Source organism: Passer domesticus, chromosome W, assembly GCF_036417665.1.
Source record: "Passer domesticus isolate bPasDom1 chromosome W, bPasDom1.hap1, whole genome shotgun sequence".
NCBI classification, from domain to species: domain Eukaryota; kingdom Metazoa; phylum Chordata; class Aves; order Passeriformes; family Passeridae; genus Passer; species Passer domesticus.
The window spans coordinates 9,397,922-9,686,279 of NC_087511.1; the positions used below are offsets into that span (position 1 = coordinate 9,397,922).

General features: G+C 42.6%; 1 protein-coding gene and 2 long non-coding RNA genes across 7 annotated transcripts; 1 reads left to right on the top strand and 2 right to left on the bottom strand.

Annotated features, from left to right (window-relative positions):
- Positions 1-36,955: 36,955 nt before the first annotated feature.
- On the bottom strand, positions 36,956-230,712 carry LOC135289144 (transcription factor RFX3-like). Of its 4 annotated transcripts, XM_064402540.1 has the most exons (17): positions 230,499-230,712; positions 183,251-183,375; positions 168,587-168,684; positions 150,608-150,857; positions 130,770-130,844; positions 123,006-123,187; positions 122,121-122,240; positions 109,644-109,765; positions 101,630-101,742; positions 100,708-100,823; positions 100,070-100,224; positions 85,216-85,313; positions 84,754-84,903; positions 44,810-45,018; positions 43,661-43,814; positions 41,559-41,601; positions 36,956-41,095 (listed from the first exon to the last, which is right to left on the bottom strand). In XM_064402540.1, exons 2-17 carry the CDS (start codon positions 183,365-183,367, stop codon positions 40,854-40,856), a joined length of 2,244 nt encoding a protein of 747 aa, XP_064258610.1. In that variant the 5' UTR covers positions 183,368-183,375; positions 230,499-230,712; the 3' UTR covers positions 36,956-40,853. The 4 variants fall into 4 exon arrangements, with proteins under 4 accessions (XP_064258610.1, XP_064258611.1, XP_064258613.1 ...); XM_064402541.1 differs by lacking the exon at positions 130,770-130,844; XM_064402543.1 differs by lacking the exons at positions 36,956-41,095; positions 41,559-41,601; positions 43,661-43,814; positions 84,754-84,903; positions 85,216-85,313 and having other exon boundaries at positions 44,839-45,018.
- On the top strand, positions 193,879-200,217 carry LOC135289119 (uncharacterized). 2 transcript variants are annotated; one of them, XR_010351917.1, is made up of 3 exons: positions 193,879-194,051; positions 195,415-195,594; positions 197,174-200,217. It is a non-coding gene; the product is annotated as an uncharacterized LOC135289119 (long non-coding RNA). The 2 variants fall into 2 exon arrangements; XR_010351916.1 differs by lacking the exon at positions 195,415-195,594 and having other exon boundaries at positions 193,892-194,051; positions 197,174-197,374; positions 198,917-200,217.
- Positions 230,713-280,101: 49,389 nt separating the features above from the next.
- Positions 280,102-282,409, bottom strand: LOC135289071 (uncharacterized). Its single transcript, XR_010351870.1, has 2 exons — positions 282,194-282,409; positions 280,102-280,712 (listed from the first exon to the last, which is right to left on the bottom strand). It is a non-coding gene; the product is annotated as an uncharacterized LOC135289071 (long non-coding RNA).
- Positions 282,410-288,358: the final 5,949 nt, after the last annotated feature.

Genomic DNA, 288,358 nt, shown 5'->3' on the forward strand with positions numbered 1-288,358 from the left:
CATCATTTGCCTTTAATGAATCCATGTTGGCTGTCATCAATCACCTCCTTATTTTCCACATGCCTTAGCATTGATTCCAGGACGATCTGCTCTATGACCTTGCCTGCTACCGAGGTGAGACTGACAGGCCAGCAGTTCCCTGGGTTTTCATTTCTCCCTTTTTAAAAATGGAACTTATGTTTTCCTTTTATCCAGTCAGTGATAACTTCACCCAACTGCCACAACTTCTCATATACAATGGATAGCAGCTTAGTCACTTCTTTGTCATCTGTATCTGCCCTTCCATTAATCCTGAGCCATAAGGTCTCAGTCAGCTTCTTATACATCCCCAGCCAGAGCTCCATATCATCTTTGTAGTCTGGTTTATACTGATTGATATATTTTTTTTGTTTCTATGCTTCATTTTTGCGCTGGGTGTTAGCAGAGTAAATTTCCCGATACTACATGGTCTACTTATGATGTGTGTTGGGATAGCAGACCAAACTCTATCTCCACTAATGGAAAACATTCCCCATGGTAATTGAAAAGATATATCATTAAATGCAGACTGAACTAATGAAGTATGATTATACCAAAAGGTCTGATTTTTATATATAGCATGATAAGGAGAAACATCTTTAACTAAAGTTTGATTTTTCTTTGTATCCTTCCATTCCAACATTCCAGTCATAGGAGTTGTCCCATCACTTCTCTGTGATGTCAATAAGATCATCTCATGACCTGAAGTGAGACCTTTTGAAGCCTCTTGGGCCACAGCAGGCTGTGCCAGCATCTCCCTCTGAGTGGGACACCTCTCAGAGCTTGTGAACTCCCAAGTTAGCAGTATTTAGAGGACCTCTGTCAAAATATGACATTGGGGTCTGGGCTGATACCCCCACTTCTCGAGGCTCAACCTTTCATCCATTTAGAGATGCAGAGGCATCCAACATGAGTATCTCACTGAACTCAAGGGAAATTTTTCTTAGGTATACCTTTGTACATACTACTTTGTATCTCTGCATGCGTGTGTGCACTGATTTAAATACCCTATAGCAAAGGTACTATGAATATTGAGAGGAAAGATGTGTGCTAATGCCTTTACAAATAATTTGATGGGTGAAGGTATGGGTGTTAATGTCTTTGAAATGGGTCTTAATGTCTCTACTAACTTCAAGCAGCAGGTTTGTTGCAGAGCCCAGACAGCTTGGCTCCTGAGATAGACAAGGGTCTGCACAAGCCTGAACTTCTGAACTTTGGGGTAAAACAGTAGGTTCAAGGGGGCATATGGGGATAGGCAGTTCAGGAAGGCTGTACCTTCCTAGCACTTCAGCCAATGGGGAAAGGAAGAGGGCAACATGCTGTGGGGAGTTCAGGTTAAAAGGAGTCTGTGTGCTCTGAAACGTCAAAAGAGAAAACCCCACAGGCATGTGCCCTGGTGGACTCTCTCCCTTTATTTGAATAAAGTTGCAGGACTCGTCTGTCTCCTTTTTGGACATAAACCTCTGGGTTTTGTGGATTTTCCTGACAATTGGGGGCTTGGTCCGGGATCCTTCAACTGTCTGGGTCTGGCATGTGTAGCCATGATATTTTATGAAAAATCCTTTGCCAGGATTTTTCTCCTAAGGATCTGAGGAGCCTCAGGAAAGAAATGTAAACAATTAACTATCTGCTGCTGTGGAATGCAACAGGTTCATCTGTGATTGGTGCATGTTGGTTGTTTCTAATTAATGGCCAATCACAGTCAGCTGGCTCAAACTCTCGAAGAGACACAAGCCTTTGTTATTCCATTCCATTCCTGTTCTTTCTAGCCTTCTGATGAATCCTTTTCTCTCTATTCTTTTAGTATAGTTTTAGTATATCATTTTAATATTATATATAACATAATATAATAAATCAGCCTTCTGAAACATGGAGTCAAGATTCTCGTCTCTTCACTCATCCTGGGAGCACCCCACAAAGCATTGACCAGAGGCATGCAGCAAGAGGAGCTGGAGGCGCGCCTCACCCAGTTTTGGTGACCAGCTCCCTTCGGCACTGGCTGACACCAAGCGATTGATTGGGTACCAGATACTGTCTAGGAGACAGACAATAATGTGGCCTCCAGCGGGTTTCGGGGTATCCCCAGCATGCTGCAATAGGTCCAGATAGCGCAGTCCTGTTCATCACAACCTGAGTTCCCAGGCAGCTCCCCAGCCTCAGGCAACCTTAGCAAGCTCAGCTATTAAGTGATTAGGTCTTTTAGTGATTAGCAGCTCATTGGTTGATTTCAGCTCTTTAGCTTGCTAAGTGCTGTGGGGAGACCCAGGGAGAGACAGGAGAAGCGCTGTATGAGGTTCCACAGCGAAGTCTTTATTGGGGTCTTCTACGAAGGTTCTCAGGGACAGCTCTTCTGCCAAGCTGGGTGAAAGTAGCTCTTTATATAGGTTACAGGGGTTGTAGGAATTGTCCAGTAGTAAGGGTTGAGGGAAAGTGACCTATAGTCTTACAGTGAGATAAGCAAGGGTCTGAAAGGTAGAAGAGGGGCTTCTAAGGTCCAGTCATCATGACTAAGCATTTCCTATCTTAGGCTGCTGACCACCAGGGAGGCCTTGCAGGCCCTGTGCCTGCTACAACTCCACTTTCTGTATTTAGAAAAAAGGCGTTCCCTATAGTCCTTTTAAGACAATGGACAAGAACATAGCTAATACAATGACAATTACAAGGAAAATCTACAACATTCCCTTAACCAAAGATGCAACCTGCTGTGTCTGGTGCCCCATGTGTGGAGACGCGAATCTCGACTCCATGTTTCAGAAGGCTGATTTATTATATTATGATATATATAATATTAACATACTATACTAAAAACTATACTAAAAGACTAGAGAGAAAAGGATTCATCAGAAGGCTAGAAAGAACAAGAATGGAATGCAATAACAAAGACTCCTGACTCCCAGAGTCCGAGCCAGCTGACTGTGATTGGCCATTAATTAGAAACAACCAACATGCACCAATCACAGATGCACCTGTTGCATTCCACAGCAGCAAATAGTTATTGCTTACATTTCTTTCCTGAGGCCCTCAACTCCTCAGAAGGAAAAATCCTAGCAAAGGATTTTTCATAAAATATCATGGCTACATTCGGATTGTTCACTTCTGAAGGAAGTCAATAATGCAGTTTTGTTTCAGTTATTGAGAACCTTGTGGAGTGCAATTCAGGCCCAAGTTAATTCGTATTACATTTTGCACATTCGGAGTCACACCAAGTTGCCAGGTTTCATAACAGAAAGTAATGCCAGGGCTGACAGGTTGGCTAACCCTGCGTGGGTAGGGCCTCAGCCTGACAAGATTGCGCAAGCCAAAGGTTTGCATTATTTTTTCCATCAAAGTGCACATACCCTGCAGAAACAATTTCACTTGACGCCAACTGAGGCTCATGACATTGTCAGTTCTTGCACTGACTGTCATGGACTTGCTGCACCTTTACCAGCGGGGGTGAACCCCAGAGGCCTAAAGGCCTTGCAGCTTTGGCAAACAGATGTTACTCACATCACTGAATTTAGCATACTTAAGTATGTGCACATGTGTATTGACACTTTCTCCTCTGCCATGGGAGCATCTGCTCATACTGTAGAAAAGGGTCCTGACATGATTGCCCATTGGAGGATGGCTTTTGTAGTCTTGGGAATATGTTCTTCTGTGAAAACTGATAATGGCCCTGCCTATGTCTCGCAGAAGATGAGTCAGTTTTTGTGCTTATGGGGAGTGTCACACAAACTTGGTATCCTGCACTCTCCAAAAGGCCAGGCCATTGTTGAACACACTCATGGTACCTTAAAGCATGTTCTGGAGAAACAAAAAGGGGGAATACCTGAAGAAACCCCACACAGTCTATTGGAAAAAGCTCTTTATACAATCAGTCATCTTACAGTGCCACTGAATTCAGAGAATCCTATCATTCTAAATAATTTTCTCCCATTGCACTCTTCAGGTGAGACATGCCTGCCTTGAGTGAGTCTGGATACACGACCTAGCCCCTAATAAGTGGGAGGGCCCATACGACCTTATCACTTGGGGCCACAGGTATGCATGTGTTTCCACAGATACTGAAGTACGATGGGTACCTGCGAGGTGTGTCTGCCCTGATTTGCGACACTAAAACTAGAATATGGCCAACAGGCAACCTCCGAATGATGATCAACATGATGACCATCAATCAGATGGCCCCTCCACGAGTGGGGAATGAACATTCTATCCTTTCCTTGTTTCTGGAAAAGGACTGCTGACAAGACTGTCAGTTCTTTGAACAAACTAATGATAAATTGTTACTATATTAGACTTAGTATTGATATTGTATTAGAATATGTAATTGATTTTGAGATTAATAGTGTCCTTTTTGCAAGAGGGAATTGAAATAAATGGGCAGGAGATCTTTCTCCTTTTTTAATGCCTTTATTAAGAAGAATCAGCTCAGGTGGGGAGAAATCGAGGGGTCGCGCCCATGCCGCCGCTGCTCCCAGGCGTGGCACGGAGAAGGAGGATGATGCAGCTTTGTTCGCTGGTCTGCAAGCAGAGCTGGGGATTCCGTCCTCACGGGAGATTAGCAGATTCCCCCTTTTTGGTCTAACATCCCAGGTCGTCTCTTTAATCAACATCTTTTCAGGTTAGGGTGAGAAGCAAAAAGGATCCAAGCAGGTACTGGACTACGCTCCCATCCTTAGATGTCACTTAGGTCACTTAGTTCTATGTTGGCTCGTAATTTTAGGGGTTTTCCTGGGAAAACTGTGAAAATTCGGGGCGCAATGCATTTCTCATCTGCATACTGGCTCTGATGCCACTCCTATCCTCCTGGTACTTGGGAGGGTGCCAGTGTCCCTCCCTGGCAAGCGGCAAGCATCAGGGGGACAATGGTTAATCACCAACCATTAACAGGTAATTGAAGAAGAACTCTTTTAACAATGAAACTAACTTACAGCAACTGGTCTGACTTGTTTTTAAGTCTGCAAACTAAAAAAAAAATAGATAACTTTTTATTCATAACAGGAATCACAAGATTTGATCTCTCTGACCATTTCAAATCGGCATCCAATTGAGGTTCTGATTGATAACTAGCAACTGCTAGAGGAACCTCTGGAGCTGTGTTTTTTTCTCCTTTCTGCAAGGGGCCCCGCAGAGGATTACAAACACCACCTCCTCCTTTAAACAAAAAAGGGAACCTGTGGATGTGACAGCCTGGTCAGAGAGTGAGAAAACTAGATAAGTTTTCCCAGAATCAGCCTGAGAGACTTCAGGGAGTTGAACATGAACAATGATAGCTTATTATTATAAACAACCTACAGGCGTTGTTTTCCTACTCTCTGTTTTCTTGTTTTTCTCAAATATTGTTTATAAGAAGGGTGTCTTGTTAATTAGCCAATCAGGTGAAATGTATTAACTAAATGACCAATCAAATCTACCTGGATTGGAACAGCTTATAAAAAGGAGCAGTTCCAAATATACGGCATGTTATACCAATCAGCCTTCTGATGAGTCTGTGTCTGTTGCATCTGGTGCCCCATGTGTGGAGACATGAGTCTGGACTCCATGTTCTCAGAAGGCTGGTTTATTATCTTATGATCTATATATTATAATAAAATGCTACATTAAAACTATACTAAAAGAATAGAGAGAAAAGATCATCAGAAGGCTAGAAAGAACAGGAATATAATGCATAACAAAATCTTGTGACTGCTCACAGCCTTGACACAGGTGGCTGTGATTGGTCATCAAGTGAAAACAATCCACATGGACCAATGGAAGATGCACCTGTTGCATTCCACAGCAGCAGATAGTTATTGTTTCCATTTCTCTCCTGAGGCTCCTCAGCTTCCCAGGAGGGAAAAATCCTAGTAAAGGATTTTTCATAAAATATCATGGCTACATGTGTCATTTCTTAATCAACAGCGACAGGTGTGGTGTGAATGTAACATCTGTCATAAAAGATGTTATTGAACATCCACACAAAAGAGTGCCTGGTGCTGAGAGTGTGAAGGAGTGGAATTGAGATCCAGGAATCAGGCATTAAATCTTTTATTTTCTGTAGAAAACAGTGTGTGGGAAAACAGCATTTAGTTCCCCAAGCCTGAACAGTACCCAAGAAGGACTGGGAAAATACGTGTGAAAGTTGTAGTCAGATTTGCTTGGAAGTTAAGAAAGAAAAAAAAAAGGTGTGCAAATGGTGCCAGGATAAGCTGAGAAAATGTGACACAAAGCAAGCAAAGAGAAAACCCCCAGGGGAAAGGGTAGTAGGAAAACATCAATATATATACCTCCCAATAGCTCCATAGGGATAAAATTGGCACAGTGGAAACATAACCCTGACACAAAGAATAAAAATAAAATTAAAATGATACATTATTGTATGATAGAATGGACTAAAGAGGAGATAAGATCAGATAATTTATTCTGGCTGAATCATGTTTTTTTTGAGGGGTGGATGTGCCAAGCTTTGAATATTCATGTGAATGCTAAAGAACCAGTTAGCTGGGAAGAGAGTCACCTGTTGGAAGGGGGAGGATTCTCTGGGGGAGGTGAATATGTTTAAATTAAAAGAAACTAAAAACTGGGACCCCTTAGATTATCTGCCAGCACCTAATGTACCCCCTCCACACCCTCATGGACCTAGTCAGAATACTGGGGGAAGAGTGGTCCAAAGAGATGAATTGAAAAATGAAAACCAAGCAGTGGCACTATACCCCCTCCGAGAAGTACCGAGGGGTGTTGCGGTGTGATGTCATGACTTGCTTCAGTTTCCCCTTGTTTCTCCCTGAAATTTCCTTCCCCAGGTGGGGTGTCAATCACCTCTCCTTTTCCCCACCCTTGACCACTGCTGGGCACTGTCTTATCAAACCAGAAATTCCAAGGAGAGTGATTGGCAGGTTCAAAGGATGCTCTCCACCCCCTGGGGGGCCATTGGCCCACCCAGGTGTCCCTCTCACCTGAGACCCCCTCCCCCTGTACCTGGTTGGTGGTCCCTGTGTTCCCTCCCCTCCCCCTCTCCCCAGGGAAAAGGGCAAGCAGACCACGTGGTCGGGGTTCTGGTGGAGAGTTCGGTTAGAGAGTTCATTTGAGTGGTTGCAAGATTCAGAGGCCGTGCTACCAAAATAAAAACTCTGGACTAAAAACTCTCCATCAGGACCCACTCCTTTCTTCACCTCGCCTTAAGGGTTTCTCCAGCTCAGGAAGGCCTGAAGAGTGACCCCCTCAACAGCAAGCTCCAGCCCGCAAGCACTGGAGCTCAGGGCATGCCTAGACTTGTCTCCACATGCCCAGCTGCGACCACAGGTACTGAATAGCGTCTCTGGGGAGGAAGGACCACAGATGCCGCTATTTGGTCAGCAGCCGAGGCCAGACAGACCAAGGCAGTCCCGTCAGTAATATTGGTACACACCAATAGAGGGCCACACGGGGAAATTGGGTTTGTAACTGCCCCACTTAATTCCTCTGAAGTGAGAACATTTAAAAGGGAATTAAAAGGTCTACTAGAAGATCCTATTGGATTAGCAGAACAAGTAGACCAATTTTTGGGACCCAGTGTTCATACCTGCGACAAAATGCAATCTGTAATAAACCTTTTGTTTACACCAGAAGAAAGAAAAATTATTTGAGCAGTAGGTATGCAGATACGGGAGAGGGAACTTGCACATGAACTCCCTGGGGATCAGAAAATGCCCTTGCAAAGACCTAATTCGGATCACAATAACCCCGGGGGAAGGCAAAATATGGAAGATAATAGAACATTAATTGTTATGGGGATTAGAGAAGCTGTTCCATGAACTCAGAATGCCATAAGGCATTTGCTGAACAACAAAAGAAGGAAGAGACTCCTCCAAAACCCGGAGAAAGAAAAGCCCGTGGATGTGTGCTCCAATGGACTCTCCCTTTATTTCAATAAAGTTGAAGGACTCCTCTGTTTCCTTTTTGGACATTTGGGCATTTGTGGATTTTCCTGACATTGTCATCTTAGATTCATAATTTACTGTTGTGCTTATAGTAAATCCTATTGAATCAATTCGTAAATTTTAAATTAGACAACTGAATAATTGCTGCTACATTCTTTAGACCTAAACCATTGATCAAGTCTGAGGCTAAGTTTGGCAAAGGGGTCCACTCTAAAACTCGTGACTCAACAGGAGGTCTCCTTTACCCCTTCTGCACCCTTATCCTTTTCATCCTTACACTTTTACATCTATGATCTCCATGTAAATTATTGTAGAAGGATTATAATGTGATTTTCCAACTGGAGATGAAGCTTGCCAGAACTGAGGGGGACAACAAAAATAGTTTTTTCAAATATATTAATGGCAATAGGCAGTGTAAAAATAACATCTCCATTTTGAGACAAATTAGGAGGAAACGTCCTGAAATGAACATGTCCTCTAAAGAAAGGTAGGTTTCAGCAGCCCCTCCCTCAAAGGTTCAAAAGGAATTTCTTGGAGGACAGTGAAAAAACCCTGTTTATTTAACAAGCAGAGTGCACGCAGGCATGGACAAGAAAATGAATAATGTTAGATAATAAACCTTCTCATTGTGGGGCGAGATGGTGGATTTTTAGAGTCCTGCTCAGCTTCTCCCGAGGTCTGGAGCTGGGATGAAATGTCCCTGAAGCCTCCCCTCCGGGCCGCAGCATGGACCTCCCGGCAATGTTCTGGTACCAGACCAACAAATCCACACAGTCCAAAAGATGTGGTTTCCCCTGGCCTCTACCTAGCTAGAGGCAGGGCCCCTCTAGTCTTGGTTATCCTTCCCTCCCTGGGCATATGTTCTAGAGGTTCCTTCAAGGAAATTGTACATCATCTTCTCTTCCATTATGTCTGGCAGTTTGGCTACGGGCAACTGAAGCTACTTCTTTTCTGGTGGAACTTCCTCTCTGAGTCTTGCCCTCCTTCAATTCAGAAATAAATGGGCAGGAGATCTTTCTCCTTTTTAATGCCTTTATTAAGAAGAATCAGCTCAGGTGGGGAGAAATCGACGGGTTGCGCCCACACCGCCGTTGCTCCCAGGCGTGGCACGAAGAAGGAGGATGATGCAGCTTTGTCCACTGGTCTGCAGACAGAGCTGGGGACTCTGTCCTCACGGGAGAGTCGTGGAGTCCTTAGCTTGTTTGTTTAAAAACCCGGGGGGGTCTCTTTAATCAGTATCTTTTCAGGTTAGGGTGAGAAACAAAAAGGTCCAAGCAGGTACGGGACTATGCTCCCATCCTTAGACGTCACTTAAGTCACTTGTTGGCTCGTGATTTTAGGGGTTTTTCTTGTAAAAACTGTAAAACTGTAAAAACCCAGGGTGCAATGCATTTCTCATTTGCATGTTGGCTCTGGCGTCACTGCCCATTCTCTTTACCCTGGAGGGTTTCTCTTGGTGTCTTTTTGGCAAGCGGCCAGCATCACGGGAACAATAGTTAATCATCGGCCATTAAGTGGTAATTAAAAACTTTTTCTTTGGCAGCGAAACCAAAGGAGTCTGACCGGTTTGACTGGTTTGACTTGTTTTGGTTTTTTTTAACTCTGAAACTTAAAAAAAATACAACTTTCTATTCATAACAGTTGCCCCCTTTTTTTCTTTGATCAGGCTTAAGCTTAAGCTTGCATCAACTTATAATTTTTGGCTCATTAACATAGAATTTTCTATATTTTTTGTATTGATTATACATTTCCTGAGCACTCGGGTGATCATATTTACTAAACTTCATTACCTTTTTTTGGTTTTTTCAGGTTAATTTCTTTAGAGATCCTTAGGTTATTCTGTACAGCAGTTGTCACTATTTTTGTTAAACAGGGAAATAAGAACAGACTAACAAGTGTACCCACAGTGAAGGTTATAGATTTCCAACTTTTTTTGAAAGTCCATAGATTATCCCACCAACTGGAATCAAGTGTAGGAGTCCTTTGATTTCTTAAATATGCTAGTTTTTTTTATTTCGTTTAAAGTGTTTCTAATGACTGCTACAATTAATTTGATTTGATAAACTACTGTTTTGGTTTGGTTGAGTTGGTCATTAATATGATTAAGAGCCAATGCGGTCTGATTAGATATTACTTCTAATTCTGATTGTAGTTTCAAAATTTTGTTTAACATATATTGTTCCTTCAGTTTTGTTTTTCTCAAATCCTCATATATAGGAACTGTTAAACTTGATCCAGATTCTTTGTGTATTATAAAGACAGTTTGTTTTATAATTCTAATGATGCTACCACTAGACCAGTCTCTTGGCAATCCAGTGGATGCTGTGGTACCATTGACCCAAAACAGGTGTTTAGGGGTTTCCTGAAAGATATTAATTTTTTGTCGTGCCCTCCCAATATTTAGAAATACTTTTTCCTTTTACCAGATTTACCAGGTTTGCTTCAGTAGCATCACATTCAAAGCACCACCAGGTTTCTCCTACAGGGTGCTTTCCCAGGAGTGGCTGCCTAAGGGTGACGGTGTTCCGGGCCATCCAATATATTTTCTTATTCTCTTGATAAAGGATCAATTGGGAGAGGTTAACACAATTGTCATGGACTCTCAGCAAGGAGCTTAATTCTTTCTCATAGAGAGGTTGGTAGTACTTATTGCACAGCTCTCCTGGGCTCTCCAGAGCACCACCAGCAATCAGAGCCATCACTACTACCCTTCCCAAGAGTCCGGTATGGGTCATCTTGCACAGCCTGCCCACCCGGCCTTGCCTCTTGAGGATTTTACTGAGAAGAAGTCTCCAAGTTCTTTAGAGTCTCTTGCTCCTCTGGTTAAACCTCTCTTGATCTGTCCCTGCTAATTTGGTCTCTCCTAGGGGAGCACTCTGGAGAAGATTAACCTGGGGTCTTTGGTACCAAGTTGGGATGACTTAACCAGAATTACTTATTAACAATTTTTAACTCTTACAAATTTCTTAAAACACTTCAAGACATGTTATGATTCTAAACTTTTTTCTTATGCAGTCCATCAGTCTTTTTGAATGTCAATTTTAAGTCATTTGGTCCTTTTATAATAGTATACTCACCTGAATTAACTCCCGATGCGGTTGAATCCCGTCCTGAGTTAGGGTGTGAGGGTGGTGTAGAATCTGGTCCAATACCAGAAGGAGACACTGAAGAATCTTGTCCAATGCTCGGGGGTGAGAGTGGTGTGGAATCTGGTCCAATACCAGAGGGAGACACTGACGAATCTTGTCCAATACTCGGGGGTGAGACTGGTCCTTTAATTCTCGTGATGTGGGTCCAACGTTTTTCTCTGGTTTGCACAGCCGAATTAGTGATGAGGAGTACCTGAAAGGGGCCTTCAAATTTAGGCATTAATGGTCTATAATTCCAGGATTTTATTAAAACCCAATCTCCTGGGTTGATGTCATGTGCTTTTGTATCAAGAGGGGAGGTTTGGGGGAGGTATCCTCTTTTTCTAAGTCCTTCTAGGGTTCTTCCAATTACTTCTAAATATTTCCTTGTAGCTTCTTCTCCTTCCAGATAGTCTCCTGTGCTATAGGGTGTTAACAAGAATGGCAATCCGAACATCATTTCATAGGGTGAAATCCCTATATCAGACCGGGGTCTTGTTCTGATGCGCAAGAGCGCTAGGGGAAAACACTTTAGCCAATTCATTTTTGTTTCTTCGATCAATTTAGTCAATACATTTTTGAGAGTTTTGTTAATTCGTTCCACCCTCCCAGAACTCTGGGGGTGCCACAGAGCGTAATCTCCATTTTATTCTTAAAACTTTAATTATAATTTGCAATGTTTGGGCCACAAAATGTGGACCTCGGTCTGAGTCTATGGTATTCACCATTCCGTTCTGGTTCACTTTTTGGCAAGTTAAACACTCTTTTATAATTGTTTTTGCTAGATCATATACACCTATGCACAGGTTATTTCTTAGGAAATAATCACATAGTCCTTGGACTCCCCAGTGGGCTAATTTCTGTAGTTCTGTTAGCACCATCCCAGCAAGTGCTTTGTTTAGAAACACCCGTCCGTCAGGTATTAACCACTCCCCCATATCCCTTGATGTAACTTTAAATTTCACAAAATATGAGTTCTTTTTTTCTTTTTCCCTACTCGGGTATGGTTTCTGCTTAAAAAAAACCTTTTACCATATCTTCTGGTCTTAAAGCTGCTTCCTTTGCTATCTTGATCAGCTAGCAAAGGTTTCACAACTTTCGGCTAAACTGTCTGGGGGGGGGGTCCAGTTGCTCCGCAGTAATAGCAGCAGCTTTCACTCAAAGGGACTCGAGGCCTCTCCATGCCTGCTCTTGGTGGTGGACCCCCCACTCTTTTGTGGCCTCGTACTGTAGGAAAGTTGTTTGCTCCCAAACTTCCTCTAGCTATACAGACCATGATCCTAGCTTTGGCCTTTGCTTTTCCTTCTTCCCTCCTTAAATACACTTTCAATGCTTCCCTCAATAACTCATTAATATCTTTTTCTTGCCAATCCTCAATCTTTTCCAGTTTTCTCCATATATCAGGCCAAGATTTAGTAACAAAATGGAATTTTAGTAGCATTTCACCATCTCTGGTATCCAGGTCTGTTTTGGAGTAAAATTGAAAGTTCCGCCTCAGGCGATTAAGCCAAGTGGCCGGAGTTTCATCTTTCTCCTGTATACCCTCAAATGCCAGTTTTGTATTAGTTCCTTTGGGAATTGATTCTCTGATCCCCTGAATTATCAAAGACCTGTACTCCATCATGGCCTTCCTCCCTTCCTCCTGGTTAGGGTTCCAATTGGGATCCACTAGTGGCAATTTTTCTTCTCCTGATGGCACTTGGGGCCCTGGATGGTTATCTTTTTCCCAAATTCTTATGCTTGCGGCCCTAATCATTCGGGACTCTTCTGGGGAAAATAATATATTTAGAATGGAATTCATCTCCCCCCAAGTGTAGAAATTTGGACCTAAAAACTGATCCACTTGGTTAGCAATGCCCACGGGGTCTTCAACTAAATTCCCTAACTCCTTCTTGAATCCTCTTACCTCAGAAGCAGTTAGAGGAGCATTTACAAAACCAACACCTCCTGCTACTCCTCCCATAGGAACTTCTCTAAGGGGAAAAAGTTTCTCTGCCTTGGAGGTCTTGGATCGGGTACTACAGTATGGCCCATCTTCAGACACAAGATTGTTCACTTGAGGGGTATTAGCATTAACCTGGACCTGCTGTGAGTCAATGGCTGTACCTGGTGATATGGGGTTACTACATAAGGAGGCATTTATGTCCCAGTTAGGAGGAGGTGGAGGGACTGCAGTAGGAGGGGGAGAAGAGCGTGGGTGTATGTTAGGTGGAGCTGGAGAAGGGGTGGAGCATGCAGCAGGTGGAGTAGGTATTAGTGGTGGTGCAGAAGCAGCTGAAGGAGTCGAAGGGGGTGGTGAGGGAATGGCCCCCATGGCAGCTGGGAGAAGGGCTGGATCTGCTATTTGAGGTGCTCGAAGGAGAGGATTATAAGGTGGACGGGCATCAGGAGGCAAGTAGTCTAGGGGGTCCCACCTTTTACCAATTTCTTTAATTCCAGCATCCCCTCTTTCATTCCCTTCTTTCTTGCTCTGCACTTTACAAATTTGCACTCCTTCATTCTTTACAGCATTCAACCAACAAGCTACATATAATTGTTCAGCATCAGTATTTTCTCGGGCCGTCAGATAGTTACTCAGCTGTTGACACATCCACTTGTCTTTCGTCCCACACCACGGCCATCCTCCTTGCACCTCTAATTCTGGCCACACTTCTGAAGAGTAATGTATCATCTTAACTTTATCTAATCTTTCTGTGCCTTCTATAGAGTCCCATTTCTCTAATAGTTCACCTAAGGGACTGTGGGGAGGTATATTCTTCAATCTTTGGCCACTTGTCTTACTACTGCACCCTCCCATTTTTTTCTGTCTCTAAACAAATCACAAAGATGTCTTTTTTCTCTAAAGGAAATATATCTTATTTAAGAAGTCTCGACCTCCTACCAAAACTCCAATTTCACTGACCCTTTTCGTCAGGACTTTGTTAAGACCTTCGCCTTCTCTTGCCAAGACTCAACAAACAACCAAAACATAAAAAAAAATCCGCGAGGTCCTGACCTCTGAGGTTCGCCTGACCTCCTTCGTCAGGACTTAGAGAGACCTTGGCCTCCTTTGCCAAGGCTCAAACAGTCAAACCTCGAAACCCTGGCTTCTGAGGGGTGCCTGACCTCCTTTGTCAGGGCCAAACTGCCTGATATCCTAAATCCTTACTTCCTTCGTTAGGACCTGTATCAGGGCCTTTGGGGTGCGTGCCACTCACACAGCTATTTCCTCCGCACGCCCGGAGGGGGGTCCTCTTTACCCCTCTGGAGGCGCCTCAATCACCAGTTCCACTCGCTTCCCCCTGTTCCCGGCCGGCCCCCTCGTGGGGATGCGGAACCTCGGTACTGAGGGGTCCTCACTCGCTTCGAGGGGCCGAGCTGCCGGCCCTCGTCTCACTCACACACACTCGCTCGCCTCCCTCTCCCGCCGCCGGATATTCTTACCAATCCGGCGCTGCTCCGTGTCACTGTCCCAAGCCGATCTTCTCTGGTCCTGATAGCCAGCTGTCCTGCAGGTCCAGGGTGGGCGGCCGTCCCAGTCCTGGTATCCTCTTCAGGCATGGCTATCCTGGACGAGTCCCCAAGCTGAAATAAATGGGCAGGAGATCTTTCTCCTTTTTAATGCCTTTATTAAGAAGAATCAGCTCAGGTGGGGAGAAATCGACGGGTTGCGCCCACACCGCCGTTGCTCCCAGGCGTGGCACGAAGAAGGAGGATGATGCAGCTTTGTCCACTGGTCTGCAGACAGAGCTGGGGACTCTGTCCTCACGGGAGAGTCGTGGAGTCCTTAGCTTGTTTGTTTAAAAACCCGGGGGGTCTCTTTAATCAGTATCTTTTCAGGTTAGGGTGAGAAACAAAAAGGTCCAAGCAGGTACGGGACTATGCTCCCATCCTTAGACGTCACTTAAGTCACTTGTTGGCTTGTGATTTTAGGGGTTTTTCTTGTAAAAACTGTAAAACTGTAAAAACCCAGGGTGCAATGCATTTCTCATTTGCATGTTGGCTCTGGCGTCACTGCCCATTCTCTTTACCCTGGAGGGTTTCTCTTGGTGTCTTTTTGGCAAGCGGCCAGCATCACGGGAACAATAGTTAATCATCGGCCATTAACGAGTAATTAAAAACTTTTTCTTTGGCAGTGAAACCAAAGGAGTCTGACCGGTTTGACTGGTTTGACTTGTTGTTTTTTTTTTTTAACTCTGAAACTTAAAAAAAATACAACTTTCTATTCATAACAATTCATGCACCTGTGCTACCAGGGCAGCAGTGGCTTTTCCATCCCACCACCTCTTCATGTGTTCCCCACAATCACACAGGAAGAACCACAGCTCAGCTCATGGAATTGTCCCGGTTTTTGACAAATTTAGGAGGAAATGTCCTGAAATGAACGTGTCCTGTAATACACAGCAGGTTTTGGCACCCCCCCCCTCCAAGTCGGCTCAGAGGAAAGTGAAAAAACCTGTTTATTTAACAAGCAGGGTGCACACAGGCAAAGGAAAAAAAGAATTAATTATGTTAGATAATAAACATTCACATTGTGAAGAAAAAACAGTAGATTCAGTGTCCTTTCTGTAGGTGTGGCTCAGCTCCCTCGGGGATCCGGAGCTGCCCTCTGGGCTGTGGTGTAGGGGGGCCCCCTGAAGATGTTCTGGTGTTTTGGACCAAAGACAAGCTGAACAATTCTAGAAGAAGAAAAAGCCACAGTCCTGGGAAAAACTTCTTGCCTCAGCTAACAAACAAAAAGCTAGCTAAAAGCAAAGAATTTTAACTTTCTATCTCCTGAAAAAAGAGCCAAGAGTTGGGGAAAAACCAAAGGAGTTACCTGTGTTTTAAACACAGGCTGCCAAAAAGAATTCCACCACTTCCTCTGCCCTCTCCTGGACCTAACTTAAAGGTACAGTGTTGTGGTGCAGGGTTCATTTGGTTTGTTCTGTTTCCCCCTAAAGTTATAATGGTTCGGTCCTAGGGTTCCCCTGGCAACCCCTACTTTTGAGAGTGTCAGTTTTTTGTCTCCACCCCTGTTCCCCTGGTTACCCTCTGTCAATCCCTCCCTGAGTTCCTGTCCATCAGCCACTGTTCCCTTCCCTCTTTCCAGAAAGTTCTCCCCTCCTCAGTGGGTGATTGGATCAGGAACAAGGGTCCCTCCCTGTCACATTCCCTATTGGCTAGCCGGCATGTTTGTCACGAGTTTGTTCCCTCCCAAGTTCTCCCTCATTGGTTGAAGTGTTGTATGTTCCGCCCCCTTTATAATCGGCTGTACCCCCACCTCGTGGTCCCGACTCGCCTGGCCTTCCCTGGAGACATTAAAGAACTCTGGACTTTGCCCTGATTCGGGTCCCTCTTTTCTACTTCGCCTTCCTGCTGATCACTGCTGCCTCCTGCTGAGGCGCTCCCCGGACGCCCCCGGCACATCTGGGCAGTGCCCCCCCGGCTGTCAGCTGCTGTGCCTTCAGCTCGGCCGGTGCAGCCTCCTCCCCCGCCCGGGGGAGTAGAGAAAAACTCGGACAGCAACTCGGCAGTACAGGACCCATATATGGGCATAAAGCAGACGATAGGGGATACAGTATCATAAAGTCACCCCAAGACAGGGGTATACCCTCTCTTTCTAGCTGGGGCACATCCTCTGGTCTGTACTGATGAGATACAGAGGTTCTCTTCAATCTCCTTCTTTAGTTTCTGGTGATTCTTCTTCATCCTATCTTCCATTTTCTGCATGCACTCTGACAGACTTGTTACTACTACTGAGATTCTGGCATGTGTTGGGCCATAGACAATATCTGCATATGCTTGGAGCTTCTTCACGATAGCAAGCACAGTCTCACCCCCCTCATTCCACTTAATCATTGCTAAAGCAGAAGCGTATTGTTGTGGCCCAAGTCATATGAGTTTTTCCCACATCACTGGTGCACATTTTACCATGTCTGGACTGTTAATTGTTTGGTCAGCTGAAAAAACAATCTCTACCACCACCAGTTCTCTTGAGTGTTGAATCCCTTGTTCTATGGCCTCCATGGGGTTTGCTGCATATGGATATCTTCTGGGCACAGGTATCTTTTCTTTACACTTCTCAAGAGCCATGTCTAGAGACTGAGAGATTCAGGCCCTCTTGCCATCCCTTGGTCAATATCCAAATCACATGACAGGGATCCCAAATGCCTCACTTCAGTGCCCTCCAGAATTGTATTATTGCCTGCAGCATCCCAGATGCCGACCAATCAACTTAATATAGATTCATCAGATCATTGGGTGTAATAATTTCTTAGGCCACAAAGGTCCTTTATGGACAGAGACCCAATAATGATTTCTGGTTTTGAGTCCGCTGATAGCTGTGAGGATCCTGCCCTGTCGTCATCATCATCATCATCATCATCATCATCCACTGGGTGACTGGTTTTGGTTTTGTGTTTTCTTCTCTGGATAGGAGTAACTGCCACTGGCTTAAGCTCCCTGTCTGATTTAGCTGCAGCCTGACTGGGGTGTCTGCCTATTTATCTTCCTGCCCCTCTGTCTTTATCTGCTGCCCTACAGTATCTAGCAGAGTGTAATAAGCATATGCCAGGGCTCAGCATATTGCAATGAGCTTTTTCTCATTAGAGTTGTCATTGCACTTCACTTTCAGATAGTTTCCCCCCTCAGCTGGGTTCTGAATTTATTCAGGGGGGAAATTCCAAGCTATAGGGGCAGATAATTCCTTCAGGATTTGGCCCATATCCTCCCATTCCCCACACCACTCAGGATTTTCCACACCTAGGGCAGGTGTGTGCTCAGCCCCTCTGGAAATTTCAGCCATGATTCTACAGAAACTGCAGACAGTATAAAGTAACCCTACCAGATAAAACAGCAGGAAGGTGGTCTCTAACATCCAGGGGAAACTGAACATTCTCAAAAGGTGACATACCAGATTTAAAGGGGAAGAAGGAGATGAAAGGCCGGGAAACCTTATCCCCTGCTTCTCCTCTAACATGCTGGGTGTAGTTACTAATAAACCCCCAAAGCAGGCCACCGGGACTAGGACGGAGGAACAACAAACCATACACATTTTGAACAGCTCCCAGTGTGGCCACAGCTCTCCTCACAGAGAGCAGCAGGCACAACCTTCCCAGGATTTCTCCTGGGGAAAGTCTGTGAGAAAGCTCACACAAAGAAAACAATTCTTATCTTCACTTGCTGCTCCTGTTGTTTGGAACATGTGGAATGTGTTATGGAGATTGTTTACTGAAGAAGGGATTTCTTAATTGGACACTGGTGATGGTTGTTTTGACTGATTGACCAATTAGGTCAAAGCTGTGTTGTGACTGTCGGAAAGGGTCACAGTTTTTTTCTGGAGTATAGTATAGTATAGTATAGTATAGTATAGTATAGTATAGTATAGTATAGTATAGTATAGTATAGTATAGTATAGTATAGTATGTAGTGTAATATAATATGGTATAGCTTAATAAAGCACTTGTTCAGCCTTCTGAACCATGTAGCCACAGCACATTATTCCCCAGCATCGATATCCCAGTACCTCTGTTGGCCTTCTATAAATCATTATTACCAAGCACAGCAATATAGCAAGCCTGATTTATACCCCTGTTCTGTAAAAGTTACATGCCAGGGACAAAATTGGCACTATTTGTGGATAGGCAAACAGGCCTAGGGACCAGAGAGACATTATTACATCAAACCACATGGTGACTACTGACTGCTTTACTCAAAGTGATTAAAACCAAAATGTAATTATTACTTTTTTTTTTTTTTTCCTTTCTCCAGCCCTACGTTAGTCACCAAATTTTTTGTCCCGGATTTGAGACAAATTAGGAGGAAACATCCTGAAATGAACATGTCCTCTAAAGAAAGGTAGGTTTCAGCAGCCCCTCCCCCACAGGTCCAAAAGGAATTTCTTGGAGGAGAGTGAAAAAACCCTGTTTATTTAATAAGCAGAGTGCACGCAGGCATGGAAAAGAAAATTAATAATGTTAGATAATAAACCTTCTCATTGTGGAGAGAGATGGTGGATTTTTAGAGTCCTGCTCAGCTTCTCCCGAGGTCTGGAGCTGGGATGAAATGTCCCTGAAGCCTCCCCTCCGGGCTGCTGCATGGAGCTCCAGGCAATGTTCTGGTGTTTCGGACCGGAGCAAAACTGAACAGTTCCAGAAGAAGAAGCCACAGTCCCAGGAAAAACTTGTTGCCTCAGCTAACAAACAAGACGCTAAAAGCAAAGATGTACTCCCTCTGTCTGAGCTAGATAACACAGCTGCACCAACCTGGGGGAGTTTGTGAGGACTGTACACAAACTTTGAGCCAAGGAATTCCCCCAGACCCCCCCTTCGAGCTTAAAATTACAGGACCCATGTCTGGGCATAAAGCAGATTATAGGGGATACAGTATCATAACATTACAGGATGAGGATGGTCACCTCACAAACAGGGACATAGACAAGCCATAGCTGTTTAGTGCATTCTTTACATGTGTCTTTAACATGGATGATGGACCAAGGGTGTCTCAGAGCCCTGAGCTGGAGTACCATCACTGCAACTCTGAACTTGTGCAGAATCTGCTGTTCCAACTGGATCTCTACAAATCTATGCAGTTGGATAAAATTCATCCAAGAATCCTCAAAGAGCTGGCTGATGAAAAACCTCTCAAGGATTTTTGAGCAGTTTGGGAATCCGGAGAGGTCCCAGCTGACTGGAAGCTGGCAAGCATTATCCTGATTTTCAAGAAGGGCAAGAAGGATGACCCTGGAAACTACAGGCCTGTTAGTCTCACTTAGGTGCCTGGTAAAGTTATGGACAAGATTATTCTGGGAGGTATTGAAAAACACCTGAAAGAATGCAGTCATCGGTCACAGCCAGCAGGGCTTCATGAGAGGAAAGTCTTGCTTGTAAAACCTGATTTCCTTTTATGACAAGGTAAGCCACTTGCTGTAATCTTTTTGAAGTTCAGCTCAGCTTTTGATAGCGTCTCCCACAAGATCCTTCTGGACAAAATGTCCAGCCCACAGCTGGATAGACACACCAGGCAATGGGTGAGCAACTGGCTCCTGGGTCAGGCACAAAAGGTTCTAGTGAATGGGATGACATCACACTAGTGACCTGTCTCTAGTGGGTTTCTGCAGGGTTCCATCCTCATCCTTGTGCTCTCCAACATCTTCATAAATGATTTGGACACAGGACTGGAAGAGTGTCCTGGGTTACAGAAGGTGAGTGCTAATCTGGGATGTAACCAAACTATGTATTCTACTCCCCTCTAAAATAATTTTCTGACAAACTGTTAATGATGGGTCATTTGCAGTAGCTTCCCAGTGCACACCTGGCCCCTCAGGTTAAAAGCTTCGTGTTAAATGAGATAAAGAAAAAGAGGCAACCCTGGGAGGCAGGGTAATGTTTTTTTCCTTCACACCAATGACTCAGCCATGATAACTCCCTCTGGGGAAGCAGCAGCATCACCCATCCTGAGGGGATCATGTCTGCTACTAGGCTATAATGAACTGAATGGCACCAGCAAAATAGGCAGCTGGAATGACCATCAAGGACTCCAAAAATATCCTATGACTCACAGGATTACATCACTCCATTGTGAAACTCCCCACCCTGGGGGAGGTACTGAGCTTTCCTGCCTGTACCTGATTGTATATAATGCAGGACAAGGGACACCAATATCACCACCATTGCTCAATGGACCCACAGGAGGACCAGACCTTCCACAGGACCACTGCTTTCAACAAGACTGCAACCATCACTTCAACAGCGCTGCAACCACTGCTTAATCTGACTGCAACCACCACCCTGACAACAGGGTGCCAGGTTGACTTTGTGGGTTTAAGCCACTTTTTCTGTATCATTGCATTTATTGTAATCTTTCTATTAAATTGCAAGTCCAACCTGAAATCTCTCTCAAGGTATTTGTGTGGGGTTCATTTCTCCCGCTAGTTTACTTTCAAACCAGCATAAAAGGATACTAAGCAAGTTTGCAAATAATACAAAACTGGGAAGAGCTCTCAATGCCCTTGAAGGCAGGGAGGCCCTGCAGGGAGACCTCGACAAATTAAAGGACTGTGCAATCACCAGCCCTATGAAGTTCAACAAGGGAAAGTGTCAGAATCTACACCTGGGAAAGGGCAACCCTGGATGTACAAACAGACTGGGGAATGAGATGCTGGAAAGCAGTGCCATGGAAAGGGACCTAGAGGTCCTGGCTGATGGAAAGTTTAACATGAGTCAGCAGTGTGCTCTGGCAGCCAGGAGGGCCATCCGTGTCCTAGGGTGCATCAGGCCCAGCAAGTCAAAGGAGATGATTGTCCCACTCTACTCTGCACTGGTGCAGCATTACCTTGAATACTGTGCACAGTTTTGGGCACCGCAACATAAAAAAGACATTAAGCTATTAGAGAGCATCCAGAGGAGGGCAATGAAGATGATGAAGGGCCTTAAGGGGAAGCTGAATGAAGAGCAGCTGAGGTCATTTGGTCTGTTCAGCCTGGATAAGAGGAGACTGAGGAGGGACCTCATTGCAGTCTGCAACTTCTTTGTGAGGGGAAGAGGAAGGGCAGGCACTGATTTATTGTCTGTGGTGAGACATGGGGTTACGAATGAGAGGGGTGTTCATTAGAAATAGATATTTAGATAAAATATTGTTTAATATTTGCTGCATTTTACTGTGCTAACTGCCTGTAAAGGGAAGGCGGTATACATGGGGGACAGGGTATATGTGCGAGAGCAACATGAAAGAATGCAAGGATGTGTGATAAGGGAAGGATGATGTTCATGAAAACAGGACAAAGTTACAAGGCTACCAAAATAAGGCTCCTCTGGACCCCCGAACCAGATCAAACCAACCTCATCATGGTTTAGACTGTGACCAAAGGATCAGTAAGCATGTGTAAGAAGACAGCATGAGAAGGTCAACTTTGATGAAGACTACTTGCTTCATCCCCCAAGGACCCCCAAGGACCCCCAAGATGACCACCAGAGACAAGTACGCAGGCGCAAGAGACTAATAAGCTAATTACCATACGAAGTGGGACAAGGTGGAGCCAGGAAATGAATATGCATAAATGTATCGCAACACCTAATGTATATGTAACATTGTAAAGGATAAAAAAGAACTGCTGAGAGCAGGTAGATGTACATGATTTTGCAGAGATATCTCGCATGCATCTGGCCGAAAATACATACCTACTTTATAACTCACTTTGCGTTTTAGAGTCTTTCTGCATATCAGTGGTGGCCAATGGCAGGACCCGAGGAAATGGCCTGAAAGTGTCGGGAAGTTTAAGTTGGATATGAGAAAAAGGTTCTTCACCCAGAGGGTGGTTAGACACTGGAACAAGTTTTCCAGGGAAGTGGTCACAGCACTAAGCCTTACAGAGTTCAAGAAGCATTTGACCAATACTCTTGGGCATATGGCGTGACTCTTGGGGATGGTCCGGTGCAGGGCCAGGAATTGGACTTTGTGATCCTTGTGGGTCCCTTCCAACTCAGCACATATGTGATTCTGTGAAGTAATAGAGTTAACCTTGCCATTGAACTTTGTTGCACTTTTGTAAATTTATGTTAAACCTGCTTTTGCTGATGCCTTTGCTGGTGATTCTTTAAATTACCTAAACCACTCATTTGTGACACCAACCTTATGCCCACTGTCTTTCAGCTCCCTCTGTCAGCCTACCTTCCCTTTTCCACAGATATCTTTCAAGGCACTGATGTGACTTGATTCCCTGAAATGCATCTGACTCCTCACTTTGCACTTCTGAAATAAACATCACAGAAACCACAAAATCAGGAGAAGGGTTAAAGTACCTTTTATCAGAACCCACTGGTAGGGGACATGATGTTTGTGGCAGCAGCTCTCTGGCCATAGAGAGAAACAGGCAACTTTCCCAGGCATGATTCTGGGAAAGGCTGTGAGAAGATCAGAGAAAAGAATGAGAAACAATTCTTAACTTGCTGCACCTGGTATGGTGAACATGCAGAATGTGTTATGGAGATGTGTTTACCAAAGGGTGGTTTCTTAATTAGCCAATGGTGATGGTGTTTTGATTAGAGGACCAATTAGGTCCAGATGTATCGTAACTGTCTATAAAAGTATGTGTTTCTTAATAAAAATTATCAGCCTTGTGTGAAATATATGGAGTCTATATCAGTTATTACCCAGCCAGGGACCCATTACCCTGACAGATGTTAGTTATAAACTCAGGCTGAACAAAGACACTGGACCATAGGTCAGGGAACTCTTAGGCTGTTATTATATAGTAGCCTTAACTCCGGCAACTAGCCCACTATTTAGACTCAAAAGTGTTGGCTAACAAGCTCTTAAATTCCTCTCTGCAGGACCATCTTTTCAAATCACACTTTTTTTGTCATAACAGTCAGAATGTTTGAGACAAATCATGTTTACACCCGGTCCTCCAGACCTTTTTACTGGATCTGATTTGGATGGCATTAATTTTATTCATAGCAGCCCATATGGTGCTGTGCTTTCTATTTGTGGCAAACAAATATTTTGGCTATTGCTGAATGGTGCCTGCACAGCATCAGTATTTTTTTCTCTTTCCCCCTGTCTCCTCACATAAGTAGGCTGGGGTGGGCAAGAGATTGGGAAGGGACATAGTAAAGATGGATGATCTCAAATGACCAAAAGGATATTCCATACCATGCTCAGCAATGAAAGCTCAGGGAAAGCAGAAGGCAGGGGCAGACATTTGTGGTAATGCCATTTGTCTTCCTAAGCAACTGATATGTGTGCTGAGGCCCTGCTTTTCAGGAAGTGTCTAGGCATCTGCCCGTTAATGAGAAGTAGTGAATGAATGTCTTTTTGCTTTGCTTGCACATGCAGCTTTTGCTTTCCATATTAAACTGTCATTATCTCAGTCAATAAGTCCTCTTGCCTTCCTTCTATTTTTTCACCATCTGGCAGGAGAGGGGAGTGAACAAGAGGCAGGGCAAGTGTTTGACTACTTGCTGGGGTCAACCTTTAAACTATACTTTATATTTGTACGACCTCTATCCTGGATTGTTCCGTGTTATAGATGGATAATGAGATTATTTGCTCTCCCAATTAAGGGATGAATACTGTGTGAATATGAAGAGAAGCTTTATTGATATATAATTACTTTACTGTAGTCTGTTGTTTAGATGTCCTCTGTTCTCCCCATAGTCCCCTTTCCCCTCCCCCTTTATTGTTACCATCAGACAGCCTGAGTCATCTAGGACAGGTAGAAAGAAGGCGTGTACAAAAACTTGCTGCGGGGGGGGGGGGGGGCAGGGAAGGTGGGGGCGGTCACGGCATGACAACACCTGATCCTCCAATCAAGTTGCAAGAAAGCAGACTCCACCAATAAACAGCGAAGAAGAATTGACTGACAGACATTAGGAGGGGCCAGGGTTGGCTGATGCAATCCCCCTGAGGTATAAAAGTCGAAGCATCCATCTTGAAGATGAGCCAGCCACATGGTAGGCAACCACGAGGGCAGCTCCCAGGCCTGCTTTTCCTTGTTTAGTCCTTTTGTTATATTTTTGTAAAGCTTTATAAGCCTTTTAAAATTTTTAAAGTGAGCAGTCATTTCTCACATTCCAGAAATGAGAGTGGAGCTGGTAAAAATAAAAATGGTGCTGAAGACCCCTCTGTACCAGTTCTTCTTATTTTTACTTAACATAGAGGAAAAAAGGACAGGGGCCATCTTATCTGAACTGAATAGGAATTACTGAAAGTCAAGCACTGTCATTCTCAGCTGATGAAATTATCCAATCACTCATTTAATACAAATCCAGTTTTCTACAAGATTGACACAGATTAAAAAAATATACACTTTGAGGCAATTTTCAAATATCCCAGGTATAACTCAGTTATTGGTACAATTAAAAGTTTAACAGGTATCTTTAAGTCCATATAGTCATCAACTTCCAGATAAAATAAATGAAATAGCATGGAGGGAAGATGTAAAAATTTCTTGTGATTGTCCTGGCTTGTAAAATAAGCATGTATTCTATTTTTGCCATCTGTTGGGGGTTAGGCAGTTTTTCTTATCTCTTTCAAGAACAATAACACTGCCAGGAAGATAATCTCCTGCTAATGGGCTATTGAATTACTCACTGTGGCTGGTAAGATTAGTTACATCATCCCATTGGGAGATGCTCCGCCCAGAGGGAGGAGCCAAGCATCCCTGCCACCATAAAACAAGCATTTCTGAGACCACAGACAGCCTTCTTCTCTGGATTTCCCAGAGGAATCAGGAACCAAGGCCCAGCTGCTCCTTCGCTGCATTTTCAGAAAGGATCTACACCCTTCTGCAGATCGCCGCTCCAGGAGGAGCAGCCACCATCTGGCTGGACTACTATCAACACCCTGACTTCTCAGGGTGTCAGGTTTTTCTCACTCCGCCAGTGGTTTTTTTTGCTTGTGCTAAATTACATTGTTATTTAGTTTTTTTTCTTCCTAGTAAAAAACTGTTATTCCCATTCCCATATCTTTGCCTGAGAGCCCTTTTAATTCTGAAATTGTGATAATTCGGAAGGAGGGGGTTTACCTTTTCCATTTCACAGGAGGCTTTTGCCTTCCTTCACAGACTCCTGTCTTTTCAAACCAAGACAGTGATGAAAGGTTATCCAGATGTTAAATCATGGCTTGAAGCCTCCTGCTGAGTCTCAAACCCTCAAATGTTTTTTTCCCATTGTTACAACCTCATAAAAACCCTATAAATATCATTATCTTTTTCAAAACTAGACATGTAAGTCTAAAACAAAAGTGCCCCTTTAAGATTAATTTTGCACTATCACATCAATGCTAATTGTAAAATAGGAAGACATTATAATGACTAGATGTAAAAAGAAAATAGCTTTAAAGAAAGAACTCCAGTGCATCAGTGGAAGTCAGACAATATCGCTAACTGAATGATGTTACACCATTTTATATTTGCTGTTGTTATGAATGGATACAAGAGCTTTTAGATGAGTCCTGCCTTAGGCTCAGATTTCTGGTAGTAGCTCTATTTTTTGAGGTGATCTGCACCTCAAATTGATCTTGCTCACAAGTTCTTAAGAATGGCCAATTAGGTCTGTTATAATATGCATTATTTATTGAATAGACACAAGATTAACAGACAGAAGACTTTAAACAGACTTACTACACAGGATAAAACAAAAAGAACTACTAGTAGATACAAATACAGTGCACGATAGAGGTACCTATATTGCCACTAACAAAGAAATAGTATAGATTAGGAGTCAATGCAACTTACCACCAAATTGATGATGAAGTACACATAGAGTCCTTTCACTCAATTCCCAGAAAAGTAACCATGGAATTTGCATCCAAACTTCGAGGAGCAGCCCTACACATTAGTATACAGAAGACTTCTGATTTGGTGAAAGTTTGTGTAGCTTTTATAGTTTATAAAGTGAAGTGTCTGTCAGTCATGAATTCCAACAGCTTATCTTCCTATATCTTGCTCTCAAGGCAAGATGTTTACTGTCAGCTAGGGATCTCACCTCCCTGGCCCCAGAGATGACTCACTAATAGACAGATATCCAGCCTGGGTTATCTCACCAATTCATGTGAGGAGGAAAATGCCCTGAGTTATGCACCAACTCATAGGCAGATCAGATAAATTCTTCTGTGGTGTCAGAGACTGAAATGTTATAATTTATGGCTCAAACATCTTCATGAAGGACTTTTGCCTATTATAGCAAAACTCTATAAAAACTGCAGACAAAACCACCAAAACCCTGAATGGAGCCCTACACTGCTCATTGATGAAGATAAGATAAAGTGACTCAGAGAAGAAGAATGCATTCACAGAGGGATCAAGCACCTTCAGAGTGGAGACCTCAGCCCTGGGGCTATCAGCTGCCAGGCTGGCACAGACCCTCACACCAAAGGGTGGGGGGAAGAGGAGAGGTTTTGGGTGTGTGGTGGAAAAGACTGGTCTGAGGCAGTGAACACCCATCCTCTGCTGTGCAGAGCCCAGCTGCAGAGGCCCCTTCACCCCAGGAAAAGCCAAATCCACATGAAGGACAGCAGAGGGGGTGTCATGGACCATCAAAGCCCCCCCCAAAGGGGTCCCGGACTGTGCACCAGAACACTGCAACATAATGCAACAGATCTACAGTGTTGCAAGGGACAGTGTCAAACTTGCCCTCCCCAAGGGAGGCACATGGGCATTCCCATCTAGCCCAAATGTATATTAATCCATGGGATTCTATACTTTTCAGCGGCAGCAGGAGGCGGGCGACTCTCACTACCAAGAAGACTAGATGGAGGGGAGCAATGAGAAGTTGTTGGGACCCCTGGAAGGGTAATATGTTTCTACCTAACCCCTGTCACTCTGTTAAAGGTGGGGAAGTTATCTTCTGTTAATTAGGCCACCTGTTAAAACCAAGTGGGGCAGTTTTCTTTATCTCTTCCACTACCAATCCTCCCTCCAGGGAGACATCTTCTGTTAACAGGCCATTGTCTCACTGCATGACTGATAAAATTACACCATCCCATTGTGAGATTATCTGCCCAGGGGGAGGAGCTAAGCATTCCTACCTAGATATAATCTGATATTTAGAACACCTGAGACAGCCTTTTCCCACTGGATTGCCAGAGGAGCAGCATTCTTCTTCACTGGATTCCCAGATGAAGATCAGACCATTCTACACCATCACTAGACCTTCAGAAGAAAAGTATACCCTTCTACAAGATCACTGCTTCAGCAGAACCATATCTGTCACTCCAGGAAGACTGCATACACCATTTAATCGGACTGCTACCACCCCCTGACCAACAGGGTGTCAAGCTGTATTCTGACTCTGTCAGTGGTTTGTTTGGTTTTTTTTTGGTTTTTTTTGTACTATTACATTTGTATTTTTAATTTTCCTAGTAAAGAATTGTTATTCCTATTTCCATATCTTTGCCTGAGAGCCTTTTAATTTCAAAATTATAATAATTTGGAGGGAGGGGGTTTACATTTTCCATTTCAAGGGAGGCTCCTGCCTTTCTTAGCAGATAGCTGTCTTTTCAAACCAAGACATACACTCCATGGTGGCCAATTCCTACACCCTTTTGACCATACTGATGGATGAATTAGGGTGATTTACTGTTGTAGACCTGAAGGATGCCTTTTTCTGCATTCTTGTGAACAAAAACAGCCAAGAGCTTTTTGCTTTTGAGTGGGAAAATCCTGAGACAGGGAGGAAAAGTCAACTTAATTGGACAGTTTTACCCCAAGGTTTCAGGAATAACTCAACAATATTTGTAAACCAGCTAGCAAAGGAATTAGAAAACTGAAAAAGACAGGAGCCTGAAGGAGTTATTCTTCAATATGTAGATGGCATCCTGATTGCAGCTAAAACCAGACATGACTCTATATAATTTACTGTAAGTTTCTTAAACTTCTTGGGACAGAGTGAGTACAGAGTTTCTAAAGACAAAGCACAGATTGCCAAAGAAGCAGTAGTTTATTTGGGGCTTGAGATCTTTCATGGACACTGACAGCTCAGCAAAGAATGGAAAGAAGCCATCTGTCAACTCCCAGAGCCCCATACCGAGAGAGAGATGCAAGCTTTCCTGGGAATGGTAGGCTGGTTTCATTTGTGGATATCAAATTATGGACTGCTGGTAAAATCCCTATATGCAGCATTAAAAGCAGCTGAAAAATGAATTATCATATGGACTGAAAACACTAGAGCAGCTTTTAAACAGCTGAAGCACTCTGTAATGTCAGCTCCAGCACTGGGACTGCCAGACTTCACTAAACCTTTTGAACTGTTTACATATGAGAGACTGAATGTGGCTTTGGGAGTACTAGCACAGTGCCTTGGGAACCAACGGAGGTCTGTGGCCTATTTTTCCAAACAGCTAGACAATGTTGCCCAAGGCTGGCCAGTGTGCCTCAAGGCTGTGGCAACCACTGTCATCTTGATCCAGGAAGCCCAAAAACTCACCCTTGGGCAACACACTGTAGTGTATGTACCTCATGCTGTAGCAGCTGTACTTGAAATAAAGGAGGGACATTGGCTGTCTGGCAATCAAATGCTTAAATATCAATCACTGTTATTAGAACAGGATGATGTTACCTTGAAAAAAATTTCTGTTGTTAACCCTGCCATGTTTCTCTCCTCCACCTTAATTGATGATGTGCCTGAGCATGACTGTTTGCAGACAATTGAAGAGGTCTGTTCCAGCTGACCAGACCAGAAGGACATGCCCCTGGAAAATCCAGATTGGGAGCTTTTTACAGATGGGAGCAGCTTCATGAGAAATGATAGGTGGATGGCAGGCTATGCAGTGACCATGCAGGATAAGGTGATCAAGGCAAAGGCCCTGCCAGCAGATGTGTCATCACAGAAAGCTGAACTGATTGCACTGACGAGAGCACTAGACCTGAGCGAAGGAAAGAAGGTAAATATATGGACTGACTCTAAATATGCATTTAGTGTTGTCCACGCCCATGGAGCTATCTGGAAGGAGGGAGGACTTCTGAATGCTCAAGGCAATCAAATCAAACATGCTGAATACTTGCCCTCTTACAGAGCATTAAAAACCCTGCAGAAGTAGCTATCGTGCATTGTAGAGGTCACCAAAAAGAGAAAACCACTCCAGAATTGGGAAATCACTTTGCTGATAAAGCAGCAAGAGGAATTGCAAAAAAGGTATTCTCGCAGTAATTCCACAAAAGAGGTTGATTTGTCAGGGTTGACCCCAAAATATGACCAAGCAGACCACAAACGTATCAAGTTTCTTAAAGCTGAGATCACAGAGAGTGGATGGGCTGTTACACCAGCAAACCAGGTGGTAGTCCCACCCCTGATCCTAGCTAGCTAGCTCAGAGAGAACATGAAAACACACATTTAGGGGTTAAAAATCTTTTGAAACATCTGAAAAAGGTAGTAATAGGAAAGGGAATGACTGATATTGTATAATCAGTAGTGAGCAAATGTGAAATCTGCTGTAAAAACCACCCTGATACGAGGAAAAGAGTTGTGTTAGGAGTAACAAAAGCAGGGGATCTTCCTGGAGATTACTGGCAAATAGATTTTGCGGAGTTACTGCACAAAGAGAGATACCGGTACATACTGGTATTAGTTGACACCTTCAGTGGATGGCTGGAAGCTTACCCCTGTCACACTAACACAGCCAAGGTTGTGGTGAAAGTTTTGCTCAATCATATAATTCTGAGGTTTGGGGTTCCCTTGGGGATATCAGATAGGGGACCATACTTTTTTGCACCCATGGTTAAGGAAGTTAGCTGGATTTTGGGAATTACTTGGGATCTATATACACCTTATAGACCCCAAGTGAGTGGCACAGTTGAATGTAAGAATGGAACCCTTAAAATAGAGATTAGTAAAATTTGTCAAGAAACATCCATGACATGGGTTCAGGCCTTGCCTATAGCTTTACTGAGAATCTGCATACAACCAAGGTAGAGAGATAACATCAGTCCCTATGAAATATTATATGGCAGGCCATATCAGATTCTGCATATTCCTGATGAAATTCACATGAAGGGGAAACTTGATTTACAGAGATATCTAATGGCTTTAGGTTCCACTTTGTAGGAGCTCCAGAATTACATTGTCCTATCCAGACCCATAGGACTGGACACACCTGCACATCCCTTCCAACCTGGAGACTGGGTCTATGTTAAGTGGTGGGACAGTGGTCCTCTACAAGCCAAGTGGAGAGGACCATTCCAAGTTCTACTGACCACCCTCACTGCATTCAAAGTCACTGGCAAAGGACCCTGGATTCACTGCTTCAGAGTTAAGAAGGCTTCTGCTCCTGAAACAACTGAAAAAACAGACTGATGCATACAAAAACATGTTTTAAATGATTCCTCTTCTGTGCCTAAACAACTGTTCATAATTATCATGATTCTTCTTTGCATGATAGCTGACTGTGCAGAACACTACTATTGTTAGATATTTATTACTGTTAGATATGGACTATGGTTAGATATTTACTGTTGTTAGATATTTATCTATTATTCAATACCTATTATTAGTAGATATTTAGAATAGAGACTCGACAAGATAGAGGCCTTGTCAAGCCTCTACAGGGATGAAATGATGCCTTAAGTTTTAGCTTTCATATTTTCCAGATTCTGTACTGCATTAATATATAACTCTGTTCTTGGTAGCCTCTTTAGGCATCAGTACTAAGCACTGTATGGTGCAAAATTAAGCATTAACCACATATATAGGGATCATGCACTATTGTGCTAAACTTAGAAGAATTTTCCAACATCTTTTTCCCCTGATGCATAGACTCCTTTTTAAAGAAATAGAACTTGTTAGGTAGCACTGGGATCCTGGTGGACAATTAGTATATGAGCCAACAGTGTGTCTTTGTGGTCAAGGCCAACTGCGTCCTGGGATGTATTAGCAGTAATATAACCAGAAGGTTAAGAGAAGTGCTGTTTTCCCCCCTCTATTCAATATTGATGACACTACAACTGGAGTCCTGTGTCCACTTTTGGGGTCTCCAGTACAAGAAAGACTTGACATACTGGAGTGAGCCCAGCAGAGGGCCACCAAGATGGGTCAGGGGGCTGGAGTGTATGGCATAAAAGAGGAGACTGAAAGCTGGGATAATTTAGTCTTCAAAAGAGAAGGAAGGACAAGAGGCAATAGGCCCAAGCTGAAACGTGGGAAATTCCACTTAGATATTAGGAAGCTATTGCCCCATAAAGATGTCAAACACAAATAGAGGCCATGCTCAGGGAGTGGGGGGGATTGGGCTACCTGAAAGGTGGTTATAGTCAGGTGGGGGTTGGTCTCTTTTTCCAGGCAGCAACTGACAGAACCAGAGGACACAGTCTGAAACTGCACCAAGGGAAATTTAGGTTGGATATTAGGAAAAAGTTTTTTATGGAAAGGGTGATAAAGTACTGGAATGGTCTGCCTGGGGAGGTGGTGGAGTCACCATCCCTAGATGTGTTTGAAAAAAAGATTGGATGTGGCACTTAGTGCCATTGTTTAGTTGAGGTGTTAGGGCATGGGTTGGACTTGATGATCTTAAAGGTCTCTTCCAACCTAGTGATTCTGTGATTAGAGTCCTCCAAATGTCTCTTTCAACCCATATCATTCAATAATTCAATAAATGCCTGTCATCATCCACTTGTTTTCTTGTTCCTCTAACTGAACTACTACAACACCTTAGAAAGCTTTAAGGACTTCCCAAGCTATGGAACAAAGGTATTACTCAGATCATCTGTACTCACATCACACTCACCACAGGGAACAGCAACTTCCAGCTGGAAAGAGAGAACAGTTGGGGACAACATCTTTTTAAACACCACTCCAGCTAAATCTGTGAAAGTATGTCTGACTATGCATTAAACTCTAGTAGTGAAGACAGCTTCAGATTTTGGATGCATAGTATTTCCTCAGGAAAACAGTTCTATTAATAAAATTGTTCAGACCAAACTGTCAAGACCACCACATTGTAAAGATTTCTTTTTTTTTTTTTTTTAAATATCCTTAGGCTACTCCAGTTATTGGAGAAGAATACATACAATGGTATTTAGTGACATTTGGAACAAGATTAGGAATAACAGCATCAAGTCAACACAGCAACTCTATTTGGCATAACATTAACAGTGCCAGAAAGAGATAATGGATTTGATGCCTTTAGAGACTGACCTGGACAAGAAACTAGACAAAGCTAAAAGAATAAAATAGGTATTTATTAAACGGCCTTAATGGATACGCCTTGGGCAGTCCAAGACCCTGGCCAGGGCTACACCCAAGATGGACCCAAAATGGTCGCAAAATGGATGACCAGTCACGAGGTTTCACACTTTTATAAGTTTTGGTCTGTAGCCATGATATTTTATGAAAAATCCTTTGCTAGGATTTTCCCCTCCTGAGGAGCTGAAGGCCTCAGGAAAGAAATGTAAACAATAACTATCTGCTGCTGTGGAATGCAACAGGTGTATCTGTGATTGGTGGATGTTGGTTGTTTCTAATTGATGGCCAATCACAGATGCAGCTGCATCGGACTCTGAGAGTCACAAGTCTTTGTTCTTCATTCCATTCCTGTTCTTTCTAGCCTTCTGATGAATCCTTTTCTCTCTATTCTTTTAGTATATTTTTAATGTATCATTTAAATATTATATATATCATAATATAATAAACCAGCCTTCTGAAACATGGAGTCGAGATTCGCGTCTCCACACATGGGGCACCAGACACAACATTGGTCCATTTACATATTGGGGTTAATTGTCCAATTACAGTTTCAGGTTATGAAGTCGCATCCTCCTTGTTTGCTCTTTCCAGTTCACCGTTGCTTATGCTTTTTGGGCCTGAGGCTGTAACAGTTGTCCTTGGTTCTCAAGCTGGAAAAGGATTGTTTTTTCTACCCGCCCTGTGAAGAGAACTTACTAACACTTAATATGAAGCTCAGGACTACACACCAAGGCAGCACAGAATCTGAAAAATATGAAAGGTAAAACTTAAGGCATCAGTTTGAGTGTCTTGGTTCTTTTGTGGAATAATAATTGGCTTTATATTTGTCATGGCTTTTGGTACAGTTTAGATTGTTGCAGACTATATGTGTTTTTACACATTAGAAGTGATTGCCTGAGGTGAGGCAAATTAAATACATTTAAAATAACTTGATATGGACTATGACTTGCGTGGTAATATCAACACTGTGCAGAAAAATCACCTTGCAGAAGTAATAAAAATGGTATTTTGAGGTGCAACCCATCATATTCTGTTGTCTTCTTACAATAACTTGCATCCCTGAATTTCCACCATTTCTGCCATATTGTATGCTATGGGAACTATATTATAGCACTGCAGGGGGATTGAACTGAACTTCCATTTATGATTTAAATAAAGTTGATATTAGGTTCTTTTTTGTCGGGCCAGGGTTTATGAACCCTCAAAAGGGAACCTAATACACCCAAGGATAGCTTAGCTATTACCTTTGGAGGCAAATAATGAGCAGGATGGCTTCTGCTGCAGTGTTAGAAACAAAAAGGTTTAATAAAAGGCAAAATAACAAACAGAAAATCCGAGCCAGGTACAGAGGTCTGCCTCTGGTATAAACACCTCACAAAAGCCTCGTGGTTGTTTTGTTCTCTTTTTTTCTACTTGATTGGCCAGGCGGGACTTTTTTGCTTCTATCCAATTAGGTGACCCCAAGGTTTTAGTGAAGCCTCTGGGGTCCTATAAGGTGGCTTTTCACCTGATCGTTGAGAGATACTTCTGGGCTTCTTTCCTTTTTTGGGGGACAAAGGCTAGCTTTGCCACTCTGTCATTAGGGGGCACTCTCCTACACTCCTACAAGTTGAAATAATTTTTCTTCCAAATTCATTAGTATTGCAATCTAAAGTATTTAATTATAGAAACCCCAAAACAATTCAAATGTCAAATGTTTGTAACAGGAAAACAAATTTATTTATTTCAGAAGACAATACACAATTTTATTTTGAAAAACACAAGAAAACTAGCCTGAGTTCGTCTGAAATATTCAGAAAAATCCTACTGTCTTTAGCATGTTCCAGCCATTATTTTTGAAAACAACACACTAAAAGTTAATATATATTTTTAGAATTATAAAAGTTTCCTAGTTATTGTACAGTACACAATACAAACTGCCCACAAACTATTATTTAGCTCCTTCCAATTTTGAGAGGACATGATATACTAAAAGATTAACCATTTCTCACCAAAAAAAAAAAAAAGAAATCACATCCGGAAATACATATTTACAAAATCAAGCACATTATACAAAAAACCCCATCAAATTATTCTGTAAAGAGGTTTTCCTTAAATAATTAAAAAGTGTGTTCAACAAATAAAAAAACTGCAAAACTACATTATGTCACATGCACCTTCTACAAAAAAAAGTTGTTTTCTTCATTTACATAATGTATGCAGTAAATAGGAAAACAAAAGTTCAATTTCTACTAGTGTTATTACATTTCTGTGCCTGTGGTACTGAATACTGTAAACTGCCACTTACTAAGTGAAATTTAAATGATGGCACCTTAAAAAAAACAGTAGAAAATAAATGGAACCAAGTAAGTTTTCTAGAAGCTAAGAAAGCCCTGAGTGACAACAGAATTATTGATTGGCAAGCTCTGGAATTAACTTAATTACAGTTTACCACCTGAGGCAAAATTTCCTAAGCGTTTGAAAGGCACTCAAAGTTTATTGAATAGCCTCATTGGTTATTACTGTAAATCCAAATTTTCAGTGAGAATGAGAAACTTGCTTTGGTGCATAATTATATATTTTTTACATTTAAATTGATTTATTGGGTTACTTCAATATGATATTTAATGTTTAAATACAGAACAATCAATTTAACAATGTATTTGAGAACCCTTTCATATTCTTTGTGTAAAAAAAACTAAAAGAAAAAGACCCTCTTATCAAAGAGTCAAAAGATAATGGATAAATATACCTGGTGAAGCCAAATCAAGGGAGGTCGTCCCTCTACAGTCTTAATTCTTTTCAAATATTTATTGTTTTAAAGTTCACCCAGTGCTGAAAATTCTTGATGACATTTGCAACATGATCAAGGAAGCACTTAACATAAAAGTCTTTCCCTGATTCTGATTTAAGTGAGGGTCATTTTGATGCTCATAGTCTTGTTATAGACTTTTTTCTCTATAGCGAAGAACAATTTTTACAAAATCTTTAATTACTCAGGGCTTCCAGTCCCAACATTTTAATTGCTGAGTTTCTTTTTTAAAAGAAAAAAAATCAGAATAAACCATGAAAGTTTAAATGATAAAACTGAGGCATATTTTCCTCCAACAAAAACTAGGCAGTCACTTTGTAAGTGGCTTTTACTCTTTCATAAGTAATTACAGTTAGGTTTGCTCACATTTAAAATCACTAGCAGCAATATTCAAGGCAGGCAAACTGGGGAGCATTTACAGTAAATTATGAATAAAAGATTGTTAAATTAAACCCCTTTGAGTATTGCATTATAATTATGCATTAATTTGCATTAACTTACTAGAAATCTTTACAACTTACTTGCACTATATTAGTGATGTAATTCCACTAAATGTAATGAGACTTTTTCACTCAGCTAGATTTGAATAAAATACATTTGCACCTACTGTTGTTGATTGCTTCTGCCATCAACCAGTAGAAAAGCTAAGTAAGGTGGTATTTCTATCTATAATTTTCAACAACTCTCTACTCACTATTGAACTTGTTCCCTTGTTCTGGTCAGTACTACTTGTAAGAACAAAGGACTTTTCAGCACAGCAGAAGACAGGTGCAATTTCTAGGGTTTGGTTTTCATTTCTTTATAAATTCTGACATTCAATAAGAGTCATACAAACTGCATCCCTGTAGAGGAAGCTGAATCTAGTACCACTGTCTTTCCATTAGTTCATATCACTGACTGACTGTTAAAAGTAATATGAATACAATGTCCTTTTTGTCTATCTATCAGATAGACTGCTGAAATTTTGATTGCAAACATACCAAGGGTTCTGTAAAATTCATTTTCTTGTTAATTAAGTAGTTTTGTTTTTATTTGTGAAGATTTTAATTTACAGTATTGAAGTATTTTAATAGTACCCTAAAGATATTTCCAAAATAGTATAAATATTTTTTCTAAACCTCCATATTGTAAAGGAGTCTTAAACAACCTATGACTGTAGAGTCAAATATTTTATTTCTTCAGATATTTATGCAATTATGAAAAGAAAATAGCAGAAAGTTTTGCACCATACAGCACATATTGGTGGCAGTGAATAATTTCACCTAAATCTATTAAGCCTTTTGAAACAAAAACATTTCTGTCTACCATGCAAATATTTAATTTAGAAATTAAAAAAAAATCTGTAGGACAATCAGTTACTTAAATATATAGAAGATTTTCAGTGGTCTAATTAAATTACCTAAAAAGTGTATCCTCACAATGCTCAAAGGGTTAATGCAAGGCATTACATTAAATTAATTTTCTAAGGCTAAAACTAAGTACTTTGTATTTATTCTTCTATTCTTGTTTTTTTTTTTTTTTTTTTAATCACCAAAGTAGCAAAGATACTAGAATACCATTCATTTGCCTATTTTTAAACCAGAGACTTGATAGTTTTCGTTTTCTACAGACAAGGATGTAATTTTCAGAAACCTATACTGATCTGTCAAAAGAATGTTTTAACCTCTGAAATAACTGTCACAAAGTACAAAAAATACTTACATCATTTAAAAAGTTACTTTTCCACCTTTTTTTTCCCATGACTATAAAAGGTTATTTCATTTTGTAAAACCATTCTTTAAAGTAAGGTAGATTGCAATGTAGTGCTAACTAATATAAATGTCTTTCTAAACAATGCTGATATCATTTGGTGAGAACCACAAATATATCAGGTCAGGTCTTCCCCTGTGGAAAATATTTTGAACAGAAGCAGTATTTCAGACATTTAAAAATGCTTCAGTTTAAACTGAAATGTTTTATAAAGCTATACATTCCTCAGTGACTACACCAGCACAATATTTTACACATTTTTGAACTAAAGGCAGAAATGCTGTGCATCATAATTTTGCAAGTAAACAATTTAAAGAATACTATGCAATTTTTTTAACGGAACATTTAAAAAAATATGTACAAAGCATGCTACAGTATAATAAAACACAGAAGCAGATAACTGAAAAGAGGGGGCTTTTAAAAAAACTGATTGACAATGAGAAATATGAAAATGCAATTTTTCATAAATATAAAATTTGTGAAAATTGGGCCCCATGTTTTGAAAAAGTAATTCAACAATACCCATTCCCATTCTGCCACAGTGTTTACTACGTAATTTGTGCCAATGGGGAAAGTGACTCTAAATATTTTTTTTCATTTCACATCAAGATTGGGCAAAATCCACAAATTGTATGAGCCTTTATCTTGTAGTGTCTAGACAGTAGATGCTTGCTGCAGCTCTTTAGAGCTGTAAGAGTTAAGCAGGCTTCAGAGTGGTTATTCAGCCACATACTACACACTAAATAATTTGGAATGAGGTATCCATATTTCTGTGCTCCAATCATTAACAATACCCATCTATTAACAAATATCAAAAGTATTTTAATTGTTTCATGTGTGTATGTTTGATCTAAATTGCAGTAAATTTAAAAGCAAAGCACAGCAGCTTACAGCAACTTTAATAATTGTTAAAGTGGGGAAAATATTACTTAAAAATTTGAGAGAATAATCAATTGATAAGCATAGAAATACAAACTTAATTCAGTTATCTGAATCAGAAATAATTTAAATTTGTTTTGAGAACTGCTATTAAAATCCATTATGCATTCTATCTTTGTATGCATATATTTTGTTTTCTTTTTGCACTACATGGACAGTGATTAACTGTTCAGAAGATGTCCAGGTCCCACCTCTTTTTAGCAATCTAGATTTACATGTTACAACCATACTTTTCTTTCAGCAACAACAAATCCAACATTCTACCAATAAAAAATATTTAAAGTTTGTCAACACAAAATTTGAAACCAGGCAATAGGGACCATCAGTACAGCATAGGGCACCCTATGTTAAGAATTAAAAATGCTGAGTATTCAACTATATTTTATTTTTTAAAATATTATAATGCAAAATAAAAGGGAGCAAATATTTATCATAGGTTAGTTTTTAGGATTTTTGGTGAAGGGTGCTGATTTCTAAGGGAAAAAAACCCAGGATGCAGTGATATTTGGGAGAACACAACCTATGAGGATTCAGTGCACAGGTGAATTTAGAGAAATTAATACAAACCTCATTTGCACTTTTTGCTGAGACAAAAAACATCTACAGACATAAGTAAGAATTGTGCCTACATAGAATGGAGCAAGATGGGTTTGCCTCCAAATTTTGCTAAGAAATGTACAAATAATTTTGTACCCCAAAAAGTATTAAGCCATCTTAGTTGAGCTATAACCATTCTTGATACATCTGAAAGCTCTAGCAACAAATCTCTTTGCTAAAAATAAATTGTTCATGTCACATGTTGTTCACCCATTTGGTATATATGACTTTAAAAAAATATCAATCCAGTCACACTAGATAAAACAAGAGACTTCATTCTTTAATGCAGTCCTTTCTATAAAATTACTTTTGTTATTCTTTCACTTTTTTTGCTTTAATTATTTTCAATATTTTAGCCTAGCAAATTTATGTCTGCTTTAAAAATCATGAAAATACTTAAAATATTCCAAAAAAATCAGAGATGTTTAATGTCAATTAATATGGGCTGTATAAACTATCACTATAAAATATAATAATTAAAACCTAGCATCAGACTGACACCCTACCACATATGCAAATTGAAAATATGTGCTGCATTATGTACCTGCTTATTTATTTAGTCTGAATTTTTAAAATTAAAATCTGACAAGTTTAAAATATATAACCATGCTTATGACTATGGTCCATTTACTTTAACAAGATTTGAAGTTGGCATTAAAGCTAGTTTTGCTTTTCAAGTTCCCAAGCAAATTTTATTTGTAATAAAGTGAAATTCAACTAGAAACAAGAAAAAATATTTTTAGTACCAATTTTAGGTGCGATATAAATATCACTTAATAATAAAACCCTCTATTTTTTGAAGACTATGTAACCTGCCCCTAATACTTATGAAATTTGAAAGCGACAGACACACCTTGTTGAATAAATTTTAAGTTATTAAAAATAACAATACTAAATCTTAGTTTCAGTTCTGTTTAAGGCACCATGTAATAGCCGAGGTACAATGATCCCTGATGTACATTCTTAAATAGCAATGATTCATCTAGCCACCTATTAAAATTTAATGCAATTGGGAATAAGTACAAGGGAGGTGTGCCAGTTACACTACCTTAATAAGTTTTTGTAAAAAATTAAATTAACTTTATTAATCAGGAAATACATTTTAAAAAGAAAATTATGCAGGTTGCTACATTTCTTACATTCTATAAATTATCATTTTTTAAAGCAGCAAATTAAATTAGTAGGAACAGGCCTAGAATAGAAGAAAGTCATCCAAAAGGAATGTTTTCCTGTATGTCCAGTTCAACATAAGTAGCATGTACACTTAAAAAAAAAAATCAAGTTACTTCTATTGTGGTTTAGTTTCTATTAACTACAGTACCATTTGACAACCAGACGTATCCGTGCAGTGGTCTCAAAATAGAATCAGTAGTCTCCAAAACCAGAGGAACTGGCATGCAAATATAATCCAGGGCTGTTGATTTTAAAGGAAGCTTGTATTGTTTACATGTGATCAGATAATTAGGTGTGCCTACAGTATACACATTACCACATTGTTACAATTTTATCACTTATTCTGCATTTGTAAATGCAGTGAAAACACTTCTTCCTTACAGAAAGAAAACAGTAGATCTTCCCAACCCTCCAACATGATAAAAATACCCCTTGAATGCTCACACTCATGAAAATAGTATCTTCTGGTTCTGTTCAATGAAAAGCACCTTTTATAACAAATTTGATGCATCTACTGTCAAATGAGTATGCATCCAGTATGTCAAATAAAGTATTTCTTTTAATATTTTGCATCTAATTAAAAATCTATGTATATGAAATCATTATGACAAATAATTAGCATTAAAATATATTTAAACTATGAAAAAATAAGTTATTTTAATTTTAAGAGGACAAAAGCATTAGCATTAAAAGCTTCAAAAAAGTCTTCATTGACACTTGAAACTACGAAAACACAATATTGAATAACCAATGTAAAATGATTTTGCTTACAATTTTTTAAACATCTGGCAAAATGCATATACCCATTTTATTTCACAACTCCAATAAAAGGTAATGTTCAGCACAGCTAAAATTTGATAAGATGACTTTCAGACCTATTCTCCTATCTCCCCCATTAAGTCCAGCATCAACAAGGCTAATGCAGTTAAGGAGCACTTCAATATTAGACTGCAGTATATGTATTTCCAGTAGCACTGCATTGTCTGATAGTCTGAGTATTTGTAACAATATGCTCATCATGAATTGGGTTCAGGAGGCTCTGCTCTATTCCACTCTCAAGCACTGGCTGCTGCAAGCAGCCCATCTGAAATGCTTGGTTTAAGTCTGTTTTCTCCCTCTTGGCTTGTGGCCCTCCATTTTCATCCATCTCTTCTTCTATTTCACTTTCAAGTTCACTGCCCTCATCTGCAAACAAAAAAAAAATAAATAAAATAAAATAAAATAAAATAAAATAAAATAAAATAAAATATAGCACAAAGGGAAAAAATCTGAATACAAACGGCTTTATTTTGTAAATAACATGAAATATGAAAACATAGGAAAGTGTAATAACCAATCATATCTTCCTTTTTCCAGCTGTCCATCCCCTTCAGCTCTCTCAACAGAATATACAATTAAATTTTGAAAATTTCTTGTGTAAATAAGACCTTAAAAAAAATTAACTATTTAGGCCCTAGAGTATTCTAGTCCTTATAATATACTATATTTCATGTATAGCATACTGTACCCATATAATAGTAATATTCACTTAATTTAAATTATGATGTAGCTTTCAATTCCACTTAACTAGATTTTCAAAAAAAAGAACTTGTTTTGCTCCAAGAGACACGTTAGTTCTATATAAAATTATACATTTGGGAGTGCTTACCTTTATCCATATTTCCAGGGGATATAGCATTTAAATCACCAAACTGCAAAATAAACAATAAAAAGTGTGCACACAGTCCTACACAAACATGACCTTAGATTATCTATGGTAAAGCCAGTAGTATGCTCTAATGGCTTGTGGCTAGTATGAAAGTGCATGCAATGGACTGCAGTCACATCCATAGTAGACCATTTCGTTTTCCATTCCATTATATTTGTGTTCATATTAAGGAAATTAAAATAAAATATTGTCAGCAATTAAAACAATAGGATATAAATTTAAGCATATGTTTTTGCATTTTTAGGGTGATTTATGTCAAGGCCTTTGTTGCTTTGAGTGAGATATTTCTGATGTAGAATGCTGGAAAATATGACCAGTGTCCATTTTTAAACTGCAATACTTTAACCAAAAGCTTGCTTAAAAGTTCTCCTGAAATGGTGTGTTACTAAAGGCAGTTATAGTGTAGCAAAACTATACATAGGGTAAATAAATGGCACCACTGAAAATAGGGTTGATGGTTATTACAGTATATTATGCTGACTAATTTACTTATAAAAAATAAAGTGAAAAGTTGCTCACAAATGAAAAACCAAACTTCTTTCCTCCCTTTCTTTGTCTGAGTCCTTTGCCCTTCTCTTACATGAGAAGCTGCAGAGCATAATTTGATTAGTTAATCTCAAAAGGAGTACGATATTTAAATAAATATATTTCTAAACATACCTGATTCAGTCCTTTTCAGAAATACAGAAAGAGAAAACTTCAGTGAACACTAAACCAGCATAAGCAGCAGCCCTATCCTTCCAGGTTCCCTCACATATGCTCCCTCCTCACCCTCCCACACCCATCCTTTCACCTTAAGTCTTCCACATGGCCATACAAAGAACCACATGTCCGAACTAACCCAATAAAAATAGCCCAACGGATTATTTCAGACAAGATTAATTCTCTGATCCAGTTAACCACAGGACTGTCTGAGTACTTGTGCCAGCATCAATCTACAAATCTAAGGGGATGGGAGAGGAGGAAACTTTTTCTCAGCCATAAAGACAGTTCATAATGGCTTCAAGTGTTTGTCAAACTAGCCTTAGTCTTTCCCATTTTATTTCAACTAAATGTAAGTAAATGCAGAGAAACACAAGAAGCCATGCATTTAATTAATGTTTACAACTTCCCTGTTCCCCTCTCATCTCTCAAAACGTTAGATTACATGTTTTCTCTCTAAGATAATATCTGTCTTAAGTTTACCAAAACATTCTAGGAAGTCCCACAGTATACCAAAAGCATTGCATTTGACATATACTATGTCAAGAAAACAAGAATGTAGCAATATTATACTTTTGCAATACTTTGCTATAAATGTAATGGCAGAGTTCAAGCATCTAATCAGAAAGTAATTTCTTTTTTACATGTCAGATTAATCAAACTACAAATTAAGCCAAGACTTCCAATCTCTATGAAAATTACATATTTTTATAATATTTAATTATACTTTTTAATATATCCTGAGGAAAAAATTATATATCAAGTCATGCAAGGTGACTTACAACTTATCAGTAAGATTAAACATGATATAATGATCATCAAGTATGAAAACATTGAGCTTCAGTCTGGTGAACTATCTATTGTATGTCCACATCCATTTTCTAGAACTTTAAAAGTACAATTCCTTGATGATAACTCCTAAGATAATGTGAATTCTTAAGCAACTTACACAAAATTAATGGTTAGGGGAGCTACTGAAAAAAAAAGAGTGAGGAAAACTTCAGATTGCAAATACCATAAACACATATAAGACACGGTGTTTCTGAATTTATACTTTGTTCTGTTTATTTTAAACAAAATACATTGAAATATAGGCATGAAATTATTCCATGTCCCAATCCTGCAAGTACTTCTGTGCTACTTTAATTTCATTTGTGTGAAACATGAATGAAGGTATATAACCCAAATTTGAAGATGCCAATGTATTTGCAACCCAATCTACAACAGATTACAAATATTATTAAAAAATATCCCATAGATCCATGTAAATGTTAAAAAACCTGAAAATGCATATCTGAATTTATTGCTAATTTATTGCATTTTCTTGTGTATTATCTTACCTCTCCCATAACTGCGATAGGTGTTTCTCCTCTTGCCTGAGCAACACGATGTTCGACTAAGTAAAACATGTACTCATCATAAAGCAAGCGGATCAGATGAAAAGAGCCAAAGCTAGCAGCACTGCGTAAGGTTAAATCTCGAATCACCATTGAGCTATTTAAATATGGGGGAGAAAATATGAAATAAATATCACAATTCTTTAACAATTTATTCATACGGCATATACACTTCAAGAATAATAAAGTAATGCTATTCAAAACCATCTGATTTATGATGTCTTCAGAAATAAATGTCTGTGAAAGACAATTATTTGTCTCTCCCCTTTTTTGAAAGCATGGTTAGAGACCATATTACATAACTAGAAGCTAAATTTTCAAAAAGGCAGGAAGGGTTTTTCTTGGTGTATGCACAATTACTAATATGTGAACACATGTAAAAACCAAACTTAGCAGAAGGAAGTTTTGTTAAAATTTTAAATAACAAAATTGCATTAAAGCTATTTAATTTTAAACAAAGTGGTCTTTTAAAATATTGTGTCCGTTATGCTCCCATTCCTAGTTCAAAGGTTTTAATTGGTATGATTTTTAAACTTGTAAAATTTAGATAAGTTTGTGTATACCTTATAATAGAAAAATGCAGATTGTGGATTAAAACATCCACATGATATTCTCACAAAGTAAATGCTATCATGCAGCGTTTTGAAAAAAAAATAGCTTTACTATGATAACTGATACAGTAGCAGATTACATAGAACATTTGTCTTGTTCTTTTTACACAATTAAAAAAAAAATTGTCCCTATATAACAAAAATAGAACCCATGCTATTTCAATAACCAATAGTAAAGCAGTGGCTTTAAAATTGTATAGCTATTCAATCCAAAATATTTCATAGCATGTTTCCAAATCAGGATAAAATTCTAACCACATTATACTTGCACAAGGCCTATAAAACAATATACAAGGATAATTTCATCTACTGCTGAGTTGCACATATCACTGTGTTTAATGTTAAGAACACCGATCTTTTGGAGGGTGGGGGGAAAGCTCTACATTTCTTGGGAACTATTGTCTGATATAACTTTTTTCAACATTATTATGGCATACTATTGAGCAAATAATAAAATAGCTAAAATAATTTAGAAGACTACCTGTAGAAAGACCATTTTAAAAGAAATTGCCGTGCTGCTTTAGGAAAGCTGGGTCTTCCTTCATATGGTTTCAATGCTTGCACCATTACATTATCAAGCCAGGCCGCCCACTGCTCTAGAGTGCTCTGCTGCTGAAGAGTCATCTTGAAATCTGTTTCTAGTTTTTGAACCATATTGTCATCACACTGACACACCCAGGAAGCCTGTTCCTGTTATAAAATATGGCAAAAATGAAAGCAAAACACAAAATGTAAATTATACCTAAAGATTGAACAATTGAATTAAAAGGATGAAATATACTTATTAGACAAACTAATAAGCATTTTTATCTTCATGTCTGTCTCAGTTTTGTTGGAAGAAAATGAGAAGAGGAATCCAAAGTACAAAAATGGACATCAAATAAAGCACACACACAAAATTACAATGAAAATCCATAAATACATTGCAATGTTCCATATTCATTTTCATTAAAGAATTTTCAACTTCCCTAATTCATGATTTTTTGAATAAAAATTTCAGGAATTGTCAGGCTTGAGACTGCAGGAACAAGGATTGGAAAGGGCAGTCAAATGTGTGATAAATGACCAGATAACATTGGCTTTCACATTTATGTATTAGCTTATGTATGTTGTTAGTGATTATAAGTATTTAGAAATAGTATCAATTATAACTCTTTTTAGCTGCTTGTTAATAAAATATAATCTATCAGCTTAAGTATGCACTGTGTTTCTCATAGAAATAGTAGTGTAATGACTATAATATCTATGTATCTCTTATAGAAATACTAGTGTGATGAATGTATTGTATTATAGACCTTAGCAAAACATAAGATGTAAAAAAAAAGACTTTTGTGTAACTAAAAACAGTGTAAGGCCATCCACTGACCAACCCATCCAAGTGATAAGATAACCCTGACACAAACCAGAGCACTGGAGGACAATTAGAGAATACAGTGTTAAATTTAAGGAGGCCATACTAAATCCTTATCAGAGGATGTGAAACAGCAGGATGGAGACACAAGAAGAAATAAAATATATTGGCCTGACACACAGGATGTCTTGCAGATAAGCCAGAGTGTGAAGAAGCCAAACAAATGAGTTCCCAAAACATCAAAAAGTTCAAAAGAATGTTTGAATAATGTATGAAACACATGAATATGTATAAAGATAACACTGTCTGGACAGACCAGCAGTGTTCTTTGGCTGTTGGCCAGCAGCACCCCAGCGCTGGATTTTTTTGTTGTTGTTGTTGCTTACTTAATCCCTTATTACTTTACAAAAATTCTTTATCTTCTACTCAATTTTTCACAAATAGGAGTTGAGAAAGTAAAAACTAAAGAGGAACAAAGAAACCAAAGTACCACGGCCACTTTTGCTTTGAAGAAATGTCCTGATTCTGGCCAGGAAAGAGTTAATTTTTGCAGCAACCAGATGGGTTAAGGCCAGGACCCTGAGGTTATTCTATACCACCTCATACCCTCATACCATGCACAGGAGGTGATGTGGTAGGCCCTATGTGGAGCCTGAACCAAAGTTGACTGCTGTGTGAACCTTTAAACATATGTACCTTTTCAAAACAACACATGCAATTTTAGAAAAACAGGGGCTTCATGATTGACATGCCCAGGTGCCTGGCCAGCAGATGGGTATGCCAGACCACAAAGTTCCAAAATAAACATCTGATCATGTACCTTTATACAAGTAACAATATAAAAGTGAAACCCCTTTTGTCTTAGTTCAAAAGACAGGTGTCTGCCAAGGAAGGTGGGAACCTCCTTTGAAATAGAAAATATGACCCCCTTCCCTCCAAATTATTATAACTTTGACATTAAGGGGCTTTCAGGCAAAGATATGGGAAAAAAGAATAACACTTCTTTACTAGTATGTATAACAAGGCAACCAAACAATCACAACGGCAGCAACAACAAAGAAAACCAGAACCCAAATAACAGCCTTCTTATGGCTGCCAAGCACTTTCCCCTTTGGTGTAGGTATGGTCACAGCTGGCGGGCGCGCTGTTGGCTCCTGGCCAGGTGCGATGATTCTCCCGTGGCTGCAGGGGGCACTGTGACGCACAGTCAGCCGCCTCTGCATGTGGATAATGGTGGGCGAGCTGGCAGAAGAGATGGAAAAGGGGTTTGTTTTACAAACCCCCAAGGGCAGCGGTTCTCAGTGCCCTTCTGGATGGCGGAATGGGCTGTAGCAGGAACCTCTGAGCGGCAGCTGGAATGGCAGAGGCAGGCACATCCAGGGTAGCAAACAAAATGTAGCAGAAACTCCGCAGCTGTAGCCGCGGGGTGTTCTGGCAGGCACAGGGTGCTGGGTTAAAATGTAGAGAAAAAGATAAGGCAACAGCAGAAAACAATGGGGCTGGGCAGCGGCAGCCAGATGTCTGCAAACAGCTGCGCCACATAGCCTGGAGACGCGCCCTCACGGAAGGGGGAGGAGTTTGGAGTTTTTTTCCCCTGAGGCGCCCGATTACTGCGATCAGATGTTAATAAGGTCCCAGTTCAAAGTCCGCTCTTACAAGCAAAGGCTCATGCACCGTAAGAAGCAGTACAGGGGCTGGACTTCACAGTGGCAGTGAATTCTCCCCGCGGCAGTGGCATTTCGACCATTCCCCTCCGATACGAGAGCAAGAGAGCGAGCGAGGACCTGAGCCTAACCCCACACCCCTCAACCAAAATCACAGTCCTTCCCAAGAGAACCCCCCCCAGCTAAGAGAGTAGCCAGCTGCATCCCTTGCCCCCACCTTGCCCTCCTCTTTTGTCTCTTAAGTACCGGTCGTTATTATCTCTTAGACAACAAATGGGAGAAAATTCCCTGACAAAAAAAAAAAAAAAAAAAAAAAAAAAGGAAATATCCTAACCTCCAACAACTTTGTAGCAGGATCAGAAGCCTCACCTATGAGCAGATGCGTTAGGTATTAGGAGGATGTCTTTGGCCCTTTGCTGCAAAAGGGCTCCCCAGATGAAATACGGACCAGAATGATGTTAATATATTAGGGTAATTGGTGATGTATCTTTTTTTAATCACTAACTGTAATCTGTAGTAATGATTTGATGAACTGCCATTCTATGCTTATCTATTACATGAATGATAAACAAATAACAGAAATGAGCTACATGGATAGTGCGAAAAATGCGTATTTTATGATTGGCTTTTCGCAAATATGAAAATTAATATTACATGTGTTATGTTAGAAAGTTATGTTGCATTAATTTTCTTAAGTAGTGTGTTAAATATAGTTTTAGGTTAAAACATAATGTTATAATAGAAACTATGTATGTGGGATATTTTTTTAAAGAAAGGAAGGAGGTACTCACACCTGATGCCAGTCACAGGACACCTAAATCTTTCAGAGAAAGAGAATTTATTGCTTCATTATCAGAAGAAACTAACTTCTTCACACCTCGCTCAGCCTTGAAGATGCCATTAGGATTAAGAGGAAGTTGACACTGACCAGACAAAATAGTTTGAATGGAATTTATGCATCATGTATATGAATATGCAACAGGCTATTGTTTTTAAGGGTTAATCCTCTGTTAGCGTGTGTCCTTTTCCGGGCTTATTTTGCCCAGAAAAAGGTACCCGGACCATCGTAACTCTTTGTTTTTATTGTCTCGTATTGTCCTGAGTCCTAATTGTCCAAATTTTTATTACTCTAATTATATTACTATTGTTATGAATAAAAAGTTATCAATTTTTTTAAGGTTGCAGAGTTAAGCCAGTTGCTGTTGAATTGAAAGTTACCTGCATGTTGCAGCCATCTCTTGTTAAGAGTTCTCCTTCAATTACCTGTTAATGGTTGGTGATTAGCCATTGTCCCCCCTGATGCTTGCCAGGGGTGACACCAGACCCCTGCAGGTAGCAGGGGCGGAGTGACCTCACAGCTAGTATGCAGATGAGAATGCATTTCACCAGATTTTGCAACGTTCCAGAAAAAAAAAACCTAAAAACAACGAGCTAACATGGAATTAAGAGACCTAAGTGACCTCTAAGGATGAGGAACTTAATCCAGTATCTGCTAAGATCCTTTTACTTCTCACCCTAACCTGAAAAGGTCTTAACTAGAAAGAGGACCTGAAATGTTAAGACCGAAAAAGCGGAATTTCCTACTCTTCCGTGAGGATGGAAGCCCTAGCTCTGCTTGCAGACCAGCAGACACAGCTGCATCATCCTCCTCCTCCGTGCCACTCCTGGGAGCACCAGCGGTGTGGGCGCGACCTGTCGGTTTCTCCCTACCTGAGCTAATTCTTTTTAATAAAGGCATTAAAAAGGAGAAAGATCTCCCGCCCTATTTACTTCAGCTATTTTTATAACCATTTTATTACTATTTCTTACTATTACTATTAAACTTTTAAAAATTCTAAAAACAAGTGATTGGCGTTTTTCACAATTACAGTAGCAGAAAATGGTTACTAACACCTCGCTGCCGGTGCCTTAGGAGAGTCAGGGTGAGGAAGGCGCGCCCGGCCCGATTAGGCAGCCTTCCTCTGTTTCCCTTACTGTGACTGACAGATGCAGGTTATCGATTGGTGGAAAAAGGAGGCAATAAAACAAAGAAAAGGGGAAAAGGCTCCCTAAAAGCGCAGTAATTGGGCCCCTAAGACTAGTAGTGCACAAGAAGAACCTGGAAAGGAAAAAGGATTGGTAAGTACTTTGGGGGGGGGGGGGCAGGTACAGGGGGATGAGTGTGTGTGAATGAGAAGTAGGCTGGTTATCCCAGACCTGCCAAGTGAGTGCAGGGTTTCTCATGCTGCGTTTCCGTCTTTTCTCGAGAAAAGGGGCCAGTAAAGAGCCAATAAAAGAGATAAAAGGAGTGAGAGTCCCCCGGGGTAACCTGGGACTGGGTCTCAGGGAGGGGTTGGACCCCTTGGAGGAAAGGAGCAGAGGAGTTTCCTAGCCCAATCCACTAGGAAACGGGACAAAAGGGGCCCCTAAAACTTCTGCTGGATTGAGGGATAAGAGTGCCCAAGAGCATCTGGGGTTGAGCAAAATTCTGCTGGACTGAGGATATACCCAAGAGCATCTGGGGTTGGACAACACAGCTAGATTGAGGGATTAAAAAAAAATGCCCAAGAGCACCTGGGTTTGAACACAGCTGGATTGAGGGATAAAATTGTCCAAGAGCATCTGGGGTTGGATAACAGAGCTGGGTTGAGGGATATCCAAGAGCACCGGGACTGGCCAGTAACACCTAGAACTATAATAGGTGATTTGAAAGTAAAAGGTACCTTACTGTTGTCTTTTTGTGTGTGTGAGAGAGTCAAACACAAAATCAGCCATAACTCCCCCGGGCGGGTGGGGACTGTGGCAGAACGTGTGTGTGACCCACAAACAGGCCACTGTTCTCCCAGTGGCGTGGAGGGGGCCATGGCTAAAGAGTGTGAATGGCACGCAAATTAGCCTCACAGATGAACTGGCACCAGAGGCACCAGAGCCAGGGCCCTTCCAGGAGGCCCCAGGATACTGAAACCCTGAGGCCAAACCCAAGACGAGGGGGGGCCACAGGGACCCGGAATTCTCTGGCGACAGGGGTCCGCTTAGTGTCCTGAGGGTGTGAAAGAATGCGTGAAAGTGAATGAGAAATAAAAGTGAGTGAATGTAGACGAATTAAAGTATATCTAATGTAGAGTGTGTATTTTAAGCTTTATTATATTTTCTTGGAGGGAGGTGTATTGTATTGAAAAGTAGTGTGAAAAAAAGGTTTTTTATTTTTGTGTGTGTGTACTTGAAAGAAATGTGGTATTTAAGCTGTTAGTGAAAGTGAGAAACAGAGGCAGGGGATGAATAGATAAGACCTTGAAAATGGAACAGAAAACCAGTAAGTTGGATACAGGAAAAAAAAGGGGGAATAAAAGCATACTAGCAGAGATAACTTCCAAAGGGCTGTCTTAGGGTATGTTAGCTAACAGAAATACAACTCCTTGCAAAAGAAAAAAAAAATACAGGGTATGCAGTAGTTGATGGGAAAAACATGCAAACTATGGAAAAAGGGAAATTAACCTGAAACTAGTAAGCTCAAACTTGTGAATTATATACTTTAAAAAAAGCACTAGAATATTTAGCACAAAATAAAGGAACTGTATATACTGATTCAAAGTATGCCTTTAGAGTAGTACATACCTTTAAAAATTTAAAAAGGGAGATTACTTAATTCAAGAGGAAAAGGATTAGTATATAAGGAACTTATTTTAGAGGTTTTAGTGAAATAGAAATTTTTGAAGTTCACTTGAGTTAACAAAATGAATTAAGCATTTAAATTTTAGCTTGTAGAATTATGTGTTGAATTTTAACAATTTACTTAAGAAACCTCTGCCATGGTACAAAGGGCATAGGAAATGCAAATTTCTGAAGCTTCTTGCATAAAGAACAATACCGGAGGAGACCAAGGGATGCAAAGAACCCAGATAAAGGGGCTCCTCTGTCTCCAAGCTTATCAAGACTGACAGACGGACTCAGACAAGCACCAGAGGACCAAAAGCGCACGCGCAAAGGAGAAAAGTTCAAAAGTTCAATCATGAGGAAGACCACAATCTTCAGCCTCAGAGACCACCCAAAGACCCCTGTGCGACCACCACAGCAAACCACTCATGCCCAGAAGGGCGTGGACCTATTTAGCATGCGAAGCGAGGACAGGCGGGGCCAGGGGTTGAATACGCATGACAAGGTTGTGCAATGTATTGCATATGGAACACCTTTGTGAATAGAGATGTGGGTCAGACTGAAGCTCGAGGCACAAGTTTTCACGAGAGCTATCTCGCTTGTGCCTTGTGCCGGGCGCTGACATACATACCCACTTTATAACTACATCAGGTTGTGGAGTCTATTTATTCCACGAATCGCTTCATTAGAGGCATTAAAATTACCTAAAAGAGATAGCTATAGTACATATTAAGGAACATCAAGAGGTAAAGACCCCAGAAATAATTAGAGGAAATAATTTGGCAGATCAGGAAGCTAAGGATGCAGCAGAAAATGGATGTGGAAGAGTTATGTTAATATTAACTCCAAATGAGGAAAAATTTGACATTCCAAAGTTTAGTGAAGCAGAGAAAAAAAAAAACCAAGATAGGAGGTGAACAAGATGAATCAGGGAAATGGAAACTTCCCGATGGAAGACAATTACTTAATACAATGCTTACTAGGAAAATATTAGAAGACATGCATCAGAAAACCAACTGAGCTACCCAGGTTTTGTGTGATCATTTTTTTAAAGAACTATGTGTGCATTGGGATTTTTGCAGTAGCAAAGCAAGTAACTGAAAGATATATAATTTGCCAAAGGATAAATAAAAAGGTGATGAGAAAAACAACATTAGGAGGTCGTGAGTTAGCTCTTCGACCATTTCAAAGTATCCAAGCAGAAGTTTGGATTTGTTAGGCTCTGGATTTATTTGTAAAAAACGCATTTAATCCAGAAGAAAAAAGAATATACCGCATACTAGGGGGGGAGATCATAAGAAAATAACATCTTTAAAATGTAAAAAAAAAAAAAAAACCGAGACAAAGCAATAAAATAAAAAAAGGGAAAGGAAAGGGAGAGGAACAAGAGAAAAAAAAACAAACAACCAAACAAAAAAACAACAAAAATAAAATAAATAAATTAAAACAAACAAACAAAAAAAAAAAAAAAAAAAAAAAAAAAAAAAAAAAACAGAAAAAGAGTGGGATCCTTTGCAGGTCTTGCCTCCTCCGTTCGCGGCCGAGGCGCCTGTCCCAGGTCCCGGCTCGCTGCCCGCCTCAGCTCCGCCTGCCCCGTTTCCCGTTCCAAGTGCAGGCTCCCTGCTCGTGGCAGCTCCGCCGGTCCCCGCCCACACTCCAGCCCCGGCCCCGCCGGTGAATTTGTCTGCCCTGGTCCCAGCCGCCTGGCCCGCGGCCGCTCCGCCGGCCATGCTGGGGAAGAAGGGCGGGGGGGGGTATCTGTCCTGCCGCATGGTCCGTGGTCTCCGCTGTCCTATCCACGCTGCCCTGCCCGTGCCGGCTGCGCTAGGCACCGCCACTGCTGCCGGCGTCTCCTGCCTGCCTTGTCTCTGCCGGGAGCTGCCGAATCAGCCGCCATAAGCCATGTGAGGGGATTACCCACACTCCGGCTCGGTCTCCACCGGAAAATCCCCCTCTGGTGGTTCCGGCAGCGGACCCCACCCACGCTCCGACCGAGCCTCGGGGGGATATCCTTCCCTCACACCCCGTCCTGCCGTGAGCTCTGTTCCCTTGGTAACCACAGCTCCGGCTGTTCAGGGAAACTCTCGCTAGAGGAACCACCTTATCGAAACACTAGGAGCTCAGTTAAAAGGCAACCCTCTCCAAATTCTATCGTAATTAATAATCAAGGGAATAAATAAAGCAGCATATCGAAGGCGAAATGCAAAAAAGGGTTTTTAAGGGAGAGCTTTTAAGAGAGAAAGAAGAAACTCCGACTGACTAGTTAGACAGACTTAGGATATTATAAAAGAAATTGTATTAATCAGGTAAAAGATCTAAAAAAAAAAAATCTTCCGAGAGATGGGCACAGAAGAAGAATAGAAGAGTCATAAGCTCTATATTTTAAAAGACGGATACCATCTAGAGTCTGTGACAACTTAAAATGTAAGTCCTCAAGAAGAAAAATTAGAATTTGTGGCAGACACAGGCAGAAAGAACATTCCTGTTAAATATTCCAAAAGGTTATAGTGTAAGCAAAGACACTGTAAAGGTAACAAGAGCAAAAGGAATGAGTTTCACAGTTCCTGTCATCAAAGATGTAGTAATTAAGGGAGAAACTAGAATTTAGATAACGGATGTATTATTAGTTCCTGGGGCAGGTAGCAACTTATTAGGAAGAAACTTACAAGTAAAACTAGGAATAGGAGTTATACCAGAAGAAGGGAAAATGACAACTAGAGTTTTAAAACTCAGCCATGAAAATAAAGAAGAATTAAAAAGAAAGTTTGGGCTGGGAAGAAAATAGGGGAGGATTAAATATTGACCCCATAAGTGTCACAACTGAAAAAGGATTGTCCCACACGTGTACGTCAGTACCCTATATTTTTAAAAGGACAGGAAGGTTTAAAGACAGTAATAGAAGAACTTAAAAATGATGGGACATTAGAACCTTGTATGTCACCTCATAATACCCCTCTTCTCCCAGTAAAGAAGCCCAGTTGAAACTATATTTTTTTTAAACCGAAGTTAAAGTTAGAAAAGCTACTATATAACTTTTGAATTTTCTGAGGGAAAAAGGGTATCAAAAGGGAAACTGCAATTTGTAGAACCAGAGATAAAATAATTTACACATTTAATAAATAAGAGTAGCTGGAAACTCAACCACGAGAGAATTGCAGGAATTTTATATCTTCCCCCTCCCTCTTCAAAGAGGGAAATCAGAAAACTACTCAGATTATTGGAATATTGAAGATTATAGATTGATGAGTACAAACAAGCAATAAAATTTTTATATAGAAAATTAACAAAGGAAAATGATGTTAAATTAGAAGAGTTGAAGTTAAAACTAGCCTAAGTACCAGCTTGAAGCTTACCCTTGTTAGAAAAACCCTTTTAATTTGTACATAAATGTAGAAAATGGAGTAGCTCATAAAATTTCAATTCAGGAGTGGGGAGGATTAAAGAAACCAGTAGCTTATTTATCAAAGATGTTAGACCCAGTTAGTCACAGCTGGCCAGTATGTATTTAAGCTATAACAGCTACTGCAATCCTAGTAAAAGAAAGTTGTAAGCTTACTTTTGGAAGTAAACTAGTTGTGTGTACACCTTGTACAGTCCGAGGTGTGTTGAATCAAAGAAAAAAGAAAAATATAAGGAAAAGAAAAGAAAGTAAGAAGAGAAGAAAAAGAGAAGTTAAAGAAGAGCGGGGGGGGGGGGGGGGGGCGTGGTTAGCAGACTCTGGGATGTTGGAATGTGGAATGATGATGTCTTGGTGCTGGAGAAAAACAAGAGTGGTGAATGCAGTTTCTGCATGAAGGGCAGAGAAGTGCCTTAACACATGGTTGTTAGGAGGTTGTTCAGTGTCGAACTGGGGTCCAGAAAAGGTTTAGCAGAATGAGCCCTCCTTGAAGGTGTTAGGAATATAGTTAGTAATTCGTGGAAATAAACGTTGTATAAAAATATATGTGTATGAAATAAACTGGGGGGGGGGGAGAATCCCTTTTTCCTTCAGGTTGGGAAATCTAGGCAACCGAAACCTGGGCAGATGGACATCACAGCATTTGCATCCGAAAGGGGACTCCAGCTACACCCAGGATAAGCTGTTCAACAGCACCTACACCCAAAAACGTGCTGATGGCCCAGACAAGATGCCTATCTTGAGGAGACCAGGACCATCAACACAGTGAATTTGAATGCCAGATTCCGGGATCCACGGAAGTGGATGATCCTATTCCCGGACGGAGGCTTTGTGCAGCCCAAGCCAGAGAAAGAAACCAACTTGAATATGAAGAACTCAGAAAGAAACAAAGACTTCTGCCGCGGGCCAAATAAACTGTATAAGAACTGCTACCTTGAAGCAGTTGGTGTGGACGGGGAGGTCTAGGTACCAGTTGGTCCTTTCCTCACGTTCACCCGTATCACCGACTGGGGGTGATACGCTGTCCGTTTTGGTGGTGGCTGTCGAGACTGTTTTTACGATCGTGAAATAAATTTTATTTTTAATATTTTTATTAAAATTGGCTAATTTGCATTTTTCATTTATAACAAAGGGAAAAGAGGATATGTTGACTAAGGAAAGAAAAAGAATGTCAGGAGCACCTGGGGATGCCAAGTTTGGGGTTGTCAAGGTTGGGAGGTGTTTGACCGCTCCCGTACGAGTGGCCGAGTCTCGGGGGCTGCGGCAGGGACTGATTCATGGAGGTGACCCAGTGGCGGTGCTGGGAGCAGATTACACAGGTTTGCCGGCCAGGAGCGGGGCTGGCTCAGTGGCGGAACTGCTGAGGTGGCTCCCAGCTTGTCTGGGTCCCAAGTCCAGGATGGCAGCATCGGCCCCGGCAAGTGGGTCGAAAGAGAGAGAAAGAGAGAGCGAGGGAGAGAGAGAAAAAAAAAAAGAGAGGGGTGAAAGGGATCCAAGGCATGCCCCCAGGGCCCCCATGCCTGTAGCCATGATATTTTATGAAAAATCCTTTTGCCAGGATTTCCCTCTCCTGAGGAGCTGAGGGCCTCAGGAAAGAAATGTAAACAATAACTATCTGCTGCTGTGGAATGCAACAGGTGCATCTGTGATTGGTGGATGTTGGTTGTTTCTAAATAAGAGCCAATCACAGATACAGCTGCATCGGACTCTGAGAGTCACAAGATTTTGTTATGCATTCTATTCTTGTTCTTTCAAGCCTTCTGATTATCTTTTCTCTCTGTTCTTTTAGTATAGTTTTAATGTAGTATTATAATATATATCATAAGATAAAAATCAGCCTTCTGAAATGGAGTCAAGCCTCGTGTCTCCACACATGGGGAGTTCCCAACAATTGGTGACCCCCAAACGTGTGGCATTGATGGTCACCCCAGAAGTGACCACAGAGTCAAGCCTAGAGCTGAAGAACCAACACCCTGAAGATAGGCAGTTCACAGCCAGGCTTGCAAACAGAAGAGCCTTTTGAAGTTTCCCGGACCTCGTGTCCAGAGACCTGCAGAGCAGCAGAGCTGCGCAGTTGCTGATCCATCAAGGACACTGTCTCAAGGTACTGTTAACTCTTCCCTTCCTGAAACTACTGCCCTTCGCAGAAGGTGGGTGGAAACATGGCAAAATCTACCTTCGGAAACTCAGGTTTGGTTTTCTGCGTCAGATGAGAGAGTTATTAACCTCTGGCGCAGGTGGGGACACAAGGACAGAATCAATATGTTGGAGAGACATTATTATGAGTTTTTCAGATGGGCAAAATTTCATGGATTTTTTACAGATTTGATATACTACCTTGATTTAGATCTCTGGGATTTCATGGAGTCTGTTTGTGTGTGCATGGTTGCCTGGGATTTTGGATTTCCGAAAATTTTTTCGGCGTTCCAAGCCCTCTTCCGTGTTTTGAAGCGAAGAGAGGCTGTGGGGGGGCTCGTGGCTGAGTGTCACAGCCACCCCCCATTTCCACCAGGTACGGCAGAAGAGGAACCTCTTGAAGAAGACGAACTGCTGGTTCCCAGCCCCCCTGCATCGCCCATAGCTGAGCAAGAGTTTTTTTCTGCGCCTTTGGAGTGTGCGCAGCCTTTCCCCCCCTCTCTTTCTAGCCGGGGGGATAGGGAGACGGCCGCGGCGCCTCCCGGGCCGGCGGCCCCACCCGGCCTCGCCTGCGGCCCCGCTGCCGTCTCTGGCAGAGTTTGCCGGCGTCCCGACCACGGCAGCACCGCCTCCCATGGATCCGCCCATGTTGCCAGGCAACACAATTGATTGCAGCCGCGATCAACAAGAGCCTGTCCTGCTGCCTCCCGGGCCGGCTCCGCCGGCTGCTCTGATGACTGCGCCTGTGCTGCAGCGTCCGGACCCCGGAGAAGACTCGGCTGCTGCGCCCAGCCCGGCGGGGGATGTGCCCCCGCCGCCTGTGCTGGTCCTGCTGCCTCCTGCCAACCCACTTGCAATGCGAGAGCATGCCGAGAACAATGCTGAGCCTGCGGGACCGTCTCAAGAGCCGATCCCAGCACCCGTGCCGCCCTCACCGCCCACCCCGGCTGTCCCGCCGGCTTCTGGAGCTCCGTCCTTCGCATCAGACCCTGCGGATAGCCTGTCCCTCCGTGGAGGGAGCATGGCTCACCAGCTGACTGCGGACACGGCCCGGCTGCCTGCTGTCAAACTCAGCGTGTTTCATGGGTCACTTCGCGTGTGGTCAGGGACTTTTCCCTTGGGTCTGGGGTGTCTGCCTTCCCCCATGCACTGCAGCGGCATGGGGGAGTTGGGTCCTGAGGCTTCTGCCTCTGGTCCCCAGCCCAGAGGGGATAGGGGTGGTGCCAAGGGGAAGAAAGCAGGAGCAGTAGCGTTTGCATTGCAGGAGCAAGAGAAACAGTGCAAAGCAAGCATTGCTCGCTTGCTCTGGGGACAAGAACCCCCCAGATCTGGTATGACAATTCCTGAGCAAGCTTCTCTTCCCCAGCTGCCGTTGTGCACCGGTGCTTCTGCGGGGAGGAAGTGTTTGGTCATTTCTGCTCTGAAGACACTTGCAGCATGGTCCTGCCAGGTTGTGAGCACACAGAGCCCGCCTCACGGGCTGGTTCTGGGCCGTTTGTCTCATTTCCCTGGGCCGGGACCGCTGCCCCATCCAGTGTTGGGTTTGGGGACTTTGCTTTCCCCACATGGTCCTGTGCCACCGTTCGGTGGGCCAGGTTTGGGTTCCCTGGTCTGCCCACCCGGACCAGGGCCACCGAAGGGTCCTAAGAAAGGCCCTCTGCTGCTGCTGCTCTTCTTTCAGAAAAAAAAAAAAAAGAAAAGTGGAAAGAGCTAGCAGCTCAAAAGCATTGAAAAGCCACAAATTAGCCTCAGCCCAAGTGGTTCAATGAAGGGCTGTGGCCAGGGCATTCCAGAAATTTTCTCTGAATTGTTTGATAACTGTCAATGGATTTTTGATAATTCTTGTTGATTTTCTATAGCAGTTCTTTGTTTCAGAATTCTGCAAGCCTGTTTCAGGACCAAAAGGGACTTCCAGAGATGTCAAAGAGGAACATCTTCAGCCCATGGACTCTGTCCTGAAATTCAGCTGTTTGGACTTGAAACAATGAACATTCTTTGCATGAGTTTTTTGCATTTTCTTATATTGTAAGATTGTTTTAGTGATATGATAGAATTTGATGTTCTACAGGTGAAGAATTTCTGTGACCATTCCACATCAGCAGTTGATTGAGGTTTTGATTGGTAACAGATAAACCTCAAGAAGTGTTTGTTCTGTCTTCTGCAAGGGCCCAGTAAAAGAGATTACAAACACTTCTTTTTTTCTATTTAATTTAATAAATTTAAAGGGTGAGATGTAGCCATGATATTTGGTAGGATTTTTCCCTCCTGAGGAGCTTAGGGCCTCAGGAAAGAAATGTAAACAATAACTATCTGCTGCTGTGGAATGCAACAGGTGCATCTGTGATTGGTGCATATAGGTTGTTTCTAATTAAGAGCCAATCACAGATGCAGCTACATCGGACTCTGAGAGTCACAAGATTTTGTTATGCATTCTATTCTTGTTCTTTCAAATCTTCTGATGATCTTTTCTCTGTTCTTTTAGTATAGTTTTAATGTAGTATTTCAATATAATATATATCATAAGATAATAAATCAGCCTTCTGAAATGGAGTCAAGCCTCATGTCTCCACACATGGGGAGTTCCCAACACATGCCCATGGCTGTCTGTAAGTTTTGTCTTCCCCGCTCCCGCTAGGGCAGGATCTGCCCTGACTGGAGCCCTGCAGTGAAGTGGTGGCAGCAGGGGAAAGGTGAGGAAGGGCATTGAAAGAAATGCAGTGAAAAAAAAAGAAAAAAAAGAAAGAGGAGGCTTTTGTTCTGAGGAATGGGTCTGTAAGGCTAAAACAGTTAAATGTTGCCCATAAAGTAATAAGCAATAGATGTGATTCATCTCGCATTAAAACCGGCCTGGCCTTTCTTGTTTAACTAATTGTAGCTCACAGAAAGAAGAATTTGCTTCTGCAGCCATCATTAGCACAGCTGGATACAAGAAAAAGAGGTGGCTGTGGAGAAAGCTTTTAGCTAAACCCACAAAGTTTGGAAAAAAAATAATGGTAAAAGTTAATGCAGTATTGTCTTTCCTTTATTACTATGCTATTAAGAAGTCCTTTCCAGGTACTACTGAAACAGCAATCCAAACCATGCAAAGAGTGTGAATTCATGCCAGCAAAATCAAAGGACTTGTGAAGGAATTTGAGGAATGGACTATCACATTTAAACCAGGTGATACCAAATTAACTTTCAAATGAGGACTGGGTGGGAATGGTTTGGGAAAACCCAAATGATCCAAGAAATGTACAAAGAATAACACCTAATTAAGAAATAAGGCAAAGCTTACATCACTGGTTTCAAGCACTGCCTGAATAAAACATCTCCTTGGGGAGGAATACTTCAGACAGAAGGATCAGGCCTGTTTTGGTCAAAGAGTTCTTGTATTCTGACCTTAGCCTGTGAATTGTACAGGGAAGAAGGGGAATTACCATTTCCATCAGTAACATACTGTAAACTTTATTTGATTCATCCCAATACTGGACATGCTAGCTGGGTTATAAGTAAATGTTTGAATTGTGGGAATAATTAGTATTGTAGTTCACAAAATTTATGCTCTTGTTGCAATAAGTGTTGAAGTAATAACTTTGTTTTGTGGATGGGAATTATTAGTGCCTGTTGAATGGGAGATACCTGAAGAACGGTGGGAAACTACAGTTAAGGGGTGTCAAAAAACCAGTTTGCCTGGACATTAGCTAAGAGAAAGTGGCAAGGAAATAGAGTGCAAGACCAGATTGGCCTCTATATTTCACCGCCAAGAAGATCAAATACACCTGCTGTGCGTTGCAACCTCACAAGCATGGGAGGTGGGAGTATAAGCCATACTGGACCTCTGTTATTCTTGTTTTAGTCATTCATTTGTTGTCTTTTTCCCTTTCGGGATACTGCCACCATCATATTTTCTGGAAAAATCCCTTTGCCAGGATTTCTCTACTGGGAAGCTGAGAAGCCTCAGAGAAAAATGAGAAAAATAATTATCTGATTTGCTTCTCCTCTTTTGCTGCTATGGAATGTGGTTCGGACATCGTTTACCAACAGGTGCATGTTTCATTGGTTGCATGTGAATTGTTTTTACTTAATGACTAATCACCATCCAGCTGTGTTGGGGCTCTGGAGAGAATCAGGAGTTTTTCGTTATTATCTTTTAGCCTTCTGTCTGTATCCTTTCTCTCTTCTTTAGTACAGTCCAGTATAGCATTCTTTATTATAATATAATAAAATAATAAATTAGCCTTCTAAGAACATGGAGTCAGATTCATCATTTTCCTCCTGTGGTAAGTCAAAAAAAGTGAGTTTTTTGGGAGGTACTGGTCAAACCAATCAGTGTTTATATTTGAATATAATGTATTTGACCTGGTTTGGCCACTGAAGGTATAGACTGCTTCTGAGAACACAAAAAGTTAAAAGCAAGAACTTTTAAGAAAACACTTTCTAAGTTTTGGTCTGTGAAAGAAGTTAGACTTCTCTTGCTTAGCTAAGGCTAGGTAAAAGAGGGGAAGCTATGGGGCTAAGTGAAGTAAGCTGGAGCCTTGAGCAAAAGAGAGGAGTGAAGACTTTGTATGATAGAAAAGTAGAAGAGCCCTGAGAAACATCAAGCTCTCTTCTTATCTTCCGGGAGAGAGATAAAGAGAGAGAGAGCCAGTGCTTGTGCTGCTTTAGAATTTGATATCGAGCTGGCAGCACACACAGCTAAAAATAAAAAATACAGTGCAAGAAAGTGCCTAGCCGCTGTAGAAATTCTAAGCAAACAGAAGCAAAGATTTTAACCCCTTTCTAGAATAATAGAAACCTTACAAATACTGATCCTCCTGAATCAGAATAAAGAGAAAGACATGAAGCAAAAAATAGTAAGCTGTGGAGGATTTTGTGAACAGCTGGCTAGCTGACAAAGGTCACACTGACATAATACTGTTAGTTAGGGATGAAGGAGACGAGGATAGGAGTCAGCAGTCAGTGTCCAAACCTGGCAAGGGCACTGTGCCCTTGGTGCAACATCAGGATGGGGGAGAGGATCGTTAGTTAGAAACATGAAGAAAATATGTGAACAGCTGCAACATAGTAGCCTCAAGAATGATAAGGTAGGCGTAGTTAGCTGATAAGTAACTAACCAATAATGAGCTCGCCTTTTGCAATATGTATTAGCCTCATTAACACCAATATAAATGTATGTGCCTATCAATAAAGTTTTGAGATTTGCTGATCACTCATATTGAGTGCCGCATTTCTTCCGCCGATTACCACAAATGGTGACCCCGGACGTTAAATCGGTAACGGCAACCACGGTGGATCGGTGAACGAGTTCGGGTCCTACAGCAGCAAGGATGGCGAATAAGCACTGCTGAAAAAGCGAAAAGTGCCGCACCCTGGGTGACCTTATAGAAGAGCCCGGCCGATACGTGCTGCCGAGACCTTGAAGGGCTGCAAAAACGTCGACGTTCTCAAAAATGGAAATGGAAATGGAAAGGCAAGCAGCATATGATTTATTTACTTGCTTTTTAAAAAAGCGTCAGGTTAAGGACATAGACTTGCAGAAAGAGCTCCCACAGTTGTTAGCTTACGGGTATGCACAAGGAGTTTCTCAAAATCCTTATACAGTACATTAATTGACAGAGTGGCGTAAGTTCGGGACCAGGAGGGCGACGAGGGCCGCGGGAGAGCCCGGGGCAGACACGGCAGCGAGAACGCGTGTGGCAGTGGTGGCATGCTCGGTGCCGGCGGCGGGCACGCGCACCGCGGGTCCAATGACACGCACGGTGACAAAAACTCGCACGGCAGCTGTCCGTGGAGAAAGCGCACAGATCGCGAGGGAAGTGCCAGCCAGGGCCGGGCCAGACAAGGCGAGACGCGGGGGCTGAATATGCGGCAGCGACAAGCGCAGTGCCAGTGGTAGCGGCGGCGGACGCGCACCAGTAACGCGAAACCCGAAAGCTGGAGCTGGGAGGGCTTTTTCACTTTTTGCAAGCGCACAAAAGCACAAGCGGTGCGGGACATGCCCCCGCTGGCTGCGGGTGTTGGTGCAGAGCCAGGGGGAACCAGCCCGAGCGGAGATCCAGGCGGAGCGGAGCCCAAAGGAGATCGGGGCTGCGCGGGTCTGGGCGAGGGCGTTCCTTTCCGCACCCCCGGGATAGCGCAGACTGAGGCTCTGCCGGAGCAGGCGGAGATGGGCGCGGGCAGACATTCCTCAAAGCACCGCCCTGTCACAGCTGCCTAGCAACCACAGCAGCCAGCCCATCGCAACAATTCAAACAAGTGTCTGAGAAAAAACAGGTCAGGAATTTTCTTCAAGATCAGGATGAAAAACTTCTGAAAATTCACACAGTGCTTCATCCAGATGTTATACGGGGCATTTTACCCAACTGTTCCACAGGCTTTACAGTTTGTTTACCAGTTTTTTGGTGTTTTTTTTGCAAATGTGTTTGCTTTTTTAAAACTGTTAGAGTATTTGGGTTTGATTGCTTAAAGTTTGATGACTTCATTGCCTTTCCCTTACCTGAGGCAGGAACAACCTTTTAAGGGAACAAAATCTAAATAAACTTCCTAGTTTCTTTTTGGACTACATGTGAGAAGATTTAAACTGTAATATTTCTGTATACTATGGTCTTTATAGTCTTTGCTCTCTTCTATTCATTAAGAGATGGCATTAGATAAATGGATGTAAATGTGCTAATTATTTTTGTACTGTCCTTATTTTAAGTGAAATTATTTGTGTTTGAAATTATCTGTCATCTTTCTCAGTTTTGTTTTAAAATATCTATGCAAACTGTCCAGCCTTACCAGCCTGTTATCTTTCAGTTAATGATTGTTGTCAATCAGTAAGAAATCTCAGTATAACAAAATGCCAGCTTAATTCATTAAAAAAAAAAAAAAAAAAAAAAAAAAAGAACTGCTTCTCTTGTAAAAAATTATTCCCAGGGAAACAAAATGTCGTGTAAAGATGAAAGTATTAGTAAAGATTTAATTACCCAAGGTGTCTTGGAAGACAAAGCATTTGGGAAAGGTCAATCAGACCCTGTTGTGGGGTCATCAGTCGATTCCCCAATGATTCAAAGTTTTAAGAATTATTTATATTAAGTTTATAACCTTTGTTATTTTCAGTTTTTGTAAGTAATGCTGATAGATAGTGATTGTTGTTAATACTAGATGAATACTTTGGGAAGGTTGTCTTAACCCCTTCAAGAACTTCTTGTTAGGGAGTTTTCAGATTTTTGTGATGAGAGTTGTTGTTGGTGTGTTGTTGTGGTGTTTGCAGCCGGCTTTCATGTGTTTTTCTATTTTTTTTGTGTGATCACCTGCAAGACACGTGTCTCTTCAGGATCCTGTCTTTTATTTCCTAACTATTTAGATGTTTTTGAGGGTTTTTATCCAAATTGCCAGTTTTGTAGTTCTTTTAATTATTATTACAGGAATACTCCAGCAGAGAATTCAAGAAGTTTGCTGTGTTTGGAAAATCTCTGTCTTGACAGAAACTTCAGAAGGATTCAATTGTTTGATAATTTAATTGGTTTGTAACCCTAAAGTTTTTTGTTTATAAGGATTGTTTTTAAAAGTCCTGTTTAAAAAGTATGTTAAGTGACACTCACCAATTAGAGTTCGGGCTCTGGCCAAGCTCTAGCTCTATTTGGATGGAGTGATTGACAATCAACCCAGATGTTTTCTGCATCAAATAGTATTCAAGTCCTTTTGACTTGGTAATTTGACCATCTATGACGGCTGAGCCATTTTCAGAGGTGATTTGGAGAAACATGAATCCGGACATGATTTCTCCAATTCTCTGTCATTTTAAGGTTTATCAGCTGTCGCAGATTCTGGGATAAGAGTTCAGTGTTGTAGTGTTTGGTAATTTTCTGATTTTGTATGTGTTGTTGATTGTGTGTATTATCTGAATTTATTCCTAATTACTCTTATCTTAACATTTCTCTATGTAACATTGCAAAATGAAACCAGGACCCATTCTTCACCTCTAAGATTTTGAGAAAATTCTTCATTCCTGCGGGGACGTGGGATTTGTTTGTGTTTTAACAGGTGCAAAATCCAGATGGATTTCAATGAAGAATGTGAAACTTTATCAAGAGCAAGAGAAACGTTGACCATTCAACAAGCAAAGAAGACAGACAGATACTGGACTGTGTGACACAGGGCAGTGTCCGGAGACGAGACCTTAACCTCCCTATACAGCTGACAGTTTGGTGTGGAACTAAATACTTACTAGGTGCACTTACTCAGCAAAACAGAAAAACGGGGGAGGTGTGGGCCTTGGAATGGATATCTCCTCCACTTCAACAGCATAAAACCCTTCTTCAAAAAATTGAAATTTTGGCTGAGCTGCTCAAGAAGGGTCGTGAACGGACACTACAGATCATGGGAAAGGAGCCTGATCAGATACGGGTACCAATGAAGAAAGATACATTGACCTGGTACCTGTTAAACAGTGTGGAATTACAAGAGGCACTGTTGGGAGCCGGAAGTGTGATTGCCACTGATGATATCCCCAATATACCGTTGAATTGGGTAGGGCAATGGGGTTGGATTCAATGCCCAAAAAGGTCACAGAAACCCCTGTCGGATGCTATAACAGCCTACACGGATGCGGGAAGAAAATCCAAAATTGCTGCAGTGACCTGGCAGGAAAAGGGACAATGGCACCATCAAATTCTCCAGGCCTCCGAGTTGGATACTTTACAAACGATGGAGTTACTGGCTGTTGTTTGGGCCATGATGCATTTTTCTGGGCCCCTCAATATTGTGACAGATTCTTTATATGTCGCTGGAGTATGCGAGCGAATAGAAGATGCCTCTATAAAAGAAGTTCAAAACAACAGGTTACATTAGCTGTTTATACAGTTACAGAGGGCAATTAAACTGAGGAAGTATCCTTTCTCTGTCATTCATATCAGAAGTCATAAGTGGGATATTGGTCTGGGAGAGGGTAATGCACGAGCAGATAAGCTAGTCTCAATCACACATGTGACTCCAATTCCCAGGCAGACTTTGGCCAGAGAGGCACACTCCATGTTTCACCAAAATGCAAAAGGCCTCCATAGAGAATTTCAGATATCTCTGGAAGAGGCACGGGCAATAGTCAAAGCCTGTCCCATATGTAGTCATCATAACGGGGGCTGCGGGTTAGGTCTAGGAGTTAACCCCAGAGGGCTGAATACAAATGAGACCTGGCAAATGGATGTCACACATGTTGCTGAGTTTGGAAGGATAAAGTATGTGCATGTTACTATAGACACCTACAGTCATTTTATATGGGCCACAGCACAAACTGGTGAGAAACCAGGGCACGTGGAGAGGCATCTTAGTAGCTGCTTTGCAGTAATGGGAGTGCCACGACATATTAAGACAGACAATGGGCCTGCCTACTGCAGCAAAAGAATAAAACAGTTCATGCAAATGTGGGGGATTGAACACGTGACAGGCATCCCTAATTCCCCGACAGGACAAGCGATTGTAGAAAGAGCTAATGGTACCTTGAAGAAATATCTAGGTAAATACAAAGATATTAGAGAGCCGCAAGAGAGGTTGCTAAAGTGTCTATTTGTCTTAAATCACCTGTGTGTTTTTGGGGAAAGCAAAGTTCCTGCTGTAATTCGTCATTATGTAACAGAGAAAGATAGTGTGAAGCAGAACGTATGGGTAAAATATAGAGATCCCAAGACAGGACAATGGCAAGGTCCTGCTAAGGTATTATACTGGGGCCGCGGGTATCTTTGTGTTTCTACCCCTACAGGATCCTTGTGGGTACCTGCTAAATGGACCCGAGCAGCTGTGTTAGATGGAACCAGACCTCAGACAACTGAGTGAAGAGGACCGTCGGCGAGTGGAGGCAAAGCTGCTGATCACCATTCGACCGATACTTCTCAAACTGAAAGGACAGTGTAGCTTTGCCATTGACCGAGCGATTGATCGGTGTCAATCTCTGGACTGTATACTAAGCCTGATTCCGGCGCTTCATATGTTTTATTATAGAGGGCCTAAGAGATTAGCTTGTATTAAGTGTCAAAATACTCAGTGTGCTGCATGGATATTGTTCTTTTGCGGGGGGTGTCAGCAAAGTAAGTGGGTGCATCAGTCCCAGTTACCTGAGCTGTGGTGCAGAAGCTGTGCATTTTATTGGCAGCGGGATTCCTGGCAAGCAGAACTCCAGGCCTTTACAGGATTACCTGGCCGCCAAGGGTTACAGTTGTATGAGTCCCCAGAACAGAAAATTCTCGCATGGTTTAGGTGGGAAACACAGCACCTTGCCAGACGCGCTTTAGGGCAATCTCAGTCGTGTATCTTACAGTCTAAGTGTGGTCGGGGCATTCCCCTCTCCCAGCTAGATGTAGTAGGTCCGATTCTGAGGGATCAAGATCCTAACCAAGCGTGGGACGATTGTTTAAGAGCTCTAAAAAGATTAAGTCTGGGCGGCTCAAGAAAGAAAAGGGGGAGAGGAAAGAAGAGACAGTCTTAATTTCCCAAATGTCTGGATGGTTCAAAACAGCACCCAGGAAAATCAGGGTGATGTGGCAGACTTATGCTACTGTTTTACTCGTATTTGCCCTCTTAATAGACAGCCCAGACATTGCCAAAGGAGTGGGAACCCACCAAGCATGGGCCCCACCTCAGCCCAAGACTAATATTTAGATCACCATGGCAAATTTAACTAACCAGGAGGCTATTTGCTTGTCATTATCTTCTCCCGGTAATCCATTTACAACCTGTTTGGTTGGGCTACCGGCAGATCCCTGGCCATGCCCATCAAAAATACCCACCTGCAAAACCAATGACGCCAGGGTCAGTGTAGATAACTGGGACCAATGGATTTCTCATTTTCCTATAGCACCACAGGAACCCCAAGAGTTGGAACTGTTAGGCTCAGTGATGGCGGATGCATGCCTTAGGTTTAAGCATAAAAGTCAGCTGCCAGCCAAAAACTATTCTACTATTGTAACCTCCAGCATGGCCATTTACCGTAATGCAACAACCTGGTGCAATTATACCACAAAGAGGATGTCGATCTCATCAAATGACCCTATTCAATTACCAGCAGGTTACTTTTTAATGTGTGGGGATCGTGCTTGGCCCGGTGTCCCATCGCTGCTGAGCGGGGGGCCATGTACAATTGGTCGCTTGTCTCTACTCACACCCAATACGTCAATGATCCTTAATATGAGCCGCTGCTATCACAGAATTAAAAGAATGGCCCATGCGTTTGCTGCTGACTGCAAAGATGATGTAAAATTTTGGTCCCCAGGGGCCATAGTGGCAGCATCCTTTTTAGCTCCAGGGGTATCAGCAGCAGGTGCCCATGCCATTTTAAACAAGCTAGGATGCTGGCTTGCTAAACAAACTAATGCCACCTCTTTAGCACTTTCTAGCCTTTTGCTTGATGTTGATTCTATTCGCCATGCAACGCTTCAGAATAGAGCTGCAATTGATTTCCTTTTACTGGCACAAGACCATGGTTGTGAAGAATTTGAGAGCATGTGTTGCATGAACCTCTCTGATCATTCCCAGTCCATTCATTCCCAGCTCTCTGAGCTGCGAAGGTTAACTGGAAATTTACAAGTAGAATCGGGCTCTGGCATTGATGAGTGGCTCAAATCATTAGGCTTGGGATCATGGTTGCGCTCTATTGTTAGAATTATCATTATAGTAGGCATTATAGCTTTGTTAGTAGTGTTAGTTTTGCCTTGTTTTTGCATGTGCTTACAGAACATAGTTCAAAGAATGATATTTGCTGCATCTAATCAGACTATGCTTGTGCAACAGAAAAACAGGGGAAGTGTGGAGGATTTTGTGAACAGCTGGCTAGCTGACAAAGGTCACACTGACATAATACTGTTAGTTAGGGATGAAGGAGACGAGGATAGGAGTCAGCAGTCAGTGTCCAAACCTGGCAAGGGCACTGTGCCCTTGGTGCAACATCAGGATGGGGGAGAGGATCGTTAGTTAGAAACATGAAGAAAATATGTGAACAGCTGCAACATAGTAGCCTCAAGAATGATAAGGTAGGCGTAGTTAGCTGATAAGTAACTAACCAATAATGAGCTCGCCTTTTGCAATATGTATTAGCCTCATTAACACCAATATAAATGTATGTGCCTATCAATAAAGTTTTGAGATTTGCTGATCACTCATATTGAGTGCCGCATTTCTTCCGCCGATTACCACAGTAAGCAAGTGTAATGAAAATTAGTGCATGTGAGAGATGTCCAAAGAAGTAAGGAGAGACAATAAAGAAACCTTAAGCTAAACTCTTTCTTGTATAGCCATAACCAGACCCATGTTTTTCTTGTGACCCAAAAACTACATTTAAGAAGAAACAATGCCTTGAAGCCAAAAAGAGTGCAGTAAAGCAGTAGCGAAAACAAAGACAGCTAAAGAAAGTGTGGGATGCTCTCTGTCTTCAGAGAAGAAAAAAAATCTCTGTTTACGAAGCTCTTCAGCTCTAAGAAATAAAATTTAAGAGAAACTGGTGTCCTGAAGTTAAAAAACTGCTACTTTTGTTAAAACTAGGCAGAGCATCCTTAAAAAAAGAACTCTAAAAACAGTCCTAGTCCATGTGCAGTAGTAAGAACACTAGACATGGAAAGAAAAAGTCACACAAGCAAATGTTCTCCAAACAGTGCCACAAATAACATAGAAACACAAGAAGTTTCAATTGTGTTTCTGAGAAAAGCCTATAGTACAAAGAAAACCTCTCTCCCTAATAGACTTAAAAGTTGATTATTTAAAGAGTAATGAAAGACTAAAAGTTAATTATCTGAAAAAATAATAACAGAGTAAAAATCTACTATGTCATTTCATGCTGTAAAAGAAATAGAAGAGAAAAAAATGTATTTAGAAAGTTTTCATTCTTAATTCTGTGTCTGTTCCTTTTTAGATGTTGTAGTTAATAAAGTTTGTTTCCCTTATTCCTAAGTTAGAAGCTGCTTTGCTCTGTTCCTGATCACATCTCACAGAAGCCACTAAAAAAAGTGTATTTTCATAAGAGCACTAGCATTGTACCAACCTCAAAACATAACACTCCCTTTCATGGGGGTTTCAGAAAATACCACAGGATACCAGCAAGATCGTGTCACAAATGCTACAGAAAACATCACATGGAAAGAAACCAAAGTTCTTCTTTTATTGCACACACCCATGTCAACAGCCACTGTTATAACCCATCCAAATTAAGTACCTGCAGGCAAAATGGGGAAAATTATTGGATTGCAAGAAACTTAGGAAAAAGTGGTAATAGACGGGGAATTGAATGTCCATAAAGGAGAGAGATGGATTTGTTTTACATTTAAAGATACAGTTTAGGATTTGGTAAAAAAAAAAAAAAAGAACCAGTAAACAAAAGAGTAAAACCAGCACAGCAATCTAACTCTGTATTGACACCAAATTATATGCTGAATCGTATGAGAAGACTCCAAGCAGTTATAGAAATGATAACAAATAAAGCTGCTCAGGCATTGGAATTAATATTGAGTCTGCAAAGCCAAACAGAAACGGTAGTGTATCAGAATAGGTTGGCTTTGGACTATTTACTGGCTAAAGAAGGGGGTGTTTGTGCAAAGTTTAATATATCAGATTGTTGAAAATTGATGACCACGGAGAAGTCATTCTAAAAAAAGCAAAAGATATCAGAGAAAAAAAAAAAAATAACCAAGGTACCAGTCCAAAAATTAGGAAACAATGTTAAAACACAGCTGGTGAGGTAATGTATTAGAAGAAATTAAGATTTTTTTTTCCTTCTATGTGTTACAACTGTTTTGATATTTCTTCCTTGTGTAATCCCTTATTTTGCCAGCATAGTCCAGAAGATGCAAGTAGACAAGAAATATTGCTCAAGCCAAATGATTTACAAAGAATAAGAGGGGGGATTGTGAAAAATGCATATTTTATTAATGGCTTTTCGCAAATATGAAAATTAATATTGTATGTGTTATGTTAGAAAGTTATGCTGTATTAATTTTCTTAAGTAGTGTGTTAAATATAGTTTTAGGTTATAACATAATGTTATAATAGGAACTATGTATGTGAGATATTTTTTTAAAGAAAGGAAGGAGGTACTCACACCTGATAGCAGTCACAGGACACCTAAATCTTTCAGAGAAAGAGAATTTATTGCTTCATTATCAGAAGAAACTAACTTCTTCCCGCCTCGCTCAGCCTTGAAGACGCCATTAGGATTAAGAGGAAGAAGCTGACACTGACCAGACAGAATCCTTTGTTTGAATGGAATTTATGCATCATGTATGAGGTGTATGAATATGCAACAGGCTATTGTTTTTAAGGGTTAATCCTCTGTTAACTGGTGTCCTTTCTCGGGCTTATTTTGCCCAGAAAGAGCTACCCGGACCAGTGTAACTCTTTGCTTTTATTGTCTCGTTTTGTCCTAAATCCTAATTGTCCAAATTTTTATTGCTCTAATTATATTACTATTTTTATAACCATTTTATTACTATTAAACTTTTAAAATTCTAGAAAAAAGTGATTGGGGTTTTTCACAAATAGTAAGCAGATAACAGAAATAAGCTTATCTCTAATTAAGTCTGTGGTAATCACATATCCTCTGAACAGAGAGAGACATAGCTGTCCCAGGAAAATCCTGGCAAGCTGTGGGAAACTTAGAGAAAAGAATTAAAACAATTAATATCTCTCTTTCTGTAACCATTGTTTATAGATATGGTTCTCCAGAGTGTGCTATTCATAGTTCACCAATAGTGAGAGGTTTTTCCTTTGAGACCAATCAAGTCTCACCTTAGTGAGTCACATTATAGAAGGATCCACTGCTTTCATCAAACTGGCCTGATTCACCTTATGAAGACTGGAGTCTTTCATTCCGTCCCTGACTCAACAGCATCATAAGCGTTAGGGATATGATAGAAATTTGTGACAATGGATTATAGATATATGTATCAAACATGCTATTAAAGGAGGGGGCCAGGGTTTAATCCTAGAGTGACATCTCGGCTGGCTGACAAGGGGGGAACTCGGCATTAACATATGAAGGAAACTCGCTGCACAGGAGATGGTCGTTCACAGTGGCATGTACCCCAGGATGCCCAGTGATGATGGCCCATGAAGATACACATCTGAGATAACCAGGGCCATCAACACCTTCCACCTGAATACAGGATTCCAGGAATCAGAGGAGGAACATTTGTCTCTTCCTGGACGATGTTTTGTGCAGCTTTGAGTGAAAAAAGAAACCAGCATGAATATGATGAACTTTGAAAGGAGACAAAGGGACTCTGCCACGGGCAAGAAAAAGAGTACAAGAACTGTCCCTGTGAAGCAGCAAGTGTGGACGAAGGGAGATTCGGTGCGATAGAGGCCGGATCTGCGTCCACCCAGCCTGTATCCCGGGGTCTGCTCTGTCATTTTTTATTGGTGGTTGTTGGGACTGTAATACGGTCGTGAATAAATTTTATTTTTTTATTTTTGTTACAATTGGGTCAATTTTTATTTTTACTTATAACAGGGACTTGGAATTGTTTGCATTTTGAAAATTGTCTTATGGGTGCTTTTGATTGTTTTTGTCATTTTGTGTTGATTCAGTTGATCCTTCAGAGAAGCTTTCTTAGTAATATCAAAATGGGGAGTTGTGGAGACCCTGGGGGGCAACCCCTGAGTTGGGGAAACACAAGAAGCTTCCCTCAAAAAGCTCTTAAGACCCCATTGGCTCCTTCCCCTGTTCCTATGTCCCTGAGCCACTCCCTCCCTGTTCCCTGATTGGCCCTTATCTTTGTACTGCCCCAAGACCAAGGTCACCCCTGGCCCCTCAGGAGAGAGAAACCTGGACCCTCCACATGTGTGTGCCTTGGGACTCTGAACATCTCACCGCACAGCTGAATTAAGCATCTGTGGATATTATGCAAAGGCCCTTTTTGCTTCCTTACCCTGGACTTTACTAGCAGCAATTTAGGCTGCAACAATTATCCATTTAGCTTATTTCTGTTATTTGCTTATCATTCATGTAATAAATAAGCCTGTCTCTAAATAAGTCATTGTTTTGTTCTGATTCTTTTGCTAATCACATTAATAAGCAAGAGGGCAGTAGTGTCTTTGTGGTTTGCCGGAGTGTGCAGTTAGCTGGCACCAGGTACCACATAGTGAGCAATTGCATGTGAATTGTTCACCTATCTTATACACTGTTATTAATTTACTGTTTGTTTTCTTATTTCATTGCTGCTTTTTGGTAAATTGTTATCTCAACCCATGATCCTTACCTTTTTGTGCCTCAAATTTTAGTCTCCGTACTGTTGCGGGGGGGGGGATGTGCAAGTAGGACCATGGTATGAGGTCTTTCAGTGGGAGTACTAAACTGGCCAATACAATTCCTAAACCATAACAGCTTTATTTGCTGCCCAGAGCACAAAGGCTTGAGATAAAAACAAACCTGCCCAGAGCGGGTTTGAAACAAACCCCTTTTCACCCCCTTTTCCTCCTTCATGCGTGTTACAAGAGCTTTTGAGAATTTAGAATTTCCCTTGGATGTTAAGGAAAGCATGTTCTTATTGCTGTCTGCAAGGTCTCCTCAGTGCAGTTCACACCATTTTTAGAGTCAAGAACGAGATTTTTAGGAAGGTCATTCAGAGATCTGCTCCAAGGGAAAATAGTCATGTTATATATATATATATATATATATATATATATATAATTCGTGCTGTTAAGAATATGAAATAAATATAGGTTATGATGTTTTAGAAGGAATATATATAGATGATTTAAACTTACATGCGGATTCCGAGAAATCCCACAGGCAAAGGAAGACCACATACCATTGCAAAATCAGCAGGAAGGGAACTAATTTGCAATCAAAAGGGCCTAGCCAGGGTGGGGACCACCTGCACATATGTGAGATCAAGATAGTGAGGACGATCTGCCTCCAAATGCGGCTATTGCTGTCTGCCCTTAATTGTATTGTAAAACACTACCCTATCTGGCTCGGAGCCCCGGCTATCTGTTCTGGGGCCAGCTATTGCCGGACACTACCCACAGAGCAGAAGCCCAGCGGGGAGAGCTGGAGGCTGGGATAGCTCAGCAGGGGCTCAGGCAACCTAGGCAAGCTATAGTGATTTGCAGCTCTTAGTGATAATCAGCTCTTTTGTGATCTCCAGCTCTCTTAGCTTGCTAGGTGCCGCGGCAGCAGACGCAGGGGAGAGAGATGAGAAGCGCTGTATAGGGTTCCGCAGGATTCTTTTATTCGGGTCTCCGTGAAGGGTCCAGTGACAGCTCTTCTGCCCAACCGGGCAGAATTAGGGGTTTTTATACCCTACAGGGGTTTTGAAAACTATCCAATAGTAAGGGTCAGGGGAGAGTGACCTATGGGCTTACAGGGAGATAAGCAGGGTCCGAAAGGCGGAAGAGTGGGACTGCTAGGGTCATGTTGACTTGGCATTTCCTAGCTCTTAGGCCTCTGATCGCCAAGGCCTTGCAGGCCCTGAGCCTGCTACACTATCCGAAGGAACAACATGCATATGCTCGACCTGCAACCTGCGTTTATTGGTCGACAGGAACTGAATTCTTCAGTTCAGCTCAAAGAAAGGAGTCCACATGAATATGTCCGACCTGCATCCATCGGTGGACAGGAACTGTATTCTTCGGTTCAGCTCAAAGAAAGGAGGCAGCATGAATATGATTTATTATGAAAAGAACAAGAGGACACCCTGCCTCAGGCCAGAAAAACAGTATAAAAACAGACTGTACCAGACTGCAATTGTGAACTGTGGGGGATTCGGTGTGATAGAGGCCGAATCTGTTCACCCAGCTCCAATCCCAGGGTTGGTGCTGTCCTTGATTGTTGGCTGTCGGGACTGTATATCGGTCGCAAATAAATCTTATTTTTATTTTTATTAAATTTGCTGTATTGATTTTTACCTATAACAGTCATGAGTGGCATGGAATGTGGGAGAAAATGGGCCTGTTTCTGGAGAAATTATTTCCTCCAATGTTTTGGGAGGTCACCCCTGAACAACTACAGGACCCTGATAAAATGACAGAATATTTGCAAGGAGAAAGCTGTGGCAACTCCAGAGAAAAACAAATTGCAGTGTGTTGGACCCTGGCTACTTGCCATGGTTTTGCATGGGGGGCATTCAGGGAAGTGATGCAAAGCTTCCAGCCACTGGAAAGCTGGACACGTCTCTGTGAAAAACACATGTTAAAGACGAAAGAAACATGGGAACTTCCTCTTGCCCTTCCGGCTGGCAGAGGTAACACGGCTGGGTGTCCCCTGCCATGGGGCCGGGCTCCCTTTCCCGGGGCGCCCGCTGGCCCCCTCTCCCTGCCTTGGTGGCCAGACAGGGGAAAGGGAGGCTGCAGACCTGGGCCGGGCCATGGCTGAAATTGCTAACATCTGTCTGCTTGCTACAGCCCTGCCACTCAGTCCGGGGCCCAGCTGGGCCCGTTAGGCCCCAGGAGCAGCCCCAGGCCGGGGCCAGCTCCCAAATCCCACTATCATGGACATTTGCCTGCAACCACTGGGCAGGGGGAAGGAGAAGCCACCCCCCCTGGCATGCTGCTGTTGAATTCTGGCCTGGTTGATTAGACCCGAGCCATTCCCCCAGCCGCAATTCCCGCCGTCTGTAGCACCCAGCATGACCAGAGTCAGGTTGACCATTTGCAGGCTCCAGGCAAGATAGTAACTCTTTCGGTCCTTCAATCCTCCCTCGAGTGTGAGAAAGGAACAAGATGCAAGCATGTAAAGGAGCAACATGAAGACATCAAGGTCTGAAGAAGTTGAGTCCCAGATGGGAGGGATGAGGAGATGCCTTAATCTTGGGGCTGAAATCCTCTGGTATAGCTATGGAGAAAGACTCTTTTTCCCTGTAACACATGAAAGCCATGAGGAGATGAAGGGTTCAATTTGATAGTGAGCAAAGGCCTCCATGCCAAAGTAAGCAGATGTTAAAGTAGCTGTGATTTTATGAGAAGTTTCAACAGAGCAGAGAAGAGTGTTCTTGTGCCTCCAGGAAGAGAAGAAGACCTCTGTTCCCAGAGATGAAGATGATTTTAGAGTTAGATAATGAGAACTTTTGCCTTTGAATAGCTCATCTTTAAAACAGTACCTCATAAGTTGACATGGCCCATAAACACAGCTGTGGGAAAAGCTTGTGGAAAATGGGAGTGACTTCACGATCGCAGATTTCCCCGGATGGCTGCTATTTCTGACCAAATTGAAAGCCAGGAGAGAACTGCTTTTTCTCTTGTGGGGAAGTCTCCATAACATTAACAAGAGGGACTTCTCTCCTTAAGTGAATTGAAAAAAGACTATTTTAAAGGTGGTAAACTGACTGGAAATTTTAGATTTTGTTTCTTTACATTGTCAGTGGAAAAGAAAAGGTTGTGGGGGGAGGAGAAGTGTTCTGAAGGGTTTTGATTCTTACTACTTTTTTTTTTAGTTACTGTTAATAAAATTTTCTTTATACCCTTTTAAAGTTTTGATCCTGCTTTGCCTTTCTCCTAATCTTATCTCACAGCAGGAAGTGAGTGCACTGGTGATTGGACAGCACTGAACCCACCACACTAGTTGGTGCATTGGCTGGGAAATCAAGAAATTGGTGAAATCTCTAATTAGCGAACCAAAACCACTACACTACTATTTATCAGACACTGCTTGTCACTAGACAGCACCCTCAGGGGGAGGAGGAGGGAAGCAGACCAACAGGCACCGTGGCCACTCAAACTGCAGCTGAGCCAGAGGAATAACCCGTGCCAGCAGCAGTCGCCCCTATCAAGAAGAAAAAATCCAAGACAAAATCAGTTCACTTACTAAGGGATGAAGAGGAGTAAGCAGGGCCCTCACAACAGGAGGAAGAGGCAGAATCAAAGATAATCATCCAACCCTGGGTGAGCTGCAAGATATACAAAAAGATTTCTGCCACCAATCGGGTGAGCCCCTGGTGACCTGCCTGCTCTCATGCTGGGACAGAGCAGCCCAGAGTTGGAAACTAGAGGGTAGTGAAGCCAAGCAGCTGGGACCCCTCTCTGGGGATGTGGGCACTGACAAGGGCATTGGGAAGAGGACAGAAACTCTCAGCCTCTGGAGGTGACTCCTGTCAAGCATGAGGGAAAGGTATTTTCTCAAGGATGATCTATCAGTGCACCAAGGCAAGTAGAACACCATGGAGAAAGGTATCTAGTACCTGAGAGAATTTGCTGTGCTGGAGGTACTCTATAGGGATTAAAATAATGAGCAATCCCCTCTAGATCCAGATGAGTTCCACTGTACACAATCCATGTGGTGGATGTTTCTACAGAGCACGCCATCATCATGTGCCAACTCATTGGCAGTGATGTCATGAACAAACAGTGAATAATTTGGTTGCCCAACTCTGGCAATATGAAGGAAGTCTGTCTTCCCCCATACAGGCCTGCATCTTGGCTGTAGAAACACAAAGGACCACCAGCAATTTAAAGAGGAAATATCCCATGCCCTGCCAGTAGAGACAAGAATCTCTGCTATTAAGGAACAAGCACAACCCTGTTCAAGAGAGGGAACACACCTTGAGGTATTCTGTGATTTTACATTCATGATCACGGAGAGGAAATGTGGAAGTGGGATGGAAAACCCACATCTGCCCTAGGACCATGGATACATGAGTTGAAAGTGTAATATGTAATTTAGGATAATTCATGCTTATGTGGAATATACTAGAAATGTATGAGATATAAGTTATAATGTTTGTAAGAAATATTCTTAAAAGGATTGTAAGCCCACACACCGGAGCCAGGAGATTGCTTCATGCGATTGCGAAACCACAGATGGCAGTGGAGAGAGGTCTAATTTACAACCCAAAAGACATAGCTCCGGAGGAGATGGGCTCTTACTCAGGAACAGTCCAGGAAACACCCAAGCGATGAATACTCGATGAGTATCTATGATTGAGATAGCAAGGGTCATCAGGAACATGCATCCCAATGCCAGGTTCCTGTAACCCAACATCAGCATTAATTGCTTGCCAGGAACTGCTTTGTCCAGCCCAAGGAAGAGAAAGAAGACAACATGAATATGTGAAACTATGAAAAGAAAAGGAGAGACTCTGCCCCAGGCTGAATAAAGTGTATAAAAACTGCCTGGACCAGACAGCCTTCATGAACAGAGGGGAGGTCGGATCAGTGTTCACCCAGCGTCGATCCCAGGCTCAACACTGTTCCTTTTGATTGTGGCTATCGGAGTCCGTATCTAGGTCGCAAAATAATCTATTTTTATTAATTATTAATTTGGCTTTATCGATTATTACCTATAATAAAAGGAAGAACAACCACCACAGGAATTTCTTCAAGAATAAATGCTGCTCCAGTTTCCACTGGGCAACTCTTCACACAGAATAGAAGGACTGATGTTATTTCTGATCCTCTTGAAGGAACCTCAAGTTGATCATAATTACAAGAAGTGAGCAATGAGTACCATGACCAGTACTATTTTGAGAGACAGTTCAAATTGGAGAGACATGGATTTGATGGATGGACCACTTGGTGGATAAAGAATTGGCTGGATGGCCACACACAAAGTGTTGTGGTCAACAGCTCATTGTCCAGGTGGAGACCAGTGACTAGTGGTGTCCCTCAGGGGTCAGTACTGGGGTCAATACTGTTCAACATCTTTGTTGGCAACATGGAGAGTGGGACTGAGTGCAGCCTCAGCAAATTTGCTGTGTGGTGCAGTCTATATGCTAGAGGGAAGGGATGCCATCTAGAGGGACCATGACAGGCTTGAGGGGTGGGCCGATGCAAACCTCATGAAGTTCAGCAAAGCAAAGTGCAAGGTCCTACACCTGGGTTGCAGCAATCCCAGGCACACTGACAGGTTGGGGAGAAAAGTGATTGAGAGTAGCCCTGCAGAGAAAGACTTGGAGGTGATGGTTGATTTAAAATTCAACATGAGGCAGCATTAAGTGCTCGCAGCCCAGAAAGCCAACTGTCTGTTGCTGCATCAAAAGGAGCATTGTCAGCAGGTCCAAGGTGATTCTCAGCTCTGGTGAGATGCCATCTGGAGTACTGCATACAGTTCTGGTGCCCCCAACATAAGAAAGACGTAGAACTGCTGGAGCAAGTCCAGAGGAGGGCCATGAAAATGATGACTGGAGTACCTCCCCTACAAAGACAGTTGGGGGCCTGAGGAAGTTGGGGCTATTCAGCCTGGAGAAGAGAAGGTTGCATGGAGACCTCATAGCAGCCTTCCAGTATCTAAAGGGGACCTACAGGGAAGCTGGAGAAGGACTCTTCATCAGGGACTGTAATGATAGGACAAGGAGTAATGGGTACAAATTGAAAGAGAAATTTAGGTTAGACATAAGAAATTCTTTACTGTAAGGGTGGCGAGGCACTGGAACAGGTTGCCCAAAGAAGCTGTGGTCGCCCCATCCCTGGCAGTGTTCAAGGCTGGGTTGGATAAGGCCTTGAGCAATGTGGTCTAGAGTGCAGTGTCCCTGCCTATGGCAGGGGGGCTAGGACTAGATGATCTTTGAAGTCCATTCCAAACTCTTTAACATTCTATGATTCTATGATTAAAGGGGCACTGCCATCAGCCAGGTGGAGGAAAGGGACAATCAAATCTATTGCACTGTGTGGATCCCATGGCCTGGCACATCAGACCCACAAGAGTATAAGACTTTAGTTGACACTGGCGCACAATGTACCCTGATGTCATCAAGATATGTAGAAGCAGAATCCATCTCTATTTCTGGGGGATGGGGGATCCCAACAGCTGACTGTACTGGAAAATGAAGTGAGCCTGATAGGGAATGAATGGCAAAAACACCCCAGAGGCCCTGTGCATCCTTGGCATAGATTACCTCAGGAGAGGGTATTTCAAGGGCCCAAAAGGGCATCTGTTGGGCTTTTGGGATAACTGCTGTGGTGTAGCAGGGCATCTCACTCCTCCACAAGAGCTTATCTGTTGTTTGTTAACTGGTCAGATAACTCAAACAGTACAAGCTGTCTTGTAGTGAGTTATTTTGGTGCCATGGGGTTAACATCAGTCTGGCATCTCCCAACTGTCAATACACATCTTACTGTTGAAGTGAGATCTGGAAGATAAGCTGGATTTCTGACCAACAGACACCTCACTTTACGACTATAACAGCCACACCAAACTTTCACAAAGCAGAAATCTTCTATACATTTCCCTGGAAATGTGGGGAGCTTCTCCCATAAATAGGGAGACCTGTTTCACAGTTACACCCAAGGGGTTAAGTGAAGGAATCTGTGTACATTATCATCATTTTGATGGCAAGTTGCATTTTACTCCTAATCAATACTATTTCTTTTGCTAGTGTTAATATGGTACCTTGATATTGTGCAGTGGTTTATGTTATGCTGTAATCTACTAGTACTTTAGTTTTATACTGTGTATTAAGTAACTCTGATTAAGATCTTTCATCTGTTATTTCTTGTCTGCTTAATAAATAATTTATTTTTATAAATAGACCTGATACACCATCACTATAACTGCCCGGGCCAGAGTGATTCCTTAAATTTCAACTCCTGCCAAAATCTGAGGCTAAGACAGGGCTTGTCTGAAGCTCCCACTCATCCCATGACATGTGGAGACAGAGGGAATTCAACAGCTGAATCCCTTGCCTGGTGTCTCAGAGGACCCTTCTGCTGTGGGGCTCCTGCAGGTCAAAGAACAAAAGGTACCAATTGCTACCAAAACACTGCACCGACTAGGACTCTGTGACCCCCATTCATGAAATGATTTGTGAACTGGAGAGCCAGGGAGTGCTCAGCAAGACTTGCTCAGCCTTTAATAGTCCTATCCGGCCAGTGTGTAAATCCAGTGGAGAGTGGAGACTGGCAGTGGACAATCATGACCTGAACCAAGTCATACCACCAATGAGTGCTGCTGTGTTGGACATGCTGGAACTTCAGTATGAACTGGAGTCCAAGGCAGCAAAGTGGTGCCACCATTGATATTGCTAATGCATTTTTCTCCATTCCTTTAGCAGCAGAGTGCAGGCCACAGTTTGCTTTCACCTGGAGGGGCGTGCAGTACACCTGGAACCTGGGTGTGCCTGTGGTAGTGCATATCCCCTTCACCAGGCTGGATTATGATCTGAGAAATGCTCATTAAGAGCCTTCACAAGCAGTTCCTCTTGAGCTTGTCAAAAACACTGTCTGTTCCCAGGAACCTGTGCTGTCTAATGAGCTCCTGTTTTTTAATGAACAGCCTTGGAAACTTATTTTTCTTGCCTGAATAACAACCAAAGTGGAATAATATTTTTAAAATCAAGCTTTCAAAGAAAGTTACTGACCTGAGTTGCAGCCAGAATAGAAAATTATTATGACTACAGTCCACTCTCTTGTGACCCTATCAACAGTGGTCCTAAATAAGATCCTTTGAGCTCTCCTGGACTGCAGCAGGCTGTTACCAGCAATGTCCCTCTGAGTAGGGTCTCTCAGAGCCAGTGAACTCTCAAATTTGCTATACTCAGAGGATCACCAAATGACAATAATGGATCCTGGGCTGATACCCTCACTCCTCAGGAGTCAACCCTTCACCCTCTGAGAAGATGCAATGGCATCTGAAGTGAGTATCTCACTGAATTAGGGGGGATTTTTTCACAGGTACCATCTTTCTACATGCGCGTTTGCATATGCTGCAGCAAATATACCAGGAATGTTGTTCTCCTAGATTCTCAGGTACTTTAGATTTGTAACTAAGTTAGGACTGCAAGTAAGTTACTGTTGTAGTATAGTAAATTCTATATGAATCCTTTACTAAATTGCTTATTGATTGAGTTTAAGTACTATTAAGTTTAAATGCTGTTAAGTTTAAGTTAAATGAAGTGCTGTTTGTCAAGTCCAGGGCTCAGTTTATCATTGGAGTCTACTTTGAAGCTTGTGACTTAACAGGAGTGTCTTTCATATTTCTTTTTTACCCCTACCAATTCCTAGCCTCTTGTCTTCCCCATCTCCTGTCCCAGCCTCCACATAGATAGTTTTGTGTTTATTTTGATTTGGATTGACTGATTTTGGATTTTTGTTTGCTTTTTCTCTCTGTGTTTTAACCATCTAGTAAATAAAAGAGTGAACCTTGCCAATGAACTTTGTCATGATGTGGCTTTTTATATTAAACTTTTTCTGGTGATTAGGTGAACTTAAAACACTATTCACAACATTGCCCCAGGAGTGGAAATACAGCCTGCTATTTGCCATGGACTGATCTAGACTGCACTGGAAAAAGAATGAGGCTCCAAAATACTTACAGTACATTGATGACATCATCCTGTGGGGCAAGACAGCAGAGGAAGTTTTTGAGAAAGGGGAGAAGATAATTCAAATCCTCCCAAAGGCCAGTTTTGCCATAAAACAAAGTAAGGTCAAGGGACCTGCCCAGGAAGTTCAGTTTTTAGGAATAAAATGGCAATATGAATTTCATCAGATTCCAAGGGATATGGTCAACAAAATAGCAGCTATGTTCCCACTGACCAGCTAGAAGGAAACACAGGCTTTCCTATGTGCTGTGAGTTTTTGGAGGATGCATATTCCAGATTAGTCAGATTGTAAATCCTCTCTATCAAGTGACATGGAAGAAGAATGATTTTAAGTGGGGTCCTGAACAACAAGCTTTTGAACAGGAGACGGTCCATGCAGCAGCCCTTGGGCCAATCAGGACAGGACAGGATGTAAAAATGTGCTTTACACCACAGCCAGGGAGAATGATCCTTCCTAGAGCCTCTGTCAGAAAGCACCAGGGCAGACTTGAGGTCAACCTCTAGGTTTTTGGAGCCAGGGATACAACGGATCTATGGCCTGTTACACCCCAACTGAAAAAGAGATACTGTCAGCTTATGAGAGGCTTTGAGCTGCTTCAGAAGTGATTGTCACTGAAACACAGCTCCTCCTGGCACCCTGACTTCCAGTGCTGGGCTGGATGTTTAAAGGGAAAGTCCCTTCAACACATCAGGCCACTAATGCTACGTGGAATAAGTGGGTTGCACTGATCACACAGCAAGCTTGAATAGGAAACCCCAATTGCCCAGGAATCTTGAAAGTCATCATGAACTGGCCTGAAGGTGAAAATTTTTGACTATCGGAGGAGGAGAAGGTAACACATGCTGAGGAGGTTCCACCATATAATCAGCTACCAGAAAATGAAAAGCTATACGCTCTCTTCACTGACAGTTCCTGCCATATTGTAAGGATCCATTGAAAACAGAAAGCTGCCATATGGAGTCCTACATGGTGAGTTGCAGAAGTTATTGAAGGACAAGGTGGATCAAGGCAAGTTGTACCTCAAGAAGATTTGATTTTTGGGTGAGAACAGTCTGCAATGTTGAATTGTATAATACTGGTTGCTGAATGACACTGCCACTGCATGTCATAACTACCATGGACAATGAGGATGGAGTTCTCCAGATACACCAGTCCTGATGCAGCTTTCAACCAGCCAACAGCACATCAGCTATCCTGCCCTGGAAGACATCTAGGATGGATAGAACCTACAGTCATGGACTAAATGAACTCAACAGATATCTTGGAGGGATGGCCATTGACTATGGCAATGACACCCATGATTGTGCATATATTTGTATATATATATATATATATATGTATATAGTTGGAAGATGTAGGGGTGGATGATGTCCTGGTTCTGGCCAGGACAGGATTAATTTTTTGCTGTAGCCAAGAGGGGGAATATCTAGGACCCGGAGGTTGTTCTATACCATATAATGTAATTTTCCAGGAATGGGAAAAGGGGTCCCTTCCAGGTCAGGGTAGTGTGGCAGAGGTCAAGTATTGTTGGGCTCCATTTGGTGTAGTGGTAAACATTTCCATGTAAATTGCTCACCTCTCTTATACAATTTTGGTATTAATATTGCTACTGTTACTGTTTGTTTTCTTATCTCATTGCTGTTTCTAGTAAATTGTTCTTATCTCAACCCATGTTTTTTACCTTTTGTACTTCCAATTCTCCTCTCCATCCTGACACTGCGAGGGGAAGAGTAAGTGAGTGGCACATGGTCTGGGGTGTTTCAGTGGGAACACTAAATTGGGGAATACCATTCCTAAACCACGACAAAGGACTTAAGACCAAATAAAATTTCTGTTACATTTTTTAATCACCTCACTTTAAAAGAGCTTTCTTTTATAGGCAAAAAAAGATTGTTGTGTTTATCCACAGACTGCGATATATTACTCATTGCCTAATGAGTAATATAAATAGCACACAATTGGACAAACATAGTCTATATGCAATAAAGAGCAATTCACAGTATTATCATGGAATATGATTATATTAAATTTTAGAGTTTTAATAACACCATTATGGATACTTCTGTTAAATGGAAAAACCAATATTGATTTAACAAAGACCATATTCTTAAACTCTAGCTATCACATGCCAAGTTAACATCTCAACTTTCATAGACTCTATATCTTACCACAGAACAATTTTTAATATACCATATATTTGGTTACATACTAAATCTTAGCTAGTTTACACACTATTATGCAATATAACTATATTGTGTTAAATGTTATTTATTCAAAGATCTTTTCAACAAACAAAAAGAATTCAACTGTGCTAGTGAAGTTCTGAACTTCTTTTAAGTTAAAATGTTTTAAAATGTTTGTTAATGAAAGAAGACAAATGTATGACTACCAGTAATCTGGGCCATGTAAGTTAGTTAAGCAACAGGAGAAAAAAACTCGTTTCTTCTAAGCAGAAGAAAGAGATAAAAGGGAAACCTTTTTCTAAACCACATGAAAAATAATAAATTGATGTTTTACAGATAACTGGAAACGAGTTCTAACCATTTACTTAGGAAATGTTGGAAATGTAAACACAAGCAATTAAAGAAAGTATGCTAATGATATTGTATTTTAAATGAAAATATGAAACATTAAAAATAATTAAACCACCTGTACTAGAAATAGTGCTTTATGATCAGTATTTTTCAATGAAAGATCAGAAGCTATGCTATCCAAGATTTCACCTTCAGGTATTGTTCATGCTGTTCATTCTAAGAACACATGTAGTCTACACTTTCATCTGCATTAAATAAAAACTGGCAGAATGCATGGTCTGAAGGATAAGACGGCTTCAAAGAAAATGGAAATAGATAATGTTTCTGAGGTTCTATTTTTCTTATGGCCAAAGCAGAAGCTGGAAAGTTTTGACTGAATCACTGTATATATATATAGATCAGAAAAATGTTCCCACTTTGCTTTTTTGATAAAATAAGAACTAACAATAAATTTTTTTTAAAATGTGTGGAAATAATTATTTTTTTTTTAAGTCTGGGTTTTAAAGCTAAAGGTACCTGTACATTGGCAAAATCCACACGGTTGAGATCACTGAGCATCTGGTTGATCTGAGAAGTGTTCTGAAGCACAGCCCGAGCTGCCTGAGCCAGGTGATTGAGAGATGTGTATCTTCTCAAAGTCTGGGCAAAGGCACTTACAGTGGCAACCTATGAAGAAATCCATTTATCTTAACACATTGTATTATCAACCAATCTTCTGTTTTGTCTATTTTAATTCTAAAATTGCTGTATTAATTTATGAGCCCTCAGATATTGCAATTCACATATAATGGAACAAATACAGTTTTTCCTATGATTTTTTTGGCAAAACAGTTATTTCCAACCCCTTGGTTCATTTTTGAAGTTTAACCTAAATATGACATTTAGCATAAAAGTTAAAATGCTGCTATTTTTAGATCTTTAATGACATCTCGTGTACAATTGCAGAAAGAGAAAAAAACTGCAGTCAACTTTGTTTACCTTGCTTTGTATCATTCTCTGTGGAATATTGTTCATGGCACTGGAAAGCCAGCCTTCAAGGCTTTTTGCAAAATTGCGAATGGCCTGAGTCAAGGCACCTAAACATTAAAGAATAAAAATAAAATGAAAAGGATGGCAAGGTGCCTCTCTTGAAAACTTTTGCATCTTCAGTATTTAAATATTCCACATTGAGAACTACTGCATTTATTGGCTCAGAGACTTATCCAGTTAGGTTTGGATCCCTATCATTACAAGAAGTATGTTGATAAGCTGTTCAGTAGAGGGCCACTGACATGGTCAGGGAGCTGGAGCACATACCTTATGAGGAGAGGCTGAGGGAACTAGGTTTTTCAGCCTGAAATAGAGAAAGTTTAGGGGGGGATCTAATAGAAGGCTTTCAATACCTACAAGGTATCAAGAACAGACTCAGCCTCTTCACAATGATGCATGGCAGGAGTGATGAACACCAGGCATAAACTGAAAAAGAGTGATCCTGACTTGATAGGAGAAATTTTTTCACCTTGAGGACAGTTAAGCAGTGCTAATTCATGGCCCTTCACTGGACTCTCTTCAGTATGTTCATCTCACTCTTGTACTGGGGAGACCAGAACTAGATACAGGAATACAGGTATACAGCACACAAATGGTGCTGAATAAAGGGGAAGGATCACCTACCTGGACCTACTGGCAACACTTTGTGTAATACAGCCCAGGATACCACTAGCCCTCTTTGCAGCAAGGCCACTCTGCTGGCTCATGTTCAACTTGGTGTCCACCAGGACCCACTGGTCCTGTTCTGCAAAGCTGCTTTTCAGTTGATTGGCCCCCTTGGCATGTACTGGCACATGGGATTGTTCCTCCCCAGGGGCAGGACTTGGCACTTCCCCTCGTTGAACTGTATGAAGTTCCTGTCAGCCCATTTCTCCATCCTGTTGAGGTCCCTCTGGATAGCAGCACAACCTTGTGATGCATCAGCCACTCTTCAGTTTTGCATCATCAACAAACATGCTGAGGGTATGCTCTGCCCCATCATCCAGATCACCAACAAAGACATTGAACAGTGTTGGACCCAGTACTGACCTCTGGGATACACTGCTATTTACTGGCCTCCAACTAGACTTTGTGCAACTAGAACTATGGGATTCTCTGGAGTGCTGCAATGGATAAATACAGAATCTTTAGGGCAAACAAGACAAAAAGGTGCTCTATATGAAAGAGGAGCTGCAATGCATAAAGCTTTGCCGAGGGATGGATGATAAGCCAGTTCAGAGCTTAAGGGTCCAGGTTAGATTACATAATAACATGGGTGATGTTGTGGGTATCTGATACAGCCTACCTCATAAGGAAAAAGTAGATTAAGTCTTGTGGTGGCTTAACCTTGGCTGACTGCCAGGTGCTCACCAAGCTGCTCTATCACTCTCCCTTTTCAACAGAACAGTGGAGAAAAATACAAAGAAATGCTCATGGGTCAAGATAAGGACAGGGAGATCACTCAGCAATTGCCATCACAGGCAAAACAGACTCAACTTGGGGAAATTAATTGAATTTATTGCCAATCAGAGTTGGAGAGAGATATAAGAACAAATCTAAAAAAAACTTCCTCCAACCCTCACTTCTTTCCAGGAACAACTTAACTCCCAACTCTTCTACCTCCTCCCCTCAAGTGGCCCAGGACAACAAGAAATGGGGGTTGCAGTCAGTTCATAACACTGTCTCTGCCTTTCCTTCCTCCTCACGCTCTTCTCCTGCTCCAGTATGGGGTCTCACCCATGGGAGACAGTCCTTTGCGACCTTCTTGAACATGGATCCTTCCCATAGTCTGCAGTTCTTCACAAACTGCTCCAGCATAGGTCTTTTCCATGGGGTAAAGTCCTCCCAAAACAGACCGTTCCAGTATTTGTCTCCTCACAAGGTCACAGGTTTGTAAGAGATGGTCCGAAGTTTCCCTCATTTGCCTCACGACTGTAGCAAGGACAGAGACCAGGACCCTGAAGACCCTGACTGGAGTACTGGCCTGGTTGAGGTGGATGCTTGCCAAGTGATTGTTCGCATCTGTGTTTACAGTGCCACCATGGTATACTGCTTTCTAGCAGGGTCTGGCAAAGGAGTGACTTGCCCTATATGCTTGCACCTGCTTCACGACAATAGCCCATGAATTTCCCCACCTCTTGGCCAAATGAACTTTCTGGGGTAACTTTGGTGGTCCCCCATGGAAAATCCTCATCTGTTTCATGACCACCGTGATGAACGGAGATTGAAGCCCCCTCCCAAGGACTGAGACTGAGACCCTTATAATTCTGACACAGGGGCACTGGCCTGACTGAAGCAGGATGTCTGCCAAGTGTTACCTGCAGGTGTGGTCGTTGGACCAAGAAAACAATGGCTCCCGCTCACTGCTGAGATTGACTTATCCTGTTTCGGAACATGGACTGTCTGTACCTGTTTTCAATAGACTTGTTCTTCATTGTCTTTTACCTGTTCCCCCCTTGATGGAGGACTATAATAGACCCCTGAGTTAACCAAGACCTCGAGATTCTCCCCAACATGACAAGACAGATCTATTGGCTGGACCACAAGAATTTCGTCTCTATGTATGGTTGCTATAACCCTTTCCTCTCTTTTTCTCTCTCTCTCTCCTTGATCGCATTTGCTGTGGGCACTCAATAAAAGGTGCATTTGTTTTGATTAATACTGAAATCCCCTTGTGTTGTTTTTTGCACTCTGAGATCAGTTAACGAACCATCACGACCCCCACTTATATTAGCAGATCGTGACAAGGTTCCAGCAGAAAACCTGCTCTAGCATGGGCTCCTCTCCACGGAACCACTGCTCGTGACAGGACCCTGCTCTAGCATGGGCTCTCCATGGGCTGCAGCTTCCTTTGGGGTACACCCACCTGCTCTCGTGTGGGATCCTCCATGGGCTGCAGGGTGACAATGTGCTTCACCATGGTCTTCCCCATGGGCTGCAGAGAAATTTCTGCTCCAGCAGCTGGAGCACATTCTCCCCTCCTTCTTCACTGACCTTTGTGTCTGCAGAGTTGTTTATCTCACATATTCTCACTCCTCTCTCCTGGCTGCTGCTGTGACCCATTTTTTACTCTTTTTTAAAATATGTTACCATAGAGATGTTACTAATGTCTCTGGTTTAGACTTTGGCCAGCAGCAGATCCATCTTGGAGCCAGGTGAAAGTGTCCCTTTCTGACATGGAGACAGCTTATGGTATCTTCTTATAGAAGACATCTGTGCACCCCCCACCTCTACCAAAAGCTTGCCATGTAAAGCCAATACAGGTCTCCTTCAGGTACCTGGAATAAGCTTCATGTTTACAGATTCCAATTTTGCTGAGGGACTTGAACAGCATAGCTGTCACTATCTGCTAGAGGGACAACAAAGCAGAGCAAAAGCAACTCAAGAAGACAGTTGAACAGTGCAACTGGTCACCCAGAGAGCTTTGTGTAGCTTCCATCCGTAGATGTTCCCAAGACCTGACAGGGTAAAGCCCTGAACAAACAAGTCTGAATTCAGCATTGACCATGCTTTGAGCAGGAGGTTGGACTAGAGACCTCCTGAGGTACCTTCCAACCGGAATTATTCTTTGATTCTATATTATGTAACAATTATTTAGTTTCTGATTTAACAAACAGAACTGACCATTTCACCTAAGACCCCTTCAAAAAACTTATGATCAGCAGTGAAAATTATTTTTGGCATTCCTACAGGTACATCAGTAATTGTAACAACTCTTTCCTATCTCCTGAAAACTTTCATCATGAATTTTCTGCCATAAATTTTTTGCCTTGGTGCTTTTGCTTTTAAAGAGCAAAACCCCACAGAAAATTGGCAATTATTGCACTAGTTCAGTTTCCTCAAGTAAGCTTGAAGTACCCTGAACCATTGCAAACATGTTTTTCTTTTAGTTCTGAAGAACAAAATTAAATGTGCAATGTTCAACGATAGTATCGATAAGGAATATATAAGAATGTATTAAACAAACAATGTAGGATTGCTCATACTGATGTGAAAATCTGGTGGTGGAGAATGAATGCTGCTACAGTAATAAAGAAGAAAAAACAGGAAAGGGAAATATTATCTATAAGTGATTTTGTTTTTACTACATCTAAGAAGAAACAGTGGAAATAAACAGTGAATTTTGTTTATAAGGCAAAACAGCACTTTTGGTAGAGTAAGAATTAATTGCTCATGAAAGTCACCTAGTATGAGAAATGTCCTTTTTCAGTTTGAGTAATTGATGAATCCTGTAAATAAAAACTTCTTCTAGCAAAGTTAGCCAATTTGCTTTAAAAAGAAAAAAATATTTTATATTTTAAAGCATTATTTTCTTCAAATTTATAGTGATAACTGGTTTATGTAACTGTCCCCAAATGTGAATGCTCATCTGAAATTTAATTTGGACTTATAAAACTTCTGAATTAGCTCTGTGGAATGGGCTTTTTCTTTTTTCTTTCTTGAGGTTTCCAGGCAAAGAGCAAACACTCTGTTTCACTGTCAATCATTTAACCCACATGTTTCTACATTAACATTTTTGTATGCACTTGCTAATTAACAAAGCATTAGCTCATGTTTATTTATTACCTGCAGAATAAAAAAGAAAGCTCATTCAGATAGTTTGCAAAGTGTTACTAAACACACATTAAATGATACAGCAAAAAAAGTTAAAAGGAAAACATATTTTTGTATAAGCCTTCAAAAAGCTTGTGTTTCTCATCTGAAATATTTCTTCTACATAAAAAACCAAGATTTTGCAGTCTTTCTGGTATTTGTAATTGCTGAAATTGACAGATACAACATGAAAAATATCTTGAACATAACTTCTCTGTCTGGAAGTGGAACTCCCAAACAAGTTTGGTGCTATCTATCCTGTCACTTGTGAAGAGATAAAAAGGTAATTCTCAGGGAAAAGGATTGATTGTCATTAATACACAGTGGCTCTGATCTTTTGCTAGAATCATAAGATAATAAATTTTACTCCTGACTGAAGTATAAAGTGTTTGGCCTCTTTTTAAACAAACAAATGTGGCTTTTTCCTACACAGTATTTTTTCATTTATTTTGTGGGCACTGAAATGTTTTCACAAAAATTTCAACTAATCAAATTTTACCTAGAGCTTGCTTTTCAAAAGGTTTTCTTCACTATTAATTTATTTTATGGTAATATTTATTAGGCAGTTATGTGAAAGAGTAGGTTTCCCCAAATACTGAAAATCAGGAACAGAAAAAAAGATGAAATTCAAAAATAGAATTATCAGTTTGCATCCTTACAAAATTAAACACATTTTCCCTTTTTTTGTTGGTGGTTTTTTTCTTTTTTTTGTTTTGTTTTTTTTTTTTTTTGGCCAGCTGCTGTTGGTACCTGTCGTGGTTTGGCCCGGAAATGTGTTTTTGGAAAGGTCTAAGTCGGGCCAATCAGTGGCCAAATTCAAAATTGGCATGTGATATGGCCACTGAGGATCTGGATACGCCTCTGAGAACACACGGGGGTTAAAAGCAGGAGATTCCCAGAGAACTTCCTCTTTGGGAATCCGGCGTTTGGTGAGTAGGTCTAGCCTCTCCCCTGCCCAGCTGCGCCTGGATGGGGGAGGGGGAGGCCATGACAGGGAGGAGGCCGGGAGCCCCAAAAGGTGCAGAGGTGGAGGAGAACATACAGGGGTGGAAGAGACTTGAGATGTCTGGGCAGCCCCCCCCCCGGAGAGAGGGACAGAGATTGTGCTGGCAGTTCAGCCGGCCAGAAGCGGGGGGATGCGGTGAGAGAAGTGCCCAGCAGCTGTAGGAGTCCTTGGGCAGGCAGAAGTGAAATTTAACCCCTTTGTAGACTAATGGAAACCTTACAAATACTGAATCCTCCTGAATCAGAATGAGGTGAGAGAGAGATGAGAGATGAACTGGGCAAGCGTGAGGAAAGCTGGAAGAGGAGAGAAGAATCCTGAGTAGAAGAGATGATGGAGTGGCCTTGGGCTGGACTCTTTCTTGTATAGCCATGGACAGACCCGTGTTTTTTCCCTGTGACCCAGAGACTGTATTTAGGGGGAGGCAACACCCGGGAGTCAAGAGTGAAGCAGCGGCGTGAACAGAGACGGCTGAAGGGGGTGTGAGATGCCCTCTGTCTCCACGGAGAGGAAGATCTCTGTTCATGAGGCCCCTCGGCCCCAGGGGGTGAAATTTGGGGGGGACTGGTGTCCCAAGAGTTGAGAGACTGCTGTTTCTGGAAGTGGGTGGAGCATCTTTAAACGGGGAGCCCTAAAAGCAGTCCTGGCCCGTGTCCAGTGGTGAGAGCACTGGACATGGGGGGGAGAAGTCACGAGGGCCGATGTTCTTTGGGTGGGGCCATGGATGACACGGAAGCACAGGAGGTTTCAATTGTGCTTCCGGGGGAGGCCCATGAGGCAAGGGGGGACTCCTCTCTCCCTGATGGATTTGAGGGTTGATAATTTGAGGGGTGGTGGATCTCTGGAGAAAAGGGAGGGGGAGGAGGAAGGTATCTGGAAGGTTTTCATTCTTAGTTTGGTATGTGTTCCTTTCTAGATTTGTAATAAATAAATTGTTGTGTTTTTCCCTCCATCCCCGAATGGGAGCCTGCTTTGTTCTGTTCCCGGGTCACATCTCACAGCAACCATTTTGGAAATATACCATTCATGGGGGCCCTGGCATTGTGCCAGGGTCAAACCATGACAGTACCTTTCTGATTATCCAGAAAAAAAGAAACCTACCTATGATGGGGTATTTCTACAAAGCAGTACTTGCAAATATTTTCCTGAGTTGCTTCTTACAGCATAGTTAACAGAGGCAGACAACAGATGCAGTACTTGTGTCAGAAGAGAGAACAGCATTCATGTCCTCAGCAATGGTGTTAATGTGTCACAGAGTGCCACCTCCAGCCATCAGAGCAACTATCCCTATAAAGTCAGAGGCCTCAATCCAGACAAAACTTCTGAGGGAAGATGCAGTTCAGAGTACAGCAAGTGCTTGGGGTCTCTTGCTGAGGCTGAAGCAGAGGGGGACAGTTTCCTTGCCTGCAGAAGGTGTGCAGTGGAACAGGACCTGTGTTGCCAAGGAAGTGCAGGAAGAGGTCAGCAGACTGTGCAGTATCAGAGAAGGTGAGAAAGAGATCTACTGGATCTTTTTCAAGACCCTGCAGCCTGAAGTCTCAGCTGTATTTAAGGAGAATCAGGTGGTCTGTGCTAATTGGATTAGGAAATGGCAAAGGCTGGAAGCCTGTGACTTCTGGAAATAGAAAGAAGGCTCCTGCTTCACCTGCATATCTCCAACAAAGAACAGATGCAGTACCCTCACAGCAGATGAGGGTCTGGGAACTCTGTCCAAGAGCTAGTTAAGCCTGAGCCATGCAGCAGCACTAGAAGGAAGTGATAACTGATAATAATGGGAGACTCCATGCTATGGGGATTGGGGCCCACATCTGCCAACCTGACTTGCTGTGTTGGAAGATTTACTGCTTGCTGGGGGTTGGATCTGGGATGCTGTGGCGATGCTGACAAGGTTTGTCCAACCCTCGTATTATTACTCCTTGCAAATCTTTACATGGGCACCAATACCGCCAGCGGAGACCTGGAGCATATAAGTGTGACTACATGCATCTAGGGGCAATGGTCAAGGGTATGGGGGCCCAGGTAGTTTTCTCATTGGTCTTTCCAGTGAAAAGCAAGAGCTTGAGGGGGAATGGAAGTATCCTGTGGGTCAACAGTTGGTTGCCCAGCTGGCAATGACAATCGGCATTTGTATTTTATGACTATGGGGACCCTTCTTTAAAGATTGAAGTCTGTTAGAGATGGGATCCACCTGACCAAGTGGGGCAAAACCATCTTTACCAACAGGCTGGCCAACCTGGTGAGAACTTTAAACTAGAAATAATGGGGGATGGAGATGATGACCCACAGTCAAGTGAAGGAGTACTGGAATGAGTTGGTAAGCAGAGTGTTATGGAAAAGAGAGAGCTTGTAATTGGCAAAACAGAGCTGAAAAGGAGAAATTGCTGGACCAAATTCTTACAAACAAGGAAACTTTTCTTACAATTCTTACAAACTGTTGGTGATATGAAGCTTGGGGGGAGTCTGAGCTGTATTAACCATGAGATGGTGGAGTTGAATATACTGAGAGGATGGAAAAAGGCAAATGGCAGGATAACAACTCCAAATTTCAGGAGAGCAGACTTTGGCCTGTGCAGAGAACTGCTTGGAAGAATCCCATGGGAGACAGTCCTGGAGAGCACTCTGGATCTAGGAGACCTGTTTGATATTCAAGATCACCTCCTCCAAGCTCAAGAATAGTCCATCACAATGAGCAGGAAATCAAGCAAAGGTGACAGGTCTGCGTGGATAAACAAGGAGCTCACGACTAAACTCAAACATGAAAAGGAAGCACACAGGAGCTGCAAAAAGGGGAAAGTGACCCAGAAGGAACGCAGAGACACTGGCCAAGTATGCAGAAATAGGGTTAGGAAAACCAAACTGGAGTTGGAACTGAAGAGCAACATTAAGGGTTTCTACAGGTACATCAGCAGAAAAAATGAAGACCAGAGAAAACATGGGTTTGGTGCTGAATGGGGGCAGGGAACCTAATGACAAAGGCTGAGATACAGGATGCCTTCTACACTTGAGTCTTTACTGATAAGGATTACCTTCAGGAATCTGAAGCCTCTGAGACCAGAGGAAAAGTCTGCAGCAAAGAAAAATTCTCCTCAATAGAGGATGACCCAGTTAGGAAAGCATTAAAAAAATTGGAGAGGCATAAATCCATAGCCCTGATCGGATGCACCCATGAGTGCTGAGGGAGCTGGCTGATTTCACTGTGAGGCCAATCTCAATTATCTTTGAATGGTCATGGTGATCAGGGAAAGTTCATGAGGACTAGAAGAAAGCAAATAACCATGTCCCTAAGCACTACATCTGTATGTCTTTTAAATACCTTTTAAAACTGACCAGAACTTGTGGGTCCCTAAGCTCTCAAAGCAGATTCCAAGGGTACTCTGCTATATTTCTCCCTTAACAGCTTCGTTTGCTTTCTTAAAGTCCAGTGTAGCAACTCTGCTGATGTTTTTTTCTCACTACACTGAAAATTTTAAACTCAAACATTCCATGATCATAGAATCATTAAGATCATTGAGTCCAACTGTTGATCGCTGTGGGCAAGACAGCCACCAACCATCACATCTCCCAAGAGTCCTTCTCTAGTCAAAAACAACAAGTCTAGGAGGGCGTCTTTCCTAGTTGGCTCACAGAGTACTTGTGACAAGTTACCTCCCACAAACTTCAAGACTTCCCAAGGCCTGCTCATCACAGCAGGATGATATTCCCAGTTGATGTCCAGGAAGTTGGAATCTCTCATAAGGATGTGGGCTACTGATCTAGAGATTTCTCCTAATTGCTTACAGAAGAACTCATCACTGCTTACATCCTGGCTGGGTGATCAGTAATAAACACTCATTATAATATCTCCTTTGTTTTCCATCCCCTTAAGCCTCACTCAGAGGCTCTCCACGACATCACTGCCAACTGTAAGGGCTGTACGATCAAACCTCTTCCTTACATATAGTGCCACATGTCCATCTCGCCTGCCCTGCCTATCCCTCCTAAACAGCCTGTAGCCCTACATCCCAGCATTCCAGTTGTGGGACTCATTCCACCTAGCAAATATAGCACTACCTGCTACATCAGTTAGACATACACAAGTCTATGGGACTTGATGGGATCCACCCAAGGTGGAATGTTTTGGAGCAGATCACCCCTACAAAGAGGGGTCTGGACAGGCTAAATTGATGGACTGAGGTGAATTGGATGAGGTTTGTGAAGGCCAAGTGCCAGGTCCTGCACCTGGGTCACAACAGCCCCATTCAGCACTACAGGCTTGGGGAAAAGCAGGTGGAAAGCTGCCCAGTGGAAAATGACCTGGAGGTGTTGGTCAACAGCCAGCTGAACATAAGACATCAGTGTGCCCAGATGGCCAAGAAGGCCATGTATCAGAAACAGTGTGGCCAGCAGGACCAGGGAAGTAATTGTCCCTCTCTACTGGGCACTGGTGAGGCCATACCTCGAGTACCATGTCCAGTTCTGGACACCTCACTACAGGAAGGACATTGAGGTTCTGGAGCAACTCCATAGAAGGACAAGGAAGCAGGTGAAGGATCTAGAGAGTAAGTCATATGAGGAGTGGCTGAGGGAGCTGGGGTTGCTTAGCTTGGAGAAAAGGAGGCTCAGGGGTGATCTTATCACTCTCTACAACTACCTGAAAGGAGGTTGTGGTGAGGTGGAGCTTGGCCTTTTCTCCAAGGCAACTAGCGACAGGATGAGAGGACATAGCCTCAAGCTGCACCAGGGGAGGTTTAGGCTGGACATCAGGAGGAATTTCTTCACAGAAAGGGTAGGTAAACATTGGAATAGACTGCCCAGGGAGGTGATGGAGTCACCATCCCTGAAGGTGTAAAAAAAAACTGGGTGTGACAGTGTTATGGTATAGTTGACAAGGTGGTGATTAGTTAAATGGTGGACTCAATCTTAGAGGTCTTTTCCAACCTAAATGATTCTGTGAATCTGTAATAATATAACACACAGATGTTTTGGTTTTTTCCAAGTAGAGCTTACCCTAAGTCAAGGACTTTTCAGTATCTCATGCTCTGCCAGTGAGGTGCACAAAAAGCTGGGAGGGAGCATGACTGGGACAGGAGACCTGAACTGGCCAAATGGATATTCCACTCCATAGGAGGTCATGCCCAGGATATAAACTGGGGGGAGTTAGCTGGAAGTAATCAATTGCTGCTCAGGGACAGGCTGGGTATCGGTCAGCAGGTGGAGAGCAATTATATTGTGCATCACTTGTATTTCTTGAGTTTTATTTTTTCCCTCTCTCCTTTTCATTACAATTATTATTATTGTTATTATAATTGTTAACAATATTAGTATTATTATATTTTAATTTGTTTCAATTTTTAAACTGTTCTTATCTCAACCCACAAGTTCTACTTTTTTTCTGATTTCCCATGCAGCTAGTGGGGGAGGGAGCATCTGTGTGGTACTTATTTGCCAGCTGGGGTTAAACCACAACACCATCTAAGTGGCCAGAATATTTTGGGGGACTGTATCAAAGGCCTTACATAAATCCAGGTAGATGACATCTGTAAGCTCTCCCATTTTCCACTGATGCAGTCACTCCATCGTACAAGGCCACTAGATTAGTCAGACACAATTTGTCCTTGGTGAAGCCATGTTATCTGTGTCTAATGTCCCTCTTGTCATCGATGTAGCTTCCAGGACGATCTGCTCTGTTAAGGAAACTATCCAGTCTGACTATACATGAGACTCCTTGGAGACACCAGCTCAGGCTGTTTCTGTGCTGCTGTGCAGTGAATAAATTGCTTTATGGAATGAGACATCTGAGATTGCTGTGGGAAACCTGGGGTCGAACTGGTAAGGAAACCTGGTCTGACTGCATATGAGTAGGGTGTGCAGGGGCTCCCTTCAGCTCACTGGAGCCACCGCTGTGAAGAGGCTTTGGTCCCAGCAGTTAAAGTCTGACATTTGGAGTGCGACTGCCAGAGACTCTCCTGAATGGTAAAGACTGGGAAGTTTCCTTTACATGCTCCATCATCTTACAGGTAACAGGTGAGGCCAACTGGTCGGTAGTTCCCAGAATCCTTGTTTTTACACTTTTTTAAAATGGGTGCAATGTTTCCCTTTTTCCAGTCACTGGTGATGCAGTCTGACTGCCATGACTTCTTAAATGTAATGGAGAATGGCTTGTAAACTACATCAGTTTCTTCAGGACCCTGATATGCATCTTGTTGGGTCACGGAATCATAGAACTATTTAGGTTGCAAGAGACCTCTAAGATCATTGAGTCCAACCATTAACCTAACACTGCCGTCCACCACTGAACCATGTTCCTGAGTGCCACAGCTAGGTCTTTTAAATACCTCCAGGGATGGTGACTCTAATGCTTGACAACCCTTTCAGTGAAGAAATTTTTCCTAATATCTACTCTAAACCTCTCCTGGTGCATCATGAGGCCATTTCCTCTTGTCCTATCACTTGTTACTAGGGAGTAGAGACCCCCACCTTGCTGCAAGCTCCTTTCAGGTAGTTGTAAAGAGACATAAGGTCTCCCCTGAGCCTCCTTTTCCCCACACTCCAGCTCCCTCAGCCGCTCCTCATAAGACTTGTGCTCCAGACCCTTCACCAGCTTTGTTGCCTGTTTTTGGACATGCTCCAGCACCTCAATATCTTCCTTGAAGTGAGGGGCCCAGAAGTGAACACAATATGAGGTGCAGCCTCACCAGTGCCAAATACAGGGGAACAATCACTTCCCTGGTCCTACTGGCCACACTATTTCTGACACAAGCTAGGATGTCTTTGGCCTTCTTGGTCACCTGGGCACACTGCTGGCTCATATTCTCCCCGCATAAACTCATGACATCTTTGTAGTCCTCCTGAGTTTCCTGTCCCTCCTTCCAAAGGTCATAAACTCTCCTTTTTTTCCCCCAAGTTCCAGCCAAAGTTCTCTATTCAGCCAGGCCAGTCATCTTCCCCACAGGTTCATCTTTCAACACGTGGGAACAGCCTGCTCCTGCACCTTTAGAATTTTGTTCTTGAAGAATATCCAGTCTTCCTGGACTTCTTAGCCCTTCAGAACTGCCTCCCAAAGGACTCTCTCAAACAGTCTCCTAAACAGGCCAGTCTTCTCTCTGCAAGTCTAAGGTAGCAGTTCTGTTGTCACCCCTCCTTACTTGTCTGAGAATCAAAAACTGTCATTACATGATCGCTTTGCCTAAGACATCACCCAGCAGTTCATTACTGTTCACATACAACAGGTCCAGCAGGGCACCTTCCTGAGTTGGCTCACCATCTGTGTCAGGAAGTTCTCATGCACACACTCCAGGAACCTCCTAGACTGTTTCCTCTCTGCTGTGTGGTATTTTCAGCAGACATCTGATAAGTTGGTCTCCCACAAGAACAAGGGCCAGTGATTATTAAGACTTCTCCCAGCTGTTTATAGAATATTTCATCTGCCTCTTCATCCTGGTTGAGTGGTCTATTACAGACTCCCACCATATCTGTCCTGTTGGCCTTGCCCCTGATTCTTGAGTAAACACTCAACCCTATAGACACCATCATTAAGCTCCAGACAGTTGAGTCAGTCCCTAACATACAGGGCTACCCTACCATCTCTCCCTCCTCGCCTTTCCCTTCTGAAGAGTTTATAGCCATCCACTGCAGCACTCCAGTCATGTGAGTCATCCCACCATGTTTCTGTGATGGCAACTATGTCATAGTTTTCCTGCTGCAAAATGACTTCCAGCTCCTCCTGTCATCCCATGGACTGGTGTATGCTCAGGTTCCTCAGGTGGTCACAAACCTGATCTTCTCCCATGATGGGAAGGACTTCTTTGTCCCAGTCCCTACCTTGAATTTCAGGGTCTTGAAAAATGTGGGAGGAGAGATTGCCAGTGTCAGGGTGGTCCCCCAGAAGGATCAGAGCCTGTGAGTGTGATGCTTCCTGTAGCTGAAGTAAGAACACTTCATCAAAAGGCTCCCCTTGATTGGTCAGCCTGTAGCAAACACCAACCATGAGGTTTCCTTTGTTGGCTTTTCTCTTATTTTTACCCAAAAGGTCTCAACCCATTCAGCACTTGTTTTCAAATACAGCTCTCTCCAGGCTTTTTTTTTTTTTTTTACACAGAGGGCAACCCCTCCACCCCTTCTTCCTTGCCTGTGCTTTCTGAACAGTTTATAGCCATTGATTGCAGCATTTCAGTTGTGCGATTTGTCCCACTGTTTCAGTGATGGTATTAAATCATAGCTTTCCAGGTGCACAGAGGCTTCCATCTTTTCCTGTCGTTATCCATCCTGCATGCATTGCTATAGAGGCACTTCAATGGACCTATCAACCTTGTCGCCATTTTAGAGGAACACAATTCCTTTGTGGCATTTCACAGGTGTCTCCCTGTTGGTTCCTAATATTTATTTTATAATTTATTTTAATATTATATATGATATATATATATGTTATTATAATTACATTTCAAGATTTAACACAACATACAAAACACGCAATAAATGTTTTTAAAAATAATTTTAAAAACATTTACTCCCAAAAGCAGCCATAAAAAAGTACCATGGATGCTGTAAAAGAATGCTCTATTCCTGATAATGGTTAGTTTGCCATAATATTAGAATCAATCAATGAGTCCTTCATACTGGAAATCAAAAATAAACTATAACAGACTGGAGCAATAAACAAGTCTTAAGATGTTTGATAGTGTTATGTTGGTTAAATAGGTATCAAAACTGATAAGGTTTTAGCAGCTGCTGATAATACATTAATGTTTAATTATCCAAAAATAAAATGACACAGTATATACATTTTACTTTTTTTAACAACTAGAACTTATATATAAAAAACTTAAACTAAAGCCTACTGAAGTCAACAGAAAGACTGTCTTGACATTATTGGACTCAGTCTCAGGGTCATACTGCATTCACAGCTGTCAGTTAGACTAGAACTAGTATATTAAAAAAGCCATTTTTATCTTTAATAAAAACTTAGAATGTGCAGCTAAAAAAGGCATAACTCATAAGAAAATATATTCTTAAAAAATCTATAGGCTTTCCTAAATACAATTAAACATCCACTCTGCTTTTCTTTAAATACAATGCTTATATCAACTCCAGTACACCTTTCTAGTCAACAGAGTTAAGGAAAGATCACACACACACACGACATTTAGATCCTTTGAAACCATTCCCAAAAGTTTCGTGAGGCACAAAAATCTCACCACATAAAACAAAACAAAAGACAGTCTTATGAAATGTTATCTGTGTTTAACTTACTAGGAATAGGTCTAAGGACGTCAGGAATGAGAATCTCCACCAAAGCCTGGTACATCACATGGTCACAGTTACCCATCCATTTCAGAATAGACTCATTTTTGCACAGAGTAATTAGTTTTCCTTTTGGAAGTCGACTTTCTATTTCACTCAGATTGCTGTTTTGAATAAATGTAACAAATAGAAATGCATTTACATACAGATAAGTGCAATGCATTTTGAAATAGATTATTTAATGAAAACTTTATAGATGCCTCTGTTACATCCAATTGAAACTCTAACTTCATCATATGAAACTGGGGGGGGAATGGCCTCCAAAGCTCTGCTCCAGACCATAAATAATGCAGAGATATGATAAAAATGGTCCTTGCAATTTAAACAGACCAGAAAACATATTGTGAAAAGATACTTTGAATTTAGTAATCCAAAGGAAAAAATAGATGTATACAATCATTTCAAGGCTGCAGTTTGACATATACCAACACCCTATATATCAAATAGCAGACAACACAAATTTAACCTGAAAAACTATTGATATCAGAAAAGGTTCTTAGCCTATATGTAAAACTAAGTCTTCTGTTGATTTGACTCCTGCTGTTATATCATGATGGTGAACAGTAAGCAAACATACATTTACTGACCTCAGTTCAATAATAGCCGCATCATCAGCTGGAGCAGAGGGAGAATAGCGCCAGAAAGTTTGCCACAATTTTTCTATCAGGCTAAACTGAAGATTCACAATAACATCCACTATTGCCTAAAGAAATATAAAATCAGTGCAGATAGTCTTCTAAGTGATTCTCCCCACAATTCTTTCCAGGGGTATAGCTGCCCCTGGTCATTTTGCAGAAAAAAATATTAAAATGTATGCTTATAAATAAACATATAATATCCTTTTTAATAACTTTGTAGCAAAATTTTTTCCAGCTGTCTGGACTGGTGTAACCAGAAACTAAGATCAGGCCAAGTGATTAAGATCAACCCTCCAGAAAAGAGCCTAAGCACATATATCAGGCGAATTCACTTAAACTGAACTTTTAACACTATTGAAAACACAAAGAAAACCTATTTCATTAATTTTGTTGCTTCATTACATGCTTTAAAGCACCTTCAACAATAATTTTAAAACACATTATTCAATATAAAATGCGGCCTTAAGTTCTTAAACAACCTGCTTCTTTAAAACTTGAAGAAAAAAATTAGCTTGTTTTTAACATAAACATTACAAATAATAATTTAATACGATTTCAACTCATATTAAAAAAAGCAAAATTCTGAATATATATTATCTAAAGTTTGTTTTATCTAAAATTCTCAAAAGCTACACATTATTACATTCCAGTATCGGTATTCTATTACATGGGGTTTTTTTTTCCTGTTAAGAGACAAATTTCAGGGGGCTCTTTGCAAATGTCCTTTCTGAATAAGCAAAATATTTGAGAATCACATAAGATACAAGTAGGCTGACTGTAATCTGTTTTGTGTTAGTCACCCTGTTGTACTGATTCTCACTAGAAGACATGAATTTTCAAAGAATGATTTCTGTGAAAAGACTTTTCTTACCTCACAGTGTTCTCGATAAAGACTTTGCAGTGATTTTATGTCCTCAAGTGTAGTACCATCTGGCAGAGAAGATATTTCAACTTCTCCAAACTCTGGAAGTACTCGAGATGCATCTGTTTCCATGACAATATAACAGAAGAAAGATATTGCAAATGATGCCAATTACAGTTTGACAGAAAACATTTAAGGATGATGTAAAGAAATAAAGTCTAGAAGGTCATAATGCCCAAAGAGGAATGTCTTTCATACTTAATATGTTTTAAAGTTGCAATAAAATTGTGAGCAAACCAGCTAGCTATTTTTAAAACAAAAGATGTTAAATTATTCTTAAGAGGTAGCAGATAAAAATGATTACACATACATATTGTATCTGTATGTAAAAAAAAGATAAGACTAATTTTCAGAATATTCATGTCAGTATATAAGAGATAATGTAATAGTTTTATTTTGATCAACCAAAGAGCTTTTGCATTGACATGCATGTTAGGGTTTAGTAGACTCAGCATATATTTACTTGAAATTTAAAAGCCTTTCAACTGTAGCCAACATGTGCTTTTACTATTTCTCATAAGTGTTTCCAACAGATATACTGGTATGGGGGGAAAAATGCACTGTCAACTAGGGGGACAGTGGAAAGGAAAATTCAAAAACCTGCTATCTATAGCCAAAGGTTCCCAATGATTGTGGTAACAGCAAGGTTGTGCCAAAAGATGAGATGCTTCAAAACCCCCAATATGTTAATTCAACACAAAGTGTACAATTACTGCAATAACACATTTAATAAGCATTTTTACATTAGCAAATGTAAAAGCCAGGATGCCATTGGCCTTCTTGGCCACCCAGACACACTGCTATCTAGAGTTCAGCCGGCTGCTGACCAGCACCCCCAGATCCTTTTCCGACGCTTTCCAGCCACTCTTCCCCCAGCTTGTAGCATTGCATGGGGTTGTTGTGACCCAAATACAGGACCCAACACTTCACCTTGTTGAACCTCATGCCATTGGCCTCGGCCAATCTATCCAGCCTGTCCAGATCCCTCTGCAGAGCCTTCCTACTCTCCAGCAGATCAACACTTCTGGCCAATTTGGGATCATCTGCACAGTTACAGAGGCACATTCAGTCCCCTCATTCAGATCACTGCTAAAGATATTAAACAGGACTGGCCCCAATACTGAGCCCAGGGGAATACCACTTGTGACCAGCCACCAACTGGATTTAACTTCATTCATCACCACTCTTTGGGCCTGGCTATCCAGTCAGTGTTTTACCCAGCAAACAGTGTATCCATCCAAGCCATGAACAGCCCCTTCCTCTGGGAATGCTGTGGGACACAGTGTCAAAGGTTTCACTGAGGTTTAGGTGGACAATATCCACAGCCTTTCCTTCATCCACTAGGCAGGTCACCTTGTCATAGAAGAAGATCAGGTTATAGAATCATAGAATGGTTTGGGTTGGAAGGGACCTGAAAGACCATCTGCATCAGTTGTGTGACTTGTTCCATTGTGGCAGCAGCTCTCTGGCTACAGAGAGTGGCACACAACTTTCCCAGGCATTGTGCTGGGAAAGGCTGTGAGATCAGAGAAAAGAATGATAAACAATTCTTATCTTCATTTGCTGCACCTGTTGTTGTGAACATGTGGAATGTGTTATGGAGATTTGTTTACCAAAGGGTGGTTTCATAATTAGCCAATTGTGATGGGGTTTTAATTAAAGGACCAATTAGGTCCAACTGTATTGGACTGTTTGCAAAGGTAATGGGCTTCTTAATAAGTATAGTAGAACAAAGCGATTGATTAGCCTTCTGGAATCATGGAGTCAGTGCTAATTATTACCCAGCTGGGGACACCATGCTAAGACAAGTGGTGATCCCGAAGTGTTTGCAGCCAAGGCTGACGAACTGGGGGTCGGGTGAACCCCGACGCTCAGTGCAGCCTGGGCCGAAGAAACAGGACCCTAATGGATCCAGCCAAGTTTGCAGCCGAGGCTGAACACGGGGGGGTCTGCTGACCCCTCACAGAAATCGTGTCCGGCAACCCTTCATGGAGTTGCAGGCTGGGTGGAGCCGCCTCAGGACCCCGCTGGGACCCCGTCGGGACTTCACTGGAATTTTGCCAGGACGCTGTCAGACCCCTGCTAGGACCCGTGGCGCCCCGCGCAGCCCGCTCGTCACCGGACACCTTCGGCTTCCCCGGAAAGGTAACATTAATTTCTCGAGTCTTCCTGGAGAAGATCTGTCCCTTGGCACAGCGTTTTGGCCTCGTAGCCTAAGGGCTGGGGCGGGGAACAGATTTCCCAACAATAGCACTGCCCGCGACCCGGGGTGGGCTTGCGGTTGGGAAAAGGTGCCTGCAGAAATGGGCATCCGATTTTCTATGTCAGAAGAGGAAACCCTTGCAATGTGGGAACTTAGGATTCGTCATAAGACTCCCTATGTCAGAAGAGGCTCTCTACAGGTTTTTCAGTTGGGCCAAAATTCATGGTTTCCCTGTGGATGAGGAAACCTCACTGGATCCGCGGGCCTGGGACTCGCTGGGTCTCTGTCTCTATCAGGGACTCGGGGGGGAGATACGAGCATACCTCGACTACTACCGATCTGGTCAATGCTTTCCAGAGCTCTAAGGGGCCGAACCCCATGGGAAAGCGAATCCACCTCAGTAGACACGTCCCAATTGGACCTGGAGGAGCACCTCCCCCCGGGCGGGCGGCAATCGACCTCTCCGCTGCAGCCAGCCGGGGAACGATCCTTTAACGGACAGCCGCCGCTGGTTCCTTCCCCCCGCGCCGTGGGGGGGAGGGTAGAATTGCTCACAGCGCACCCAGAGCAGCTCTCTCCTGGCTTCCCGGCGCATGCGCAGGAAAGACCGAAGCCTTCAACAGCTCCGCTTCCACGGTCAGCAGATACCCCGACGGGAGCCACGGTCGCTCCTGCCCCTTTGCCTTCGCCAGCGCGAAAGGGATCATCGCCTCCTCCTCCTCCCCCCCCCCCCGTGCGGCGTGTGGATCGGCCCCGCCGCTGGGTTTCCCCCACCCTGAACTGCAGGAGGGGGTGAAGCTGCCTCCGCCGTTGACAAGGAAGGCGGCCGGTTCCGCGACAGCGGCCAGCCCCCCCGCGCTGGAGAGCACATCCAGCACCCCTGCACCTCAGCCGGCAGCTGATTCATCAGCAGCAGTGCCCGCAGCGCCGGCCGGGGATGCTCCGTCGCCTCCAGCCAGCCTGGCTCCCATCCGGGACGCAAGCTATGGCGCTGAAGAAGATCCCCAGCCTGCCTCGCTGCTCCCAGCTGGTCCGCCCCCCGCTGCCCCCTTCAAGTTGCTAGGGAACACGGACAAGGACAGCAGCAAGCACCAACAACCTGTCCCTCAGAAGGGGCGTGACCTCGCAGCTGGGCGCCGGCCCGACTGTGCTGCAAAATCTGAAGACCAACATTCCCCTGGAATCAGCACCTTCCCTGCCATGCCTTGGAGTACCCCGTGTGTTCCGCTCTCATTCGCAGGGCGGGACGAGCGGGGTCCCGAGAGGCTGTGGCCTGGCCCATGCCCGGGAGGAGCGGGGGAAGGGTGAAACACCGGGGGGATTGCCGAGACATTAGCTGCTTGGTGGGGGCGGGCAGCGAAGAAGAAGGCAGAAGTGAATCGCCCGTCCGGGGATGGTCATGGGCTGTCCCAGGGACCCCAGATCCAGGGGCCCCAAATGACACCAGTACAAAGCTGGGGGAAGGGAACGAGCCAAGTGAATGTGGGCTTGGCAGCGGCGGAGTCGCCGCCCCGCTCGCTGGGTTTGGGTCCTTTGGCCTGCCCGCTGGGGCCGGGTCCCCCGCCCCAGCCACCGGGGCTGAGTCCTGTAGCCCGCTGCCGCTGCTGGCCTTCTGAAGAAAAAAAAACACAAAAAAACCCAAAAAAACCCCAACCAACCAAAAAAAAAAAAAAAAACAAAACCAAAAAAACCCCCCAAAAAACAAAACGAAAGCGCTACCGTCTTCACTGATAGCTCAATGTGCTGGAAGGCCACGAGTCAGCTTCGGCCCAAGTGGTTGAATTAAAGGCTGTGGCCATGGCATTCCGGAGATTTTATCAGTACCTCTGAATTTGATAACAGTTTTACACAGAAACATATATAGAAATAAGATAAAGGATATCTCAACCATTTATTCACTCAACCATTTATTCACTCATAAGGTTTTTCTTAAGAACCTTGTTTTAGAAATGTGTCAAATGACACCCTCCAATTAGAGCTTGGGCTGTGGCCAGGTCCTTACCTGGATGGGGATGATTGACAATCAACCCAGATGTTTTCTGCATCCACAGGATTCAAGTCATTTTGTCTTGGCAATTTGACCACATATGTATATGACAGCTGAGCCTACTTTCAAAGGAAGTTTGGAAAATCATGATCCGGACCTGATTTCTAACTGCTGATTTGAGGTTTATCAGCTGTTGCAGACTCTGGGATGACAGTGCTATAGTGCCTGATAATTATATAATGTCACATCTGTTATTGATTATGTGCATTATCTGATTGATTTCTAATTGTTGTTAGTAACCTTCTTCAGCTGTTCTCTGTTTCAGGACCAAGAAGGACATTCAGTGATGTCAAAGATCAACATCTCCAGTTAATGGACCATCTCCTGAAACTCAGCTGTTTGGACTTTAAAACAATGATCACTCATTGCATTCTCCAAAGAGACATTGCTGTTTGCTTTTCTAATATTGTAAACCTTGTCTTAATGATATGATAGATATTCTACAGGTAAAGAATCTCCCTGACCATTCTAAGTCAGCATCTGATTGAGGTTCTGATTGACAACCAGCAAATTGCTGAGGGAACCTCTTGAGCTGTGTTTGTTCTCCTTCCTGCAAAGGGCCCTGCAGAGAACTACAAACACCGCCTTTTTCTTTAAACACAAAAGGGTGAGCTGTGGCAGCAGCTCTCTGGCTACAGAGAGTGGCACACAACTTTCCCAGGCATTGTGCTGGGAAAGGCTGTGAGATCAGAGAAAAGAATGATAAACAATTCTTATCTTCATTTGCTGCACCTGTTGTTGTGAACATGTGGAATATGTTATGGAGATTTGTTTACCAAAGGGTGGTTTCTTAATTAGCAAATGGTGATGGGGTTTTAATTAAAGGACCAATTAGGTCCAACTGTATTGGACTGTTTGCAAAGGTAATGGGCTTCTTAATAAGTATAGTAGAACAAAGCGATTGATTAGCCTTCTGGAATCATGGAGTCAGTGCTAATTATTACCCAGCTGGGGATGCCATGCTACGACAGTTCTATCGTGTCTCTGTGATGGCAACTATGTAATAGTTTTCTTGCTGCACCATGGCTTCCAGTTCCTCCTGTTTGTTGCCCATGCTGAATGCATTGATATAATACACTTAACTTGTGTTATTGATCCACTATCTTTTCAGGGGGAGAAGCTCTAATTTCTGCTTGACCATTCTCAGCTGCTTCTGTGGTTTCTAGCACATCAATAACCCATGCATCCTTGCTACTGCATGGATCTCCATCTCCTACCTCTATCAAGACTACAGACTGAAGGACCTCAGTAGCACGCCATCTGTCAGTGGTGTGCCACCTCCAGGCTTATCTCTAGTGTTCCTGATTTTATTCCCTTCAAATCTAGTTTAAAACTCTCAGTGAGCCCTGCTAAGGAATAAGGATCCTTTTCCCCCTTTGAGACAGGTGTACCCCAGCTGTTGCCAGCAGGCTCAGTGTCATGTAAAACAACCCATGATCAAAAAAACCCTGAATTCTGCTGGTGACACCAGGCTCAGCACTAGGTATTTATCTGCATGATTTTCCTGTTTCTACCTCCATCATTCCCTGCAACTGGCAGAATAGAGGAGAAAACTGTTTGCACCAGATCCTTCAACCAGTCATCCCAAAGCCCTGGGGCCCCTGTCTGTTGTCCTCAGATGTTTTTTTTTTGGATTTCATTATTGACCACCTCAAAAACCAGTAACGGATATTAATCAGAGGGCTGTTCCAGGCTACAGAGGTTCTTGGCAATATCTCTTACCCAGGCCTCAGGGAGGCACCAGACTTCCCTATGGGTTGGGTCCAGTCAGCATATCAGGCCTCTGTTCCTCTCAAAAAGGAGTCACCAATGACAATTGCTCTTTTTTTCTTGACTGAGGCATTTGTGATGCAGGGGGTAAACTTACTCACCCTAGGCAACTCCTCCAACCTGGATGGACCTTTGTCCATATTGTAGTGTGCCCATGTTGTATTTGTGTTCAAGAGACATCTGGATATGGCACTTGGGGATATGGTTTAAAGGTAATTATGGGGGTGCTGGGTTGATGGTTGGACTAGATGATCTTGGAAGTCTCTTCCAATGTTGATGACTCTGTGCCTGGTGTTCAAGTTCTACAGCCTCATACTTATTGTATTGCAGCTGGGAAGGTGAGGTAGGCCAGTAGGGGATTTGCCTACTGCCTTGAGTAGACACATGTTTCCATTCCCTCTCATCTCTTAGGTCCCCTCCTTCTGCCTGGTAGTGACAGTGTAAGGGATCCTTCTTGTGCTGTGGCCAGCTGGTACATTTGCCTCAGGAATGGTAGAGAGTGGCTTGACCATTCAGAGTCCCTGATACTTCTTTTCTACCTCCTCTCTTAGATCTGCCCCTGGGCTGAGCAGATAATCCACTTCAGCACACCTCACACAGCTGTTGTCTCTACTGCCATCCAGTGCCAGGCTCTGGCATTCCCTGTAGCCCAAGACCTAGATGGCTGCGTGTTTTCATGGCAGCGCTGTCTGTGTCACCACATCCTTTCTGGCAAGTCCAGAGGACATAGCTCCCCTCCAAGTGGATACCATAGCTGAGCTCCTTCTGAGAAGGTAATGACCACCACCTGAGCTCTCCTCTGGAGCTGGTGGGTGACTGCATTCTACCTTCCTGAACTGCCACACCCCACCGTGTTTACCTACTTTGTGCCTTAGGAGCTGCTTTTGTAGGGGTGTGTCAGAGACTGGAAAGATCAATGTCTGGAGACATTTTGGGATGCTTGTAATGTGTGTAGTAGGGGGCGGGTCCGGCCTTGCTCGGGTGAGGTGGTGCCCTGCCCCCCATACCCCCCAGCCCTGCAGTCTCTGTCAATCATAGCACACTGGAGGCAGCCCCCCAAGTGTTGCCTAACCCAGCCCCTGAGCAACTGGAAGTCCCACCTGGGAGGAAGGCCCACGAAGGGCCAAGGGTTTAAGAAGGCTGAGCACAAGGCAAGCATATTGTTCTTTAACCCTACCTTCATATTGGAATTTTCTGTTACATTGCTGGAACACAGGAGTTGGTAGCTATATGACTCTTGCTATATCTTTCCTGTCTTCCTCCCTTTCTTCTTCTTCTAAATTTCTTCTCATGGAATGTAACATCAAATGGGTTTAAAGGTTGCTGAGTTGAATGGGCTAAGATGATGCCATGATAAGTGTTTTATGTTGTACTAAATGTTTTGCCAAAGTTTCTTGATTTTCTATTTTTTGCCAGTAAACATTTGTAGGATTTTTACCTCTTGAGAATATCTGGTTGGTATTTCTCCCTTGCATCTACCCAAAGCAAAGGAACCTCAGTTTAGCCCCGTACATTAAGTGTCTGGGGTGTTACAGGGTGGGGAGTGGACCTCATCACTCCTGACCTCACCCATGCTGAGTCAAAGCTGCCTCTGGGTCAGAGCTTCAGTGCTTCCTGCTGGGAGGGGAAGGTGGGGTGCTGAGGCACCTCTCGGTGCTAATTTTGAGGTCTTGCCACTTCAGGAACTCTCTCCACAGTCCCTCAGCATGATCCTTGACTCCAGAGCACATCTGCCAGAGCAGTTTGCCTCAGAGTCTTCACCACACTTGCACTGCAATATATTTTAAATCTACCGTGCAAATAGATTTTTGCACAATTTTTGTTTTATATCTGCATGATGAATATTAAATACTGCAGAAGTCTTGCAATACAAAACATATAGCTCCTATGAGTATCTTTTTGTTCTATTATCAGTGAGATGACAGTATAACATCTTTTCATACCTAAAAACTGTTGATGATGTTGACTTTGGGCAATTATAGTTTGTTCAGCAGATGTGCCTGTCTGTTGACCACTTCCTGTGAAACTATCTGGAACTCCATCCACTTTCTGCACAGGCTTGTACCTACAAAATTATCAAATACAAAATCATTCTTTAGGATCACTTTTTTGTAAGTACCTGATTTCTGAGTCTCAATATACAGTTTTGCTAGTTCACACAAAAGAAAAAAGTAACAATAATTGTAGCAAGGAAATGTAGAACACTGGCAACACATAAAATTCATAAAGCAGATATCACAGCACAACTACCAATTTCTTGTGGAATTTAGTTAAAAACGATACCACTAACATCTAAAGCTCATTTACATTAAACAGAAACACAATATTTCCTTTTCCAGAGGGCTTGTCTTCCCAGGAATCAAGTAGCTCAAAAATAAAGGTTTAATCACCTAAAGAAGGGTGATTCATTTGTATGAAGACAAAGTAATTTAAATAATTTTAACGTAACAAACCTCTCATAATCTCAGAAGGTCTGAGAAGGCTACTTAGTTTAAGTAGCTGAAGCAGGGGAGGTTCAGACTTGATATTAGGAAGCATTTCTTTACTGAGAGGGTAGTCAAACACTGGAACAGGTTTCCTACAGAGGTGGTCAATGCCTCAAGCCTGTCACTGTTCAAGAGGCATTTGAACAATGTCTTTAACAATATGCTTTAACTTTTGTTCATCCCTGAAGTTGTCAGGCAGCTGGACTAGATGATTGTTGAAAGTCTTGAAAGTCCCTTGCAACTGAAATTATTCTATTCTATTCATCATTTAAGTTGCAAAAACTTTTATAAAGTATAAAAAGGACAAATATACAAATAGGAGTTCTGTTTAGGGTGGTCAGATGTTAAAACCATCACACTGACAGGCTGAAGATTCTGCCTGCCATCTTCAACACAATTGAAAATTAATTCTGCCATAGCTCTTAGTGATAAGAACTTGGAACCTTTGTCCTTTTGAAGTAGCTTTGTAGCCAGAAGAAAATTAGACAAACCTCAATGCAGAAACCAATGCATGTGAACTGTTGCTCAAGTCTGAAATTGCAGATTGTAAAGCTTTGTTTTAACTTTAGAAACATCAACAAATTCCACTCTGAAAATGCTCCTCTTAAGAAGTAGTTGAGTCAGATGTGAGCATGTTCCCATTTTGATCTTATTCAACAGATAATAGAAATGTCCTATGTAGCTATTTAGATTTTAGTTTATGAGAGAGTTCCCATAAGAAGCAAGCATCCAAGGTTCTGGTCATTCTAGACATATATTTAACTATACAATAACATAGAACATGTGATATACAAGTGTGTTGATTTGGCATGGCTTGGTTTTTTGCTGCAGACGCTGCCATCACCAGTGTGGCTCGTGGCCAGCCTTGCCTGCCTGGCTGCCCCTAGCCAACTGCGCTGTGGGTGAAAAGGGCGGGAGTGCTAGTGATAGCTTCCTCTTCCCGGTGCCCCACATGAAGGGAGGTGTTAAATAGTGTCAGCGCCGCAGCAGCTGCCACTGCCTGCACAATGGCAGCAGGGCCGCCTGGCCGGCAGCAGAAGCATGACAAGCAATTCCCTGACATGGAACCTACACAAGATCAACTTCTTGGCACTGTGGGATCTTGCAAGAATCTTTGAATTGGTGGAACTTGTTGACAATGGTACCTACAAGCAGAAGTTTTTCTTCTAGTCAGAGAAGAGGAGGAATTCAGGATATGTGAGGGAAAACAATATGGCGGCACCAAGGTCAGTGGAAAAGAAAGAGGGGGAGGAGATGCTTCAAGCTTTGGAGCTGAGATTCCTCTGCAGGCCATGATGAGGACTATGGTAAAACAAACTGTCCCCTTTTAATGCATGAAGTCCACAGGGGATGCAGAGGTCCGCTCGCAGCCTGTGGGAAAAGTGCCCATGCCAGAATGGGTGGATGTTAGAGAAAGCTGTAGTCTAGTGGGAGACCTGAATAGAGAGAGAGGGCCCCTGTTTCCAGAAATAGAGAGAGAGAGAGCCCTTGCTTTCAAACTCAAGCAGCCTAGCCTTAAAAGACCACACCCCGTGGACAAATGACCCATGCAACAACAGTTTGGGGATGATGGTTTTGCCCATGGGAGGGACCCCATGGCATAGCAGAAAAAAACTGCTCTCCCTGATCAAATGGAAAAAGATCTTGAAAGATGATCTGACCAAAGCCCCTCACACCCTGTCTTCCTGTGCTGTTGGTGGGAAGGATGGAGGGGCTGGGGGGAAAAAAAGGTGTTTTAAAGGCTTATTTTACTTCTCATTTTCCTCCTCTGACTCTGTTAATAATACATTTACTTTATACCTTTAAATTTGAACCTGTTTTGCTGTTAAAGTATTTTTTTCTCCCAGTCCTTAACTCATGAGCTGTTTGTTAATTTTTTTCCCCTCTCCTCTACCCAACTGTAGCAGGAGAGAGTAAACTAACAACTTCCATGAGTGCCTGGCATTTGGCCAGTGTCGAACCACAACAACAAGAAGTATACTTTTCCAAAAGACACTTCTTGGCCCGATTAACATAGAGTATGATAACTTTAGGAATGAGAATACTTGAAAACAAAAACTTGTGTCATCATCTAAATCTCTATGACTTTTATATGAAGTTTAGTTATTGTAAAGGCCCAGGATAAAATCCCAGGCCTGCAGAAATAAATTTTACAACTGTAATCAACTTTAGGAAGACTAAAGTTTAATCACTAGTATCACAGTGATGCTGAATTGATCTTTGCCTTTTTTTCTTTTATATATTCTCTATATTCTTTACACCTATATTTGTAGCTCTGTAGCCTATTATTTTATTTGAGGTTAGCTCCAGTACTTTTCCCTACCTGATCAACAGTGACATTGAACTCTTATGGATAAACTTCTCATCACTTGATAGATCTCTTGGCAATCCAAAAACCTAATTTTTAAAGAATTTTTAACTTTAGTCTCATTATACCCTAAAAATGTCTGGCAGAAGATCAATTTCTATTTTTAAATCAAAATCAGTATGTTCACATAGTTCCACTAGTTTCTAGAAAATTTATTATTTCACCATTTTTTCAGCTCTTTGAGTAGAATCCAAAGTGTCTTGAATGCATAAAAGTAACAGTCTTTTGAGTTTCTAGGGTTTAAAAAGAACTTTCACACACACAAAAAAATCTAGATGCTAGGAGCCAGGATTATGCTGCCACTTGTTCCAATGTGCTTTATCTTGGGGAAAAGTCTTAATTCCAGCATTATTACAGGTGACATTATAGGAGTCAAACAGTTTTAACAGCTTTTATAGACTGGTTAGCCTCACCTTCTTCCTGAGAAGTTGATGAAGCAGCAAAACCTAGCAACCATTTAAAAACACATGAAGGAGAAGATGGCAATTGGGAGTAGTCAGCATGGATTCACCAAAAGGAGTTCGCACTTGACCAAATTGATAAACTTCTACAATGAAATGACTGGCCTGGTAGATTAGGTGAAAAATTGATGAAATATGGGCTGGATGAGCAGACACTGAGATAGATTGAGAATTGGCTGAATGGCTATATTAGGTTTATGTGGCAAAGTTTTGGTAGTGGGGGTCTACAGGGGTAGCTTCTGAGAGGAGACAGCAGAAGCTGTCCCCATGTCAGAAAGAGCCAGTTTCAGCTAGCTCCAAGATGGACCCACCACTGGCCAAAGCCTGAGCCAATCAGAGACATTAGTAGCGCCTCTGTGATAGCATATTTTAAAAAGAGTAAAAAATGCTGCACAACAGTAGCTGGGAGAGAGGAGTGAGAATACGTAAGAAAAAATTCTGCAGACACCAAGGATCAGAAAAGAAGGAGGGGAAGGAAGTGCTCCAGGTGCCAGAACAGAGATTCCTCTACAGCCCATAGTGAAGACCATGATGAAGCAGCTGTTCCCTTGCAGCCCATGGAGATCCATGGGGATGCAGAGATCCACCTGCAGCCTATGAGGAACCCCCACCAGAACAGGTAGATGTGCCCTGAAAGAAGCTGCAGCCCTTGGAAAGCCCACACTGGAGCAGGGTTTTTTGGCAGGACCTGTGACCTTATGGGAGACCCATGCTGGAGCAGTCTGTTCCTGAAGGATTGCACTCCATGGAAAGGACCCATGCTGGACTTCATGAGGAACTGCAGTCTATGGGAAGGACCCACACTGGTGAAGTTAATGAAGGACTGTCTCTTGTGTGAAGGATCCCACACTGAAGCAGGTGAGGAGAAAGGAGAGGCAGAGATAATACATTCTGAACTGACTGCAACCCCCATTCCCCATCCCTCTGTGCTGCTGGGGGGGAGGAGTTAGAAGAGTTGGGAGTGAAGTTGAGCCTGCAAAGAAACAAGAATTGAGAGGAATGTTTTTTTTAAACTTATTTTTATTTCTCATTATCCAAATTTGATTGACAATAAATTGAATTAATTTCCCCAAGTTGAGCCTGTTCTGCCTGTGACGGCAATTGCTGAATGATCTCCTTGTCCTTATCTTGACCCATGAGCATTTTGTGGTATTTTTCTTTCTTGTACTGAGCAACTTGGTGAGCAGTTGGCAGTCAACCTACCACAATGGCTGGGCCCAGAGGATGATGATCAGTGGCAAAAAGTGTAGTGACTAGCAGTGTACCTCAAGGGTCAATACTGGGTCCAGTCCAGTTCAACATTTTCATTAATGATCTATATGATCAGGCAGAGTGTACCCTCAGCAACTTTGCAGACAGCACCAAAACTGAGAAGAGTGTCTGATATTACAAAGGGTTGTGCTGCTTCCAGGAAAGCACCTGAGTCCTCGTGGACATCAAGCTGAACATGAACAAGCATTGTGCCCTTGCTGCAAAGAAGGCCAGTGGTACCCTTGTCTGCATTTGGCAAAGCATTGCCAACAGGTGGAGAGGCATGATCCTTCCCCTTTACTCAGCACTGGTGAGGCCACACCTGGTGTACTGTGTCCAGTTCTGAGCTCCCCAGTACAAGAGAGACATGGACATACTGGAGAGAACCAAACAAAAAGCCATCAAGATGATTAAGGAACTGAAGCATCTCTCTTATGAGGAAAGACTGAGAGAGCTGGGACTCTAGCCTGGAGAAGAGAAGACTCAGAGGGATCTTAGTCGTGTATATGAATCCTAGAAGGGAAGATAAAAAGAAGATAGAGCCAAGCTTTTTTCAGTGGTGCACAGTGAAAACAAAAGAGGCCATGGGCATAAGATGAAACATAGGAAATTCCCTCTGAGCATCAGGAAATATCCAGTGATTGAGCACTGGGACAAGTTTCCCAGGGACATGGTAGAGTCTCCCTCTTTGGAGATATTTAAAAGCCATCTGGACATAGTCCTGATCAACTGGTCTAGGTGGTCCTTCCTGAGAAGGAGGGTTGGACAAGATGACCTCCAGAGGTCCCTTCCATCCTCAACCATTCTGTGATTCAATTATTTAAATATCCTGGCATTTCTTTCCTGTCTTGGGGATGGTTTATTATCCCATCCCATTTTGGGTTTTTTTGATCTGTTTTGTTTTGTTTTGTGTTGTGCCCAAGGGTTGCAGCTGTTCCCACCGCACCCCCATTCACGTGAGAGAGAGAGAAGGCCAAAACTCGCGCCACAGCGCCCCCTGCAGCCACAGGGGAATCATCACCACCTGCCCTGCCCAGCTGAGGAGCCACCACCACCCCTGCCGACTGCAGCCATAACTACACCAAAGGGGAAAGTGCTTAAAGAGCGGGAAGAGACTGTTTATTGGGTTTTCTGTTCTTTGTTTGTTGTTGTTACCATTGTTGTTGTTTGTCTCGTTATACATACACATACCAGTAAAGAACTGTTATTCCTTTTCTCATATCTTTGCCTGAAAGCCCCTTAATTTCAAAATTATAATAATTTGGAAGGGAGTGGATCATATTTCCCATTCCAAGGAAGGCTCCTGCTTTCCTTAGCAGACACCTGTCTTTCAAACCAAGACACTTCCCATAAACGATCTAGCACCAGTATGTCAAACACAAACCAGACTTCCATTTGGAAGTCTGAGCCATATAGCAGCTACAGTTGAAAGCCAGGGCTATTACCTATATAGGTGAGGCAAGTCCTTACCTGTGCATTTCTTAAATTCCAGTACAAAGGTGCTTTAAATGGCTTGATCTGTGTCTGTTGAGTCCAAGCTACTGTCTCAACTAGGAGATGGGACTGTTATCAACAGTTATCTGTAGTTTACATGTACTATTTTTAAATTTCTTATTGAAATACAGAAGTAGTACTCCCATAGCTTATGTTGACCACAGCTGTGACTCAGCAACCTTTGGATTAGCTCAATGGTTGTTGCCACTCAACTGAAATTAATTTCTGAAATCTCAGACCCTGAATTAAGGGCCATGTCAAACACTGCACACAAGCATACCTCTAGGAGGTCTTTGGATATATTCACATTTGTGGTGGTTTAGCCTTGGTTAACAGTGAAATTCCCACTCAGCCACTCACACCCTCCCTGCCCCAGTGGGTCAGATAGAGAAAATAGGAAGAACAGGAGAAAGAAAGATTGTAGGCCAAGATAATGACAGGAGATTGCTTACAAATGATCGTTGCAGCAAAACAGATTCAATTTAGGTAAAATTAAGTAAACTTATCACCAATTAAAAATGTAATTACTAATTCAGGTAGCAGAAAGCAAAAAGACAAATATTAAAATACACTTCCTCCTTTCCCAGGCTCATGGCTTCATTCCAGACTCATTTTTTCCCCCCCTTGCTATTGACACAGGTTACATGCAGCCCCTTCAGTGAGGCAATGGGTTCAAGGGTGTAAGGGTGTTATGGTCAGTACATAAGAAAATCTCTCTGCCACTCCTTCCTTCTCACACTTCTCTGGCATGGATTTTCTATGAGCTGCAGTTGCTTCACAAAAATATCCAACTGCTCCAGCATGGTCTGTTAAATAAGTTGCTATGTGAATACTGATTCTGGCACCATGGAGCACCTCCTCCCCCACCTTCTTCTCTGACCTCTGTTCATACTGCTGGCTTTCACTCTTTTTATTCCCCCTACTCCTCTGCATGTGTGGTGGGGTTTGCCCTGTCTTAAGTATGTTTTCACAGAGGCAACATCAACTTTATTGATTGGCTCAGCTTTGGCCTGCATTGAGTCCATCAGCAAGGCAGCTGGAACCAGCTGTGTCCAGCACAGGGCAGCACCTTACCCACTACCAAAACCTTAAGAATCAAAGGACAAACAAATATTGCAGATGTTATCATGGGAGTCTACCATAGACCTCCTAGCCAGGACAATGATGTTTCCAAGTTAACTGTCCTTGTCTTTATGGGATACTTCAACTTGCCAGAAATTAACTGGGACCATCACACAGCTGGTACAAATGTGACCAGAAGATTCCTAAGAAACTTGGATGACAACTTTATGGAACAGGTCCTTAGGGAGCTGACTCAGAAAGATGTCCTCCTTGACATACTGCTTGTCAGTAGAGTGGAACTCATGAGCAAAGTGGAGATTGGCAGCTGTCTTGGCCACAGCAACCGCAAAGAGATCGATTTTAAAATCTCTGTTGGCAGGTGAAAAGGTCCATTAAACCTCAACTCTGGACATGAGGAGAGCAGACTTCAGGTTGCTCAGGGAATTAGTGAATAAGGTCCCCTGGGAAAATGTTATTGCAGGTGCTGGGGTCCATCAGTGCTGGTCACTTTTTAAACACCACCTGTTAAAAACACAGGAGCAGGCGATTCCCAAATGTTGGAAGTCAAGCAGGCAAGGCAGAAGACTGGCTTGGCTGAACAGGGATCTTCTCTTGGAAATAAGGCCAAAAATAAGGGTATGGTCAGTGGAAGCAAGGTCAGGGGACATGTGAAGAATACAAAGATGCTGCTCACCACTGTTAGGAGAAAATCTGTATGGTCAAAGCTCAACTGGAGTTGAGCTCCTCAAAGAGCTGGCTGATGTCATTGCAAAACCTCTCAAGGGTTTTTGAGCAGTTTGGGAATCCGGAGAAGTCCCAGCTGACTGGAAGCTGGTGAATGTTGTCCCGATTTTCAAGAAAGGCAAGAAGGAGGTCTGTGGAAATGTCCTGGGTTGTAAGATAAGTGTGTATTCTATTTCCATCTGTTAGAGGTGTGGCAGTTACCTTCTGTTAATTGGGCAGTTTTCTTTATCTCTTCCACAAACCAATCCTCCCTCCAGGGAGATATCTTCTGTTAAGGGGCCATTGAGTCTCACTACATGATTGATAAAATTACATCATCCCATTGTGAGATGCTCTGCCCAGGGGGAGGAGCCAAGCATTCCTTCCTGGATATAATCTGAGATTTTGGAACACCAGAGCAGCCTTTTTCCACTGGATTCCCAGAGGAGTAGCTGTCTTCTCCATTGGATTCCCAGAGGAAGACCAGGCCCATCTACACCACCATTGGACCTTCAGAAGAAAACTACACTCTTCTACAGGATCACTGCTCCAACAGAACCACACCTGTCACTCCAGGAGGACAGCAGCCACCATTTAATAGGACTGCTACCACCACCCTGACCCACAGGGTGTCAGGTCGTATTCTGACTCTGTCAGTGTTTTGGGTTTTTTTTGTTTGTATTGCATTTGTATTTTTTAGTTTTCCTAGTAAAGAACTGTTATTCCTATTCCCATATCTTTGCCTGAGAGCCTTTTAATTTCAAAATTATAACAATTCAGAGGGTGGCAGCCAGGAGGGCCTACGATGTCCTGGGGTGCATTAGGCACAACAGTGCCAGCCAGTCAAAGGAGGTGATTGTCCCACTCTGCTCTGCACTGGTGCGGCCTTACCTTAAATACTGTGTGCAGTTTTGGGCACTGCAATATAAGAAAGATATTAAGCTATTAGAGAGCATCCAGAGGAGGGCAGCAAAGATGGTGAAGGGTCTTGAGGGGAAGACATATGAGGAGCAGCTGAGGTCACTTGGTCTGTTCAGCCAGGATAAGAGGAGACTGAGGAGGAACCTCATTGCAGTCTCCAACTTCCTTGTGAGGGAAAGAGGAGGGGCAGGCACTGATCTCTGTGGTGACCAGTGACAGGACCCAAGGGAAGGGCTTGAAGCTGTGTCAGAGGAAGTTTAGGTTAGATATGAGAAAAAGGTTCCTCACCCAGATAGTGGCTTGGCACTTGAAAAAACAAGCTCCCCAAGGAAGTGGTCATACTAACCAAGCCTTACAGAGTTCAAGAAGTATTTGGACAATACTCTCAGGCACATGGTATGACTCTTGGGGATGGTCCTGTGCAGGGCCAGGAGTTGGACTCCATGATCCTTGTTGGTCCTGTTCAACTCATCATATCCTGTAATTCTGGGAATGCAGTGTCACACAAGTAGGAAAGTTGCATGACCTTTCAAATTAAGAAAGAATGAGGAAAAGTGTTCTGTAGCATAAATTCAGCCTATACTTTGTCAAGAAGTCAAGAACTCAAAGTGTCTATCCGATTCAATGTGATTGATGGAGAGGGGGTAAAATTGATACATCTTAACAGAAAAGCAAACGCAGTTGTCAGATGATTCTAAAGGAGAAAAATAACATTTCCCAGCTTGAGTTATCAGAAAGGAGAAGGAAACAGTCATGATTCTTAGATTCTCTTTGCTCTGAATATCTTTTTAAAAGAGAATTATTGCATGTAAGTTAAAACTTTTTTAGTTTTTAAATAAAATTAGAAATATTCATAAAACTGTAAATAATAAAGATTGCTCCTAATAACTCAAGCAATAGTATTAATCCCTTTATATCATGTTAAAGCATGATAGATTTATGAATACTGTGAGATAAAATTTATACAAATATACAGTTATATACCAAACTTCTCAAATATATACTAAGCATGATTCATAACTGTGGCAGAAGTCTTAGTTCAGAAATATAGTGTTTAAAAAATGCAGTGCAGCTTAATACATGCTTTTGTTTGTTTGTTTTTCTTACATGTAGCTCTTTTATCCTCTCCCCCATCCCCCAAGCATTAACCTCTGTGGTCTAGTACATACATGAGAATCTTTATATCCATTAAAATAAACAAGCAACTATATGGGTCAAGCTTTCCCCCCATACACATTTCAGAAGAAAATCTGACCAAACTGTATCCTAAACCCTGCAGAATAAGGATATAAACAGAAATAAAAAGTAAAAGGAAAGATTTCTGCATGCTAGAGAACAGCAAAATTATATTAAACATGTTAGAATAAGAAATGCTGGTGTTTTATATATATATTTAAACCTTTGTTTAAAATTACTATTATGTTAACCACAGTCCATTGTGATAAAAATATTAGGAAGACATCTGATCTTGCTTTTAAAATGTCTATTTTTCCATTAAAAAAATTACATCAAAACCTTCAAAGTTGGCAATTTTTGCACAAAACATTGTGTAGGTAGAAGTTGGTTCATGGATTCCCAATTTTTTCAATTAAAATTTCTTATTTTTCTGTTGGAGAAACACCTCTTTTCTGAAAAGTATATTAGTATATCTGATTTTGCGCAGAAAACAGACAGTACTAAGTTTCACACCTTGTAAATATCACACAGTCATTCTAGCTCCCTACTCTCTGCATTTCATCTATTTAGAATGCCTAGGATTTGGAAATTTATTTTACCAAAATCTTTGCACACCTGAATTGATTTAGGGGATGAACAAAGATCTTCAAAACTACTTTACAGAGATACTGTTGGGATGGAATAAATAAAGCAGATCCACACTATTTTCATTAGTATCCAGTGAAAGGACAAAAGGCAATGGGCACAAACTGAATTGCAGCAAATTCTGCTTAAACATTAATTTTTTTTTATTTTTTATTTTTTACTCTAGGGCTGGTTGAGCACTGAAACAGTTTGCCCAGTAAGTTTGTGGAGTCTCCACCTTTAGAGAAATTAAAAACCCAACTGTACATGGGCTTGGGCAACCTGCCCTAGCTGACACTGCTTTGTGCTGCAGGTGTGTGTGTGTGGACTAGACAATTGCCAGAGGTGCTTTTCAGCTAAATGACATTTTCTCTTTTTCAGTTTGTGCCCATTGCTCATTGTCCTGTTACTGGGCACTGCTGAGAAGAGTCTGGCTTTGTCTTTACTCCCTCCCATCAGGTATTTATACACATTAATAAGATACCTGTGCTGCAGGATTACTGATTTCTATCTCAGCCACACCCACACCTGTGACCGGTATGGATCCCATTGACCTGGACCCCAAATTATGGATTTGCTTTCTGTCTTGACCTTGGACCTGTCTTGCCCCTAGGGACCTACCCAATCATCAGTGGACTGTGTCTGACCCTGGTTGTCCTCACCAGACCTGAGTCTGATTTGTGGACTGACTTCCTGGCTGGACCTTGCACCTGTGTCATCATCACAAATTTGTCTGATGATCTGGACTCTTGGTTGAATCTGCCTACCATCTCCAGATCTGCCCTGCTCACTTCACTTGGATACTGCAGGACTAGGCCTAGGCTGGTGAGGTCTCTGCTGTGTATAGCATGGTACTCAACTCCCAACTCCCCATTCCTTAAGTAGAAGACAGCCCTTGCTGCTCCCTGACAGGAAGAGTTTTGAAAGCCTTGCTAAAGTCAATATAGACATAACCCACTGCCCTCTCTTCATCCACGGAGCTATTCACCTCATTTTAGAAGACTATTGCATTGGTCAAGCATGATTTTCCCTTTGTAAATACATGCTGACAACTCCCAATAATCTTCTTGTCCTTTATAGGAAGGCTTTAGCTTTCCTAACATCATCCCTGCACAGTCAGACAGTCTATATATAGAGTCTATAGACAGACTCTATATTCCTCCTGGGTTCCCTGACATTGCTTCCACCTCTTATATACTTTCTTTATATGTTTGAGCTTTGTCAGGAGCTCCTTGTTCATCCATGCATGCCTCATTCTACCTTTGCTTGACTTCCTGTATGTTGGGATGGACCATTCTTAAACTTCAAGGTATCCTTGAAAAATAAACCAGCTCTTCTGGACCCCTTTGCCCTATAGGACTGTCTCCCATGGGATTATTCCAAGCAGAGCCCAGAAGAGGCCCAAGTCTTCTCTGCTCAAGTCCAGGAGTTTGATGCATCAGTTCTTGCCAGGAGGAGGACATCAACACAAAGCTGAACCTAATCACAAGTTCTTCTATCATTTTTATATGTGCTGAATAAAGAGATGAAAATGAACAGCAGAATTTGAAATTCAAAGCTCCTATTACTTTTTCCCCCCCATCTTTTGATAAAATAAACAAAACCACCAAGAAGTGTCTGTTCTGAAGAATTGAATATCTTACTTTTTAAATCAATTTTTCAAATTTATGAGTTTTTAGATATGTCTACTGATATCAGACTCCAGTGATATCAACTGCTGAACTGACAAACCTTTATTTTTCCCAAGAGAAGTAAAAAAATTTCCATTAGAGGTTCAACTTTGCCACATAAATGCAGACAAGTAAGGTTCCAAGAACTAGAAATATGAAAAAGTAGTTTCATATAACACTATACCTCTGTTTCTGCTGAATGGGTTGCTGTCTCATAGCCATATATTGCATGTCCTCTTGTAGCTGATTAAGGGGAGAATCTGGTTTGACACGAATCCCATAATAATGGTATTTAGAGTTCCCCCTTCATGAAAGAACAAAAATAACATTGTTTCTTTAGTATATACATCACATGTTAACATTTGCCTTGACTGGAAAACAGTACATAAAAGTTAGGTTTGTCTTTCCTCTCACTCTGGTATAAAACTGATATAAATTCACCAGCTTCTGAAAATCAGTTCACTTAAACTATATTTTCCAGCACTTTACTGTTGGGCTTCATTTAAATAGAATAAGGTAAATAAAAAATCAACTAAATGACTTATGCAGTCATGGTGAATAAAACAATTCCATAAATGGGGTATGCTTGTGAGTGAGGGTTTGTGAATGTTTCACTAATCAACTTCAGTCCTGGCCAACTGGAAAGAAAGAACAGAATTGGGCTATCTCTGTTCATGTTTATGGGAGTGTCTATATGGGTGCTAGTAAAGGCATTGCCCTGTGTTAGCTTCTGTGGTTAGCTGTGTTAGTGTCATGTGTGTGTTTGTCTGCATCTTTGGAACACGTTCAGTCTCGCTACTATCTGGAGCTGCAAATGGAAACACCAGTAGTTGCATTGATTGGACTGAGATGGAAGATATCTAGGTCATAAGAGTACACAGAATCTGGCTATAGCAGACCAGGAGTCCCCTGAGTCCGGAAGTCTGCTGGATTTGTCAACTCCCTTAACAGAAAGGTTTAAAATATTTTTATTTGCTTATTTCCTTGCTTGTTTTTAACATATGAGCGTCATGTTCATGATTATTATTGATATTTTTCTGTTAAACTTTAAGAATTTATTAACACAAACCTGGTTCCCAGTCTTCTGGTCCGTAATCCCATGAAGATTGACCGTATGAGTTTTCCAAAGGAGGCAGCATTGACTGGATCTAACTTGTGCTCCTGACAATGACGTAAGTAATGGTTGTAAAGGGTACTTCTGGGGAGACTCACTCCTTCTGCAGTTTCATAGTTGTCTAAAAGCCATTGGAGCTATGTCAAATATGAAAGAATGAACATATATAAATTCAGTATTACTCTACTGAAAACCTCCACTTAATTGTACAACATAGAACTGATATTTTAGACCACTCAAGGCCTGTTTAATACAGTGACTTTGTTCTTTGAGCAAATATAATCTCTTTAAATCTCTTTCAATGCTAGATATGCCATGATGCCTTAGTTTTGGAATTTTTTTTAGGTTTACAAGGAAATAACAAGACTCATGGCACCTGTGAGCTCAGATAGCTCCACTTCTAAAAATATTTCAGATTCAGTACCATACATTAACATTTTATGAAGTTATTAGTGCTTTTGAGAAAAATTGCTGGAACTCCAAAGAAATAAAATAACCAATGTAATTTATATTAATTGCATTTAAAAAAACCCTAATAGAACTAAGTTAATACATTTTTAATTCTGAAATTATATACTATTTCTCTTCACATGGAATTAAAAAAATACAAATAAAAAACCCCAGTACTACATTTAACTGAATAGGGTTTATTGTCTTCCAAATACAAAGAAGAAACTATCAAATATAATGTAAAAAGCAATCTAGATGACATGAAAAAGAACTTGTATAGCTATAAAGCATCATGGGCCCAATCCCTTTCTGTTGTAGCCTATTTGCTTCTAAGAGGAACAGAGTTAACTTTTTTTTTCCTGTGTAATCTATTGCAGAATTTTGGTGAGTAATTTTGGAAGCATTTAGGCAAACAGTTTCTAATACATGACTGTACCTCTGTATATAACAAATAGTAACTAACATAGATTCACCGAATATTCTGAGTTGGAAGGGACCCACAAGGATTAAGTTCAACTCTTAAGAAAATGGCCCATACAGGGATTGAACCTACAATCTTGATGTAATTGGCACCATGCTCTAACCAACGGAGCTAATCTCAGGTTCATGCACACTAAACTCAAGTAAAATGGTCATTTAAATGACATTTACCAGTATAAGAAAACAAAAAAATAGAATGGAAATACTTCTATAGTTTTTATGTATCAGCAGTCCTGACTAATGGGGGAGGTCCCACTTGACTAGAAGTTAGCAAACCTATAAGGAGGGCCAGAAGGAGGATCCAGGGAACTACAAGCCTGTCAGTCTGACTTCAGTGCCAGGGAACATTATGGAGCTGATCATCCTGAGTGCCATCCCATAGTACGTACAGGACACCCAGGGGATCAGGCCCAGTCAGCATTGGTTTAGGAAAGGCAGGTCCTGCTTGACTAACTTGGTCTCCTTCTATGGCAAGGTGATGCACTCAGTGGATGAAGGAAAGGCTGTGGATGTTGTCTACTTGGACCTTAGTAAGGCCTTTGACAGTGTTTCCCAGTGCATTCTCCTGAAGAAGCTGGCTGCTTATGGCTTGGACAGGCATACTGTTTGCTGGGTAAAAATATGGGTGGATGGATGGGCCAAAAGAGTGGTGGTGAATGGAATTACATCCATTTGATGGCTTGGTGCTTCCCAGGGCTCAGTATTGGGGCCAGTTCTGATTAATATCTTTATCAATTATCTAGGGGATTGAGTGCACCTGTTGAGAGTTTTTTTTGCAGAACAATGGACACATACAACATATGCACAATCCAGCCTTCATAGAAACTGAGTAAGGTCACCATGCCCTTGAAGGACACGGAAGAAGAACACACTCAAAAGCAGACAGTTCAGGATGCAAAGGCAGACAAGAAAACCACAGTGAGATGCCTGAAGAAGGAAGATTAACTAAAATTAACTGATATATTAAAATGCATGCATAAAAGGATTTAACCAATCATGAATTAGCTTTAGGCATGAACAATAGAAAACAGTATAAATATAGCTTGCTTTTTGTAATAAATCGGCTTCACTTGATCATACCGATCATGGCATGATGTCCCGTTAACGATCCTCCGCAATATGCACCCTCAGTAAGTTTGCAGATGACACCAAGTTAGGTGGGAGTGTTAATCTGCTGGAGGGTAGGAAGGCTCTGCAGACCTTGTATGAGGCTAAACAAGGTGAAGTGCATGGTCCTGCACCTGGGTCACAACAACCCCATGCAGCACTACAGGCTTGGGTAAGAATGGCTGGAAAACTGCTGGTCAGAAAAGGATCTGGGTGTGCTGGTTGACAGCTGACTGAACAAGCCAGTGTGTGCTCATGTGGCCAAAAATGCTGATGGCATCCTGGCTTGTATCAGCAATAATTTGGCCAGCAGGGATAGGGGAGTGATTGCCCCCCTGTACTCAGCAGCTGTGAGGCCAAACCTCTAATCCTGTGTTCAGTTTTGGGCCACTCATTACAAGAAAGACACTGAGGTGCTAGAGTGTGTCCAAAGAAGAGCAATGAAGCTGGTGAAGGGTCTGGAGCACAAGTCCTATGAGGAGCAGCTGCGGAAACTAGAGTTGTTTAGCATGGAGAAGAGGAGGCTCGGAGGGGACCTTATCACTCTCTCTACAACTACCTGAAAGGAGCTTGTAGTGATGTAGGTGTCATTCTCTTCTCATAAGTAACAAGCAGTAGGACAAGAGTAAATGGAAATATAGGAAAATTTTCTTCAATGAAAGTGTTGTCAAGCATTGGAACACGCTGCCCAGTGAAGTGGTTGAGTCACCAACCCTGGATGTATTTAAAAGACATGTAGCTGTGGCACTTAGGGACATGGCTTAGTGGTGGACTTGGCAGTGTTATCAGTTGGACTTGATGATCTTAGAGGTCTTTTCCAACCTAAATGATCCTATGATTCTATATTTAACTTATGGGGTTTCAGATTTTTGAGGATACTATCATTTTACTCAGCTTACCCCTTCCTTCACCCATGGTTTCATATCCTTGGAATTTCCCTTGAATTTCCAAATTTTGTTTTTGTCTTGTATTTACTAATTATTTAAGAGCGTAATTATGCCAAAACAAATTAGAATGAACATCCAAATTTTCTAGGTTCACAAATCTTAGAAAAAGTCTGGACTTAGTTTGAGCATCCAATAAATCCCCAAACCACGGATTTGGTTTTGGCATTTGGAACAAAGTTTTATTCCAATATGCTGGACCCTCACATGATTGTTTAATTAATTTCACTGTAGACCACCAAAGTAATTAATATGACCAAGATATGTGTTTAAAGTACAGTAAAATAGATAATTATGTTACATTGAATATGCTACTCTCCAGGGCTACTTACTAATAGATCACTGAACTAATTCTGTTCTAGTAATGTTCCATATAACTTGTCATTTACAGAACAAGAATATCAATATTTTAGTGCCCATTACTCTTGAAATGTTTCCACTCTGACCCTTCTTTATTGCAGAACTATTAGTAAAAATTAGATTATAATGAATATATTGGACATACAGTTCTGTTTAAGTCAGTTGTGAGCAATTTACTGAACACAATACATGAAAAATGAAACAAAAAATAGGAAAATATTTACTTGAGACCTTTCAAACAACATCTTCATGTTTACTTTCTTACAGAAAACATTACCAGAACTATCATGCTTAGGTTTCTAAACAAGAGCTCTGTGTAAAGATGTAGGAAAAGCATGATCTAGCTGTTTGCAAGATGGATGTAGATAATGTTGCACTTTAAATAAACATTAAAAAGTGCAGTTCATTAAACTTATATCAACTTTTAGGTATAAATGCAGTCCTAATATTCACAATTTTTTATTAACTTGAGCATTTACAATTCTGAAACAAAGCCTAGGAAAAATATTTTAAACTTTTACCTTTACATGAGTGTATTATCAAAACCATTTCACTATATCTGAATTATAGCCTTCAAACTTATCATTTAAGCTATACCAATTAGTTTATGGAATATGAGCAATTTGTTTTATCTCACAAAGAAAAAAAATACTGACAATACCCCCAAATTATTTCCAATTTAACTCCTAAATATAGTATTAGAATTTTTCTATATTAATTATAATTTATTAGGATTCATTTCAGTGCATTTTACTAATGATCTGTATTTGACAGATATTCTTTCAACCACAGCTTGGCATTAGCCAACTATGGGAAAGCAAAACCCAAGATAAGTACAAAGTAAGGATATTTGCTCCAGAGTGAAAATATTTCAATAAAAAAAGGTTGACATGATTATTTGGCAGGTTACAGCCTTCAAAGAAGAATGTCAATAGTTGAATGCCATGTAAAAAAGTAAATAATCTGAAGACATGATAACATTATTGCAAACAGCCTTAAATACATTTTTGTATTTACAGAAATCTAATTCTAAAATTGAAATGTCTACACTTTGACTTGTTGTTTTATAATATTAACAACATTGGAATGGTATGAAATGGTTTATGCAGAATGGGTAAATTGACTACAATTTCAATGGATCTCCAATATTTACAAATCATTAGATTATAAATTAGTCAACTCAATCATATACAGAAAGAAATCAGGAAAGGAAATAAAATAAAGGAAATTTTAAAAAAAAAGCCATTAAAATAAACAGGTATTGTAGCAGCATGGGATTTAGATAGTGGTTGCTGCTACCTATATTCCCCAGTAAGCATCTCCTGTGTAAAAGCTACTTGGGTAAGCATTCAGGCAAAGCAGTCAAGTCCATACACACAATGGCAAGCTCAGCGAAGAGAGGCAGAAGGGCCTTTTATATGGTCAGTTCCAGAGAGGTTTATTTCAGCACACCAAAGGGAAGCCAGAGATAAAAGACGAATAATGTGCTCTGCACAAGGTTTAAGTAGGGGAGGGTATGGGGGCGGTACAAAGGGCAGGGCAAAGGTGATTGGCTCTCAGGGAAGACAGGTCTGGCCACCATGGATACCACAACCAATGAGGGAACAGGGAAAGGAGAAACCAGGGGAAATTGGGACATATGGGGAAAGGAACTGGGATGGATCACTGTTAAGCATGAGTCCATGAGGAAGACCTTTCTGTCCGCCCAGGTGGGGAAAGACTCTATGGTAAGTCTCTCCAAGGGAGGGCTCTGGGGATTTCCCTGAGGGGGAAGGAATCAGAGGATTCCACAAGGTATTAATTAAGGCAACAAAATGTCAGCTTAAGGAAGAAGATAGGACTAAAACCATATTTACTATCCTTATTTGAGTCATAATTCAATAAAAGTTTCTAAGAAAGGGAAAATATCCAGTGTTTGATCTGAGTTCCATTAATTTCTTCCAAAATGACTGAGTCTAGGAAAGAACATTTATTACAGCAAGACACCTGGAGGTCTTTTTTTCCCCCACAGAATCCACAATAGATCCTCTATTTGTCTTTCAGTAGTTTTGAAAATACCTCAGAACAGTTAAGAAACATCAGAATAGGACTACCATAACAGACAGATGCAAATCTCCTTATTAGAAAGATATTTTCATAAAACCATAGAATAATTTGGGTTGGAAGGCACCTTTAAAGGTTGTCAAGTCCAATTCCCCTTCAGTGATTAGGGACATTTTCAACTGGATCAGGTTGCACAGAGGCCCGTCCAACCTGACCATGAACACTTCCTGGGACGGGGGAGCCACAACTTCTCTGTGCAACCTGATTGTTCCAATGTCTCACCATCCTCATTGTAAAGAACTTCCTTCCTTATGTTCAGTTTAAATCTATCCTCTTCCACTTTAAAACCATTGCTCTTTTTGCTGTCACTACAGACCCTGGTAAAAAGTCTCTCTCCATCTTTCTCATAAGCCCCCTTCAAGTACAGAAAGGTTGCAATAAGGTCTCCATGGAGCCTTCTCCAGGCTGAAAAACCTCAACTCTCTCTGCCTTTCTTCATAGGAGAGGTGTTCCAGCCCTCTGATCATTTTAGTGGCCCTACTTAGACCCACTCTATCCCACTATCTAAGCTGTTGATGAAGTTATTGAATGGCAATGGTCCTAGTACAGGCCCTTGAGGGATATAACTCATTACTGATCCCTGTTTGGACATTGAGCTGTTTGCTGTAATGCTTTGGATGCACCCATCCAGCTAGTTTCTTATCCATCTAAGAGTCTACCCATCAAACCCATGTCTCTCAAATTTAGCAGCAGGAATGGTGTTGGGGGCTGTATTGAAGGCCTTGCAGATGTCTAGATAGGTGACATCCATACCTCTCCCTTTGTCCATCAAATCAGTCGCTCCATTGTGCAAGGCCACTAGATTAGTTAGGCATGATTTGTCCTTGCTGAAGCCAAGTTGGCCATCTCTAATAACCTCCCTGTGTTCCATGGTTCCTTCTCTTCCAGGAGGATCTGTTCCATGATCTTTTAACTAGTACATTACACAGGAAACGGGAATGCAGTTTTCTGATGTAGAAAAGCTTGTTATTTAATTCTTATTGTTTTCATAATGAAGATTCTGGATTTTCTTGTCAGATTCAAGGCAGATTTAGCAATTGTTTGTATATCTAAGTTTTAATACATATTTTTGGCATTTTGGAAAAAAGTTATCAACTATTTAATTATGATGCTAAAATAATTTTAGCATGTTTCTAGGTTGTCTTAACATGATCTAAATCTCTTTCTTCACACTTTACAGAATTCAATTTCCTTTACCTAATTTTAACATTTTCTAAGAAAACTAAATTCTCTTCCAAGAAAATGTACTGGCTGTCTTTTTCTACCATGATGATAAACTTTTACAAAAAATTTTGGTATTCACCTCCATATTACCACATTCTTGGGGGGGGGATGTCAACAAATCAAAATAAGTGTACAGACTACTCAATATACTCATACATTCATATTACAATCAATATTTACTTTTCTGTGGCAAAGAAATACAAGAATCTGAAAAAATATGTAGGTTTATGTTTGTTAGTAAGGCTGAGAAGAAAAAAGGATGCAGTATGCATAGCAATTTAGCAGCAATTAAAAATACAAAACTACCAGCTGAAGAAAAACCATTTTGTTTGCACAACATTTCAAAAAAGACTCGCACTATTTAAAAACAAACTGAAAATTAAATTTTGAGTCTTACTCCTTTACCTAAAAGTTATATTTAACAGCTTTGCTACTATATTTGCAACCATCTTTTTATGCAAACATCTTCAGCCTTTTATTATGGAAAATTCCTAACTACAGGATTTGTAAAGACAGAACAAAGCAAAAGGCAGAAGAAGAAAACAGACACTAACAGATTGTTTTAATTTTTAAATCTCATGAGATGGATCTACAGAATTGTTATACTAAACTTATTCAGAATAATATAAATATTTGAAAAGAAATCTAAAGTATATTTTTATCCGAACTGTGTGCACTACTTCTTTCCCCCTTTACCTGCTCTTAAATTATTATATCAGGTACACAAATTATAGAAAATTATTTTTGAATGTCAAACACAGACTACCTAAGGTTTATTTGGTTATTATTTTTACATTTACATTGGGACCTGCAAAATAGACAAATATGTTAAGTTGCGTTAACACAATACAGAACCTAGAAAAGAAATGCACTCTACAGTGTGTCATGACACTTAGTCTGACAAAATATAGTGACATAAGATGTAGATTACAAGCAACTAAAATGGAAAAATTACAAGAAAAAAATAGCAATAAATTAAAACAAACATTTAGAGGCAGGCTAAGCATGCAGAACAAGATAGAGATTAGCTTTCATGAAAGAGACAACTTACATGGCTGTTGAGAAGAGAGCTTCTGTGAGTAGAAAGACCATCAGACTTTTGAAGTGTCTCAATCGCCATCTCAATCTGATAATAGATGTCATTAGAAAATGACTCAAGACAGTATAAAAGACTAATCAGAAAAATTCTGATAGGTTCCCTTAAGTTCAACAGAAATATCTAGTTTGGTCAGAGCTAAGGGATATTTTCTACTTTAAGGCATCATCCTGAAGTCCTCATGAAGGCAAACTTCCTAGTGATGTCAAGGTGGCATTTTACTTGCATATATACTGCAGGATCCCACTTTCAAAGTCCAATTTACCTTCCTTCCTACTCATGATATAAGAGTAGATTTACTAGTAAGCTACATTGCAAACAGTAAAAAATTACTGAACAATCAGTGTTTTGAATAGAAAAAAAACCAAACAGAATAAAATCCTTAGAAATGCCTCAGTGTTTCTTCCTTTAAGTATTTGAGAAAGAACTGTGCACACTTTGAGTGTGAATAAGAAGCAAAATTTCTGCTCTCTGCAACCATGGAGTAAAATCTCAATAATTCAGTAGATTTTCTGCCATTAGCTTCATTGTACAGGATATCACCCCCTACAGCCTGTTAGAGCGTTCTTTGAGTCTCCAGAGCTCTCAAAGTAAACGGAAATTGGAGGCTTACATAGACAGCAAGATCCATTCTTAAAAGAAAATAAAAAATCAGATGGGTTCAAAATAATACTTTTAAAGGAAAAAAGTATTATAAACCACTAATTATACAGTACCATTACTCGTAATACAAATGAGTAAAGACAACCATAACCATTCCTATTCTTCCCTTCCATATTAATATATCTTATTAATTCAACAATGACAACAATAAAAATAAAAATACAATCTAACTGTAGTTTAGATGCGGAGCTAGAATAGCAAAAACATTGAAAGTCATTGAGACAATGGGATGTACAGTAAAAGAAGGCACATAATGACCCACATTAAATGGAAAAGACAGAAAAGCAATGGAACAGCATCTGTACATTTTAAACCATTTATATCCACTGTTGACAGTTTAAAAATAAATCTTCCCTACACTTCTTAAATTATTACACTATTATCCAAAGAGTTTATACTGGTAAATTGCATTACTGTGTTCACTCAATATGCAGCACAAAAATGAAAAAAAATTTAGATTATGTTTCACTTAGTGCATAAACCAATTTTTATAAACCAATCAAGTAGTATTCTTACTGTAGGAACTCTCAATGAAAAAGGAAGTCTTTCTTACAACTGTTTACTATTAGAAATATGTCTTTTGATAAAAGCATACTAGATCTGATGAGTATGCAAGAAATATTGCAAAAATAATGTTTGAATACAGATTTTTTTTTTCTTGCATCAGTAGAAAATACTATTAAGTCAAACTATTCAATCAGACTGAAAAGGTCAAATTCAAAAGGATACTGAATATTAAAAATTAGAAGTTTAAGATTTCATCATACTAAGATCAACTCACTATATAGTACAACCATAGACTCTCCCATTTTAACATTATAACAGCATGCATAATTTAAATCATAATTCTGAATCTCACTCCACTCTTTGAGAATACTCGTTCAAGCTATTGCACTACCCTCTCACTTCACTGAGACAAGTTTTTGTGACCTGTTCAAAGAACCAATTTTTAAAAATCATAAATTATTTATTTATATATATATATATAAAATCATAGAATGGTTTGGGTTGGAAGGGACCTTAAGAATCATCCAGTGCCAACCTCTCCACCATGGGCAGGGACACATTCCATTAGACAAGGTTGCTGAGACCTCCATCCAACCTGGCCTTGAATGCTTCCAGGGATGAGATAGCCACAACTTCTCTGGGAAACCTGTGCCAGGGCCTCACCACTCTCACACTAAAGAATTCTTCCTAATATTTAATCTAAACCTACTTTTAGTCTGAAGTCATTCCCCCTTATCCTGTCACTACATGCCCTTGTAAAATGTCCCTCTCAAGCTTTCCTGTTGGATCCCTTCAGGTACTGAAAGGCCACAATAAGGTCTCCCCAAAGCCTTCTCTTCTCCATTATGAACAACCCCCAGCTCTCTCAGCCTTTCTTCAGAGGAGAGGTGCTTCAGCCCTCTGATCAATCTTGGTGGCCTCCAGGGTGGGTCTCACCAGAGTGAAGTAAAGGTGCAGAATCACCTGCTGACCATGCTGCTTCTGTTGAAGCCCAGGGTACCATCGGCTTTCTAGGCTGCAAGCACACATTGTGAGCTTGTGTCCAGTGTCTCATGCACCAGCACCTCCAAGTCCTTCTCAGCAGGGCTGTTCTCCATCAGTTCATCCCCCTGTGCAGCACCTTGCACTTGGCCTTGTTAAAACTTAAGAGGTTCTCATGGGCCCAGAATTTAAGCTTGTCCAGGTTCCTCTGGATGGCATCCCATCTTTCAGGTGTGTCAACTGTACCACTCATCTTGGTCTTGCCAGCATACCCATGGCCACAGATCCATAGATTTTTAAAGCCAGAGATCTTAATGATTACTATGATCAGCTTGTCTTATTTTTTTGAATAATGTATGTCAAGAAGTGTTCATTGCCTCTAAAATTCACCCTTAATTCACGTTTCATTAATTTCATGAAGTATTACTGAACTAGAGCAGGTCTTCCAAAAAGACATTTGATCTATATTTGAAAGTATTTGAAAGTATTCTATATTTGAAAGTATTCATCATATTCTAGCATAACTTGTTCCAATAGTAATTATTTTCATTATTAGACATTTTGTGCAGTATTCCTTGTCTAAATTTTGATGAGTTGCCTTTTAAGCTTTACCTGTATTGTCGGTTTGGTTTTTTCAGCGAATTTCCTCCCATTTGTTACCTGAAAAAGGGGACACTGAGAGGAAAGGGGAAAATGAACGATGGGCAATTAAGGTACAAAAGAACTGGCCAACGACCCTTGCATTCCAGTGAAAGCTTAGGGGAAGGATGGCGGGAATCCGGAATTGGGCACTGGCTTGCTGAGGGGGGAACCAGCTGGCTGGGCTGAGATCAGGGCAGTGCAGGTGGTTTTGGTGCTGGACACTTGCTGCTGGGGAATTCTTGCTGCTTGCAGGAGCTGCCAGTTGATGGGGACTTTTCAGGACTCGCCATTGCTGGGAAGACCCATGCCTATGTGCATGGGTGCTTCAGGGGAAACCGGACCCCCTCACACATACAACTCCTCCCTACCTTTCTCCGGAGCTGCTGATTTAACTGGAACCTCAGCTGCTGCCATCACCGGGATACCATATTGTGCACATGAGAACCCGGGGAAAACCATACTCTCTCCCCACCCCACACCTTCACTCTCTCTCTGAGGCTGCCATTACCCACTGGGGAGGCTCAGGGCTTGCATTGGCCACCCTCTGAAGCTGCAGGGGAGTCGCTGTAGCCTCTCCGCCTTGACATGTGCCAACAGCCCCCCCTGCTTGGTTGTGGTCATAACTACACTGTTATAAATATGGTTACTAATTTGTGGGAATAAAAGATGTATCAAATATATATGTGTAAAATGAACTACTGGTGTGCAAGGGGGGGGAGAGATTCTTCCCCAGGATGGCGAAACCGCGGCAGATGGACAGAGAGGCACCACAACATTTACATGCAAAGGAAACTTCGAGCTGCACAGGAGATGGGCAGTCACAGAAACATGCACCCAGTGACGCCCAAGCGATGATGGCCCAGACAAGATACCTATCTGAAATGACCGGGGCCATCAACACCTTCCATCTGAATGCTAGATTCCGGGAATTGGGGAAGTGTATTATTCTATTCCCGGACGAAGGCTTTGTGCAGCCCGAGCCAGAGAAAGAAACCAACTTGAATATGAAGAACCCAGAAAGAAACAAAGACATCCTGCCGTGGGTGAAATCAACTGTATAAGAACCGCTGCCTCGGAGCAGCCAGTGTGGATGGGGTAGAATTGGTACTAGCGAGGCCAATCTCACGTTCACCCGGATCACCTCCCGGGGGTGGTACGCTGTCCGATTTGGTTGTTGGCTGTCGAGACTGTATTACGGTCGCGAAATAAATTTTATTTTTTATATTTTTATTAAAATTGGCTATTTTTCATTTTTCATCTATAACATACACCAAAGGGAAACTCGCTTAACAGATGGGAAAAGGTTGTCATTCGGTTTTCTTTCTTTTTCTTACTGTTGTTTGTTTTGTCTTGTTTATATATATATATAGTCTAGTAAAGAGCTGTTATTCCTATTCCCATATCTTTGCCTGGAAGCCCTGTAATTTCAAAGTCATAATAATTTGGAAGGAGAGGGTCATCTTTCCATTCCAGGGGACTGCCTTCATTGGCAGACATCTGTCTTTTAAACCAGGACAATGTGCTACTTGTTAGGGATATGATAGAAATTTGTGCCAATGGATTATAGACATATGTATCAAACATGCTATTAAAGGGGGGACCAGGGTTTAATCCTAGAGTGACACCTCGGCTGGCTGACAAGGGGGGAACTCGGCATTAACATATGAAGGAAACTCGCTGCACAGGAGATGGTCGTTCACAGTGGCATGTACCCCAGGATGCCCAGTGATGATGGCCCATGAAGATACACATCTGAGATAACCAGGGCCATCAACACCTTCCACCTGAATACGGGATTCCGGCAATCAGAGGAGGAACATTTGTCTCTTCCTGGACGATGTTTTGTGCAGCTTTGAGTGAAAAAAGAAACCAGCATGAATATGATGAACTTTGAAAGGAGACAAAGGGACTCTGCTGAGGGCAAGAAAAAGAGTATAAGAACTGTCCCTGCGAAGCAGCAAGTGTGGACGAAGGGAGATTTGGTGCGATAGAGGTCGGATCTGCGTCCACCCAGCCTGCATCCCCGGGTTCTGAGCTGTCATTTTTTATTCCTGGTTGTCAGGACTGTAATATGGTCTCAAATAAATTTTTTTGTTTTTATTTTTATTACGATTGGGTCAATTTTTATTTTTACTTATAACACTACTGAAATACCTCTTTACCATCAGGTAACTTTTTCCCATGCAGGGACCTAACCATAGACAAAGCAGATCTTAACCTTCTCTAACACGTAGTTAATGGCTTACCTTGAAGGCAGATTTTCTAGACAAGGAATCATTTGTCTGGCTCATTTTGAAAACTTTCAGCTACTTCTGGGTTCTCTCTTATTCAAATTTATTTTATTTTTTAAAAATGCCAAGCTTCTGATAGGCTTGAGTCCTCAGGCTTTCAAAATGTTCTATGTGAAACAGTCCCCTGCATGTTGGGGAAGTAACAAAACTTTAATGGCAAGTATTTTTAATCATATCCCAAATTAAATAGTGGTTATCCCAAATAGTGGGGTTTTCTTTTTAATTGTAGCCTTGACATTTTGGAAAAAATACAAAAATAAGTTGAACATTTGAAATTATGCACATATTGTTGAAATCATATTATGCACATATCAAGGTTAATTAATTACATTCCTTACATTTCTAAGGGCAATCAATCAGAAGTTACAGGCCTATTTAACAACTGGAATGCAAATTGATAAAAAAATCACACCCCAATTAGTTTGAATGTGTGATCATTCATACATTTCTTCTCACTGAAAAACCATTTCTATATGAAAAGTCATTTAGTAATATGTTTTGACTGACACCTGAAAAAAGTTATTCCTACAGCAGCCTCAACCAAAGCATGTTAAACATATCTGCATTACTAATTACTAATACATGTAATCATGAGTGTACATTTTAATATAAACATGTGTGGGGAAATGACAGCATGATAATAATGGGAATTGTGATTTTAGACTTCTACGTCAGTTCACTCAGTTTGCCTTCTAAAATGCTAATTTATTATCTGCCGTAGTCATTAATGGTTGAGAAGGGTAGAACATTTCTGTGGATAATAAATTCAAAACTGTGATTATTATATGTCAACTAAATCCTACAATGTTCAGCCTTTATGTAATCTTATTAACTGTTATTTTTAAAGTCTTTTTGTCCATTAACATTTTATCAGATGAACATATACATTAACATCTCAGATGTCTCTATAGTATATACATAGAAAAACACTTAAAAATCCCCAATTCACATTGAAAAACTTCCTAAAAGTCAATGGCAAAGAAAACTTATTTTTTTCATGATTCAAGTATTTGACACAAAATACTTAAGTTGTTCTGAGGAGGTCAGGACATAAGGAAAAAAAATCCTCTGAAATTTGAGCTCTAAATTACTGAAATTAACATGGGCATCCTCTAATTCATTATCTATATTTGTTTGCCTTTCTAAACCCCTCTTCACTGACAGTAAAACAGACTACTTTTCATGATATCTTAAAGACATCTCCTGCCTCATGTCCAAAAGAACTCCATGTCTCTACACAGGTACCTATTTTTAACTTCATCTGCTCCCTTTAATTTTTATCTGCTACATATTTAGCAAATTTTAACTTTATCTGTTTCAAAAATGTTGCCATTATAGGCTTTAAGCCAAGTGAAATACAAAAGAAGTTGTGAAGAAATTATCAATTCATCAAAAATTTATTTAAAAAATTAAATTCAGCACAGCTAATGAAGTCTTGAATACTAACAATAACTGTATTTGCTGTTATAGCTTTTCCTGGTAACAATTCTTACTTTCTCATTGACAATCCTAAAAAAAGGTCTATGCACATCACTATATTAAAGTGTTATATGATAAATGAATGAGAACTCCAGCATCCTTTTGAAACAGAGTGGAAATTTAACAGTGTAGAAATCCATTTAGGATTTAGGTGAAATGTACCGTTTTGAATTATTTAGTCTGTAGCTTGCTTGCATAGATGAAATATGCTGTTTTAACTTGTTTAGTGTGTTAACTCTGCTGTGCTCAAGACTGCCTGTGCTCGCAAAACTGCCTCAGCCAAGGAAAAAGAATGCGAACTTCCAAGCTAAAAGGAAGATAAGGGGGGCCCCTTGAACTTTGAAACAAAAATGAGAGCTAAAGCTGAGGCTGCAAGAGAAGGACAGGGTGACCAGAGAGTTCTCTCTGTACAAGGACTGATAAAAACTAGTTGCAAGTTGTAATTCGAAACCAGTAAAATGAATATGCATGAACCTATTGTGAAACTCTATGCATATGTACAAGTAAGGGGGATAAAAAAGGTTTGGAAATTCCCAGGGGCATGCATGTCCTTTGGGGGGAACGATCCCCACATGCGTCCAGCGCTGTATTAAACATCCCAGCTTTACAACTTTTACAAGTTGTGGAGTTAGGTTTTTTTCCACAAATCAGTTTCCACTTATATTTCAAAACAGTGCATTCATACAAATGTTACTGTCCTCTGAAGAGGTACTCATGCCAGAGCCTTGATTTGGGCAGACAAACTTGCCTAGATGCAAAGACTTGAAAATGAAGCATCAGTGACCATCTAAAGAGAACTCACAGGTCTAACACCCAGAAAAATGTGATTCTCTTGAAAGTTCTTATAGACTAAGCAACTGTTGTAGAGCTTTTACTAGGTTATATTGGATTTTGCTCAAGAAAATGAAAAAGTAATTGAAAGACAGAAGAAAAAAACCCAATTGTTTTAAATTTTTGTGAAAAAAAGTTTTGTACTTACACACAAAACGGTAATGAAATATATCTGGTATTTTATATATGCCAACTTTAAAAGAACTCAGAAAAGTGTTAGAAGTGTTTATATTGGACTAGATGCACAAATAGCAGGAGGTAGCTCATATTCAAAGGAGAACAAGAGAGAAAATAATGAATTACTGGAACAGTGTTGTCCCCTTCAGTAAGAACAGTAGTCAAATACTGAAATTTATGGTAATCCCCAGACAGACTTAGACACAGTTGTGGTCTCTGCTACTGTATCACTTGTTTTATTTCTCTTTACCTTCCAAAACAGAATACTGTAACTAATATAATAATTAAGGGGAAGATGGACAAATTCGAGAAAATAATGGCTTCCGAAATTCACACCTTTCCCAGCTGAAATGTTTAATTAGTCTGAGGACTTCTTTTCTGTCCCTAATCAGATAGGAAAGCTGGGAGAAATTGATAGGGGCATTAATTATTTTGTCTGTTTTCTGATGTTGATGTGAGGGTATTTCAGATGCTAGAGCATCCATTAAATTTCATTAAATAAACATCACATTTATCTTCAGTACTCTGCATGTGCACAGGGTATGCTGATTGACTGACAAATATAAATATTTCTTATGATCAGAAAACAACATATGGGGCCAACATATGAAGCAGAAGCATACATAACATCCATGACTTGGTAAAAATTCAAAATGTTTGGTGTTTATACTAGATGACTCCTTTCTCCCTAAGTTCTCAAAAGACAATTCAGTGTCCATTTTTATTTCCTTATTGAATGTTTCAAATGGCTGGTCAAATTATCAATTCCACACTTTCTCTTCAATACAATCCCTTTATATGAATCAAAAGGTAGTTTGTATACTTCACCTTTCTCATGCACTTGAGATTCTAAACCCCTAAGCCGCCCTGTAGTTGATCTGCCAGTTATGGTACAGACTCAAAAATCTCCCTAAAACCTTGACAAGCTTATATACGATTCCTAAAACAGGCACACTCCACTGAGACAAAAAGCATATAGCAAGAGCTGTATGCTTCCACAAGAGTTCCATCAGGAAATCAGGACTGAGAAACAAAGCAGAAAGTTTAGATAATTTTTTTTTTTTTAATTCAGAAAAAAATATGACAAGACGGAATTTGCAAGAAATTAATTGGCAATTTTAGAACAAACTATCTATTTAATTAGACACTGTGCTGGTTTTGCCTGAGGTATGGTAATTTTCTTCACAGTGGCTGATATGGGGCTGGTTTGGATTTGTGCTGATGTGCTGGTTTAGCACAACCTAGTTTTTGGTAGTCAGGGGGGGAGCCATAGAACTGGCTTCTGTGAGAAGCTGCTAGAAGCTTCCATCATACCCAACAGAGCCAATCTCTGATGGCTCTGAAGATGAACATGCTGCTGGCATATTAGAGAGGTTGGTAACGCCTCTGTGATGATGTATTTAAGAAGAAAATTTGAAACAGCGTAGGCACAGCTTTATCCAAGGGGTGGCGAGACGCCGCCACCAGGGGCAATCCTGGCTGTGGAGGCTTCTCCTTTTCAGCACCTCGCATGAAGAGAGGCATTGAATGGCACCAGCACCACAGTGGCCGGCACTGCCTGCGCAGTGGCGGCCAGGCTGTGTGGCCAGCAGTGGAAACATGGTGAGCGATTCCCTGACACAGAATCTAGACAAAATCAAATTCTCAGTGCTGTGAGATCCTGCAGAAATCTTTGAACTGGTGGAATTTGTTTGCTATGGTACTTACAAGCAGCAGTTTTTTCCTCCTAGTCAGAGAAAGAGGAGGAAGTGAAGAAGTGTAAAAAGACAACATGATGGCACCAAGGTCAGTGGAAAGAAAGAGGGGGAGAAGGTGCTCCAAGTATCGGAGTCGAGATTTCTCTGCAAGCCATGTTGAGGACTAAAATAAAACAGTCTTCCTGTGATGTATTAAGTCCATGGGGGGGATACATAGATCTGCTTGCAGCCTGTGGGAAAAGGTGCTCACACTGGAGCGGGTGGATGCTAAAAAAGCTGTAATCCAGTGGGAGACCCAAACAGAGAGAGAGGGCTCTTGCTTCCAGAGACAGAAAAAGAGGCCCCTTGCTTCCACGCTAGAGCAGCTTATCCTTAAAAGACTACACCCCATGGACTAGTGGCCCACGCAATGGCAGTTTTGGGAAGACTGTTTTGCCTGTGGAAGGGACTCATGTTACAGCAGCTTGGGTGGGACTGCTACTCGTGAAATTAGAACCATGCTAGAGAAGTTCATGGAGAACTGTGTCCCATGGGAAAGACCCCACAGCACAGCAGAAGAGAGAGACTCCTCTCCCTAAATGAACTGAAGAAAGATCTCGAGTGACAAACTGACCAAACATACCCACACCATCTCCCTGTGTTGTTGGTGGGAAGGAGGGAGGGTCAGGGGGTGGGGGGGAAAAGGTATTTTAAGGGCTAATTTTACTCCTCATTATTCTCCTTTGACTCTGTTAATAATAAATTTACTTTATGCCTTTGTTTGAGCCTGTTTTGCCCTCAGGCTGTTTTGTCCCAGTCCTTATCTCAACTCATGAGCCCATTACGATTCTTGTGGGTGCCTGGCATTTTAACCAGTGTCAAACCCCGACAGCTGAACACAGGATTGATAACATAGAGATGTTTTTGTTCTTGCTGAACAGGGCCTACACAGAGCCAAGGCTTTTTCTGCTTTTCATACTGCCAAGCTGTCAAGGAGGCTGAGGGTGCATGGGAAGTTGGGAGGAGACACAGCTAGGACAAGTGAGGCAAACTGACCAAAGGGATATTCCAGACCACATGACATCATGCTCAGTATATCAAGTGGAGGGAAGAAGGAGACATTTGGAGTGATGGCATTTGTCTTCCCAAGTCACTGTTATGCATGATAGGGCCCTGCTCTCCTGGAGATGTCTGAACACCTGCTTGTCCATGGGAAACAGTGAATTAATTCTTTGTTTTGCTTTGTTGTGTGTGAGGCTTTTCCTTTCCCTATTAGACTGTCTTTATCTCAGCCCATGAGTTCTCCATCTTTTACCCTTCCAATTCTCTCCCTGATCCTGCTGATGGGGGAGTAAGCAAGTGGCTGTGTGGGGCTTGGTTGCTGGCTGGGGTTAAACCACAAGAGACACATAGAAATCCACTACTCTAGAAAAGTGCTAACACCATGCCACTGAGATTTGACCTGTAATGATAGCAGTGGCTAGTCATGTTTGACCTACTTTATACATTTTTACAGAAGAAAAGAAAAAGAACAGACAGAAATTCACTTCAGGGATTCAGCAGCATCTCCAATATCAAATTTTGAATACCTCAGAAACAAAATATATTTGTGTTCCTTTGATCAATTTTTAAATAATGAGAATAGTTTTCCATATGAGGGTATTAGGTTTATGTGGCAAGGTTTTGGTAGACCTGTGTGTCTGTCCAAAACGTCCTTCATTTTTTGCCTCTATATCATCATGAAAGCCAAGACCACCGGGGAAAGGAAAAAAATCCTGTTCTGAAAATCTAGGTCTGTCTGGTCCACCAAGCCAGATTATTGCCTACGGGTGTGTTTGCTCAACTCATGGAACACTGCACCCGAGAAGGGGCAGTGTGGTCTCATTTGCCTGCATCACCTAGCAACGCTAGTGCTGGAATTTCTCCACCCTTCTGACTTGGCTGGACTTTCTCTCTGGAATGACCTTCCCGGAGGTCACCACAAAAGGACCCTCCATTCACCGTACATCAACCACCGTGACAGATGGACTGAGATGGGAGAAAGTTCTCCCCTCAAGGACTGAGACATGCGACCCCTACATGGAAAAGCTCCCCTCTTCTTCCCAAAAGGACTAAGACTGAAATACCCACTGTAGGGTGCGGGAAGGTATGCGTGGGGACCGGAGCAAGTTTTGCAAGCGACCACTGGACCGAGAAGACAATGGTTCCTGCCTACGACATCTGCTGCTGACGACACCTGCTCCTGATGGACTACTGATGGACTCCTTGTACCCTTTATCAATAGACTATTTTGAAATATGTCCCCTTCCCCCATTTCAAAAGGACTATAAAAAAGGTTAGAGATGACTGATACCTTTGAGATCTCCCCTGACGTGAAGACGACAGGCCTCTTCATCGACCGGACTTCGAGGGACTTTGTCATCCGCACGTCTGGTAGCTATATACCTCCTTACCCATCCTCTCTTCTTTTTCTTTTCCTTATTCTCTCCCTTTTCTCCATTCCCCTTCTCTCTAACGCATCTTTGCTGTGGCTATTCAATAAAAGTACATGTATTTTGATTTTACTGCAAATCCCCTTGTCGTGTCAGTTTTTGCACCCTGAGATCAGTGAAAAAGAACCTTCACGAATCACATCCTTGGGACGGATCGTGTCAACCTGGCAGTGCAGGGATGGCTTCTGAGAGAAGACGCTAGAAGCTGTTCTCATGACAGAGACAGTTCCAGCCAGCTCCAAGATGGACAAGCCACTGGCCAAATCTGGGCCAGTGATGTTGCTAGAGCCTCTGTGCAAACATATTTAAGAAAGGATAAAAAAACCTTCACAATGGCAGCTAGAAATGAGAATATAGGAGAAATAAAATTATGCAGATATTAAGATTGGTAAAGGAAGAGAGGAGCTGTTGCTGTAATGGGCCCCTGTTTGGGTAATAATTAGTATTGACTCCATGATTTACAGAAGGCTGATTAATCTCTTTTTATTATATATATTATTATTAAGAACCTTATTGCTTTTATAGACAGTTACGATACACCTGGACTTAATTGGTCCTCCAATCATAACACCATCACCATTGGCTAATTAAGAAACCACCCTTTGTTAAACAAATCTCCATAACACATTCTACATGTTCACATTTACAGGTGCAGCAAGCTAAGATAAGAATTGTTTCTCATTTTTTTTCCTCTGATCTTCTCACAGCCTTCCCCAGAAAGGCCTGGGAAAGTTATGTGTTGCTCTCTGTGGCCAGAGAGCTGCTGCCACAGGGAGCAAGTGCTCCAGGCATCTGAACCGAGATTTCTCTGCAGCCCATGAAGGTTTACAGTGGAGCAGATATCCACCTGCAGCCTGTGGAGGACCCCACAATGGACAAGGTGAATATGCCCTAAAGGAAGCTCCTGGCAGGAATGGTGGCCTGTGGAGAGGAGCCCATGCTGGAGCAGGTTTGTTGGCAGGACCTATGACCCTGTGGGGGACCCATGCTAGAGCAGTCCATTCCTTAGGGACTTCACCCCATGAAAAACAAAAAAAATCCACTCTGGAGCAGTTTGTGAAGAACTGCAGCCAGTGGGAATGCTCACATTGGAGAAGTTCATGAAAGACTGTTTCCTGTGGGTGGGACTCCATGCTAGAGCAGGACAAGAACATGAAGAAAAAGAAAAGGCAGAAACAAAGTTTATGAACTGATGGCATGAACTGATGGCAACCCCCATTCCCTGTCCCCCTGTGCTGCTCTGAGGGAGGAAGTAGAAAAGTTTGGAACGAAGATGAGCCTGGGAAGAAGGGAGGGGTGGTTGGAAGGTGTTCTTAGATTTGTTCTTATTTCTCATTATCCTGCTCTGTTTAATTGGCAATAAATTAAAATAATTTCATCAAGTATGATTTGCCTTTGAAAGTGTGGTGGATTGACCTTGGCTGGCCTTCAGGTGCCCACCAAGCTGCTCTAACACTCCTCCTCAGCCAGACAGGGAGAAAAATATGACAAAAAGCTTATGAGTTGAAATCAAGGCAGGGAGATCACTCACCAGTTATGGTCAGAGGCAAAACAGACTTGAGGAGTGGGATTGAGAGTGGCTCGGTGGGCACTTGGTGGCTAGGCCAACCCACCACAAAGAGTTATTTCAGAAACAATTTATTTGTAATGAATACACAAAATACAGCATGCTGATATAGGTATGTGATCTACTGAATAAATACATTAAGAGGCAAAACTAGAAACAAAATACTAGGTACTACAGGGCTTTTAAAATTTAATCTTTTAATGCAATTTAAAATTTTTAACACAACAAAAGATAATGGCTGAAAGCTAGAGAGAAATGAGCAATATAAGCATATGAGGCCAGAATGTAAATGGTGTGTGTCTGACCTTAGTCTCATGGGGATTTTCTGGAAATCCAGTGGGGACTGTGTGGGGCTCCCAGGGGCAGAGTAGGACATATATAATTCTATCTACTGTGCAACACTGAAACTTCTCTTTTCCTGGGAAGGGATAGAAACAAGTCATGATGCTTCACAGATATGGAGCAGAACGAATCAGGAGGCAGAGTCTTGGGGGACAGAGGTTAATGAGAGTACAAGACCCCCCAAATCCTCTAAGCTTCTACCCCACTAATTAATTCATAATTGACCAACATTTTTAACAGTGATAGTACTTGAACATTTGACTGACTGATTAAGCAGATTATTCACCTTCTTGTGTTTGGAAGCCTAGACTGAATGCCTTTTTCACCAAACAAGTCACTGTGTACAGAAGAAGATTTGAATAAAAATGTCAGGCCTGTATGATTAAAAGGCCAGACTAGGTGATTTAATTTTCCAATATAACATAAAGATCCATGTATCTCTGATTTTTTAATCTGAAGCAGTTTGTCCTTTTTAGGATGAATTCAGCTATAAAAACTGTTCTGCCAATTACCAGAGGGGTGAGGAAAAAAGGAAAAAATTCCTTTACCTAGAAAGAGGTTGTCTGTTTGAATAAATAAAATCTCATTTCAAACTACTTTCCAAATCACAACTACTCCAGCTTAAAATAAGGCTATGGAAGCTTACACATTTATATATATATTTTTTCTCTTAAAAGAACTATACTTCTGTGGTGTTATATTTTAGTTAAATGGTATGCTCTGTCTCACCCCTCGAAAATGTACACCACATGCTTCCTCCAAAATTATACTATCAGGATTTGACATTACTATTGGCCCTCCTTATTTGTGGCTGTTATTCTTTTTCTCCTATTCCATTATCAAATTATTTATTTTGGAAAGGTGCCATGCTTTCTTTTACATTAGGAGAATGCTTAGCACACTGTATTTAGTACCAGGAGTATTCATTAATGAATTCAGAAGTATTAACTAATTAATTAATTCATATTGGCTTTGTTTTTATTTCCATGTACCTTTTTGATGCGCACAAGCATGACTGAAATAGGGTACATTTCTGAGTCAATAGTTCCTATGGATAGTGATGACTGATGAATAACTGATTGCAGATCAACTCTAATGCTTGCTAGAAAAAACAGCTAATAGATGGGAGTTCCTTCCAGGCTGACAAGCATAATACATTTTAAAACTTAATAACTAAATACACATTTTGAAAGTTTTGACATTAGGAAACATTGGTATTACAATGCAAATTTTATCAGAACAATCCTTGAAATATTTACATATAGTAAAAAGTGCAGGGTGATTTAAATTCTATTATTTATAGGGGAGATAATTTTCTAATCTGTCTTTGTTGTAGCTGTTAGTCCTCTGACATTAACCACTAGTAACCCACCCAAACTCATCGTTCAAGTAGGATACATGTGATATAATTTCAAATTGCTACAATGTATTAATAGAATTATCAGGAAGAGCTAAAATTGTATCAATGTTATAACTAATTTGCTAGTTACAAAAATATAATTTTTTATTAGTGACAGTGAATAAAACAGAATGAAGTTATTGTAAACAGAACTAAATCTTGATATGGCAAAAGTGTCAGAGGTTATAAAAAGCCCATGCCTGGTTCATTTGTCTTCATGTGAAAATTGTCCAAGATTAATTCAAAATATTTGAATACACTTGATGAGTATTACATTAAGAAGCAGGTCTAGCTACATATTGTGATTTCTTAAATTGTCTATACAAGTACGAAAAAGAATATTATGATGGTGCAGGTAGAATTAGGATTAAAAGTGAAATGTACCAGGTAAAAAACAAGAAAAATTGAACTCGTGTGTTGCTCTAGTTTACCTGGTTTATTTAAATCTTCTAGTAAATTTAAAGCAGCATGTGTTTGATGTCACAGTTTAAGCTGAACTGTTTAGGTTTCAATTGACTATTGCTTGTATGAGTTTAACCCTATATATCAAGAGCCTTAAATTAATTAAAGATGTCAAGAACTAATTAGAGTTCTCAAGACTGGTGGCAACCCTTGCTGCAGTGATCCTGCCCTGGTGGAATTCACAATCTTGAGGGATATGGGCCAGGTGAAGAGTAGAGTCAGGACATTGAATTTTAAGAGAGCAAAATTTCAGTTGTTTAAGGAATTAGTGGATGGGACTCCCTGGGAAACTGCCCTCACGGATAAAGGAGCTGAACAGAGTTGGCAGCTCTTCAAGGACATTATTCTTAGAGCACAAGATCTCTTGATTCCCACATGCAAAAGATCAGACAAGGAAGGCAGGAAACCAGAATGGCCTAGTAAGGACTTCCTGGTCAAACCTAAAGTACGAGAAGGAAATGCACAGGCTGTGGAAACAGGGACATGGGAACGTGGAAAGAATATAGGGATGCTGCCCAAATGTGTAGGGATGGGATCAGGAAAGCTAAGGCACAGCTGGTACTGAATTTGGCAAGGGATGAGAAGAATGAGAAGGGCTTCTACAGGTACATTGGCCAGAAAAGAAAGATTAAAGAAAATGTATTCTCTTCTCCAGCCTGATAAATAGCACAGGAGAACTGGTGACAACTGACATGGAAAAGGCTTAGGTACTCAACAATATTTTTGCCTCAGATTTCAGTGAAAATCTCTCTTCCCATATATCTAAAGCCCCGAACCTCAAGACAGTAGCTGGAGGAAAGAAGTCCCTCCTATCATAGGAGAAGAACAGTTCATGACCACCAGGGGAACCTGAGTGCACACAAGTCCATGGGACCCAACAAGATGCATGCCAGGGTCCTGAGGGAATTGGCTGATACAGTTGCCAAGTCATTCTGCATTATATTTGTTATGGCAGTCAGGAAACGACCCTGGTGACAGGAAAAAGGGAAACATGATACCCATTTTAAAAAAAGGTAAAAAGGGGGACCCTGGAAACAACTGACCAGTCAGCCTCACCTCCAACCTTGTAAGATCATGAAACGCATTGTCCTGAAAAGTATTGAGTCCAGTAATGTTTAGCTTATTCATCAATAACTTGGATGAAGGGATAGAGTGCTTTCACTGCAGGTTTGCTGACCATACAAAACTGTGAGGAGTGGCAGATACTCCAGAGTGCTATGCTGACATTCAGAAGGATCTCAGCAGACTGGAGAGATGGGCAGAGAAGAACTGTCTGAAATTCAACAAAGGCTAGTGCACAGTCTTGCACCTGGTAAGGAATAACCCCAGAGACCAGTACAGGCTGGGGGTGACCTGCTCGAAAGCAGATCTGCAGAGAAGGACCTGGGGGTCCTGGTGGACAACAAGCTGCCCATGAGCCAGCAGTGCCCTTGTAGCCAAGAAGGCAAATGGTATCCTGGGGTGCATTGGGAAGAGCATTGCCAGCAGGTGGAGGGAGGTGATCCTGCCCCTCTACTCAGCCCTGGTGAGGCCACATCTGTAGTGCTATGTCAAGTTCTGGGCTCTTCAGTACAAGAGAGACATGGAGATCCTCAACCAAGTCCAGTGGAGGACTATAAAGATGATTAGAGGTCTGGAGCAACTCACTTATGAGTAAATGCTCGGGAAGCTGGGCCTGTACAGACTGGAGAAGAGATGACTGAGGTTATCTTACCAGTGTATATAAGTATCTAAAGGGAGGGTGCCAAGAGGATGGGGCCAGGCTCTGCTTGGTGGTGCTGAGCAATAAGATGAGAATCAACAGGCAGAAACTGGAACACAGGAAGTTCCAACTGAACTTTACTATGAACTTTACTGTGAACTTTACTGTGCAGGTGACTGCACAGGTGACTGAGCATTGGAACAGGTTGCCCAGAGAGACTGTGGAGTCTTCTTCCCTGAAGATATTCAAGAACTGTCTGGATACAATCCTAAATAATGTATTCTAGGGCCCTTGCTGAGATAGGTTGGACTAGTCAACCTCCAGTGGTCCCTTCCAACTTACCCATTCCATGATTCTGCATATGTCAAAATGTGGAAAACAAGGAGGTAATTAGAGACACAGCCAATATGACTTCACCAAAGGCAAATTATGTCTGACTAATCTAGTGGTCTTCTACAATAGAGTGACTGCATCAGTGGAAAAGGGAAGAGTTATGGATGTCATCTACCTGGATTTCTGTAAGGCCTTTGAAATGGTCCCCCAAAACATTCTGGCCACTAAATTGGAGAGATATGGGTTTTATCAATGGACTGTTAAATAGATAAGAGACTGTCTGTATAGCCACGTCTGAAGAGTTACAGTCAATGTCTCCATGTCCAAATAGAGATCAGTGACTAATGGTGTCCCTCTGGGGTTCATACTGGGATCAATACTGTTTAATATCTTCACCAACGTAACACACAGTGGGATTGAGTGAACCGTCAGCGAGACTCCAGATGACACCAAACTGAGTGATTCAGTTGGTTTGCTATGTAGCATCCAGAGGGACCTTGACAGGCTTGAGGAGTGGGCCCATGCAAATCTCATTAAGTTCCCCAAGGACAAGTGCAAAGTACTGGACCTGGGTTAGAGCAATCCCCAGTATCAATACAGACTAGGGAATGAACAGATTGAGGGCAGCTCTGTGGAGAAGGACTTGGGGATGCACTGGTGGACGAAGAACTGGCCATGAGCTGGCAATGTGCACTTGCAGCACAGAAAGACAATCACATCCTGGGTTGAATGAAAAGAAGTATGGCCAGCAGGTCAAATGAGGTAATTCTCCTTCCCTACTTTGCTCACTTAAGAGTGCTGCATTCAGCTCTGAGGTGCCCAGCACAAGAAAAACTTGTTAGAGTGGTTCCAGAGGAGGGACACAAAGATGATTAGAGGGCTGGAACACCTTTCCTATGAGGAAAGACTGAGAGAGTTGGGGATTTTAATCCTGGAGAAGAGAAGGCTCTAGGTAGTCTTTCAATACTTAGAGGGCTTAGAAGAAAGACAGGGACAAAATTTCTAGTAGGGCCTGTAGCAGTAGGACAAGGGGTGAACACTGAAAGAGGGTAGGCTTTGATTAGACTAAGAAAGTGTTTACAATGAGGGTGGTGAGACACTGAAACAGATTGCACAGATAAGTTGTGGATGCCCCATACCTGGAAGTGTTCAAGGTCAGATTGGTCAGGTCTTTGAGCAACCTGATCTAGTGTAAGATGTCCCTGCCCATACTGTGATCGGTTTTGGGCCCCTTACTACAAGAAAGACATTGAGGTGCAAAGAAGGACAAGGAAGCTGGTGAAGAGTCTGGAGAGTAAGTCATATGAGGAGTGGGGCTGAGGGAGCTGGGCTTGTTTAGCCTGGAGAAGATGTGGCTCAGGAGAGACCTTATCACTCTCTACAACTACCTGAAAGGAGGTTATAGCAAGATTTTCACTCTTATCCACATTCTTATGCATGCAAGCATCCCCAGTGAACTGCACTGGTTTTGGCTGGAATAGAGTTAGTTTTCTTCACAGTAGCTGGTATGGGGCTGTGTTTTGGATTTGTGCTGAAAACAGTGTTGATAACACAGGGATGTTTTAGTTATTGCTGAGCAGGACTTAAACAGAGTCAAGGCCTTTTCTGCTTCTCACACTGCCCCGCCAGTGAGTAGGCTGGGGGTAGACAAGAAGTTGTGAGGGAACACAGCTGGGACAGCTAACCCTAACTGACCAAAGGGATATTCCATACCATATGATGTCACACTCAGAAATAAAACTAGGGGAGACATTGGCAGGGGGGGACACTGCTTGGAGACTGACTGGGTAGCTGGACTGGCTCAGTCAGTTGGTGAGCAATTGCTTTCATTTGCATCACTTGTCCTTCTTGGATTTTATTTGCATTCTCTGATATTTTTTCTTTTCCTTATATTTTTTTAATTCTTATCAGTATTATTACTATTGTTTCCATTTTAAAATTAATAAACTATTTTTATGTCAACCCATGAGTTTTCTCCTTTTTATTCTTCTGATTCTCTTCCCCATCCTGCTGGGTGAGAGTGAGTGTCTGTATGGTGCTTAGTTGCCAGCTGGGATTAAACCATGACAGCACTATACTACTTACATGTACAGAGTTAAACTAAATGTAAATATTTGCAAGACAAAGTCATGTATTACTAATTCTGCCAACATAATATGCTTTTTGCTACAGAAACATGTCAGCATGCCAGAACATCATAGTGATTAAGAAATATCCCCAAAGATTTAACATAGTTCTGAAGTACTTACTGTAGCTGGGGAGGCCCGTGTTGTATGAGTCACTGAATGACCAGAATTTTCCACTGAATTGCCAATCAGATAGGTCCCTCCTGAGTTGCTAATGAGCTGTCCTCCTGCAACACCCATCTGAATCCCTCCGGTGCCCACCATACTATGAGAGGAGACCACTGTAGTTGCCTGTGCAGAACTTCCTTCGAAGTAATTTCCCCCAGTGTTTTGGCTATACATCTGGGTTTCCGTGTAAGGATAAGTTGTTCGACTTCAGGAAAAGAAAATAAAAGAAGTAATAGTTATTTATTTGAATTAAGTGAGGGAAACATCATTGTAGAAAAGAATGTACAGTTGCTATAACCAAACTTAACAAGATTGGCAAAAAACCCCCGCATCTATACAAAATAACATTTAATATGTCAAAGTACTGAGTAATTAACTTGGACTCACTGTTAAAATAAGTATTCATTAAACTTAACAGAAAATTATTTTAGCCCAATCTGAAGATGGGTGGAAAAAAGTATGACAAAAATTGAAGATATGAGAGGAAGATCTCATTCAAGTATTAATATATTATACAGTAATTTAAAAAACTGTTTTAACTTTTAAAATCTTCCAGTCAAAGCTGGATTTTTATTTATATGACATTTATTTTCTATACTGTTTTCACCTGGAATAGAAGTAATTTTCTTCGTAGAAGTTGATACAGTGCTGTGTTTTGGATTTAGGATGAGAATAATGTTGATAAGATACTGATGTTTTAGTTGTTGCTATGTGGTGCTTATACTAAGTCAAGGACTTTTCAGCTTCTCATGTCCAGCCAGCAAGAAGGCTGGGACTGCACAAGAAGCTAGGAGGAGGCACAGCCAGGACATCTGACCCAAACTGACAAAAAGGATATTCCATGTGTGAGCTCACAGCCCAGGAAGTCAACCACATCCTGGACTGCATCAAAAGGAGAATTGGCAGCAGGTTGAAGGAGGCGATTCTCCCCCTTTACTCATCTCTTTTGAGACCCCATCTGGAGTACTGAGTACAGTTCTGGTGCCCCCAACATAAGAAGGGCATGGAACTGTTGGAGCAAGTCCAGAGGAAGGTCATGAAGTTGATAGGAGGACTGGAGCACCTCCCCTACAAACACAGGCTGAGAAAGTTGGGACTATTCAGCCTGGAGAAGAGAACGTTGTGTGAAGGCCTCATAATAACCTTCCAGTACCTGAAGGGACCTACAGGGAAACTGGAGAGGGACTCTTCGTCAGGAACTGTAGTGATAGGACAAGGAGTAATGGGTACAAATTGAAAGAGAAATTTAGGTTAGACATAAGAAAGAAATTCTTTACTGTAAGTGTGGTGAGGCACTGGAACAGGTTGCCCAGGGAGGTTGTAGATGCCCCAAACCTGGCAGTTTTCAAGGCCAGGTTGGATAAGGCCTTGAGCAACCTGATCTAGTGGGTGGCGTCCCTGCCCATGGCAGGGGACTTGGGACTAGATGATCTTTAAGGCCCCTCCTCCCAGCCCTTAACATTATATGATGTCACGCTCAGCATATAAACTGGGAGAAGTTTGCCAGGGGGCTGGAATCACCGCTCAGGGATGGGCTGGGAATCAATCAGCAAGTGGTGAGCCATTGCATTTTGCATAATTTGTTTTGTATATTCTATTTTTTTCTCTTCCTTTTTTATCTTAGTAAACTTTCTTTATCTCAACCCATGAGGTTTGCTATTCATAAAATCACTGAATTATAGACTCATCAAAGTTGAAAAAGACCTTTAAGATCATCAAATCCAGCCATCAACCTCAACAATTGTCAAGTCCAACTATCAAACCATTTTTCCCAATTCTCTTCCCCATCCCACTGCAGGGAGGGAGGAGTGAATGAACAGCTGTGTGGTGCTTAGTTGCTGGCTGGGGTTAAACCACAAGAACTGTGTACATTAGAAAACTGTGAGAAACGACTGCTCACTCTAAAAATGTCAAAAGGTTTATAGGTTTATTAAACCTTAAGAAAAATACAACAAAAGGACTAAATAAGGAAAAACAGGCCTGGGAGCCTCCCTCGTGGCTGCCTACCACACAGCTCCTCTTCAAGATGGATGATTCGCCTTTTATATGCTGGGGGGGGGGGGTTGAATCAGCCAACCCTGGCCCCTCCCAAAGTCTGTCAGTCAACTCTTCTTTGCCATTTATTGGTGGAGACTGCTTTCTTGCAACTTGATTGGAGGGTCAGGTGTTGTCATGCCATGCCCCCCCCCAGCAACAAGCTTTCCCATTCTCAACTGCCCCATGCCAGGGGCACATGTACATGCCTTCTTTCAACCTGTCCTAGATAACTCAGGCTGTCTGATGGCAACAATACAAAGGGGGGGAAAGGGGACTATGGGGAGAACAGAGGACATCTAAACAACAAACTACAATAACATAACTATACATCAATAAAGCTTCTCTTAATATTCACACAATATTCATCCCTTCATTGTGAAAGCCAATCATCTCATTATCCATCTATAACAAAACTGTAAACATGACAAAAAAATGTCAGCCAAGTGGGTCCTATATACTGGAGTCCTATAAATGCTTTGCTTTGATTTCAAATTCACTGAAATCCTCTGTCTGAAGCTTGAAATTCTGAGCTCATTTGTATTTTAAGACATTCAGGTAGTTCAGCAGAGTGAAATTTTAAATTGGACAGCAATATGTACAGTGTTATTATTGTTATGAATAAGGGGGTAATTTGTGCTGGAAATATAAGATTATTAATGTAATATAAAATGAAGCTTTAAGATCATGCCAGCCGAGGGGAGAGGGTGATTGCCACACAGGAAAGCTTGCAGCCGAGGAGAAGGTGCATCATTAATATACGAAGAAAACCTAGCCCGCACAGGAGATGGGCACTCCCTAATGGCATGAACAAGAAAATGCCCAGCAATGATGGCCCATGTAGATGTCCACCTCAGATAGAAAAGACCATAAAGGACATATATCTGAATGAAAGATTCCGGGAACTGGAGACCGATACACATCAATTCCCGGATGTGGCTTTGTCCAGCACAGGACAGAGAATAGACACTGCATGAATATGAAGGACTCCGGGAGGGGACAAAGGGACTCTGCCATGGGCAAGAAAAAGAGTATAAAAACCGAATTCTGCCAGGCCTCTATGGTGAACAGGGGGATTCGGTGCGATAGAGGCCGGACCATAGTTCACCCGCTCCGATCCCGGGGTCGGGGCTACTTCTTGATTGTTGGCGGTTGGGACTGTATATCGGTCACAAATAAATTTTATTTTTATTTTTGATCTAATTGGCTGGATCAATTTTTACTTATAACATTATGAAAAAGAAGGGAAAACTAAAATAGAACTACATTTTGTGAAAGGATTTGTGAAGGGAGTAGAAAAGTCAAAGGAACAGCAGCAATTTTACACAATTCCTTCCAACTATTAAACAATTGGGCCTCATTAACCAGTTAATCTTTGAGGGAGGTTAGGATGGTTTTTTTTTCTTTTTCTCTCAGGGAATTTTCTCCCATTTGTTGCTATGAGATATTAATGACCAGTACTTAAGAGACACAAAAGAAGTGTCCAAAGTGAGGGGAAGGGGTGCAGCCAGCTGCACCCCCTTATCCAGGGACTTTTCTCTTGGGAAGGGCAGATATACTGTGAGATTTCGGCTGGGGGTAAGGGGCTGGGCTCAGCTCTGAGCTCTCTCTCGCTCTTGGGACCAGAAGGGAGATAGGCTGCAGTCACTTTGGGAAGAATTCACCACCACTGCAAAGTCCCATCGCCTACTATTTTCTCCTACTGTGAGTTTTGGGTTACTCTCCTGGCAGCTGAGTGAAAGGACTCTGTGTATACTGTTAACTCGGTAGTAAATTACATTGACTCTTAATCTATACTATTTCTTTGCTAGCTATAATACAGGTACCTTTATGTCATGCACTGTTTTATATCATCTACTAGTAGTTCTTTTAGTTTATACTGTGCAGTAAGTAACTCTGTTTAAGGCCTTTTGTCTGTTACCTCATATCTATTCAATAAATAACTCATTTTACAGTAGACTTAATCAACCATTCTTAAGAACTTGGGAGCTAGAGTGATTTAGGTGAGGGTCATTTAAGTAGAGCTGCTGCCAAAAATCTGAGCCTAAGGTAGGGCTTAACTAAAGCTCTCACTCCATCCAAAACAGTCTCACCAGATGTATTTGTTTTGGTTTAGGGCAAATCTGGGAGAGAACTTTTAAACGGGCTCCTCTAGAAAAGCAGATTTAATTGGCTTCTTCTCTTAACCGGTTTGGGAGAAAATACTTTCTTGGAGAAGAGTGGAAAAAAACCTGTTTATTAAACAATAAAACTTAGTGTTGCTTTAAAAGAGATGACAAATTCAGAAAAGTCCCCTCCCCGGGTTGCAGCTTGGCTTACTCAGTTTCTTATCAGTCTTTTTAGCGTTGGAAATGCTGCAGCCCAGGCCTGGTCCAGTGGGCCACAGGTGTGAGCTGTTGCTGCTGTTTTTGGTGTTTAGTTTAGAGCAGGTTTAAAAAGGTCTAAAGAAAAGGGGGGAAAAAACCTACAGTTTACGGAACTTCTTTGTTTCAGATAGTTAAAATTAACTAAAAAAAAAAAAAAAGGAGAGCTCTGTCCCACTGTCTGTTTAGTCGCAGACAACACAGTCCAGGAGGAGGAATGTGGAGGAGTGAGTGCAGTGTTTGAAAATAAACTGCGTGCATATTTTTCCTTCTTTTTACTCTTTGGAAAAAGTTTTAAAGGTGCAAAACTTATTCAGCATAAACAGAACAAGTCGACTGGGGCTAAAAGCATCATATAGTTAACTTAGGACATTCTACCTCTTATTTCAATATCGTCAGCTTATTACTAAAACTAATATATATTCTAACTCCACAACACATACATTATACATCCAATATACAGCTATACACAGACAATGGTAGTAACATTCAGCAAATAGTGATATTTATACATAGTTTTCACTTAACAATCAGATTTTCTTGAGGTACACATTGCGTTTTTTTAATATTTTTTACATTATTTACTATGTGCAACTTGGTTTTTGAGCAAAAACAACTTTATGAATGGGTTTGTTTGTACTGGAGGCAGAATTGATCTAAACTGTTTTCTTTAACAAACTTCTGATATGTACTACTGGGACTTCGTCTCTATCTACCTTATCCAAAGGCTTAGATTGGGCAGGGCCTACTTGGTTAGTAGAGCTTCAGGTGTTAACTAACCAGTTGGCTTTTGTTAGATGCTGTAGCAGGCCCAGGGCCCGCAAGGCCTCCTTGGAGGTGAGAAGCCTGAGCTAGGAAATGCCAAGTCATGATGACTGGACCTTAGAAGCCCCTCTCTTCCACCTTTTGGGCCCTGCTTATCTCTCTGTAAGCCTATAGGTCACTTTCCCCTGACCCTTACTATTGGACAATTTCCACAACCCCTGTAGGGTATATAAACCCCTAATTCTGCCTGGTTTGGTAGAAGAGCTGTCACTGAGAACCTTCGTGGAAGACCCCAATAAAGAATCCTGCAGAACCTTATACAGCTTTTTCTCCTCTCTCTCCCTGCGTCTGCCGCGGCACTAGCAAGCTAAAAGAGCTGAAATCACAAAGAGCTGATAATCACTGAGAGCTGAAATCACTATAGCTTGCTTAGGCAGCCTGCAGCTGGGAACTGCTTGGGAGTTCAGCCGCTGTGCTGAGCCTCCACTGAGTTATCCTGGCCACGGCACCCCACTGGGCACAGCCCGACTGGAAACTGACACGATAAGATGCTGCTTTAAATGTTTGAAAGATTTTTTATTTAATTCTTTTAAGGTGGTTTTTAACAGTCTGTTGTATTTTTCTACTTTGCCTACAGCCTGTGCGTGGTAGGGGATATGGTACACTCACTTAATGTTATGTTCTTTAGCCCAGGTGTTGATAAGGTTGTTTTTGAAATTAGTTTTGTTGTCTGACTCAATCTTTTCAGGGGTATTATGTCTTTACAGGACTTGTTTTTTAAGGTTTAGAATGATGTTATGGGTTGTAGCATGAGGCACAGGGTAGGTTTTTAACTATTTTGTGGTGGCTTCTACTACGGTCAGCACATAGCGCTTGTTTTGGTGTGTTTGGTGTAGTGTGATATAGTCAATTTGCTAGGCTTCTTCATACTTGTATTTGGACTACCGCTTATTCTACTATAGGGGCTTCACTCGTTTGGCCTGCTTGATGGTAGCACACATCTCACAGTTGTGGATAACTTGCGAAATACTGTCTGTGGTTAAATTTGCTTTTTGGTCTTGTGTTCACTTATAGGTGGCATCTTTACTCTGATGATTTGAGGCATCATGGGCCCATCAAGCTAGGAATAACTTTTTCTTGTGTTGTTCATTTAAGTCTATCTTTGACACTTTTATCTTTGCAGCCTGGTCTACCTGCTCATTGTTTTGGTGCTCTTCATTGGTTTTACTCTTGGGGACATGGGCATTTGCATGGCGGACTTTTATAGGTAACTTCCCTACTTTGGTAGCAATGGTTTTTCACTTATATCAGCAGTTCAAATTGGTTTTTCACTATGCTGCTAATTAGCTTTTTTCTACTTTTCTAGCCATTTTTATAGAGTATTGGCTACTATCTATGAAGCAGTGTAGAGGTAGAGATTTGGTTACTTCTCTTTTTTAGTAATGTCTAGGGTTAGTTGAATAGCTTTGAGTTCAGCAAGTTGGCTTGATCTACTTTATTTTTTAGTGGCCTCTGTGACTTGTTGTGTGGGTCTCTATACGGCTGCTTTCTACTTCTGATTTATTGTCACAATGCGGCAAGAACTATCAGTAAAAAGAGCGTATCGTGTTTCTTCCGCTGGCAGTTGGTTATATGGTGGCGTTTTTTTAACACATGCCACTTCTTGTTTTTTTTTTATTAGTGAGACTAAAGTTTTTACTTTTTGGCGAGTTTGTAATTATTTTCAAAATTCTAGGGCGATTCAGTTTTCTAATATGGGTGCGCTGTGTGATGAGAGTAATCTATTTGCTTCATGTGGCACTGGTGGCAAGGTGGGTAGAGGGAACTTTTGCTTTGAACATCTACTCTAGTACACCAGTCAGGGTGCCAGGAGGAGTTGTGCTTTAGTGCTTATTACTTTGGAGGTGGCTTGGATTTTTTTATAGGTTGCTAAAAATTTTTCTTTTTTTGTTGGAGTATAGTTGGCTTCAGACTCTTTGTAGCTTCGACTCTAAAATTTTAGTGGTCAGCTTTGAGTCTTCTCAGGCACCTTCTGCCAAAGGCTTTAGGATAAACTATGGTTCTTGGTTGCAGAGTAGACCACGTTTTTCACATCTGGTCCTGTCCTGACTGGGTTAAGGGCTACTGTATGAGTGATCTCTTGCTTAATTTGGGCAAAGTTTTGTTGCTGTTCAGGGCCCCAGTGGAAAGTGTTTTTCTTATGGGTGACCAAGTAAAGAGGGCTCACAATTTGACTGTATTTAGGAATATGTATTCTCTAAAAACTTATGGCGCTTAGGAAAATTTGCGTTTCTTTCTTGCTGGATGCTGGAGACGTTGTGATTTTGTTCATGACATCAGTGGGAATCTGACGCTGTCTATTTTGCTACTTCACTCTTAGAAACTGGATTTTTTGAGCAGGTCTTCTGACTTTGCTTTTTTTGGTGGTGAAGCTAGCTTTTAGGAGACTCTGGATGATTTTCTTTTTTTTCTTAAACACTTCTGTTGCTGTCTTTTTTCACACAATGATGTCATCAATATATTGTAGATGTTCTGGAGCTTCACATTTTTAGTGCATTTTGGATTAGTTTATGGTAGATGGTAGGACTGTGCTTCTACCTCTGGGGCAGTTGGTTTTAGGTGTACTGCATGCCTCTTTAGGTGAAGGCAAACTGAGGCTTGCATTTTGCTGCCAGAGGAATGGAGAAAAATGTACTGGCAATATTGATAGTGGCATCTACTTTGTTGCTTTGGGCTTTAGCTCGTATTGGAGTTCCAGCATGTCTGGTACAGCAGTGCTCAGTGGTAGAGTTACTTCATTCAATGCACGATAGTTTACAGTAAATTTTCATTTTCTTTCACATTTACGCACAGGCTAAATGGGGTTGTTGATGGGTGAGTGGGTCTTGCTGTCTATCTCTTGGCTCTTTTGCTTACGGATTATTTTGTGGATGGGGATTACAGCATTTTGATTTGTTCGGTACTGTCGGCGGTGCACTGTCGAGGTGCTAATTGGCACTTGTTGCTCTTCGATTTTTACGAGTCTTATTGTAGATGGGTTTTTTGATAGTTTAGGTAAGGTGTTCAATTGCTTGATGCTTTTTGTTTCTACAGCAGCTATTCTAAATGCTTCTTTGAGTTCTTTTGGGTCTTTGAAATACCCACTTCGGAGGAAGTCTATGCTTAAAATGCATGGAGTTTCTGGGTTAGTCACAACAGGGTATTTCTTCTACTTATTTTCAGTCAGGCTCACCTCAGCTTTTACTAAAGTAAAATTTTGTGATTCTTTTGTTACACCAATGATAGAAACAGATTCTGCCCCCACATGTCTTGATGGGATTAATGTGTATTGTGCACCAGTATCGTCTAAAGCTTTATATTTTTGTGGTTCAGATGTGTTAGGCTAACAAATTCACAGTCTAAAAAACACGGTTTTCTGTAGTCTCTACCTGGTCAGAGGCAGGGCCCCTCTAAGCCTGGTTATCTTTCTTTCTTTGGGCATATGTCTTGGAGGTTCCTTCAAGGGGATTGAAAATATTGTCATTATCATGATATATGGCAGTTTGGTTATGGGCCACTGGAGCTGGTTCTTTTCCGGAACTTTTTTTTGAGTCTTCAGTTCACAAACCCATTGGGTCAGAGCAGCAGTAGATTTTCTATCCTATCTTTTCATGTTTTCTCTGCAATCACACAGGAAGAACTACAGTTCAGCTTGTGGGGTGTACTTTCTTTCTCCATCTGGGGAACGTCTGCGTTGGGTACTAGAACTTCTGATCTGTACTGCTGAGATTTGGAGAAAGCTTTTTTTCATCTCCTTTTTGAGTCTTTTGTGATTCTCTTCTATCTTGTCTTCTAATTTCTGAAGACGTGTTTCCACCACTGCGATTCTGGAATGTGTTGGGCCATGTACAGCATTTGCATATGCTCGGACCTTCTTTGCCATATTAAGCACAGTCTCCTCGCTGTTATCTTGTTTCATTATTGCTAAAGCAGGAGTATATTCTTGTGGCCCAAGTCGTAAAAGTTTTTGTTATGTCACGGATGAAGTTTGGATTTACAGTGTTTACGTCATCTGAGAAGACAATCTCTGCTACTGCTCTTTTTCTTAGGCGACGAATCTCTTGTTCGATGGTTTTCTACTGAGTTTGTTGCATATAGAGATCATCTGCACACAGGTATCTTTGTGCTACACTTCCCAGGACCCATGCCCAGAGGCTGTGAGGATTAGCCACCCTCACCATTCCTTGGTCAATGACAGGATCATGTGACAGGGATCTCAAATGCCTTGCTTCAGTACCATCTAAAACTGCAGCATTTCAAAGATGGACTAACTAATTAATTATAGATTTATCAGGTCTTCAAGTGTAATCCTTTCTTAGGCCACAAAGGTCTTTTAGTGAATAGGACTCAATAGTGGCTTCTGATCTTGTGTCAGTTGCTTTAATTTTGGCTTTTGTATTAGTAATTTGTGTTGAGGGTCTTTCTCTTGGATCATCATTGTGGGTTACTGTCTGATTTGTTTTGCTTGTGTGCTTCTTTCCTGTGGCAACTGCCAGTGTCTTAGGCTCACTGTCTGGTTTAGTTATAGCTTGAGTAACTGGGGTGTTGGCTGCAGCTTGAGTGACTGGGGTAGCTGTTGATTTATTTCCCTGCCTCCCTGCCTCTATTTGCTGCTTTACAGTATCTAGCAACGTGCGATAAGCATAGGCCATGGCCCAGCTTCTTCCAATGTTTTTTTTGTCTTTAGAGTCATCATGGCACTTTTTTTTTCATGTATTTCTCTACTTCAGCTGGGTTTTAAATTTGTTTACGTGGAAAATCTCAGTTTACAAAGTCAGAAAATTCTTTCAGGGTTTGGCTCATATTTTCTCATTTTCTACACTACTCAGGATTTTCCACGCCTGGGTCTACTTCTGAGCTAGGGGTCTTATCAGGTCCTCTGGACATTTTAGCCTTCATTCTAGAGAAGCTGCAGACTATATAGAGGAAGCTTACCAGATTAAATATTAGAAAGATGGTCTCTTTAACATTCAGGGGAAATGGAACATTTTCAAAAAGTGACATAACAGATTCAAAGGAGAAGAAAGAAAGGAAAGGCTGGAAAGCCTCATTCTTTCCTCTTCCTCTAACAAACCGGGTGCAATTATTAATAAATTCCCAAAACATACTACTGGAACTGGGACGCAGGGTAGGATGAAGAAACCATAAACTATACATATTATAAACAGACTCTAGTATTTTTGTAAACGGTCTATAAATCATTATTACCAAGCCCAGCACAATAGCTATTCTAATCCATGCCCCTCTACTTTAAAAACTACGTGTTAGGGACAATAATCTTAGTGACCAGAAAGGTATTGTAACCTCACAAAAGTCTAGAGACTAGAACCACATGAAGGCCTCCACCCCAAGAGACATTACGAATTCAAGCAACATGGCTACTGACTGCTTTAACTCACTACAGAGCAAGCACAACCAACATGCAATCAGTAAAGGTTTTTTCTACTTTCTCGGGCCACGTGTTGGATGCCACTAAATGTATTCGTCTTGGTTCACGCCAAATTTGGGAGAGAACCTCCAAAGGGGTTCCTCTAGAAAAGCAGATTTAATTGGCTCCTCCCCCCAACCAGTTTGGGAGAAAATACCTCCTTGGAGAAAAGTGGAAAAAAAACTGTTTAATAAACAATAAAACCTAAACAATATTAAACAATAAAACCTCTTGCTGCTTTAAAAGAGATTACAAACTCAGAAAAGTCCCCTCCGTGGGTTGCAGCTTGGCTTATTCAGTTTCTTATCAGTCCTTCTAGCACTCAAAATGCTGTGGCCCAGGCCCGGCCCAGTGGGCCACAAGTGCGAGTTGTCACTGCTCTTCTGGTGTTCAGTCCAGAGCAGGTTTAAACAGGTCCAAAAAAAGGGGGAAAAAACCCCACAGTTCAGGGAACTTCTTTGCCTCAGCTAGCTAAAACTAACTAAAAGCAAAGGAGAGCTCTGTCCCACTCTGTTCATCCCCAAACAACACAGTTCAGGAGGAGGAATGTGGAGGAGTGAGGGCAGTGTCTGAAAACAAAATGCGTGTTTCTTCCCTCCTCCCTTCACTCTGTGGAACAAGTGTTAAAGGTGCAAAACTTATTATTCAGCATAAACAGAACAAGCTGATTGGGGATAAAAGCATCGTGATACGTTTCTCTGAGAGCTCATAAGACCTGGCTCGAGGAGAAAACATATCAGGAGAGTAGTGGCTGGAGAGCAGCCTTGCAGAAAGGGATCTGGGGGTGCTGGTTGACAGGAAGCTCAATATGAGTCAGCAGTGAGCCCTGGCAACCAAGAAGACAAACCTCATCTTGAGGGGCATTAGGAACAACCTGACCGTAAAGGGATTCCCTGCTCATGACAGCGGGGTTGGACCTTTAAAGGTCCCTTCCAACCCAAATCATATGATGATGATTCAGAGCTATAGCCTGTCCAACTACTGATGGTACAACCCTCACTCACTCCTGTAGCTGACACCACAGGCCCCAGGGTGCCTACACCCCCCAGTCTGACTCCAGTAGCTGGGCACCAAATCTCACTCACACAAACATGGGTCTCACCAGCTGCTGGCACCTGTTCCTTGCTGCACGCATACTGTCCTAGTTTCAGCTGGGATAGAATTCATTTTCTTCTCAGTAGCTGGTACAGCACTGTCTTTTGAATCCAGTATGAGAATAATGCTGATAACACAGATGTTTTGGTTGTTGCTGAGCAGTGCTTACCCTGAGCCAAAGGCTTTTCAGTGTCTCATGCTCTGCCAGGGAGGAGATGCACAAGAAGCTGGGAGGAACATACTCCAGACAGCTGACCTGAACTGCCCAAAGGGATAGTCTGTACAATAGAACATCATGCTCAGTGAATAAACTGGGAGGAGTTAGCCAGAAGGGGCCAATTGCTGCTTGGTCAGTGGGTGGTGAGCATTTGTTTTGTGCATCATTTTTTTTTCTTGGGTTTTACCTTCCTCTCTCCCTCTCATTTTTATTAAAACTATTAGCAGTAGCATTAGTATTACCATATTACCATCATTATTATTATATCTTACTTTGTTTCAATTATTACACTGTTCTTATCTCAACCTATGAGTTTAATTTTCTTTCCTGATTCTCCTTCCCATCACAATGGGGATGGGGGCAAAGGGAAGTGAGTGAGCAGCTGTGTGTGGTATATAGTTGCCAGTTGGGCAACACATACACAGAGGACAGATAGTGAGATTAAGCTTTTATCTCCCTTTCTGTCTATCCCCCCTCTTTGTCTCTCCCTGCTTCCTCTTTCCCCTGTAATTCCCTTAATCAGTTTGTATAGTTCTATCAATTCCTGCCTTCATCCCAGTTTGATGTCTGGGATCCCCCCTGGTTTAACATCTTATCAGTTGCAAAGTCCATGTTGGTCTTCCAGGAAATCGTGCCTGTAGTTTAGACTCCTTCCTAAATTATTGTATTGTATGTTTAGTTTGTTTACTGTTTACAGTCCCGTATAATTCTTGTAAATACCAAGTTTTATATTCCTTTCTGTGGAACAAAGAATATCTTTATGAAGTTGGATTCATATTTTAAGATGTAGAGCCTCAGCTACCCTTGCAGCGATTTTCAGTCCTGTACAAATGACACCTTCTCTGTGGTGACTTCAAGTGTAAGCACAGAAACGTAGAATAGTAGAGTAGTTGAGGTTGAAAGGGGTCTCTGGAGCTTATCTAGTCCAAACCCCTTCCCAGCCCATGCTCAAAGCAGGATCAATCAGAGTAAGTAGCTTGGAACATTGTCCAGTCAGGTTTTGGATATCATCAACCATGGAGAATCCACAACCTCTCTTGGCAGCCTGGTCTTGTGTTTGATCACGCTTAGAGTTAAAAAATATTTTTCTTATGTTTGAGTGGAAGTTCATGCATTTCAGTTTGTGTCCATTATCTCTCATCCTTTCACTGAGCACACCTGAGAAGACTTTGGCTCCATCTTTGTGCTGGTTTCAGCTAGGGTAGAGTTAATTTTGTTCCCAGTGGCTGGTACAGGGCTACATTTTGGTTTTGTGCTGAACACAGGGTTGATAATACAGAGATATTTTTGTTATTGCTGAGCAGGGCTACACAAAGCCAAGGCCTTTTCTGCTTTTCATACTGCCAAGCTGTCATGGAGGCTGGGAGTGCGTGGGAAGTTGGGAGGAGACACAGCCACGACAGGTGAGGCAAACTGACCAAAGGGATATTCCAGACCACATGACATCATGCTCAGTATATCAAGTGGGAGGAAGAAGGAGGGGCATGCTTGGAGTGATGGTGTTTGTCTTCTCAAATCACTCTTTTTTGTGACAGACCCCTGCTCTCCTGGAGATGGCTGAACACCTGCCTGCCCATGGGAAGCAGTGACTTAATTCCTTGTTTTGCTTTGCTTGTGTGTGAGGCTTTTCCTTTCCCTATTAAACTGTCTTCATCTCAACCCATGAGTTCTTCAGCTTTTACCCTTCCGATTCTCTCCCCGATCCTGCTGATGAGGGAGTAAGCAAGTGGCTGCATGGGGCTTGGTTGCTGACTGGGGTTAAACCACAACAATCTTTAATGCACAGTGTATTTAGACACAGATAAGATCCCTCCTGAGCCTTTTCTTTTGCAGACTAAACAATCTTAAACAATTCAGGAAGTGTGGACTGGATGGGTGGACACTGAGGTGAATTGACAACTGTCTGAAACTCAGATCCCAGAGGGTGGTGATCAGTGGCACAGGGTCTAGTTGGAGGCCTGTCACTAGGGGTCCCCCAAGGTTCAATACTGGGGCCAGTATTGTTTAACTTATTCATCAGTGACTTGGATGACAGGGTAGATGCATCCTCAGCAAGTTCTCTGATGACAAAGCTGGGAGGAGTGGCTGATACTCCAGAGAGATGTTCAGCAATTCAGAAGTACCTCGACAGATTGGAGACATGGGTAGAGAAGAACTGTCTGAAACTCAAGAAAGGCCAGTGCAGGGTCCTGCACCTGGTGAGGAATAACCCCAGAGACCAGTACAGGCTGGGGGTGACCTGCTCAAAAGCAGCTCTGCAGAGAAGGACCTGGGGGTCCTGGTGGACAACAAACTGCCCATGAGCCAGCAGTGCCCTTGTGGCCAAGAAGGCAAATGGCATCCTGGGGTGCATTGGGAAGACCATTGCCAGCAGGTGGAGGGAGGTGATCCTGCCCCTCTACTCAGCCCTGGTGAGGCCTCACCTGGAGTGCTGTGTCCAGTTCTGGGGTCCTCAGTACAAGAGAGACATAGACCTCCTGGCATTTCCCTTTGATAGACTGCATGAGGTTCCTGTCTGCCCATTTCTCCAGTCTATTGAGATCCTTCTGAAGGCACAACAGCCATCTGGTCTATCAAACGCTCCTCCCAATTTTGTACCATCTGAAAACTTGCTGAGGGTGCTCTCTGTCACATTGTTCAGGTCATTAATGAAGTTGTTAAACAGTATTGGCCCAAAGATCAGCCCAGGGAAACACCACTAGACACTGACCTCCAGCTAGACTTTAGGCTTCTGATCACAACTGTCTGACCCCAGCAGTTCAGCCACTTTTCAGTCCACCTCACTGTCCACTTATCTAACTTGCAATTTGTCAGCTTGTCTATGATGATGTTATATGAGACAGCGTTGAAAGCCTTCTGCTGCTGTCCCCTCATCCACCAAGCTAGTTGACTTGTAGAAGGCTTGCATGTTGGCCAAGCACAATTTGCCTTTTGTAAATCCATGGCGACCACTCCAAATCACCCTGTGTCCATTGTGTGCCAGGAAATGGCTTCCAAGATTATTTTTTCCACCATCTTCGCAGGAATAGAGGTGAGGCTGACCAGCCTGTATTTCCTCAGATCCTCCTTCTCGCCCTTTTTGAAGATTGAAGCGTCATTTGCTTTCTTCCGGTCCTCAGGTATAATGGCAGAGTTCTTGGGATCTGTCTGACCCTGGCAGCCATCAGTGTCCCGGACAGAGGAGTCCAGCTAAGCACAACCTGTCCAGGTCCCTCAGGCAGGCTCCCAGCCTCAGGCGAACTTAGCAAGCAGCTCAGCTCTTAAATGAGATCAGCTCTTTGGAGAATTCAGGTCTTTAGCAATTTCAGCTCTTTGCTTGCTAAGTGCCTCGGCAGACGCAGGGATGAGAGAGGAGAAGGCTGTATGAGGTTCCACAGATGTGTCTTTATTAGCAGCCTCTGTGAAGGGTGACAGTGACAGCTCTTCTGGCAAACTGGGCAGAGGTAGGGGTTTATATAAGGTATGTGGGTTTTGGGAAACAGTCCAATAGAAAGGGTCAAGGTAAATATGACCTATGGTCTTACAGAGAGATAACAAGGGTCCGAGGCAGAAGAGGGATTTCTTGGTCCAGTCATTGTGACTAGGCATTTCTTATCTTAGGCAACTGACCTCCAGGGAGGCCTTACAGGCCCTGTGGCTGCTACACTCAGGAACCTCCCCTATCCTTGGAGGTGTACACAACCTCTGTCCCTGGAGCTGTACATGACTTTATGGGACAGGTCCCTGAGCAACCTGATCTAATTAGACTTGCTTTGAACAGAGGGTTGGACTAGATAACCTCTGGAAGTCCCTTACAGCATAAATTTTTCTATGGTAAATTATCAGCCATACTAAAATACAGCTTACTGGTGGATGAAATAGGTCTACAAGCTATGTCACATCAGCCAGCTCCTCCTTCCATAGCCTTTTAAGGTGTTATCTACAAATGAAATCGTAAGGAGTTACACCAGGAAAATCATAGAGGCATCATCTCCTGTATGGAGACAACTTTTCTGGGCTGTTTATCCAGTCAGTATTTTTATTTTTGTTTTGTTTTTTAAAGTTCTTTTTCCCAGACAACCATGCATTTTGACATTTTGTTAGATTTCTCTGTCTGCCACCAGACTTCCTTCTTTCCACCCACTGGTTTTTGGCTTCCATCAGCTCTTTATCCAAGACCAGAACCCTTTCCTGCTCACTCAATCACAGTTTCACTATTCAGAATCAGACAACTCATGTTTTACTTTCTTCCTCACTGACTGGGCCTAGTTGCTGTTTTCATGAGCAAATGATCTCTTGGGAGGTCTTAAGGGTTGCATTAGAATCAAGCTAGCACATCACCAAAAAAAGAGAATAAAAGAATATCCATGTTACTTGTCATAGAACATTTTCCATTCACACCATAGGTTTAGTACTTGCTCCTTTCTGTTTTAATAGGATAATTTCCTTCAACCACATATCCTAGGCCCTGTATATGGAATGGAATAGACTCTTTGTTAATAGATTAGGTACTAGAAACCAGAGTTCATATAATTAATAGCAAAAGCAGCAGGTGCAAGGAAATACCCCATTTAGTGTCATCTGGAGGATATCCGTTGGTCTTTGGAGTAATTAACATATAAACAGGATAAAACAAACAATCCTCTGCTTAATATAGTTGAACTATAAAGTCAGGTAAAATGTCATGAACTGCAATAAACTATACATTCTCAGTATCACTGCCCATAATTTAAAGAGGAGAAGAACTAGAGCTTTTAAAAGAACAACAAATGTGGATGAAGAAATATGTTTTCTTTTGTCTCAACAGTTCAGTGTCTTTGGCTGACATTTTTCAAATAGAAGTTATCCTGATCAGACATTCTATACAGATATTTTCAGTCTTTGATTACAGTTTAACAATGTAATGAGCGACTTTCCATTTTTACAGTATCTTAAACAGGGACACATTGGTAATTCTTAATAATAAGCATGTCTTAACAGACCCATTTATGACAGAAGATTGCTTAGATATTATAAGAGCAAAGAAAATAAGGGAACAAGAGAGTGTTGAAAAAGTTTATCTGAAGAATAAATTTGGCAAAATATGTCCATTAAGAGGATGCTGCAAGTGTTAACATCAGTATCAGAACCCAAGTGTTGTTGACTTTTTTGTGTCAATGCCAGATTATCATCAATAGACATTTGCTGGCACCAAAAAAGTCTTCTACAGGCCTTTTGCTTCTTCCTTAACCTTATATCAGAAGTTTCAGGGGATATATTTAGACTTACCTGGAAAAAGAGGGAGGGAAGGTTCTTCCTGAGCAACTTTGAAGTTAGTCCTACTCTGACTGTGTGTGTGGGTTTTACCATATAACCTCTAGAGGTCTCTTTTGACCTAAATTATTCTATGATTTTAAGTTTGAACATGGGAGAAAGGAATTTGATGGTAGAAAACCACGTTCATCAAAGCAAGAAAAGCACAAGAAATAGAAGAGTCTGAGAGAGAAGCAAAAGGACATATTCTCCTTCCTCTACCTTCCTTCCTTTGGAAAAAATAATAAATATGTATATCATTGCACTTAATAAATAAATTATATAATTGTTTTCTGTAAGTAATGACTACAACTGCCTCAGCAATTTAGGAACTTCCCAGTATAATTTCAACTAGAAGAATAGAGGCCCACATGGAGACTACTTTATTACACAGATGATTATATTATGACAAATTTAGATCATACTTCCTATCAGCATAACTTAAAACTTGCCCATAAACTCACGTTTTTTCCCCAAACAACAAAATACTGCATATACAGATTCACACTGTCCAACTGTAACAATTACGTGAATTCATTTTAGATTAATTCAAGTGATATAAATCTTACTTGTTTTCACTCAAATAATGATTTAATATGACAAAAAATAAAGTTTTTGTTCCAACATTTTTCTTTGCTAATTAAAACATAGCAGCCCATATGATGTCATGAAAAGTGCATTATTTTAGTAAACATTCTAATTTAGATGAATAACCAACTTACATTGTTCCATTTGTGTAGACTGTGTCACTTCCCTCCACATACTGAACCTGGGCTGGGTAGACATGTTGGACCTGTTGCACAGTCTGTACTTGCTGTACCTACAAACAAGAACACCAGAAATATAGGATAGTTTAGCTTATAAAAAGAATGACTAGTGCTTCAGTGCATCTAATGGTTTCTAAAAAATACTCTTAATTTTGGGACATCCCTGTTCTCACAATTACTAAATGACACAGAATGCAATACTGTGCTGCAAGTCTGTAATATGCTAAGTGGAGTACTGTGTTGATTTGGCATAGCCTGATTTTTTTTTTTTTTTGTAGCCGGGGGGAGGGGGGCACAGGAGGAGCTTCTCTGAGAAACTGCTAGAAGCTCCCACCATGTCCAACAGAGCCAGTCTCTGATGGCTCTGAAGACAGACATGCTGCTTGTCCAATTAAGAGAGGTTGGTAACACTTCTGTGATGACATATTTAAGAAGAAAACCAAAACAGCGCACATGCAGTTTTTTTCCCCAGGGGTGGGGAGGTGCCATGGCTGTCGCTGCGGCTGCCGCCATCTCAGCACGGACCACGGCAATCTTTGCCTGCCTGGCTGCCCCTAGCCAACCACGCTGCAGGCAGAAGGGCAGAGGCGATGGTGGCGGCTTCTCCCTCCCAGCGCCCTGCATGAAGAGAGGCGTTAAAATAGCGCAAGCGCTGTGGCAGCCACCACTGCACGCATGTGGTGGTGGGGCTGTGTGGCCAACTGAAAATGTGGCAGGCAACTCCCTGATGCAGAACCTGGATAAAATCAACTTCTTGGCACTGCAGGACCCTGCAAGACTCTTTGAATTAGTGGAACTTGTTTTCAGTGGTACCTACAAGCAGCAGTTTTTCTTCTAGTCAGAGGAGGAAGTGAGGACATGTGAGGGAAAAGAACATGATGGCACCAAGGTCAGTGGAAAAGAAAGAGTAGGAGGAAGTGCTCCAAATGTTGGAGCTGAGATTCCTCTGCAAGCCGTAGTGAGGACTATGGTGAAACAAACTGTCCCCCTGTAATGCATGAAGTCTATGGGGGATGCAGACATTCACTTGCAGACCATGAGAAAAGTGTTCATGCTGGAGTGGGTAGATGCCAGAGAAAACTCTAATCTAGTGGGAGATCCGAATAGAGAGAGAGGGCCCTTGCTCACAAAATAGAGCAGCCTAACCTTAAAAGACTGCAGCCTGTGGACGAGTGACCCACGCCACAACAGTTTTGGAAAAACTGCCCATGGGTGGGACTCCACGGCATAGCAGAGAAAAGACTTCTCTCCCTGAGTGAACAGAAAAAGATCTGGAATGACGAACTGACCAAGACCTCCATGCCCTGTCTCTCATGCATGCGATGCATCATCATCTGTCTCCGAGGTGAACTTCTCCGGCAGACATGTTCTGGAGTGGAGGATCGTGCTAAGAGAGCTTTTCAAAAACCAGCAAAACTGTGAACCTAGCTCAGAGAGACAGAGGGCGCACCAGCCTTAGCCAGATCAGGAAGTGTGAAAAGCTAGATAAGCAGTAGCTCTAACTCAGTGTGGGCAGCGCCAGGAGTGAAGGTGACCAACTCCTACAGGTACAAAAGGCGTACTCAAGAAGCAACCAGGAGTGGGGCAAATAGGGCAGGCAAACAGGGTGTGACTGTCATGGTTTAGGAATGGCATTCCCCAATTTAGGGCTCCCATTGTTTTATGGCAAAACCAGCCTTCAGGAGGATTTGGATTATCTTCTCCCCTTTCTCAAAAACCTCCTCTGCTGTGTTGCCCTATAGGATGATGTCATCAATGTACTGTAAGAGTTCTGGAGCCTCACCCTTTTGCAGTGCCGTCTGGATCAGTCCATGGCAAATAGCAGGGCTATATTTCCACCCCTAGGGCAGTTGGCTCCAGGTGTACTGGACGCCCCTCCAGGTGAAAGCAAACTGTGACCTGCACTCTGCTGCTAAAGGAATGGAGAAAAATGCATTAGCAATATCAATGGTGGCACCATTTTGCTGCCTTGGACTCCAGTTCATACTGAAGCTCCAGCATGTCCAGCACGGCAGCATTCAGTGGTGGTGTGACTTCCTTCAGGTCATGACAGTCCACTATCAGTCTCCACTCTCCATTGGACTTAGGCACTGGCCATATGGGGATATTGAAGGGTGAGCAAGTCTTGCTGATCACTCCCTGTCTCTCCATAAATCATCTGTGGATGGGAGTCCTGGAGTCCCGGTTGGTGCAGTGTTGTTGACGGTGCAGTGTTGCGGTAGCAATTGGTACCCGTTGTTCTTTGCCCCGTATGAGTCCCATAGTAGAAGGGTTCTCTGAGAGACCAGGCAAGGTACTCAGCTGTTTAATTCCCTCTGTCTCCACAGCAGCTATCCCAAAAGCCCAACAATGCCTATTTGGGTCCTTGAAATACCCTCTCCTGAGGTAATCTATGCCAAGGATGCACAGGGCCTCTGGGCCAGTCTCAATAGGGTGTTTCCACCATTCTTTTCTAGTCTGGTGTCCTGGGGTGACTTTATGATGCTTGCATCCCCAATTGTCTGTTCTGTTTATGCTGGATATTAAGTTCTGCACCTTTAAGACTGGTTCCGAGAGTGAAGGGGGGGGGGAGAGAAGAAGCGCGCAGTTTGTTATCAGAAACTGCACTTGTTCCCCCACATCCTTCTCCTGGACTGTGTTGTCTGCAGCATGGACAGATGGCGGGAGAGACCTTTCCTTTACTTTTAGTTAGTTTTTAGCTAGCTGAGGCAGAGAAGTACCCTGGACTGTGGTTTTTCTTTTTCTTGGAACTGTTTAAACCTGCTCTGGACTGAAAACCCAGAAGAGCACCGGGAGCTTGCACCTGTGGCCCACTGGGCCAGGCCTGGGCCATGGCATTTCCAGTGCCAGAGGGACTGATAACAGACTGGGTGAGCCAAGCTGCAATCCACTAAAAAGAATTTTGGAGTTTGTCATCTCTTCAGATTGGCAAGAGGTTTCATTGTTTGATATTGTTCATATTTTGTGCTGGTGAATGCTTTGCCTGTTAAATAAACAGGTTTTTTCCACTTTCCTCAAAGGAAATATTTCTTGCAAACCAGTTGGGGGAGGGGCTGCTTAAATCTGCTTTCTAGAGGAACCCCTTTGGTGGTTTTCTCCCAAATTTGCACTAAACCAGGACATCAGGCTTACTTCAGCTTACAGTACAGTCAGCTGTTGGGATCTCCCTGTCACCCCAGAAAAAGATGGATTCTGCCCCTACATATCTTGATGGGATCAAGGTACATTGTGCGCCAGTGTTAACTAAAGCCTTATACTCTCGTGAGTCTGATGTGGCAGGCCATGGGATCCCCACAGTCCAATAGATCTTACTGTCCTTTTCCTCCATCTGTCTGGGAGCATCACCCCTCTAGTCCTGGTCATAGTGCTCATTGCTCACTTCTTGTAAATATGACCTGGAAGTCCCTTCAAGATTATGGGAAGTAACATCAGCTCCTCTGTTCTGAGGACTTGCCACTGGAAACTGGAGCAGCATTTATCCTTGAAGAATTTCCTGCGGTGGTTGTTCTTCCTCTCAAATCACATACCCATGCTACTAGGGCAGAGGTGGGTTTTCCATCCCACTTCCTCATGTCCTCTCTGCGGTCATTCAGGTAAAACCACAGGTTACCTCATGGTTTGTACCCTCTCCCTCGAGCAGGGGGGATGCTTGCTCCCAATAGCAGAGACTCTGGTCCATACTGGCAGGGCATAGGACATTTTATCTCTAACCCGCTTGAGTCTTTCAAATCTGTCCACAGTCTTGGACTGTTTTTCCACAGCCGAGGCACAGGTTGGTAGGGAGGAAAAAAGATGCTCTTCATATTGCCAGAGTTGGGTAGTCACCTGAATCACTGTTCGTTCTCCTTCTGTCATTGACATCAAGGCCAGTGAGTTGGTGTATGACAGTGGTGTGTTCTGTACAAACTTCTGCCACATGGATTGTGTACACTGGACCTCATCTGGATCTATAGGGGACTGCTCATTATTTGAATCTCTACAGAGTACGTCCAGCACAGCTAATTTTCTCAGGTACTAGATACTCTTCTCCATGGCATTCCACCTGCTTGGGCTCAATACTAAATCATCCTTGAGAAAATATCATTCCCTCATGCTTGTCAGGAGTTACTTCCAGAGGCTGAGAGTTTCTGTCTTCTTCCCAATTGCCTTGTCAATGCCTACATCCCGGGACAGGGATCCCAGTTCCTTGGCTTCACTACCATCTAGTTTCATATTGTGGGCTTCAATATCCCAGCCCTGGAGCAGCCAGGTCACCAGGGGCTCACCCAATTGGTGGCTGAAATCTTTTTGCACCTATCTTGCAGCTCACATGAGATAGGGATTGGGTGATTATCTCTGGTTCTACCTCTTCCTTTTGAGACGACCCTGCTTCTTCTTCAGCCCTCACTAGGCAAAGTGATTTGGTCTAAGATTTTTTTTTCTGTATAGGGGCGACTGCTACCAGCACAGATTGTTGCCCCAGCTCAGCTGCAGTTTGAGTGGCCATGGTGCCTGCTCGTTTGCTTTCCTCCTGCTCCCTCTGAGGGTGCTGTCTAGTGACAAGCAGTGTTTGATAAATAGTAGCCAGGGTCCAACACACTGCAAAAAAGTTGTTTTTCTCTGGAGTTGCCACAGCTTTCTCCTTGCAAATATTCTGTAATTTTATCAGGGTCCTGTAGTTGTTCAGGGATAAACTCCCAAAACATTAGAGGAAATAATTTCTCCAAAAATGGGCCTATTTTCTCCCACATTCCATGCCACTCATGATTATTCCCCCTTGGGGGAGATCTCTGAATGATCTTCCTAAAAATCTTTCTTGGCTCTAAACATGGTGTGGACCATACTGAGGAGACCTGGTAGACTTAGCAATAAGAACATGCTTTCCTTAATGTTCAAGGAAAACTAAATTCTCAAAAGCTCTTATAACAGGCCTAAAATATGAAAAGGGGGGTGAAAGGGTGCGGAAAATCATCCTCCCCCATTCACTCCAAAAGATAGGTATGATCATTAATGCACTCCCAAAGGTAGCGTCTGAGGAGATAGGAGGATAGGAGAGCAACACTGAATACACATCCCAAATGACCCTCATTGTACTTGATGTTATCATGCAAATATAACAGCTGATATCCCACAGTACAGCAACAAACCTATGCTGATCTTTCCCTGCTCTGAAAAAGATCATCATGAGAAGCACACTCAGTAATATATACAGGGTTGGGTATCACACTGTCCTGGGTTGTAAGATGTGGTTTGGGGGTGTGTGTTCTATTTCCCATTTGTTACAGGGGGGGCAGTTATCTTCTGTTAATTGAGCAGTTTATCTCTTTCACAACCAATCCTCACTCTGGGGAGATGTCTTCTGTTAATGGGCCATTGAGTCTCACTGCATGACAGATAAAATTACATCATCCCATTGTGAGATGCTCCGCCCAGAGGGAGGAACCAAGCATTCCTACCTAGATATAATCTGAGATTTGGAACACCAGAAGCAGCCTTTTCCCACTGGATTCCCAGAAGATCAAGCCCATCTACACCACTACTGGATCTCCAGGGGAAAACTGCACCCTTCTACAGGATCACTGCTTCAACAGAACCACATCTATCACTCCAGGAGGACTGCAGCCACCATTTAATTGAACTGATACCAACACCCTGACCCACAGAGTGTCAGGTCGTATTCTGACTCTGTCAGTATTGTTTTGTATTACTGCATTTTTAAATTTTATTTTAATTTTCTTCCCTAATAAAGAACTGTTATTCCTACTCCCATATCTTTGCCTGAGAGCCTTTTAATTTCAAAATTATAATAATTTGGAGGGAGGGGTTTTACATTTTCCATTTCAGGGGAGGCTCCTGCCTTCCTTAGCAGACACCCGTCTTTTCAAACCAAGACAGACACCCACATGAACATACCAAGCAACATTGTGACCAGTGGCTTTGTACCTTATACAACAAATGCTTAGATCAAATTTGTTTCCAACCCGCTCTGGGCAGATCTGTTTTTATCTCAAGCCTTCATGCTTCACATTGGGTGCCAAATAAGGCTGTTGTGGTTTAGGAATGGTATTCCCCAGTTTAGTACACCCACTGAACACATTGAACACATGCTTCTGCTTCCCCACCTCCCTCCAATTGGAAGCACAGAAGGCAAAGATCACATTTTGAGATAAGAACAATTTATTGGAAACAGCAATAAGATTAGAACAGCATCAGAAGCAATATTAATAACAAAAGGTATAATAAAAATAAATTATTTACACAGAAATCCCACAAGAATAAACAAACACCGGGCAGCTTTACCTGACACATTTTCTCAACCAGAAGGAACATCCTTCTCCTTGGAAGTGAGAGAGACCCTTTTCCCCACCCCCAAAGCAAGAGAGCATCCCTTTCCCACCCCTGGCAGTGATGTGAGGCGGTATTGAATAAAATTATGGTCCTGCCCACACCCCCTCCTGGCTACTGCAAAAAATTAACCCTGTCCTGGATGAACCCAGGACAGTGGCACATCAGCCAAGGCAGGTGTGGCAGTTTACACAGCAGTTCAGGCAAGAAAGGCATGCAGGGATGACATGCCCCCCCTACCAACTCAAGTGGCAAGCCCAATTAGTGGTCATTAGTAGGTTTAGGAAAGGCAGGTCCTGCCTGACCAACGTGATCTCCTTTTATGACCAGGTGACCTGCCTAGTGGATGAGGGAAAGGTTGTGGATGGGTCTACCTGGAATTCAGTAAAGCCTTTGATACTGCCTCCCATGCTGTTCTCCTGGAAAAGCTGGCAGCCCACAGCTTAGACAGGTGCACTCTTTGCTGGGTTAAAAACTGGCTGGACGGCCAGGCCCAGAGAGTGGTGGTGAATGGTGCTGCATCCAGTTGGTGACCAGACAGTAGTGGTGTTCCCCAGGGATCAGTGTGGGGCCCAGTCCTGTTTAAGATCTTTACTGATGTTCTAAACAAGGGGATTTAGCCTACCATTATCAAATTTCTGGATGACACTAAATTGGGTGAGTGTCAATCTGCTGGAGGGTAGGAAGGATCTGCAGAGGGACCTGAATAGGCTGTATCAATGGGCCAAGGCCAATTGTATTAAATTTAATAAAGCCAAGTGCCAGGTCCTGCACTTGGGCCACAACAACCCCATGCAACACTACAGGCTTGAGGAAGAGTGACTGGAAAGCTGCCTGGCAGAAAAGGACCTGGAGGTGTTAGTCAACTGCTAGCTGAACATGAGCCATCAGTGTTCCCAGAATGCCAAGAAGGCCAATGGCATCCTGGCCTGTATCAGAAATAGTGTGGCCAACAGGATCAGGGAAGTGATTGTCCCTTTGTACTTGGCACTGGCAAGGCCACACCTCAAATACTGTGTCCAGTTTTGGGCCCCTCACTACTAGAAAGACATTGAGGTGCTGGAGTGTGTCCAAAGAAAGGTAACAAAGCTGGTGAAGGGTCTGGAGCACAAGTGAAGAATGACTGCAGGAGCTGGGGTTGTTTAGTCTGGAGAAAGGAGGCTCAGGGGACACCTTATCGATCTCTACAACTATCTGAAAGGAGGTTGTGATGAGGTGGAGATCGGTCCCTTCTCCCAGGTAACAAGTGACAGGATGAGAGGAAAAGGCCTCAAGTTGCGCCAGGGCAGGTTTAGATTGGATTTTAGGAAAAATTTCTTCACTGAAAGCATTGTCAAGCACTGGAACAGGCTGCCCGGGGAAATTATTGAGTCATCATCCCTGGAGGTATTTGAAACATGTAGATGTAGAGCTCAGAGACATGGTTTAGTGATGGACTTGGTAGTGTTGGATTTGATGATCTTAAAGGTCCTTTCCAAGATAAATTATTCTTTAATTCTGATTCTATGATCTACAAGAGCTCTTTAATAACATTTTAGTTAGAACCCATTAGTCATCCTCACTATATTCTCTAAAATTCATATCCCTCCTTTTCCACCATTAACTTATATACTTCAAAACAAGATTCTAAACTTCACTGTTAACTACTGGGAGTAGTCTGGAGGTGCTCAAGAAGTTGAGAGGGAACACAGCTGGGACACCTGACCCCAACTGACAAAAGGGATATTCCATACCATACGACGTCATGCTCAGCAATAAAACCAGGGGGAAGATTAGTCGGGGGTCTGCTGAGCATTGGTCAGTTGGTGGTGAGCAATTGTTTTCATTTGCAGCACTCACCTTTCTTGGATTTTATTTTTCTCTCTCTCTTTGGGTCTTTCCCCTCCTCTTTTCCTTACAATTTATTATAATTACTTTTAAATTATTAAACTGTTTTTATCTCAGCCCATGAGCTTTCTCATTTTTACCTTTCCAATTCTCTCCCACTGGGGGGAGGGGAAGAGTGAGCAAATGCCTGTGGTGCTTGGTTGCCATCTGGGGTTAAATCATGACACCTAAGGAAAAATTTATATAAAACCCCTTAATTTTGAAAAAAAAATACATTACATTGAAAAAGACTGTTCAAGTATGACAGAAAAACAGAGTTTCTGTCAATCAGTAATAATGATATGTACTCTTTTTGATGATTAAATGGAAAATTAAGCAGGTTGCTGATTTCATATGTTAACTGTAACATAAATTGACATTGGCCTGCCACCCCTTAACAGTGTTCCTGAACTATTATTTCCCAAATTAAAAAAATACATCTCTTATTATTAAGCAAGATAAAATTGTACAGAATTTTGATTTTAGATACAAGTGTTTGCATTAAAAGTACTAATAAGGTTAAGATAATAATACTAGGGTAAAATATGGGAGGATTTATAAACCCCATTTAAATTTAAAAAAATCAGAGCTGTATACACAAAGATTTATGTTCTCAGAGAGAAATATCATCTTAATAAATTATTTAGTCTGTAATACTTTTGGAAAGCAATTCATGCTGTAATGTTGATATTTAGATAAATGACAAATATAAGTTCATGACTAGTTTTTATGTTTAAAATGATTTTTCCTTAAGCTCCAATTTTCATTAGCAGAAGTTTGTATGTCCAGTTGAATGATACATTTATTTCTGAATGCTATGGTTATAGTCTATGATGAATAGGAAGATTTGTTTTGTGTAATCTTTGATGCATGGATACACCTTCTAAAATAGTTTAGACACTTGTTTATAATTTTACTATTTGAATCCTTCTCTACTGCATGACATAAACCATAGGGTCAGTGAAATTAATTTAAAATCCTTTTAAGCTTGCTACCTCATGCCTAAGAATGCATGTTAAAACAGGAATGATACATGAGTGGAAAATCATATTTAAGGAAAAATAAGACTAAGAAAACTTGCACAAGATGTTAAATAGCATTTAATTATGCTTCTCACATTTTCACCTTACTTTTGCTACATTTTAATTGCACATGTATAGGTTTCTCCCTTCACCAATTCAAGGTTCCAAAAATGACAATTGCTGTGCCATTTGAAAACATCTGTGAAACCACTGCCACTACACTCAGAAGGGAATCTTAGTTTTTCCTTAAGGACATTTCTTTTTTTCTTCATTTGAAGCACCATATCAAACTTTCATGAAAGCCATAGTTATATTGTCAGTGTGCAAATAAAAAATTTATTTCAGCAGAAAATAATTTAGATGTTGAAAAATTATTCCCCTCATAGCTAAAAGAAAAAAAAAAATTAAATTATTTCTTCTGAATTTTTCATTTTTACCTAGTCTGCTCCTAAAGTATATGTACATAAATTCAAATTTTAAATTTAAGCAAATATATAATATATACATTAATTTTTTTCAGAGCAAAGCCACTCCTCTTCATCAAAGACCTTGTTTTAATGCCCAAGAGCCTTTTCTTTTCCTACAGTGGAAAAGCACCTATCTTACCCACGTTCTTCATCACATTTTCTAGTGTTATACTAGATTCACATCTTCTTCCCAGAATCACAGAATAGTTATGGTTAGAAGGGACCTCTGGAGATTATCCAGTCCAACCCCCCTGCCAAGGCAGGGTCACCTAGAGCAGGTGACACAGAAACGCATCCAGGTGGGTTTTGAATGTCTCCAGATAGGGAGACTCCATCACTTCCCTGGGCAGCTATTACAGTGCTCTGGCACCCTCAATAGAAAGTTCTTCCTCATGTTGAGGCGGAACTTCTTGTATCTTAGTTTGTGGCCATTGCTCCTTGTCCTGTCGCCGGGCACCAATGAAAAGAGTCTGGGACCATCCTCTTGGCACCTGCCTTTGAGACATTTATATGCATTAATAAGATCCCCTGTCTTCTCTTCTCTTGACTAACCAGGCCCAGCTCCTGCAGTCTCTCCTCATAAGAGAGATGCTCCAGACCCCTAATCATATTTGTGGTCTCCACTGGACTGTCTCCAGTAGTTCCTTGTCTTTCTTACTCTGAAGAGCCCAGAACTGAGCACAATACTCCAGATATGGCCTCACTAGGGCCAAGTAGAGGGGGAGGATGACCTGCCTTGACCTGCTGGCCGCACTCTTCCTGATGCATCCCAAGATCCCATTGCCCCCCCTAGCCACAAGGGCACAGACAGCTCATAGTCAACTTGTCATCCACCAAGACTCCCAAGTCCTTCTCTGCAGAGCTGCTCTCTAGTAGGTCAGCCCCCAACCGGTACTGGTACTTGGGGTTATTCCTCCCCAGGTGCAGGACCATACACTTGCTCTTGTGGAACCAAGTGGGCCTTGGCCTTCCTCGTCACATCCCTGCATATTCTGACAATATCCCTATAGTCCTCCCATGTGGCCAGTCCCTTTTTCCACATGCCATAATTTTTCTTCTTCCATTTGAGATTTGCTAGAAGCTTCCTGCTCATTCATGCAGGTCTCCTTCCACCTTTGCTTGATTTATTGTTCATGGGGATATACTGGTCTTGAGCTTGGTGGAAGTGATGCTTGAATACTGATGAGCTTTCTTGGACCCCCTTCTCTTCTAGGGCCCTAACCCATGGGATACCTCTAAGTAGGTCTTTGAAGAAGTCAAAGTTAGCTTTCCAGAAGTTCAGAGTTCTAGTCCTGCTTACTGCTTTGCTTCCTCCATGCAGGATCCTGAGTTCCACCCTCATGGTCACTACAGCCAAGGCTGCCCCCAACCTTCATGTCTTCAAATAGTCCCTCCTGGTTTGTTAGCACAAGGTTCAGCAATGCATCTCTCCTCATTGGCTCTTCCACCACTTGCCTCAAAAAGTTTTCATCAATAATCTGCAGGAACTTCCCAGACTGTGTGTGCCAAACTGTGTTGTCTCTCCAACAAATATCAGGGTGGTTGAGGACACCCAGGAGAACCGGAGCCTGTGACCATGAGGCTATTTCCAGCTGTCCATAGAAAGCCTCATGAACTACCTCCTCCTGATCAGGTGGTCTGTAGCAAACAGCCACAACAATGTCACCCATATCAGCCTGTCCCTTAATTCTCACCCATAAACTCTCAACTGATTCATCTGCCCCTGGGTAGAACTTGATACATTCCAATTGCTGTCTCACATAAAGAGCAACTCTACCACCTTGCCTCACTGACCCGTCTTTTCTAAATGGTACACAGCCATCCATAACAACATTGCAGTCATGTGAGTTATCCCACCATGTCTCAGTAATTGCAATGAGATCATGGCCCTGGGACCACACAGAGATTTCCAGTTCTTCCTGTTTATTCCCCATGCTGTATGTGTTTGTATACAGGCACTTCAGAGAGGTAATCAAGCACACAAGTTACCTAGAATAGGTCTAAGAGGATCCACCACAGCCATACACAGCCTCAATGTGGTTAGCCCTGTGATTTTTATCCTGAGAGGCAGCCAAGGAACATCTGTCGCTGCACTGGTTGGCATGGCCTACTCCCTGTGAGGAAGTGATGGCATGAGCATTGCCACTTTGGACCCCATTTCCTGAGTCCTTCAGTTTAAAGCCTGTCTCACCAAACTGGCCAGCCTATTGCCAAAAATTCTCTTGCCCTTTTTAGACAGGTGGATCCCATCCCTCCCTAACAGACTATAATCATTGTCATAAAAACCAAAACCTTCTTGATGGCACCAGCCACAATGCCAGACATTGATGTGCACTACATGTCTGCTTCTGGCCGTCCCCAATTCTCTAACCAGTAGGACAGATGAGAAGATGACTTAGGCACTGATGTTTTTCACCTGCCTTGCCAGGGCTTTATAGTCTTCCTTGATCCTATCTATTTTTTGGCTTGCAGCATCATTTGTACCCATATGAAAAAGTAGTAGTGGGTACTAGTCCATGCTCTTCACAAGTTGGGGTATCCTCTCAGTAACATCATGGATACTACCCCCTGGTAGGCAGCATATCTTTTGTGACTGTTTATCAGGCTGGCAGGTGGGGGCCTCAGTGCCCCTTAATAGAGCCACACACTATGAGCACTCAAAGTTTCTTTTTATGGTAACTGCTGTGTGCTGCTGGTGTGGATTCTCCTTGCTGGCCTTGCTCATTGACATCTAAAGCCTTTAAAGCATCAAATCTGGTTTTGGTCTGGACATTGGAGGGTGGAGGTTGAATTGGAACCCTGCTTTTGTGGGTCACCAGGTTCCAAGGTGCCTCATGCTCAGTGGTATCCATTGTAGGTGGATGGTTCCAAAGCCACATTATCTATCTCCATTTCAGCCCCTCTAATACTGTGCAGCCTATTAACTGTCATGTAATTCAGCCACCTGCCTCAACAGGTCATCAACCTGTGCATGCTTTGTGCAGGTACCAGACTTTTCTCCAGGAGAAGCATCCGGGCATTCATTGCAAGCTACCACCTGTACTGACATCTTCCCTACCAGTTCCAGCTGGGTTGGAAGCATCAGACTTCTTAGGGGCTATCTCAGTAGACACACTGTTTTTGGCTCCGAGACAAGTGCCTACCATTATGGCTGAGACCTAGAGCACTTAGCACTTACCTGAGCTCTGGACCTACTTTCAGATTGCACCACCCTCCCCATATGCCCTGCCCATGTGAACTGCAGTGTCACATCCTTCTGACGTGCCACATCCTGTTTGCTCGCCCTGTTCAACACTTTTTGGGTTGCTCATGCTTTCTGGAGTTGTTTAAATCTCCCACAGTGCTCCTGGCTATGACCCCTCCTTGTCTGATTGGCTCACAAGAGCTTCCAAGCTCTGATATGGCTCTGGGCTGCTGATCAGGCTGGACTGCTGATTCTTCCTTTTCCTTACCTTACAGAATCACAGAACCACTAGGTTGGAAGAGACCTTAAAGGTCATCGAGTCCAACCCATGCCCTAACACCTCAACTAAACCATGGCACTGAGTGCCACATCCAATCTTTTTTCAAACACATCCAGGAATGGTGACTCCACCACCTCCCCAGGCAGATGATTCCAGTACTTTATCACTCTTTCAGTAAAAAACTTTTCCCTAACATCCAACCTAAATTTCTCTTGGTTCAGCCTAAGACTGTCATTTCGTTCTGTCAGTTGCTGCCTGACACCTTCAATTCCTTTAGAATTCCTGACCTTTTCTCAACACTTTTATAATCTATCCTTTTCTCTCTAAACCAGTATCTCCTTTATATTCCCTCCTAATTATTGCAGAATCATCTGCATTGGCTTTCACTACATATGCATCACCTCTTCAGTCTATACAAATTATTGCAACAAATTCCTCTTCCCTGGCCAGGCTGATCCCCCAACATTCCTTTCTGAAACCTTACATAACTTATACTTTCAAAATAAGACTCAACTGAAAAATACAGTCCAACAGAATCAGAAAATGCTCCAAAGTACAGTTGAAATAGTGAAACAGAAATATTTTAAATAATAACACTAGAACATAAGTAATACCTAATTGAAAATATATTCTGATATAAATGATACCTAGTTTTCAAAAGTTTGAAACAAAGCTTAAAAAGAGTTAACCACAGTAAGCTTCATATAAATCTTTACTAAGTGGTCAGGTAGTTGAAGTAGACAGTCATTGTAGATCCCTTCCAACTGGAACAAAGTTTTTTTTTAAAAAAAGGAAAAAGCTAAATTACACATACTAAAGGAGTCTTGAACAAAAGTCATGGATTTTCATATTCAGTTCCTGTTTTCCAACTCCCGTTTCCCTCCTCGATCTCCCCATGCAGCACATTCTCCAATGTTGGTGGGGCTGCATAGGTAATTAATCATGTCACAGAAGTGTGTGCTGAGCCAGTTGCTTCAGAAGCCCCTTTAATTCCCTGACAAATCCCAATCATGCATTACTTACAGTTTTACTTCACATGTCTTTCTGCATTTGCCCAAGAACCTGCAGGGAGATCAGCTTAGAAGTACAAAATTACATTGCTTTTGAATTTTATATCTATATTGAATTTATTTTTAAAATCCATTTTCCTTTCAAAGGAATAAATGTGAATATTCAGTAACTCAAATGAATGTCATTTTTATGAGATATTGCACACATTTCATAGTAATCTACTTATAGAATCATGCATATATATTTCTGGTGTTTGACAAATATTCTAGTTCAAGAAATAAACTCTGAAAACTCTATGTCTGCTTATATAGATATTTTAGTTCCATCAAAATAAAATTGAGTAAAACAGTGAAAAGGAATTGGTTTTGCATCCTTGTACAAAATTTGTTCTTCACTACAACTATTGAAATGCATCATTCTGTCTTGCCAGGGTTTTTTGTTTTCCCAAAATTAACAGACACCTACCTGTTGCTGAACCGGTACCTGCTGTACAACCTGTGTGGGCACTGCTGCCTGGCCAGCCACAGATGCTTGTAAAGTCACAGTTGAACCTGTGTCTGACCCAGACTCTGGTGTCTGCATCGTGGTCTCTGAATAAAATTAAAATGTAAAATTAAAAGTTCAGCACAAACTTCTTTGCTTTTTGTCACTTATTCACATATTAAAATAACTATATTCACCCAAAATCTAATCTGTACACAGACATATTTATTTTTCATTTTTTAAAATGCTGCTTTGGCCTAAAATATTAGAAAATCCATATTCTATATTCTATATTTGATACGCTATATTATTACTTTGTCTAATCTAAGGTCTGCTTAGAGCTTGCAGCACATCAAGAAGAGAATAAGCTTTGGACTTCATTATTTTTTTTTCTAACCGTTTACAGTCTGCTTTGTAATAGCAAATAGATTTATCAAGTCAGAAGCAAGGTGCACACAAACCTATTTACTGCTTTAAAGTAAAGAACTTTTAGAAAAACATCTGTTCACAGGCCTGATTCTTCTCTAACTGCACTTGTATACATAAGCTGCAACTATTATTGAATTTTGCGAGGAGACTCAAAACCTTTTACCATATTAAGACAACACACTTTAAGCTACTTATATGCACAAAAATAATTCTAGAAGCTGCACATATAAATGTTTACTTCTTAATTAAGCATGCCTTCACAAAAAGACTTGCAATTGTCAATGCAAAAAACCTGAATGATGGAAAGATTTCAAACTAAGTCATCACAATTCTAAAGAACAAAAAGAGTAATTCATGTAGTAATCACAGTACAAATAAATATTAGTACCTTCAATATCATCAGCTTTCAGAGAGAACTAACATACACTGAATAAAGTATACTGCAAGAACACAATGGGTAAAATATACAATACCAGAAAAAAATTTCTCTTTCTGTTTTCTTCCCTGAAACGGTTAAAATCCTTATGTACTAAAATATTAAAAGTTTTCTCTTACCTTACTTGCCCTCAAGATATCTTATTTAATAATGCAAATCAACAGAAACATTTCTCACTTATTTATGTGACTTCAGGAACAACTCATTAAAATCAGAAATAAGTCAAAGTCCTGCCATCAGCTTGTAAATGACTACACATTCTTCAAAGCCGTCCTTCCTCTGGTTTACTGAGTTGCACTATAAATTTTTCATATTCAAATGCTGAGTTAAAGCTCTGATAGGTGATAGAATGAGGGGCTTCAGCCTGAGAAGAAGAACCTGGAAAGCATTTTAAAGGTGAAAAAGTGACTCAAGTAAGCTTTTTTAGCAGATAGTGTCAATGTAATCACTAGAGTTATAAACAGGTATTTTACCCCTACATGAAGTTGTGGCACTGACATTTTTAAGAGGACTATTCAAAATTTGGATCCATCACAGAAATGGTCCAACAGTTAAGGAAAATGCCTTACAAAGAAAACCTATTTAAATTATCATAAAGAAGACTGAAGATTACTTACTCTGCTGGGTTTGTGTGGCCGGGTTTTGTGAGTTGGGGGGGGCTACAGGGGGAGCTTCTGAGGGAAGCTGCTAGAAGCTTCATCCCTGTCTGACAGAGCCAAAGCCAGACAGCTCCAAGAAAGACCCACTACTGGCCAAGGCTGAGACAATCAGTATTGGTAATAACACATTTGTCATAATATATTTAAGAAGGAAAAAAAAAGGTATTGCATAGGTGTAATTGCAGTTCAGATAAGAGTGGAGAGAGAACATGTGAGAGAAGCAACTCTGCAGGCACCAAGGAGAGTGAAGAAGGAAGAAGAGGTGCTCCAGGTGCCAGAGCTCAGATTCCTCTGCAGCCTGTGGTGAAGAACATGGTGAAGGAGCGGTGACCGTGCAGCCCATGGAAGAGCCCCACATTGGAACAGGTGGATGCCTGAGAGGAGGCTGTTATCTTGTGGGAGGCCCATGCTAGAGCAGGGTCCTGGCCGGGACCTGCGGACTCATGGAGAGAGGAGCCCACACTGAACCGGGTTTGCCGGTAGCACTTGTGACCCTGTGGGGGACCCACAGTGGAGCAGGCTGTGCCTGAAGAACTGCACCCCATGGAAAGGGATCCACACTGGGGCAGTACCTGAAGAACTGTAGCCTGTAGGAAGGACTCATGTTGCAGAAGTTTGTGGAGGACTGTCTCCCATGGGAAGGACCCCATGCTGGAGCAGGGGAAGGACTCCGACTCCTCTCCCTGAGCAGCAGCAGGAACAACGCATGATGAACTGACTGTAATCCCCATTCTCTGTCTCCCTGTGCTGCTGGGGAGGGAGGAGGTGGAGCCCAGGAAGGAGGGAGAGGTGGGGGGAAGGTGTTTTTAAGATTTGTTTTGCTTCCCGTTGACCTGCTCTGATTTTGATTGGTAATAAATTCAATTAATTTCCCCAAGTTGAGTCTGTTTTGCCTGTGATAGTAATCAACAAGCGATCTCTCCTGGTCCTTAATTCATGAGCCTTCCATTACATTTTCTCTCCCCTGTCTAGATGAAGAAGGGAGCAATAGAGCAGCTTTGGTGGGTACCTGGCATCCAGCCAGGGTCAAATGACCACACTTATACATAACAGGAATTAGAGTAATCTTCCGTTTTGCACAGAATTACAGAATTGTTTAGGTTGGAAGGAACCTTTTGAGATCATCTACTCCAACCCTCCTGCTCAAAACAGGGTCACCTAGAACAAGTTGCCACGTCCAGTTGGGTTCTTAATACCTCCCAGGATAGACACTTCACAATATCTTTGTAAAACCTGCTATAGTTCTTGACCAACCTCACAGTAAAAAACTGTATTTGAGTATTCAGATGGAATTTCCAGGTTTTTTCCATTCGTGCCCATTGCCTCCTGTCCTGTCAATGAGCACCACTGAGAAGAGTCTTGCTCCCTCATCTTCACTCCCACCCATTGGGTATTTATGCACAGTGATAAGCTCCTCCCTGAGCCTTCCCTTTCCAAGCTGAATAGTCTCAGATGTTTCAGCCTCTCCTCATATGGCATATGCTCCAGTACCTTAATCATCATTGTAGTCCTTTGCTGCCATTGCCCTTTCTTGTACTGAGGAGCCCAGAACTGAACATGTGGCCTCACTAGCACTGAGAGGAAGGATCTACCTCAAATACTAGCAATGCTCTTCCTAATGTAGCCAAGGATACTATTGGCCTCTTTTGTCATTAGGGTGCATTGCTGGCTCATGTTCAGCTTCTTCTCCATCAGGACACATTTCTTCTCCCCAAAGCTACTTTCTAGCTAGTCATCCTGCAGCCTGTACTGGTGCCTGGGGTAAATCCTCCCCAGATGCAGGACTCTGCATTCCCACCTGTTGAATATCATGAGATCCTTCTCTGCCAGTTCTTTAGAGTGTAAAGAGCTCTCTGAATGGCACAAGCGACATCTGGTCTATCAACAGCTCCTCCCAATTTCATATCTGTTGCTGGGGTCATTCAGCCTGGAAAAGCGAAGACTCCAGGGAGATCTTATAGTGGCCTTTTAACACTTAAAGAGGGCTTCTAAAAAATATGGAGAGACTTTTTACCAGAGCCAGTAGTATCAGGAAAACGGGCAATGGTTTTCAACTAATTTAGATGGGAAAGTTATTTAGATGATCTAATGAAAGGTGCCCTTGTCCATGAGAGCAATTTGCTGATGATACCAAACTGGGGGGAGCTGCTGAATCTCTTGAGGGACAAGAAGCCATGCAAAGGGATCTGGATAGACTGGAGCAATCATCAATGGCATGAAAATTAAAAAGTCCAAATGCCAGATTCTGCACCTGTGACAGAGTGATGCCAGGCACAATTATAGATTGGGAGAGTGTAGGAATGTGCCCTCTGTTAACAGAGTGACCAAATTATCCTTTGTCTCCTTAAAAAGGAAAAAAAACCCAGAAGTTTCTATCCTCTATTTGGTAAAAATACACCTTATAGGACCTTGGGGACTTCACCTCAAACCTAAGGATACCCAATTGGACAGAGGCCAAAAAGTCCTGCCTAAGCAATTCACTAGAAAAAGAAGAGAACAAAGGAAATAATCGCTTTTGTAGGGTGTTTTTAGCAGGAGCAAGAACTGCTTGCCCCTAGCTCGGGTTTTCTCTGTAAAGAGCTTTGTTATTTTGCCTTTTATTAAAACTTTTGTTTCCAACACTACCTCACAACTCATCCTGCTGATTTTATGCCATTTGAGGTAGCTGGGCTATCTCGGGTGTAATACGTTTCTCTGAGAGCTCATAAGACCTGGCTCGAGGAGAAAACATATCAGGAGAGTAGTGGCTGGAGAGCAGCCTTGCAGAAAGGGATCTGGGGGTGCTGGTTGACAGGAAGCTCAATATGAGTCAGCAGTGAGCCCTGGCAACCAAGAAGACAAACCTCATCTTGGGGGGCATTAGGAACAACCTGACCGTAAAGGGATTCCCTGCTCATGACAGCGGGGTTGGACCTTTAAAGGTCCCTTCCAACCCAAATCATATGATGATGATTCAGAGCTATAGCCTGTCCAACTACTGATGGTACAACCCTCACTCACTCCTGTAGCTGACACCACAGGCCCCAGGGTGCCTACACCCCCCAGTCTGACTCCAGTAGCTGGGCACCAAATCTCACTCACACAAACATGGGTCTCACCAGCTGCTGGCACCTGTTCCTTGCTGCACACATACTGTCCTAGTTTCAGCTGGGATAGAATTCATTTTCTTCTCAGTAGCTGGTACAGCACTGTCTTTTGAATCCAGTGTGAGAATAATGCTGATAACACAGATGTTTTGGTTGTTGCTGAGCAGTGCTTACCCTGAGCCAAAGGCTTTTCAGTGTCTCATGCTCTGCCAGGGAGGAGATGCACAAGAAGCTGGGAGGAACATACTCCAGACAGCTGACCTGAACTGCCCAAAGGGATAGTCTGTACAATAGAACATCATGCTCAGTGAATAAACTGGGAGGAGTTAGCCAGAAGGGGCCAATTGCTGCTTGGTCAGTGGGTGGTGAGCATTTGTATTGTGCATCATTTTTTTTTCTTGGGTTTTACCTTCCTCTCTCCCTCTCATTTTTATTAAAACTATTAGCAGTAGCATTAGTATTACCATATTACCATCATTATTATTATATCTTACTTTGTTTCAATTATTACACTGTTCTTATCTCAACCTATGAGTTTAATTTTCTTTCCTGATTCTCCTTCCCATCACAATGGGGATGGGGGCAAAGGGAAGTGAGTGAGCAGCTGTGTGTGGTATTTAGTTGCCAGTTGGGCAACACATACACAGAGGACAGATAGTGAGATTAAGCAGGGCGATAGTTAAGAAAATATTTTAAAAGAAAATATAAGAAAATAGGACATTGTGCAGTGATCAGGCATGGGGCTCAACCTGACAAGCATACTGACTGGTTCCATTTTACCTGTGACTGGAAACTTTTATCCTCCTTTCTATCTATCCCCCCTCTTTGTCTCTCCCTGCTTCCTGTTTCCCCTGTAATTCCCTTAATCAGTTTGTATAGTTCTATCAATTCCTGCCTCTATCCCAGTTTGATGTCTGGGATCCCCCCTGGTTTAACATCTTATCAGTTGCAAAGTCCATGTTGATCTTCCTGAAAGTGGTGCATGTCGTTTCTTGACAGTCCATTAATTAGTGTGACTGGAGAGGTTTGTTTCTTGTCATTGTCTCCCATTGTAGTGGAGATCCAGATGAACCCGTGTAGTGGTTTAGAAATTGTACTCCCCAATTAATGTTTCCACTGAGACTCTCCAAGCCACACTGCTGCTCACTCATTCCCCCGCCTCCCCCTTGCCATGGCAGGCTGGAGAGGAGAATTTGAGGCACAAAAGGTAAAGATCACAGGTTGAGAGAAGAACAATTTACTGGAAACAGCAACAGCAACAATATTAATAACAAAGGTATGCAAAAAGAGATAATGATTCATATGCAAATAATGCTCACCATGGAGCCAGCAAAAAAAACCCAATCATCTTCCCCTCACTACATTTTCTCCACCAGAAGGCACCCCTTCTATCTGGAAGAAAGAGTCCCTTCCCCCTGCCCCCAGCAATGAGGTGGTGTTGAATAACTCCCATGTTCTAGCTTCACCCCACCCCAGCTACTGCAAAAAATTAACCCTGTCCTGGTTGGGACCAGAACAAGAAAACATGGGAACCCCCTGGCAATAGACAATATCCAATCACTCTCCAAACTGCCAAACTATGCCAACCCTGGAAGAGACTCCCTTCCTCCCACCCCGATAATGACATGAGGTGGTATAGAATAACCTCCAGGTCCTAGCCATGCCACTCCTGGCCAGAACCAGGACAACCTGGAATCACGTCAAGTAGCTAGTCAAAGGTGTGTTGAACAGGAAGGCTGGAAGCTGGTCACTGTCCATACTTGAAGGAAGGCCCCTCTGCCTGAAAACTTGACAATGACAAGTAGGACTGGCACTTTTTATAACAAGTATGAAGCCCTGGAACCAGGACAGTCAACTGATGAGGTGGAGCAAGGTCCTTCTGGGATAGAGGGGCTACTTAGGGCAACACAATCTACCCCCTGCATCATGACCACCTCTGTTATGAGGAGAAGAAAGGTAGTTGTCATACATAACTCCCTTCTAAGGGGAACAGAGGGCCCCATATGCAGACCAGATACAACCCACAGGGAAGTCTGCTGCCTCCCAGGGGCTCGGGTAAGGGACATTACTGGAAAACTCTCCAGTCTAATAAGGTCCTGTGATTATTATCTGTTATAGGTTCTTCAAGTCAGTAATGATAACAAAGAGACGTCCAAGGTCAATCAAAAGGGATTTCAAGACCTAGGGACAACTGTTTGAAAGACTGAGAGCAAAGGTAGTCTTTTCCTTGATCCTTCCAGTAGCAAGGTATAATATAGAAAGGAACAGGCAGATCCATCAGATCAACACATGGCTACGGGGCTGGTGTCATGGGAAAAACTTTGGGTTTTATGACCATGGGGTGATTACTCAGCACCTGATCTACTGACACCTGATGAGATGCACGTATCTCAGAGGGGAAAAATGGTTCTAGCACAGGAACTAGTGAGGCATTAAACTAGATTGGAAGGGGAAAGGGATGAAACCAGGCTTGCCAGTGATAGACAGTGGGACAGTGTGCCAAAACATGACGAGGTGAGCACTAGTGGGATCCCTCAATTGGCCAATCAGCTCCATAAGGTATCAGCTACAATAATCCACATCTGAAGTGTTTCTATACCAACACATGAAGCATGAGGAACAAACAAGACGGGCTCAAAGCTTTGGCCCTGTGTTGATTTGGCACAGCCTGGTTTTTGGTAGCGGGATGGGGGGGGGGGGGGCAGGGCACAGAAGTGGCTTCTGTGAGAAGCTGCTAGAAGTTTCCACCATGTCTGACAGAGCCAATCTCTGATGGTTCTGAAGATAGACATGCTGCTGGCCCAATTAGAGAAGTTGGTAACACCTCTGTGATGACATAATTAAGAAGAAAATCAAAACAGTGCTTGCGTGGTTTTTTTCCCAGGGGTGGCGAGGCACTGCCACCTGGGCCATCCCAGCACAGCCTGCAGTGACGAGCTGCTGTGGCTGCCACCATCCTGGCGTGTCCTGCAGTGAGCCTTGCCTGCCTGGCTGCCCCTAGCCAGCTATGCCACAGGCAGAAGGGCAGGGGCAGCAGGGGCAGCTTCTCTTTCCCAGCACCCCATATGAAGAGAGGTGTTAAATAGTGCCAGTGCCATGGCAGCTGCCACTACTCACTTGGTGGCAGTGGGGCCACATGGTTGGCAGCAAAAACATGGCAAGCGACTCTCTGGTATGAAACTTAGACAAAATCAACCTCTCGGTGCTGTGGGATGCTGTAGGAATCTTTGAATTACTAGAACTTGTTGGCAATGGTACCTACAAGCAGCAGTTTTTCTTCTAGTCAGAGAAGAAGAGAAAGTGAAGACGTGAGCAAAAACAACATGACAGCACCAAGGTCGGTGGAAAAAAAAGAGGGGGAAGAAATGCTCCAAGTGTCAGAGCCAAGATTCTTCTGTAAGCCATAATGAAGAACATGGTGAAATAAACTTATCCCCCTATAATCCATGAAGTCCATGGGGGATGCAGAAATCCACTCACAGCGCATGAGAGAAGTGCTCATGCCAGAGCGCATAGATGCTAGAGAAAGCTGTGATCCAGTAGGAAACCCAAATAGAGGGCCCCTGCTCCCAGAGATAAAGAGAGCCCCTGCTCCCAAACTAGAGCAGCCTATCCTTAAAAGACTGCACCCTGTGGATGAGTGACCCATGCCACAACAGTTTTGGAAAAACTGTTTGCCCATGGGAGGGACCCCATGGCATAGCAGAGAAAAGAATCCCCTCCCTGAGCGAACAAAAAAGAAAATCTCGAATGACAAACTAACCAAAAGCCCCATGCACTGTCTCCCTGCACTGTTGGTGAGAAAGAGAGAGGGGCTAGGAGGGGGAAAAAAAGTGTTTTAAAAGCTTATTTTACTTCTCATTATCCTCCTCTGACTCTGATAATAATAAATTTACCTTATACCTTTAAATTTGAACCACTTTTGCCCTTAAAGTGTTTTTCTCCCAGTCCTTATCTCAACTCATGAGCCCTTTGTTAACTTTTTTTCCCTCTCTCCTGCCCAACTATAACAGAAGAGAATGAACAAACGACTTTTGTAGGTGCCTAGCATTTGGTGAATAACAAACCACGACAGTCCAGACCCAGAGATTTTACATCGTTGGCATAAGTGAAACCTGATGTGATGAGTCCTGTGACTGGAGTGCCATGTTGGACAGTTACAGGCTCTTCAGGAGGGATAGGCAGGGCAGGCAAGGCGGGGGGGGGGGGGGGGGGGGAGAGGGTGGAGTTGCATGTATTGGAGGGGCTGGAACGTATGGAGCTTACAGATGGCAATGGTGCAGTTGAGAGCATCTGGGTAAGGATTAAGAGACAACCAAATAATGCAGATGTCATTGTGGGAGTCCAGTATAGATCTCCTAGCCAGGACGATGATACCAATGAATTATCCTTTGAAGAACTAAGAAACCTCTAAATCAACTGCCCTTGTCTTTATGGGGGAATTCAACATGCTTGATGTTAACTGGGAGCACCACATAGATGGTACAAACAAGTCCAGAAGATTCCTAAGAAACCTGAATGACAACTTTATGGAACAAGTACTAAGAGAGCTGACTAGGAAAGACGCCTGCCTTGATTTGTTGCTCGTCAACAGAGAGGGTCTTGTGAGAGAAGTGGAGATTGGCAGCTGTCTTGGCCACAGCAACCACAAAAAGATAAGAGTTTAAAATCTCTGTTGACAGAAGGAAAAGTGCTAGCAAAACCTCAACTCTGAACATGACGAGAGCAGACTTCAGGCTGCTCAGGGAATTAGTGAGTAAGGTCCCCATGGAAAATGTTGTCAAAGGTGCTGGGTCCATCAGTGCTGGTCACTTTTAAACACCACATGTTAAAAGCACAGAGGCAGGCAATTCCCAAATGTCAGGTGAGGCAGAATGCTGGTTTGGGTGAGCAGGGAATTTCCTCTGTAGCTAAGAGCAAAAAGTAAAGTATATGCCAAGTGGAAGCAAGATCAGGTGACATGGGAAGAATAAAAGGGTGCTGTTCACCACTGTAGGGAGATATGTGCAACCAAAGCTTAGTTGGAGTTGAAGCTGCCAGAACTGTGGGAGACAATAAATGGGGTTTTTTAAATGCATTAGTGGCTATAGGCAGTGCAGAAATTACATCAGCCCATTACAGGATGAGGATGATCATCTCACAAACAGGGACATGGACAAGGCAGATATGTTTAATGCTTTCTTTGCCTCTGTCTACAACACCGATGACAGACTAACAGGGTCCCAGTGCCCAGAGCTGGAGGACCATGGCTGTAAGAATTATCAACTCCCAGTTGACCCTGAAGTTTTGAAGGATCTGATGTTCCAGCTGGATCCTAATAAATTTATGAGGCCTGATGGGATTCATACAAGAATGTAGGAATGTGCCCCCTGTTGATGGAGTGACCAAATTGTTCTTTGCTTAAAAAGGCAAAAAGCCCAGAAGTTTCTCTCATCAATTTGGTAAAAAGACACGTCATAGGACCTTTGGGACTTTACCTCAAACCTAGGGCTGCCCAATTGGAGAGAGGCCAAAAGGTCCCACCTAGGTAATTGACTAGAAAAAGAAGAGAACAAAGGAATCAATCACTTTTGTAGGGTGTTTTTAGCAGACGCAAGAACCTCTTGCCCCTGGCTCGGGTTTTCTCCGCAAGAGCTTTATTTTACCTTTTATTAAAACTTTTTCTGTTTCCAACACTACCTCAGAAGTCATCCTGCTAATTTTATGCCATTCGAGGTAGCTGGGCTATCTCGGCTGTGATGAGTTCTCTGAGAGCTCATAAGACCTGGCTCGAGGAGAAACCTATCACTTGGCGACCGAACTGGTGATTTCTCATATTGAGAGACATAGTTTGGGAATTTTTGATTTGCCCTCGATCAAAATAGGACATTTTTTCCTTGGTCTTGCGTTTTGGGGAGTGAAGGCCTGCAACTGGGTTTTTGTGGCACCAAAGAAAAAAAAAACGCAGTTTACAGAGGATCTGAGGCCGTTAGAGGGGGCCACACAGATCAAAGCCTTATAGCCGGTGGCAGGAGGCTGAAAACCCGGATGGGCTGGAAAACGTACAGTGAAAGTCTAAAGACCTCTTTGGAGAGAGCTGCTATTGGCTGAGCTAAGACTGCCGAACACCACTGCATTTCCAGACCTGGGGAGTTCAGACCAAGGACATTAGCTGCTCTGAAAACCATCTTTTGGTGAGTAAGAATATGGGGAACAAGTTATCTGTAGCAGAGCAGGATCTTTATTTTTACTTGAACTACAAATTAGAAATGCAAGATGCAAAATTTGAGAAGAAACAGCTTAAAAAACGCATCAGATGGGTTTTCACAGAATTCCCGACCATAAATATGTATGAGACGCTTACTCTAAAGTTCTGGGATGCTGTGGGACTAAGATTATACAGTTTGGAAAAGAATAAGAAGTCCAGCCTAAAACTACATCCACTATTTTGGACAGTGTTACAATTTGTAACATTGGAGAGTGAAAAGCAAGCTAGAGACAGCCACAAAATACCTCAGAGCATAGCGAGCCGACCGCAGGGTGCAGCAGAAAAAAAGGAGGGTGGACAGAGATTCCGAGACCCCAACCCTGTCCCCAACTCACCCTGAAGGACACCAACCCTGGGAGGGCGGGCAGAAGACGGCGTGGCCAGCTGCTCCCCATCTGCCCCCCCCCCCTCCCCCTCTGCCAGGAGGGAAACAGACTGGCCCTGGCCAGACCAGTCTGCAACCCGTCTCTCCTAACCTTTCCCCTCGGTTTCTTCTTAAAAGTAACCTCAGACGCTCTAAATCAGTGAATTTTGGCAGTACAATTGAAAAAAGCCGAGCTGAATCCATGCACTGTGAGGACAATAGCCCATGCGGCCGACGTCATGTTTCAGAGCTGCCAAGATCTGCCCTTCGTGGGCATATTCCATCCTCCTCTGACTCACAGAATTCGCTTCCCGATTCGTCGTTAAGCTCCTGCCCATCAGACGTGGGACACTCCCCTTTTGTGGGCCGAGCCCGGTCTGCCTCCCTGCCCCTACTCCCCGCCCACACCCCAGGACGGCACACCCTGACCCTGCCTACTGTGGGAAGCAGATGTGACCTCCTGGAAGTTACACCCCACCCGCCCCCCCAAAATGGCAGCAGCCATATTGGGAGAAGCCCTGATCCCGAACAGGAGATATTCATACTCCCCCTGGGGCAGCCCCTCTAAATCTGATGATGAGTTTTATACATGAGAAGGCACAGATACCTGGCAGAGATTAAGAACGGACGCAGTCCAGGACTGATGTGAAAAATGTGTATTTTATGATTGGATTTTCACAAGTATTAAAATGAATATTGTATGTGTTATGTTAGAAAGTTATGCTGTATTAATTTTCTTAAGTAGTGTATTAAATATAGTTTTAGGTTATAACATAATGTTAAAATAGAAACTATGCTATGTAAGATATTTGTTTAAGAAAGGACTCGCACCAGATACAAGCCACAGGACACCTAAATCTTTCAGAGAAAGGGAATTTATTGCTCCCTTATCAGCAGAAAACTAACTTCTTCCCACCTCACTCAGACAGGAAGACGGCATGAGGATTAAGAGGAAGAAGTTGACAGTGACCAGACAGAATCCTGTGTTTGAATAGAATTTATGCATCATGGATGAGATGTATGAATATGCAACAGGCGATTGTTTTTAAGGGTTAATCCTCTGTTAACGGGTGTCATTTCTCAGGCTTGTGTTGCCCAGAAAAAGGTACCCAGACGTCCGTATCTCTTTGTTTTTATTGTCTCATATTGTCCTAATCTCAATTGTTCAAATTTTATTACTTTAATTATATTACTATTCTTATAACCATTTTATTACTATTAAACTTTTAAAATTTTAAAAACAAGTGATTGGCGTTTTTCACAACTGAGAATGGGACACTGCCTCTAAGATATCCGTGTTTCCAGTCTGATATAATGTCAGGGGTGGGGGATGACCACAGTGGGAACAAATAAGCTTTGCAGAAATAAAAGAAATTTGCAAAGCAGCAAGATCGTATGGAAGAGAGTCAGCATATTTCCGAGGTTTACTACAAGCTACTTTTTCAGCCAATGTATCCACCCCTCATGACCTAAGACAGCTTTGTACAACTTTGCTGTCTCCAGCAGAGTACTCTGTGGGAACTGACATGGAAGTGTTTACTAAACAACCTTTTAAGAGGTTATGCAAGAACTCCGGCCACTGCAAATATAACTCTAGATCAGCTTGCTGGGAAAGGAGCCTACATAGATCCACAAAGACAGACAAGGGCTCTTAATAGACCAGTCCTTCAGGATATTAAGGAAGCAGCAAGGTCTGCCCTGTTCCAAGTGCCTGCCAGGAATAAACCAGAATTAGACTTCACAGAAATTAAACAAGGGATGGATGAGTCATACATTAAGTTTTTGGGCCACTTAAAATTGGCATTGGATAAGCAAATTCCCATAGATTGTGCCAGACAAGAGGTATTAAAACAGCTTGCAATCTCTAATGTAAATCCAAGCTGCAGAAAAATATTACGTGCATTGCCACAAGACTCTGAGCCCACCCTAACACAGCTAGTGGATGCTTGCAATCACCTGGGTACCCCTGAACATGCAGCAGCCATGCAGGCAGAGGTGCTAGCTAATGCCATCACAACTGCACAGGAAAACACCCTAAAGCAGCAGGAAAAAGCCGTAGAAATGCAAACACAAACCCTAGCAGAAGCTTTAACAGCATTTAAAGGGGCAATTGAAAACAAACAGATTCCAAAGGATACATGCTATTCCTGTGGTCAAAAAGGGCATTATGAGAGAGAATGTCCTAAACTACGAAGGAGGCCACCTCCAAAAAACAGTGGATACAGAGGTCCCTGTCAAAATACTGACAGTTTTTGCCCAGCACAGAGTTGTCCATGCCATCTGCCAGGAAACTTGCAGTTGAGCACGGTTCAGTGGCGTGCAAGGACACAAGAACCACTGTACCACAGGCGAGAAACCACCAAGTACAGAACTACAGCAGATCTTTGCAGGACTACCGAGCACAATGTTCCCAGGTACCGGATTGGAGCTGTCTACAGCCCAGCCAGTGATGCTAACAAATGCCATTGCTCACACAATATCCACAGGGCAGCTGGGCCCTGAACCACAACCACGTCAGTTCTTAATAGTGGGAGTGAACAGATCTTGTGCAGAAGGTTTCTATATCATTCCAGCTATGTTATCTGTCACCTGTTCACAGGAAATCACTGTATTAGCTTTATGTCCAGACCCTCCATGCTTTTTACCCAAAGGACTAATCATAGCGCAAGCTTTTCTCCTACCAGAGTCATGGAGCAACACATCCCTCATCTCTTGGACCAGGCACATCAGCCATGGGTGGCCTCAACTCACCGAAGTTCTGAAGCATCTCAAGGAAACCATCACCCTTGTTGGCCTGATCGATACTGGAGCTGACGCCACTCTGATATCAAAATTGAAATGGCCACAGGACGGGACCATCATATTCACACTGGACCAACTGGCAGGTATTGGTGGTCACTGTGAAAGCTTTCCAAGCTCGCACTCTGTCACATTTGAGGGACCTGAAGGTCGTGTTGCCACCACAAAACCATTCATAGTTGGAGCAGATATAGTGCTTTGGGGAAGAGACATTTTCTTGTCTTGGCGAATGCCCCAAGTGTGAGGACATGAGGCTTGACTCCATTTTCATCAGAAGGCTGATTTATTGTTATATATTATACTAAAATACTACATTAAAATTATACTAAAAGAACAGAGAGAGAAGAAGAAGAAGAAGAAGATCAGAAGGTTACAAAGACAAGAATAGAATAGGAATGCATAACAAAAGCCTGTGACTGCTCACAGCCTTGGCACAGGTGGCTGTGATTGGTCACTAATTGAAAACAATCCACATGGACCAATGAAAGATGCACCTGTTGCATTCCACAGCAGCAGATAGTTATTGTTTACATTTCTTTCCTGAGGCTCTCAGCTCCTCAGGACAGGAAAAATCCTAGCAGAGGATTTTTCATAAGATATCATAGCTACAACATTTTCTCTCAATGGAGTCTGAGAATAGAAACCAATTTTTAACAGGGGCTGTTGATGGACATAACACTCTAAAACTCACATGGACATCTAATACACCTGTCTGGATCAGCCAATGGCTCTTACCAGAAGAGAAACTTACTTTATTAGAGCAATTGGTACAGGAACAATTAAATAAAGGTCACCTAACTCCAACTACCAACCCCTGGAATACTCCAGTTTTTGTAATCAAAAAGCCAAACAGTGGGAAATGGAGGTTATTGCAGGATCTCAAAGGTTAACAAAGTGATTCAAGAAATGGGTTCTTTACAACCAGGTTTACCTTCTCCCCTTATGATTCCAAAGGATTGGAAGTTAACTGTTATTGATTTAAAAGACTGTTTTTTCAATACTCCTTTGCATCCAGACAACGCACCACTATTTGCCTTTTCCATCCCATCAATAAATCAGCAGGCCCCTTTTAAAAATACCATTGGCTCATACTTCCTCAAGGTATGCACAATTCTCTGAGCATATGCCAATGGTATGTAGCAAAAGTACTTTCCTCAGTTCATGTACAATACCCAAATTCCCTCATCTTGCATTATATGGATGATATTTTGGTAGCAGCAAAGGACCAGGCATCAATGCAGGAGACAACAGATCAGGTCATCTCAGCAGTGGAGAAAGCAGGACTCAGTAGCGAAAGAAAAAATACAGACACTTCCTCCCTGGAAATATTTAGGATACAGGATCACAGAACAAACGGTAACTCCGCAGCCACTCCAACTAAAGAGAAATCAAAAAAAAACTGAATGAAGTGCAGCAGCTGGTAGGGAATCTGAACTGGCTTTGTCCACTGCTAGACATTTCAAACCAGGACCTAGAACCTCTGTCTGATCTATTGAAGGGAGACACAGCTTTAAACTCACCACGAGAATTCAACAAAGAAGCCCAAAATGCTTTAGATAAAGTGATGCGAGCCATCTAATCACACCAGGCTCACTGATATAATCCTAACTTGTCTTTTTTGTTTGCAGTTTTAGGGGAGAGTCCACAGCTTCACGGTTTAATATTCCTGTGGAATCTAGAGAAGAAGGACCATCTGATAATCTTAGAGTGGGTTTTCCTATCTCGTCAGCTGGGTAAAACTATAAAAACTTGCCCTGAAATTATGTTACAACTGATTATAAAGGCTAGATCCCAAATGTTTTTCCTTTCAGGAAAGGATTTTGCAGAAATCTTTCTGCCTGTCACATCCATCTATTTGGAATGGTTAATTCAAAATTCAGAGGTTATGCAATTTGCCCTAGAAAATTTTACAGGGAAAATATCAGTCAATTGTCCAAAACATGAGCTACTAAATTCATCTTTAAAATTAATTCATAAGCCCTTAAGAAGTCATGCACTCCTAGATGCAATCACATTTTTTACAGACGGTTCAGGGAAGTAAAAAAAATCTGTGATTGCTTGGCAAAATCCAGAGACCAAAAATGGGAATCGGATATTGAAGAAGTAGATGGTTCTTCATAAATAATAAAGTTAACAGCACTTGTGTGGATCTTTTCAAAATTCACGTTTCCTTTTCATTTAGTAATGGATTCATTCTATGTTGCAGGTGTAGTGGAGAGAGCAGAAGGATCTCTGCTAAAGGAGGTTTCCAATTACCAGCTATATGGTTTGCTTAAAAAATTAATCTTACTTCATTCTATTCAACAGAAACCTTACTTCATAATACACATTCGTTCACATTCTGTGCTTTCAAGTTTCCTAGCAGAAGGAAATGCCATGGCTGATTTTTTAACCATGTCAATACAGAATACACTTCCCAATGTTATCGAACAAGCCAGAATGAGCCATGCTTTCAATCATCAAAATGCACCTGCCTTAGTAAGAATGTTTAACATCTCTCAGAACCAGGCTAAAGTGATTGTTCAATCATGTCCAGATTGCCAAAAATTAGCCATACCAGTAATAGCAACAGGGGTTAACCCTCGAGGCTTAAATAGCCTGCAGATATGGCAAACTGACATAACTCAATATCAGTCATTTGCATGGTTCAAAAATATACACTTATCAATAGATACATTCTCAGGAGCAATTTTCACTTCCGCACATCAAGGAGAAAAGAGTAGAGATGTTATTAAACATTTCTTACAAGCATTTGCATCCCTAGGTATTCCTCAAGAAGTTAAAACGGACAACGGACCAGCCTACGTATCTAACAAACTGCAGGAGTTTTTCAAAATCTGGGGTATCAAACACACCACAAATATTCCACATTCTTCCACAGGCAAATCTATTGTAGAAAGAGCACATAGATCTTTGAAAATGATCCTTGAAAGGCAAAAGGGAGGGAGGGAGGGACAGAAGTGCTGTCTATCATAAAGAGGCTGAATAAAGCTATATATGGTTTTAATTTCTTAAATAATTCTTTTATAAAGTGGGTACCACTGATTTTCAGACATTTCACCAATACCAGTCAAGTGAAACTCAAGGAAAGGCCACCAGTCTTCATAAAGGATCCAGAGATAGGACAAATTTCAAGACCCCATCCTCTTGTGACATGGGGGAGGGGGTTTGCATGCATTTCTACAAATGCAGGTCTTTGATGGGTCCCTGCAAAAAATGTCAAGCCACAGGTACAGCTGATCCAAGAGCAGCAGAAGACGCCAGAAGAACACACAAATAACTGAGCGACAGCTGACCATGTTCAAACATGAAGATATTTCTTAAAGCAGAGACTCTGTTTTCTAAGTTTGCACTAGTTAAAATTGTTTAAAAAATAGTTTTGCACTGAAAAAGGTTCTGTAAGTTATTGCTGTTGTGTTAAAAAGTTATTAACCTACCTCTGAATCATATGTTAAAAATGCTTTAAAGTTCTATATGTTCAAATCATATATAGCCAGAAACTTGAGGCTTGCCTGGGAAAACACTTCACCAAATTTAAGATAGAATAGTTTACAAGCAATAAAAATTATAACCAAATTTAAAAATTATTAGCATAACTACAAGTTGTCGACAAGGGTGAGACTTTTTCAGATCATGTTCCTTTCTCCTCTTTCCTTTTTATACATATAGAAAGGGTGACATGTAGGAATGTGCCCCCTGTTGATGGAGTGACTAAATTATTCTTTGTCTGCTTTAAAAGGCAAAAAGCCCAGAAGTTTCTCTCATCAATTTGGTAAAAAGACACGTCATAGGACCTTTGGGACTTCACCTCAAACCTGGGGCTGCCCAATTGGTCAGAGGCCAAAAGGTCCCACCTAGGTAATTGACTAGAAAAAGAAGAGAACAAAGGAATTCATTGCTTTTGTAGAGTGTTTCAGCAGGAACAAGAACTGCTTGCCCCGGCTCAGTTTTTTCTGTAAAACCTTTGCTATTTTGCCTTTTATTAACACTTTTTTCTATTTCCAACACTACCTCAGAAGTCATCCTGCTAATTTTATGCCATTTGGCATAGCTGGGCTATCTCAGGTGTGATAAGTTCTCTGAGAGCTCATAAGACCTGGCTTGAGGAGAAACCTATCACAAGAATCCTCAAAAGAGCTGGCTGATGTCATTGCAAGGCCTCTCTTGAGGATTTTTGAATGGTCTTGTGAATCTGGAGAGGTTCCAGTTGACTGAAAACTGATGAATATTGTCCTGATTTAAAAAAAAAAACAAACAAGAAGGATGACCCTGGAAACTACGAACTTTTTAGTCTCACTTTGGTGCCTGGTAAGGTTATGGAGAAGATTATTCTGGAAGTTATTTAAAACCACTTGAAAGACAATGCAGTCATTGGTCACAGCCAGCATGGCTTCATGAGGGAAAGTCCTGCTTGTCAAATCTCATTTCCTTTTATGGCAAGGTAACCCACCTTGTTGGTCAAGGAAAGCCACCTGATGTAATCTTTTTGGACTTCAGCACAGCTTTAAATAGTCTCATAGTATCCTTCTGGGCAAAATATCCAGCCCACAGCTGGATAAACACATCATGCGATGGACGAGCAACTAGCTCATGGGTCAGGCCCAAAGGGTTCTAGTGAATGGGGTGAAATCAGACTGGCAAAGGTATGCTAAGCAAGTTTGCAGATGATACAAAATTGGGAGGTCTTGACTCCGTCAAAGGCAGAGAGGCCCTGCAGAAAGACCTTGATAAATTAGAGGGCTGGGCAATCACCAGCCATATGAGGTTTAACAAGGGCAAGCGCCGGATTCTGCATCTGGGACAGGGCAACCCTGGATGTCTGTGGAGACTAGGAAACAAGATGCTGGAAAGCAGCCCCACAGAAAGGACCTGGGTGTCTCTTGGGAGGAAAGGGTTAAAACTGGAATATTCAGCAAGGAGGGGAAAAATTGCACTAAAAGTAACCTTGAAAACTCTACTTATGCCTAGTGTTGTTTGTCCTCTGCCTGTTTTGAGAAGTAGAATTCCTGTGTAGAGATAACACACTCTCACAGACATGCTTGAGCCTCCTGCTGGGAGAGAGAGAGAGATCATAAAAGCACAGCCTTGTGATTAACTGTGCATGCCCAAAGCCTTTTGATATATTGGAGGCAGCAGCTGCCCCACCCTTCCCCCCCCCCCCCCCCCCCGTACACCAGAACGAACTAAGCCTAAGAGAACCAGTGTCCCCATGTATCTCTGCTGCCCAATGTTGTTAGTGAGGTAATGAAATAAAGTTGTTTTGATGGTCACCTTGGCTACCTGTATGTGTCAATTCACACAGGGTCCTCTTTGATGGCAAGTTGAATATAAGTCAACAGTGTGCCCTGGAAGCCAAGAGGGCCAACCATTTCCATTGTCCAACCATCAAGCACAGCATTGCCAGCCAGTCAACAGAGGGGATTGCCCTGCTCTGCTCTGCACTGGGGTGGCCTCACCTTGAGTCCTGGGGGAAGTTTTGGGTGCCACAATATAAGAAAGATATTAAACTATTTGAAAACATCCAAAGGAGGGCTATGAAGATGGTGAAGGGCCTAGGAGGTTAAGCCATATGAGGAGTGGCTGAGGTCACTTGGTCTGTTCAGACTGAAGGAAACCTCATTGCATTCTACAGCTTCCTTGTGAGGGGAAGAGGAGGGGCAGACACTGATCTCTTCTCTGGTGCACAGTGACAGGACCTGAGGGAATGACTTGAAGTTGTGTCAGGGGAGGTTTAGGTTGGATATTAAGAAAAGGTTCTTCACCCAGAGGGTGGATGAGCACTGGAACAGGCTCCGCAGGGATGTGGTCACAGCACCAAGCCTGACTGAGTTCAAGAAGCATTTGGACAACACTTTCAGGCACATGGTGGGATTCTTGGGGCTATCCTGTGCAGAGCAAGGAGCTGGATTTTAATGATCCTTGTGGGTCCCTTCTAACTTAGGTTGTTCTATGATTTTATGATGGGGGAGAGAGTTTCATGCGATAAGGGATGAGAAAGGTGAAAGCAACTTGAGAGAGTAGAGACACAAGGGAGATGAGAGACAAGGAGGGGCAAGAGAATTGCAATGTGAGGCAAGAAGTATGGGGGGATGAGAGGTGGGACATGAGAAATGTGACAAGAGACAAAATATGAGACATGCCATGAGAGTCAAGAGGAAATGGGAGAAAGAAGAAAAGGGGAGGCGAGTGATGAGAAGGGAGACAGAGTCAAGCGGTTAGAAGCTAGAGATGAGAGCTGCAACAGGAAACCAGATGAGGGACAAGCCGACAGAGGCAGAAGAGAGAAGAGATGAGGAGAGGAAGACCAGGCAAGACAGGTGAGAGAGACCGGATCATATAGGAGCAGTGAGATGAGAGAAATGAGAGACCTGGCAAGATGAGAACGAGTGAGCAGCTGTGTGGTGTTAAGCTTCCTACTGCGGTTAAATCACAATAGCCCTTTTTGGTGCCTGTATTGGGTTTACATGGCAAGTGGGAGGGCTGAGGGGTGGGAGGGCTGTGGGACAGAGATGGGGATGGGGACAGGGGAGGGGGCTTCTGTGAGAAGAAATCAGGAGCTGGCCCCATGCTTGAGAGAGTCAGTTTTAGGAAGTTTGTGACACTTCTGTGATAGCATCTGACATCTGCTGGAGGAACATCACCGCAAGGTACAAACAATCCAGGAGGTTCTTGGAAAGCATTGACAATAACTTTGATACAGGTGATAGAAGAGCCAATGAGGAATGGTGTGCTGTTGGACCTTATACTGACTAACAAGGAAGGTCTGGTTGGAGATGTGAAGGTTGGGAGCAGTCTTGGCTACAGTGACCATGAGATCATGGAATTCAGTATCTTGTGAAGAGGAAGCAGGATAATGAGTAAGATCACAACACTGGACTATAGGAGAGCTAAGTTTGGCCCCTTCAGGGACCTTCTTGGAAGAATCCCACAGGAATATGCCCTAGAGGAAAGAGGGGTACAAGAGAACTGGTCAATATTCAAGAACCACTTCCTCCAGGCTCAATAATGGTGCATTGCCATGGGCAAGAAATTGAGCAAAAGAGGCAGGAGACCTGCACAGATGAACAAGGAACTGTTAAAACTCAGACATAAGCAGGAGATACATGAGGTGGAAGCAGGGACAGGCCACCTGGGATGAATATAGGGATGTTGTCAGAGTATGCAGAGATGCAACAAGGAAGGCCAAGGCCCATGTAGAATTAAATCTGGTTAAGGATGGCATTCTTAACAAGAAAGGCTTCTTTAAATGCATCAATAACAAAAGGAAGACCAGGGAAAATGTGAGCTCGCAACTGAATGGAACAGGGACCCTCCGCAACAGAAGTTGCAGAGAAGGCTGAGATACTGAACTCCTTTGCTTCAGTCTTCACTGCCAAGGCCAATCCTCAGGAATTCCTGACCCAGGAGACCAGGGAGAAGGTCAGGAGAAAGGAAAACTTTCCCTTGGTCGAGAAGGATTGGGTTAGAGACCATTTAGTCAAACTTGACATCCACAAGTCCATGGGCCCTGATAGAACGCACTTATGAGTGCTGAGGGAGCTGGTGGACATCATTGCTAGGCCACTCATAATCATCTTTGAAAGGTTGTGGAGATCAGGAGAGGTGCCTGAAGACTGGAAGAAAGCAAATGTCATCCCAGTTTTCAAAAAGGGCAAGAGAGAGGACACAGGGAGCTACAGCCTGACCTCAATCTCTGGCAAGATGATGGAACAGCTCATCCTGGAGGCTACCTCTAAGCACATGGAAGACAAGAAGGTTATCAGGAATAGTCAACATGGATTTAAACAAGGGGCCATCCTGCTTAACCAACCTGATTGCTTTATACGATGGGACAACTGGCTGAATAGATGTGAGGAAAGGGGTGGATATTGTCTACCTGGGCTTCAGCAAGGCTTTTGACACTGTCTCTCATGAGATCCTCATAGGCAATCTCAGGAAACATGGTCTGGATGAGTATATGGTGAGGTGGATTGAGAATTGGCTGAATGGCAGGTCTCAGAGGGTTGTGATCAGTGGCCCAGAGTCTAGTTGGAGCCCTATAACTAGTGGTGTCCCCCAAGGGTCAATACTGGGTCTAGTATTGTTTAACTCATTCATCAATTACTTGGATGAGGGGATAGATGCTTCCTCAGCAAGTTTGTTGATGATACAAAACCGGGAGAAGTAGCCAACACCCCAGAGCTATGCAGACATTCAGAAGAATCTTGACAGGCTGGAGGGGTGGGCAGAATGGAACTTTTGAAATTCAGCAAAGGCAAGTGTAGGGTCCTGCACCTGGGGAGGAGTAACCCCATGCACATTTTGATAACAGCAATGATGATGCACCTGGGTTGGCAAACGGCCATGACATTGCTGCTGTTTCTGTGCTGCTGTACTGGACAGGCAGGAACTCTAGTGTGAACTTGAGTCAAAGGGATCTGTGGATGAGTCCACGTGGGAGCAGAGATCCACCTGCAGCCTGTGAAGGACCCCACCCTGGAGCAGGTGGATGACCAAAGTAGGCTGCGACCCTGTGGGAAGCCTGCACTGGAGCAGGCTGCTTGGCAGGACCTATGGACTCATGGGAGACGCATGCTGAAGCAGTTTGTTCCTAAAGGAACAGTGACAGACACTTTGTAAATGCACACAGGAAAGTATAAAGATCATAAGTTAGGTCTTGCACTAATTGTCATCTCCTTCAACTGTGTACATCTCCTTCAAGTGTACATCTCAGAGCTGTAAAGTTCTGACAGGCATATAGTAGCATGCATCTTTTTCCTCTGAACCAATTTATAAAGAAAGACAGATTTGACTAAAGTCAATATACATAAATCAAACTTCTTGTAAAAAAACTGCATTGTCTCAAATGAGCCATAGTCTATCATCCCTCTTTATGATCAGAAAACAACTTGAGTCAAGTTAATTAATCTGAATTTCTTAAATGCTTCTTCTACAGGAGGAAGCAAGTCTTTTAAAGCATGCTTATCTGAAAAAGGTCCCCAATGTGAGGGAGGAATATGAATAGAAGAACAGGGTTAAAATATACAAAGTAATCTTCTTGCACTATCTTTAGGATTTACCTTTCCATGGTGATACAATTCCAGCTATTAAATAATGAGACAATCTCTACAATGGAGAAAGGTGAATTGTACTAAAAATGCAATACAGTTTCAATACATCACACCAAATCTAGGCTGTAGCGCTAAAAAGAATGATACAATCAATGTGTTTTCAAAATGAAGTTTAAAACTTCATTTCTTGCATTGTTTCATAATGTTAAAGGTCACTGTGAATTGAAGGTAAAGATGAAGACATTGACATGTGAATCCCAAAATTTTTCTTGGAGACTGTTCCACACTAAAGGACTTTAATCATCAACTTAGTATCTGTGGGGAAATGACTGGGGGTAAAATTAGAGAAAACTTGGAAGTTATATTCATATTCTAACAGAAGTTATAACAGTAAGGAAATTCTAGGGTGAAATGCAGTTGCTACTCCCAGGATGAAATGTGGTTGGCATGCCTGAAACCTATTCCACAGTAGTTCCCCACACAACACATCTCACAAGCTTAAGCACACGCTAAGAAGGATGAAAAGGAGGGTGGACTGGAGTAAAGACACTTGGCCAGGCTCTGTTGCAATCCCTGCAGGAATGAGAACTTGTATAGGCATTGTTCTGTCTCTGCCAGTAATTAGGAATGAGATGTTCAACAGATTGTCTACAGGCATATATCTGAAATTATAACAGCAGTTATGCAATCTTAACCTCCCCTGGTGCAACTTAAGGAAGTTTCCTCTTTTCCTATCTGTCCTGGGTTGACTATATGATGCTTTTATCCCCAATCGTCTTGTTGTGTTTATACTGAATAATAAGTTTTACACCTTTAAGACTATCTTCCAGACAGTTTGTTTTCAGACTGCTCTCACTCCTCCACATTCCTGCTCCTGGACTGTGTTGTCTGCGGATGGACAGACAGCCGGACAGAGCTCCTTTTTCCCTTTTTTTTGCTTTTAGTTAGTTTTAGCTAGCTGAGGCAAAGAAGTTCCCTGGACTGTGATTTTTTCCTTTTTTCTTGGACCTGTTCAAGCCTGCTCTGGACTGAACACCCAGAAGAGCACCGGCAGCTCCACCTGTGACCCCCCTGGCCAGGCCTGGGCCGTGGTGTTTCCAGCACCAGAGAGACTGATCAAAGACTGAGTGAGACGAGCTGCAACCGGGGGAGGGGACTGTTCTGAGTTTGCTTTTTTTTTCTGAGCAGTGAGAAGTTTTATTGTTTAATATTGTTTGGGATCTATTGTTTAATAAACAGGTTTCTTTCCACTTTTTCTCCAAGGAGATATTTTCTCCCGAACAGGATGGAGGAGGGAGGGGCAATTGAATCTGCTTTTGTAGAGAAGCCCTTTGGGGGTTATCTCCCAAACTTGCCCTAAACCAGGACAAATACAGTTAGTGGCGCCCAACGCGTGGCTTGAGAAAGTGGAAAAAAACCCTTTATTAATTGCAGGTTGGTTGTGCTTGCTGTGTAATAGGTTAAAGTACCCAGTAGCCATGTTGTTTGAATTTGTAATGTCTCTTGGGGAGGCCTTTATGTGGCTCTGGTCTCTAGACCTTTTTGAGGTTTCAATACCTTTCTGGTCACTAGGATTATTGTCCCTATCACGTAGTTTTTGCGGTAAAGGGGCACGGATTGGATTAGCTATTGTGCTGGCCTTGGTGATAATGATTTATAGAGCGTTTACAAAGATTCTGGCATCTGTTTACAATATGTATGGTTTATGGTTTCTTTGTCCTACCCTGCATCCCAGTTCTAGCAGTATGTTTTGGGAATTTATTAGTAATTGCACCCAGCTGGTTAGAGGAGGAGCAGGGAATGAGGCTTTCCAGCCTTTCCTTTCCTTCTTCTCCTTTGAATCTGTTACGTCACTTTTGGAGAATATTCAGTTTCCCCTGAATGTTAAAGAGACCATCTTTCTGGTATTTAATCTGGTAAGCTTCCTCTATATGGTCTGCAGCTTCTCTAGAATGAGGGCTGAGATGTCTAGAAGAGCTGATGAGACTCCTGACCCAGAAGTAGACCCACGTGTGGAGAATCCTGAGTGGTGTGGAGAATGGGAAAATATGGGCCAAATCCTGAAAGAATTCTCTGACCCTACAGTCTGGGACTTTCCCCATGAACAAATTCAGAACCCAGCTGAGGTGGGGAAATATCTGAAAGAGAAATATCATGATGACCCTAAGGAGAAAAGGATCATTGCAGTGAGCTGGGCCCTGGCATATGCTTATCGCACACTGCTAGATACTCTAGGGCAGCAGACCGAGGAAGGGGGGCAGGGAGATACATCAAGAGCTATCCCAGTCACTCAGGCTGCAGCCAACACCCCAGGCTCAAAGCCAGCAGCTAAACCACATAGTGAGCCTAAGCCAGCAGTTAAACCAGACAATAAACCTCAACCAATGGCTGTTGCTACTAGCACTAGAAGTGGGAAGTGCACAGACAAGACCGATCGACCAGTGGATGATGATGATGATGATGATGCAGAAGGACCCTCAACGTTTCCTGACATAAAATCAGGAGTCAAAGCAACTGGCACAAGATCAGAAGCCAATATTGAGTCCTTCTCCCTGAAGGACCTGCATGGCCTAAGGAAGGATTACACCCGACGATCTGATGAATCCATAATTAGCTGGTTAGTCCGTCTTTGGGATGCTGCAGGCGAGGCTACAATTCTGGACGGCATGGAAGCGAGGCATTTGGGATCCCTGTCACATGATCCTGTCATCGACCAAGGCATGATGAGGGGGGCTAACCCCCACAGCCTCTGGGCACGGGTCTTGGACAGTGTAGCGCAAAGATACCTGTGTGCTGATGATCTCTACATGCAGCAAACACAGTGGAAGACCATAGAACAAGGGATTCAACGCCTGAGAGAAATGGCAGTGGCGGAGATTATCTTCTCAGATGACATAACAACTAGGAATCCAGACTTGGTACCATGCACATCTGTGATGTGCAAAAACTGGTACGACTTGGGCCACATGAATATGCATCTGCTCTAGCTATCATGAAGCGGGATGACACGGATGAGACCGTGCTTGACTTGGCAAAGAAGCTCCGAGCTTATGCAGATGCTGTACATGGCCCAACACATGCCAGAATCGCAGCGGTGGAAACACGTCTGCAGAGATTAGAGGATAAGATAGAGGAGAATCATAAGAAGCTCAGAGAGGAGATTAAAGAAGACCTTCTCCAAATCTCGTCAGTACAGATCAGAGGTTCTGGTACCCAACGCAGATGTTCCCCAAATGGAGAGAGAAGGTACACCCCACGAGCTGAGCTGTGGTTCTTCCTGCGCGATTGTGGAGAAAACATGAGGCTATGGGATGGAAAATCCACCGCTGCTCTGGCACAACGGGTGAGTGAATTGAAGGAAGACAGGGCTCAGAGAGGAAGTTCCACCACAAGGAAAGCAGCTCCAGTTGCCCGTAGCTGAACTGCCAGGTATGATGATGATGATGATGACATGTCCGATCCCCTTGAAGGAACCTCCAAGACATATGCCCAAGGAAAGAAGGATAACCAGGCTTAGAGGGGCCCTGCCTCTAGCCAGGTAGAGGCTAGGGAAAATCGTGTTTTCTGGAAGGTGTGGATTTGTTGGCCTGGCACATCGGAACCACAAGAGTATAAAACTTTGGTTGACACTGGTGCGCAGTGTACCTTAATTCCATCAAGACATGTGGGGACAGAATCCATTTCTATCACTGGTGTGACAGGGGGATCACAAGACTTCACTTTGGTGGAAGCTGATGTGAGCTTGACTGGGAATGAGTGGAAGAAACATCCTATTGTGACTGGCCCAGAGGCCCCATGTATTTTGGGCATAGATTATCTGCGAAGTGGGTATTTCAAAGACCCAAAAGGACTGAGGTGGGCATTTGGGATAGCAACTGTAGTGACAGAGGGCGTCCAGCAATTGAATACCTTGCCTGGACTGTCTGAGAATCCATCTACAGTAGGGCTTCTGAAGGGAGAAGAGCAACAGGTACCAATTGCCACTTCCACAGTGCATCGTCGACAGTATAGAACCACTCGAGATGCTGTGATTCCCATCCATAAGATGATCCGAGAGCTGGAGAGCCAAGGGGTGGTCAGCAAGACCCACTCACCCTTCAACAGCCCCATCTGGCCTGTGCGTAAATCTGAAGGAGAATGGAGATTGACGGTGGACTACCGTGCATTGAATGAAGTGACTCCACCACTGAGCGCTGCTGTGCCAGATATATTAGAGCTCCAGTATGAGCTTGAGTCCAAGGCAGCAAAGTGGTATGCCACTATCGATATTGCCAATGCATTTTTCTCCATTCCGCTGGCAGCAGAATGCAGGCCTCAGTTTGCCTTCACCTGGAGAGGTGTGCAGTACACTTGGAACCGACTGCCCCAGGGGTGGAAGCACAGTCCTACCATCTGCCATGGACTGATCCAGAGTACACTAGAAAAGGGTGAAGCTCCAGAACATCTGCAATATATTGATGACATCATTGTATGGGGGAAGACAGCAGCAGAAGTGTTTGAGAAAGGAGAGAAAATCATCCAGATTCTCCTGAAAGCCGGCTTTGCCATCAAGAAGAGCAAAGTCAAGGGACCTGCTCAAGAGATCCAGTTTCTGGGAGTGAAGTGGCAAGATGGACGGTGCCAGATTCCCACTGATGTCATGAACAAGATCACAGCAATGTCTCCACCAACCAACAAGAAGGAAACACAAGCTTTCCTAGGCGCCATAGGTTTTTGGAGAATGCATATTCCTGAGTACAGTCAGATCGTGAGCCCTCTCTATCTAGTCACCCGTAAGAAGAACACTTTCCACTGGGGCCCTGAACAGCAACAAGCCTTCGTCCAGATTAAGCAGGAGATCGCTCATGCGGTAGCCCTTGGCCCAGTCAGGACAGGACCAGATGTGAAGAATGTGCTCTACTCTGCAGCCGGGAACCATGGTTTGTCCTGGAGCCTGTGGCAGAAGGTGCCTGGGGAGACTTGAGGCCGACCACTAGGATTCTGGAGTCGAAGTTACAAAGGGTCTGAAGCCAACTATACTCCAAAAGAGAAGGAAATTTTAGCAGCCTATGAAGGAGTCCAAGCTGCCTCAGAGGTAATAGGCACTGAAGCACAACTCCTCCTGGCACCCCGACTACCAGTACTGGGGTGGATGTTCAAAGCAAAGGTTCCCTCTACCCACCATGCCACCAGTGCTACATGGAGTAAGTGGACTGCTCTCATAACACAGCGCGCCCGTATTGGAAAGCTGAATCGCCCTGGGATTCTGGAAATAATTACAAACTGGCCAGAAGGTGAAAACTTCAGTCTCACTGATGAAGAGGAACAAGAAGTGACACGTGCTGAAGAAGCTCCTCCATATAACCAACTGCCAGTGGAAGAAACACTATATGCTCTTTTTACTGATGGTTCCTGTCGCATGGTAGGAATGAATCGGAAGTGGAAAGCAGCCGTATGGAGCCCCACACGACAGGTTGCAGAGGCCACTGAAGGAGAAGGTGGATCAAGCCAATTTGCTGAACTCAAAGCTGTTCAACTGGCCTTGGACATTGCTGAAAGAGAGAGGTGGCCAAAGCTCTACCTCTACACTGATTCATGGATGGTAGCCAACGCTCTGTGGGGATGGCTGGAGAGGTGGAAAGAGGCTAATTGGCAGCGTAGAGGAAAACCAATTTGGGCTGTTGAAGAGTGGAAAGATATCGCTACCAGGGTAGGGAGGCTGCCTGTGAGAGTCTGCCATGTAGATGCCCATGTCCCCAAGAGTAGAGCCAATGAGGAGCACCAAAACAATGAGCAGGTAGACCAGGCTGCAAAGATAGGGGTGTCCAAGATAGACCTAGATTGGGAGCACAAGGGAGAGTTATTCCTAGCTCGATGGGCCCACGATGCCTCAGGTCATCAGGGTAGAGATGCCACCTATAAGTGGGCACGAGACTGAGGGGTGGATTTAACCATGGACAGTATTTCTCAGGTTATCCACGACTGTGAGACGTGTGCTGCCATCAAACAGGCCAAGAGGGTGAAGCCCCTATGGTATGGTGGGCGGTGGTCCAAGTACAAGTATGGGGAGGCCTGGCAGATTGACTACAACACACTGCCCCAGACACGCCAAGGCAAGCACTACGTGCTCACAATGGTAGAAGCCACCACAGGGTGGTTGGAGACCTACCCTGTGCCTCATGCTACTGCCCGTAACACCATCCTGGGCCTTGAAAAGCAAGTCCTGTGGAGACATGGTACCTCTGAGAGGATTGAGTCAGACAACGGGACTCATTTCAAGAACAGCCTTATCAGCACCTGGGCCAGAGAACATGGCATTGAGTGGGTGTACCATATCCCCTACCATGCACCAGCTGCGGGAAAAGTGGAAAGGTACAATGGGCTGCTAAAAACCACCTTAAAAGCCTTAGGTGGGGGATCTTTCAAAAATTGGGAGCAGCATCTGGCAAAGGCCACCTGGTTAGTTAATACCCGAGGCTCTACTAACCGAGTGGGCCCTGCCAAATCTGAGCCTTTGCATAGAGTAGATGGAGACAAAGTCCCAGTGGTACATGTCAGGGGTTTGTTAGGGAAGACAGTTTGGATCAATCCTGCCTCGAGTACAGACAAACCCATTCGCGAGGTTGTTTTTGCTCAGGGACCAGGTTGCACGTGGTGGATAATGCAAAAAGATGGAAGAACACGATGTGTACCTCAGGGAGATCTGATTGTTAGGTGAGAACTATGTATAAATATCACTGTTTGCTGAATGTTACCACCATTGTCTGTGTATAGCTGTATATTGGATGTATAATGTATGTGTTTGTAGAGTTAGACTATATATTAGTTTTAGTAGTAAGCTGACGATATGGGGATAAGGGGTGGAATGTCCTGGGTTGACGATATGATGCTTTTATCCCCAATCGTCTTGTTGTGTTTATACTGAATAATAAGTTTTACACCTTTAAGACTATCTTCCAGACAGTTTGTTTTCAGACTGCTCTCACTCCTCCACATTCCTGCTCCTGGACTGTGTTGTCTGCGGATGGACAGACAGCCGGACAGAGCTCCTTTTTCCCTTTTTTTTGCTTTTAGTTAGTTTTAGCTAGCTGAGGCAAAGAAGTTCCCTGGACTGTGATTTTTTCCTTTTTTCTTGGACCTGTTCAAGCCTGCTCTGGACTGAACACCCAGAAGAGCACCGGCAGCTCCACCTGTGGCCCCCCTGGCCGGGCCTGGGCCGTGGTGTTTCCAGCACCAGAGAGACTGATCAAAGACTGAGTGAGACGAGCTGCAACCCGGGGAGGGGACTGTTCTGAGTTTGCTTTTTTTTTTTGGAGCAGTGAGAAGTTTTATTGTTTAATATTGTTTGGGATCTATTGTTTAATAAACAGGTTTCTTTCCACTTTTTCTCCAAGGAGATATTTTCTCCCGAACAGGATGGAGGGGGGAGGGGCAATTGAATCTGCTTTTGTAGAGAAGCCCTTTGGGGGTTATCTCCCAAACGTGCCCTAAACCAGGACACTATCCCTTGTTACTTGGGAGAAGAGGCCAATCCCCACCTTGCTACAACCTCCTTTCAGGTAGTTGTAGAGAGTGATAAGGTCTCCTTTCAGCCTCCTCTTCTCCAGAATAAACAACCCCAGCTCCCACAGTTGTTTCTCATATGATTTACTCTCTAGACCCTTCACCAATTTTTGTTGGCCTTCTCTAGACTCATTCCAGGACCTCAATGTCATTTTTGAAGTGAGGGGCCCAAAAGTGGACACAGTACTCAAGGTGCACTCTCACTAGTGCCCAGTACAGGGAAAAATCACTTCCTTAGTCCTGCTGGCCATACTATTCCTGATACAGGGCAGAATGTCATTGGCCTTCTTGGCCACCTGGGCATACTGCTGACTCATGTTCAGCTGGCTGTCGACCAGCACCCCCAGATCCTTTTCAGCTGGGCCTTTTATCAGCCAAATGTTGCACAAACTTCACTTCTAAACTTTGCAATGAATTCTTAGTGGTAGGCATCAAGAAATACACATCTATATATGCTGATTTTGAGGTGTCGTGCAACCACCTACCTGAAAGCTGTCCTAATCTGCATTCATTCTTTTTGATTTTGTGTTGTGATCAAATGGCATTAATACATATCTGTTTTCCACTCAAAATTAAATTTTACAAATAGGTTTCCTGAGTGTCATGTTAAGTAGAATCAGAAAACATCTATATCTAGAATGTGTGTCAGGAAGTAATTTTAACTGAAAATAAGACTGAAATGTTATTTAGATTATTACTAAGAATTTCAGATCCTGCTTATGGTTGCTTCATTTTCAGGAATAATTTTAAATATAGTTGAGATTCCTATATAACACTGAAGAGAATAAATTCCTAACCAGTTTCAATAAATATTCCTAAAACCAGAATCCATGGCCACTGTCTTGGTTTGACCCGGAAATGAGTTTTTAGAAAAGTTGTAGTCAAACCAATCAGTGGCCAGATTTGAAATTGGCATCTGGTGTGGCCACTGAGGATATTTGGATACGCCTCTGAGAACACACAGGGATTAAAAGCAGAGCATTCCGAGAGAAACTCCCTCTTTAGAGTCCGGCAGGCAGGTGAGCTGGTCTGACCTCCTCCCCCTGCCCAGCTGCATCTGGGTGGGGGAGGGAGAGGCCATGCGGCCTGTGGGGAGGGAGGCCGGAGCCCCTGTAAGAGGCAGGGGTGGAGGAGGACTGGGACGGTTTGGGCAGTCTGCCCGGGAGAGAATGATAGAGACTGTGCTGGCTTAGAATTTGATATCTCATGCCGGCACCACGGCCAAGAGGAAAAGGGGGGGGGCAAGGTGCCCAGCCGCTGGCAGACCGGGCTGAGCTTTTAACTCTTTTGGTATTGAAACAATGGAAGCTGAAAAAACACTGATCCTCCCCAGACGGGAGTTTAGAGGGGACAGAGGATAGGAAAGAAGAGAAAGTTTGAGTAGTTGAAAAAAATGCCAGCAGATGAGAGTGCCCTAGACGGAGGAAATGATTAGAGTAGCTTTAGCTGGACTTTTCTCTTACATAGCCATGAGCGAAATCAATTTCTTCCGATAATGCAAAGACTGCACCTTAGGGGAGGCAGTTGGCCAGAAGCCAAGAATGATAAGGCCGCGAGGAGAAGTAGAGAGAACAGAGACAGAAGGAGAGCGTGTGGTGGAGCCCTCTGCCTTCAGCAAAAGATCTCTGTTCCTGAGACCCAGGCCCCAGGGGAGTAAAAATATAAGGGGGACAGACCTCCCAAATAGTGAGAGGCGGCCACTTCTTGGACCTGGGCGATGCATTCTTAAAAGACCTAAGGAGCAGTTTAGATCCATGGCCAGTGGTGAGAGCACTGGACATGGAAAGAAGATAGTCACCACGGCAGATTTTCTCCGGGCGGCTGCCGCCTGTGACACAGAACACAGGAGGTTTCACTGTGTTTCTGGGAGAGGCCCATGGTGCAAGAAGGAGACTCCTCTCTCCTGATGAACTGGAGAGAGCTTGTGTGAAGGAAAGTATTGGATTGAGATTTGAATGTTAAAGGTTAAAGGACTGGGGGGAGGAGGAGTGTTTTAGGAGTGTTCCATTGTGGATTGTTGTGTGTGGTTTTTTTTCTTTTTTCCCTTTTGTGTTGTAGATTATTAAAGTGTTGTGTTTTTCCCTCCATCCCCAAGTTGGAGCCTGCTTTATTCTGTTTCCGGGTCACATCTCACAGTAACCATTTTAGAAATATACCTTTCATAGGGGCCCTGGCATTGTGCCAGGGTCAACCCATAACAGCCACAATAAAAAACTTACCTTTCCTTTAAAAAACCAATACCAAAAACATGTGCCTGGTACAGATTTCTTTGTTTTTTTGGGGTTTTTTTAATAGATGATAGGGAGATTGAAAACATGCTACCTAATGCCTCCTGATACACATGCTTTCCCCCCCTTTCTATGCAACTTTTGCTAATATCAAGTCAGAATTTCCCCTGTTCCAACTTGTGTCCATTGCCTCGTGTCCTTTCACTGTGCACCTTCCAGAAGAGTCTGGCTCCATCTTCTCTACACCTTCTTATTAGGTAGTTGAAAGGCAGCAATAGGGTCTCTCCATGCTTTCTCTTTCCTAGGCTGAACAAATTCAGTTCTCTCAGCCTCTCCTCATGTCACATGCTTCAGACCCAGACTTGCTCCAATCTCTCTCTGACTGTCATATTCTGGGAGCCCAAGACTGGACACGGGATTCCAGATGAGATTTCATCAGCATGGAATAGAGGGGAAGGATCACTTCCCTGTGATACCTCAGGTTTTAACTTTATATTTTTCAGATTCTGTACTGCTTTGGTGTGTAGTTCATATTAGGGGATAGTAAACTCTCTTCACAGAGTAGGTAGACAAAACAATTCCTTCTCTAGCTGGGGACCAAGGACAAATGATCCAAATTTCAGGCCCAAGAGCATAAACAATGGTGGACTGAAGAGAGAAGAGAGAAAAACAAGATGGATGGGACTTGATAAGCTAAAGCTGTAATTGGACAATTAGCTCCAATATGCTAATGGACCAGAACTTATAAAAGTGTGAGACCCCATGACTAGTTGTCCATTTTGTGACCATTTTGGGTTCATCTTGGGTGTAGCCCTGGCTGGGCTCTTGTACTGCCCAAGGTGTATCCATTGAGGCCTTCTAATAAATACCTACTTTATTATTTAACTCTGTCTAGTCTCTGTTCTAGATCAGCCTTCACAAGGCATCACCTGGACCTGCTGGCTGCATTCTTGCTAATACAGCCAAGGATGCTTTTGGCTGCCTTTGTCTCAAGGGCATGTTTTTCTGGCTTGTGTACAACTTCTTGCCCACCAGCACCCCCAGATTGTTCTTTTTCTTCAAGGCTGCTTTCTAGCTAGTTGGCTCACAGCTCGTACCAGTACATGGGGCTATTTCAGCCCAGACATGGGACTTGGCATTTCCCTTTGTTGAAATCCATGACATTCTGATCAGCCTATTTCTTCAGTCTCTTGGGGTCCCTCTGAACAACAGCCCTGCCCTCCAGAATACTGACCACTCACACCAATTGATTGTCACCCACAAACTTGTCACGGGTGCACTCCATTCTACCGTCCAGATTACTAAAAAAGGCATTAAACACTATCAATCCCAGTATCAATCCCTGAGGGACAACACTGTTATCCTGTTCCCAGCTAGGCTTTGTATCACTACTCAAGACCTTTTGAGCCAGGCAGGCCATGACAGTTTTTCCACCCACCTTACTATCCACTTATCCAGTCAATAACTCACCAATTTGGCCATAAGGTTACCATGAGATGCCATGTCAAAGGCTAAAGTAAAAGGTGTGACATCCACTGTTCTCCCCTTTGAGACACACACACAGTCAGCTCATCACAGAAAGCTATTAGGTTGGTCAGGCACTAGTTTGCCTTGGTAAATCCATGCTGGCTGTTCCCAAACACCTTCTTGTCCTTTATATCTGGAAACAGTTAACAAGAGGATTTCCTTCATAACCTACCCATGGACTGAGGTAGGACTGACAAACCTGTAGTTCTCCAGTTCCTCATCCTCATTTTCCTTGAAGATGAGCGTAACATTTGCCTTTTTCCATACTTTTTTTATTTACTATTCACACTTGTAATTATTTTGATATTGAAATACAACAAACAGATCTCAGGAGCTCCCGATAAGCCTTGATCAAACCAGTTGGGTAGCGAAGCATCCCTTGACCAGGAGTTCTTGTGTGGTATTCACATGCCCTCTGAGTGGAGAGAAGCAGAGAAAAGAATGATCAAAAAAATTCTTATCTCATTTGCTGCTCCTGTGTTTTTGAACATGTGGAATGTGTTGGAAGATTGTTTATCCAAGGTGATCGCTTGATTGGATTCTGGTGATGGTGTTTTGATTCATTGACCAATTGAATCCACATGTGGGTGTCGGGACTGTCAGCTGACAGTCACCAGTTTTTCAGTAGTTAGTAAGTAAGTATGATATAGTATAGTATGTATCTCTTTAATATAGTTGCATTGTAATATAATATAGTTTTAATAAAGCGAGCGTTCAGCATTCCAAGGCCATGGAGTCAGATGCCAATAATTTCCTTCATTGGGGGATCGCCTGATTTTACAATACTCTTGCATGGTAAAGGTGGGAACAACAATGATCATATCAGGAACATCAGTTGCCTGACCAAGGTGGGGAACAAGGGATAATCAGTTATCCCCTGACAGCCTTGGAAAGCTATTTACCTGAATAAGTGAAATAGTACCATTGTTACATTGTTATAGGTTTGAAAAAATGTCCAGTAGTTACCAACTTAGGTTATGGACAGGATGAAAACTTACTGATGACTGAAGCAAATTATCTTGTGACCCTATAAAGGCCCTTTGAGCTCTCCTGGACTGCAGTAGGCTGTGCCAGCACCTCCCTCTGAGTGGGATGCTTCTCAGAGCTCATGAACCCTCAAGTTTGCAAGAGTTGAAAGACCATTGCTGATAATGAGGCGTAGGCTGACACCCCCCCCCCCCCCCCCCCCCCCACTCCTCAAGGTACAACCCTTGCTCATTGAGAACACAAAGGGATTTGGCATATTTCACTGAACTCAACGGGAGTTTTTAACAGATACCTTTGCACATATAGATGCATACATCTGTCTGAGTGCATGTGAATTGATTATGGTATGAATGTTGATATCTCAAATCTATAATTAAGTCATTGTTGCAATTGTAGTAAACACTACTGAATCACTTCATAAATGTTAAATTAGTCCATGATTAAGTACTGCTAAACCCTTTTGCATTGTCCTGGTTTCAGCTGAGAGTGAGTTAATTTCTTCTCAGCAGCCATTACAGTGCTGTGTTTTGGATTCAGAATGAGAATGGTGTTGATAACACACTGATGTTTTGGTTTTTGCTAAGTTGTGTTTATCCTAAGTCAATGAGTTTTTTCTTGTCTCATGCTCTGCCAGTGAGGAGGTTTGCAAAAGAAACTGGGAGGGGGTACAGCTGGGACAGGTGACCCAAACTGACCAAAGGGATATTCTACACCATAGAACATCATGCCCAGTATATAAACTGGGAGGAGTTACCCAGAAGGAGAGATGATCTGGTTTTGGGAAGGGGGTCTGACATTGGTCAGTGGGTGGTGAGCAATTGCATTGTGCATCACTTCTTTCCCTTTTATTATCAGTATTGTTATTTGTGATTATTATTGTATTTTACTTTATTTTCAATTATTAAATTGTTCTTATAGTAACATACAAGTTTTACTTCTGATTCTCCTCCCCATTCCATTGGGTTGGGGAGGAGAGAGGGGGGGGTCAAGTGAGCATCTGCATGGTTTCTTAATTTCCACCTTTTATTTTGGTTTTATGTCATAAAATAAAGCTTTATGACATGCAAGGCATTCTTTTATATGCATTTCTATCTTTAGCCCTCTACCAAGGTCATATGAAGTAATGAAATAGCCTCAATACATTTAACAATGTGTGGTTTAAAACAAAACAAGATTTACATGGCAAGATTTTGTTAGTTGGGGGAGGTAACACCCTGCTTCCTGATACCCTGCTTCTTGATCAATATCAGAAGCGCAGGCAGGATGCTACCCACATTTTTCGTGTAAAGTATGATTCTATCAAACCACACTACCATTGGTGTGTAGAAGCCCAGAAGATAAGAAGCTAATGTGTATGTCTCAAACACTGATAGCCATGAAGCCAAACAAGGATTATTGTATAAGAGCACGCTGTGCAAATGGGAAAAAAAGAGCAGGATGTAGCTGGAAAAGGAGCCATGCAGAGGTAGGGCAGCACTTTTCTAGGACAAACATCCTTGTTCTAGCTCCTGGAGATAAGTACAACACACTCAAGAGCAAGGGCAGGAATGAGGTCAAGTAATGGGCAAGACCAGTAGAGGGGGGATGAGACCACCAAAGACCCCCAAAGCCTTCCAACCCATTTCCAGAAAGGTCCAGAACAACAAACTGTGTATGATGACTAATTTGTATAGAAAGCAAGGAACTTATCTCTGGTGTGGGGAAAAGTTATCTATAAAAAGGTACCCCCACAAAGCCTGTGTGGACCCAGGACCCTGGACACCCTATCAGCCAGATGAATGCTGGACCCAGGACTAGTGATCTCCTTTCCTCTCCTATCTGACCTCTCTATTTCTCTTTCTCTCCATCTTCTCTCTTTTATTTTTTATTTTACTTGCTACTAGAAGATAAGGGACTAACATACCAATTTACATGCCAAGTTAATAATTTACTAATAAAATTTGGTAAGTTTTTTTCAGACCTGCTGATATTTGTCATTCCTTTTCAACCACAGGCATCTACAAATCTTGGGTGCTCCCTTCTTCTTAGGAGTGGAATGCAATATGGTAGAGTCAATGGAAGACACAAATTTTACCCACACTCAAAAGGCAATTGCATGATTGGCAGTTGCTGTCAGATGATCCAGCCATCAAGTGTACCAGGCAGTCCACCAGAATTATGACATCACTTATGATCCTATGTTTGCTAATGGTGATTGTGCCATATGGGCACATCATTGCTCACCTTTCTTGCTGCTTCAATAAAGCTTTGTTTTATAACATGTTGTCAGACTTCATTAGTGTTAAGACCACAAGGGGGTTGCACAGGTGGCTTTTGTGAAGAAAGATCAGCGGCTGCCCCTGTGCCTAACTGTCCTGGTTCAGGGCGAATTTGGGAGAGAACCCCCAAAGGGGTTCCTGTAGAAAAGCAGATTCAATTGTCCCCTCCCCCAACCAGTTCAGGAAAAAATACCTCCTTGGAAAAAAGTGGAAAAAACTGTTTATTAAACAATAAAACCTAAACAATATTAAACAATAAAACCTCTTGCTGCTCCAAAAGAGATGACAAACTCAGAAAAGTCCCCTCCCTGGTTTGCAGCTTGGCTCACTCAGTCTCTTATCAATCCCTCCGTTGCTGGAAATGTCACAGCCCAGGCCCAGCCTGGTGGGTCACAGGTGCGAGCTGCTGGTGCTCTTCTGGGTGTTCCGTCCAGAGCAGGTTTAAACAGGTCCAAAGAAAAGGGGGAAAAAAACCCCCACAGTCCAGGGAACTTCTTTGCCTCAGCTAGCTAAAACTAACTAAAAAAAGGAGAGCTCTGTCCCGCTGTCTGTCCACCCGCAGACAACAGTCCAGGAGGAGGAATGTGGAGGAGCGAGCGCAGTGTCTGAAAACAAACTGCGCACTTCTTCCCTCCCTCCTTCACTCTCTGGAACAAGTCTTAAAGGCACAAAACTTATTATTCAGCACAAACAGAACAGATGATTGGGGATAAAAGCATCATATAGTCAACCCAGGACACTAACAAAGGTGGTTCCAGCAAGATCCAAAATGAACTCACCACTGGCCAAAGTTGAACCAATCAGCAACGCTGGCAGCACCTCTGTGATAACATATTTAAGAAAGGGCAAAATCACTGCACAGCAGAGTGAGAAGGGGGGGGGGGGGGGGGGGGGGGAAGAATGTGAGAAACAACCCCACAGACACCAAGGTCAGTGAAAGTAGAGGGGAAGAAGGTGCACCAGAGCACAGATACCCCTGCAGCCTGTAGCAAGGATGACAGTGGAACAGGTGGATATGCCCCAAAGAATGCTGGAGCTTATGGAAAGCCCATGCTGGAGCAGGCTCTTGGCAGGAACTGTGGCTTATGGAGAGGAGCCCATGGAGAAGCATGTTGTATTTCTCTGTCTCATTCCATCTCCATACCACCTACCTGCCCACATATTTTCTACCTTTTTCACACCTTTAACACAAAGGATTTTAAAGGGTAAAACAGACTGACAGACTGGTGTGACAGAGTAAATTTGTCCATCGGTAACTTTTATACAAATCTTCACAAGAATTTCACAAACCTTTTCGAAAAAGGTTAGAGTTTGATTTAAAATAGTAGATTATATCGTGTTTAGCAAATAAAATTTTAAAAAATCAATATAGGATTTTATATCAACATTCATCTCAAAAAAAGTTAGAAAAATTGCCCCAGAATTTTTGTTAGCTGAACCAAGAGAAGACAACAGGAAAAAAAAAAAAAAACAATGAAACACTGACCTTCTATATTTTGGAACATAAAAATTGTCTAAATGAGTTTTGCAAACTTCACATAGACACAAGAATCTCTACAGTAGGCAGTTATGGAATAACCTGTTCAGGGGAGATCTCTTTCTATCTCCATTAGTTTGACTTATATCCCGAAGTAAAAGAATTTTGATTCCTTCCAAAACATTTGTTTATTTGTTTAGCTGGTGACTTTTAAAAAATCCTGCAATTAATTAATTTGCAAGAGAAGTTGAAATTTACAAATCTCCTTAAGCATGCATTAAATTTCTTATGTAATGCTCCATTTATTGACTCTTTATTTTCTGTTTTATCTCATAGTATTATGCTAGAAAAAAAGAAATTAGAAAAAAAAATCCTACCCCCACACCAAAACCTGACAGCCACTCTCATTCTAAACAGCTTTATTAGTTTTGGTGCCAGAAGTGGGGCACGCACAGTTTTTTTCTACCCAGAGAAGAGGAGGAGGTGAGAACGCGAGGAAAGAACATGGAGACACCAAGGCCAGTGAAGAAGGAGACAAATTTTGGAGGGACAAAAAGTTCCTTAAATTCAAACTAGTTTATTATGAAAAGAAAACCATTACAACTGTTTGTACTCTTGCTTTATTATTACATCTGACATGTCGCTCTTAAAAATTCAATCTGCTACTGTTGCTAGGAGTCAGTTGCTGTGCAACCTAAAAGGTATGTGGTGCTTTCAGGTTAAGAAGCACTAATAAATCTATAGCCCTCCTTATGCATTTCTGACAAATTTGCTTAAAGAGCTTAAAAGTCTTCTCAAATAGCCACCACACACTGACAGATCTCTTTTATTAAAAGCTTACACTAACAGATTTTACAGTTGCACTGGGTTTTGACTGGGATAGAATTTTCTTCACAGAAGCTTGTATGGTTCTGTGTTTTGGATTTGTGATTTAAAAGAGTGTTGATAACATATCCATGTTTCAGCTATTGATAAAAAGTGCTTATGCAGCACCAAGGTCTTTTCTGTTTCTCTACTGCCATGACAACAAGTAGACTGGGAATGCTCAAGATGTTGGGATGGGACACAACTGGGATAGCTGATCCCAGTTGATCAAAATAATATTCTATACCATGACATCACACTCATAAATAAAAGCTTCATATTGACTTCAAGTTGTTTTTGTCAAACTGTTTTTCTGGTTTTATTCATTATTTTTAATCTTGAAGATTCTGCAGGCCAAATTACATACCTAAAAATACCTCTACAGGGTCAGTGTTTTCAATAATATTTTTGCAAATCCACTGAAGAAGGGTGAAGAAATGGCTAAGAAGTTAACAATATGGCTTTTCTCCTACAAATTGTTCAAAAGTAGCATGATTGATGACATCTATAGGAAATAGGAAATCTGGCCTATGCCTTTTGTTCTTCAGTTGTATCCATATTACAACACAGAGTATAAGGTGTAGATGTTTGCTGACTGGCCAGATGTTTATTGGCAAATGAAATATATAAAACCTGAGAACTGACTGCATTTTCTTCAATAGTAGCATAAATTTAGTCTTACCTTTCCCCAGATAATTATTCTGATGAAATCTGTGTTTTTGAAACCTCTACCCCTGTAGCCACATTTCTCTTCACAGAGAAAAGCAAGGTACAACTTCTTACGGATATTTTCTGGGATTCACATTCTCTGAACCTCAGAGAAAGGAAAAACAATTCTTATCTCATTTGCTGCGGCTGTGCTGTGCCAAAGTAGAATGCAATATGGAGATTGTTTACCCAAAGTGATGGTGTTGTGTTTCCTTGGCCTATCAGGGCCAAGCGTCTGTGTGTGTCGGGACTGTCAGCTGACAGTCACGAGATTTTGTGCAGTGTAGTGCAGTTGAGTGCTTGGCAGATTCAGTCTAGATGTAATGCAATATAGTATAGAATAATATAGTATAATAAAGTAATTAATTAGCCTTCTGATAAGATGGAGTCCTCCTCGTCATTTCTCCCTGCCACGGGAGTCGCTTTGAATCCGATATACCCCTTTCAAATAAGATGGAGAGCCGTATCACAGAAATAATTTCTTTAGGAACACAAGAATAAAAGCATGTCTTGAAAGTTATCAAAAAGGATGAGATAACTAGTCTATACAACACCCAGTTCGTGCATCTTAAAACATTTAATACTACTTGGTCAAGGTTTTCAACAGGGACCTCAAAAAAGAATAACAAAATGAAGACTCCTTTGAAAGCAAAAAGTTGGGGGGGGAAGGGGGGAGAGAAAATTTCTTCCTAAGAGAGCATTCATGAATGAAAACTGCTTTTGTAACTGGTATTTTGTTTCTTCTCCATAATTCATAAACTTGCAGTATTTTTTCTAAAGTAAAGCACAGAATCACACAATTAACTGGGTTGGAAAATACCTCTGAGATTATCAAGTCCAAACTATGACTTAACACCACCCTATCAACTAAACCATGGCACTGAGTACCACATTAAGTCGTTTTTTAAACACCTCCAGGGATGGTGACTCCACCACCTCTCTGGGCAGCCCATTCTGGTGCCCAATCACTCTTTCAGTGAAGAAATTTTTCTCAATGTCCAGCCTAAACTTCCCCTGGAGCAGCTTAACACTGTGTCCTCTCGTTCTGTCAGTGGTTGCCTGGGAGAAGAGACCAACTCCCACTTGAATACAACCTCCTTTCAGGTAGTTGTAGAGAGTGATAAGGTTTCCCCTGAGCCTCCTTTTTTTCAGGCTAAACAAGCCCAACTCCCTCAGCCTCTTTTCATAGGGCTTGTGTTCCAGACCCTTCACCAGCCTTGTTGCCCTTCTCTGGATGCATTTGAGCATCTCAACATCCTTCCTAAATTGAGGGGCCCAAAAGTGGACACAGTACTCAAGGTATGGCCTCACCAGTGTCAAGTACAGGGGAAGAATGACTTCCCTGGTCCTGCTGGCCATACTATTCCTGATACAGGTCAGGATGCCATTGGCCTTCTTGGCCACCAGGGCACACTGCTGGCTCATGTTCAGTTGGCTGTGGACCAGTACCCCCAGGTCCCTTTCTGCCTGGGCACTGTCCAGCCACTCTGTCCCCAGCCTGTAGCAATGCAGGGGGTTTTTGTGGACAAAGTGCAAGACCTGGCACTTGGACTTGTTAAACCTCAAAGCCAAACCTTTTCTTTTTTTTTTCTTCTTTTTTTTTTTCTTCTTTTTTTTCTTCTTTTTTTTTTTTTTTTTTTTTTTTTTTTTTTTTGCCTAGTGGGCTTATAAAACAAACCATAACGAAAAGTTGCCCTGAGCCACCTAGTCTAGTGGAAGGTGTCCCTGCCCATGGTGGGGGGGTTGGAACTGGATGATCTTTAAGGTCCAGTCCCTTCCAACGCAAACCATTATGATTCCATGATCTCCTGCACTTTTAGGATTTAGCCTTGTAAAGAACACAGAGGAAAGTCAGAATCCTGAATCAAGCACCTATTTTACTCAACACAGACAAAAAGATTAATATAGAGATATAAGTACAGTATTCACTACTTATAATTACTTTCAAGGACAGATCACTGCAAAATTAAAAGCTATCCTCTTGATTGTGGTCTCAAAAGTGAGGGAAAAGAGCTTAGAAAACAGTCTAAAAATATTTTATCTACACAGCTACAGTTAAAGACATCTAGATATTTATATTGTAAAAATAGCTGCACTTAAAAACTAGCTAATGATCATCTGAACTCCACTTTACAGTCTTGGTTTTTGTTAGATCTAGTTTCTACTAAGAGCAAGTGTTTCCTTCTGTGTTGCTCAAGGATACACTAGAGACAGAAGGGACTTAGCAAAGAGCAGTTGCAATGCTGTCCAACTTCAATTGTTCCATAAGTAATATTTTATTAGTACCATAAGACAGTCTCTTGAATGCAACTAAACTTCTGCAGATATATAGGTTTGTTTATATAAGAATAAGATAGAGTGTCAATCTGTTAAGTTTGGTGAGACAACTTTGTTAAATAAGTATTCTTCACATGAAGAAATTCAACCAGAATCAGACCCTACCAAGATTAAACCAACATTTCCCCCTTCACTATTATGGAGTACCTCCCTCATCTGTAAGATTTTTCTACAGTACATACTAAGTTCAATGTTCCCTTTAGTCTTTTCCATTCAAATATCTTCTCCGTCCCTCACTTCTCAGCATCAAACTTTTAAGTATTTGATGCAAGTACATAGACCAGGCTTTGACACACATGTAGATGTTCATATGCTCAATCTCTCTAAACAGCTGTTTTACGTATATATGATAAATATCTGCCCAAAATGAAATAAATATTGCCATCTACACTTAAGTCTTTTGAACATTTTCCAACATGAGTATGTTTTCATTTTGTTATATCTTTACTAAATTTATTATTTTTCCAGCTGGCATAGTGCCAAACACGCAGAACCTTCAAGAAAATTACCTTCTCTGCAATTCCCAGAACAGGGCATGTTTAAAAAAAAGCAACACCTCAACCACCTGTATTTAAATGTATACATAGATACAAGTATATAATATATATATATATATTAAGATTGATACTAAAACCCCCCTGAAAACAGCTACTCCAATACTAAGTTCCACTAAATACCTGATTTTTAAATGGTAAATTTAATGTGGTAAAGGGTTATTATACCAAGAGATGTCAAGCCAGACACAGAAGCACTACTATATCACAAAGGAATGAGGCTTTAATATGTTCTGCAGAAACCTAAGCAGATACCAACCAAGCACACTTCTATATTATCTAAAAAAAGAAATTTAAAAATTCCTCAGATTCTCCAACTTGACAAAAAGGCAAATTCCTCAATATGATTATTTTCACAATATGTTTGAAGATGTTTTAACTAATCTTCAGGTTTCTGGTATGAAAAACAGATCCTGAACTGCTGAATAAGTGTTCTTTCTAGTAATTTGCAATTGGCTGAAGGAGTCTTCTTCAAAATAAATTTTAAATGTCAGTTCTGTGTATACTGAGATGAAGCAGGTAACATTTACACCTCAAAAGAAAACAGATTAATAAAAGAGTAACTGCAGGCTATCTCTGCAACTCAGCTGGATATACTTCAGAAATGTCTAATATACATTACTTCCCAGCCTTGACACACCCCCCTACCTCAAGTAAACTGAAACCTTAAACCATGTGGAAGTGAAATGTCTAACAAGGAAAAGGAAAGAATAGTGGATAGGAAACAATTCTGCAAAAAGGAACCATATTGAAGAAATGAAACCCAGCAACAGCAGATAGAGAAAACAGAATTATAATATGTACAATAACAGAAAAAAATTATCAGCAATAATAAAAAACAAAGTAGGACTAAAACATAAATTGCAAAAGCAAAGAAAATGTTGACCCAAAAATGTTTTCAAGACTGGTATTTAGTTTAACTCATGTAGAAACAAAATCAACAAAATGGTGGACAAGGGAACTAGAGAGACATGGATTTGATTGATGGACCACTTGGTAGAAAAGGAATTGGCTGGATGGTCACACTCAGTTGCAGTCAGTGGCTCAATGTCCAAGTGGAAAGAAGTGACGAGTGACATTTCTCAGGGGTCTGTATTGGGACTGGTGCTGTTTAACATCTTTGTCAGCAACATGGACAGTGGGACTGAGTGGGACTCAGCAAGTTTGCCAATGACACCAAGCTGTGTGGTGCAGTTGACGTGCTAAAGGGACATGATGCCATCCATAGGGACCTTAACAGGTTTGAAAGGTGGATCTGTGCAAACCTCATGAAATTCAACAAGGCCAAGTGCAAGATCCTGCACCTGGGTTGAGGCACTCCCAAGTAAAAGTACAGTCTGGGCAGAGAATGGATTAAATGCAGCCCTGGGGAAAGGGATTTGGGGCTGTTGGTGGATGAGAGTCTCAATATGTCTCAGCAATGTGTGCTTGCAGCCCAGAAAGCCAACTGTGTCCTAGGCTGCATCAAAAGAGGTGTGGTCAGCAGGGTGAGGGAGGTGATTTTCCCCCTCTATTCTGCTTTGGTGAGACCCCACCTGAAGTTGTGCATCCAGCTCTGGGGCCCCCAGCACAAGAAAGATGTGGATCTGTTGGAGCAAGTCCAGAGGAGGCCACAAAGATGATCAGAGGGCTAGAGCACCTCTCCTATGAAGACAGACTGAGACAGTTGGGACTTGTTCAGCCTGGAGAACGCTTTGGGGAGACCTTATATCCCCTTCCAGTACCTGAAGGGGGGCTACAGAAAGGCTGGAGAGGGACTTTTTACAAGGACATGTAGTAATAGGAAAAGGGGCAATGGCTTTAAGCTGAAAGAGGGCCAATTCAGATTGGATATTATGAAGAAATTCTTTGCTGTGAGGGTGGTGAGACACTGGAACAGGTTGCCCAGGAAGTTGTAGATGCCCCCATCCCTGGAAGTGTTCAAAGCCAGGTTGGATGGGGCTCTGAGCAAGTTGGTCCATTGTAAGGTGTCCCTGCCCATGGCAGTGGGGTTGGAACTAGATAATCTTTAAGGTCTTTTCCAACCCAAACCATTTTATGATTCTAGGAAAATGTTCCAAGGCTGTTCTTTAGCTTCTCCCATTATCTGTATTTCAAATATCCCTTTAAAAATACAGCATTTTGTCTTCCATTTCATGGGCTTGTATCTGCATGTTAGTAAACAGCAATTCTAAAAATTGAAACATTATTTTCCTGATACAATATTACTTTACAGTTAGCTCAAAATTAGGTTTAATTCAAAAGTATTCATAATGTGATAAAACAAAACAAAACATAATCACTGAAGATAAAAATATCCTAATTTTGTGCCGTGTAAATATGGGTGTAAGAGGCAATTAAACATTTCATCATGGCACTAAATGAGAAAGAGTAAATTCATGTAATGCAATTATAGAGGAAATACATATGGGATTTATGTGGCTAAGGGGTTGTAAAAAACTAGATAGCTACATGGTATCCATGTTTTTCTCCTTTTAAAATAATTTAAAAATAGGTTAAAATCCATAGTAGATATGTTGTCTCATTTTTCCACATAGGACTTGTATTAGACAGCAAAAAGACTCTATGCTCATAAGAAAGATAGCATGTACATTTTTTGTAAGAAGAGGTACACTTCCCAACACAGTATAAGCTAGGGTTAATAGACTATGAAATTATTTTAAATTGTCTATTGAGATAATACAACTTGATACAGAAACTGAATAACAAGAAACCATATGGATCAGCAACATGGCATGGTAGGGCCACCTTAATTAAGAAGGCATAGCCAGGTAGATGGCTCTTAGTCCTTTCAAACTATACATTCAACATTTCTTTAGCTCTTCAGAAACAAATATGTTTCTATAGAAAGTAAGACAAACACACAGCATTGTGTGCTCTAAATATGCACAGCTCCTTTGAGTTTACTGAAAACTTAGACGTTTCTATACTAGCAGGTTAAATTCTACAAGTAGCACAAGCTGAAGAATTAAAAAAGGCTCTGAATCAGTGCATGAAAAAAATAATACCATCAAACATTCCATGTAGAACAAATGTTTTTAAAATAAAATGAAAGTGTTATTTGATGAGAAGAGAATGTTAGAAATTCAGAAGTACAGCCATAAAATTAAATTTAAAAATTAAATTACACTTGCACCCATACATGACAATTAATTGCATTGAAGAATCTTACACAGTACCAGTTAGCCCTTCAACCTCTACTATTAACTACTAATCACACCTTCAAGATAATTCTAAAGGATCTCTAATGTGTACTACAGGTAACATAGGCCTTTGCCTATTGATGTACAAGATACTTTGGAACATTACAAGTACTGCAGCATGTCAGATAACTTCTACTAAGAATTTTTAAAAATAAAGATAAATACTCTTCATAATAAACAACCACAGGGCAATTTACATAATTTTTCCCCTTTGGAAATGATGTCTCTTCCTATATTTTGAATTAGGAAGGAAGAAAGGCTGAGGAAGAGAAAGCACTCGAGGCTTTTCTCTCTCCCTCCTCCCCGCCCCCGCCCCCCTCCCCCCCCAAACACCAATCAATAGCGAAGCCAAATGCAGCAGTCCCAGCCTGGATGCTGCAAGGAGGGAGGAGGTAAAAGCTGGGGTGGAGGCAGGGGGGAGAAGAAAGGAATAGAAAGGCAGAATTGCAAGTCTATACAGAACAGTTACATTCACCTGAATCGTGGAAAGCTGTGTTGTTGTTCTTGCTGGTGGTGGCTGCTGTAGGTGATGATTAGGAAGCAAATAGAAAGCGGTGGAAGAGCAGATGTTGTTGATGAGTAACAGTCACCAGGACTACGGTGACTATGGCGCTTGATTCACAAGGCAACAGTTGCTATAACTCACAAAAGACAGAGAGCAAGCAAGAGAGAAGGAAGCAGTGGCCCAGCCGAAGAGACCCGGAAGAGGCAGGGCTTACTGTATGACGGACAGCTTTTAGGGCCGGAGGGGAGGAGGATCTGTTTCCTCAAGGAGAAAAGAAAAGAAGGTTGGTAGGAACGTATTAAAATCCCTACCTCACTAAGGGTGTGCGAGGGCGCATTCTATCCCCAACAAGCAAAGTGGCACTAGTATGACAATGGGCTATCCATGGATGTAAGATCATACTACATCGGAGTGGGCAAGGAGGGAACCTATAGTGGTGGCTGATAGTTCAAATGGATAGCAACTGCCAGGCTGAAACACGAGTGGGAAGGAGAAGGAGGGAAGAGAGGGTGTGGTCATATCAGCATATCTGTCCTGCGTGGATCATGCTCATTGACATCCTGATGTCACATCCAATTAGCGACTACAATGAAGGGGGTGCTTGCATCTCTGTTCAGTGATTCGCTTTGCTTTTCCACTCTGTTTGCTTCCTGCTACTTGGAAGCAGTTTAGAGTGAATAGGAAGTTCTGCTTTCTCCTAACAGCTTATCACCATCTCTATTTCTTTTTCCATCAGAATGTAACAGTGAAAAGATGCTGCTGCTGGACGGGGTATTTGTTGACTGCTGCCATCTAAAGTAGATGAGGCTGTGACGGCAGCTGTACTGCCCTCTTTGCCAAAGCGGAACATTTTCTGTAACTGCTGTATACACTTGGCCTGCTGGACTCAGCACATGCACAACCAGTATGTGCATTACTAGCTGCCTTGTGACAACCTTTCCCTTCAGCAATGTTTCTCATAGACCCCTACCCTTCCCCACATATATCTTCCCTTAGAATTCAACCTGCATCACTTTTATTCCTTCCCTGAACACACCTCATTCTGCATGCTGCCACCAGGGCAATGCTCTTTAAATTCCCTTCCTCATCCTGTTTCCCCTTAATCTCCCATATCACTAATGATTCTCTGCACCTTGTAGTCATAAGGCTACAAGATATTGAGCATTACTGCTTGATTAAGGGATATAAGAGATGTTGCATACTGGAGTCAATACACAATGTGAGAATTTACACAGCACCATAGCTATTTTTCTGCAATGTATCCACATCTAATGCTCACTATGATTCCATATACCCCTGTAACACAAATACATGCAAACCTACAGCTCTTTGACACATTTTGTCACCTATAAAATTACTGTTGTATGCAACCCATTATACCATCTACATAACCAGTAATATTTGGCTGTAATACATATATTTGTCATAGCCAGCATGGGCTCATGAGGGGAAAATCCTGCTTAACTAACTTAATTTCCTTTTATGACAAGGTTGCACATCTAATTGACCAAGGGAAACCAGTAGATGCGGTGGGGTTTTTAAAATTATTTTGGCAAAGCTTTTGATACTGTATCTCACAGTATTCTTCTGGACAAAATGTCTGGCATACAGCTGGACAAGTCCATAATACATTGGGTGAACAACGGCTGACAGGTTGGGTTCAAAGAGTTATAGTAAATGGGGTTACATTGGGCTGGTGGCCAGCCACCAGTAGGGCTCCCCAGGGCTCAATTTTAGGGCCAGTACACTTTGATGTTTTTGTAAATTATCTTGGCACAGGAATCAAATGTATGCTAAGTAATTTGGATGATGATACTAAATTAGGAAGAGCTGTGGATTCCCTTGAGGGTAGAGAGGCATTATAGAGAGATCTGGATAGACTAGAGAGCTGGGCAATCGCCAACTCTATGTAATTTAATAAGAGCAAGTGCCAGATTCTGCACCTGGAACAGGGTAATCCTGGTTATATGTACAAACTGGGAGGGTCTGGATGCTATACATACAAACAAGAGGCTGGAGAGCAGCACCATGGAAAGGGATCTGAAGGTTCGGTTTGATATCAAGTTGAATATGAGTCAGCAGTGTGCCCTAGAAGCCAAAAGGGCCAATTGAGTCCTGGGGTGCATCAGACACAGTATCACCAGCTGGTCGAGGGATGTGATTGTCCCACTCTGCACTGGTGGAGCACCACCTCAAGTACTGTGTGCAGTTTTGGGCACTTCATCATAAGAAGGACATAAAATTATTAGAGTGTGTCCAGAGGCAGGGGACTGATATGGTGAAAGATCTCAAGGGCAAGACTTATGAGGAGCAGTTGAGGCCACTTGCCTTGTTCAGTTGAAGAGAAGAGAAGAGAAGAGAGAAGCTGAAGGGAGACTTCATTACAGTCTGCAACCTCCTCAAGAGGGGCAGCAAAGGGAGAGGTGCTGATGGAGTGAGTCCAGAGAAGAGCAAGAAAGCTGGTGAAGCGGCTGGAGCACAAATCTTATGAGGAGGAGCTGAAGGAACTGGAGTTGTTTAGCTTGGAGAAAAGGAGTCTGAGGGGAGACTTTATTGCTCTCTACCACTCCCTGAAAGGAAGTTGTAGTGAGGTGGGGGGTCAGTCTCTTCTCCCAGGTAACAAGTAACAGGATGAGAGGAAATGGCCTCAAGTTGTGTCAGGGAAGGTTTAGATTCAATATTAGGATTTTTTTTTTTCTCAGAAAGGATTGTAAAGCATTGGAACAGACTGCTCAGGGAAGTGAAGTCACCATCCCTGGAAGTGTTCAAAAAACATGTGGATATGGCACCTGAGGACATGTGCCGGGGTCGGCTGTTGCTTGTCTCTGCCCCAGCACGGGAAAAAGTGGTTCTGGGTAGGCCGCGCTCTCGAAGAAGGAGTCTGGACTCTTGCTTTCGGTCTTCAGTCGAGTTTATTATTTCTTATCTACAAAGATTTTCTGTCTGTCCAGCCGAGGTCTGTTCAGCAGGACAGCCAAAGGCACTCTCTCTCGCCCACGAGGCGGTTGTCTCTTCTATAATGAAAATTACGTATTCGATATTTACCTTTACTTCCCAATACTTTCTGCCCTTGTTGGCAAGTGTCCTCTTTCTATGAACCAATCCACACATGCCAACATCATCCTGAACATGGATGCCAAGGAGAAGAAAGAAGAAGGACAGGGCACGCCCAAATTCCTCCATCTTGGGACTCCTGATCCATGTACAGAATTCTAGACCCCCCTGTACAATACATAAAACCCCCCTGTACAGTGCATTCTAACTTAAGTTCTAACAAGTGAATAACATCCCCTCACCATTCAGACATGAAATTCTCTCATCTCTTCACCTTCAGGTGTCATTTCTTTAAAAGGATCAAAGTCAAGCCACCAGGTACTTTTGGCAACATTCCAGGGCTTCCGAGCCCCCCAAGGGTTGTCTCGGTAGCTCTGGACATCCGGAGTGATGTACTGAGCTCCCACATCTCCCCCTTCTGTTTGCACCAAAAGCACCCTCTTTACAACTCGACTCATGACACCCCGCACACACAAAAGAATGCATGGGATTACAATCAAGAGAACTATGAGAATCACCAAAATTTGAAACCCTATCTTTAAAATTTCTTTTCCCAAAGGTGAAAGATCAAAAAACTTTGCCATGTCTTCAATCCAAGATCCTGTGATCTCGCCAAGTTTCTTCACACTCTCCTCTATTTTTTCGATATTTTCATGAATTGATCTGGAATGGTCGGAGAGATTCATACAGCACATTCCTTCAAATTCTTTGCACCCATGGCCGTGAGCAAGCAAAAGATAATCGATTGCTGCTCTGTTTTGCAGAGTTGCCTGTCTTACACTGTTCATGTCTTGTAACATGTCACTCAGTGCAAGAGAGACTGATTGAGCATGCTTGCTCAGCCAACAACCCATACGATCCAATTGAGTCAAAGCAATTTCTGATGCTGCCTGAGGTGAGAAAATTGCTATCGCAATTCTCCTTGCCTTGCTCCAAGTGTAAACCCTGTCATCACAATTCTCATCGAAATATTGTAAAGATCTTTTTTCTTTATGTTTTTGTTCTCTCTGCATCTTTAAATCTGGCGTCAGCATTGAAATTCTTCCAATGCTGCATGGACCTCCCTTGGCATTCGCAGGAATACCATGCCAAATCCTGTCTCCACAAATCAAAAAGAATCCCCTTGGCAGTTGCACTGGGACTTGGAGTGACCCTTTGTCTGTCACCATGGTGTTGTTGCACCAGGCTGACGCATTTCTGTAGAATTCATGACTGGGAGTAACATCAATAGTTTTGTTTGGCTTTGCTGTACCTGAAATTTCCAATTTCATGCATACATTCATTGTCATGGACCCGAAAATCTCCAATTCCTGAGGTTCAGAAGAAGCCACAGGAAGAGAATGTGTCCAAGTATACCATTCATTCACAGGATCTTTAACGACCTGTGAGATCTCGATTGCAGTGTGTCCTGGAATTGGCCATTCACTCACTGGCAATCCAATCATGCGTGCTGAAAATGGCCTCCCTGGTCTGGAGTGCGTCAGGCAAATGCTATCTAAATCTGCTGCTTGGGCTAAAGCTTCCCAAACATTTTTCTCTGGCTGATTGACTGGTAAATTTGCTTTGTTGTTCAAAACCATTGGCAATGAGACAAAACACATGAACATTGCAAAGTTTATCACCCCACCTTTCTGACTAAATATCACCATTTTCCACCCCAAAGTTTTTCAGAAAACCCCCCAAAGTCTTTTATTCTTCTGTTTTTTCTAGATTATTGCTTGTAGTTTGAGTCTCCTCCTCTGTCTGAGTACTTGTCTCTCTGTTTCCGGGATCTGTGTTCTTTTGTTCTTGCGTTCGAAACGGCTTCACGTGTCGTGCCGACACCCACTTCGGACCTTGCTCTGTGGAAACACAAGCGAAACCCTTGCCCCAAGTGATTAGTTTGAAAGGACCTTCTATCTGTCCTGATTCTGGGTTTCTGACCAAAACTAAAGTATTCTCCCTTAATCTTGCCTGTGAACTGTTTGAGAAATGTCTCAAGATTGGAGGATTGGGTTCTGAGGATGAACTATTTAGAAAATTCAACACATACAATGCTTTATTTAGTTTCATGTGTGGCATCGCCTCTGGCTCCCCCCTCCTCTGTCTATCTAGAAGGGATTTTAAGGTATGGTGTGTTCTTTCAATGATTGCTTGACCTGTGGGTGTATGTGGAATACCAAAGGTATGTCTGACACCCCATTTTTTCAAAAATTTGTCAAGCACCCTGCCTGTATAAGTTGGACCATTATCTGTTTTTATTTCCTGAGGCACGCCCAATGACGCAAATGCTTGTAGAAAGTGTCGACAAGCATGGTCTGCTGTTTCTCCTGCATGTGCTGAAGCAAAGACTGCTCCCGAAAATGTATCAACTGAAACATGAACATTTTTGAGCCTCCCAAATGAGGGATATTTTGTGACATCTGTTTGCCATAGTTGAAGACTTTCCAGTCCTCGCGGATTGACCGCTCCTGTTGAGGCTGGCGGCTGTACAAGTTGACAATCTGGACAAGCATTGATGATCTCTCTCGCCTGAGTTTTTGTGAGACGAAAGGATTCCATCAATGCATGTGCATTCTGATGAAAAAAACTATGACTTAATTTTGCCTGCTCAAAAATGTCTGGGAGTGTCTGTGAAATGGGCATTGTCAACCTGTCCGCTCGAGCATTCCCCTCTGCTAAAAACCCTGGAAGTGTTGTGTGAGCTCTGATGTGTGTGATAAAATATTCATGTTCTCTATTTTCCAACAAAGTTTTCATGCTCACCAAATACGAATACAATATTTCATTGTTGGCCTCTTTCAAGAGTGAACCTTCCAAGCGTCTGACTACCCCCGCGACATATGCGGAATCCGTAATCAAATTGAGAGGTTGTTCAAACAACTGAAATGCTCGAGTGACTGCTGCCAATTCCACAATTTGTGGAGAACCCTGAATCATCCTCACATCCGAGTCCCATTTCCCTGTCTCTGAGTTCACCCATGTGATCACTGACTTGTGTGTCTTCCCTGAGCCATCAGTGAATACTGTGATCCCGTCTAGAGGTTCTTCACTTATTCTTGGCTTTGCCCTGTAACATATTTGCGACTGCAGCACTCTGTGTTGTGGAAAATGAATTGTGCAAGTTCCTGGGAAAGCTAACAATGCAATTATTAAATCTTTTGATTTCTGCATCGCCCATTTAAAATTGCATGCACAGTGGAGTCTTTGATGTCAACAGTGATTGTTTTTCAAACAGTCTTTGACTCGAGGTCTTTGGCCTCGCTCCTGGACTCAAATAAGGAATTTGAAACTCTTGCGTCTGCATCCTTTTCATCGCATCAAATGATGGCATATATCCTCTTCTTGCTTCTGCTGCTGAAAACATCCATGCCGGAATTCCTTCTGATGCTGCGATTCGTATCACGTCTTCTTCTTGCCCTTGATCCTCGTATAATGTATCCTTAAGTTCTAACTGTGGTACTGTTTTCTTTAACGTTGCCTTCCCTTTATACGTTGTTGGAAAAAACTGCTGCATGGTTGCAGTCCTGCCACGAGATAACGTTGTGGCTCTGCCCTGCATTTCGGTCATCCCCCCACTGGGTTGCCTGGACAGGTGCGATGACGTCACGAGCTCGATCGGCTCTTCAGCCACATCGATTGGCTGCAGCAGTTGTGTTTGTGGAACCTGAGCCTGCACGGATTTTGACTGAGCCAGCAATGGAGGTTGAACACCTGAGCACCGCCCTGAGATGGGAGTGGTCTGAACCACAGGGGCTGGGATCGAGGAACCTGGAACCGGAGAAGGGGTGGAGCCCCGGGATACGGAGCCCCGAGATCGGCCCCTCCTCGCCCGAGACGTCACCGAGGATCGGACCCGCCCCCGACCGCGCTCCGCCCGCACTTTTCGCGTGTGCGCTTTTTCGGGAATGCTTTCCGTCTCCCCTGGACTGACGTCACTGTCTCCGCCCCGCTCCCCTTCTGATGTCTCCTCCCCAGTGTCTGTCCCCGACTCCTCCCTCTCTGATGCTGTGTCCATACCCCGTACCCGTGTGTACGATCCCTGCTTCGCCCGTGTCCGTATTTGCTCCGCGATGCGAGCAGACCGCCGCGGTTCGACTTCCGGGTCCTGCGTCACCGCCGTGCGTCCCCTACGTCTACTTACGGGTGCTGCTCGGAGTTCCGCGGCTGCTTCGAGCTTGTTCCCCGCGTCTGACGTGGACGCTGTGATTTGGGAGCCCTTCCCGGATGTCCCGCGTGTCTCGCCCCCCGCGTGCGTCTTTGGCACGGCGCCCGCCAAGGCCGCCACCCCCGGTGTGGGTCCCCCAAAACCCGTGCCAAAACTCGTGTTCCCCACCGCTTCCGCGCCCCCCCCGCCGGTCGCGACCGCCGCCGTCGCCGCCGCGCCGCCGCGAGAAAGCGTTTCCCCATCCCCCTTCAATCCCCCGCGGACCCCCCTTCCCGATTCTTCCGCCTCCCCCGCCCCTTCGTCCCCCGAGATTCGAAATTCAGGAACAATCGTCCCCGACCCCTCGATCTCGCTGGGTGAAGATCTTAGCTCTTCTGGGGTTGGGATTGTATTCGCGTCTGAATCGGAGCCTGAACCCCCCTCAGTTTCTGGGGTTTCAGGGCGTTTTGGAGGTCTCTTGGGACTTTGGGATGACAGGGCTGAAAGCAGTGCCTTTTCCCCTTGCTCCTCTCCCTCGGGAGCTGTCCCCCCCGGGCCAATTGGAACCAGAGCCAATCTCTGCACCGAGCCATGCTCTGTTTTCCCCGCCCTTGTGGGAGTTGTGGAACCTAATTCCCCGGCTGATCTCCGACACCTTGCAGAGATAGCCTCTAACATAATTCTCGCTGGAGATAACAGCTTGAAAGCCGTCTCTTCCTTTCTGGCAGCTAAAAAATATAAATGTCTGTTAACTTCTTGCCAAAAGCCCACCTCAAACAACACATGTGTTTCTGCAAACGGATAATTAAATCTGACCCACAATAATAACTCTTTGAGCTCCTTTTTAGAAACCCCCTCTGCGTACGCTTCTGTCACGCCTTGTAAGGCTGACAATGTTTCTATTTGTTCCTGTGTGAGTGTGTTCCCCATGTTTCTTAATTTTTGACCTTCTCACCGAATTTATGTCGTCAGAGCAGTCTGGAGGCTCCCGGTTCCCGTCCAGCAGGTCACAGGAGATGGATTCAGGGGCCCTTCTGATTCCGCTCCGGGCTGTTCTGATACGAGGTTTCTTCGGGAGAAGTGGAGTGCGGTGTTCTCTCTTTGGCTGCTGCTTCTTCGGACTCTTCTGGCTGCCTTCCCAAGGAGTTATCAGTGCTCTCCTGGGAATGAGTCCAGCTCCGGGAACTGCCCGCCTGGGAGCTGCCCGCTCGGGTGCTGCCCACCTGGGTGTTCTCTTTGCAGCTCACTCTTCGGCTCTCCGCTCGAGCTGTCGCTCTTCGTGCCCACCTTCGGGCCCCCCTTCGGGCCCACCCAGGGACGCCAGATGCCGGGGTCGGCTGTTGCTTGTCTCTGCCCCAGCACGGGAAAAAGTGGTTCTGGGTAGGCCGCGCTCTCGAAGAAGGAGTCTGGACTCTTGCTTTCGGTCTTCAGTCGAGTTTATTATTTCTTATCTACAAAGATTTTCTGTCTGTCCAGCCGAGGTCTGTTCAGCAGGACAGCCAAAGGCACTCTCTCTCGCCCACGAGGCGGTTGTCTCTTCTATAATGAAAATTACGTATTCGATATTTACCTTTACTTCCCAATACTTTCTGCCCTTGTTGGCAAGTGTCCTCTTTCTATGAACCAATCCACACATGCCAACATCATCCTGAACATGGATGCCAAGGAGAAGAAAGAAGAAGGACAGGGCACGCCCAAATTCCTCCATCTTGGGACTCCTGATCCATGTACAGAATTCTAGACCCCCCTGTACAATACATAAAACCCCCCTGTACAGTGCATTCTAACTTAAGTTCTAACAAGTGAATAACATCCCCTCACCATTCAGACATGAAATTCTCTCATCTCTTCACCTTCAGGTGTCATTTCTTTAAAAGGATCAAAGTCAAGCCACCAGGTACTTTTGGCAACATTCCAGGGCTTCCGAGCCCCCCAAGGGTTGTCTCGGTAGCTCTGGACATCCGGAGTGATGTACTGAGCTCCCACAGACATGGTTTAATGGTGAACATGATGGTGGTGCCTGGTTGACAGTTGGACTTGATGATCTTAGAGGTCTTTTCCAACCATAACGATTCTATGGTGGAAATGGTAGAAGCTGCATCAGGGGAAGTTCAGATTGGACATTAGGAAAAGGTTCTTCACTGAGAGGGTGGTCTGTCACTGGAAGTGATCATGGCACCAAGCCTGTCAGAGTTCAAGGAGCTTCTGGATGCTCTTAGTCATATTATTTAGTTTTAGGTATTCCTGTGAGGAGCAGGGAATTGAAGTAAATGATCCTTATGTCAACCAGCAGGAAATGGTCTTCCAAATGGCTGCTGACTATCTGAATGAGCTGTATGTATTCTCTCACATAGCAGCCATTCTCAAAATCAGGCTGCACCAGTTTAACAGGCATTTGTTCAGTATCCACATAGAGGACTACTGTAAGACTGATCCCCGGGGCCTTTCGAGGGTCTGATCTGGCTAGCTCTGGACCCCTGGCCCCTCTCAATCTCACAAGGACAAAAGTAAAAGACAGGAGGCGCTATTTCCTCTCAGGACCAGAGTCCCAGTTTATTGTGGATAGGAGCCGTCTGGGAAAGAAGGAGGTGTCCCAGAGGGAAAGAGCAGGAATGTCTGATGGCTGGAGATTTTAAACCCAGGGGAAGGGGAGCGGAGGAGACGGACCACAGCCAATGGAATACACCTGAGGAGAGGGGCGAGGGGAGGAGTAGACCAGGGAGAAACCACCACCACTGGGGCTTAGGGGAGAGGGGAGCATGGGACAAACCATGTGATAAAGACATACTATTCAGTGCAAAATACCAAACCCCAGTGCAAAACAACAACTAAATAAACTATTTAGTGCAATACAACAGACTACAAAATGTATGTCATCATATCTAAGGTTGAAAGGGTTCTCAGGATAATTGCTGCTAAAAGCAAGACAGAAAAATCTTAATTAATTTCTAAAGGTTGGCCACCAAATATTTTTTATCTCATAAAAACTGTTGCCAGAACACTGTAAGTCCACAGTAATGTTTTAGAACCATCCTACCCATAATGGTTAAGAAAGTATTGACATCAGGAAGCACTTTATTGCTATGAAGGTGACTGAACACTCAAACAAGTTGGCCAGAGTGGTTGCCCTGGAAATATCATGGTCCTGGTCAGCCAGCTCTAGGTGGCCCTGCTTGAGCAGGGAAGTTAGACTTAGATGATCTCAACAGGTGTCTTCCAACCTCAACCATTCTATGACTTGAAGGCTGTTTCTTCTTGATACTGTACTCTTATCTGTTCTGTCAAGCAATATTTGCATGCTTACTTGTTTGGAAAGAAGAACAGGATAAGCTGTGGTATGAGCCTTAAATTTGGGTCTTTATCTCAGTTGACTGGGCTGTCAATTTGTGTTCTCAAAGGAAGGAACTTCATGTGCCTATCTTTGAAGGAAAAAATCAAACCTGTTTCAGGCCTTGGCACAAATAAAATTAAATGGCTTAAGTTCTTTCCCCACCTCTACATATTTGTAGAATGTTTTAGAAACATCTTCAGCTTATGAATGTATAATCAGCTGTTATATAGGTAGGAAGGTTGTAGCTGCCAGTGTTACAAGGAAATTATCAAATCAGTTTAAAGTTGTAATATTTTCTTCTATGTAGTTAATTTGCACAGATATCTTTCCACTTAGATCCATCAGGGCTTAATAGGACTAATAAAAATTAAAATAAGAATAGGAAATTCTACTTCAAATAATTCCAAATATATAGATTTTTCTCTCAAAATATTTTTTACATCATTCTCAAAGAAGGTACATCTCTTCTCAATTTTTTAAGAGATCATCCTTTTTTTCTGAATTTTACAATTACTCATTTCTATTGTGGAAGTAGAAATGCTAAGGCCTGGGTGGGCCTCGAGTCAATTCTCATCTTGTCTCATGGGCCTCTTGACTGAACTCTCACCCTGTCTTCTGAAACAATAATCACTGTGTAACCTTCATGATCAGTGTCTGTGCTAAAGAAAGCAGATTCTAAACCAGCCTTGAGAAGTTCTGTGGTCTTATGTATGCGACAGATATGAATAACTCACGTTATCTGTCTTTGGCTCAGCATCTTTAAGTGTATAAAAGCTTGTATCTACTTTACATAGACAGAGTTCATATCAGCAGTGACTGTCTGTTGCTCTGTGCTCTCTCCAATAGCTTCTGTTCTGATCTGATGTAAATTGTATTCTATTTTTTCCATGACAAATTTGAAGCCATAAGTCAGATTCACATATCATGCTTCACTTGGGATGACCACAGACTGCTCCCTGCCAAAACTCCTTGGTGCCACTCAGAAGGTACAGGACCTTTTGAAATCCTTACTGGGACTTTGGGCAATGGTCATCTGTAGGGTCCTGTGGCATGCTGAGACTGCTGAATCCAAACTTTTGGTAAAGGTCAGTTCAGACCCAAATTGCTGGCTTAAAGAGAGGAGAAATCTGTAATTCTGTTTCTGGTAAAATTTAGGAGAGGTTAGTCAGGAAAGGTCTAGGTTGGTTTCTGGTATTAATATGGTATGAATGAATGAATGCACCTGTGTGAATGGTGATTCTTGAGAGCTGGGCATTGATTTCTGCCACTACTTAGAGGCATCTTCTCTTCTGGTATCCATTAGCCACCCAGACTACCCTCTGCAGAGTGATTAGCCCTATCTGTTAGAGAAGAATGGTGTGAGCTCTTGGTGTGAGTGACCCCATTAACCCTCTTTTGTCTCTAGTTCTAGCATGAGCCTCTTTTGGTTTCACTGTTGATGACCCCAACCTCAACCAGTATGGTGGACTCAGGCTAGACACATTGACCAGGAGGGTCCCTGCAGTCTCTGGTTATGGTTAGTCACATTGGAGAAGAAAAACATGGTTGATTGCTGTGAGGGGATTAAGTCAAAGCTCTTTCTCCAGGATGACAAAACCTTTTATCTTATTCCTCTTTGCCACGGAAAGGCCTAGATTAGCACTCCCTCACTGAGGATCCAAGCCACATAAGTCCCTCTGACTTTCCTTTGTTTCCTCTGAATAAGTGAAATCAAAGGAAGTTTCACTGCCCTCAAAGAGAACTCCAGAGTACTATATGTAAATGCAGTTCTCTCCTAAAGCCTGCAGGTACTTAGATAATTGGGATTTGGGGACAAAAAAAAATGATGCCTCAAAACAATTCACTCTAGAAGGTACCTTAACTTAGATAAAATAGTCTACTTAATGTGGGATGTATTTTTTAATTGGTATGAAGAGGCCTCCAGAAGGAGAGACAGAGTCCCTTTCCAGAGGGTTAGGAGACTCTCAGGAAGAAAAAAAAATTGAACAGCTAAAAACAAAGAAAAGTGAAAAAAACCCTGGCAGCTACCAAAATAATGTGGCTTTTGCAGGAAAAGGTAAAATCTTACAAATGTTTGTTGGAGTATGACTTAAATGTGGAATGCCTGTGGAATGAGTATGTGCGTGTTTGGTGACCAGATGGTGAATAAAAGATCCATGAAACAAGTAAGAGGGCCTGAAACATAGTCAGGTGTACAGAAAGGACAGAAAGGTTAGTACCAGTACTCATGGGATCCACTAATGTTCATGTGCTTGTCAATCTAGACAGTGTCGTGTGTGTGCCTTAACTACTGACCTTCAATTTCTACCAGTCAAAGAGGAGGAAGGGGACTTGCCTATGTTTGTTTTATGCAAATCCTATATGTAGGTGCTGTTGAAGGCAGTGCCTTATCTGTGTCAGTTTGTGTAACTGGCCATGTCAGTGTCCTATGTATGTCCTCTGTGTGTCCTGTATGTGGGTGGGGGATCTCTGGGATACAAGCTCAGCTTTGTTACCAGTTGAACCTGCAAATGGGAAAGTGGCAGCCATGTCCCTCAGCCTGGGAAGAGACCCTGGAGTCCCTGGGACACACAGAACTGAGCTCTAGTGGCTGGACAGGAGTTCTGGGCAGCAGTTGTTAGACAAGGTAGCCACTCCTAACATCCTTCTAGAGTGTTATGCAGGCACCAAAACAGGACCTGTGCTAGTAAATTCTTTGGTTAATTGGAAGAATTGGATGGGGGGGGGGGGGGCGGAAGGAGAATTAGAAGATATAAATAGCTCAAACTGCAGGGCCTAGTGACTGGGATTTGTAGTTTGGGGATGAAAGAAGATGCTTACCAGAGTATGTACAAGACTCCCTGTAAAAAATCACTTTCACCTATCAGTTCAACAATAATATTTTCTATAAAGCAGGAGGAAATCTTAGAGAATCAGACTAAGGCTGAGCTCTCTAGAATTTGAACTTTGAAATTTGTGAAGAATCAGGTAGAAAAGTGAAATGCACAGTTCCAAAGGAATAGCCTCAATTTACAGAAATTTAATCCTGATGAAGCCAAGTAGTGGAACTGAATATTGCAGAAGAATTTGGTGAATTGTAGGGGAACAAATAGCACTTAATGTACCTAGTGACAGTGTAAATTTCTCATGGCTACTGTCATTACACAAGTGCATATCATCCTGCTTGTAAACAAGGGGTGTCTGGACAGGACAACTCAGAATCAGCCACTATGATTGTAAGTGGCACAAGACATCCTATATGTTTGTTCAAGGATGCTCAGATAAGTTCCTGATGCAAGGAGAAATATGATTTTTTACTTTTTTTCCCCCCTAAGGAGCTAGAACCTTTCTAGGGATCCTTAAAAGATACTTAACAAGCCCTTAATGACAACAATTCGGGCACAAGTAATGGGTAAGGTTACAGTTTCAGTGCTATCCTACATTATTCCCACCCTGCCCCAGGAACTTCGGCATTAAAGGCAGCAGGGGCAGCAGCAGGAAGTGGTGGAGTGGTCACCCCGGGGGAAGAAGCTGAGAATATTCAGACCCTCCCCTCCACTGGAGGGCCAGATTTCAATCTTATTTGTTTAAAAAACCAAGAATTTTCCTTTAAATATTTTAGTTTGGTTAGAGCATGACCCAAATAACGCCAAGGTCGCAGGTTCAATCCCCATATGGGCCATTCACTTAAGAGTTGGACTCGATGATCCTTTTGCGTCCTTTCCAACTCAGAATATTCTGTGATTCTGTGAATATGCTCTAAATTAACTACTTAACCACCACTGATTGATATTAGATATTTAAGGATGAAGAAGGTGCAGTCAACCAACAGAAACTGAGACACCTCTCAAACCCCCTATAGCTGCTGGGGAGGTGGGGTTGCTCAACTCCTACAATGTTCCCAGGGATTTCTCCCTAGCACATATTCTTGAGAAGGTAGTAAAGATAGGGAGACTTTCCTATTGAACAAAAACTTTCTCTAGCAATGGAATGTTATAGTGAAGTCACTGAGCTAATGGCTGTCATTAAAATGTTGTTATATCTAAAGATGCAGCTAATACTGAAAGCACTTTAATATGTCATTTCCCTTCTTTAATTTTCCACATAAATTTAGCATTTTAAAAATTCATACACTTTTTTATTTTTTCAAATAATTCTATAGCTTAAATGACCAGGAAGGGGCTTTCATTTTGTCATTGAGATGCAAAGGATTGAAGTTTATTATTGTTCGAATTCTTAAATCTTTATATTGTTGGACACCTTTTCAACAAAATACTATAAGACAGAGAAGAAAACTATAGCTGCACACCTCCTAAACTATGAGGATAATTTGTAAATTTGCAAATTGACTTTATTCAGATGCCTAAATGCTATAATTCTGAGTAGTATTTGTCATTTTAGAGATGTTCTCAGGATGGGAAGAGGCCTATCCTTGTAAACAAGCTGATGCAACAACTGTTGAAAAAGGTTGCTGAGAGAACTAATTCCTGGGTTTAGTATTCCTCTAACACTACATAGCAGTAGAAGGACCCATTTTACCAGACGAGTAAGCGGGAAAGAGAGAAAGAAGGGAATTCCTTTGCAAAATCATGGGAAGCAGCCAGTCTAAGTGCCACTCAGGAAGCTGAATGTACTGCAGCAGAAAACCTCAGAGCAACAGTCTGGAACAGCAGAGGAGAGCACAGCCGGGGTGGCAAAGTGTAGCAAAGACTCACGAGCTATGTCAGAAGCCACGGGGTATCCGGGCGGGCACAGGGTGTCGGGTTAAAAAAAAAAGAAACAGACAAAAACCACAAGGCAACAGTATCTCCAGTCAGACGCACATGATGCGTGTCTGCCCGAATTCCACCACTGCCACCGGAAGGAAGCAGCAGATCCTGGCCCCTGAAATAAATGGGCAGGAGATCTTTCTCCTTTTTAATGCCTTTATTAAGAAGAATCAGCTCAGGTGGGAAGAAATCGACGGGTTGCGCCCTCGCCGCCGCTGCTCCCAGGCGTGGCACGAAGCAGGAGGATGATGCAGTTTTGTCCGCTGGTCTGCAGACAGAACTGGGGACTCTGCCCTCACGGGAGAGTCGTTGAGTCCTTAGTTTGTTGGTTTAGAAACCCGGGGGGGTCTCTTTAATCAGTTTCTTTTCAGGTTAGGGTGAGAAATAAAAAGATTCAAGCAGGTACGGGACAATGCTCCCATCCTTAGACGTCACTTTAAGTCACTTATTGGCTCGTGATTTTAGGGGTTTTTCTTATAAAAACTGTAAAACTGTAAAAATCCAGGGTGCACTGCGTTTCTTATTTGCATGCTGTTTCTGGTGTCACTGCCCATCTCTTTACCCTGGAGGGTTTCCCTTGGTATCTTCTTGGTATGCAGCCAGCATCAGGGAAACAATCAGTTAATCACCTGCCATTAACAGGTATTTGAAAAGCTTTCCTTCGGCAGCGAAACTAAAGGAGGCTGACTCGGTCTGGCTTGGTTTTTTTAACTCTGAAACTTAAAAAAAATACAACTTTCTATTCATAACAGCCCCCAACCCTTGCAGGATCCCAGGCTGCCTCTCACCCATCACGATACTCCCAGAGCTGGGGGGCAGGGGGCGGACAATGACCATTCTGGACACAACAAAAAAATAAAATGTGTATGGGATAAAAACCATCCCCAAGACAACACTGCTCAGCAACCACCAAAACATCCATGTGTTATCAACATTATTCCCATACTGAATCCAAAACACAGCACTGTACCAGCTACTGAGAAGAAAATGAACTCTATCCCACCCCAAACCAGTGTCAGGAAAATTAATCCACAAACACCAGAGGTTTATGTCCAAAAAGGAGACAGAGGAGTCCTGTAACTTTATTCAAATAAAGGGAGAGGTGATGCCTATATAACTTAGGTCAAAGTTACCAGGTGCTTATATAACTTGAGTTATAAGATATCAATATAACCTGATAGCAATATAACCTAAATCATAATTTTTATACCTATATAACCTGAATCATAACTTTTTATACCTGTATAACCTGATATAAATAACTTTCTATACAATGTAATGTCTAGTATATGGTTAACTAGTTGCTTAATGCTGAATAGACAAAAAAGAAGAAAAACTCACAAGGTGGATAGCTTTAGAGATAGATAAGTATAGTACTAATGAGAAATTGGTAAATGTAAAGCCAATAGCCACAAAATAAAGAATTTAGACTGGTTAGGACCAGACGGACCAAGGAACACCATAACTGCACATGCTCTGAAGACAAAGTTGAAAAGCTGAGATAGGAAGAAGACATTGGAAGCCTTCATCAAAAACCCCCAACGACCCCCAAATTGGGGAGGCGCAAGCGTGATGCAAAAGAACTATCTAATAATCATGAGATCATACTATGTAAATTAGTTCCAGCATGTATGTGATGATGTTATAGTGACATAGTGATACTAAGCAATACTTATTGTATAAATATACCACAGCACTTGACAAAGGTGGGTAAGTTAAGAGGACAAATCCCCCTCACATCCAGCACTGCAATAAACAAATACCTGCTCCATAGACACCAGTCTATGGGATTTTATTTCCAGCCTAGCTTTTGGGCATCAGAGGCCATGGGGCATTTCCCCTGCGGTCTCTCAAAATTTTTGGAGGACACAGCCTCCTTTTTATCCTAATTTCCTGGCCGCATTTCCCTTCTCTCTTTCCCCATTAACTGAGGTACTTGAGAGGTACAGACTTCCCGATACACCTGATACCGAAGATTTCCTTCTAATGTATAACCCCCCCTTTTAATTTTTAATTCTTATGGAATTTAGGGGTTTTTCTTCCCCATTGTTTCTTTCATCTTTCAATGTCTAATTTCATTTATCAGCAAACCTAAAGTTTATTTGTAAAGGCAAATATCTTTTGCCATTCATCAATCAGTGGTATCCTTCCCATTCTTTCTTTTATGTCCCAGTGCTAGTTTTGTCTACGAGCAGACCCACAGCTTGCTTGTAAAGACAAATCCGCTATTCCTTTCAATCCCTTCTTTTTTATTTTTAATAATTGTCTTTACAAACTTTAGTTATCATTGATTTAATTTCCTGTTCCTGGGTCTTTTTTGCTTTTGCAATTATTTGCAGAGACATCAATTTCTGTCCTTTTGTAGCCATCTCTGGATCAGTAGGCATGGCTATTACCTGCATCCCTTTGATCACATGTTGAATAAGTTGTACCAAGCAAGGGATCATGCATGGCAAAAAGATTAGAGTTGTTACAGCACATATGAGGAAAAAGCAGTTGTTTAACCCATAGTCCACCAGGTAACCACAAAAACATGTCCCCTTCCCATTCCCATCCGTTCCATGTTTGGACTGGTACATGAGCTAACTTTCTTATTCCTTTTGTCATTTGTTTCATCACCTTTCCATTGTTATCTATTTGCAAACAGCAGTTTGAGTCATTCAATTTGCCACACACTCCCCCTTTTTCTGCTAATAAATAGTCTAATAGCATATGATGTTGTAATATTGCACTTCTCATCTGTGTAGATTGGTCAGCAAGGAGGTCAAGAGCTGCACCTCTCTGGTTCATTATTACTTCAAAGACAGCTTATAACCTAATTAACTGATTTAAATTATAAATGGGTTCTCTGGCACCCGATATTAACTCATTAGGATTCCATGTTACTGGTCCATAGTGCTATATAATTCGTTCAGGTGGCCATTCATCCTCATGCCACTTTTGGGTGCTCCCTCCAACATGGAACAGATCAATTAACCACTTTTCTCTAATTAGCTCATCATATACCTTGATTCCTAACTGATTTCCCTGAATGTGTGGTAGCAGAAAGAACAATGGTCTAATATACCCCACATAACATATCCCTGACCAGTTTGGGGGTAACCTGTGGTAAGCATATCGGCCACAAATCCAGTAATGCCCTTTTAAAGCACAGGTCCCATTGGCAAAGGGATCTTTCCAATTTTCATCATCAATGGGTGGGTCAAAATGCAGCTTGCTTCCTGGGCCTAGTGGTCCCCCAACAATGGTTGCCCCGCCATAAGAATCACAGTATTTGAATTTCTAAGCTCCCACATGAGGTTTCCACCTGCAGTTACATCCCAGGCCTGTTTTGTTAGATCCGTACCAGAACCTATTAAAAAGGGTTCGAGTTCCATTCCGGTGTTTCCACTTCGACTGATAGTCACGGACAACATGCGTCCTACTTGTGGAATTATCTCAGGGGCAGCTTAAAAATAAGGGGTCAAAAAATTTATCCTTCCCCACTGCTTTACAGCCTTCAAAATCCTTTCGGTAATTATGGAAGGAACACCTTACCCAGCTACCATTAGTGAGCTTAACATGTGTTTGATTCCATCTGCCTTAATATCTGGAACAATCATAAGGAGAGCAGTTGGGGGTTCAACAATCTAAACCCAAAGAAAAAGTCCAGTCACAAATGCTATTTCCCACATATATGTTTCCTGTTCTAGTTAGACAATAAATGCCTCTTTCAGAAGAATAAAGCTGCCATGGACTTCCTTCTTCATCCCAAAATCCTGTTCCATTATGGACCTCACTCAGGGTACTAACCCACCATTTAGGCTTGACTGGGCTGGCCACTCATGGCCAGCTTTCAGATCCCCCTGGCCCTCTGCAGACCCAACAATTGCTAACATTAAAGCTTTTTGCTACTTCTTCTCCCAAGGTTAAAAAATTGTTTTGCCACTTTTGGCCCCAACCTAACTGACAATATAAGGGTAAGATTATTAAGAGAAACATTCTAATGGTGCAATCTAATCTCCTAACCTAATTTTCACTTTCACATTGTCTTCCACACCACCTGTGGTGAGAGAAGGCACAGAAACAGCTTAACATAAAGAAAAGAACGACAGCGAGGATTGGCTCCCAATGACTGGAGATCCGAGAGGAGGGATGCCCACACAAACTATTTCAGCAGGCAGTCTGTGCGTAGGCACACAGGGCTTCTCCCAATGTCAACACAGTGGCTACTGCTCCATTCCACCCCTGCGGAATGTCAGTCGCCGCTTCCCATCCTTCTCCTCCAGCTAAGATGTCCAAACCTCCGGAGCCTCAGAGACTTTAACCCAAGTGTGATGGGTCCGCCCGTGTTCAGCTGTCTTGACGGCTGTTTCTGTGGTCAGAAACACTTGGAAAGGTCCACGCCACTTTGCCACCAGGGGTGCTTCTTTCCACTCCTTAACTAGGACCCAGTCTCCTGGCTGGATGTTGTGAACAGCAAAGTCCAAAGGCAGGGTCTGTGCCAGCTGAGCTTCCTGTCGAAAAGATTTCACAAGAGTCAGTATCTGGGCCACATATTGTTTCAAATATATATCACTTATCTCTACCCCCGCCACTAGGCTGAGAATTACAAGGGTAAGGAAATCCAAACATTAATTCAAAGGGAGATAATTTAATATCTCCCCTGGGTCTGGCCCTTAGTCTTGCCCAAGCCAGTGGCAAGAGCTGTATCCATGGCATCTTAGTTTCTATCACCAGCTTCAGGAGGTGTTTATTTCTCCATCCTCTCAACCCAGCCCAGACTCTGGGGGTGCCAGGGGGTATGGAGGTTCCATTGTATCCCTAAGGCAGTCATAACTCCTTGAAGAATTTTTCCTATAAAATGAGTTCCCCTCTCTGAGTTTATTGCTTCCACAATCCCATATCTTGGAATTATTTGTTCCAAAAATACTTTAGTAACTGATCCTGTAGTTGCTGAAACGGGTGGAAATGCTTCTGGCCACCCTGTTAACTGACATACTATTACCAGAAGGTATTTAAATCTTGCCAGTCAGGGCATTTCAGTAAAATCCACCTGGCATCTCTGGAAGGTACGTACAGCCCAAGGCCTCCCTCCCCTGGCAAGTTTCTTTGTAACTCTGTTATTGGTTTTAGCACAAATCAAACAACCGTTAATAGCTCGCTTAGCAAGAATAAAAAGACCCACAGCAGCATACGTTTTGAGGAAGGCTTCTGCCAGTCCTTGGGAGTCCCAATGACTCCCTTAATGAAGTTGTTTTAACAATTGTAAGGCCAGAGCTTTTGGTATACACTGCTTGCCATCCCTTGGAAACCAATTATCCCCTCTTTCCTCTGTCCCACTCTTTTTAATTATCTCAAGCTCCTGTAGTGGAAAAGACAGTTACTTTGGCAGTGGTGGGGTTACTGGGAGTAAAGGGAGGATCTTAGAGATTTTTGGAAACAATGTAGCTTTCCGAGCTTCTTCATCAGCCAGTCAGATTCCCATTACCTCCTCTGAGCACCCTGCCTCTTACCCCTTGATGTGTATTATTGCTAACTTTTTTGGTAAGTTCACCACTTCCAATAGGCGAGAGATTAAGCTCTCGTGAGCTAACGTCTTTCCCCTGCAGGTTAATAAACCTCTTTCTTCCCATAATTTCACATATTCGTGTATCACCCCATATGCATACCTAGAATCAGTAAAAACATTCAATGTCTTGTCCCGGTATAATTCACAGGCTCTCACAAGCACATACAGTGCTGCTGTCTGAGCGAACCAGGTGGGCGGTAACCGCCCCCCCCCCCCCCCCCACTTCCTTTAATGGCCTCCCCTTTACAATAGTGTCCTGTAAATCATTCCCTATCACAGCAGTCTCCCACCGGGCTGATGCCCAGCAGGGTGCCAGAGCCAGGATAACTCAGTGGAGGCTCAAGCAGCCTAAGCAAGCTATAGTGATGATTTTCAGCTCGTAGTGATTATCAGGTCTCAGTGATTTCAGCCCTTTAGCTTGCTAAGTGCCGCAGCAGCAGACGCAGGGAGAGAGAGGAGAAGCACTGTATGAGGTTCCGCAGGATTCTTTATTCGGGTGTTCCTCGAAGGCTCCCAGTGACAGCTCTTCTGCCGAACCAGGCAGAATCAGGGTTTTTTATACCCTACAGGGGTTTTGGAAACTGTCCAATAGTAAGGGTCAGGGGAAAGTGACCTATAGGCTTACAGAGAGATAAGCAGGGTCCGAAAGGCGGAAGAGAGGGGATGCTAAGGTCCAGTCATGCTGACTTGGCATTTCCTACCTCAGGCTTCTGACCTCCAAGGAGGCCTTGCAGTCCCTGGGCCTGCTACAATTCCCTTCTATCACCCCTGAATACCGACCCATCAATAAACATATTTTCTCCATCAGGCCAGGGACTATCTCGCAAATCTTCCCTAGCCGGTGTCTGGAGATCAATCACCTGAATACAGTCATGGCCCCTCTCTCCAGGGCCATTGAAACAGGAGGCTGGGTTGAACCCTTCCCCACTTTTAAATTCTAAATCCTGTTCCATTAAACAAGATTCATACTGTAATAACCAAGCACTGGTCATTCACTTAGAGGCTCTTTCAGTTAACAAAGCTTTAATCTGATGTGAAACTTTAACAATCAGATACCCTCCCCTTGTCAGCTTTCGGGCCTCAGCCACCATCAGGGCTGTGGCTCCACAGTTTGGCAGACAATGAGGCCAGCCTCTGGCCACCATGTAATATGTAATTTAGGATAATTCATGCTTATGTAGAATATGATAGAAATGTGCATGATATAACTTATGATGTTTGTAAGAAATATCCGTAAAAGATTGCAAGACCACACGCTGGAGCCGAGGGATTGCCTCATGCCGAGAGATTGCCTCATGCCGTTGCAAAACCACAGATGGCAGCAGGGGAGATACCTAATTTGCAACCAAAAGAACGTGGCTCTGGAGGAGATGGACCCTTACTCAGGAACAGCCCAAGCGATGAATACTCAATAAGTACTGGAGATCGAGATAGCAAGAGTCTAGCAAGAGTCATTGGGAACATGCATCCCAATGCCAGGTTCCCATAACCCAACATCAGCATTCATGTTCGCCAGGAACTGCATTGTCCAGCCCAGTGCAGAGAAAGAAGACAACATGAATATGTGTAACCATGAAAAGAACAAGAGAGACTCTGCCTCAGGCTGAATAAAGTGTATAAAAACTGCCCGGACCAGAAAGCTTTCGTGAACAGAGGAGGATCCGGTGCGATAGAGGTCAGGTCAGTGTTCACCCAGTGCCAACCCCGGGTTTGGCGCTGTCCCTTTTGATTAAGGCCATCGAAGACCGTATCTTGGTCGCAAAATAAAATCTATGTTAATTATTAATTTGGCTTGATCAATTATTACCTATAACAATCTTGGTGACCCCAACGTGATCTAATGTAGGGGTTGGGGGAGCCCCCTTCCTCTGATCAGGAGGCGCCCTTTTGATTTCAGCGGCCTGACAAGGTTGGGAAACCCCGTAGAACCAATCAGATATTGAACTAGAAAGCCAGAGCCACAGTCAAGGAAGGGATAAAAAGATGGGCCCAAAATAGCTCTCAGGTACTCAGAGAAGGGTCTCCAAAACCACAGCAAAAAAAAAAATTTTTTCACTCATAAAAGTCGACGTGCACGAAGAATCCACATGGGAAAGAGGACTGTAAGTATCGTGTGGTTGAGTGAGGTGTGATTGAGCGCGCGTGTGAGACGTGATACTATCACAAAGTGAGTGTAGACCCCAAGATCGCAGTTCCCCTCTCCCACGAGGGAAGGGGTTGTTCAAGGGGGAAGCAGAACTCATTTTCACACGTAAAGCCTGTAACTCAGGGGCAGTTCAGGGATTTGGTCACAGGCAGGATCAGAAAGGGAGGGCACGTTCCCGGGCGTTCGGGAACTGGTAAACCTTTTTGATCCAGGACTTTGGTAAATCCAGGTAAGGAATAGAGAGCTTCTTACCAGTCGGAAAACCCACAGATTGGTTCACTGTGAGGCTAGTAGGCTGGTAGCATTGAATAAGGATTAAACATAAATACGGTACCAATTAAAAATTTAGGATTTGTTTCAAAACTCAGCACAGAATCATGGTAAGGCAATTCTAGAAAGGTAGTTCAAGGAAGATGGGGCAAAAAAAGAGTAAAATTCAGGGAAAAACCCAGGGTAAACCCAAAAAAGAACAAGGAAGCAGTTTGCCTGAAATTCCAAGGAATAGTCCATTGGGATGGACATTAGAACACTGGGAGGACTGCCCCGAAAGACAAAGGAGATACAAGGAAAGAATGACACATTATTGCATAGAAATATGGAGAGGCAAAGAAATTAAAAGACATCTAATTTGGCCGGTGTTTGGCACCTTTGAAAGATGGATTTGCCAAGCCTTACACGATTATGTGTACAATGAAAACTAGCCAGAAAGTGAAGAAAGAAACTATGCCAGGCTATGGGAATATGCTAGCATGGGATTATTCCCGATAAAAACTTATAGGGGTGCATCGATTTGGGGCGAAGCATGGGAACCCCTAGATAATCTTCTGCCTCCGTGTCCCCCACATGCTCAGGCTCCTTTGCCCATACCCACAGGTCCTCCTCACCAACCCACGCAGGCACAGGCACCTCCCCTCCCAGTGCAGCATCCAGAAGTCCCGCTCCCACAAGGGAAGGCTTTGGCATTGCAGTATCCACAAGATTGTTCTCAGCCCCCACCCCCACCACTGCTGGTGGAAAACGAGCGGCAAACCACTCTCACTGGGGAAAGCAGTTCTCCTCCAGCTAGTAGAACGCAGCACAAAACAAGGAAAGTAACTAATGATGATAGTGAGAGCAAGGACAAACTGAATCTCTTTCCTTTAAGGCAATTGCCCACTGCCCCACGAATAATCGGGTACGTAAACATGCTGATTAATACTGCGGATGTAAGAGCCTTCAAGAAAGAGATGGGAAAATTGATGGACAACCTGCTGAGGGTGACAGAAAGACTAGATGAATTCCTGGGGACGAGCATATACATCTACAATGACATAAATGCTTTACTGAGGTCATTATTTAACACCGAGGAAAGGGACATGGTAAGACAAGCAGTGATACGGGATTGGGACCGCAGGAATCCCCAAGGGGTGTGGGATGACCAGAGATGGCCGGACCAGAGACCATCGTGGACTGCTGAAAACGAGGAGCATAGGATAAAAATGATAGAACTAAGGAATATGGTAATACGGGGCATGGGGGGAGTGGTGCTGAAGGGGCAGAATATCATCAAGGTATTCAGAGAATGCCAAAGGAAAGATGAAACACCCACAGAGTGGTTGGAGAGGCTGAGCAAAGGTCTTCAAACGTACTCGGGGACAGGTCCGGATTCCCCAGTGGGGGAAGTCCTGTTAAAAACGCAATTTGTTGCTGAATCATGGGAGGATATATTAAGAAAGCTGGAGAAAATAGAAAATTGGCAGGGAAAAGGGTTACAAGACTTACTCAGAGAGGCTCAAAAGGTCTATATGAGGAGACACGAGGAACAGCAAAAAGAACAGGCAAAGGTACTGGTAGCCGCGGTTAGGGAAGCCCAGAAACAGGAACGGGCTCAAGACTCTGCGAAACCAGCACAGTCACCTGCCTCAGAGAAGACAGAACCCTGCTCAGAGAAGGCACCCAAACAGCAATAACTATAATCCAGAGTGCTTTTATTGCAAGCAGAGGGGGCACCTTTGAAGGGAATGCAAGAAAAAGATGAAGGATGAGAAAATCTTCCAGGAAGATTAGAGGTGTCAGGGGCTTTTTAATTCAGAGTCCAGAACATCCAACGAGCCCTTGATAAAGCTAAAAATAGGACCCCGGAAACAAGAATTAACATTTCTAGTAGATTCAGGAGCTGAGCGAAGTACCATTAAGCGGCTGCCACCAGGATTTGCAAAAAAGGAAAGACACCATTATGGTGATCTGGGCAAAGGGAGAGCCTTTTAAAGTATCCATTATAAAAGACGTTGAGATAGAATCAAAAACAAAGTTTTGCTTAGGGAATATGCTACTGGTGAAAGAGGCAGATTATAATCTATTAGGAAGGGATCTGATGGTAGTACTAGGAATAATTTTAATTGCACAAGAGTCCCAACTCATGCTACGTTTACATAAGTTAACCGCTGAAGACAAAAAGCAAAATAAATTCTAAGGTCTGGCGTATGCAAGGGGAAGCTGGAAGGTTAGAAATGGAGCCAATCTGTATTGAAATCGAGAGACCAGAAGATCCTATTAGGATCAGACAATACCCCATACCTATGAAAGGTAGGAGGGGACTAAAACCTGTAATAGAGGAATTAATCAGAAAAGGAACCCTAGAACCATGCGTGTCTAGACATAACACTCCTATCCTGGCAGTACGGAAAATGGACGGCAGTTATAATAATATATAATTTTAGTGCAGGGTTTGAGAGCTGTGAACGGGAGGACTAAAACACTGTTTCCTACAGTTTCAAATCCTTACACCCCCTGGTACAGTGTAATAGATTTGAAAGATGCTTTTTGGACTTGTCCCTTAGCCAAAGAAAGCTGAGATTATTTTGCATTTCAATGGGAAGACCCAGAGACAAATAGGAAGCAACAGCTCAGATGGACATCTTTGCCTCAGGGGTTTGTAGATTCACCAAACCTATTAGGTCAAGCTCTTGAGCAATTATTAAGTCAATTTGTGCCAACAGAAGGGACCAAACACCAAACTATTGCAATATGTAGATGACTTATTGGTGACTGGTCCTAAAGAGGAAGATGTAAGAGCCAGTACCATATCATTACTAAATTTCTTAGGAGATAAGGGATTGAAGGTTTCAAAATCCAAGCTACAGTTTACTGAACCTGAGGTTAAATATTTGGGACACTGGTTATCGAAAGGGAAGTAGAAATTAGACCCTGAAAGAGTGGCAGGAATTGTTGCTTTACCCTCCCTGTGGATGAAAAGAGAAATCAGGCAACTGCTGGGACTTCTAGGATACTGTAGGCAGTGGATTGAGTGATATAGCGAGAAGGTGAAATTTCTTTATGAGAAATTGACTACTGATAAGTTGAAATGGATAGAATACGATGAGGAAGGATTCAAGGAGCTAAAGGAGACACTGATGGCAGCTCCGGTGTTGAGTCTACCCAATATAAAATGACAATTCCAATTATTTGTGGATGTGAGTAGCCATACTGCCCGTGGAGTACTAACACAGGATTGGGCAGGGGACAAGAAGCCAGTGGGGTATGTGTCAAAGCTTTTGGACCCTGTAAGCAGGGGGTGGCCCACTTGTTTGCAAGCAATTGTGGCAGTGGCACTATTAGTAGAAGAAGCTAAAAAGGTAACTTTTGGGGCTCCATTGGTAGTTTACACTCCTCATAGTGTGAGGAATATATTACAACAAAAAGCAGACAAATGGCTCACTGACGCTAGGCTCTTGAAGTATGAAGCCATATTATTCCACTCTCATGATTTAGAGCTGTGAACAATGACTGTGCAAAATCCTGCTCAGTTTCTGTTCGGGGAAGCCTCAGGAGAGCCGACTCATGATGGTGTCAAGGTGGTAGAACTACAGACTAAGATAAGACCTGACTTGGAAGAAGAGGATTTAGAAGGAGAAAAATGGTTTGTAGACAGTTCAGCGAGAGTTATAGAAGGAAAAAGGAAATCAGGATACTCAGTAGTAGATGGTAAGATGGGAGAAGTAGTAGAGTTGGGATCCCTGAGTGCTAGTTGGTCAGCTCAAGCATGTGAATTATATACAGTGTTAAGAGCCTTACGGAAACTAAAAGGAAGGAAGGGAATGATTTTTATGGATTCAAAGTACGTGTTTGGAGTAGTCCATACCTTCGGGAAAATTTGGGAAGAATGAGGCCTAACTAATACCCGGGGATGATGATCGGTGCATGGGGAAATAATAAGACAAATCTTAGAGGCCATCAGGGAGCTAGAGGCAATTTTGATCATCCACGCGAAAGGGCACCAAGCAGGAGTGCAGTTCCAGACTCAAGAGAATAACTTAGCAGACAATGAAGCAGAAAACGCAGCTCTATTGAAGGTAAGTACCCCGGAGATCAAGGAAAGTGAAGCCCAGGAATATCCCCTGTATCCTTCCCCCAAGGAAATTGAAGGATACGAGAAAATAGGGGGAAGATTAGAAGAAGGTAAGTGGAAATTGCCAGACAGGAGAGAATTACTATCTAAGGACTATACCAGGAGAATCTTAAGAAGATTACATCAGCAGACGCATTGGGGCACTCAGGCCCTTGCAGAACAATTTTTGAAGTTTTTCGGGTGTAAGGGAATTTATGAATTGGCAAAACAAGAAATGCAGGGATATATGATCTGCCAGAAGTTCAATCGGGCCAGGGCACTGAAGCGATACGCGGAATAAATAGACTCCACAACCTTATGTAGTTATGAAGTGGGTATGTATGTCAGTGCCTGGCACAAGCAAGATAGCTCTCATGAAAACTTGTGCCCCGATCTGCAGTCTGACCTACATCTTTATTCACAAAGGTGTTCCATATACAATACATTGCACAACTTTTCCATGCATATTCAACCCCTGGCCCCGCCTGTCCTTGCCTCATATGCTAAATAGGTCCATGCCCTTCTGGGCATGCATGGTTCGCTGTGGTGGTTGCCCGGGGGTCTTTTTGGTGGTCTCTGAGGCTGAAGATTGTGGTCTTCCTCATGATTGAACTTTTGAACTGTTCTCCTTTGCGCGTGCACTTTAGGTCTTTTGGTGCTTATCTGAGTCCGTCTGTCAGTCCTGACCATCTTGGAGACAGAGGAGCCCCTTTATCTGGGTTCTTTGTATCCCTTGGTCTCCTCTGGTATTGTTCTTTATGCAAGAAGCTTCAGAAATTTGCATTTCCTATGCCCTTTGTACTATGGCAGAGGTTTCTTAAGTAAAAGGTTAAAATTCAAAATATAATTCTAAAAATTTAAATGCTTAGTTAATTTTATTAATTCAAGTGAACTTCTAAAATTTCTATTTCAGCACTATAGGTAGCATTAGGAAGTCGTCCAATAGCGTACCGTCCTTTTGAAAAAATTCAGGTGGATTTTACCAAACTGCCTAAGGTAGGAAGATACAAATTTTTACTAGTAATAGTGGATAAAATGACCCATTGGGTAGAGGCCTTTCCAAGCTCTAGGGCTACAGATCAGGCAGTATCAAAATTTCTACTAGAAGAAATTATACCTCGATATGGACTAGTAAAATACATAGATTCGGATCAAGGGACGCATTTTACCTCTAAAATAATTAAGCAACTCGCAGAAGCCCTAGGAATCCAGTGGGAATACCATACTCTGCGGCATCCGCAAAGGTCAGGACAGGTTAAAAGAATAAACCAGATGCTGAAAGCTCAATTATCAAAGCTAATGTTAGAAACCAAGATGACCTGGCTAAAGTGTCTCCCCTTAGCTTTGCTAAACATTAGGACCATGCCCCACTCAGAGACGGGGCTGTCACCTTTTGAAATGCGATATGGGATGCCTTATGAACATGGAATGCCAGTAGGACACCCTAGAGGGTGGACAAATACAGCCCTACCTTATAGCTATAAGGAAGAATCTACAGGAGTTGAGAAAGCAGGGGATAATAACGCAAGGCATCCCTTTGGGGTTTGCCATACATAAAATACAGCCAGGGGATTGAGTGCTCATAAAAACTTGGAAAGAAGTCCCCCTCTCCCCTCACTGGGAAGGCCCTTTTCTCGTCCTCTTGACCACAGACACAGCTGTTTGGACAGCAGAGAAAGGCTGGACACACGTGTCTCAGGTGAAAAAGATCAAACACCAAGAAGAGACATTGGAGTAGAAAGTTACCTCTCCCCCTGGAGATCTAAAGATAAAATTACTTCGGCCAAGTAAATGATTGAGAGGGATCAGATAAGTTGTACAGTGACTGGTTGTGAATGTTATCCATTTGTGTCTTTTAAATGCGAGTATTGTAATGAGATTTGGGTGACACAGAGGGGATATAGAGAAAAAGGTTTATGTACAAAGTGTACAGAGGACAAACAGTATCTGACTAGCTGTGTCTTAGAAATCGCCATTGAATTGGGCATAATAGAATTGGACTCCCTAGAGTGGTATCACTTATTTAGGAACGGGGTAGGGGGAAAACTAAATTTGACAGCCCAAATTCTAACAATTGAGTGCCGAAGATTGAACAAAGTACCCTGCAGGGCAGATGCAGTTAAACTATCAAGGTGGGGCGCCTTTAAAAGGAGGTATGTAGCTTGGTCCGGGTATGGGACCCTGAAAGAATATTCTTGCTGCCAAGAAGACAGTCTACCTCGCCACTGGTGGCAACCCAGTGGGGGTAGGCAATGGCAGAGGAATATGCCTATGGGGAATCCTGATGGGTCTTAGTCTATCCGTGTGCAGCACAGATAGTATGCATCTTGAGAACCTGCCCAGCATGGAGAGGCAAAGTCCTGGTAATGAGTGCGGGCAATGTTTGAAGATTGTCCGGGTAGGACAAAGAGAGGCAGAGATTTCAGCATACCCAGCCCCAGAAGACTGCAGCAGGGGTAAGAAAAGCGGGTACTGTACCTTAAATGGTACTCGGTATGGGATCTGTGAATTGGATGGAAAAATTATGTTATCTGCAAAAAGCAGTATCTAAGAACAGGCAGTCAGAAACACCCATGCATAAAGTTTACAAGAGGAATGTTGAACAGATATCTATTCCTATATGCAACCAATGTAATAGTACGGTGTGGATCGGGGGCAAAAAGGAATCAATATTTTTGGCTTATTTTCAGGTTAACAAACTATGTTACGGTAACAATCAATTAAATATGTGTGTGATGGGTGGAAAAACCTACTGGGTAGGAAGAAACTTGAAATACAAAAGCAGATTGTCTCCTAATAATGAACCTGTCATCCTTGATCTCCTCAAGGAGAATGATGACAGAGCATGTTTACAATTCGATAAAACTTTCTGCTTTTTGAGAAACAAAGGAGTAGACCCAGAAAGTAAAATGAAACAAGTAACCCAAGAATTAAAGAGACAGGAGTCAGAGATGAGAAAAAGGAGAATAGAACAAGAAAGGTTAAAAACTCTGAGTGAGCAATATGATCAATTAGAAAAGCAATACACTGATTGGGGGTTGCCTGCTTCAGACCAGAATTTATTTATAGATTTGATGTAGGAAATTGCTACAGAACTAGGTTTGTCCAATTGCTGGATTTGCAGGGGGCTTAAGTCAGCCAAGAAATGGCCTTGGAAAGGTGAGAGTTTAACTCCAGAGCAGCTGCTAAAATGGGATATCACTCAAATTTCAAGGACAGTAGAAAGGCTCGAGAGATGGGTCCCAGACCAGAGAGTGATTGGAACAATTTGTATCAGCAGAGAAGGAAAATAATATAATGAGGTAGTGGGGTATACCCCATCTATATCCACCCTGAAAATAAACTCAAATAACAGAAGCAGGATCTGGCAACCAGAACTTCCTGCTGGATATTGGAGTCATGAGAAGGGGACCACTTGTGAGTGGAATGATAGAATTGGGCTCTGTTGGAACAAAGGCTCTGGAGCTAATCCTTACCAGTCCTTATAGGAACTAAAAGGTTACTGGAACGAACCGGAAAATACAAAGGTTAAATGGAAAGCCCCAAATGGCATATATTGGATTTGCGGGAAGAAGGCATATAGCGAGTTACCCCGGAAATGGAAAGGGTCATGCACCCTAGGACTAATCAGACCTGTTTTCTTCACACTTCTTAGATCAGAGAGTAGCTCATTGGGAGTACCCCTATATGAAACCTTAAGTAGGAAAAAGAGAGAGATAAAGAGGAAGTTCCCTATTGTAGGTGGCAGCCAGACATGGGGTGAGGAAGAGTGGCCTGCAGAAAGGATAATAGAATATTATTATTATTATTCAACATGGGCCCAAGATGGGAGTTGGGGGTATAGAACCCTAATTTATCTATTAAACAGACTAATACAACTTCAGGCCTTAGTAGAGATTGTTTCAAATCATACCTCAGATGCCCTTGAACTGTTATCAAGACAACATTCTCAAATGTGGGCTTTTGTATATCAGAATCGAATAGCACTAGATTATTTGTTAGCTGAAGAAGGGGGTGTTTGTGGACAATTTAACGAATCAGTGCTGTATAGAAATTGACGATTACGGGGAGACCATCCGAGGTCTGGCAGCAGAGATTAAAAGGGTAGCACATGTTCCAGTTCAGAAATGGAATTCCATCCTCCAAGCATCCTGGTGGGATCATTTGTTCGAAGGAGCTTGATGGAAGAAAATAGTATTCTTCATATTATGTTCAGTAGCTGGGGTTATATTCCTACCCTGCTTAATACCATGTTTTATTAGATTATTACACTCAGTAGTGCAAGGCATGCAGATAGCAGCCATGCCTATGGACCCAGATTGTGTTACCAGAGAAGTAAGCCAGGTATGGAAAATAATGAAATTAGGAGAAAAAGAAGTAGACAATAAAGCAGCAGAGGCCCTGGCCAAGTATGAAAAACAAGAGAAAGGAAACAGTGCCATCTATAGAATATACCAAGAAATACCTCAGGAAGAATGGGATAGAGACAGAATCTGAGAACTAAAAAGTCCTATATTTCCTAGAAACACCAGATAGTTAAACCATAGGTATTAAAATAGTTACACGGGCTGAGGGAAATTCACAAATAGTTGGGAATTCTAAGGATTATAGCATGAATTAATATGTTTATGTGGAAGGGGAGGGATTGTAATATGTAATTTAGGATAATTCGTGCTTATGTAGAATATGATAGAAATGTGCATGATATAACTTATGATGTTTGTAAGAAATATCCGTAAAAGATTGCAAGACCACACGCTGGAGCCGAGGGATTGCCTCATGCCGAGAGATTGCCTCATGCCGTTGCAAAACCACAGATGGCAGCAGGGGAGATACCTAATTTGCAACCAAAAGAACGTGGCTCTGGAGGAGATAGGCCCTTACTCAGGAACAGCCCAAGCTATGAATACTCGATAAGTACCGGAGATCAAGATAGCAAGAGTCTAGCAAGAGTCATTGGGAACATGCATCCCAATGCCAGGTTCCCATAACCCAACATCAGCATTTATCTTTCGCCAGGAACTGCATTGTCCAGCCCAGTGCAGAGAAAGAAGACAACATGAATGTTATAAGTAAAAATTAAATATGCCCAATTCCAATAAAAATAAAAAGAATTTATTTCGCGACCGTAATATAGTCCCGACAGCAAACAATCAAACGGACAGCATAACCCACCCGGGAGGTAAGCTGGGTGAACGTGGATATGGCCTCTATACCACCAAATCCTCCTCGTCCACGCTGGGTGCTCCAAGGCAGCGGTTCTTATACTCTTTAATTTGCCCGCGGCAGAGTCCCTTTGTTTCTTTTTAGAGTTCTTCATATTCAAGTTGGTTCCTTTCTTCGGTCTAGGCTGCACAAAGCCTTCGTCCGGGAGTTGATTAATGTGCTTCCCCTATTCCCGGAAACTGGCATTCAGATGGCAGGTGTTGATGACTCTGGTTATCTCAGATTGGTATCTCATTCGGGCCATCATCTCTTGGGCATCACTGGACACATGCCTTCATGAATGCCCATCTCCTGTACAGCCAAGGTTTCCTTTGCATGTAAATGTTGCGGTGCCTCCCTGTCCATCTGCCGCGGTTTTGCCATCCTGAGGATGAAAATTCTTCCCTCTCCCTTCCCCTATGTACAGTTGGTTTAGTTTATATATTTTATACAACTTTATCTGCATGAATTACTAACTATATCTTTAACAATGAATATGTGTAACCATGAAAAGAAGAAGAGAGACTCTGCCCCAGGCTGAATAAAGTGTATAAAAACTGCCCAGACCAGAAAGCTTTCATGAACAGAGGGGGAATCCGGTGCGATAGAGGTCAGATCAGTGTTCACCCAGTGCCGACCCCAGGCTTGGCGCTGTCCCTTTTGATTGAGGCTATCGGAGACTGTATCTTGATCACAAAATAAAATCTATCTTTATTAATTATTAATTTGGCTTGATCAATTATTACCTATAACAACTGGGTCTAACAATTTTGATAAATAAGCAACAGGCCGCCTTGTTCCTCCATGGTCTTGCACAAAAATTCCTTTAGCATGACCCTGTTTAACATCCATGTGAAAAATGCATATTTTATTATTTGCTTTTCACAAATATTAAAATTAATATTATATGTTATGTTAGAAAGTTATGCTGTATTATTTTTCTTAAGTAGTGTGTTAAATATAGTTTTAGATTACAATATAATGTTAAAATTAAAACAATGCTATGTAAGATACTTTTTTAAAGAGGACTCACAACAAGATAGCAGCCACAGGACATCTAAATCTTTCAGAGAAAAATAATTTTTTGCTCTCTTATCAGAAGAAACTAACTTCTTCCCACCTCACTCAGCTCTGAAGACACCATTAGGATTCAGAGGAAGAAGCTGACACTGACCAGACAGAATCCTTTGTTTGAATGTAATTTATGCATCATTTATGAGGTGTATGAATATGCAACAGGCTATTGCTTTTAAGGGTTAATCCTCTGTTAACGGGTGTGCTTTTTCGGGCTTATTTTGCCCAGAAAGATGTACCCGGACTGTAGGTAACTCTTTGTTTTTATTGTCTTGTATTGTCCTAAATCCTAATTGCCAAAATTTTTATTACTCTAATTATATTACTATTTTTATAAGGATTTTATTACTATTAAACTTTTAACATTTTAGAAACAAGTGATTGGCATTTTTCACATCCACATATAGTTCAAATTCCTTTTCTGAGTCTGGAAGAGCTAATGCAATAAATAGGCCAGGAGATTTTTCTCCTTTTTAATGACTTTATTAAAAAAATTCAGCTCAGGTTGGGGAGAAATTACAGGTCGCCCATGCCTCCGGTGCTCCCAGTAGTGTCACGGAGGAGGAGGATGATGCAGCTGTGTCTGCTGGTATGCAGGCAGAGATGGGGCTTCCGTCCTAGAGGGAGTAGTAGGAATTCCGCTTTTTCGGTCTAACATTCCAGGTTCTCTTTCTAGCTGACATCCTTTTAGGTTAGGGTGAGAAGTAAAAGGGATCTTAGCAGATACTGGATTAAGTTCCTCACCTTTAGACATTACTTAGGTCTCTTAATTCCATGTTGGCTCGTTGTTTTTAGGGTTTTTTTCCTGGAAAATTGCAAAATTTGGTGAAATGCATCCAAGGCACCCATCCCCCTTCTCTTCAAGGGGAGTGTAAAGGGCTTCCAGGCTGTGGCTGTCGGGGAATTGAAGAAGCAGTATTTGATTTTGTTGTCTGCTTTGGTATTGAAGAAATAGAGCGGGTGTGGTGTTTCTGAGATTGGAAGCTATGAGCATCCCCTGGAGCTGGAGAAAAAGTTGATCCACAAAATCTTCAGAAAATGAAAAAAATCATGGTTTGGTTGAGGAACTGGATTTTTGCCCTGAAAGCCAAGTCTTTGGAGCAGGCACATAAAAGGCTGAAGTGCCTGATGATGTCCAAAATCCAGGTTCTTTAGATGACATAGGAATGTCTTGTCCTGATGTGATGGAGATGATGTCTTCATTGCTGACATCATGGGCTGAAGGGAATTGTTGTGAAGCATCCATGACTTGATTGCTGGACCACTGTTCAGTGTGTGTTGTGTCCTGGCCAGTCATTCCCATTTTGCCTGGGAAGATTACTATGGTGTCTTGGTCCTTCCTCTGAAAGAGCTTTGAGGGTTTTAATTGTTTGCTGTCGATTGGGCATGTCCTGCATTACAATGATTTTGCATTTCTTTTGAAGGTTCAGTAATGTTTGTTGTAATGTTGTTGCAGTTCCACAAGGTGGCGCTGTTGCTCCATGGATGGGCAGAGAGCAGCTTCTCGCAGCGGCTGCCGCGGCTTGGAGTGGTTTGGAAGGCTCTGTTTAGCGGGGACGTGAATGAGTGGTGTGAGCCTTCTCGGGGGATGGGGTTTTGCCCCAGGTCGGCGATGCTTGACCGCATCGGACGCCGGCGAGGCACAGCCGCCGCTGCAGGAGAGGGAAGGGGCAGAGCTGCCGCGGCTTCGGTGGGCGGGACCGTGGGATGGACCTGGCTGGGACTGCGCCTGTGCAGACCGACGGGAGGGGAGTGTGGTGACTTCAGACCCACTTGCCGTGGGTCCAGCCCTCCGTGACGCAACTCGGGCCTCGGGGGGGGGGGGGGGGGAGGGGGGAGGGACCTGGATGACGTTGGCCGGCCCCAGAACCGTTCTAACCGAGCGGCAGGGCGGGGCGGGCTCTTTTGACGTCTTTTTCAGAGGCTGGGCGGCGGCGGAGGCTGGGGCTGGCTCGCCGAAAACCGAGGGCGTTGCCAGCGAATCCTCGGGCGCCTGTGACGCCTCCCTGGGGGGGGGGGGGGACATGGAAACCGGCGGTGAACGGGGCGGCGCTTCAACCTCCCCCCCCCCCCCACCTCAGGAATTTGCATGGACGTAAGGAATTTTTTTAAAAAAAGACATATCACCTTCCTCCTCTTTACCGAGGAGTAGTCTAAACTTGGGGGTTTGTTCTTTTTCGGGGTCCGCTTGAGCCGCGGTATTCCGATCATCCTCCTCCCCCCTTTAATCTCCTCCCGCCTCCCCCTCCTCCTCGGAAAAGTCCCCCTCCTCCTCGGAAAAATTCCCCTCCTCCTCAGAGGGAGTGTCGTCCCCCGGGGCCTGGGGCGGGGTTTGCGAGTTTCTGGAGAAGTCTCTGGGGGTCTGGGCAAGGGGAGCTGTGGGGTCATCCCCTTCTGCCCCTAGGGAAAAGCCCTCGGCTCCCCTAGGTGTCTGCAAAGGTGGATGTACAACAGATTCTGGGTATTTTGCATCATATGTCACTTAATAAAGAGCTTTAGAAGCAGCCAACAACACCCCTGCATTTGGGTCTTGCAGGGTGACACACTCATGTAACTTCATGCTAACATCTGCCCAAAAACAGGGTTGAAATAGATATTTTTCTTTTAAAGCTGGATAGGTTTATTTTGCCCAAAGCAACAGGGATTCCAAATGCTTTTTTTTTTTGCACTTTTGCTGGGTGCTGATTTACTAACTGTTTTAATATCTGGAAAGCGTCTCTATCTTTGGTGGAGAGATTCCCTCCCATGTTGGCCCCTTTGAGAGCTTACCGAATCCAGAGTTCAGCTATCAGTCTTGATTTCTGTACTGCAGAGCACAGGGTCCTCTTGTTTCAACTGAGACCCCTTGTGTGAGGACATGAGGCTTGACTCCATTTTGATCAGAAGGCTGATTTATTGTTATATATTATATTAAAATACTACATTAAAACTATACTAAAAGAACAGAGAGAGAGATCAGAAGGCTACAAAGACAAGAATAGAATAGGAATAGAATGCATAACAAAATCCTGTGACTGCTCACAGCCTTGGCACAGGTGGCTGTGATTGGTCACTAATTGAAAACAATCCACATGGACCAATGGAAGATGCACCTGTTGCATTCCACAGCAGCAGATAGTTATTGTTTACATTTCTTTCCTGAGGCTCTCAGCTCCTCAGAACAGGAAAAATCCTAGGAAAGGATTTTTCATAGAATATCCTGGCTACAGGGTCCGAATCCTCTGGCCACAAGGAAATCAGATGCCCAACAATCAAGTTATTTTACGTCCGGAGGAATTTGGCTGGGATGGCTCCATTCCAGGTGATTGTGAGATGAGTTCTTCTGAGATGAGTGAAGTCAACACGGGGCACCAGTTGTTGGGGTACCTGTTGCTGATTCCCCAACTTCTGGGACTCAGGCTGGGCCCTCCCAGGGGTCTCCCCTGTCGGGGGAGACCCTCCTGGAGCGGTCTTGAGTCAGGAAAGAGAGATGCACTGGATTTTTTTGGTCTTCAGGTTCTTGTTTATTGTTATCTAGAATTTTGCACGCTGTCCACACACGGCTCAGCACACTGGAAAAGCACTGCAAAAATGGCTAACAATCTTTTGTTACAAGGTCTTTTAAAACTAAACTATCCAATTAAGAGCTGACACCTAGATTATTTCCCCTTTTGACCCAATAACTGATCCCCAAAAGCCCGCAATGCAGACTTTTCCACCCAATTACAAAATGCCACCCAAATCCATGAAGAAGGAGGAAGAAGAAGCATGAAGAAGCCCAGGATGACACCCTGTGCCCTCCATCTTGCTTCCATCCACTACATACTAAAAATCCCAAAACCTAAATTTCCCACCTAAGTGATACACCTACCCTACTCGCTACAATCGTCTTCACACTTTAGTGAATTCTAATCTATCTTGAAGTTTAGGAAACTTTCTCCATGAATGAGGGTCAAAGTCAGTGTTCCCCTGGGGGTCAGGGCACCCCAGAGCAGACAGGGAAATATTCTCGGTGCCCTGGTGTGTCTGTCCAAAATTTCCTTCATTCTTTGCCTCCCGATCGTTGTGAAAACACAAAAATCGGGACCACCGGGGAAAAGAAAGATCCTGTTCTGATATCTGTCTCCAACCAGTCCACCAAGCCACAGGTATGTTTGCTCACCCCATGGAACACTGTACCCGAGAAGGGGCACTGTGCTCTCCTTCGCCTGCATTGTTTCGCAGCACTGGTCCTGAAATTTTCCCCACCTCCCAACTTGGCTGGACTTTCTCTCTGGAATGACCTTTTGGTGGTCCCCATGAATTAGACCCTTCATTTACCGTGCATCAACCACCATGACAGATGGACTGAGATGGGAGAAAGCTCTCCCTCAAGGACTGAGACAAGAGACCCCTATATGGAAAAGCTCCTCCTTCCAAGGACTGAGACTGAAACCCCTATCTGGGGCGGGGGGTGGGGAAGGTGTGTGTGTGTAGGCCAGCTGATGTTTGCTGACCACTGGACCAAGAAGACAATGGTTCTCGCCTACTGCTGATGGACTTTTTGTACCCTTTTTCAATAGACTATTCTTTAGTACATTTGATTCGATTTCGAAACATGTCCCCTTCCCCCAATCAAAATAGACTATAATAGAGGTTAGAGCTGACCAGTATCTTTGAGATCTCCCCTGATGTGAAGATGACAGACTTCGTCGACTGGACTTCGAAGGACATTGTCATCCCACGTCTGGTAGCTATACACCTCCTTTCTTTTCCTCCTCTCTTTTTCCTTATTCTTTCCCTTTTCTTTATTCCTCTTCTCCCTAACACATTTGTCTGTGGTCATTCAATAAAGGTACATTTGTTTTTGATTATCATTGCAAAACCCCCTTGTCGTGTTGGGTTTTTGCACCTTGAGATCAATAAAACAGGCCATCACGAATCTCGTCCTCGAGGACAGATTGTGACATCTGGGTTTCCACATAAAAAGAGATCAGGTTGTTCAAGAAAGAAATGCCTTTCCTAAATCCATACTGGCTGGGCCTGATCCCCTGGTTGTCCTGCACTCACTGTGTGATTGCACCTAAGATAATCTGTTCCATAACCTTCTCCAGCACTGAGGTCAGGCTGACAGGCCTGCAGTTTCCTGAATCCTCCTGACCCTTCTTGTAGATGGGTGCCTGTGTTGGTTTTGCAGAGCTTGGTTCTTGGTAGTGGCGAGGCCACAAAGGTGGCTTCTGTGAGAAGCTGCTAGAAGCTTCCACCATGTCCAGCAGGGCCAATCCCTGGTGGGTCTGGGGATGGACATACTGCTGGCCAAGGCTGGGACAATTAGAGATGCTGCTAACCCCTCTGTGATAACATATTTAAGAAGATATCAAAACAAAAGTAGTGGTGCAGTTGTAATTTTCCAGCCAGGGAAGAGCGGAGTAAGAACATGTGATGAAAATAGCAAGCAGAAAGCAAGGTCAGTGAGGAAGGACAGGGAGGTGTTCCAGGTGCCAGAGCCAAGATTCCTCTTCAGGCCATGGTGAAGACCACGGTGAAGCAGGCTGTCCCCCTGCAGCCCATGGAGGACCACAGGGGATGCTGTGATTCACCTGCAGCTCATGGAGGAGGAGCCCATGCCGGAGTGGGTGGATGCCTAGAGGAGGCTGTGGTCCAGTGGGAGACCTGGTAGAGAGAAAGGGCCCCTGTGGAAGGGGCTGACATCTGGTTTGTGAGTCAGAGAGAGTTGGGTGGAGGAGATGCTAAGAGTCATGTTTATCCCTGAAAGACGTTCTACCAAGGTCATTGACATGGAAACCGAGAAGAAGAAAAGATAAACGAGGGGGGCCTGCAGTTGGATGTTAGCTGAAAACAGTGGTGGACGCTGCTCTGTGACATGAGCACTGTGTTGATTTGTTATGACCAATGAATAAGTATCAACTTTCTGGAAAGGTATAAAAGACAGCATACTGTTAAAATAAATAGAGAGAAGCCTTCTGAAATGCATGGTGATCTTCTGCGTGTCATGACTGTCTCAACAGCGACATCTGGTGACACGAATGTGAATGCAATTGGGCTGTGGGGCAAGGCACAGCCAGAGACGGGGCCTAGCATAGCTTTGAGAGCAGCGGCGGGAAGGCTGCCAGTCCAGACCAGACTGATTTTGACACCTGGGATACAGGTGAGCCACTGGGGACATTATCGGGAATAACCTATCCAGTGAAGAACAGACTGTTTTGTCTACTTAGAAGGTGTCCTAGGGTGATGTTATGATGCTTGTATCCCCAATTGTGTGTTCTGTTTATGCTGGATATTATGTTCTGTGCCTTCAAGACTGGCTCTGAAGACCAAATGTTTTGGTTTTCATTATCAGCCTGCTCTCCCACTGCTGGTGGGACACAGAGATGGGGCAGTACATAGTGCAGCTTTTGCTTTTTGCTTTGCTCTTGTTCTTACTTCTGCTGTGCTCCTGCTTTGCTGTTGCTTTTTGCTTCTGCTTGTTAGTTATTTTAGCTAAGCAGTCCAAATCTTTCCCTGGACTGTTTTTCCTTTCCCTTTTTTGGAACCACTCAAACCTGCTCCGGACTGGGACCTAAGAAACACCAAGAGTTTGCATCTTGTGGCTGCAGCAGCTATCCCCAGTGCTGGAGGGACCGACAACAGAGCGACCACTCCCAGGAAAGACTTTCTGAATTTATCATCCTTTTCAGATTGGTGAAAGAGTGTTGTCATCTGGTATTATTCATTTTGTGTGCTGGGGGTGTTTTGCCTGTTAAATAAACAGGTTCTTTCCCCTTCTCTCCAAGGAATCCTTCCCAAACCGGTAGCGGGGAGGGGCCATGTGGGTTCGCTTTCTGGAGGGGCCCTCTTTTGGAGGTTTTCTCCCAAATTTGCCCTAATCCAGGACAGAAGGCTTTGTTGAAGAGAAAAGATATTGAGACTACTGATTATGCTCTTCGTAGTATGCTATTGTGGGCCAGGTCGCAAGATTTTGAAACTGATTTAAGTATGGCTTTCAGTGTCAGAGCATGGAAAGAAGTTGGGGAGAGACTGTGGGATGTGGTGTTGAAGGGGGACAGGATGGCTGCTGAGCTAGCTACCACTGGGAGAATGCTCTATGACACTTTGAAAGAGTGGAGAACGGAGCAGGATAGGAGAGAGCAGGGGGTGGGAGGAGAGTTGGAGCAAAAAATTGGTGTTAAGCCTCTGTATCCCTCCCCTGCACAGCAGTTAGCTGAATTAAGTGTTAAGTTGAAATATGCCACTCCTGCACAGCAGTTAGCTGAAATGACTTTAAAAGAGCAGCAAACTGAGGTGTCTGCCCCTCCCCCCTGACCTACATGAACAAATTATACCATCAATGCTGTATCCTCCCTTACCTGAGAGTGCTAGTGAGGATGATGAAATGCCAGTGACAAGGAAACTTGAACCAGTGCATGGATCTGTCTGTTGCAAACCCTGTAATAGATCTAAACCTACTGCTCCCTGGACTTTACCCCCCTGTCAAGTGACTGTAACTGCCTGACACCCTTTACAATTTTAGGAGCACATTAAAAAGAAGGCAGCTGAAGTGGGGATTGGGATTTATTAGAAAAAATAGGTCCACCAAAAATGTTGGAAATGCAGTGTCGATGTGAATGTTGCTTTTAATGAGCCCGTGGCTTTTCCTGTTTTCAAAGTGGTTCCTAATTCCCAAAAAAGTGAGAGTCATCAAGTTTTTGCATGGAAGGTCATGCAAGACCTCCAAGAAAAAGAGGCTAAATATGCTATTAATTCTCCAGAAGTAATGAAATTAATTCGTGTTATTAATGCTCATGTGCTTGCTCCCTATGATATCATGCATCTTGCCACAATTTTGTTTCAGCCAGTACAATATAGTGTATTTCAAAATACCTGGAGAAAATTAGCTGAACGAACAGCTTTGAATAACATGCAATTAATTCAGCAGGACCCTTGTCACGCTGTAGGAGTTGACGCCTTGTTAGGCAATGGACCTTTTTCTAATCCAGATTTACAGGCAAGGTGGGACCCTCTAATTTTGGCACAGGCTCAACAATTAGATATGAGTGCTTTAATTTAGACAATGGAAATGTAAGCTCCAAAACAAAGATATGTTACTATACAGAAAGGGGAAAAGGAACCTTTTTTGCAATTCGTGGAAAAGGTTGCTGCAGCTATTTAAAAACAAGTGGATGATGATAGTTTACAGCAAATTTTATGCAAGCAATTAGCAAAAGATAACGCAAACTAAGATTGCAGAAAAATTATCAAAACCTTGCCTGGGGATCCCTCAATAGCTGACACTGTAACTGCTTGCTCCAAGGTCAGGACAGTCAAACATAAAATGGCTTCTCTGGCAGCGGTCCTAAAGCCTCCACCAAAATGCTTTAATTGTGGACAACAAGGGCATTTAAAGGCACAATGACCACAAAATTATGAACGAAAAGTAAAATCTAAGATAAATCCAAGTATTAAAGTGAATTGTAATTGTTGTGGTAAATTTGGACATTATGCTAAGCAATGCAGATCAAAATATCATGCAAATAGACAGCAATTGCAGGGAAACGGGAGGAAGAATGTGAAGGGGCGCGTGGGGACAGAAATACCCTAATGACAACCAACTCTCTGTTGCTCACAGACCAGCTGTCATCCCCTTCCTCAGGCCCCTGCTCCCAGGCTGGAGCAGCCTGTCCTTGAAGGACTGCACCCTGTGGAAGAGTGACCCACGCTACAAGCAGTATGAGGGGTACAGCTGTCCATGGGAAGGACTCACATTGCAGCAGTTTTGGGAGGACTGTTGCTCGTGAGATGGATTCACATTGGAGAAGTTTGTGGAGAACTGTCTCCTGTGGGAGGGATCCCATGGTCTCACAGGGGAAGAACTTCTCTCCCTGAGCCAAGCAGAAAAAATCCTTGGGTGACAAACTGATCAGACCCCCACTCCCTGTCCCCTGCGCTGTCGGTGGGAAGGAGGGAGGGGTGGGGGGGAAAAGGTGTTTTTAAGGGTTTATTTTACTTCTCATAATCCTCCTCTGATTTTATCAGTAACAAATTCACTAAATATCTCTAAGTTGAGCCTGGTTTTCCCTTGATGGTAATTGATGAGTGTTTTTTCCTGGTCATCTCAACTCATGCACCCTTCTGTCTTGGTTTGAAAGACAGGTGTCAGATAACATTTAAAGAACAGATGTGATGAGGACCCCTGCTACTGACCCGTCGAATATCAATAACTGTCACCTGCTGAAACCACAGAACAGGGGGCCGTTGTGAAGAAGTGACACACGACCCTCAAAACCACATCCATGATTACTGGACATACTATAAAAAGGCGGGTCAGCGGTCAAACCAAGCTAAAGAATTCCTGGAACATGTAAACAAGTTCAAAGAAATGTTTGAATATGTATAATCTTTATGAATATGTATTTGACCAATGAAATAGAAAAAGTATATAAGAAGAGTTGCTATGGTTAACCGGTATTGCCTCTGGCTATGGCTACACACCCAGCGCTGTTATTTTGTCCCTTATTAAACTTTTAAAAATGTCAAAAAGTGTGGTTCTTTTCTCACATGGTCAAAGCTGAGACAAGCAGTGACATTGGTAGCACCTCTGTGGCAACCTATTTTAGAAGGGGGGGAAACTGCTGTGCAACAGCAGCTGTGTGAGTTCTCTTCAGCTAATTCCATATGAAACAGTGCCGAAATAAAAATTAGTATTTTAAATTTTCAAATTATTAAATGGTTAATTGGATCATTATCCTGTACTAATATAAATCTTCCACTTTCTTTACTGGACAGGAGCTTGAACAGAGAAGACATTTATTGGAAAAATAAATTTTGTATAGAAGAAATCTGGTGGTACATGGAAGCAGATACCAGGGTCTTGTGGCGAAGACCCCAAGTGCGAGGACACGAGGCTTGACTCTATTTTCATCAGAAGGCTGATTTATTATGTTATATATTATATTAAAATACTACATTAAAACTATACTAAAAGAACAGAGAGAGAAGAAGGATCAGAAGGCTACAAAGACAAGAATAGAATAGGAATGCATAACAAAATCTTGTGACTGCTCACAGCCTTGGCACAGGTGGCTGTGATTGGTCATTAATTGAAAACAATCCACATGGACCAATGGAAGATGCAGCTGTTGCATTCCACAGCAGCAGATAGTTATTGTTTACATTTCTTTCCTGAGGCTCTCAGCTCCTCAGGAGGGGAAAAATCCTAGCAGAGGATTTTTCATAAAATATCCTGGCTACACCAGGGAGGGATAGGACCATTGGACTGAGTTTGAATAGAGGATGGAAATATGAGAGATGTGAGTTCTGATAAATGCATACCTTAGGTGAAAGTGGAAAAAGAAGAAAGGGTGAACAGGATTAAAATCTTCAGAAAAGGGGTAGGTGAAGGAGGGTATGAGAAATGTTAATTCTATGTACAACAGAGTGATTATTATCAAATATAGCAATTCTTTGTTTTTGACTAAAATGTTGCAAAATAATTTTTATTGACGTTTCTTCCTTCAAAACTATGGTTTTTTACCATTCTTTTTCCTGCTTTTCCTTTCTTTTTTCTGTTTTTCCTTTTTTGAATTTGTCATGATGCACAGTAGTGTATTTTGTATGGTTCTCTCTAGTGTTTCTCACTTTTAATTTGAAAGTCCAGAAATGTGGGTGTTGATCTGGAGACCTACGCTAAGTTCCCTGCTGTGTTACAGATTGTGTGTGCAGTCTGGTCTGAAGAAAATTACTCTAATATTTCATGGGATGGGGTATCGACCATCTCTAAGGGCAACCTGTTCCAGTGTTTCACCACCCTTACCCTAAAAACTTTTTTCCTCATATCTAGTCCAAATCTACCCTATTAGAGTTTAAAACCATTTCCCCTTTTCCTATAGCCACAGGCCCTCCTTAAAAGTCTGTCCCCATGCATCATATAAGCCCCCTTTAATTACTAGAAAAAAGAAGAAATGTGTCAGTTGAATTAGCTAGAAATATGAGTGTCATACTGGTATTTCTGACTGTTATTTTCTAATCTATATTTGATAAATTATTAATCTCAATGTCATGGTTTGACGCTGGCGCAATGCCTAGTGCCCCCATGAAAATATATTCTCCCTAGTGGCTCCTGTGAGATGTGACCAGAAATAGAGGAAAGCAGGCTCCAACTTAGGAATAAAGGAAAAAAAAAATCTTTATTAACTACAATATATAAAAAGGAACAGACACAGAACTCAGAATGAAAGCCTTCCAAACATTCCTCCTCCACCACAACATGAAATAAGACCTTAGATTTTCAATCCAGTCACCACCACTCAGATAATCAACTCTCAGTCCATCACCACCACTCAGATAATCAACTCTCAGTTCATCAAGGAGAGAGGAGTCCCTCTTGTACCGTAGGCTTCCCCCGGAAACACAGTTGAAACCTCTTGTGTTTCTATGTCACTCGTGGCACCGCCCGGAGAACATTTGCCCTCGTGACTTCTTCCTTCCATGTCCAGCGCTCTCACCACTACACAAGGACCAGAACTGCTTCTAGGGTTCCCTTTTTGAGGATGCTTTGCCCAGTTCCAAAAAAGCAACAGTCTCTCACTTTCGGGACACCAGTGCCCCCCAAATTCAACCCCTGGGGCTCAGGGGTCTCAAGAACAGAGATCTTCTTCACTGAAGACAGAGGGCATCACCACACCCTCCTCAGCCGTCTCTGTTCATGCCACTGCTTCACATAGCATCACCGCACTCTCTTGGCTCCAAGCCATTGCCTCCCTCTAAATGCAGTCTCTGTGTCACAGGAAAAATGGGTCTGTCCATGGCTATACAAGAAAAGAGTCCAGCCAAAGGCCACTCCATCATCTATTCCCACCTAGGATTCTTCTCAACTCCTTCTGACATCTTCCACTTGCACAAACCTTCACCACACTTGCTCATTTGTCGAGGCAGACCATCCAAGTGTGAGGACACGAGGCTTGACTCCATTTTGATCAGAAGGCTGATTTATTATGTTATATATTATATTAAAATACTACATTAAAACTATACTAAAAGAACAGAGAGAGAAGAAGGATCAGAAGGCTAGAAAGAACAAGAATAGAATAGAATAGAATAGAATAGAATAGAATAGAATAGAATAGAATAGAATAGAATAGAATAGAATGCATAACAAAATCTTGTGACTGCTCACAGCCTTGGCACAGGTGGCTGTGATTGGTCACTAATTGAAAACAATCCACATGGACCAATGGAAGATGCACCTGTTGCATTCCACAGCAGCAGATAGTTATTGTTTACATTTCTTTCCTGAGGCTCTCAGCTCCTCAGGATGGGAAAAATCCTAGGAAAGGATTTTTCATGAAATATCATGGCTACACTCATTTCCTCCTGTTTCATCTCTCTCTCTCTTCTCATCCAGATCCAGGAGGATCAGTATTTGTAAGGTTTCCATTATCCCAGAAAAGGGTTAAAATCTTGGGCTCTGCCTGCCCAGAACTCCCACGGCTGCCGGGCACCTTCTCGCGCCGCGCCGCACTCCCCCTTCTCTTTCTCCGCCAGCCATGCTACCAGCACATGATATCAAATTTCAAGGTGGCACAGGCATAAGCACAGGTTCTCTCTCCCTCTCTCTCTCTCTCTCCCGGGTGGGGGCACTGTCCGATGCCTCTGTGTTCCTCCACCCTTCCATCCTGCAGGGGCCTTCATCCCTCTTCTCTGTCCAAGGTTCCGGCCTACCTCACCCCGGCCACATGGCTTCCCCTCCCCCACCCAGCCCGTGGCTGGGCGGGGGAGGTCTGACCTCTTTCACGGACCAGAACCAAGAGAGTTCCCCTGGGAGTTCTCTGCTTTTTAACCCCCTGTGTTCTCAGAGGCGGTCCATGTCTTCAGTGGCCACACCAGGTGCCAATATTCAAATCTGAGCACTGATTGTTTTTGACCACAACTTCCTGAAAAACTCACTTCCTTCTCAACCTAGGACACTCAAATACTAACAGAAATTGTCATAGTTATGGATGTCTTAAATATCACATAAATCTTTATCCAAATTTTATATTCTTAGTCTATTGCCCTCTAGCAGGTTCTCAAAAGTGCTTCTTGAACCATTTTTTTCCAGAGAATTAGACCACGTTTCCCTTCTATTTATGCAACACTAGATTATATGATTACAATTTCTCTTAATAACACTGTTGAAATGTTTAGTATCTTTATTGTTGCTTTGTGAGAAACGCTATTAAAAAAATAAAATTTTCAGTTATGATGGCTATGCTATTATATTTCAATTCTGATATTAGGTTTCAGAAATTTAACCAAAATAGTTTCCTTCCTTCTGTTCTTTGGTCCCAAATCCTTGATGTTTTTTACTCAAATATTTCATTTATTATCGCCAACCAGATTGGAGATAGTCCTCTGATTACCTGTCATTTTTTCTGAATTCTACTCTCATCAATACTTTACTACCCTCCTGTTCACCTGATTTTATTTACTTAAAATCAGAAGTGCAGATTACATGAATTTTTCTCAACCTTCTTGCCTCACTTCTTAGTTTAAAGCTCTTAAGAACATTGGACTAAATAGTGAAACACTCTTTTTCATAGATTTGGTCCATAATTTAAAAAGAGTGATTACAGAACCAGTCTTGAAGTATCGTAGTCCAGCTTGCAGTGATGCCTAATCTGGCTTGGCCGGGGGAAGTGTGGCATAAAATAGAGGAACAGATATGATAAACTTGTCCAAAAATAAAGATCTTTAATAGCAAAATAACAAACAAAGAAAATGTATCATCTGAGGGACAAGATGCAAAGATTCGTGGGCATGGCAAATGCAGCCAGGTATAGTGGTCTTTGAGGGCAAAGGTCCAAACACGAACGCAAACTCGGAACATGACCTTATATGTGCCAGGTATCGAACCAACTGAGAACAAGAACCAGAAACTTGACCAAATGTAAGATAGTTCTATTGGCATACTGACTCCCATGACCCTGTTCTTCCCACTGTGACCCGGCTAGGTGCCCCCCCCCCCAGTATCCTGTTTCCCATGGCCTGAGGTTAATGTCCTCTGTAAATGCTACTGAGGCAAAAGTACCAGCTGGACATGATTTCATAATTCCCCCTCTCTTTAGAAAAATATTCTGTTAAGATTTCTGCTGAAAACTCTTTTCAGACAACTTATACAACAGGGTAACAACATAAACACAACTACTGTCCTAGGGTGATGTTATGATGCTTGTATCCCCAATCGTCTGTTCTGTTTATGCTGGATATTATATTCTGTGCCTTCAATACTGGCTCTGAGAGCAAAGGCGGGGAGAAGAAGAAGCACAGAGCTTTCTTATCAGCCTGCTCTCACTCCTCCATATTCTGCTGGAACACAGAATTCCACTGTGGTGTCTGGGCACATACGGGGCAGAACATGGCACACTGTTGTTTTTTAGTTACTTTAGCTAGCTGAGGCAGAGAAGTTCCCTGCTTTTCTTTGGAACTGTTTGAACCTGCTCCAGACTGGGACCCAGGGAAACACCGAGAGCTCGCACTTTGTAGCCTACTGGGGCCTACTCTGGGCAGCAGTCTTTCCCAGCTCCAGAGGGACTGATAACAGAGCAACCACCCACAGGAGAGATTTCCAGAATTTGTCATCTCTTCAGAGCAGTGAATGAGTTTTGTCATCTGGTATTGTTCATTTTTTTGTGCTGGGGAGTGCTCTTTGCCTGTTAAATAAACAGGTTTTTTTCCACTTCTCTCCGAGGAAATTTTTCCCGAACTGGTTGGGGGGAGGGGCTGTGTGAGTTTGCTTTCTGGGGGGCCCCCTTTTGGTGGTTTTCTCCCAAATTTACCCTAAACCAGGACAACTACAAAAATCAGTAAACCCGTTTTGAGCAAAGATGAAGCCCAACCAGATAAATTTAATTTTTTGAATAGTCCATTGAGCCAGTCTTTGTCACCTTCCACTTGCAGTTTTCTGACTCCCTCTCTGAGAATTTGGATGCTTTTGTGTATGGACTTGCTGTGATCTGAGAGATTTGTGCAGCACATGCCTTCAAAGTCCTCGCAACCATGTCCTTGTGCTAACAGCAGGAAGTCAATTGCAGCTCTATTTTGCAGGGTAGCATGTCTAAAACTGTCGATATCTGTCAGTAGCTCACTTAGTGCCCAAGACGTGGCATTGGTTTGCCTACTCAGCCAACATCCTAGATTCCCTAACATTTTCAAAGCTTTTGCTGCAGCAACCCCAGGTGCCAATATTGAGGCTGCTATTTTTTTTCCTTTACTACACAAGTTAATTTTGTCTTGGCAATCTGATTGGAATTGATGGCTAAATCTCTTACACCTGACCTTTTTGTCATGAATTAGGGCAATCTCAGGTGCTAGTACAGTAAGCCTCCCCAAGCTACATGGCCCGCCCGCCCTTAATGCAAGATGGAATGGCAGGCCATGCTCTGTCTCTTCTCACAAATGAGAAATGTCCCAGGTGTTAACTGTAATGGGGAATCACTGGACCAGGAAAAGATGGTGAGGTGTAGTTACACCAAGTACTTTTATTTTTATAGACTAGATGATGTGGGGAAACATCCTGTCATGTGTTTGGTTGCTTTCTTATAGCCTGGGAATCAGTTGATAGTTTGCAATAATTCGGGGGTCTTTTTAATATAATAAAATCTAACACAAACCCCCATTTTTACAGAGCCCAGAATTTCCAATTCTTGGGGTTCTAGTGGTGCGTGCGGTAGTTTCCAGGCCCAGTAATCCCAGCTATCAACGAGATTGTGAATCCATTCCTTGTAGGGATGCAATACATGGATGGCATCCTTGTTTAACGGCCACACATTTGTTGGCAACCCAACTAAGCAGGTGGAAAAGGGGTTATCAGAGGTGGCTACTGACAGACACAGGGTTTCCTGCTCAGTGATGTTAGCTAAAAACCCAGACATTTTTCTTTGGCTGCGGGACTTCCCAGGTCTTAGCGAGGAGCATGGCATCTATCGAAGCACGGGTGACCCTCGACGAAGGGGAGAGAATGATAAGGAGGACTCTGTCTTATCAGAAGGCTAAATAATTACTTTATTATGCTATATTATATACATTATATCTAAACTGAATCTGCCTTGCACTCACCCTTGCTCACAACTGCACAGAACTGCACTCATCCTCGATTCTCTCCTGTCTCGTGACTGTCAGCAGACAGTCCCGACACAGACACACTCTTGGCCCTGATAGGCCAAGGGAACAAAACATCCTCACTTTGGGTAAACCATCTCCATATTGCATTCTACTTTGGCACAGCAAGCGAGATAAGAATTATGATTTTCCTTCTTCTCTGCTTGTCTCTCAGCTTCTCTCTGTTCAGAGGGCACGTGAATACCACAAGCATCAATCAGGATGGGTATAGCAAGCAGGAGTCCTTTAGGAGTCATGTCTGGTGGAACAACCTGTGGATTAACCTCAAAAATTAATAATGCTTAAGGAGTTAAAAAAACAGTGGCATTAATCAGCAGTAGGTAGGAGGAGAGGGATGGCTATTCGCAAGCCTCAAGGTGTCTTTTCTGTAGGTTCTTCCTGGGGTTCCTCCCGTAGAAAATCTTGGTGTTCTTGTAGAGGCTGCAGATATGGCTTGATGTTCTTTACTGGAACCCACCGAGGTCCTTTACCTGTAGAGACACAAGCACACTCTTTCCCCCAAGTAATCAGAGGAAAGAGTTATAATTTGGCCTGTCTCAAGATTTTTAACACTGGGGGTCTTTTGTTCTAGCAGGCATTTATGACACCCATGTGTTCTTTCAATAATTCATTGTCCTGTGGGAGAGTGTGGAATGCCTGTGATATGTTTGATTCCCCACAGATTAAAGAATTGCTGTGTTTACTGGGAGACATGGGCAGGCCCATTATCCATTTTTATCTCTTGTGGGATGCCTAGAGTTGAAAACACTTGTAGGAAATGTTTAATAACATCTTTTGCCACTTCACCTAAGTGAGCAGAGGAAAAGATTGCTTTTGAGAAAGTGTCTATTGAAACATGTATATATTAACATTGTTCTGCCAGTTTTGTAAACTGTGAAGCCTTCTAGGATTTACTCTTGCCTCAATAGATGGCAGAGAATACTTCTGGCAGTCAGGGCATGTAGTGACAATGCATGTTAGTGCAGGGGTGTTAGTTTGTTTATTACCTTTTGTTAGGAATCATGGAAAAGAAATATGAGAATGTACATGCATGACAAAATAGGGATGCTGTTTCTGAGAAAGAATAAAAATTAAAGTTTTAAGCAAAGAGTCTGCCTCGGTGAATTTAGCTCAGAATCCCCCTTTAACAAAACAAACAATGGAACTAAATTCTTAACAATAATCCTCAGCAGAGGCTTAACCCAAATAATGGTTTATAACAGTCTTTGTAAATCGCGGAGTGTTTCTGGGTTCTCATTTAGTTGCAATGGCTGGTGTTGCACAGTCTGAGAGACAATTTTAAGTCCCAAATATTTCCAGGGTGATGTTTGTTGTATCTTTTCTTCTGCTATGGTAAGTCCTGCTTGTTGGATGACTGTGACGGTGGCTTTTAAATTTGCATCTAAAGATGGATTATTTCCAGCTGCAATAAGTATACTATCCATATGATGATAAACAATGGCTTGTGTATGATTCTGGTGAAGGGGAGCCAAGACTTTAGCTTTATGCATGGTTTACTAGGCTTTCGCTTTATATCTACAAAGTCTGGAGCAGGTGTGTTACTATCAGGCACTTGGATAAGTGCTTTCCTTGCTGCATTTTTAATATCATCAAGCACTGCCTTTGGAAGATTTGCAGCCTGCTCATTGGGTTGGGAATATGCCTCTTCTCCAGATAAATGTTGTAGTGTTAGCATTGCCCATGCTTGGTCCTCAGCATAGACAAACAACAATTGATTTAACAGTCTTTTCCACCCCCTCTCCCACAGCGTGAATTCAATTGGGGATAGCAGCACAGTAATCACGTGTTTAAAGTCATGAGCGGTTAAAAGATGTGCAGTGAAAGTAGCTCGTATTAGATTGTTAAAGAAAGGAGAATCGCTTCCATAGTTTTTGGCAGCCTTAGTCCTTTTACATCCCTGTAGGCTAGAGATTTCCATGTAGGACCAGCCCCATCCCTTCTGGTTTTTTACCGTATTCGGTCAGGTCTTCTGCCATGGATCGATAGAATTCCTGGATCCAGGAGAGATGAGGTCTTCTTCCGAGAAGGGTGGGAGGGATGCAAGCACAGTGTTGTTATTGCTGGATGGGTAAAAGCAAAGCTTGTCCCCCAGCAAAGCTGCCGGCGTAATTGACATGGGCACCGCCATGCTGGAGACCAGTGCTTTCAGGACCGTGGTAAGCGCGGTTCCGGTTTCCCCAGGAGGGGCGTGGCCCCAGGCATGCTGGGAGTTGTAGTCCAGAGCGGGAGCGGTGGGACCCGAGGCAGCGGGGGCAGAGCTGAGAAACCTGGAGCGACACGGTGTCTTTCGTGGAATACACATTAGCAGATTGTTTAGCAGGCAATACAACAGGGTATTCAGATGAATAGGAGGGAGGTTGGGGTGGCGAAGGCACAGGGAAGGTGGGGCGGAAGGGGGGGAGGGAACTGAGATGGCCTGTGTCCTGCGTTGAATATATGATGCTTTTATCCCAAATCGTCTGTTCTGTTTATGCTGAATAATAAGTTTTACACCTTTAAGACTTGTTCCAGAGAGTGAAGGGAGGAGAGAAGAAGTGCGCAGTTTGTATTCAGACACTGCACTCACTCCTCCACATTCCTCCTCCTGGACTGTGTTATCTGCAAATACACAGACAGCAGGACAGAGCTCTCCTTTATTTTAATTAGTTTTAGCTAGCTGAGGCAAAGAAGTTCCTTGGACTGTAGGATTTTTTTCCCTTTTCTTTGGACCTGTTTAAAGCTGCTCTGGACTGAACACCCAGAAGAGCACCGGCAGCTCGCATCTGTGGCCCACCGGGCCGGGCCTGGGCCGCAGCATTTCCAGCGCTGGAGGGACTGATAAAAGACTGAGTGAGTCAAGCTGCAACCCAGGGAGGGGACTTTTCTGAGTTTGTCATCTCTTTTGGAGCAGCAAGAGGTTTTATTGCTTAATATTTTTTAGGTTTTCTTGTTTAATAAACATTTTTTTCCACTTTTCTCCAAAGAGGTATTTTTTCCTGAACTGGTTGGGAGAGGGGCCAATTGAATCTGTTTTTCTAGAGGAACCCCCTGGGGGTTCTCTCCCAAATTTGCCCTGAACCAAGACAGCGTGTCCACCTCTGTCACAGATCCTGAGTGGAGGGGCCAGAAGGGGATACAGAGTAGTGGAGTAACCTGTGCCTAGGTTTCGTCTGCACTCAGGGGCATTCTCTACCCCGTATCCCATTCCAGGGCAGTCTGAGGGGTGACAAGGGAAGAGAATACGAGTGAGCAGGAGTAGCTAAAAGCTTTCGCTCCTGTGTATGCAACAGGGTCTGCTTTCCGAATTCCCTCCCCAGGGTTAGAAGGGTTAAAAGTAGTCTTGGTTTGGGAAGGGACCCCACACGGCAGAGTGTCCTGGGACCCCATGGAGCCTTCGGAATTCCACTGCACTGGCAAGGCAGGGAAGGGGCTTAGCACTGGGAGTAGGTGATTTTCAGCTTTGAGCACTTCAAAAACCATGCAGAAAGCAGGAAGCAGACACACTGCGAGGGAATCGCCCCTGCTTGCTAGGTCATAAAGCTTAATTCCTACTGTTATCAATACATATTGTAATTTTGGCTTTTTGCAAATATTAAAATGGATTTATATGTGTAGTGTTAAAGTAACTTTGATATAGTTTTTATTTCTGTTGTTAATTAAGCTGAGACATAGTAGTGAAATAGCTATGCTTGTGTTAAAATGCCTGCTTGGATGGGATAACATCCAATGAACATAGGATGAGGACACCTGCTACAGATATGCCAACTATCAGCACCCACCATCCAAAGACAGTGTGGACCAAGGCCCACAAATTGGCGGTGATAAGAATCTACTGAAACCACACCCAAGGAATACACATGCTCTAAAAGGGCAGACCCAAGGAGGAGCCATGCTGAACAGTTCTTGGAACATGTAAACTAGATTGGGGAAAAAGTTTACTATGCATAAGGGTATATGAAAATGCAACAGACTGATGTAAGGGAAAAGGTATTTAAGGGCTATCCCCCGAAGGTGATGGTGTGGTCTTGGCTGAGTGCCAAGATGTGCCCAGCTGTAGTAACCTTTGCTCTATGGTCCTTTGTCACAGACATATTTTATGAAAAATCCTTTTGCCAGGATCTTTTCTCCTGAGAAATTGTGAAGCTTCAGCTTCTCCACGTTTTGCTGCTTTGGAATGTGATTTGGAGAATTGTTTACCCAGCATATGAAATTGTTTTTACTTGATGACCAATGACAGCCACCTGTGTCGAGGCTGTTTTTTGCAGTTTCTTGTACTGTAAGATTGTTTTAGTGATATGATAGAATTTGATGTTCTACAGGTGAAGCAAAGGGGTCTAAGGGGAGGAGCAGATTCAGCTCCCTTGGAAGAGAGGCAAGCTGGACCATCTGGTCCTCTACCCACTTCTGAATCACAAACAACATTGTATCCCCCATTGCCTGATAGCGATAGTGATGATGAGGAACCTTCCATGAGCTGGAGCGGGCCCATAGCATCTTGAACTAGAAAACAAACAAAGGAAATAATACTAGCCCCTTTAAGGGAGGCAGTGGGACCTGGGAGGGAAAGAGTATTAATTAAAGTCCCTTTTTCTACAACTGACTTAGAAGGCTGGGAAAGAGTTGCCACGAACTATAGGACTGACCCAATAGGAACAGATAAAAGGTTAAGATATATGATTAAGTAGCATAACCCAGACTGGTCAGACCTTCAGTTATTGTTGGAGGGGTTAACAGAGACAAAAATCCAGCTAGTTTTAAAAACAGCAATGGATTTAGCAGAAAACTTTTTCAAAACAACAGAAGAGGATGTTAAGGACGCTTTTCCCCTCCAGGACCCAAACTGGAATCCAAATAATGAAGAACAGTTAATAAGAATACACAATTATTAAGAATGGGGAGCAAAGGGGATGGAACAAGCCATCCCCAAGACTATAAATTGGTCAGCTTTGTACGCAATTAAGCAAACTCCCTCTGAAACTCCTTCTGAGTTTTTAGATTGCCTGAGAGACGCAATATGTAGCCATACACCACTAGATCCTGGATCTGATATAGGGATACAGCAGCTAATAAATTTGTTCTTAGGGCAATCTACGGGAGATACCAGGAGGAAACTTCAGAAACTCCGGGGACGGAGGGAAGGAGTTTAGAGGCCTTGCTAGATGAGGCTTCAAGGGTTTTCAGCAATCGAGAAGAAGGATATAAGCAAGGGATGAGAAAGTTAATGGCAGTAATAAAAGAGGAAGGCAAAGTAAGGCGGAGACAAGGACCACCCAGGTAAGGACCACTCCGGCTGGGCAAAGATCAGTGTGCAAATTGCAGGAAATTTGGACACTGGAAAAACAAGTGCCCTGAACAAAAAAGAAATGGGAACGGGAACTGGAGAAGGGAGATGGTGGTTGCTTGTACAAAAAGTGACTGAAGGGGACTGGGGTAAATTACCCCAGGGGATCCACTGGTTATAAAAATGAAACTGGGGAAGGAGGGAAAAGAGGTGGAACTTATGGTGGACACAGGAGCAACATTTTCATTTTTAAATAAAGCTTTGGTGCCAGTGGGGGATGAATATGTTAGGGTAAGAGGAGCAACTGGCCAATCTAAAATAGCATATTTTTGCAAGCCACTTAAATACAAATATGGAAAACAGTGGGGCATCCATAAATTCTTATACATTACCAATTCCCAGGATTCGCTCCTAGGGAGAGATTTATTGGAGAAGTTGGAGGCAACTATTTCATTTTAAAATGGGGAGGTTATTCTGGAAGTGACTGAGCAAAAATATGTAGAAGTGCTGAGTTTAATATTGACAGCTATTGAAGCTAAAGAGGAAATTAGCAAGGAGATCCTGAATCAAGTGTTTCCGGGAGTATGGGCCTCCAATGTACCAAGGAGGGCGAAAAATGCACCACCAATACAAATTAAGCTTAAGGAAGGAAAACACCCAGTTAGAATTAAACAGTGTCCTTTGAGGAAGGAAGATAGAGAAGGAATTAGCCTTATAATTGAAAATTTTTTACAGCTGGGGTTATTGAAGGAGTGCCAATCTGACTTCAACACTCCTATCCTGCCTGTCCGTAAACCTGATGGGTCATACCGGGTTGTGTAGGACTTATGGGCTGTTAACAAGATAACTGAGGATCTCTACCCTGTGGTGGCCAACCTGTACACCTTTTTAACATGTTTAACACCAGAGCTAACTTGGTTTATTGTTTTAGACTTGAAGGATGCCTTCTTTTGCCTCCCTCTCCATTAAGCCAGCCAGAAATTTTTTGCATTTGAATGGAAAAATTTTAAAAAATGGATGGAAAACTAAGCTCACATGGACAGTCCTACCCCAAGGATACAAGAACTCGCCCACCCTGTTTGGAGAACAATTTGTGAAGGATTTGGAATCCTGGGAAGCTCCAACAGGAGAAGGGAGAATGTTGCAGTATGTTGATGGCATCCTAATAGCTACCCCTACAGAAGAAGGGTGTGTGGCCTGGATGGTAAGCCTTCTAAACTTTTTGGGGCTTCAGGGGTATAGAGTGTCAAAGAAAAAGGCTCAGGTAGTAAAACAAAAGGTGATCTACCTGGGTTATGAGGTCAGTGCTGGACAAGAGACTTTGAGAAAAGAACGCATAGAATCAATATGCCAAACCCCGAAACCTCAAACAATAAAAGAGCTGAGGACCTTCCTGGGCATGATGGGATACTGCAGACTATGGATTTACAAGTACGGAGTATTCGTGAAACCTTTGTATTCGCTCATTACAAATGGAAGGAGAGATCTCCAGTGGACAAAGGAAACCACACAGACATTTGGTCAACTGAAAAAGGCCCTCATGTCAGCTCCAGCTTTAGGACTTCCAGACGTGAGTAAACCATTCTTTCTCCTCTCTGATGAGAGACAGGGAATTGCCCTTGGAATATTGGCACAGGACCTGGGCCCATGCAGGAGGGCAGTTGCTTATCTTTCTAAACAGCTGGATGCAGCAGCCAAAGGATGGCCAGGTTGCCTCAGAGCAGTGGCCACAGTTGTACTGAACATTCAGGAAGCCTGTAAGTTCACTCTGAGCCAGAAAATGACTGTGCTAGTGTCCTATACAGTATCCTGAGTACTGGAAACAAATGGCGGCCACTGGCTCTCCCCACAACAGTTTCTGAAATACCAAGCTATCATGGTAGAACAGGATGATGTAGACATAGTGGTAACTAACATTGTCAACCTCTTGGAGCCTCTGTGGTCGAGATGACCCCAAGGTGTTAGAAAGTCGCTTTTTCCCAGCCCCACGATTGAAGGAGTCGGGATTCCTTGGCTCTGGTTTTCTAGGTTGTTTATTTTCTCTTATCTAATATATTCTTTTCCTGACCTGCAGAGGTCTGTCTAGCAGGTCGGTTCATGGCACACTGACCGCCCTTGGGGTGGTGTCAACATTTTATACTAAGAGCTACGTGTACTTTATTTACAATAATTTTCCAGTACCTATCACCTATGTTAGACAGTCTGTCTCTAAACCAATCTAAAAGTGCCACCATCACACAGAAGATGGAGGCTAAGAAGGAGAAGGAGGAAGGACAGGTCACACCCAAATCCCTCCATCTTGTGTCCTGAACCCCCATTCTAAAAACCCCAAAATTCTACCTTTTCACCCTGTGACAAACGAACTATTTTTCTACTTAAACTCTCATGACTTGTAAATCTTCATACAAAACCGGTAATTTGCTCCATGGGTCAAAATCAAAGTCACAGGTGTCTTTGGCCTCATGCCAGGATCTCTGAGCCCCCTGCCAGGGGCTCGAGCCATTCAGGGCAGCCAGAGGAATGTCCTGGGTTCCGACATCAACCCAGCCTCTTTTCTTAGTGGGAACCAAGGAGAGCAAATTCATCACGACTGCCTGGAGACTATTGAAGCCACTTAGTTCAGCCACTCAGACCTGAAGGACACTCCTATGGGTGATGTGGAAACCTGGTTCACCGATGGAAGCAGCTATGTTATCAATGGAAAATAACATGCTGGGTATGCAGTTACCATATCAAGGGACCTAATCAAATCAGGACCATTATCAGCAGGTACCTCTGCACAGAAGGCAGAAATAATTGCCCTGATCCGTGCATTACAGTTATCAAAAGGAAAAAATAAACATTTATACAGATTCA

Excerpts from the sequence above, each read along its gene's own strand:
- LOC135289144 (XM_064402540.1), bottom strand. The coding sequence starts at position 183,367 with ATGCAGACACCAGAGTCTGGGTCAGACACAGGTTCAACTGTGACTTTA. Across the intron at positions 168,685-183,250 it reads AGGTACCGGTTCAGCAACAG|GTACAGCAAGTACAGACTGT; the intron begins GTAGGTGTCTGT and ends TCTTGTTTGTAG. Across the intron at positions 85,314-100,069 it reads CGTCCTTAGACCTATTCCTA|GTGCCTTGACTCAGGCCATT; the intron begins GTAAGTTAAACA and ends TTTAATGTTTAG.